Source organism: Macrotis lagotis, chromosome 5 (genome assembly GCF_037893015.1).
Source record: "Macrotis lagotis isolate mMagLag1 chromosome 5, bilby.v1.9.chrom.fasta, whole genome shotgun sequence".
Taxonomy (NCBI): domain Eukaryota; kingdom Metazoa; phylum Chordata; class Mammalia; order Peramelemorphia; family Peramelidae; genus Macrotis; species Macrotis lagotis.
Window position 1 is genome coordinate 88,147,202 of NC_133662.1, and position 288,358 is coordinate 88,435,559.

General features: G+C 33.3%; 1 protein-coding gene across 8 annotated transcripts; it reads right to left on the bottom strand.

Moving 5' to 3' along the window:
- Nucleotides 1-9,056: 9,056 nt before the first annotated feature.
- EPHA7 (EPH receptor A7) lies at nucleotides 9,057-229,233 on the bottom strand. Of its 8 annotated transcripts, none has more exons than XM_074187180.1 (17): nucleotides 228,964-229,233; nucleotides 224,005-224,069; nucleotides 219,089-219,758; nucleotides 154,699-154,854; nucleotides 152,882-153,217; nucleotides 51,401-51,525; nucleotides 48,077-48,260; nucleotides 41,481-41,589; nucleotides 40,677-40,732; nucleotides 36,025-36,150; nucleotides 34,728-34,913; nucleotides 34,030-34,091; nucleotides 31,815-32,024; nucleotides 30,012-30,161; nucleotides 17,592-17,785; nucleotides 16,311-16,466; nucleotides 9,057-14,035 (listed from the first exon to the last, which is right to left on the bottom strand). In XM_074187180.1, exons 1-17 carry the CDS (start codon nucleotides 229,058-229,060, stop codon nucleotides 13,921-13,923), a joined length of 2,997 nt encoding a protein of 998 aa, XP_074043281.1. In that variant the 5' UTR covers nucleotides 229,061-229,233; the 3' UTR covers nucleotides 9,057-13,920. The 8 variants fall into 8 exon arrangements, with proteins under 8 accessions (XP_074043281.1, XP_074043283.1, XP_074043282.1 ...); XM_074187182.1 differs by having other exon boundaries at nucleotides 36,025-36,138; nucleotides 48,092-48,260; nucleotides 228,964-229,183; XM_074187181.1 differs by having other exon boundaries at nucleotides 36,025-36,138; nucleotides 228,964-229,183.
- Between the last annotated feature and the right edge of the window lie 59,125 nt (nucleotides 229,234-288,358).

Here is a 288,358-nt window from a genome sequence, read left to right on the forward strand (position 1 = left end):
TCATTTAAAACCATAAAATTAAAAACTATATCATATGGGTAAACACTATTATTGTTCTTGATAGTTGAGTCTTTTTTTTCTGAAAAGCAATACAATTAAGAAACAAAATAGCAACCAAAAATATATTCCAGCACTCTCACTTTCAAAAAGTGAGAAATACTATAAAATTCCAGAGAATTCTTCTGAGTCTAAATCTGGAAGTCTTAGCTATTTATTTTCTTTACTTGAGTCATGTTACATTTCGATGGTACAACCACCTTCTTTAGTAAAAGAAAAGTTTTGCTTCATGTTATTTAAAAATAAAATGCAAATAGAACTTTAATGATTGGCGATTATATTAATTCTAGAAGCTTCTAGATAAAAAATATTCTTGGAGCTTGAGAGTTGCATCAAGTATATTGTTGTAAGTTTTAATAAGCAACTTCAATATTAGAATATTTTAGCAACTGAAGGAATTAAAATTCATCAAGTTATTTCTTGTGTTCCTCTAACCTAGACATCACCTTGTCACATGCAAACAAGTGCTAATTGCCTCCTATCATCATTTTAGAATGAATGGATGAAAAAATGATTTATTTATTTATCAATTACTTTGTATCAGATACTGTGCTAAATGCTAGGGATATAAATACAAAAAGTAAGATGGTGAATCATTATTTGGTCTGGGAAGTTATAGGATAGTGAGGAGAGTCATAGAGAAGGTGACTGACAATTCTTTTCCAGAAATGGTGGCATTGATCTGAGACTGAGGTTGACTCTATTATTGATAAAATCTTTGAAACCTTATCAAGGGACAGAGAAAAAATCTTAGAAATTCACCTAGGTTCTAAGGGGGGAAACTGCAATAGTTTTCTTCAAGACTAAGGTAATGTGCCACTTCTTATGGGACCCCTTCATTAGTTACTTCTAATTATCTAAAATATACTTATCTGTTTAAATGCTGAATCTATCTAGGAGCATGCTTGGAGAGTAGGGACTATTTTTTTTTTTGTCTTTGGATCTCTAGTTGGTTGACCATAGAAATTTTTCCATTAATAATTGCTTATTGGGTTGGTTTGGATCAAGACAACCCTACAGCCTGATTTACACCAAAGTCATTTTAAACCAGAGAATGATATAATTAAGATGTCTTTAAGGAAGACTGATCTAGCAATGTTTTGCAGTCAAGTAACATTCTCAAAGGTTCCTTTACTTTAGTTGGAAGGAGAATATTGACAAGCATTGAGCAAGTTTACAGACATTCAGGAAGTATCTTACTTGACATGATTAGAAACAATTGGGCTAATCAGATGGGAATGTTTCTTTCATTTACAGGCCAAGTTTGATTATAGTAGGCTAAAAAAAAATCTGTGGAAAAGTTAGGCCTGTAGAACTATTCTGTAACACCTTCTATAATAGCTCAATCTCACCTATATGTCCCTATTTTAAATAGCTCAATAACTCCATAAGAATGCCAAAAAAAAGTCTGAAATAGATCTAAAAATGGCAAAATCTGGTTGTATGAATAGGGCTCTTCTGTTTTCATGGCTTTTTTTTAAATAACCATGGGATTCTTAATATCTAGACTGGGACTGGAGGTGACAAAGAGGCTCTGAATTTGAGTCTTTTGTTTCTACCTATGCTACTCCAGGTAGAATATAAGTTCCTCATGGGTAGGGAATGCTTTGTTTTTACTCTATATCCTCAGCATGTAGGACTGTGGTTTCACATAGTAGATGCTTACTAAATAAATAAATGAAGTATAACAACTCCCATTTTATTTTTAGCCCCAGCTTCTCAGAAATAAGCTATACCTGGTCAACTGGCTGGCAGAGGGTAATTAGGCCAGTTTCTCCTCCCAACTTTCCTGCTTGCATCAATGGAAGCATAATTTTTCCATAACTAAAGTTAATAAACATAAACATTTTATTCATCTTTTCCTTAATTCCCTCTATTCAGCTTTCATCATGAATTTCTTACTTTTTTCATGAACTTATCTTTTAAAATGTATCTGATATTTGTTCTTAGATCTTCATTTCTAATTTCAAGGTTGTATTATTTCAAGAGCTCCCACCCTGGATTTTGTACCTATATACCTACATGCCACAGTCAGACTCACTTTCTTCAACGTTGTTTTTATAATGGCATTTCTCTGTCTAATGACTTCAATAACTGTTCATAATCAAAAGTTGAAATTCAGAGGTTTCTGCTTGGTTTTTAAAGCTTCAATAATCCAATATAATAATAATAATAATAATAATATAATAAACCAAACTATCTAATATCATGGTGAAGGGATGTCCAAAGATTTGCCTCACTCAGACTGGATCTGATGTTAGGAGCCTGACCTAAACAGGGGGTCATTTGATATTGTTGGCTTGTTTCCCACCTACCCTGGAATTTTATTTGAGAAAATCTCTGAAATAAAGCTTAGTTATAATTCAATATAGTTTCTGAAGATGGGTTCTGAATCTTAGAAATCTTGTACTATTTATGTATAATATGGACATCAGGTAAAGAGCAACCTTTATTTGTTTTCTTTTACCACAACAGAAAATATAATTCACAGGAGTCTATGAACAGACTTATAAACACATAAAGTATTCAAATAGTCCATTAGACTATCCCAGGAAGGCAAGCACACTTTGAGTGGGGATGTTGAATAAACAATCCCCTTCCCATAGGAACTCCAGCACTGTCTGAATAACTTGCTGCAAAAGTTGGCAAGGTTTAGATAGTAGCTTAATAGCTAGCATTTTTATAACACTTCATGGTTTGCAAAATACTTCACACAGATTATTTCATTTGATTCACACAAAAACTGTGAATTAGGGGCAGGCATTGTCCCTATTTTACAGATGAGGAAAGACTAAAAAATATAAAGGAACTCACCCAGAATCATGAAGTTAGTAACTGATGAAGGAAAGATTTGAAAGCAAGAGTTCATGATTCTCAATTAAAGAATAACTAGATGCCTCAGTCCTATTGCTTCCTAACATCAGTAGCATGACTTCATTTGATCAATTATGGGATAATTTTCTGTTGGCAATTTTATTCCATTCATCCTCCTCCATCCCCTATCCCCTTATTACACAAACTCTGCTGTTTAAGAAATCTTTCTCTAAAGGAACCAATACTTGAATATTTGAATTCAAGAACTCTTAAACCTTATGTTACTCGGAAAAATCTCCCACGGCTAGTTTTCCTCAGATGTTTCACTTCTCTGTAAAAAAAAAAGGCAGAGCTTTGAGAATTCAAGCCACATCCCCATCTTCTACACAGTATGTTGGGGGGGGGTCATTAAAAATATCAGTGAACTCTCTTTTCAAGCCATAACCAACCATATGCCCACCATTTCCATATGCTTATGTAGAAATTCAAACAATATTCCAGCAGTTGCTATTTAGCAGAAAGAAGATCCATTATCAAGAAATCTAGACCTAGGTTCAGCAAAGAAAACAGAGAGAAAATGACCAAGATACTGAAGTCCAAGAATTCGCATATCAGATCATTTAAATCATCAATATAACTTACCAATTATCATTGATCTTTCCTGAGGGAAACATCATTCTTCTCTGTAAATCTAGGAAATAAAAACAAAACTTATGAATATGAGGAGCTAGCATTTTAGCCAACTTTCATGTAGCGGGGGGGGGGGGGATGTTAGTTTTTTTGATGAGATTCCAAACCCTGTTCCTCTGACACTTTTCAAAAAATAACCCCAGTCTATTATCACTATTAACCAATCAAAAAAGTTCCCTGTGTAATGTTAGCAAGAGGCTATCATGGAAAGTATTATTCTGCCTAAGATCCACTTCGGATAATCTCATCAATTTGAGGGAGAAGTCATCAAATTCAGCAGGTAATCCTCTGAAAAAAATCTCCCTTACAATTTTTTCTATCTCTTCTACCAAATGCAACCTCCTATACTCTTCTATATTTTTTATTCTTGTCTCAACCATTAGATTATGAATTCACAAAAAAAAGTTTGTGTTTTATATTATTTTGGAATTCCCTTCAATATTATACTGATTATACCAGAATATACTCAGGACATATTTATGGACAGAATAGTCAAATGGGTGATTGAATCTACTAACCACAGCAAGCACCAGGTCATGATTGTTTGCTCCATCAATTAAATTCAGTTAATGAAATATTTATTAAATATTTCCCAACCATCTCCATGCCATGCTACCCATTTTCCTTAAGGAACTGAAGATGCCACTGACATAATTTGGTATTTCACCCATTTTTTACCTGGATTTAGGCAATCCATTTCATTTCCTGGGTACCTCAATGTCATAACAGTTGGTTAATCAATAAGCAAGCATTTATTAGGTGCCTAATGTTCACGTTTGTTTCTAATCACTTACTTTACAAATTTAGCTCGAAGAAGTATTATTAAATCAGCCCTTATTACTCTCAGTTAGAATATTTCAATCAATTTCCCTTTTACCTCAGTCATAATTCCTTCTTACTTCCCAGTATAAAACAGCTATTTCCCTCTATTAAAACATAAGTTTCCTGAGGACAGGGACTGTTTTGCTTATTTGTATTCTTAGTACATAGTAAATATTTAATAAGTATTTTAATTCATTTACTTATTCACTACTCAAGGTTTCTTAACCTCAGGAACATTTTTTATGTTGATAACTATATTTCAATATAATAATTTTCCTTTGTATTTCTATGTATTCTATTTTATGCATTTAAAAACATTAATCTGGGAAGGTGTCCCTGACACACATATAATGGTTAAGAACTTCTGAAGAGATACTGGTATGTTTTAAACCTCTGAGAACTAAACTTTTATTAAAATTAGGTGCTGGGGCACATACAGGACCCACAAGACTCTTTATCTGAAGCATGTAACTAAATAACTACATAGAACCATTTTGAAAGTCTCTGGAGAGCACCTTCAGTTTATCTCAATAATCCTGCCTAATCACAAAAATGATAGCTAGTTTCACCTGCTCAATTGACTCAAGATGTTAGAACCTAGAAAATGATGAACCCTTGTTCATGCTCATGGCAAATTTCAACCTCCCAGCCAATCTTGCTTTGAATGTCATAGTATAGATTATTTTTTATTATAAATTTTTCTTTTAGTTTTTTTAATTTTTGCAAGGCAATGGGGATTAAGTGGCTTGCCTAAGCCACAAAGCTAGGTGATTATTAAATGTGTGAGATTGGATTTGAACTCAGGTACTCCTGACTCCAGGGCCGGTGCTCTATCCACTGTGCCACCTAGCCACCCCCACAGTACAGATTATTAACAAAACTGATAGGCAGAGATCAGGTTGCACCTTTGAAATTTCTTAGGTGATTTATTATTGAGTCTTTTCTGATATTACTATCTGTTTCAATGAGACCCAGATCATCCCAACCTTATTATCTTATTTTTTAAAAAAATGCTTATAGGATTTTCCACCCCCAATCTTTTGTTTCAAATGCTGTTAAAATGAATATTATATAAAATTAATAGGAAAAATAGTTCAGAATGTATGGTCTTTCTATTATTTGTTTTGTTTCTCATGGCTTCCTACATTTAATTGGTTCATTTAACTTGGTTATCTTCAATGAATACAGTTATTGAATCTGTTTCATGCTCATTACTCTTTCTTTTCCTGAGCACCCATAATATGTATAACATGTGGCTTCACTTAGTTTAATTCTGCATTTTTTGCAAATGCTTAAGAGCTGTAGGTATCTTCATGAAATATATGAATAACATATCTACTTAAACTGAATAAACATGAATTAAACATTTTAAATAGTAACAAAAGTATCTACCTATATCATCTCATTCAATCCCCTCATTTTAAAGATGAAGAAAATGACATTCAGAAAACACTTGTCCAAGTTTACACAGTAAACTGCAGAACTAGTATTTAAAAATAGGTCTTCTGATGTCAAATTCAAAACTCTTCACATCATGTCATAGATCTATCTGAATCAAATGAAAGTAGTATATGTATATTATATATATATAAAATGTATATAATTATATACATAGATACACAAATATTTATATAAAGTACTTTGCAAACCTTAAAGCTTGATTAATACTAGTTATTATGCATACTTTATATATATATAGACACATAGGTATATATTTATATACAAACATATATATATTAATTTTGTTGTCCAGTTTTTTTTCAGTCATAATTGATTCTTCATGATCCCATTTTCTTGGCAAAGATACTGGAGTGGCTAATCATATTGTTCTCCAATTCATTTTATGGATGAAGAAAATGAGGCAAATAGGTCTAAGTGACTTGCTTAGGGTCATGCAACTAGGCTATATCTGAGGTCAGATTTGTACTTGAATCTTCCTGATTCTAGCTCAAGCATTCTATCCGCTTACTGTACTACATAACTTTATTATATGCACATACATATTTACACATATCTGTATAAACATATGTATGTCTATATATGTATCTAGAAAATTGTGTGTATATGGTATTTAGGCTCTTTTGCATATTGGATTATCAGTTAGCCTTAGAATCAGAAAGATTAGCTTTAGGTCTTGCCTCTGACAGTCTTGACCATTATTTTGGGCAATTTACTGAACCTCTTAGTGCCCCCTAAGCAGTTCTTTAAGTTACAAATCTGCATTGATAGAGGGAATTTCCTCAGTAGATGTTCAATATATTAATGAAAGCACAAGTCTTATTAAATATGCACACAGGAACACATGTGCATAGGCACACACACAACCACACAGTGTACTCATATACATATATATGCATATATATAAATATATATATATATATATATATCCAGGTTCTGCCATTTATTGTGTGGATTTAAAAGTTATTCCATGTTTTGTTGTCCTAGTTTCTTTATCTCTAAAATGAAAGAATTAGATTGGATAATCTTTTGAGTTCCCTTCTAGTTCCAAATCAACCAAAATTCACACAAACATATGAAATCATATCTATATGTTTATATATATACATCTATGCACACATATGTACTTACATATGATGTATATATCCCTATAAATTGCTGTCTGTTTAGATGCCTATCTAGATGTCTTTATTGCTATTTATCCAGATACCTAAATATCTAGATAGAGCTAGATAGTTAGGTAAGAACTCATTTGGTATCTATATTGTTGGGAGAAAGGAAAAGCATAATAATAAAAGTGATTTATATAATACTTGAAAGTTTGCACAATGTTTTACATAAATTACCTTATTTGAACCCTACAACCCTAGGACCTAACTACTAAAAGGCATTATTATCTTCATCACTGTGTCTACTAACATAGGTAGGGTGCAGCTAGAAGAGTTTGAATTTCAGAAAGGAGAAAACTACAAAGCTAGTTGGAGCATTAAAATATTATCTAGATCTTTGGGATCCTAGCCTTACTATTTCTTAGCTGAGTGATGTTGAGTGTGGCATGATTCTCTGAAATTTCATTTCCTAATTTTAGGAAACAAAAGTTTGTACTACTTACCTTATAAGGTGTTTAACAAGAAAAGTGCTCCAAAAATAAAACATAAGGAAATATAAAAATATTTGATTGAGGATGTCATATATTATTTTTGATAATTTATGACTCTCTTTCCCTGAGAACTTAAAATAATTAATGTCTGAAGACTCAAGGAAAATCTGACTAAGGCAGGTCTACTGACATCACCAAGCAATGTGCACTTGAAACAATGTCATTGGACAAGCTGATTGAACTCATTTTATTCCATTAGAATTTAAGGTCCTATAAGGATGGGATTAATTTTCAGCTCCTTGTGTATCCCCAGAACTTGGCACAGTGCTTGGTGCATGGTAAGTGCTTAATGTTTTTGATTAGTTGATCATTGATTATTCTAAAGGTCAATAAGAAAGGAGATCCTATTTTTCATTTTCATAGGTCTATTGCTATGGGAAATTCATTAGAAACACCTGATCTTTCTAAAGAGATTTGTAAAAACAAAATGTCCTGTAGAAATATGGAGGTCTCCTTTACCTATCTTTCCAATTACAATTGGCTGCCATTTCTAGAAGAAAAGGAAATGTTGAAATATCAGGCAGAGGCTCATTAAACAGGTATAAATGTAAAGAAAATGAAGCCTCTATTCTCTTCATCATTGCTTTAAAGAGTTCCCCAGTATATAATGGAATTGATCTGAACTGCAGAGTATCACATACTTTATTCAGTCATTCCTGAATATCAATAATTATGGTTCTGTAACCTTAGCAACTTGATCATCTCTCAGTTTTTGTATGCATGATCCTTCCATTCAGCCACAAATTTAAGAAACCATGACTGGCCTGCATTTCAGATATGCACATAACTCAAGGAATGAAAGGGAAAAATTTGTGTTTTAGGAAGATTTAAATTAGAAGGTTTCTCTTTCCAAAGACATATTATATCTCTGTGCTATTAAACTTGCATGGATTTTCATGTGGAGCAGGGCAGGAAGAAAGAAAGGCAGAGAGAGTCAGAAAAAAGTCATTGGTACTAGTACAATTTTGTATTTGTATATCATTTAAGAAATTCCATCTTGTAAAGAAAATTTTAGTTTTTATCTCAATTAACCAGTTTAATCATCCAATTTGGTATTATTCAGAAGACTGCATTTTTTTCTCATCCCTTAAACCTGCTTAATTGACCATTTCCTTTCATATAAACAACTAACCATGGCTAGACTGTGGGTAATGGAAATGAAGGATATTTTGTGTGCTATGTATCTGATGGTGAAAAGGCTAATGCTACTAGTTGGAATGAGCTTTATGGATTAACTCTGAGTTTTAGTTATTCACCTGTCTCTCATTTCTACATATATGTAAGTTAACTAATATCATCTCTCCAAATAACCATTTATAAATTCTTCTTTCTGAAAAAAGAGATACCGTTAACAGGGGTTATCATTAATAATTATTTATGCAAGGGAAGAAGAAATCATTAATTTAAGTGATGATAGGTTAAGCATATTGGTGTTTATTCAGTAACCCTCAAAGTTTGTGAAAAGAAGTGTGGAGACAGTGATTTGTTACTATTCAGAACCAAAATTTTAATTTAAAAAGAGAAGGTTCATCCAACCAATAGGATTAATCATCTTCCTTCTATCTCTTTGTCTCTCTTTTTATGTCTGTGTTTCTGTCTGTCAGTCTCTCTTTGTGTTATCCAGCTCCTTTGATCCCTACAGGCAGCAAATTTGCTGCAGTACTGGAAGCTCCGTAGGTGACTGTTATGTGGGAGGCCACAGAAGCAAATGGAATCATCTGTTTCTTTAATGAAACCAAATGCTTCTTTAATGCAACCAAAGGGTGTGTGACTATAATTATGTAATAAGGGATGAATCTTGATCAGACTACAACTATAGTGTTAACCTTTGGGAATATTTTTGAATTGACGTTGACAAGTGTAGGGCAATAGAAGGAAAATGATGAGGAGACCAATTACCAAATAAAATCTTTTATACAGTTCAGATTTAAAAAAATCAGGATGAAATCTAGAAGTCCAAGTGGGTGACATGATTCAATCTTTATATACTTCAAATATTTGAAGAACTGCTGCTTAGTTAATTTTACCTAAACCCAGAGCAGAAGTTGCAGAGAGGTGGAAGTAAGTGAGAGACAGATCTAATTGGGGAAAAAGTCTTAACTAAATTGTCAGAAATCCATGGAATTGATGTTTTGAGAGGCAGTGTGTTTCCAGGCACTGGAAGTTTTCAAACGGTATCTAGATGGCTACTTGCTGTGACAATTAGAGAGGTCATTCTTATTCTGATATGAATTAAACTTAATTAACCTCTGAGTTTCCTTCCTACTCTGTGGTTGACTCACCAACATTCAAAACTCCAAACTACTTTCCTTGGGCTTCAATACCTTACTCATTTAAATAAGTTTGCAGAATGTAGGAAGGTTCAGTTTTTTGTCTTTGAAACTTTTTCTTGCTATAATTATAATAATAATAATAATAAAATTCACATTTTTAATAGCACAATACATTTTATAAAGCACTTTCCCCACAACAACCCTGTGAGGTAGGCAGTGCAAGTTGTGTTGTCCTCATTTTACAGAAGAGGACAATGAAGGCTCAGAGAGGTGAATTGATTTGTTCAAGGTCACATGACAAGTACTTGCTACGAAATAGGACTAACACAATTCTTCTGACTCTATGTCTATTGTTCTTTCTGCTCAGACATGCTGTCCACCTACCCTGTACATGAATAAACAAGATAAAAAGCTTTTGGCCCTGGTGCTTGTCAAAGTTGTTTTAAAGGCACACCTTTAGCAGGCATGCATAATAGTCCCAAAGGACTGTAAGATTAAAAGTGTGTACACAGGCAGGGGAAAGGTGTGAGAGATAATAGTTTCTGGTGGAACCAGACTGGCTCGATTAAGTGTTTGAACAAAATACTGACTGTCCATGGGCCTCTTTCCTAATATCGGAAAAGAAAATAAAGGATGGGTAGTGACACCAAGCAATCCATTAATGATTAGAGACAGTATTTTCTTTACATAGTCTATTAGACTTGTTTATTATTATTATTATTTTTGCGCTGGTAAAAAGACTTTTTAAAGATTGGTGATGAAGAAAGAGTTATTTGTGCTTGATACATTAGGATACTGTTCAAAGTCAGTTTGTCCTTGTAAAAGGATGACCCTTGAAGTAATTCTTAGGCAAGGAGGGACAAATCCAGCAAACAAAAAAGCACATCTCTCCCCAATTCCCCCATGATTTCTCAACATCTAGAAAGAAAAATTTACATCAACAATTGCTTTGCACATGCACATCTCCTAGTCATACAGTGAGTGAGCAACCTGTTGCTCATCAAGAAACAGAAGGGAGAATACCACCATTGCCTAAATAATAATTTTTTTTAAAAAGGTGAATTACACCCATTTTTAATTGATGTAAAAACATTGATAAGAAGAGCAATTAAATTAGAGTTCCGAATAGTTCTAGCTAATGTAGATTACATGAGTATACAGCATGATTCAACTAATAGGGCTCTGACAAGCATCACCCACGAGTTCCAGCAAACAAGGCCCAATCCAATTGCTCAGAAAAGGTTAGATCCAGATTTAATAAAAGTTATTTTTATTTCAGCACTGAAGGCAAAACACAAGTCAAGTGTGAAGACAGTGTTCTTTAAAAAAAAAAAGGTGGCTAGATTAAATCAAGGAGGCCATGTCCTTTGCAGCTTTATAATTTCAGAATCTTATTTCTGACTCTCACTTTCTTATCCTTTCCTCCCCTGAGCACTAATTTCTCAATAAAAGTTTAAAGGTGCAATTTGTACATTCTTGTCTTTATGCTGCCTCATCTCTTTCTGCAAGAAAACATTACAATCAGCATTACAATGTTGAGTCTCTCTCAGTCAATACTTGGTTCGCATACATGTAATCCAAAATGATAACGGTGAAGGGGGATAATTGACCTAAAATGAGATAGCGGTGTAAGCATACATTTCCTATTGTGCTCTGTGTCTTTCCCATCCCTTCTCCCTTTTCCCTGTATTGAGCTGTAAAAAATTTAAGGCAGATGAGGTATATTGCTGAAGAAAAAAGTCATTTCCGAAAAAAACAAACCCAACACTTTTATTCTGCCCTTCTACTCAAGAAAGATTATTCAGCTATAAATCTAGTGCTAGAAAAAAGCAGGAAAGACACAATTTGCATGTACCATATGCTATATCTCCTAGGTCTAGAATGGCTTTTTTTGTTAATTTGATTTCTAATAGAAAAAATAAGCACCTTAAGCTATGAACAAGAAAAGAACCCCATTATTAGTGAGTTTAAAAGCTAAACTGTACTAATAGCACTCACTCAGTCTCTTTCACTCACTCTCTCAAAGGCCAATGCTACTGATTAGAATTGTAAAGTGCTGTACTTAGTATAAACACTGATATACACTGCCGACACTGAAAAATAACCCTCGAGCACATGGTGTTATAGTTCCAAAAATATATTTACAGTCTATTACAAAGATTACAAATGGAAGTGTCTATGGAACGGGATTATGCTAATTCAAAGCATTTTTTTACAGTTTTTTTTTCTTAAGGGACAAAAGAAAACAGTTTAGTGAAATTCTATTGACTGTTTCTCTAGTTGATCAAACAAAAAATAAATAAACTGTCAAATAACACTGTACAGTGATCTAAAAGAAAAATAAAAAGGGGGAACTAGAAGGTCATGGGGAGGGGAGGGAGCAATCCATTTGAATTTTTCTGTAGCCATCTTTGGTCCTAAATGTGGGAAAACACATTATGTAGCACTGAAAATACCTGTTCTTTTGTGATGCTCTGCAAGTAAAATAGAAAAATATAGTGCATTTTCAATGTATTCAGAGCTCACTACAGAGAAATATGTATACAAAACAAGACAGTATAAATAAAATTTACAAGTTTTACAAAGGAACATTTACAGTTTTTGTGTGGATGCCCACATTATCAAACAAGACCAATTTATGACCGATCCCTGGGATCTTTTCTCTATTAAAATCAATATAAACAGCCCAATTCTCTTTGGAAGTACAACAGTTCTCTTCTGGGGTAGTTCATGATTTTCCTGACTTTTGAAAGCCTCACTTTCACTTTTTGTATACATTCTTGCAATATCTATAAAGACATTTGATTATTGCTTAAGATATTCTAACAACTTTGTCAAATCATATACTTCAATAAATAAAGCTTAAAAAAAAAGCTAGGTCCTTCCCACTCTTTCTCACAGTGTGAAAGAGTTCTTTCTTTCAAAATAAAAAAGTTTTCTGCATCAATATTTCCAAAGGACTTTCCACTGCAGTGATGGGGTTTTGAGCAGCAAATTTGTTCTAAAAAGGAGAAAATTGTGAACTGCCCCTTTCATCATGCTCCCAAGTTCTAATATAAAATCTAATTCTTTAAGGTTACATTTGGACTGCATTCAACTGAATCCGATATAAAATATATGCCAACTATTTCTCTTAAATTTCCTAATGTTCAGATATTGAAAAATCTTGATGTGCTCAGATCAAATTTTAGGTAATACTGGGTAACTTCCTGCTCTGAGACATGTCTCCACTCATGCTCAACACAGGAAGTACTTCATCCTTTTTTTTTTCTTTTTTTCCCCTTTTTGTTTAAAGTTGTGGATCTACAATTTGAGCTTTCTTATTAAATTATGTCTAGTAAAATCATCCTACAAATAATTTTTTTAAAAGTGCCTTATACTATTTAGGGGTCATTATTGCTTTTAAATTTTCATTGAAAAGATAGTGTCTGATCTTTACAAAAAAGTATTCTAAAAATATCAGAGCTCTTGGCAACTTGCATTTTCTTGATGACCTGCCAATTAGCAAACCATGTCAGAACAGCACTGATTTAACAGAAGAAAATGGCACAGAAAAGATACCAATGTTCCGACAGAAATACATTTTCAATCATGCTTTCTATGTTTCTAACGACTTGAGATTCCTTCAAAGGTACCCAGTGTAGTAATGTGTCACAGAATTAACACTAAAAAGGTCCAAAGCTATAAACAACTTACTAAAACAAAGTCCTTATGAATAATAAACACAAATGATTAAAAAAAAGATTCTGAAATCACATATTTAAGGAAAATATTTTGAATTTAACAATAAGATCATGATTTTATTTGACAAATATATTCTTTCTTAAATTTTTATGTACACTTTAAAAAGTCTATAAGATAAAAAGGAGGTTAGAGAGCTCAAGGTGTTTGGATGTTTTTTCAGGTAGTACTTTGTTTATTGTCACTGCTGTTTTCCTGGCCACCAGTGGTGGATCCGTATTCCCTTTTTGTGAATTCTGGTGGCACTTAGGAGTTCAAGTCTTTAGGTGCTTCTTGTAGATCTGTTTACTGCAGGAAGGAACCAGCAAATCAAGTGTCTTCTAGCAGCACTCCACGCCTATAATGAAGGCCAGTACTGTTCTCTCACAATCTGTCACCTCCCTCATAAGGGAGAAATTTTGTCTATCACACTTGGATGCCAGTGCCATGTAAATGTAGCATTTGTGCTCTCATAGTCTGAATGCTGCTCATGATTTTCTTTTGATGACCAACCAGTGTGATTCCTAAACTCATCACATCCCTGGGGAAGAGAAAGACAGTTTTAATTAGTTACTTTATATTGTAGTTATATGGTCGCTTATTGCTATCACCCCCCCCCTTCATTAAGCAATCTTTTGATATTAGCCTTTAGTCACTGTCCACATATTATTATAACACTGAGTCAGCTTGGTGGTCTAAAGTCATGTTCAGTCTTGTAAAAAGATCTCACTACTCAAATACTCAATTTACAATTACTTGGAATAATTTTGGTGTTATTAATCTGGTCTTTGATAACTGAATGATGGTAGCCTTGAATCTCTGTACATGATAGAATCAACGATTTAGAGTTAAAAGGGGCCCTTGGAGAACATCTAGAGCAATTCCTTCATTTTAAAGATCCCAGAATAATTAAGTAATTGTTCAAGGTAGCCCATGAGTTGTAATTAGTAGATTCAGAATTTGAATCCATATCTGTTGATGCCAAATACAGTTCTGTTTCCAATATAGAAAGGAGCAGGAATGCTCATGGCATCATAAAATGTAAAATAGGAGGAGAAATTATATATAATCTATTTGAAACCCCATTATTTTATTTATTTTTATTTTTAAGATACCTTAGTCCAGATGCCTTAAATGTGAGATATACAAGTGAATGTGAATTTGAAACTAGTTTCTCTAGTACTAAACTAATTACTTATTGTAGTAGATTGCATCCTTCAATAGTAGAAAAAGAATTTAGAAGTAGTTGAATATATATATATATATATATATATTCATACATATGTAGCCACACACATGTATTAGGATATAGATTTTGCCTAGCTCAATATTTATTAAGTGCTTATTGAAGATAACCTTACTCATAAATTTTCTTTAATTCAGTAAATTTTTATGACTATGTCATAAAAATTCATGGCAGGAATATTGAAGTCAGGTGCATAAAATAATGAATTCCTCTCAGACATATAGTTGAAACTTGCTTTGTTTTTACCCCCTTCTTTCTTTGACCTTTCTGCTCAAAATAGATGTTAAAAGTTGAATGGTATGCATAATTCAGCATAGAGACCTCTAAAGTCTGCATATAACACAGTAGTGAAGTGTTCTACAGCTGTTGTGTAGTGGGATTTTGATAACTCTTTTGGTTCGTGGGCAGTAACTCTTTGAATAGTACATATGGGAGAACCTCTAGGCTCACTTCTGTGACCAGCAGAGACAGAATCAAGAAATACTGACATCATCAAAAAGATGAACAATCTATTTCCTGATCAGTAGAATCAGATGTGTATGTCTTTGGGTCTGTTACATTTTGATTCTAATCCTATGAGCATCTTCTCTTGAGTATAGTATAAATTCTTCATACTATTGTTTGGCCAGCAAAACAATGAATCCCACCAGACATTTACTTCTACTTTTAAAAACTGTGTTCATATGCCATATTTCATTATAACCTTTAAATAGCATTATTTTGAGGTTGGGTTCAGAATTGCACCCCTCATTTTATATATAAATAAATTAAGGCCCAGATATTAAATAAACTCCTAATAGTCATGTGAAAAAGTAGCAAAGTAGTACCAAAAAATTCAGTGTTTTGACAATTCAGATATCAGACTACTAGGTGATGGGATGAATACAAGATGAGTCCTGGAGTCAGATAAACTTGAATTCAGATTTCAGTTTCAGATACTGGCTGTGTAATCCTAGGCAAGTCACCTAACTTCTGTTTGACTCAATTTTCTCATCTAAAAAATGAGGGCAATAATAGCATCTTTCTCCCTGGGATGTTGGGATGATGAACTTAAAAAAAATTGTAAGCTGTGTTGTGAACCATAAAGAGCAATATAAATAACAGTTTTACTACTGCTGCTGCTGCTGTGATGGCTGCTGCAGTTGATTCAGTTTACAGTAACACCAAAAACATTTAAGGCAAAGTGATGAACCAGAAATTTCAAGCAAATCAACCAAAAAATTAATTGGGTTAAATAAGTAACAAGTTCACAGAGTTATGCTTCTCTAGTTTAACTCAAGAAGTCACCATAGCACATGCCTCAATACACTTTGGTCACGGTATTTTGAGATCTCATGCCCAACAGGATTGCTTTTGGGAAATTTTTACTTTAGGAACAAACTTTCTCTGGTACATCCCTCTCTGTCTACATGAACTGAAATGTCTCTGGAGTGAAAAGAAATGATCCAGAAGGAATTTTTGCCTGTTTGTGGCAGGGGAAGACTACCTATGTTATCGTGGCAGAACCAGTACAGTTTCAAAGGAACCCAATAGGCCCCCTGCCCCTCATATAATTCACACTCATACTTACTCAATAGTCATTCTGGCCACTGATTCAAGAGAGTTGTAGCCAGCTGCTGTGAAGTTATCTTTATACCTTTCCATCTTGATAGCTTGCAGCCATTCTCCCACAGAGCAGAAGGTAGTGAAGTCAGGAGTATTCTGATCCAGAAGGGGACTAATTGGCCTAGTTTAAAGCAAAAGAGAAAGGTAAATCTTGATTGACCAAAGCAGGTGGCAAAGCAGCCTAATAGTACAAATGTATGGCACTAATAGGATGAGGTCAGATGTTTCCTTTCTTTTATAAAAAATCCAAAAAATGCTCTCCTATTATCTTTTTTAGTGTAAAAGTTGTAGCCCACTTCATTTTGTTTTTATTCAGATTTTAAGACAATTAGGCTGTCTTCTGTGTGTGTGTGGTGTGTGTGTATGTGTGTTTAAGTACAGACTACACTATTTATATTCAGTAAATATTTGTTCAGCCTCTTCTCTGGAAGTAACTGGTAGTAAATTAAGCACATTTGGCGGTACACTAACTTGTTCAGGCCACAAGGGGACTATTTAGTAAATTACTCTTCCACTGTAGTAATAGCACCCTTGTGGGCCGCATGAGTTAATACACCTTTAGAAGGGTCTAACTTACTACCAATAACAACTATGGAATACCAGGTTTACAAGACAGCAGGGGGCTAAATAACAACTTCTATGTTACAATACAGGAAAAACAACTCATGAGAATGACTGGAGAGTCATGATTCTTCTTACTAAATAGATATTCTTCTTTCTTACTTTATTGTATTGCTATTTATAAGTATGTTCTTTGCACAATTACCTCAAGAGAAGAATTAAAAGCTAAAATAAGGATCAAATAAGGAAAGAAAGCAATTAGGGAGGGCAAAGGAAATAAAATCAGAGGTCAAAAAATGACTATTGAAACTCAGCATGTTACCTTATCACAAAAAGCTGGAAGAAAAATGTCTTTTAAGATGCATCTCTAAGGAAGGGTAACAAATGCCATAAATGGCAATGTCTCATGGGTGGGGGTAGGAAATGGAGACCAAAAATAGTAGTTAGGTTTCATATATTTAGAAAATATATCAAAAAAAGTGTTTGAGGAAAAATAATATATTAAACTATAAAGATATAATTTAATATATAAATATAAAATTATAAATATATAGTTTCATATGGAGATATAAAACTATATATGTAAATAATATATTAAAAAAATTTTAAAGTTTATAAGCATAACTCATTGTTATAAGAAACTTGAAGTTTCAAATTCTAGTCTATGAGAGAAATAGGTACTTACCTACTACAGGTTCCCAGGGGTGTTTTCAAGCTATTTGGGTTTCTGATCATTTTGTCCAGAATCCCAACTATCTGTTCAAACTTTGGCCTTTCAGCACGATCCTTCTGCCAACAATCCAGCATTAGCTGATGGAGACCAGCTGGGCAGTCCATGGGTGCTGGCAAACGATAACCTTCTTCAATTGCTTTTATAACCTAATAGTGAAAATGGCATTAAAAATACTGATTGACAATGCTGAATGAGCTCTCAGGGTACAGTCAGATCATTAACAATTGTCAACATGAAATGGAGCAATGTACAAAAGCAATTATCAAGAGAATAAAGAAGGTCAAAAAGGATTTCAAAAATCAAGACAATATAAGCACTGATATGTTGAGTGAAATATAAATTTCCTTCAGGGTGAATTCAATAAATGGCAAAAATATAAGTTTTTAGACATAAAATCTTTGCTAATCTCAATTTAAAAAATGTATTTCTTCTTACATAATCATTTTTTCTGATGTTTTTTTAAATTTATGTGAACATTTAAAGACGTCAATGGAAGAAAAATAAAATGTAAACTTTTCAGTCCTTATTCCATACCGATTTATCAAAATGCATCAAATAGAACAATTTATTTTAACAAAGGTTTTTGAAACAGCCACACTATAAATTTTGTCCGCATATATCCATATATTGATATATTTTTTTCTATAACATTCATGAATATTAAAGATGTTAGTCTAGGGTAGGGCTTCTTAAGTTTTTTTTTTTGTGTGTGTGTGTGTGTGTGTGTGTGTGTGTGTGTGTGTGTGTGATTTGGACCCCTCTTGCACTTTGGTTAAAACTATGGATGCCTTATCTGAATGATGTCTTAAAATGAATAAAATAAAATACATGAGATTATAATGGAAAACAAATATATTGAAAAACAAAATAAAAAGTTCAAGGACTCCAGGTTAAGAACTTGTAGGCTTAAGGGTATCGTATCAAATACAATATAATTATTGTACTAAATATAATTATTATGCCATATATTATACTGAATATAATTATATTTCCTAGTTAGGTCAGCAAGGAAACTGTAGATGGCAATATTATTAAAGTTGTCCCACAGATTTTCAAAATAGAGAATGTAATAGAAACAACTGACTTCCATATAGCAGGAAGCAAACATATCTACCTATATATTTCTAAACTGTGCAAAGTATAATAAGAAAATGTGTTACATAAAACTATCATTTTCATTGATTTTCCAAATATTTACAATGAGACCTTTCAAATGAATATTTATTTAAATTGCATTAAAAAAGCAAGTGCTAGTCTTTTGTCACACTGGTAAAATTCTTGTATTAGGAATTCAAAGAACATCATATTTAAAGTTCTTGAATTTCTACTAAGAAATATGCATAACTTTCTAATGGAAGCTGTGAAGCTCGGAATTCTGCATTCCTGCCTATGCTTCCCCTGTGCTAAAGATTCTACTTTTATTTTATCTGAAAATATTAGCATTCTGGGTTCAAGAAGGGGAGAAAATAATGGGATAAGATTAACACTGTCAAGTGCTAAGAGATGAAGATACCAGGATTATGATATCAGTTTCTTTCACCATTGGTATTTATAAGGAAACAAATAGGTTTCTTTAAAAAAAAGAACTTGAATGGCAAAATATAAAAACATGGCTGGAATACAGGAAGAGAGGACACAAAGGGCTTGTTTTAAGGACAAAAAGATAAATCACCCTTTATAAGGGTCAGAATACTGACACTGACTGACATAATATTATTAAAATTCCTAAAGAGTTATGACTGTTTAGACAGTAAGACACAGCTCCCAAATATTTGGTAAAGCAAAAACCTGAAGTGAACAGAAATGTTTACTATGAGAAATGTTAATGAATCTAATATTGAAATCATCTTTTTTTAAGGAAAAATATTTGCTGATTTTCAAGAATAAGCATTAAAATTTAAAAGACTTAAACAGATTAAAGATAGTAGTTGGATCATGAAGTTTCTAGATAGAAACTTCTGTGAAAGAGAAATGGAGAGAGAGAGAGAGAGAGAGAGAGAGAGAGAGAGAGAGACAGAGACAGAGACAGAGAAAGAGAGACAGAGAGCTTAGAAGGCACAATCTTCACTTTGACTTTTAAAAAAAAATTGTTTTTTGCAAGGCAATGGGGTTAAGGGGCTTGCCCAAGGCCACGCAGCTAGATAATTATTAAGTGTCTGAGGACGGATTTGAACTCAGGTACTCCTGACTCTAGGGCAGGTGCTCTATCCACTGCACCACCTAGCCATCCCTCACAATTTTCACTTTGACTAAAAACATTGTCTTCATAGAATTATGGCTTTAAAGCCATAGAAGGACTTTTTTTTGGAATCCATCTGGTTCCCCCCTGTCCCCCCAGCCCCATCTTTGGAACAAAAGTAAGGAAACAATGCAAGAGAGGGAAAATGATTGTTCTAAGGCCACACAAGTTTTGGGCAATATGAAAGTGTGAGACATGCCAAACTCTTGTGACTGACTATAAATCCTTTCCTTCCATAGTACTATGCTATTTAAAAATTTCAATGAGTCAAAGAGAAAAGGAAGCCAATTGTGAAAGATGACAAGAGTACTGTATAAAGGGTAGAGTTTTCAATAATTATTTCATTATTTTAGCATACTCTTGATTTGGAGAATCTCTCCCACCATCTTAGAGTCTGGCTCTGGCACAAATGTTTAAGGGACTTGCATAGTCATAAAGCTAATATGTGACAGAAGCCAGATTTATTTGAACTGAGGTTTTCCTAAATCCAAAGGTGGTCTTTCATCTACTATATACTACCTGCAGAGATCTAGATAAATTTAATATGATTGTTGGAAATCTAAGAACCTAATAATTCTAAAATATATAGTACGGTAATGACTAAAATGATCCTTAACAAGAAATATAAGCAACAATGTTTAACTACACTACACTAAATGCCATTTTTGGGGTGGCTTAAATGAATTAATGACCTATTCTGAATTTCCTTTTTTATTATCAATGAATTATTTTACCCTAAGAGAGATTCACATTAGAGGATATTTTCTTAGAGCGGGGGAAAACAAGGAAAAAAGTATGTATACCAGACTAGGTTATAGAACTTGACTTTTAGTAAAAGAACTGTTACTAGCTGAGTATATAATTTTAAATTCATGGGGCTCAGTTCCTCATTTGTAAAAAAAAAAGAAGGGATAACAACCTATGATACTATTATTTTTTAATTTATGAAAAAATAATTTTATTTAGAAATATTTTCAATTTTACCTAATGAAACTCTACATATATTCAACAAATTTATAAATACACTGAGTCCATGAGCATGAAGTGAACTTGGTATCTATATGTAAATATATATATATATATACATATATATGTGTGTGTGTGTGTGTGTTACACACACAAATATATGGTACACATATGTGTATTAGGAAAAAGAAGGGAAATCAGACAGTTAAATTTTTCCTTTTCTCCTTCAACACTGGCATCCTTTTGGTTCAGGCCTTAATCATCTCAGTCCTGGGCTATTTCAATAGTTTTCTGTTTATACAACCTAATGCTTTAATCTTTAAAAAAAAATTTCTTTTGCATTTTTTCCTAATTACATGATTCAATTGTTTCTTATGGGGTAGATAAATTGATTTTATCCTGCCATAAATGAAATGTCAAAGATATAGACATTACCTGTATGTGATTATACATACACAAAACTAGAAATTCATCCAAGAAGTCACAGAATCACAAGATTTCAAAGTTGAAATGGACTTTGGAGATCACCTAATCCAACTCATTTCTAAGCAAAAATTCCCTCTACAATATTGCACTATATTCTATATTCATCCAGTCTTTGATGACCTCCAGTGAAGGAAATACATAGGACACAGTTCATTGCACTTTGGGGTGCTTATAATTATTAGAATGTCTTTCCTTACAGTGCCTTTATCTATATTTTTGCAACTTCTTTTTTAAAAGTCCTATGTTTTCTTTTCTTTGGGGCCAAGTAGATTGAATTTAATACTCTTCCCACATTAATCCCTTATAATACTTGAAGACTTCTCACTTCTCTCATTTTCTCTTCCAGGATCCCAGAAATCGCAACTTCTGATTGCAATTGGAAGTCAATATTAAGAAAGTCTTTCTTGGAATCAGCTGAAAGTTTCTATTAATAGCAAGAAGGCACCAAGATGAGAAGCTATAGGAATGACTGAACTACAAAACAGAGCCTTGGTTCAATGTAGGCCTCAAAAGCAAGTAGTTTAAAAATAGATAGGAAAAGAGAAGACAAGAGTTAAATGTCCCAGAAACTTAATTGCTAATGGAATTCTGATATTCTCCCTTTTATCCTTTTCTTTTTGGTAGGGGGGAGGGAGAGTAGAAGCATAAGGAAGAATACAGAGTTAGAACTGAATTACTCAAATAATTGTACTTTTATTTGGATGGATCTGGCCTTACGTGCAATAAAAAGTCAGCAAGGAAATTAAAGCAACATTATTTAGCAGTTTTCCAAGCTAGTTTTATTCTAGATAGTTCCCCAAGGACCCAGAAATGACTAACATAATGACATTGTACCTTTTTAAAGGCCATTGGGACACAAAAGGACCAATTCCTTTGACATATGCTATGAAAAAATTCTTACAAAAGTAAAAAAGAAATCACCCTGCATAGAATAATCTTAGCATGACCATAAGTGTTATTGAGAAATGAGGAAGAAAAATGATCAAAAATGTAAAATTTTTTCCACATTTACATGAAAGATGAAAAATTCTTATTTAGTGGTAAGTGCTAAATAAAAATGGAAACTAATGACCACCTATTAATGAGAAAATGAATTTTAGCCAAGCACTGATTATTTTTTCAAAGGCTGAAACTGATTACTAATGCAATATTTTAAGAACTAGCTCAGACCTTGCCCTTGTTACCTTTACTCTCATTTATCTTGTTCATGAAAGCTAGTCATCACAAAACTATTTGTTGACCTAGTTTAAGTTTTCAATAACACTTCAGTGGGACTTGGGGGAAGGCAACTTTATTAAGTTTCTTTAACAGGAAAAAAAACTTTAAAAATCAGCAACATTCAAAGAGATGGGGGTGACAAAATCAAGAAAAAATATCATGAAAGAATATTGCTCTAAGTAACTTCCTGGTTACTAATCTGAAGTATGTATTAAAAATTATCCAAAGCCTTCTCTGGGTACCCCTTTTATTCACATTGAAAGCACCCTCCTATCAGAGAACATCCTCAATTTAGTGCTGGACTGAACCTTGATCATCTATTTTTTTTAGGTTTTTTTTTTTTGCAAGACAATGGGGTTAAGTGGTTTGTCTAAGGGCCACACAGCTAGGTAATTAAGTGTCTTTGAACTCAGGTACTCCTGACCCCAGGGCAGGTGCTCTATCCACTGTCTAGCCCCTCTTGATCATCTTTCTAATCAAAACTTCTCAAATGAGGAAAAGGAGTCCCAGAGAGTTAAGGTACTGATACAATAAATCTAATGCTCTTCCCCTTTGGGGAATGAGAGTTTTAAATATCAGGATTTTATTTTTGTTAATAATTATTGGGGAAGAGCTGTTCAGCATGTTTTTTATTTATTTTATTTATTTTAGTTTTTAGTTTTTGCAAGGCAATGGAGTTAAGTGGCTTGCCCAAGGCCACACAGCTAGGTAATTAGTAAGTGTCTGAAGCTGGATTTGAACTCAGGGACTCCTGATTCCAGGACCAGTGCTCTTTCCATTGCGTCACCTAGCCATGCCCTGGTCAACATGTTCTTGAATGATACATAAATGAGACTGAATTTTTTGTTGTTGGTTGTTCTTATTTTTAAGGGAAGCTCTTCTTGGACTTCTTCCCCCAACTTCTTTAAATAATTTTACTAAGGAAGGTCTACCTTGAGATAGCACTGAAGCTGCTTCAAATTAGGCAATCTAAAGTCACTCAGAAAGCAGTTATTAGGCATCAATTATCTTTGGTATCGAATGCTAAGTACCAAGCATACAAACAAAGACAAAACAGGTCCCTTCCCTCAAAGAGCTCCTGGAAACCATGGTTGGTAAAAAACAAAATCAAATAAGTTTAAGTAAGCATATAGTAAGAAAGAAAAATTTAGGTATTTCCTAGTTTTGAGTACCTAAATATGAGTATGGCTGGAAGGCAGCAGCTGTGACTAATTTCCCTAGGGCCTTCTTTTCTTTCAATCTGGAGCTGCCTTTTAAGAAAAAGAAAAGGCTTCTAAGGTTGGCATTTGCAAATTACCCCACCTCATACTTTGTCTACAGCATCCTATAGTGTCTGGAGAACTGACTGAGGAACTTCTAAGTTTGGGTCAGCAATCTTGGGGATTCAACTTTAAAATGAGGATAAAAATAGAACTCACCTCCCATGGTTTTTGTGAGGATAAAATTAAATAACATTTTTAAAATGCTTTGCACATTCTAAAGCGCTTTCTAAATGCCAACTGTGATTATTTCAGTAAGTCTACATGTTCCTCCTTGTGGGTCCATTGGTGTTATTTCTCTTATCCTGGGTTTTCTTGATGATTATTATGTATCTATCTCACTGGGCTACTGAGTTGCTTCAAACCCATAATTAATCAATATAAAACTTCCTGACTGTGAAACTGTATCTGAACCGTTAGTAACTTTATGAATTGGTTGAAGGCATATCACTCACTCAATTTAATGTTTAAGTAAAACAATCTGCTATACATATTAATTGCTTCTTCTGAAACTTGAAATTTAACAAATATTTAGGTATTGTATCATGTACCTACTGTGTGCAAGACCCTTGTTTTCTTGCCTGATTAAAACTTTATTATTTTCTTCTTGGCAATTAATTTGAATCTGCCTCCTTGGGGTCCAGTTTCCTGTATTTATGCTGTGGGCTTATCCTTTCTTATGTCCCCAGACTATGGTTAACTAAACTTGAATTAATCTTATCATTATCTCTTCCACAATTGAATTAAGAAATTCAATACTCTTTCCCCTGATTTGAGAAACTTGCTACTTGAAGCAACCATATATACCCTGCACCTCACAGATACTTAAGGGTTATCACTGAACTTTTGGCTTTTTTCTACAGTAGCTCCTTCTCCTTAAGGTAGGTAGGTGGCAAAGTGGAGAACACTGAGTTCAAATTTGGCCTCCCACACTTACTAGCTACATGACCCTGGGCAAAATCCTTAACCCTGCTGGCCTCAGTTTCCTCATTTGTAAAATGATCTTCAGAAGGAAATAGCAAAACATTCCAGTATCTTTACCAAGAAAATTTCAAATGGATTCACAAAGAGTTGAAAATGATTGAAACAACTGGGAACAACGACAACAAAACCTTCTCTTTCCCATGCTGGCTAGAAAGATATCCTGGGAGATATACAGGATTCCTGTGGTTTTGCCTTGAAGAAGGTCAAGAAATTACAGATGAACTAAGATTATTGACCAAGGAGAACACTGAAGAGTTTGTTTGACATATTAAAAATTGAATCAATGATAATAAATCTTCAGTCACTTCCCCTTCCTAAATCATTTCAGTGACAAGGGTTTGTGGATCATGACAATAAGGAGTTGTAAGAACTTGACACCAACTCAGAAGAATTCATATTCTGACCAACTCTCTAACCTCACTTCCCATTCTACTTTCTCTTTTTTTATTTTCAAACTTTTTCCCTTGATCTAGACAGAATGAAAGCTGCTCTTGGTCAAGGAACTTGGGGTCATTATATAGAATTGTATCAATCACTGATTCTTCTGCAATGCTTCATTTCTTCTTCTTCACCAAAATTAATTCCATGACTTTTTTTTAAATCACTCAAAACTCAGCTAATTCTTCCCCAAATCATTTCCCTGTAATCCTTTTTGATATCCTTTGTCTCTTCCAATTCATTCTTGCTCTATTAGTTCTGAATGATCTCTTTCCATTGCTTCCTCTTTATTTGTGAGCAAAAATATAGCTTGCAAGTAAGCATGACTGAGAGCAGAAGGGTAGTACAGGTTGTATAAAAAAGGGAAAGGCTAAATTTTGAAGAGAAATGTTTAATAAAATTAGTCTCTAAAGTCTTAAAATGATCAGAAGTTTCCTTCATAATATCCAAAATTTCTATCTATTTTTAAGGCTTCACCTACCTAGAGCAGTTTTTCAAGCATAACCTTTTGTTATCTTTTAAAAATTAATAAAATATACATATATGTGTGTATACATTTCTTTTTTAACTGTTTTCTGCCTTACTTTTAACATTTTTTTCCTATTAATTTTATCAGGAAACAAGAATTCAGCTGTATTACACTTTAAGTAAATTTTATGGACCATTCTGCAAGCCAAAGTAAGTTTCATAATATTGATTTCTGGGAAAGTACATTCTGACTTCTTTACTTACATATGAACATTTGGAATAAAACTGATACTATAATACTTGATATCTCCTACTAGAATAGGTAAGGAACCATACGTAGCACCGAGTACAGGGATCAGCTAGCTAACTTAGCTAATCAAAAATAGATATATCATACTCCAGAGTAGATTCCTTTTTTACTTAATTATCCAATTTGTCTGTAAATAGTTAAATTTAAACAGATAACTGCTAAATTTCCATATTTGTGAATAGTAAGCTAATAATATTGAGACTACCTAGCTACAGTTAAAATGAATATGACTACACATATTATATGAAATATGAAGTATCAAAATGAATAATATTATTAAAATTATGACCTAACATTAATTAAAATATATCATTTGTGTATTTGTAATGTAAGCTACATATGCATGTGTGAATGCGAGCATATAACATAAACTTAAATGAAGGACACTTAATTTCAAAAGCATAGTGGACTCCCAGTAAAGAAACTTCCTCTAGCAGTGGAGATCATAACTTGACTATGACATAGTAGAAAAGTCCTACTGAGTTTCATGGGACACCTTGAAGATTAACAACTAGACAACTCAGAATTATTGAATATCAAAGGCAAGATTTTAACTAGGTTATTCTAACTTCATATCTAACATTAATATTCTATCCATCATGCTATGTGTCTCTGTACTCCTCTTTTTCTCTCCTGAAGACATTTGCTCTTGAATGAAGCAAAATGTCACTTATGGACACTAGAATAAATGATTTTATCAATCAAAATTTATAATAGTTTTGAAGCACATTAAATAAACATTTAATTTTAAACTTTCTTGAGGGCAAATTTTTATCAAGAAAAATATTTAAAATAAACTTTTTTGAACTCCACTTGGTAGAATTAAAATGTTAAATTTGAAGATATTAATTTTCTAAATTTAGCCCTTTTCATTATTCCTTTTTGAAAGGTAAGTAAACACTGAATTTTAGTCATCTTAAATTCCTGTCAGACCCCTTTATGTTTGGATCTACTACAGAAGGAAGGTGTCAAAAGAAATGAAACTCTATGGAGTGTCTAGGGAATGTAAATATTTCTCTTTCTCTGCCCCAAGGATTTGTTTGCCCACATTTTGACAGTCCATGAAATCTTTGACACTGAGACCTGTCAAATATTAACAACTTTGCACTCTGCCAAACTGACTCATCATTTATACTTTTTATCTTAAAAAAAGGATTTTCATGTCGATCACTCAATTCAAAATACCAAAAAAAAATTTGAACTGACTTAAAATGCTCTTTTTCTTCAGTTTGTTAATCTATATGACTTTTTGAAAATACCAACAGGATTTTGCTCACAAAATTAAAATATTAATTATTGGAAAGTGTGTTGTTTTTGTTGACTAAATATCATTATGGAATCAGGAAACTATTTCAATTTTATTCTAGTACATGCTTTTGCTTCCTTATGCTTAATACTATGGCATCAGTTTTGTAGAGTTGCCAGCATGCAATCTCTCACAGATATAGCTGCTAAAGCATTATTTTATTATTAGTTTGTTGTTTTTCTCAGGTACTTGCAGGGATATCCTATGGCTTTCTTGCATAAACCTTAAGTTCTTCTGCCTTTATTCATTCACTCATTCATTCATTCATTTATTTGTTTGTTTGTTTTTGCAAGGCAATGGGGGATAAGTGGCTTGCCCAAAACCACACAGCTAGGTAATTATTAAGTGTCTGAGGCTGGATTTGAACCCAGGTACTCCTGAATCCAGGGCTGGTGCTCTATCCACTGCACCACCTAGCAGTTCCTTCTTCTGCCTTTTAAAAGGCCATTCACCAATCTTCTCATCTTCTTCTGCCCTCTTTACCTTCTTTGAAGTCCTAGTTAAATTCTAGCCCCTAGAGGAAACCTTTAGTAATCCCTTTTAACTCTAATGCTTTTCTTTTATTATTTCCAATTAATCTGGTATATATTACATTTATATATATAGTTGCTTTCATGTTGCCTCACCCATTAGATTGTATCAGCAGGGACTGTCACTTGCCTTTCTTTTTATTGGTGGTTCTTAGCACTACTTAGCATATAGTACCTGGCAGACTGTAGACATTTAATAAACATTTATTATACTAACTAACATCTCATCTCTTTAGGTTTTTTTATTTCTCTTCCCCTCTCAACTCCTCCAATTAATATTCTCTACTAAAATAAGAAGTCATGAAATTCTGGTTTGGTGACTATCTCACAAAGAATTGGCTTGTTTTCAATAATGGAGCCTTTAAGCATATTCTTTTGGAATAATCTCCCCATCTAATGCGTTACTTAATTTCTCTTTCTTTTTAAAAAATGTAAAAGAACAAAAAAAAAGAAAAATCTTCCACAAAATTCAAATAAATGAAGACTTTTCTGATTGAACTTCATTCAACACTTTCCCCTAACAAACTATGTATATTACAGTGGTAATATATTCCTCTAACTATGAGGTAGCCAGGGGGTAGTATGTAGAGAGCTGGCCTCAGAGTCAGGAAGACCTAGGTTAAAATTCTGCCATGACACATACTGACAAATGACCCTGGGCAAGTCACTTAATCTTTATGTGCCCCAAGGCAATGCTCTAAGAGTATAAATTGCAGTGCAGTAGAGAAGTTTCTTCATTGGGATGCTCCTATACTAAATTGCAGGAACAATTCCTATTCATTCATACTAATATGCTGCTTTATAAATCTTCAGTCTAATGGTTTTTCTTCTTTCAAGAGACTTTAAAATATTTGTCAAGAGACTTAAATAAAATTTAAAAAAGAAGCATCTGTTGGAAATTGAATAAATACACTGGTTTTTCAACTGAATATGTTGTATGTTCATATAAAACTGACAGTAAAATTCCAAATGCTCCTCTGATAACTATGATTTAATTCCACAATGTCGATGCAAAGAACACATGTGTTAGTCATAAAATGTTGATTTCCATGGGAAAAAATAAAAGCTAACTAATCAGTAATTAAGAAAAGAATAAGTAATGAATAGTTTCATTTGTCAAATTTCAAAATTTACAATTTTTCTGATAAAGTTGCAGATATGAAATTCCTTTCTTTTTAAAATAATATGGAGTAAAGCATCTATCTAGGTAGATGTATTAAGGCATCTAGATAGATAGATAGATAGATAGATAGATAGATAGATAGATAAATATCATCTTCCTACCCAAATATGGGACATTTTCTGATAGCTAGGAATAATAAACTGTGAACTTGATCAGTTAGTTTAAAAATTGCAAATAAAGTTTGTATTGCACATTCTAAAGGAGGTCATTTCACAAAACTTGCCCTTCACATTCTAAATTAAGTAGATTTGAGATAATTATCCTGATTTTCCTATTTCACCTATGTGAGTAGAACAAGCTCTCTGAATAAAGTTGAAATCCTTCCCTGAATACGTTCCTGAAAGAGAGGCTTTTGGGGTGCAAGGTTGAGCTGCACTTTCTCAATCTTAATAAACCAGGAGATTTTCAGGTTTATGTCACCAGGATCCTAATCTATAGAGAAACAATCAAGAATTTTCTATGCATATTTTTTCTGTTCAGTATTGCATTCATTATAGAAGAGGATGAAGAAAACATGAATACTCATGTTACTAAAATTCCACCTAAAATAATATATAGAAAATCTTTTTCTTTTTTTCCTGCAGAGGTCTATGGCTTTATTAATATATTAAGCTTCTTATATGGAAATTCTTTCCTCCAAAAAGAATTGAAATTTGGGATTATAAAATTTTAGACATCAGTGGTTTGGACTTGATAGTTTTAGTGAGTTATCTAGGTCTTTGAGAGATTGAATGAACTGACTATAATCATGCATGACATCCAAAGAAAAATAGGACAACTACTAAACCACTATTAAAAGAAAACCTAAAATTATTTTAGGAAATTAATTATATATTAATATATTAAAAAGAAAACTAGGCTACTGTGCCATTTTTCCATTTGTGTTAGTCTTAGATTTATAATTTATGAATCTCTAAAAGCATACAATTCACCATAAGCATAAATATATGTGAGCATATTATTTCTGGGCCTGAGTAAAACCTACATCTTGATTTGACATGTCCCAATAAGGCCGCTCTCCATAAGACATTACTTCCCACATAACTATTCCATAGCTCCATACATCACTGGCAGATGTAAACTTTCGATACTGAATGGCTTCAGGGGCTGTCCACCGTACTGGGATTTTTCCACCCTATTTAAAAAAAGAGATTAGCAATTAATTATAAATGATTGTGCATATGACCTATCCATTTTACTCACGTCCATAAATCAATGTCAATAAATAAACATTTCTTAAGAACCTACCATGTGCCAAATACTTTGCTAAATGCTGGAAATGCAAAAAAGAGACAAAAATGCCAAAACAGTGTAGTCTGAATGAAGACCAAAGCATACTATTTTTCACTTTTTAAAACTTGTTTTATGATTTTGGGTACTTTTTCTTATGTTTTTTTTTGTCCCTTTTAGTTCTGATTCTTCTTTAAAAATATGAGTAATATGGAAATACGTTAAAAATGATTGTACACATATCACCTAAATCAGATTATTTGCTCTCAAGGGGTTGGGGTAGACTAGAAAGAGGGGCAAAAATGTGGAACTCAAAAGCTTACAAAAATGAATGTTGAAAACTATCTTTGCATATAATTGAAAAAAATAAAATAACTTAACATTCAAAAAGAGAAAAAGACAGTCTTTGCCCTCAAGGATCTTACAGTTTAAAGGTGAAACAACAAATTAACAGATGTGTAAAAACAAGTTTTATATAGAATAAACAAGAAACAATTATAAAGAAGAGAAAGCCTTAGAATTAAAAGGTTTGGGAAGACTTCCCATAGAAGGAATTTTGGTTGGAACTTCAAGGAAGCCAGGAAGAGGCAAAGCATTCCATTTATAGGGAACAGGCAAAGAAAACTTAGAACCAAGAGGATTGTCTTGAATGGAGGAAGGAAGGGAGTGACAAGACTGAAGTTAAAAATACTATTTGTAATAATATGAAATAAAATTTCATGCGGAGTCTCCTTTTCGTGTTCAATGGAATAAAATATGGATTATAATATATACCTTCCTGGTAGGAGTGTTTTGAAGGTCCAATTTGACAGTGGATATGAGGGAACTCTGAAAACAAATATGTGTGATTTCAGCTTTATTGAGAATTATTGAGGTAGTGTGGTGTGCAGGGCAGAGAGCTGGATCTGAAGACAAATTCAAATTGAGCACCTCTAACACATATTGACTGGATGACCCTGAACAAGTCATTTATTTCTTAAAGAAATCTAGGCAAATCTCTTAGGTTATTGAAAAAATGCTTACCTGCATTGGTAGATGGATTTTTCTCATCCAGGCTTCCCTATACCAATGAAATGGATTCAGAGGTCTAGTACCTATTCCTATCTTTCTGTTACAATAGAGGATATTTTTTGCTGTCTCATACAATTATATTAGTAGTAGTAGTGACATAAATTATTAAAAGAATAAAAGATAACAATATCTATAAATCATCACTAACAAGCTTGACAATCATCATTTAAAGTAGAATGCTTTCTTAGTTATTTTGACTGTAAAAAGGAGTCATTATGGATTGAATTATGGGCATGTATATGGTATTTATATAGATATCCTCATAAAACATTCTGAATATATTTGAGTCCAAAAATCATTTGACCTTTAATTAAATGTATGGATTGTTAGATCAATTATTTCTAAAAACATGCATTTGTCCTTCCATTTCTAGATGATTATTGTTGCATTATGATTTTAAAATCATTTCAATTAATAGGGAAATATGGATTACACATGCAAACTATGAAGGAAGTAGCACAGTAGCATATTTTAAAAAACTACTTACAGTAGTTGTGTAAACAGCTTCTGGATCATCTTCTATAACTCGGGACAAGCCAAAGTCTGACACTTTGCAAACAAGATTACTGTTGACAAGAATATTTCGGGCTGCAAGGTCCCGATGAACATATCCCATATCGGCCAAATATCTCATTCCAGCAGCAATCCCTCTCAGCATTCCTACAAGCTGAATGACTGTAAATTGCCCATCATGTTTCTGCAGAAAAGGCAAGAGTGGAAATCCACTTAACTTGACTTTGATAGGGAAAATGTCACCATGGGATATTTTTTGTATACTAAACCCATCTTCTCTAGTCAGAGGAATAATTAATTATTTATTGAATTCCTATAGCATATTAGACACTCGTAAAAGGATAAACTTAGAGCTTATCAGATATATAGACTATATCCAGATAACACAGAATATATTGGGAATTTGGAAAATCATATGTTCACTGTCAATACCCAAGGCAGATAATTTCAGCTAAAAAAGCCCACCACAGACAAATGTAAAAGCTGTTAAAAAAGCATTGTTCTACTGAATTAGGCACAAAGATTCCAAAATAGGATAAAGAGATGCACAAAGACAAATATTATATTATGTTTCCCATTTATATCCCCAAATTGCTAGGTTGTGTTATGATAAGAGTTTTTTCAAACACACACATTAATTTTTTTTTATTGACAATTCTTTCTAACTATATAATGCTTTAAGAGTAATTTGCTGAAAGGGCAGAGAAGGAAGTTCTGCTTGGCTTCTAAGTCTAATTCAGTCCTATTCTCAATCTTAAACATATAAGCATAGGAATGGGAGGTAATGGCAGTGACTGGGTTTGCATTATTTCTTGTCATCTAAGAAGGCTGCTTACCCTCTAGGGAGCTATGGTAAAATGGAGTTTGGGGAATTAGGATCTGGAATAGGCTTTGTGTTCTATAGCTTATAGGCCTGGCATGTATTTCCAATCCAGAAATATTTATAGTCCTATGATTTCTTTTTTTAGGGCATGAATTGTGGAGTGACTGAAGATGAAGGACCACCTCTGGGCTGAACAACCTTATCCTAAAAAAGGGGAAAAATATAAAATAGAAAGCAGCTTAGTTGAATAAAAAGAGTCCTAAAACTGTTGTCAGAAGACCTGAGTCTGAGTGCCAGTTCCACCACTTACTAAATAAGTAAAATGAGGTAAATCACTTAACTTGCCTGGGTTTCAGGGTTAACAGCTTTAGATCAGGATAATGATACTTACAGTTCATATTTCACACCACTGGGTCAGCAATGTTATGAGAAAAGCAATTTGAAAATTTGAAAACCAACAAATAAATGTCAGCTATTGTTAAAATAATTATTTTAGTACTAGATTTTGTACAGGCAGTTAGGTGGTATGGTGGATAGAGCTCCTGGCTTGGAGTCAAATCTACCCTCAGACAGTTAACTGTAAAATAGGAATGCTTCCTAGGTTTATTTGTAAGGATCAAATGGGAGAGTATCTGAAAAAAACATCTTTGTAAATCTTAAAGAGATAAATAAATGCTAGCTATTATTACTGGTTTTTATTATAATAAAAAGAAAATTCTGCCTGTCATTCTTGTCTATAGTTGAAAGCTGACCTTAATGGATGTATTGGGAATAAAGGCATGTAACTACTACTAGGAGTAAAGAGTCAGAAAATATTCAGAACTTATTTATGAAACAAACCACATCATATTAAATTATTTTAAACAATTTGTACAACATTTCTACATTTTCTGCATTGCCTTTGTGTCTTGTTAAAATAACCAAAGGCTCACCCTAGTCATATTGTGGTTTCTACCAGAAATCACCATATTGTTTTGTCATTTTTCTCATTTTCTTAGAATTCTCCCAACATTCTATTTCAGATATCTTTATGATGACTTTCACCATCCTGAACAAATGAAATGCTGCTTTATAGCATGTGTTCATGTGTTCCCTCCACAGGGCTTCAGGTATCTGTTCCTAACTTCAATATCTAACAGTAATGAAAACCACTTTTGCTTTACCACATTGTACCACTTAAACATTCAGAAAAGCTTTAGTTTAAGGCTGTCTCGTCCCCTGATGTTTAATCTGATTTTGTTCATATAAATTCCCGATCTGTTCATGTTTATAATGTTCACATTTTACACTGAAAAAAATAGTTTGTGACATTCAGTTGGTAACATGCAGAGTCTATTTGAAGCACAGTGTATTTTAAGTTACTTACCCTAAGAAATGCATCGAGGGCTCCATTTTCCATATATTCTATTACAATCATGACTGGTTTCCCTAAAAAGCAAAAGGGGTGGGGGGAAGAACAGTATATTCTGAGAAACTGTGGCCTATGTTGGAAGTGCCATTGTGTGCATACATATGTGTGTATAAAGCACATGTTGCTCTTTTTAGGGTTGAATAGTTTAGATATGAGTGTTTCTAATGCCTCCAGCACTGTTACTAAGCTCTAATAACTCTTTAAATGTCTGCATAGAGCATGGTCATGATTCACAAAATTAAACCATACAAATCAAAATGTCAGTGTGTTCTCTTGACTCCTGCTGTGAGAACAGAACTCAGAGAAAGTGACACTTTAGATAATATGTACAGACCCAAGAAAATACATCTTTTTTTTTGCATGACCTTTTTTAGAAAATGAAAGTAAAAATTGTATATGCACATGTGTTTATATACTTACAGATGTATGAATGTAAAATAAAATATCTTCATTTCTTAATCATGCATACCCCTTTCCTATTGTTTCCCCTTAGGTTGTAGCATTAAACAGGTATTGTTTTAGTTAGACATCAAGAGAAAGTCCATTAAAAGAATTCAAATATGTTCATAATTTGGATTTCTGACCATGCATACACTAAAGCAATTTCTGTCATTCAGTCCATTAGTCAAATAAAAGATCTAAGCAGTACTTACCCCTTGTGACAACCCCTTCTAAATGAACAACATTAGGGTGGTCAAACTGCCCCATGATGCTTGCCTCACATAAAAAATCTCGTCTTTGTTTTTCTGTATAACCAACTTTCAGGGTCTTTATGGCTACTGCAACATCTCTCTTCCCTGGGAGTTTCAAGCGACCACTGCAGACTTCTCCAAACTCTCCTGAGGTAAAACAGTAGGCAGATACATGTAAATCGCTACTCATTCCATGTCACATTCACTCTTGAAAAGTAAATGGAGCAAACTTCTAAATCACACATTTTCCCTTAAAGTAGCTATTTCTATTCAATAGCTTTGCAAAGCTGTCTAGGTAACAATGGACATCATCCCTGTTACTGGCTGATTTTTATCCTCAGGTCTGAAAATAATGTAAACACAATGAAGCCATTTGTGAAATGGAAGGTGTGAATTAAATCAAACAAAAAGTGATTTTAAAAGAGGGACATTTTGTCCACTCACACATCCTCACTATCCTAATCTATGTGATAGTTCCTTTTCTGATATAAACAATGGAATATTTAGAAAAATTTTGGGTTTTTTTAAAGTTGAATTTTTAGACTGGATGCTGGTCATATAAAAATCACAATAACATATGAGGGAACTCTCAACATTGCCACTGTCCCTACCTCCTCCACCCCCCACCCAAAGCTGAAAGCTAAAGCTTTATTAAAAAATCTTAACAAGAAGCCTGTAATTCATGTGTGCAGCTTGTGCCAGACATCAGGATCCTGGTTTCAAGGCATCTATTTATTTCATGAAATAACATTTTCCTAAGAAAATTAAAGTAATTTTTTTTTATTAGAAAGTAGCTGACTAATAGCCAATTTCACTACACACCTTGAACAATAAATATATCTGTTATATTCTTGTGCACACATGAAACAAATTTGAAATGGGAAGTCCTCAGAAGGTGGTGGATGCTCAAAGAAGTAAATTAAATTTATATCCCTGACAAATATAATGAGGGACTTTTTGAATTTTTTTTAATGTGCCACCAAATTGTTTCCTGTGCTACAAGTTGCAGCTACTTTTTCATCATCTATACAATTCCAATGTTTTTTAAGCTAACAAAAGAGCAAAAGTATATGAGCTCTTTATGCCACATGGTTCACTTTCTTGAGATTTTTCTAAGTGCAGGTTCATTGCTCCCAACAGCTTCAGTAAATGCAAAAGTTCTATACGTGAGGCATAATTATTTGCCTGTCATTATGATGTATGACTTTCGATCTTGGCTAAATGGAACAGCTGAATAAGGAAGCCACAACAGCCTTACCTGCGCCAATCACACGCTCAATTTTAATACAAGAGGCATCTAGCTCCTTGGCGAATTGATGGACAGCTCTATTTGGGTCCTCATAGGTTTCAGGGTCAATGTAGGTTTTGGTGCCTGGAAATTTAACTGTAATGATGTAAGAAAGCATGACTGTGATGAAGCAAAGCACTTATTGTGCAGTCAGCCCAGGAATTTCATTATGCAGAGTGCTCCTTGGAACAGTGAGCTTGCAGCCACACCACCTGATTCAGAGCAGTTTTAACAGACTACTTCAGTATGCTGGAGCTATGGGCAAGCTTGGGATCCAGCTCAAACAGGGCTAAACTGCATTCTTTTCCTAGTGAATGAAAAAAAAAAGATATCTACCAAAATATTCTGGCAAGCTTCACATCTGATTTGGTGACTACTCAGATTCTCTGTTATCATGGCAAACTTTGCCAGAGTATAGAAAGTTTTCTCTATGTCCCTGATGCCTTGAATTTGGCTCGGGCACATTTTGGTAATAAAAAAAACCAACAAAAAAAGTAGCAGGCAAAATGCCTATAATATGAAAATGAAAAAAAAATTTAACTCAAAGTTCATTTACTTCTTTGACAGCAATTATTAAAATAATTTAGACATTTTCCTTTTGCTTTTTGGTTTATTTGTATATAAAAAAGTTCAACCACTCTTGACATTTACATAAAATTAATACAAGCTGCTAGTGGCTGTGATTACAGAATCAAAGCGGTATACACAAAAGACATACTTTGTACTCCAGCTTCAAGGGCAATTGAGGCCAGATCTACAGAGCACAAAGTGAAGTAGATGGCTGGGCAAATGACAAGAGAATTCAGGCTGCACCTTGGATCTGGTGACCAGGTATCGTCAGGAAGGGGGGAATTTTAGAGGGGAGCACCATGGAATACAATTCCAGTGATCTTTCTGTCACAGGGCTCTGGCAAATCTTAACTATTACATGGAAGGAGGCTATTGTCCTCCTTGAAGTCAGCCATATTTTAAACCACATAGGGCTTTAGGGATAAAAATCATCTTTAAATCATACCCAGTACATGCAGGTAACAAATAACGATTGTGACAAGTTTAAATTGAATCCATTCATAATCATGTGTTCCCAATCTAAGTGTTTGATTAAAGATGTAGATAAAAATGATTGGCATACTGTTTGGTCAACTAATGCAATGAAAAAAAATATGTCAGAACTTAAACAGTAGTTCCATTGTTTAAGGAAGCAACTGAATAATCTTTTAATTAAAGCTTAATGCTTTTGAAATAATGTATTTCCATACATATCGTACCACAACTTAAGTGTGTTTATGTCATCAAATGATATTAAGCATTTATTAAGCTCCTTGTACATAGTAGGTGCTTAATAAATGCTTGTGGAATTGAATTAATTGTTTGATTTTCAAAAAAGATAAAAGCATAATGAAAAATGAAATAGAAACATATAAAGAAAAGAATGGAATAATTTTGAAACTCTAGGTTTGTCCTCATGAAGTTGATTGTTTATCCAAATTTGATTATTATATATTTTTTTGCTGCAGTTTATAGAACTGACAGATGTTCATTTGTCACTAAAGCTGAATAACAAAAATAAAACAAGAAGAAAAGAGGAAGACAAGAAGCAGAGAGGATAGAAAGAGAAAAGAGAGAAGAAGCAGGAGGACAGGGAGAAAGGGGGAGAGAGAGAGAAAGAGAGAGGGGAAGAAAACAATAGGTTAACCTCCTATATTGTGTTTTCAGGCAGGCAGATGGAGAATGAGCCATCCTCTCTCTCTCTCTTTTTCTTTTCTTTTTCTTTTTTTTTTTTCTGTGTGATAGGGGGCCTAGATTGGAGGTAACCTTCTGCATCTCAAATGGGTCTCTGATGATTCTTTATTCAAGCTGTCATAAAACATTTTGACAGGCCAAAGCTATTTTGGCATACCAACATGAAATACTGCTGGCTTGAATTCGAAGACATTGTTAGAAGAAAATGGTAGGAGGAAACAAAATGTAAATTGGAATTGCTTCACTTAAAACTCCTCCATTGTGTTTATACCTCTAAATGTAGCACTTGGGGCCATGGAAAGTTGAGAGAGTTTGAAATAAAAGACTGGACATTCTATTAAATCCAGTGCTCTAAAAGCCAGTTAAATGGTTGCTTTCAAGTTGCTGTGAAAATTCAATCTGGTGTCTAGCACATAGGAAAATTGTACATACATGAAAAGAATGAAAAGACACCAACTTATAAATAGCTGTTGACCCTAATGCTGTACTTTACCCCCAGTCTGGATACAATCATCAGAGTAAATTCAAAGTCAGAATTTCTATCTAGTGATCCTGACCAAGTATTCTCTAAAAGGAGTGATTTACAAATATCCTAAGCCATCAATAATATCATATGCTCACTGCTCTGGCAGTTTTTTTTTTTCTGGTTATTAGATGGGAGTAACTGGATGTACTGAATCAAGTAAGATATAAATGACTGATACAATCTCTCAGGATTCTGGCCAGTTTCTTGGTCTCAAGTATAAGTGTGGGTGATTTTGAACTGATTTCCATTTCCAAAGAAAGTTAAACATTTGAAAACCAGCACCATTAACATTTTGGGTTGTCAATGAAAACTGTTAGCTGTATGGCAATCTCATGTTACCTATGTTTGAAGGAAATGAATATAATTGGTTTTTCCTGGTTCAAAACTGAATGTCAAATGGGAGATAAATGAATGGCATTAAAATATTAAAATTGGGCGATGATAACTCAGCATATGGTGCTTAGGCAATTGTTGGAATTCCAATTTTACCTCAGTTTAAAAATGCAATATTACAAGGAAACAAACTGATGTAAGTGATATCTTAGTTCTACTTTCCTTTTCTTAGGTACTTGAAAAAAATACTTGTTGCTGAGAAGTGAGACCCTTCATTCTATTTATGACAAATATGAAAGATCCTGTGTTTTTATGCTCTTGCCCCATAAATAGTATTAAATGTATAACACATAAAAACTGAAATATTTTCATTTTGATCCTTTCTCTAGTTTCTGGGATAGGGTTGCCATGCTCTTTCCAGTTATGGAGGTCAGGGGGAAAAAAAAACCTTCCTTTTACTTTCTCTAGCTTAAAGAAACTTGAAATAAAAGAGTTTAAGAATAAGAAAAGTCATTTTAGAGTTCACTTGAGGAGTCTACTTGGGAGTGATTGATTTGAAAATCAAATCAATAAAAATTTGTAAATACCTACTATGTGTCAGATACTGGGAGAATATAATAACAAAATATTAAGTGACACATTCTGTTTTCATTATATACCTTTCTAAAGCTGATCTTTATTTTTTTAAGTGATAAAATATGCTTCTTTCTCTAAAGAGGGAGAACACCAAATATGGGAAAGTAATGAATCTGGCAAATAAAAATTCACACATTTAAAGGGATTAGGATGAACACTATCAAACTTTTGGTCTCCAGTCAAGCATTTTCATTTTTTTATAAATCATTAATTCCTCATTTCAAATAATAGATGCTGCATTTTGTTCTCACTGATTTATTGATGGTGACCTTAAGAAACTTACAAGGCATAATCTTATTAAATTCTATCATACCACTTAAACCCAATATTTAAAATAAAAGCAATTAGAGACATCATTTTTATGCCACTTCTTTGAGATCTGCCTTTTTTTAGCCATCATCATCAGCCAAGCAGTATAAAACAAGATTAAAAGTAGTAGGGGCAAAGAATGGAATGGTATAGCTATCATTTTATTTAAATGAAAAGAGGACACTGGCCTTTTATAAAAAAAATAAAATTATTGAGTGTCAAAACTGAAATGAATTATATGAAATGCTTTATTGGCATACTTTTATTTTTCTCTGGATAAATCACTAATTGTAGATAGTCTTATTTCCCAATGTTTCTATTGCCAGATTGTCTATATATATATCAGTCAAAAGTTTTAAATTATCCATTAGCAAAAAAATAATGACAAATTCTGATTTAAAAGTTCCCAAAACTTATCAACTTTAAGAATATACAAAAATTTTATGGTATGAAAAGTGTCTTGAGATAATATACTCATATAGAAATATGAATTTTTACAATAAAATAAATACCTCAATAACACAATGCAGAAAACAGAGTAATTATGTGCCTTATTTTTCCTATGCTATCTATACTAGTTATATTTCATATATTTATCAACAATATGAAATTTACAGTAGCAAGAACATAGAGCATCCTTGGCCAGCTTAACATTATCTGTGGGGTGACATGGTGACCCCATGTTTCCTAGTGAGGAGCTTGCCTGAGGAAAGTCACTTGGCCAGGCAGCTATCAATTATAAGATCTCATGGGGAATCATTAGGATGGTGTGACATACTTAGGCAAAACACCACAGAAGGAAAGAATGCCAAAGAAAAATAATAGCATAGCCTACAAGTGCATCAAATCCTAGGGAATGAAAAGTGTTTATTTCAGCATACATTTTGTTTTTCAATTGCAGCATGCATTTTTTCATTCTAAATTTTCCATTTAAATGCTCTTACAGCATTCACTTAAAGCTTTTAATTTACAACCAAGCATAATTCTTTAGTAATTTTTTAATGTAATTATTACCACTAATCAAGTCTCTATCATAATTTAGCTATATATTAATAAAGAAAAGCCAAACACTTACAATGAAAGTAAAGCTCTTCGTCTCCTTCTTGATCAGCTTTGCTATAGCCACAGTGCCTAAAAAAAAAGAAAGGGGAGGAAAATTTTTATGATCTAATATGGAGATTTTAGTAACATTCAAATTTCAAATAGACAATAACTATTTGATGACTTAGTTTCTAATAAAACATTCAAGTAATATTCATAATCATCTACTCACAAGCAAACTAAAATTTAGAAAAAACAAATTCTCTTTCAAATTATAAAATATATCTAATGAGCTAATTCCATAAAGAAAAAAAAATGAAGATACCACATTACTTTAATCTTCAAAACTCTGTGACTCAAATAAAAAAAGGAAAAGTTTGAGTTTAGTTCTCCAAGAAAGTGATGGTTCTAAATTTTTCAACTGAAAAATACGACTATTAGCACTAGGCTCACATCTTCAAATATTGTTGCTCAACTAGCTTCATGACTAAAATACACAATTTACCTAGGTACTTTGCATTTAAATATATATATATATATATATGTATATATACATATATAGATATCCTAAAGAAAGTCAAAAGGATTGGTTTTATTGCAAAAACCTATACAAGACATGATCTCCCATATGACCAAAAAACTCAACAAACAACAACAAAAAGCAAAACAAAAACCCCAGAATTTAAGCTATTCTTCACTGAATGAATGTCTTTTATCCTGGAACATTTTCATATTGATTTAAAAATTCTCATATATCAGAATATTACAAATTATAGGTTGAGCCAGCTTAAAAAGACAAACCAATTAAGCTAGAAATCTGTGCAACTGTATACTATACCTTCTTCCAATGATGAAGCCAAATACCATGAAGACTAGAATGATAGTTCCTGCCACGGCAACCACAGCTATGATAATTACAGGATTCTGTTCACTGGAGACAGCTGTGGCTGCAAAGAGATTAAAAAGTACCAGAGGATAACTCAAAAATATGTAGAGGCACTGGTTAGGTTAGATAAGTAAGAAAGATAATAGCCTATTTACTGGTCTATAATAGAGGTTTCCTTAACCTGCATGGGGTCTTATGGATTTTTTTTTTACTTCATAACTGTATTTCAATATAATTGATTTCCACTGTTATAAATTGGAAAACATTATTCTGAGAAGGGTTCTATAGGATTCAACAGACTGTCAAAGGGGTTTTTGACAAGATATTAGGTTATTATAAGATATTTTAAAGAAATATACTTTTTAGGGGCAGCTAGGTGTGTAGTGGATAAAGCACCTGCCCTGGAGTCAGGAGTACCTGGGTTCAAATCCTGTGTGGCCTTTGGGCAAGACACTTAACCCCGTTTGCCTTGCAAAAAAAAAAATGTACTTTTTATAAATTTTAAAGATAAGCAAAGAGCAGACACATATAGACTTGCAATTAATTTTTGACTGTTTGGAAGCTAAAGAACCTAGATAATCTTCTTGAATAAATATTCATTTTCTGAATTAGAACCCAGGTTCTAAACTTTGTTCTGCTATTGGCTCACTCTATGAACAATAATTTTTGTTTTGTCAGAGATCCAGCTCTGGAGTCAGGAAAACCTGGTTTCAAATCTGGCTTCAGAAACCTGCTATTTGTGTGACCCTGGGCAAGTCATTTAAACCTGTTAGCCTCAGTTTCCTCATATGTAAAATGTGTGGAGAAGGAAATTGCAAACTCCTCCAGCATCTCTGCCAAGAAAACCCCAAATGGGGTCATGAAGAGCTAGACACAACTGAAAAAAGACTGAACAACTTGATTTGATTCCTCACTGGTACAATGAAAACAGTGATAGTAACAATCAATTAATCAACATGCATTCATAATTAGCATCTCAGATTTCTACAACCATTGTGAACTAAATATTTCACATTTTTTCCTAAATCATTTATGGCTATATGAGATTATTTCATTTTTTGATCATCACTGTAAAATTAAAGCATTAAATAACTAATTCAAAGTCTCTGCACATTTAAGATTTATCAAAATTCATAAAAGATTTGCTGAAATTTACCTTATATTTTAAAAATATGCATCCTCAGTAAATGATAGTAAACAATATACGGGGGGAAACATAATCCAATATATATATATATATATCAATATATATATATATCAGACATTATTTTTCCTCCAAACATTCTTTGTTTTTTATTTTGTTTTGTTTTTGCAAGGCAATGGGATTAAGTGACTTGCCCAAAGTCACATATCCAAGTATTAAGTGTCTGATGTCAGTTCAGACCTCAGGTCCTCTTAACTCTGGGTTCAGTGCTCTATCCACTGCACTGAACCACCTAGCTTCCCCTCCTTTAAGCATTCTTAAGAATACTTTAGAATCCGTCATTTTAATTAAATTGCAAATTTACAAATAAGGGATAATTGTATAGTGGAAGGACAGTGGAAAATACCTAGATCCTGAAATCCAAACCTGGTTACTAATAAATTCTCTGACCTTAGAAAAATAAATCAATCTTTTGTGGGATAAATTTCCTTATGAACTTAGACTTGATGACTTCTATAGTTACTTTGGTCTCTGTGATCATATGATTCTTTAAAGCAAATGCAGCAAGACAACATTTTAAGACAAACATTTTGTATAAGATGAATTTAAATTATTGCACCTTTTCACAGGATTCCACAAAATCCTGAATTTACAACAATTCTGATTTCTCTTTCTCCAACTGCCTCCAATTTAATTAAATTTTTTTCTGTGTTCAATTAAGTTAGGTTAGGTTAGACTAGTTTAGGCTAGATTCAATAAGCATTTATTCAGTGCTCATGATGCTTCAGGCACTGTGTTTGGCACTAGAGATTACAAAGGCAAAAAGTAAAAAGAACAACATGATTATCATATTTTTCTTTTTAATTGTAAATATTCGATCCTCACTGATACAACGGGGAACAATAAAATTTATATAGCCATCCGAGACACATAAAACAATAACTGATGAATGCTCATCCTATTGCAAGATTCAGTTTTCTAGTACTTCCTCATAATTTGCAATGCCATGAAAATGATCATGACTCTCTCCTGAAGCAATCAACATTTGCACTCTGATGCAAGGCAGAGAGTGGAAAATCCTTCAACATCTCTGGGGGGACAAGGAACTGTGTCTCCAGATAGAGTAGAAAAGTAAATTATATGTAATCTCACCATGCCTTACCACAGTGGGAAACATAAAGTTCTTTCTTTTGGCCCCTTTTTTTCTGAAGGTGTGATACATTTGTATGCCCCAACTCTGGGGACTGAAATTATCTGAGGTCATGTGTGCATGCACTGCCAACAGGTATATCATGATTGAAAATGCATCAAACAGTGAAAACATCTTCCATCCTAGATCTAGAAACAGTTTCTGAACTGAGGTCATTACATACACTCTCTAATTCAGCACTTGCTGCTTTACTCGCCACCCCCCCTTGGGAACTGAGCAGAAAAACACAACTGTTAAGCTTTAATCTCTGAATTATTGCCTTTTGTTAAACAACTGACCAAACACAGGTTTCAACTGCTTGGTGGGTTTTGCTCTCTCTCTTTCTTATTTTGCCTCTTCAAATATATTTTAAGAGGAAGGAAATGGAGGAGCTCTGTACATGTGGGTGGAAAGATTTATGCACATATGGGTTGAAATAATTTTCCACAAATCAGATTGTGTCCCAGGAGTCTAATTCTCTGCTTGTCTTAGGTTCAATACTCTCATTAGCTTCAGAAACAGACGCCAATGAGAGGTTTGAACTAAGATAAATGGCAAATTGGAATTTGTGTGTCTTTGTTTATTCTTTTCTATATATAGTTAAGGTTAAGAAGTTTGGAAAGAGGTCTCTCAGCATCACTTTTTGAATCAGGCATAAATATGAATTTCAATTTTTCCATATTCAACATTGGTAACAAAAATTGCAGTCTATTTCATCACAAATTGATTTTGGAAAGGAAGTTGGGATATAGTGATACTGCCTAATTTATAAGCACAATAATCACTTTGCTATGTACACCTTAAAATTTTATACTTTTTCCCTAGAGTGGTAAAGAGACTGTTCTACTTAACAGGTTGGATGTAATATACAAATATACTGTCCTGTTTCATTTCAGGATTCAATTTTTCAAAGTATTAGGATACAAAAAAGGAAAAGAAAGAAAGCTATATTGATTGCAATTTGCTTTTTATTTGATCATAAAGTACTTTGGGATTTTGAAAGGTATGGGGTGATCAGTATAAATCCCAATTATCTTAATACATTAATGTAAAAGGCAAGGAATCATAGAATCATCTATTTTAAAGCCAGAAGGAACCTTAGTGGCCATTTAGTCCAATCTTATCATTTTACAAATGAAGAAACTTTAGTCCAGAAAAGTTGTCACTTGTCCAAGGTGAAACAAGTGATAATGGAAGGAATTGAAGTGAAATCCTCTGAGTCTTTAGATGGTAGAACTCTTTCATTGTTACTAAAGTGTCTTTTAGGCTTGAACAATCATATTGGACCTCATATGTATTTATCCTGTAATATGAAGAATATTAGCCAATGTTAGAGTTTGAAAGACTCTACCTCAGTTATTTGATTTAAGCTACCATTTTATGGATGAACAAGGATTTAGAGAGATGAGATGACTTATTCAACAACAAGGTCAAGGTCACACATTAATGGTAGAGTTGGATCAAGAATTCCACTTTTTTGATTTGCTATGTAATTTTCTCTACAGCAACTGTCCCAGAAATGCTTCTTAATTATAAGTTTGTAATATCAACTCATTGGTTTTGCATTTGTCTCAAGAAAGTAGAACATAAATGTTCCCCAAAAATCCATTTGAGCTTTCAATTGACTAGCTCAAAAAGCAACAACATTTCCACTTCTGCTTTAGGCAAAGTTGCCTGGTCAAAGCAAAATGTTTCTGATAGCAGGCATGTAGTAAGCAACAAAGACTTCCAGGGCATATAACAGGATCAATACATATTTAACCAATCAATTCCTCCTTGAATACTACTGTACAATGACAAAGATATTCCAAAGGATTAACCTGAAATATTGCAATAACCAGAATTATTTAAAAACCTAAGTGTTCAATTAAGTGTTACTGAATTTATTAAAGCAGAGAAACAGATAATTTGAGTAAAATCAAAAACAATTTTCAATTACCACTGAGATAACCCAAAGTTCAATGAACTAGACTCATCTATCTGCTTACCCTAACCCCAAAACAAATGTTTAAGGATACTTTTAATTGTAAATAAATCATTAAATATTGCCAATAAAAGCAAAGGTATTTTTATTAGCCATTTTTGTACCCCTTCCCCCAAATCAGAGAATGTAAGAGAGTAACTGCAACTATAGAATACATAAAAAGGAAATGTAGTCTTTCCTGACCAGATGGGATACGTATGAAAAGGGGAACAGCATGTTGAAATATAGAGCTCTGATGAAGATATGATATAGATAAAGTGTCATGAGTGATAAAAATTAGAGTGTATTAATCTTTTTAATTTTACAAGAGCTACATAAACCTATTTTTCAAAATGTTTTAATAATGGTTTTATGATTTCTTTTATCTGTCTATCACAATAAAGAAACAATGATTTTTTTTGCTTAAAATGAGTCAAATCTGGATTTTCATATCAATCTAGATTATTTGTCTTAATATATGACAATTTTTCTGTGTTTGCTTTGTCTAGCTTACAATTCTGTCAATGATGCAAAGATTTAAATTTACCTATTTTAAATGGTTTTAATCTAAAATTGAGATTAGGAAGATAATCTGGTCCTCTCCTTTTACAAAGTAACTAATTACCTCAGTCCACAGAGTTCAGAGGATCTTCTACCATATGTACCCTATTTATATTTATGATTTAGAGCTTTCCTCATAATGAGGGGGAGAGGGAGATAGGAGATGTCAGCCAAGGAGCTAGAGGTCAGGTTTAACTATCTGAACAGTGGTAATTCCTTGCTTCACTCTCATCTATAATGGCCACAGGATATGTCAGTGGCCCATGATATGTTCAGGATCTCAAACTCATACTGAATAGCTAGATAGTTTGATCAGAACATGTAGCACTGTCTTCAAAGGATCTGAAGTTTCATGGTATGATCATTGTTCGAGGGGATCAGAGATCTCATTTAAAAACAAGGTTCCATTATGACTAAAGAATCCTAGCCTGGGGTTCAGACTAAATAAACCAGACTTGACTTCCCAGAGTCTGAGTCCCATTAGCCTAAGGATAACATCTTATGTAATTATTTGATTCCATCTCTCTTCTCTCCAGTTTATGCTTCCACCTAACAGTCAAATAGATATTCCTATAGTAAAAATAAGTCTGAATTATCATTCTCTTGCTACAGCAAGCTTCAATGGGTCCCTGGTACTTCTAATAAAAAATCAAAACTACTCAGTCTGGTTTTCTAGCCTTTTACAATCTAGCTTCTCTGTTTCCAGAGTGAATTCATGTTGGTTCCTCCAAATAGACTAATAGCCCTTTGAGTGCAAGAGTCTTTTAATTTTGTCTTTATGTTCTATCATCTAACATGGTCTGTAAAAAATGCTTACGTACCTGAACTGAATATATAAACAAAGAAATTGAAATCTTTTTTGGAAGCAATTGTTTATATAAAACTCCTTCCCAGATCTTAAATTGCTCCTGCTTAAATGCCTTTAGAAATTTTGACTAAAGACAAACTGATTCTTCAGAGCTGCTTTGGTCCCACTGGCATTTATTGGTATTTCTAACAGTTACCAACTCCAATTGTTCCCTAAATCAAGAGGGCTAAAGAATCAAGAGAACACAAACCATTTCCTCTAACTAGCATAATTATCTACTCATATATATTTATGATTCACAAAATAAATAGTCCATAAGATTTATACAGGAATATTTCTGGTTCTCCTGACCACAGGAGTCACTTATCTGGCAGTTTATTAGATACTACAAATTTAATATAATGTGTTCTATGCTTTGAATTCTTTGGTGTAAAGTTTCTATATATACCATGACAATGAATTCTTTGAAAGAGAGAAACTTTGTCTTTTTTCCTAATTCCCTTGAAAATTCTGAAATAATTCTGTCATTTGAAAACCAGAATTTATCCAATGAACTCCACCCTTTTCAAGAAAGGGAAGGCTTTGTAATCATTTTGCTTTTAAACTACTTTACATATCTTCTGAAAAGATACTGATAATACTGCTATTTTAAAACAGGTATGATTTATTGCCGAAACTAAAAATCTATCTTTGCCATATAAAGGCATATAATATATATGTATATGTTTGTGTGTGTGTGTGTGTGTGTATGTGTGTGTGTGTGTGTGTGTGTGTATGAGAATGGTACAAATGAAAATTGATCCAGATCCTCACTACACATTAATCTTTGGAGATTACATCAGATTTACAGAGGGTCAGAATCCAAAGCACTGATGGTAATTACCTTCAAACATTTTACCTGTAGCTTCCTCTAGTGTAGCAACATCAAGCCTGGGACTGTAATTTCCATAACCAGCAGCAGTGAAAGCACGAATCTGGAAAACATACACTGTTCCTGGTTTCAGATTATTAATGGAGGCTGAAGTGGATTTGGTTTTTACTGTTGAGTAGGTCCGTTCTCTTTGATCCTAGAAGCAATATTTACAGGGCACATTTAATTATTGTTGCAACCAGGCAAAGTGACAACTAATTCTTGCCCATTTATTTCAATTTGCTGTATTGTTCTCATAAAGACTACACTGCACCCTGTGGAGTGTTACAACACTGTTGTTTCACTGAGGTGTTCCTAAGTTGATATAAAATGTAAATGGCAAGCACATGCCTTTAGTCATAACATTCCAGGGAGAAAATGAGCACTTTATTCCAATTATAAAGTCAAATACAATCTTGATTTTTTTTTGGGGGGGGTGTTGTTTTGAATAGGAAATATTAAGCTACAAATAGACTCAAATTTTCAATGAGTTAAAACAAGGAAAAATGACTCTCAGTAGAGGGACTTACATTTATAATAGTTTTTAAATGTTTTTTTTTTCCCTCCCTTAAATGTTAATAAAAGCAAACTGATTATGTTTTGAACATGAAAAAATATTTTAGGAATCTTCCATTAGTAACCTTTATTGATCTTTTTATAATTTCAAAAAAAATTTCATTTATGTTTTTAAATATGCTTTGGACCAAAATAATCCACAGTGGACAAATAAGTAAAAAGCAATCAAAAACTCTCAGTATATGTCTCACCTTTGGTGCTATAGATAGGTGCTGATAAGTGTGAAAAATATATTTCCTGAAGTAGTAAACTTGTTCACATTCATACTACATATTTCCTTTTGGCTGGAACTAATTAACATATTTTACATACAGTGATTATAATTTGAGATAGTGCAAATTCAAATACATCTGATCATTTCAGTGGGTCCATTATTGAACTAATTAAGATCTAGTGGAATTAAGTGAAAAAAAGTTATATAAAAATTCATTTCATTTAATTATCTAATCAATCAGGTTTTTTTTTTTGAGCCTGAGTGTTTCTATCTCACCTAGACTGGAAGTGTAATAGCCATTCATGGTCCTGGAAACGTTAAAGATTTGCATGGAAGTTCTGAGCTGCTCTACTTTAAATCTGTCCTGGCATTTACCCCTCCTTAGGCAGTGGCACTGATTGGACACTCTGCAAACATGTGATTTACTTTATTCCTACTACAACTCAGAATTCTCAAACACAAGCAATCGATTCATCAGTCTTGGCCTTTCCAGTACAAGTGCGTAAGGACAAATGCCACCATATCTGGAAAAATGACTTTTAAATGACACATTTTATATCAGACTTACTTTTAAATATGTGGCAAATGTCACTTAATGACATTTAAGTGTATGTGTCAACAATATTTAATTTTTTTTCTTAGGTTCATATATGATAAATTCATGTTTTAATGAAAATAGGTCAAAAGTTTTAATTTTATCCATATAGGTGTGAATCAATCTACTGGACAAAAACCAAATTTTTTTAAAATAAATTTAACTAGGTTAATGTGTATTTCATAATTCATTTATCATAATCATCTAGAAAATTAAAGATGTTATTTGTCAACTTAAATGTACATACATTGAATTAAATAATAGAAGGATACATTATGTTAGATGAAAAGGCTATAAGTTTATGGTGTTCGAATACACCATAATAACTTAGTTTTTTAAGTTAAAAAGATATCAGATTCACTTAGGATCTTGTTACTCTGGAGAAGTATTACAACTAATTGAAAAACATGTTCTGCAAATTAAAAGACAAACACTGAAGACCCTCAAGCTGATTCTATAAGATCAGGTTGCTTTCATAATTAGTAAGGGAGACATACAAAAGGTAACACAGAATAATAGATAAATGAGAAAATAATACCTCTTAAAGATTAGTCTTTAAACAAAACCCCCCCCAAACCCCCAAACCTAGTCAATCTTAAATTCTTCAATAGTTTATCACAGAAATAGGTTGCCTTTAGTCACTGAGTTTGATTATTTACTAAAAGAGCTCATTTTTTAAAGTGCCCCAACTCCAGGTTTATTTAAAAAAAAGACAAATTGGCTATTTGTGCATAAAGAGTGATTGCTAATTTAGGAAAGATGAAAAGTTGTCAGCTATCAGTTTTCTGGGTCCTTTAAAACTCTGTAGCTCATAACTAATAAATATAGTATTAGATTATTGATATATAATTATTAACTTTAAAAATATTTTTCTGACAAAATATCAATAAATGGGAAACATTTTAAAATTTGAATAAATGGAAGTTGTTCCAATTTTCATGACAAATTTTAATAACTAAAATATATATTTATTACCATTCACATAAATAATTCTTATTAGATCAAAATTTATGTTTATATCATCCATTCATTTATCCAAAATAAAATATTGATAATCTGTGCAGGATTATGTATATATTGGTTGAATTCTACTTTTGGAGCTAATTTGAATTAAGAAAAAAATGAAAGTACTATATTAGCCAAAGACTGGATATTAACTTCTATAAAAATAAATTAATGTCATGACTTTATAAACTTTTAAACTGTTTCTCGGCCATTTGGCAGGTACTATATATAAATTGTGAATGGACTGACTTTTATTTGTAGGCTTTATTGAAAGAGCCTTCCCACAAGGATCACTTCATATATCACCAAAGTTCAACCATAATTAGTATAAGAAAACAATGGTTTTCACTTTGAGAAAAATTTAAAACTTTTTTTTGTTGAAAAGCTTTAAGTCAATAGAAAGGGTTATAGAAGAACCTAGAAAAAACAACATACATTCTCTGTTTTTGTTTGTTTTTAGTTAAAGAGGTAGTTTAGTCCTTTGTATTATAGCAGAATTATAGCACAATCTAATATTTTAGTTAAGGACCCATGCAGTATGATGAAACAAACAACAAAAATAAAAAAGGAGGAGATTGGGCTAAAATTTCCATGTTACAAAAACATGTAGAATCTAATTTTTTAATCATATTAAAACTGAATGAAAAAATATGCTATCAAGCAGATTATTTTCATTTGTGTAATATACAAATATAACACACAGAAATTATAATTATAATAATTAACCAGAGAATCTGGGAGATGGTTATTAAAAATGGGTAAAATTAACTATGAATTTTGAAGTGGCTCCAAATAGATGGCTGACAGATAATAGTTGGTATAATTACCAACTTTTGTCTCTGATCGAGTCGGCTGACATGATGTGCACAGCACACCGCTGTACATTTTAGCTGCTCTTAGCACTTACTTTCTCGTAATACTTGATTTCATATTCAGTGATGACTCCATTGGGATGCTCGGGCTCCTGCCAGGAAAGCTCGACGCTCCGCTGCAACACTCTCTCCTTCATTACTCCACTAACTTGCGAGGGAGCTGTTTGGACAAGATGTGTCAATAAACAATGAGAAAATTCACTGGCTGCTTCAAATCAAATGTCACAACTGATCAGTCCCATGCTGTGCCAGTTTCATTAAGGTAAAAGAAAGCACCTTTTCATAGCTCACAATTCAAAAGCTAATGAATATTCAAACAGGACCTTATTACTGTTCATAAACCTTAATAGAAATTTAAATTAAAGTGCAAACAGCAGAAGATAGCATTGTTCAAGTTAGTGAAAAACTGGAAGTGATGGGGATGAGAATGACAATTAAGCAAATGAATGCTAATTAAGGCCAGAAAATGATTTCAGATAAATCTCTTGTGATAAATTAAAGGTACAAATATTTATCGCACATGCTCCTGCAATGAACTTAAAAAAAAAGCCAAAACTAAGGTCATGCTGGAGAATTCTTGCAAGCCGTTATTTTAATTTCCAAACCAGAGAATGATCCATCATTTATTAATGTTTCTCTTGAACTGTTTAGAGAATCCTAAAGAACTTGAATTGTTTTTACAAATAAATTAAGGTCTCATCTAAGCTATCACCAAATCTTTCCCCTTTTGCAGGGAGGTAAGGTTGAGGATTCCTGAATTTAAGCAATTTTAGATCTGCCTCAATGAGGCAATGACAGGACAAAATCACAACATTCTTCTTCCCCCTTTCTTTAGATAACAAAATTCTTAGAGTATTTTCATTCTAATTAGTGGCTTATACTTCTTTTGGTACCCAAGTCTGGAATATAGCAAACTAATTTGCTCTGTCTAATTTGCTCAGTGACGATTAACTAGTTGTCTTCTCTGTCTAAACGAGAGACTGAAATGTACTGGCTGAATTTCCATGGGGTCATTATGTTTCATGTATCACATTCTATCTCATTCTGTAGAATATTTTCAGGCTGTTAATTTAATTTTCAGATGTCTAAAATCATTAACATTCCTGTTGACAGAGAAACAGTTAGACATGGCCAAAGCTATCTAAGACTGTTCTCTAGGTTTATCCCTTTGACTTTATTTTGTTTCTTTAGTGATAGCCTATTTCAGTACCTAGAAAGCATAATTTTCAGCTTCCTTCTGGTCTCAGTTATCTTGAGGGAGTAACAGGCAAGATATATGACTCCCATTTCCCCTCAGACTACATTTAACAATAGTATAACTAGGGCAGATTAAGTGGGGCAACTTTCCCTGAAGGGGATGCTGAGATTTAGCTACTCAGTAGACTATGGACTGACTGGAGGGATTTCAAGAGAGTTGCTAATAAAGCAAAATGCTTAATATTAGACTTTATTTTCCTGTTTTATTTTAAATTTGGTTCTTTTCCTAAAGAGAAAAACTTGGCTCCAAGACATAATAAAATATTTGCACTAGGCAAGCTGTCCTTTGCAGAAGATATAGGCATCATCACTATGCCTATTGGGATTCATATTCTCTTTCTTCTTTAGGAAACTGAAAAAGCAGCCATGTGTTACCATGCAAGCTAGAAGATAATGGACACACAGAAGGGGAAAGAAGACTGGGAGTTAATAATATCAGGGCTGAAATCCTGATAAGTCCATCTATACAGTGTGAACCTTGGGCCACATCAGTTGTCCCTTCTGCAAATGGCCAAAACACCATTGCTGCCTTCTTACAAATCTATTCTGATAATCAAATGAGAAAAAAAGTGTCTAAAACTATTTTTTTTAAAAAAGGGACATCAATATATGTGTAAAGAAATCTATAAAATAACTAATTAAATACAAAACTATAAAGTAGGAAGGAACCAAAAACAAATATTTATTAAAATCAATGCCAAGTACTATGTTAAAGCATTTTATAAATATCTCATTTGATCTTCACAACAATGCTAGGGGGTAGATATTATTATTCCCATTTTAAAATCAAGGAAACTGAGGCAGATAGAAATTTGTTGGCTTGTCCGCTATCAAGCAGCTAGTAAGAATCTGAGGGCCAGATTTGAAGTTGGATTTTCCTGACTGCAGTTCCAGTACTCTATACACTGTCATCGATCAGCCCCAAATCATATATAATAGTATTTACATATACAAATTTTTTGGAGGTGGAGGGAAGAGATAGTAGCTACAGTGGTACCTGTGATTCACTGATATAGGAAATTCCCAGTGAGGAAACTAGGGTCTTAGAGGTCCTTGAGGCCCTAAAAGTGTAAGCAACTTGCATTGGTCAAATAGTCAGTGTATAATAGGGCCAATAATTGAACTCAGTTGTTTCTCACAACAAGGTCTCACTCTACTAATTACATTATTAAACAACTTTTCTTTAGACTCTTTATGATATCTATTTTGCTTTCAAAACTTTTTTTGGCCTAGGAGAGAAAATTGTGAAAAGAAATTTATTGTTATTTAATAAACTGAAAGAATATTAAATAATAAATTAAGGGGGGAAGTAATACTACAGGCATTATAGGACAAGGTCACATGCATATTCACATAAACACAAACAGGATACAGAGTACAATGCTAGACTTGTGATCAAGAATACTTGGGTTCAAATCCTATACCTCAGATATTTAGTATCTATTTGATTCTAGGCAAGTCATTTAAACTTTCCATGACTGGTAACTTCTTAAATCTTACCTTAGAAGTCTTAAATGGGATTGAAACTATAGATCATTCATGATTTTGCATATACATTATTCTACCAAGTAGCGATGGATTGTAAAATGAGATAAGAATTATAAAATGCTTAGCTAGTGTTGGGCACATATTAAAAACTATATAAATACCAAATTATTAGCTAGAATTAACAACTTGGGGCTGTTCAGATAGTTATTCTTTTCTAGACAGAAAAGAAGCTATTTGTTAGTTTGGAAATGATCATTCTGATTCCTGGGGAGGGAGGCCTTTGTCTTCCCACAAATGGTCATATAAAGTATAATAAACATTATATGTATATCCTAAAATATAGAATGGTTTCTGTCATTTCAATTTGTGAAAAAAGAGAGCAGAAAAAAAACAACAAAAGGTATGTGGCTCTCCTGGTCTGCCTGAGGCAAATAGAATTATTTTGACTCAATATTTAGTAAGTCACATTAAAACACTATCTCATTATTTCACTCTAATTCTAGCTTCTCAGAGACATTATAACCAGAATTAGGGCAAAGTAGGTTCCAAGGAAGAAGAATGAAAATATATTTCAAGCATATTATTACTTGAAGAGACACATTATTACATTCTTAGGCTAACATTACTTTATTGTATAACAATAGACAATATCATACTTCTATCGTACACTAAGGAAAAATCTCCAGGCAACTGTATACCTCATTTCCTTAGTGCTTCCTGACTAAACAGATGCCTACTTCTTTTTTCATCCCCTGCTAGTCCCATAGTAGAACAGGGTAGACAGGCAAAAGTAACAGCTCACGTCATATAAGGCAGCATCACTGGAACAGGAGGAATTGGAATGTAACCTTTTAAAAAAGTCCTTTGAATACAACATTAAATCCAAGAAAAATGAAATTTTCACTTAGTTTTACCACTTTAAAAATAAAATTCTGTTGAATCTGACCGACAAAAACACCAAGTCATTTTGGTTTCAAACTGGTCTTTATTTCCTAGAACAGGCTGCCAAGAAAGTTCTAATGCAATGGTGGAGGATCCAAATGAACCTATAATCTCTCAGTTATGATCCAGAAAAAATGTATGTGAATGATATACCATGAAAGACATGTTGAGCATGTGAATATTTGTTTGGAGTCTTAAAGGGTTAAGAAGTCCTGTGCACTCAACTAATATGCAAAGGTTAAAAACCAAAGTAAAGTCTATTCATTTAAAACTAGATTTTTTCCATAAAAAGGAAATATGTTAGACATTATATGAAAAAATGCATTTTTAACTTGTATTGTTCTGAAGATAGAAGAGGAAATAATTGAAAAGAACAAACATAAAACCTTATCCTGAGGGAAAACAGGACATTCCCCTTTATTCTGAGTATTGACATTTCATATGTACGTATGTTATATATCTATATATACACACATGCATGTGTATACATATGTATAAATGTATGAGAAATAAATAACAGGGAGTTAGGAGTATGAGAATACAACTTAAAATATTAAAAAAAATTCTAGGAGCTAAGTCACAGGCTTGATTTCAGAGATGGCAGTGGGATGGCGAAGAGTTCAAGAAGTAATGTAATTCTAGGTTACATTAATGGGAAAGTTCACCTATCTTAACTTAGTGTTTCACAGTCATAGTGAAGGCAGGGTTGAGAAGGGGGTAGGATTCATTTATATTGTTTTTTCACATGATTATCTTCAGTTAATCAATAAACATTTACAAATTAAATATCTTGGCATTTTAGGAAATTCTCTTTATAAGTAAAGTATAGTAGAAGATTATTCTACTAGAAGTTAGAAATTTTGAGGTCAAATCTCTCCCTTTTCTGTAGTTACCAGTCACATGACTTTGTGTCAGTCATTTAAACTTACAGGTTTTTGATTTCTCATTTTTTAAAATAAGATTGGAACAAAGGGATTTATTAAGTACCAACTCCTTCATTATACATTTTTAATGAAATTAGTAGCTAAACATTTTCTAAGTCTTTTCAAGAGATTTATGCTGGTAAATTTTTATCCTATCAAGAAAAAAAAAACAGAGATGGGCATAAAAACCAAGTATCTTGCTCTATAATTGATATGTCAGGTAGCCACATTTTAGAATAGGAGGGAAAAAATCAGACTTATCAGTTCTGTATTTGTGATAGTGCTTCAGAAGTAAGAAATATCAATTCTGAAAATATCATAGTTGAAATTAATGAACTCCCATTCTTTTTTTAAGAGAACAAAAACTTTAAATATAAATTTTTCTTATTTTTAAAAATTTTTACTAAAACAGTAAAAAACTCACAAAACACTCAGCAGTGGGAAATGTTCCAGGAAAGGTGAAGATTAGTATTTAGTTCAAAACAGTGAAATAAAAAACAGTAATCGATTCAAGCATTGTGCTAATTTAGGTTTCCGAATTTAGGGGAAAATATGAGAGAAGTACTTTAGGTGGCCATGATACTAAAAGAAATTAAGATTTTTACTAGTGAAATGGAAAGTAGTGAAGGGACTGACAAAACTGTAATATTGTCCACTCATGGGCAGAAAACAGTAGATTTAAATGGAAATTGTCCCGTAAAATTTTTGTTGAAGAAGGACAGTTCTGTGGGTAAAGACAGAGTTAGTGAAAATTATAAAGCAAATTGTTCTTGGTATTTCTGACTAGACCTGTCTCTATTTGTGGAATGAGTCATAATATCATATATATGTGGGTTTAATAAACACATAAACATGCATATACCCATGCATGTATATATGCATAGATAAAATACATACACACACACACATATATAGCTAGCTAGCTAGCTAGATATGTAACTGAATCTAGTTTCTTAGGAAGAGAAATTATAAAGTACATGAAAATAGAAAAACATCAATGCTTCTCTAATAGTTAAATAATATCAGATAGTATAGAGTGACTTTTAACTGATAATGTAATTTAGATCATTTACTTAAATAAGTTCAGAAAACAGTAACTGGCCTACCATGTGAATGAAATATTAAAATATATATGAATAAAAGAAAAACATTCAATTCATATACAAAAGAAAATTAAATTGACAGAGGCCAAAATTGACCATTTTTAGCATCAAAAATTTAAATACCTATATTTAATTTTAAAATGTCAATTTATTTAATCCTCTGGAATTCAAGTCCAAGTCATACAGAAGGGGAAAATTGAAACCCCCCCCCAAAACTCCTTGATTTTCAATGTTCTATCTGTAGAATGCTAAAAATGCAGATACAAATATAATGTCAAACTTCTAATTTTAAGACATAAAGTGCCAAATATAGAACAAGTTAAGTGAAAAAGAGCAAGTAAAAGAATGAGTGATTTGTGTAATTAAAGATTTGGTATAAAGAAGCTAAGTTATTTAGAGGCAAATGAATATATAGCATATTAAAGCAATATCTATTGGATTCTTGATTAGTTAAGGCATGTAGAATGTGCTCCAGAAAGCACATTGTTTGTTATTAAGAGGGGCAATAAGAACAGGGGAGTTATTCCACCTTCATGTCTAAAACAATCAATTGCTATTTCCAAACTTGTCAACTGATAGCAATGTTAAAAATGAGATACTTTAAAATCAAATTGATCCTAAAATCAATCAGCAAGAATTTATTAAAATCTTACTGTTGTTCTCAACATTGTGTTAAGTTGATGGGGATATGAAGAAGGGCAAATATTTTGACCTTGTTCTCAAAACAAAGTCAATCACAAGGCAATGGGAAGATAGTATATAAATAATAATATAAATGCAATCCCCATTCCATACACCCTTTCAAAGGTGACATGGGGCAATTCTTCCATGAACAAGGTAGGGACACTGGGTTATACTGAGGGAGATATGATTCATTATTGGCTGAGAAATTTCTGAGTTCACTATGCATTTTGGAGATGGGAGGAGAGAGAGAGAGAGAGAGAGAGAGAAGTAGATCTGGAGAGAGGTCAACAGACTAAGGCAAGATGCAAACATTTGAATGACTAATGGGAGATTCTTGATTTATAGGTATGTGAGAGAGCTGCTCCTTCCTCAGTATGTACCAGGATTCCCAATTCTTAAAATCACAGAGACTGCTAGATTTCCCTGGGAAGACGTTCTTTCCACAGTGAATTTAGTTTTTATATTGCCTCCTAGGTAAAGAAAGCATTTACTCAAGTGAATTCTATTCCCTACTTTGCAAAATATTTCTGATTTCTGTTACTATTTTCTTGAGTACAAGTAAAGGCTTGCTGCCTGAGATTGTTTCTTTGCATAAAGAGAACTCAATGAGAAAAAGCTAAACTGAGGAGAAGAAAGTGATATTCTATTTTATAGAACAACCAGGGAAAGTGAAGTTTATCCTAATCTCAAAAGAACGATAGCCTAGACTACCAGTATTTGAGGTATAGAAAATAATTATTCTAGACCATATTCTAGATCAATAATATAAACATGTGGCTTGATCCCACTTCTAGGGACAGGCAGAAACAATGTAATTGGGAAATATTTAACAAAATAAATAAAAATACAATAAAACAGAGATAATGTTAACATGTGATTTTATAAGTGGATATACATCCTGTAGGGATTCCTATGAACAGTTTAGTGGCCCTCTTTTTTCTTTCAGTTCAATACCATTATGGTATACTAATATTCTTTCTGAAGACAGGACAGCAAAGTCATCCTGGAACCCACCTGTTCCCTCCCTCCTCAAGATTACTGTCAAAGCATCCTTGCTTTCCTCCCTAAGGATGGAAATTTGAGCTCCCTTTTGTTGCCTTGGAATGAATGGGGCTTTCCATGTCCCAGACCACATCCTGATATATTCATGCCATATGTGGGTGAACCATTTTATGCTACACAATCCATATATTCAAATCACCTATCTATCTATCTATCTATCTATCTATCTATCATCTATCTTTATCTGGAGTAGGACAGAAGGTAATCTCTTAAGGAAGGCAAAGATGGTAGGGGAGGAGGAAGTTGAGGAAGACTTCTACAGAAGATAAAATTTGAGCTTAGTTTTGAAGGAGACAGGAGACAAAGTTGAGGAGAGAGAGCACTCCAGAAATGGAGAATCACGGGTACAAGGGGCTGAGGTAGAATGTCTTGATTAATTAATAGAAGTTAGACTAATATATTTGGAATGTAGAGAGGGTGGAGGTGAGTAAAAGGTAAGAAGGTCAGAAAGGGAAGAAGGGACCCAATTGTGAAAAAGTCTAAATACCAGAGAATTTTATAATTGATCCTGAAGAAAACAGGGAGCCATTTCAGTTTACTAGGAAAGTGACTTACATTTTAAGAATATGGCTTTGGCTGCTGAATGGAAGATGGAATCAGTAGGAAGAAATCTGAAGCAAAGAAGACCAACTAGACAAGCAAACAAAACTTAGATGTTACACATTTATTCCTTAATGTTCAAAAAAGTCACAGATAACAAGGTTACTGTCTAAGAAAACCTTAAAATTCAGTTACTAGGAAAGTAACTTCAAATTTACTATACCTAATCAAATTTATGAAAAAAACCTTAGGTAGAGTATAGAGTCAACTGGGTTACAAATATGGAGTGAGAGTTTAGTGGCATTAGAAATCACCCAGTCAAGTTTTGATATGATTTTATTATTTTCTGTTTGGGAATAGAAAATACCATAGGGATGTTCAAATTCAACCCTTTGCTTTTTGGACTTAAAAGTTGCTACATATTATAGAACAACTTCCTTGAGTGGCAGAAAAATAACACAAATATGGCCTAATAAGACAACTTTGTGAAAGGTATGTGTTCCATAGAATCAACTATGTCATTAAATCTGATTGGCAATTTGATTTTAGTTCATATACATGATTAGTTTGAAGGTAATTACTGATTTTCTTAAAAAATAAACCATTAAATGAGCTTTCCTCTGAACTGGGAACTTTTGATCTGGAAACTTTCTACAAATTATTTCTACAAATACAAATTATTACCTCTTCTATAAATTAAAATCTTAGTTTCTTAGGGCCACACAAATATGTATCACAGGCAGAATTTGAATCTTAGTCTTTCTGACTCCATAGATTACCCTCTATTCACTTCCTGACAGCCTCTCAATTGATCCTATTGGCCAATTATCTCCAGATATTTGTCTATGCTTCATTGAGAATAGTACACAATCTCTCATGATTGAATGGCAATGAAAAACATGTTATTTAGTGTAGGCAGATAATGCAAAGAAAGATGAAAGAACAGCAAAACAAAACGCAATTATTTAGAAGACTAACCTCAATATAATATATTTGATCAAAATATTTTTATATATCACTGTACAGTTAAATTATTTTCATCCATTCAGACTAATCATTCTTTAACTTCCTAATCTTTTAGTATAAATAAAAAATCAAATGTGTGGGAAAATATTTTAATAGTTTATACTTTTGCTTTTACTTATATTTTTAATAAATATTTTAGATATTAAAATATATGTATATATATTACTTGAAATAGTAAATAATCATTTATAATATTTTCCAAATGAATTTTATTCTGGCTTCATCAATATATGGAAGTAAGCAGTATATAATATGCAACTGGTCATAAGATATGAAGTACAGAAGAAACAGTACAGGACTGTTACAGCACAGTTAGTTATATTATGTGACTGTGGTCCATACATAACTTAAGTTGTTTATTAGCTATTTTATCCTGGGAAAATCATTTGAAGTATCTCTCAGCCTCAGTATCTTCTTCTGTAATATGGAGAAAATAACAACTACCTTGAAGAGTATTAAGGGGAGTAGGATTCCAAATGTGGTCATTTAATTCGATTCAACATTCTTTCGATTATACAACAAATGACCTCTAAAATCCTTCTCTATTTAATGGCCTGGAAGCTATACAGTGGATGCCAGCATTCCTGCAAAATCAAAAACTGTCTTTCCTAAAGCACCTGTACTTATCTAGCTCCAGTAATATTCCCGTTAATTGATTTAACAAACATTTATTAAGTAACGACAACTCTGAGAAAGGCCCTGGGTCTTTGAGGAGAATGTCACTTCTACTCTCTTTCTCACAAGGTTACTGTGAGATAATATATAGAAGTAGCTTGGAAACTTTAAAACACTATATAAATTCAAGTTATTTTTATTATTATTTCCTCACAGATCACTTCTTTCCTCCATTGCTCCCCCTGATTCTGTCAGGAAAGCAGTGAATGATAGAAGACAAAATATACCATTTCTGAAACATTGCTGACCCTTGTGTTAGTGAGTCTGATTCATGACCTCTATCCTGGGAAAGGCTAGGATACCAGGGATTAACAAGTGGCAGAGGACAGAGACAAAATATCAGGGTTCTCGGACAATAAAGACAAGATGGGACTACTGGGTGGTTTCCAGACAACAGGCAGCAGCAACAGGGCTTGCAGAAACTGGAGGACAAGGCAAACAAAGATCTATAAATAGGTTGGAAGGCTGGATCCTAGAATGCTGGAATGAGAGGGAGGGTGTTAGAATTGTCTGTGCCTATGAAAGTTCATAAACGCCAGGAGTTGGATAGCTGAAACATGCTATTAACGGAAATCAAGATGAAGTAGTGAGTCAGGTACCTGGAAAAACAAACACGCAGTGGATCAAGGTCAGGCAGACAAGACAGTAGAGCCATCAGAGGTGAGAGTGAAGCAGGTGGTGAGAAAGCCAAGCAAATAAAACAGGGACTACAGAGAACACAGTTACCAGTAGCCAGGGTGAAGCAGTGGGTCGGGAATCTGGACAGACAGACAAGCAGACAGCAAAGTCAATACTAGGCATCAGCAAGCAGAAGACTGTGAGGTCTTGACGGTGTTCCTTATATGCTTCTTGTTAGGACAGGAACCAATCCCAGGACAGGGAGAGCAGGTAGGTTGAATGCACCTGGCTAGAAAGGGAGAGGGAAAGGGCAGCCATTGGAGGTAAAGCCTAACAATGACAAACCCCTCAGGGGCTCAGCGTTTTTTAAAAGGGACCTGCAGACTACAAATAAATAAATACATATACACATACACATACATATACATATCCTTGAGCACAATAACAAACACACATAAATATTTGTTAGGTACCTACTATGTGTAGAACGTGGTACTAGAAATTGGGAAAGTTAAACATTGATATAAGATTTAATCCCTGCCCCCAATAGATTTCCACTTCAATAATAGGTAACAGCAATATAAATATAAATATCAAGGGTTATATGACAAATGCACTAAAATTAGTTCCAGAAAATAGGTGCTATCAGTACAGATGTAAGATGTGAGTGTGTGGAATGTTGCATGCACTGTCAGATGTGGTTCCTGTGATGACTTGTTTTGTTTGTAATTTTTTTTTGTGATAAAGGAGGTAGATGGGGGCCTCCCACATGCATCAGGACATGCTTAAAGAATAAAGAGCAAAAAAGGCATCATAAAGCTTTTAAATTTTTTCATTAAAAGTTTACAAAAAAGGATTAAGCAAAGGGAAAATATTTTAAAATGGAATCTACCCTTTCCTACAAGAATAGGAATGTAGATTACTAATTAAAAGTCCTTTCTTCCTTCCAGTCTTTTTTGGCTTTTTTTTCCTTTCCAACCTTCATATCTTTTTGTTTTCTTTTTCTTTCTCTAATAGTTTTTGAACATCTATTTTCAAAACACTATGCTAGATGTTATTAAGAATACAAAAGCGCTTTTCCAAATTTCTTCTATTCTTAAGCCTCCCCTGTAAATCCCTTCCTCTGTGTTTCATCAGAAAACCTTATGTCATGCTTGAATGAAAAAAGAAAGGCCATTATCCATAAAATCCCTCTTTTCTATTTTTCTACATTTTAAAAACCCTGACATCATCCTTCATTTTATGTTCCTCTCTTCAATCTCTGAAGAAGACTTCACAAAGGCCAAATGCTTTACTTTACCCTTGAACCTATGATCCATCCTTCTTTAACAGTTTAATCATGCAATCATTTGCCTTTTCCTCTAAAGCTTCTCTCCCTAAACCTCTATTTCTTTCAGTTCTTTCTCTCTTTCACTTCCCTTACTTTTCTATTGGGTCCCACACCAATACCTACAAACATGCAAAAGTCTTCCTATCAAACAAAATAAAAAAAACTGAATTCCTTCATTTGACTTACCATCCCCTCAAACTATTGGTATCTCTTTTTTTTCAAAATTAAACTCCTAGAAAACAATAAGCCTATGTTCAATATCTATAATTCCTCCTTTCTCACTCCTCAATCTTTTCTTTACTTCTTAACATCAGTTTTATAATGTAGCCCTGAACTACAACCTGCAATTGAAATTTCTGTCTCCAAAGTGAATGATGATCTCCTAATTGCTAGATCAAATGACCTTTATTTTGACCTTATTCTTCTTGCCTTCTTTATAGAATGTGATTACTGATTATTGTCTCCTTCTGGATATTCCTGTGATTGCTATCTATTGGTTATCCTTCTACCATCCTGACTGTTCATTCTCAGTCACAGTGTGATAATCTATGATCTCTTCCAGATCATTCATTCTCTCTCTCTCTCTCTCTCTCTCTCTCTCTCTCTCTCTCTCTCTCTCTCCCCCCTCAACAGTTGTTTTATTAGACAATCTAGTCAATTATTGTCTCTATGCAGATTACTCCCAGGTTTAGATGTCCAGGCCTCTCCTTTGCTTTCTACTCTTATATCTCTCTCTCTCTCTAAGGGATACTTTCAATTGGATGTTTCACTTACATCTCACGTCCAAAACAGAACTCACGATTGATCCCCCTTCAAATAAACACCCCTTTCCTTAACTTTTCATCTCTTTCAAGGGAACTATCATTCTTATAGTTATCCATGGTCTCCATCTTCAAAGTCATCCTCAACTATTCCCTCTCACCACTCATATCTAATTAGTTGTCATATCTTATAGATTCTCTCTCCATATATATCTTTCATCATTCCCCTTTTTTCTCCATTCATATGGCTGACATCCTAGTTCAGGGCCCTATGGCCTATCCCCTGGACTACTGCAATAGCTTCCTAATTGGTTTCTCTGCTTTCATTCTCTCCCCTCTCCAATCCATCTTCTGCACATCTGCTAAACTGATATTCCTAAAGCTCACAGCATTGCCCTACTCAAGAAACTCCACAGGCTTCCATTTATTTTTAGGATAAAATATAAGTCCCTTTGTTTAGCAATTAAAACTTTTCATGATCTGATTTTAGGCTGCTTATTGGACATAATTATTTTTCTAGCACTGCATATTCTAGTCAAACTGATGGGATTTTTGGTCCCTATTTAATTTTCTATCTCTCTTTTTACAGGCTCACCCCATATCAGGAAAGTGTTCCATGATCACCTTCACCTTACAGAATCGCTTTCTTCCTTTAAGATACAAATCTAGTACCAATTTCTAATGATACCTATCATGCTATATCCAATTGCTACTGTCCCACCACTGCATTACATTTTCCCTCTATGTTATATACATATTATATATATAAATATATAAAATATAGTATTTATTTATCTGTATATGTGTTGTTTCTCTGCAAACACAATGTCATCTCACTGAAGGTAGGGATTATTTGGTTTTGTCTGTTTCCCACACCTAACATGATTATTTGACACATATTAGGCACTTAATAAATATTAATTGAATTGTTTGTATGAACAGAAGACAGTTCCTGTCTGAACTGATGGAGGAGATTAAAAACACACACATACACACATACACAGAAATAAAAATAAGGCCAAGAAGAACAATACTAAGGCATCTATAATTACTCCAACATGGGAATACTGTAAAGGGAAGGACAAGCCACAACAAATAATCTTGCTTTTACTTTTGTCTTCAACTTACTAATAAATATCACAACATGGCTATTATAATTAATGTCTCTATTTTTACAAGGTCTCTGTATGTGATAGAAATTTTCTGAAAGACATTTAACACAAATATTAAAAAAATTACATACACATAAGTCTAAGGGATAATTTCAGTCAAATGTGCTCTTAATGTTTTCTGTTTTGGAATGTAAATATTAATATTTTAAAATCAACTTCATCAAAGTAAGAATAGTCCATGTGCCACTGAAATTTAACCCACCAAACTGTTTGACTGGACTGGTCTCCTTATGTGCATATAGAGAGTTACACTGAACATTAAATAGAATTTTTTTCAAAGATAAGTTAACAATACTTTTTATATTAAAGGAATATTTTATATTGTATTTATTAGTGTATTATGACCTTGGTTATACTCTTAATAAAATATGATTCTCAATTTAGGGTCCCAAGCTCTAAGTTACCAATGAAAAACATAGAGATGAGAAAGAAAATCATGAACATGCTTAAATAAATAATTCATAAAAATAATCTTACATTGCTTATCATCTTTATATAAAAGTTTCACATTAAGTTCTCATTTTATGCCATGATGCCGATAATTAAGAGCTTTTCAATAATAATTAAGTAAAAATTATTTAGACAATAGAAACAACAAGAAAAGCAAATAGTTTTATCAACCTTTGTTTCCAGAATAGGAATACCATTGACTCACATAGAAAATTACAATTAGAATGACCTTTCTTATATTCTGCATAGTTCTGTATACTTTCAGGCTTATTTTACATACACCTCTCCTACTGAGAGTCATTCCTAGAATGATCGTCCTCCATACCTCTTGCATTTTATCTAACCTCAACTCAAAATTTAAGGAGACCTTTCCTGGTTCTTCATATCCTTCAAATTCTATTTCCTTCCCTTAAAAATTAGTTTCCAGTTATATGGTATTTAGTTTAATGTGCATATAATTGTTTTCATGCTACCATCCACTCTAAAATGTGAGATCCTTAAGGGCAGGGATAGATGAGAAGAAAATTGAAAGTTGTTATTCAGTCATTCACCTGGACTTTTTGTGACCCTATGTTTTATGTTATCTATTGAGATTTTTTTGGCAAAGATACTGCAAAGATTTTCCATTTCTTTATTTGGTGGGTTCACATTTAACAGATGAGGAATTGGAACAAATGGGAGTCAAATTCCTTGCCCTGGTTTACACAGCTAATACATGTTTGAGGTCAGATTTGAACTTAGATCTTTCTGACTTCAGCTCTGGTGCTCTATCCACTGCAGCTGGGTAGCAGCTGGGTATAATGCCTAGACAAGAGTAAGTAGCTGCTTAATTCTTACCATGTCGACAATGACAACAACAACCAATATTCTGAAGACTAAATGTATTATGGTTTTTTTGGTGGTTTCTTTTAACTCCACCCTTTTCTTGCATTATTTAATTATACACTGGTTATTGCAGAATAGTAAAGATAACAGATGAACAAAACCAGTACTGTAACAGTATTAGGGAAATAATAAAGAATCAGAAGAAGGTCTCTAATCTATTGGAAAACTGCTATATAAGAAATTTATGGAAAGATATGGATAAGAATCCACAAGAAGGGGAGGCATTAAGGGGATATAATAGAAAGTGATTAAGAAAGTATTTGACCTAACAAAATTATGACTCCTTGCAATTAATGAAATAACTTCCTCCTTTAGCAGGAGAGTATTTCCAGCTTCCTAAATAAAGCTTCCTCACTGTTCTTTTCTTTTCTGAATTCTAATGGTTCACATTACACAATACTTGGTATTGTTACAATTTAGCACTTGTTTCTTGATACACTTTGTGTATGTTGTTGGGAAAATTCACATTAATTAATTAATGCATTGGAGTGTTCTTTGTATTAATTTTACCTCTCCAGTTACAGTATATAATACTGGAGACCTGAGAGTATATTGCACTGAACATATTGACATCTAATGGATATTCAGTTTTAGTCAATATTTATTAACAAACTACTCTTTGCAAGACACTGTGATGGGTTCTGGGGATATGAAGTTTAAAAAGAGGAAAAAAGAAAAGAAAAATCTTCTTCCATCAAAGACCTTACAAAGTATTAAGAGGATAAAACATATGCATAGATAGGTAAATACGTAATTTGATGAAGAGAGAATTAATGATGGTTGGATACCTGAGAAGAATGCCATTGGAAGCACATATAGCATTGGAATGAAAGCTATCTTAAGCTTCTTAAATCTCAGAAAAACATTAAAATCTCAAGTTTATGTTTTCACCATTCTATATAAAATCCTGACAAAGCTTTTAATCTTTTGTTATTTTTTTAGATGGATCTTCCAAGAAATTAGAGGTTGAAATGAATAAGAATCCTCTCCTTCTTCCAAAAAATGAACTTGGATTACTCTGAAATTTGCAATATGACAGAACTTGATAATCTCTAAGATCCTAGAAATTGAGACTTGGACAGTTGGGAGAGTAAACACTGGAATGAATGAGAGCCAGGGAAACTTTAGAAGGAATTTAACTTCAATTTTAGGAGAAAAATGAAGATTTTTCAGATAAAAATTTATGACATTTAATAATAATAGTAAAACAATAATAATAGCTAGCATTTATATAGCACTTTACAAATATTATATCATTACACACACACATATACATACACACACATAAATACACATATAGGTGATCCTCTAGGAGCAGGTGAGTCCAACCTAGGGCCTAAGCATCATAGTGCCCTAGGGACCCATTCAAGTGACTCATCAGTTTTGTTTTTGTGTGGTTTGCATTGTATTCATGAATGGCTCCTGAATTCTGTATGAGGCCCTTGTGGGGTATTTGTTGGGTAATGTAGGCCCAGAAGACCTAAAAGACTGGTCACCACTGACCAGGGGATCTTCATTTAGAAGGAAAATATTATTATTACCCTCCATTTTTCAGATAGAAAAACTGAGGCAAAACTAAAGTTAGATGACTTGCATAAGGTCACACAGTCATTTAACAGCCTGAAGTTGGTTGTATCTGAACTCAGATCTTCCTGACTCCAAATCCATTGTACTACTTGAGTCTCAGATAACTTTTTTTTTTAGTTTTTGCAAGGCAATGGGGTTAAGTGGCTTGCCCAAGGCCACACAGCTAGGTAATTACTAAGTGTCTGAGGCCGGATTTGAATTCAGGTATTCCTGACTCCAGGGCTGGTGGTCTATCCACTATGCCACCTAGCCACCCCTCTCAGATAACTTTTTGATACCATATTTTTACATTTTATATTACAGGGAGAGCTATTGCTAGCATCTTATTTTCTAATAAAGGTCCTATTCATTCCAGGCAGAATACCAATGTTTTAGAAACACTAATTTAATTAAAATGTGAGACTGGAGAAGTTTGCTTTTATATCCAGGATAAAGTATAAAATATCCTGTTTGGCATCTTTCAAGTCTTTACACTTTATTTCTCTGTTCTTCACTATCCAGTAATACCTGCAAACTTGGTAGCTTAGAATATGACAATTCATCTCTCTTGACTCCATGCCTTTGCATTCAAGATCATTCTTCCTGGAATATTTTCTTTCTTTCTTTTACTTGACTTTCTGCTTCTTTCAAGACAATCCAAATATGAACTTCTTGGTTCCCCTACTCTCCCAGTGCCTCCTCTCTAAGATTATTTCCATTTACTTTTTTATATATCTCATATATGTGTGTGTGTGTGTGTGTGTGTGTGTGTGCATGTATGTGTATGTATATGTCATTTGCAGGTTGTCTCCCCAATTGAATTCCTCAAGAGAATTTTACCTTTGTTTTTCTTTTTATCTGACTCAACATAATTTATGGCACATAGTAAATACTCTACTAGATAAAAATAATTTTGATTGAATGGCAAATTCTGTACCTCTTCTAGTATTTTACATATCTGGCTAGTTAAAACAAATACCTCTCTAGTCATCCAGCAGAAATAATCTATTAAAAGCAACCCCCGCCCCAAGACATACACACAAAGGGCCAATACAACACATAATTTCCAATATAAGTTAAATAAAATAAAAACTCCACACCTGATTCATGTATACATGCTTTCTTTCTTCCTTATAAGGGAAAAAAAGAAACAAGTCAGCAGACCTCAATGATTAGGAAGAACAAATAAATTTCTCCCCCAAATTTTTACTATTTTCACATTTGTTGCAAAGTTGCATTTGAGACAATCCAGTTCTAAAGCAAAAATGTGATGAGACAATTGTTAGCCTCTGATTTAATTCTCAACTGAAGGTTATTGCCTTATTTTAGCAATGGGGAATTTATGGACTGAATTCACATTCATGTTATTTTCTCTTGAGATTATTTAGCAGGAAACATAAGCCAGCTGTAGTCCAACTTCAAGTTCACAATGGCAATTTCCACTGTCATAATCCAATTTTTATATTGAAACTGAGCTCCTAAAAATGACAAAGATGTATTCCACTGGCATTCCAGGGCATTGGGATATAGATCTTAGTTTTATAGGTTTACTATGACCTTTGAAACCTGTTGCTGAAAACTACAGAAGAAAATATTCCTTCCAATTGTTAGGGGTCATGAAATTTTGACAGACAATTTTAGAAATGCTTTATTAAACTCCATTTGTGAAGATAACTTAGTCTATAGTTTCTGCAAAATAATGAGTGAATTGTATGCAGCACACAATTTTCTCTTTTATTCACTTGTATCTAAGGAAAAATATCTAAATTGTACCAATTTGAGGATACTGACTGGCTGATAATAAAATTGTATTTGAAACACTTTAACCTTTTTCTATCATTATTATATAGCACTTATGTGAATGCAATGCTTATTTGAGTACAAATTCATTTACATATTGATAGAATATACTCATCAATTTTATAAAGGAAATAGTTCAAGAAATTTCAACACATATCCATCAAGAATTATTGATATTTTCATGTATTTTTGTTTATGCATATTTTAGAAAATGTATCCTTTTTTAATGGCATTTAGGGAATTTTTATATTTGTATAATTAATGTCTTATAAATGTTATTATAAAAATGAGTATATTGGAATATTTCTAAATTTCTGAGTATGACTGTAATGTTTTTTATCCAGTTTCTCAATGATATTTATTGTTCTGCCAATGTTTGCTTAATTATAAGAAGATATAAATACTTGTCTAGGATCACACTGCTGGTAAGTGTCTGAGGCTGGTTTTGAACTTAGGTTTTTCTGACATAATACTAGTTCTGTGCCATTTAGTTGCCTATATAATTTCCATATTTATAGTCTACTAAATCATGAGTTTGGGGTAAATTATGATATACATCAATGGAAAGAATACCCATACCAATAACCTTTGGACAAACCAAAAATATTTTATATGAGGCCATATTTCCCCCATTTGATCTGTGAGATAGCAATGATGAAAGGACCAAGTGGAATCAAAACTTTGTGACTATCACTTTTCTACTTTATAACTCTCCCTCAGCCCCAGCACCCTATCTTTCTCATATCAATTTCTTATAATTCTGCTATAAAGTATCATTTGAAGTCTTCTAAGTTCAAACCCAATATGTGCTCAGCCAACCTAGCCATTTCTCAGGAATATTTTAAACAATTTTATATTTTGTGCTTGGTGGGTTGATTTTTAAACAAATTTTCAATAGTTTTATTACACTTCAAAGTTAATTCAATTCTAATCCAACACCATTTTACAGTTCTCCTAGTATTTATATGTATGTATGTATGTATGTGTATAGACACACACACACCACATTGAAGAAGATAACCTACAAAATTAAAGTTGCTCAAGACTGTTTAAAAACATGTCTATTAAATAAAAATAAGGGAAACCTAAGCCCCTTCCTGTATAATGTCAGATTCTCTGCATAGATTAACCTAATTAAAAAGATATATCTGGTTACAAGAGTCTCACTTTCTCAACTGTATTCCTGAACAGCTTCTTTATGGGATATACTAACCTACTCCAATGCAATGCACTTAGTCTAATACAGTGTACTAATAATGCTTAATACCTTTTGACTAACTGACCATTTGTATATTAAAGAGTTATTGATCCAGACTTTCTCAGGAATAAACTGCCTAGAAATAAAGTAGATACTAATGAAAGTTACATTAACTTTCCCAAGTCACTTGGGTAACAAGCAGTATATGGCAGTTGTAGTCTACCTAAATGACATTCTAGTGACCATACAAAATTAATGCAGCTTCCTAAAATGCTTAATTAAAACCCAGGAGTCATGTAAGCACTGGGAAAAATCTTGTTCATACAGAACCATTATTTATAAGGGAAGTTCTAAAATTTAGGAATGGATTGTGTCCCAAAAGTTCATTGGTAAGTGGATCATTTGGAACATTGAGAGCACCTATGCACAGAAAGCATGTTATCAAAGTTATCTAGGTTTCTTAACTAATCTACAAAAGCCCAATAAGCCCATAATGTATCTGAGATACTGTATAATTTCAGTGAAAAAATAACAGAATGACTTTATCTTATTAGAAAATTAAAATAGTTTAAGATATGATTTTGTTTATATTGAATTCAGACATTTTATTATATGAGATGCTCTCCTTCCCAGAAAATCTTTTTCTGCCTTAGATAAGTCACCTGAGATCTATTCACTCTTCTCCCTTTACATCTAATGCCTGCCTCTCGTATTTGAAACCTCTGTCCAGACTGTCTTGCCTCCTAGATGTGCGACTCTAGCTATGCCTTTCACTATATTTGACATGGTGAACTGAGTAGCCAGCTGAACTTGGATTCAGAAGTATCTGGATTCAAAGATACTCATTTAGCTTAGACCATATGAAAATTACTTAAACTTTCAAAGACTTGATCTTTGTCTATAAAATGGGGTTCATAGATCTTGAGTTGGTAAGGACTTCAGAGGCCATCTAAATCAATCCCACCTTTCACAAGTAACACATAGCTATAATATCTATCTCATAAAATTATCATGAAGCTTAAATGAGATAATACATGAAAAATGCTTCACAAACTTATGTGTATATGTAAATGCCTCATCCTTTCCTGTCTACCTCAAAAAAAAAAAAGAATTGAGTTCAGAAAAAGACATCATTCTTTCTGATTGTGTCTAGGAGGAGAGGAAAGTATAATACTTAGATGCCTGTCCCAGTTAAATCTATCTTTTCCTGTCCCCTCTCTCTAAAAGAAATAAAGAACAGAAGAGAGCCAAGAGAGCTTGCTCAGCAAATGCACCAAATCAATTTTCTGGCTAACCTAGATTGTATGGTCCATTGATAGTAGAGAATGTGTCTTACTTATACTTGTATGCTTGTTAGGGATTTGGGAGTCCAGGGCATAAGAAGCCCTTAACAAATGTTTATTGAATTTAATTGAAGGGTTCAGAGAAAACTAAGGGGAATTTCACATGATATGTCTCACTGTATAAAGAATAAAAAAGAGACTCAAAGATTATAAGGAAAATGAGAAAAATCTTTCCCCATCAGTCCCTTTTTAAGGGATGTTCAGTTTTGCATAATTCACATCTCAATGTCTACCTATAGAGGCTTATTCTTTAGTTAAAGGAAAGATAGACTATAGCCCCAATTTATGAATAAATGATAATAACCAATATTAATTTAGGGATTTGAAATTATATTTTATAGTTGAGCAAATGGAAAAACTTGGAGGTTAAGTGAACGGACCATGATCACACAGCTAGGGAATGTATGAGGTGGAATTTGAATCTAGGTCTTCCTAAGTTTGCTCAACTGCTTCCAAGGATAAGGTTGTCAGACACAGTAATACATGCCATGAAAATAAAGGTAAATTACTTAGGATCTGTAACTAATGCTCATAGTTAAATAATACATGCAAAACCATTACTAAAGGTTCAAGTAGTGAAGCCAGTAATATCATTATTTCTAATGTCTTTCAACTTTTGATAAATTTGTAATGTTTCTTATTTTTCCTTTTGGTGCCCAAAGTGTTAATACTTTTTTAAAAGAATATTTTTTAAATTCCAATTTAAATTGCTTTTCCCTTTTACATCAAAAATATTTGTAGCTAAATGCCTTCTATTCTATATGACTATACTGTAATTGAGGAATTTTAAAAATCTGATTTTAGTGCAATCTGATTTTAGTGCAATAAAGTAATCACAAAGTACAGAATTCATTAGGGAAAATATTTGTTTCAAGCTTTGAATTTTTTCTTTAATTTCATCCCTTTTTAAAAAATCATTATTTCATGAATTCTCTTTTCCTCTTCTGCTTAAAACTGCTTTGGCTTGAAGGAGCATCTTCAAGAACCCATTTACTTTCCCACTCAGTATTCCCTCCCCTCTCTATTACTATAGAGGGCAATACAGTCCCTCACACTTACTACCTAAGTGCCATCCTCCACTCCTTACTATCTTCTCAACCCCACCTCCACCCCACCCCACCCTTAACTAATCTCTTGACAAGATCTAAGAATTCACTTTAGCATATCTCTAGACCATTCCATCTTTTCTCCATTGCCATCACTCAAGTGCAGGCCCTCATCAGCCTTTACCTGGACTAATGTTAAAAGCCTGGTGGTAAGTTGGTCTGTCTCAAGTATCCTACCCCTATCTTCCACTCAATAAACTCCTGTGATTCTTGATCTCCTCCAAAATGACACTGGCCTCCCAGCTATTCTACTAAAGAGACACTGTCAGTTTCAGAAAAATTCTCTAGCCGTGCCTTCCTGCCTGGAGACCCTACTCATTTCTACCTACTGATTTCCCTGGCTTTCTTTAATTTCTGTATAAAATCCCATCTTCTCCAGGAAGCCTTTTCTAATTCTAGTGCTTTCCCTCCAATAGTTATTTCCCATTTATCCCATATATAGAACTAGCTTGCACATAATTTTTTGCTCATATTAGATTGTCAGTTCCCTGAGCATAGGAACTAAAATCATATGTTCATTAAAGGTACTAGAGTTTGTTAAGCCTTCAATTCTTCAAAGAATATACACATTTGCTTATATAAATTCCACATTCATATACATATATAGACTCATACATACACACATATATATATTCAAATATATAACACATGACAGGCTGCAATCAAAGCATTTCCATTCTTATGTCAGTATGCCACAACCCTAAATGAACAACTTGCAAACTTTCAATTATTATACTTTATTTTTGCAAGGCAAATGGGGTTAAGTGACTTGCCCAAGGCCACACAGCTAGGTAATTATTAAGTGTCTGAGACTGGATTTGAACCCAGGTACTGCTGACTCCAGGGCCGGTGCTTTATCCACTGCGCCACCTAGCCGCCCCAAACTTTCAATTATTAAAAACTTTCTTTTAATGATCAATAATAAAAAATACAATCATGGTTAGATAAATTAGATGGATATAGGAACAAATAAATATTTGGTTGAATATAATAAGGACATTTTCTATTCAATCAAAACTATAACATATCTCTACATTTTTCCTTTACTTATTGGTTTATAAGATACTATAGTGGTTTCCTGAGCCAGGAAGCATTAAGTATTTATCACAACTTTCATTGCATGATCAAATAATACCATTATTTCACTGTGCAAACCAACACAACTCTTTTCTTTGGTTCCCTAGCATTTTAAAATTACTGTCTTGGCATGAAGTAGAAGAAGCACTATATTAGAAAACAGTACAACCTTCAAATAAATACTAGCCCAATAAACTATCCCAATGACATAGGCAACATCTCAACATAGGCAATCATCTCGATAAAAGACTTATTATTGTCAACAAATATAAATACAAGACCATGAAAATATCTTGTCCCCAAAATCACACTGATAATGTGCAATTAATGTTTATGTACTTACTAATATACAAAAGAGTACTTTTTTAGTTCAATAGTAAACATATCTTATTATATTCTTTGAAACCATTCTAAATTTCCCACTCTAAATTTCTCTGGAAAGTTGGGTCCTCTGGTGTTCAGAAATTGCTGCATATCAGGAAAAAAATGGGATGAATTTGTTGCATAGTTAGTATTTATGTAGAGTATGAGAGTATGAGTATACCTTGAGATGAAAGGTATATTATTAAGATGTATATGAATATTCAAAAGCAAGAGATTTTAAAATTTGATTTTAAGAGCTCTTAAAATTATAGTCAAGGTCTAAGAAGTAAATGATTTCACTAAACATCTGATGCCTGAAGTGGAAGCAACAGAAAAGGGAAAGCTTATTATGTTCAAGGAACTAAAATATAAAATATTCTTTAGGAAACATTTTCAGGAGGTTGAAAACATGAAGAAATTGAATGTCTCACCATAAACAAAGAGTAATTGCCCTTCTCATAGTGTATAACAATAGTAGTGACAAATTCAAACAAAAATAGATTCCTGTTGCCACATATTAACTTAGAAAAACCAAGTTAACATTATCTATGTGTTATTGAATTTAATTAATTTTGTTAAATATGTCCTAATCATATTTTCATCTGGTTTAGGCTGAAATCAGCTGATTTATGGGCAGTTTCTGATCCCTCAAGGCATTTGCCACCTTTTGTATAGAGGAAAGATCCTGAAGACTCAGAAGAGAAAGGGTTCTCAAGTTGGCCCTGCTAGTTATTAAATATTGTACCTTGAGCAAGTAATTCAACATTTTTCTTTCAGTTTCCATATCTGTAAAATGGAGACAAAATCTTTGCCCATTCTATCTCACATACTTGTTTTCAAGATAAAATTAAGATCATGGCCATGAAATTATGTAAAAAATACTTGGGGTATTTTTGTGGGAAAGTATAATGTTTGATATACATAAATAAATTTTATATAAATGACATTCAGGAAAAGAATATCTTTGGAAACTGTCATAAATATTTATCTTTTTCTGCATCTATACCAAGCCAATCTTCCTCTTTATAATTCCAGGTACAACTATATTAAAAATTTTAAGTCAACAGAATATTCAGTTTATTAATGCCTATGCAGATAGGGAAATATTCACATGAAATCAAGCACACTGTTGAAGTTCTTTCCTTTTTCTCATCACTTAGGGTTATAATGGCTAAATGCAAATCAAGAAGAGTGTGGCATGAATATCAGATTTTAGAAACTGTAGCAACACAGAGGCTTATCCTTAAACTCAATTACATCCATAAAAAGGTTTAAGATTTTTAAAAATTGCACCTATAAAAAGGTTTAAGGAAGAGTTCATTAACTTAATCCAATTTCTAAATAAGCTGGAATTTTTCTTACTTAGCAATTTTTTCCAACGTCATCTGTTTAAAATCCATGAGTGTGTTATTTGTTCTTCATTTTAAAATTTAAATATTTCTTTATGATCTAACAGTTTTTGCATCAAAATGATATTCTAATTCAGTTCCACAGAGATATGCTGTACATTCAAACATCTGTTGAGGTGTGGAGGCATGCTGCTTTATTGAATTATTGAGTCCTATTGAATTTGTTTTTCAGTTTTAATGAAGAAAACTTTATGTGGTAAATGTTTGGAGCATTTAATATTGTTTCTATCAGTTTAAAAAACTTAAAAAAAGAAATACACTCCCAAATGTTTACCACATAGTGTCAGATAGGTAGAAAATATTATATGTTGTTAATAATATTTTCTTCTAACCCTCAATCAATGATTCTTTTCTTTACAACATACTGAAAAAGGTTTCTCTTATGCTAATATATTTTAAAGTGGTGTGTGAATCTAATCTAAGTGTACATTTTATCTAATACTTCAATTAGTATCAAAATATTTTCTTTGGAACACAGATATATATATATGTATATATACATATATATATATTTGTTTGAAAAAGACTTTGAGTGTATTTTCTATCTAGAACTTACTTTTTAAAATATCCAAATATTAGACAAATGTGTCTGTTTTTAAGTTCTTAATATTTTTCATTTTAACTTATGTTTGTCATGGGTGGGTCCAAATTCATGGTTGTAGTTAGAAAAAGCAGTAGCAAAAAATATTTAGAGCTGGCAAAGTGAATAGATGAAAGTGGCCCCAGTGCTCCCACTTTTGTTGGAAAGTATTTCTTTGGTCTTCAGTTAAGTCACCGCATGACAAAGCTGTCTGTGATAAAAGGTTATTGAGTACCACTGTATTATGCCATTAGTACCTCTTGCTCTGGATCAATGCCGGAGAAATTCCCCACTGTGTTTACTAGCTTCAGCATACTGAAACAGTTTCAAATAAATCAGTGATTTTACACTTGCAACAACCTACAGAGAAACCACTTTTACTTCCTCTCAGATAGAATTTTCTTTTCCGGCTCATAAATATAGCACAGTCTGCTTACAAGGTTCTGTAAACTGTGGGTAGATAGGCAAGCATTCCATGGAACCACATGGGAATTTGAGCAGTTGCTAGAGCAAAGGAAGACAGGCCAGTCAAGCATCACTGTAGTGCTCCATTACCACGCTTCTGCGATTGTTTTTTTGCGGTTGAAGAGCTCTTGTTGTACCTGCTGCTCTGGGGCTAGCCTGGTAGACAATTCTAGTTTGAATATATTTGGAAAAGAAGTAAGAGAACCAAGAAATAAACTGGGATGAAAGGAGCTGGCAACAATTACAAAGTATAACTTACCCACTACATTTCCCCTATAATCAATCCAAATCCTTGTAATGTTTTGCAAATTTACACTCAGCAGAATACAAACTGAAACATAGCTGTAAAAGAACGCTGTCCCATCATCTATGTAAAGAAAGCAGATTCATGACAATATAATCATTACCTTTGCTCATATTTTACGTGGTCAGGTTATGAATTAGTATTTATTAGAATTCACTCTGGTGCAATTTGTGTTCTGACCTAAGGTGATCAGAATTTTTTTTAATGACTTCAGAATAAAGATTATAATCGCCTCAAATGGAAATATGGCCTAGAAAAAAAAATTAAAGTCTGATAGAATTCTTCACAAACTGACAAATTGTGGAAGATGAGAAAAGCACAGTAAAGACTCTGTGTGTGTGTGTGTGTGTGTGTGTGTGTGTGTGTGTGTGTGTGCGTGTAAAGGAGAAAGAAACACAGCAAATAGGTGACATAGAGAAAATATAGTTGTGAAGGCCTGTCTGTCATATTTCTATGGTTAGGGTCTGATCCTAAATTCAATCCATTTGAAATCCCCTGTTTATTTCTCTGACATTCAGAACAAAAATATTGTCATCCAAATGTCTCATTTTTTTTTTTAAGCCAAACCGTTGACATAAGTATCAAACATCTTTGAACTGATGTTGAATTGTGTAACAAGTGACAATATCAACTCCCAAGGCAGCTACAATGCTTGCTTCATGAATGAGTTTTGACAGGTCAGACACGAACCTTATTCTTACAAATGAGCGACAGCAGTAAACTAGCCTTTCATATAGTAGAGAAAAGCTTTTTGTTCCACAGTATGATGCATTTTCTTTCACTAAAAAAACCCCACCAGTTCTATATTAATTATTTTTCTTTTGTCTTGTCATTGTTGGGATTCAGCTCTTGTGCCATATTTTTCAAAAGAGAACCATTTGCCACCTGCTTCTGGATTAAAACTCTGGCCCGCAGCAGGTATTGCTGTTTGTAAATGACTCCCAAAGGCAACAAGACATCGTTTTCCCAGGTGGGCTACTCATTTACTTTCTGTTTTCTTTCTCCTACTATTCATCTACAGTGACAAGTGTCAATTATGGACACAAGATTTATGGGAAAGGAAAGATAAAGCACAATTTACAAATCATTTCCTGTGGAAGCAGACAGGTGTAATGACAGAGACTGCTTGCTGTAATTGAATTTCTTGCTGCTCTCTACTCAGTCACAAGAAGATGTCAACTTCAAGGATGTTAGTCATGGAAAAAATCTTAATACATGCCGATTCTGACTGTGCAGATGACAATGCCATCCAAGTTTAACTTGTCTACAAATGAGAACAATATTTGCTGTGGTGAAATACAAAGCCTGATGCACAAAATCATGGCTTCCAAACAGTACAGCTTTATCAAGTCTAAGGAATCCTTAAAAATATTTTAAATCCAAATAAAGAATTTTGTTGTGTTTCCACAAATCTTACAAAAACCTGAAAATGCGACCAATTTACATAAGAATCCCTAGATTATTTATTACCATCCTTCAATATCCCTTTAACTTTCAAACAAAAGCCAGTTACTGCAATGTAGTATATTTTATTCAAATTATGCAAGTCAAAACCAAACTTTTTATTATTTTAAGGTACTCCTAGAATGATTTTAAATTATTTCTATTTTTTATAAATCTGAATTCTGATCATTTAGTGTTTTGTATTCACATCACTTTCATATTAATTTTTTAATTCACTTAAATATCTGGATAACAAAAATCATGTATTCCTACGAAGATGCATATTCAAAGAAAAAATTATTTCATAACAAAGCATTACATGTATTATCATTTAAGAGGAGAAGTTATGGGATAATTTTCCATTTATATGGATTTTAAAATGGAGAATATGATACAGTTATCTGGCTTATAATGGCATGTAATATATAGTATATCTAAAATAAGCATTGCAAAATATAGTAGATGAAAAGGGCTGAATTAATAAATTATAAATTTAATTATCTGTCCAGAAAACACAGCATCAAGATTTATGTATGTACTACATTTTTTCCCTGATTGTTTAACAAATTACATAAAAAATTGCTTGGCAAAACTACTTGCTTTAGGTTTATGGTTTTTAAATGTGCATATGGATAAATTTAATGTATACAAAAAAAGAAAAAAATGATCAGATGACAGATGTACAATAAAAGAAAATAATAATACAAGTATTATATTGTACCAGAAAATGTATAATTGTTTATATATATATATATATGTATACATATACATACATATATATATATATATAATCACTCGTTAGTCTACATATGTTGTTATAACAAAAGTTAGGTGTGATAAGTATTGATAACTTATGCTATCTCTTCAAACTTTAATTCTTTAGTAATGATAATAACAGGTGAGATATACATTTAGAAAATGTTGGTTGTGAAAATATTTAATTCATATATTTCCAAGTTTATTTTAGAATTGTTAGGTATGATGACACATTGACAGATTATATTTTCATATTTTTAATGCACAATTTATGAAGCATCTCTGTGGCTTTAAGTAACATAAATATAGAAACAAATGATGATAAAACCTGGTCAAATCATTTATGAAGCTATTCATTTTCATAAGCATTTCCAGGGCTCTACAATTTATAGATTTGAATAACTTTTTCTAGATCTTCCAAATAATACTGAGAATTCTCTGGCTATTGGAAATATAAGACACTTGAAGAAAAATGTCTTGGTTCATCTAAATCTAATTCTGTGCACAATTAGTATACATCCAGAAACTACTAGATATATAGTTCAAAGCTGTTTCTGATGTTGTTTTTAGATTATTTGAAACTGTCTAAATCAATCTACTAAAGGAAGAAAGTTCTATACTACAAATGCTCAAACACTGATTAAGGTCTTCAGTTACAATGTATATATCATAGTTTTATTTTTCTAATATATGTTTTCCCTTTTGTGAAATAGATAATAAAATTTAGAATCTGGAACCATGGCACATTTTGCTTCTCAAACATATTTGAAATAGAAACTATATTTTTTATGAAACCACAATTATATATTTATATTACATCAAATAATAGTAAAATACGTTTCTATAGAAGTTTCTTGAATTTAATTAAAAGCATTAAAATTCTTTATTAATTATGATTTATAGCTTTAAAACCTTTCAATGAAAACTTTTAACGAAAACTTTCAACACAGACATACCATTACAAATTATGTTAATGTGAATGCCAAATTATATATATCTATATATCTATATATCTATGTATCTATATCTCTATATAGCAACTTCTAATTACTAGGTCTTATAGAAAACAAGATGTTATATGTATGTATATACCCAATTGAGCAACAAAATTTTCATTCTTTTGTTTATAGATTCCTTGCTAACTTAGCTATTTTAAAAAATATTCCTCAAATAAAATGTGCTCTAAAATGTACAATTCCTATTAGTTTTTAAAGTCCTTTTCTAAATATTAATATTTATAGAACCTACCCACTTTTAAACATAGAAAATAAATTTAAAATCTATAATTACATTTTCACTTAAAGAAACAAAAAACCTAATCTGTACCGAACATAATTTCTAGTAACATAAATAAGAAATGTATCAGTCATTTTCCTGGCTTCCTATTGACTCTAGACTGAGCTCACCCATACACTTTCACATTGGTCATAATTGTCACAAGTCATCTCAATGTGCTTCCGAACTTCACACTGCAATATGTTTTTTCTCCATAAAAGGAAAAGGAATAGCTGAAAATAGTTCTAGCCCTTGGCAGGAGACAGAGTATTACAGAGCAATGTTAAGTTAGAATTTCATAGACCCTGAATTTGAATCCTCAGTCTCTTTTTAGCTTTCTATGTTACTTTGAAAAAAAATCTCATGACACAAAACCATAAGGAGCCTTGGAGATTACTTAGTCCAATTTTCTTATTTTACAGATAAATATACAGGGGTATTTGACTTGTCTAGATCTCTGTATCTTCATCTGTAACAAGGAAGAGGTCACACTAGTAACTAGATTATCAATAAGACTACTTGATTCTCACAGTCTGAGAGTTATGTTCTGAGACACACTGAGTCTTAATACAAACATATTCTATGAAAGTAAACAACAAAATCTCCAAATATAAAGTATAAGTACTTTATTGTATTTTTTTTGTAGAACTAACATCTAATTTCTATAATATAACTGCAGTGAAATGCAAAGATTGATGTGCATTAAATTTATGTGAAATTAAATAAAGATAGCTTCCCCTCCTTTCCCAAGGAAAAAAATCCATATTTGCCAAAAATTCAGGTCAGAGCAATGTATATATGAACTATCCCTCAACTACTGCAAGCCACTTCTGCAGCAAATGCATTACATGGAAAATGATTTGCTGATAAAATGATTACAGTTTGCATATGTACCTCTTCCAGCTTACTGTAAGCTCTTTCTTGAATGCATGGAAGAAACACAACTGGATTTTATTCAGCAAGGAAGGAGGATTCAACCTCTTCTGTATGGAGCTTTTTTTGACTGAATGAATAAAAATTAAAACATGTATTAAACATTTATATGTCATGTTCAATTTACTAAAGGGCGCTGTTTAGGATGAGTAATCATAAATCCTTATGCCTTATATTTTTGTGTGGTCAGAAAAAAAACCCTCAACAAAAGAATCTTAGCTTGCCAAGTGTGACCAAATGGACTTCTCTTTTTGTTTCTCCTACTATGGTATGTCAATGGTGGGTTGTGATGCTCTACAACAAACATGGCTCTGCATTTCAGTACTGCTGATCATAGCCAGAAAGTCCTTTGATGTATGAAAGGGACTATTCAAATGTAAGTTACTATTGGTTATTTGATGTTTGTCCTTCGTTTGCAAAGAAGACCATGACATCAGGGATATGATGCAATGACAAGAAAGTGAATTGGATCTGAGTGAGGGGGTGCTGTGCTAAGTCACCACCTTCACTTTTTTCCTCCAGAACCATCTGGATCCAGTGACCAGAAATGAATTATGATGACTGGAGATGGCATGGATGTGAGGCAACCAGGGTTAAGTGATTTGCCCAAGCTAGTAAGTGTCAAGTGTCTGAGGCTGGTTTCAAGCTCCCAATTCTTTTGACTTCAAGGCCACTGCACTATCCATTGCTCCACATAGCTGCCATTGGTTATTTATATTTGTAAGGTAGTTGCTGCCCATTGAAGATACAGGTAGGTTATCTTACATGCAGTTGTTGGAGGGACTAATAGGTACAACCAAATGTCTGAAACATGGTTTTAAAAGAAAACGCTTACCCATCCAAGTTGCCCATGTTGAATCATTCACTTGTGAACCATACTGTCCATGAAATTTTCTTGGCAAAGATACCAGAATACTTCTTTGACAGATTAAAGCAAACAGAGGTTTAATGACTTATTCAGGTCACACAGCTGATTTGAAGATGGATTTGAATTCTGGTCTTTCTGACTCCAGGCCCAGTACTCTATCCACTGAGCTACCTAATTTCAAATACACATAGAAGTTTATTAATGAGAAATAAAAAAGGATAGAGCTATCCTCACTGATTAAAAATAAAATAAACCACCTTCAAGTGCCACATTTGAGAACACTGAGATAGCTTAAACATTGACTCTAGTGACAGTGAAGGGGGGCATTTCTGGAGACTGTGTTAGGGTAAAACTGTTTTTCAAAAATAGGGGAACAGATTGCTTACAATTGAAGACAGGTGTCTTTTGGGAATCTGCATGTTTTAGCAGGTGTTTGCTCTAACTAGGATGATAGGATTGGGATCCCTACATCCTGTTCAGCATAAGCTTAACTCCTCCCTCCCTTAAGCATTCTTGTGTCCTTATAATAATCCTTTTCAGTATAATACTATGTGGAAAGTCAACTAATAACTATTATGGAATTCATAAGGCTTCTTGGATTAGAAAAATATTGTCCAGGAAGCATACTACATCATGACTGAAGTTATTGCCCAGACCAGAGGTTCTTAAAACCTGAACTTAAAAAATTGTTGATAACTATTTCATCACAGTGGATATCAGATAAACTGTATTCACTCCTTTGTAATCTTATGTGTTTATTTTATCATTTCCAAACATTCTGATAAGTAGATCATGGACTTCACCAGTTTGCCAAATGGGTCCATCACACAAAAATGTCAAGAAGAAGTAATGACCTAGATAATTATGTATCTAAATTAAAGTTTAATTTTTACATTAAGATCCCAAATTATTCCATCTTCAGTTACTTTAAAGTCAGTTATAGTCTGCCACAACTATCACTTTTCTGATAATGATCCCATGGGTATAAAATCTGGATGACTTAAAAGAATTTTATAGAGTCACTACCTTTGAAATTTCCTTTTCAATATCGCCAAAGAGCTGAACCTTTGGTTATTTTATAAAGCACTTTTGTGAGGCTTTCAATTGAATGTACTGGCTAAAGGAAAGTACATAATTAATTATTCATAGTATATTATTTTTATTCCTATGGACATTGAGCCCAGAGACCAGTAATGATCGTCTGAATTTTATGAATTGGAAAATAGATATCTTATTGTACTCAACTCTGAGGTTTTTTTTATTTTTTTCAACAAAAACAGAGTTTTGGAGAGAGCACACATTGTGTCTTGTTCATAGGCTTAACATCTATTTTGCTGACAGTTACTACATATTCTGATGGAAGCATTCTAAAAAGCAGTAAGTGAATTAATGTTGAACAATGAAAGTTATCAGAAACAATAAAAAATAAACCTCCCCCTATTCCTTTTATATTTCAAATACCTCTTTCAATAAATCTTTTCAAATGACTTCAATTCTTCATTCATAGATTATGTCTAAGTTCAAATGAAAATTTTTTCAAAGCTTTCGAAATTTCATTTGAAAAATTAGATAATTTTATTCCCAAGGTCATGAAAGGCACTCCCAGAGAATGGTGACATTCAACAGTTTACAGTATTTCACTTGAAACAGATCTGACTAATGCTATTAGCATAACTTAAGATGGTTAGTATCATCTCTTTTACAGTCTTCTTTAAAAAGCTCGTCTACCTCATTTTTCAAAACTTCTTTTCCTTTTACAGCTGTTTACAGTTTGGGCTTATAGTCCTTGTATAAATTCCAATAAAGATCTCTACTTAAAAATGCTGCAAAATGTTTATAAAGAAACTTTCAGGGATCAGCATGAAAGAATAGTCACCATAAAGGGTTCACCTCTCTTTCTCTACATGACATTAGAGTTTATTGCAGTTTTCCTGCCCCTGGAATAAATGAAAACATGGAGCTCTACTGCTCTCAGGAAACAAGGAGAACTATTTTCATCATGCTGTGTAAGATGCCTCTTATGAAGGCGATGCCAAGGAGTGTAGACATCCTTTCTACTTGTGGGCTGCTTATCATTCAATCAATAAACATCTATTAAGCAGTTATTATGGACCAGGCACTAGGGACACAGATAAAAATGAAACATTGATGACTCTGAAAGACTTTAGATTTTATCATGGGAGACAACATGCATATATAATAAATACATAAAAAGGAATTCAAAATAAAGGCTTCATGTAAAAACATGAATGCTGATATCTGAGCTGAGGTTTGGAGAAAGGGACCATACAAATCAATGATGAGGAAGGTATGCATTTTCAAAATTAAACTGGATAATCTATTTTAAAAAAAAGTCATGCAAAAGCTCAGAGTAAAACAAGTATGTGAGGAAGATCAGAAAGTCAGTTCGAGTGAGCCATTAAGTATAAGAAGGAAAATAACATAGGCTAGGAAGGCAAGTTTTAAAGCAAGTAAATGGCTTTTGAAGCCAAACAGAGGAGTTCAGATTTTATCTTAGAGACAATTGGGAGCCACTGACATTTACTGAATAGGGGGTGGGGGGTGGGAGGGATAGCATAATTAGACTTGTACCTAAGCATAGTAACTTCTAACTTCAGCAGTTGTGTGGAGGTTGATTTAGAGTAGGGAGACAAGAAGAGAGAATTAGGAGGCCATTGTAATAATATGGGAAAAATGTGATTGGGGTATAAACTAAGGTGTTAGCTTTGTAATTAAAAGAAGGGCAGGTAGCAAGAGATGTGGTGGTAGTAGAAACACTAAGACTTGGCAGATGATTGCAGAGATCAGGTAAGGGAGAGTGAGGAGTATTAAACAATTGCAGTTGTGAACCTGGGATGCTAGAAGGATAATGTATTTTTTGAGAGAAAGATATGTTTGAAAGACGGGTGAATTTTAGGCAGAGACGTGCAATGAGGGGGTGGCAAGTGAGACAGAGAATGTCCCTAATTTTATGTAAAGAAATGAATCCTGTTTTGTTCATGCTGACTTGGAGGAGTATCCAGGACTTCAGTTTAACATAGATAGATAGATAGATAGATAGAAGCTGATAGAGTACTGAGGTTAAAACTAAGAGTTATCTTACAATTAAACTGATAGAACTGATGAATTACCAAGCTAAAGAATTGAGGAAAAAATGAGAAAAGAATCAAAGATAGACAGGAATAACTATAGTTAGTGAAATGGATGATAAACCAGTGAAAGAGACTAAGAAAGGTTAGTTAGGAAGCTATAAAGACCAGATGAGAATAGTGTCACAAGAATTCAGAAAAGAGGAAGATGATGTTCAATAGCATCAATTACTACAGAGCTCAAGAAGGATGAGGACTGAGAAATATCAGATTTTGCCAGAGAGAGAGATCATTGAAGACTTTAGTGAGAATAGTTTCAATGAGTTCAATGAGCAACAAATTTGCTAGATTGCAAAAGATTTGGGAGCTGAGTGAGAGGATTAGAAGTGGGTTTTACAAGATAACTTTCATAAGGACTTTAACTGAGAAAGGGGTTGAGAGATACTGGATAAGATGCAGAGATGGTAGGGTCTATTGAAGATTTCATTAAGAATGTTTAAGATAGCCTTTTAAAAAAAACTGACAATCACTGAAGTAGAGAAAATAAAACATATTCAATTAATCTTTTTTAGAAACAAAGGAGGAGAAATTATCTAGACAGAAATATTTTTAAAAGTTTAAAAGGAGTTCCATTTGTTATTTCAAGGTGGGAAATTTCCAGTGTAGGAGTTTCCTCCATTAATATAGATTTTTTTTGTAATTTTAGAAAGTTGGCTGCACAGTTCAAGAAGTAGGAGGATTAAGAGCCCTAAAGAATTAATCATAACAATTTGTTAAAATATTCTATTAACATTTAAAAATTTTGTCTATTGAAAAAGTTTTCAAAGTTTTTATACCATTTTAACATGTTTTTGGAAGAAAATAACTACTGATAAGAACAATGGTACTCTGAATACACAGTTTTTTAAATTTCAGTTTTTTTGATGTCTTTCTTGTGTGTGTTCTGAGTGAGCAAGTGTGAAAAGACAGCTTTTCATCAGGATATGCTGTCAATAAAGAGATAAAGTAACCTTTAAAAAAACAAAAGTTAAACTTATGGTCACACAAATCACATGTGACAAAGTCCTTGAATCCTAGTTTTCCTGACTTCAAAGTTATCTTCTCTCTCTCTCTCTCTCTCTCTCTCTCTCTCTCTCTCTCTCTCTCTCTCTCTCTCTCTCTCTCTTTATATATATATGTATTACACAAGCTACTTAGGATCACATGATAAGTCAGAAAGAGGAGGATGAGATTTTGTGATTGTTTTGGCAAAATCATATCCACAGAATAATAAATTTAGAATTGAAAAGACCCTTCCAAATCACCTGCATCAACACTTTCATTTTTACAGGTTGAGTTAAGTGACTTGTTTTGGTTAGATGTGTTGTGAATAACAGATCCAGGATTGGAACTCAGGTTCTTTAAGTCAGTATCCTTCCACTTCATCAGGCAGTTGCTTTTTCACTTGAATTAAATTAGTGATTCATGTGAGATTTTTACTTTTTAAATTTTTAACTGCAGATAGGTGAACTATGGTTCAGTAAAAAATAGGCACTGATATGGAATCTTTGAAGTACCAAAAAAAAAAAAACCAAGTTAAAGATCATTCTTTATGTTCCCATGAATGACCAGAGGAACCCCACCTATCTTCTGTAAGCCACCTTTCCCCATGAATTCTTCCCCTTGCTTTTCTTTGATTGAATTGTCAAGCATTTTATCTGTAGAAACCTCTTTTCAGTAATCTGACTACCACTTAATATGCCTCTCACATACTGTAAGACATAAATGTCGGGGGAATGTATGGCAGAAAGATTGTTTTGCATCTGCCCTTAAAGTAAGCCCTCAGTGCATTCAGGGGGAGAGGACATTATTGAGCTTCCTACGATAAATCACATGCCCCTTTATAGAAATAAAAATAATCAGAATTGTGCACAGTTTGGTTTAGAATTTACAGATAAAATCCAAAAAAAGAAACTTTGGGATAAATGATCAAGAACACGTTTTAAACTATTACTATACTCTCCTGCTTACGGGTTTATGATTCATATATTTTTCTGGGTTAATCACAGCAAAAAAATCCATTTAATTTTGGTTTTTTTCCCTTTCAAGTGTGAATAACAATGTATTGAACTAAAAATGAATGTTGGGAGAAAAAAAATTCACACAATAACTACAATGATATAAAGGAAAATAGCACCAAAAGACTTTATAGAATTCTAATTCCTAATTTCTCTAAAAAAGGATGTCTCCTATATCACAACAGAAATGCTAGATTAGAGATAGGTTATGAACTTCAGATATAGTCAATGTGTTGACTTGCTTTGCTTTACTATATACTTACTGGTTAGGAAAGAGGAGTAGTGGAATACACAGCAATGTTTTCAAAAAGTGCATCAAATAAACCACTTTTTTTTAAAAAAAGGTTTTTCTAACTGTCCTGTCAACTATAGCTATAAAACAGAGAATAAAATTATCTTTTTAAATTTCAGACTCTTCATTTTAGTATAAAATGAATACATTCAAATAAAATTAGTTATATGTATGAATTTATCATCTATTATGTATAAATTATTGCAATATGTAAAGAACATGATATTTAGACTTCTCTCTAGAAGATATGACAAAAGTGGTGTTGTATTCAGTCTCTAAGTTGCTCCTCCCTCTTGCTTGAAAAAGCAGGCATTAAGTCTAAAGTTTTCCCATTTTTAAAGTTATATTTATAATTTATCTTAACTACTATTATGGACTTAGATAAAGAGATGATTGATCATAATTGTTTTACTTTAAGTGCTTTATCATTTGTGATTGGGGTGATGCAAAAGAGGGAGGAAAATCAGCTGGCAAGTGATAAAACAGACAAAGAAAAACGAATCATTGAGAGCTGAGAAGCTCTAAGATGAAGAATCTTTAGTATAATTGCTATTTTTTGTAAATTTCATCCAAGGAGAGAGAGTAAACCATGTAGATTCAGTCTTTTTTTTTTACCTAGGCTAAAACAATAGGCTTTAAAAGGAACAAAATGGCTATCTAATGGTGGTAGAGCTGCCTTTTTTCCATTTCCCCCCTTTCATATGAACTCATATGAAATCCTCCTCTTTTTAAGAGAGGCAAGGGAGGAGTGGAGGTTTAAATTGAACCTAGGGTGTTGACTAGAGAAGAGGCAAGTTGTGGCAGGAATAAAGGGGATGGCTGGAAAAGACTGGTGAAGCTCACATTCCACTGGTGAGGGCATCCAAGAAGGAACAGCTAACTTTCCTCTTAACCTTTGATAGCCAACTTGCATTATTATATATGCTACATCTACAATATACCAAATTCTATCACTGTGTCTTTGGCACAGGCTATGCACAGAACCTCCCCATCTCTTCTTAGAACCTCATTTTCCTTCAAGGCTTAGTTCCAGGTCTAATTTGATCCCACCAGCCAAAAGTACTCCCTCCCCCCGCCCCATGGTACTTTGTATCTAATTTGTATTTTAATACAATAAGTATTTATGTTTATATGCATATATATATAGCATATATAAGATTATATTATAATCTACTTGCATAGACATGGTCTGATAAAATATAAACTCCATTTGTATGAGGACTATTTTATCTTTGTCTTTAGAACCTCTCTGATTAGTACTATTCATAGCACAGAGAATGTACTTAATAAATGTACCAATTGAATCTGAAGCCATAAAGACTTCATCAATATATAACAAAGAGAGAAATCCAATAAAATGAACAACAGGGGCCCCATGTAAAATCCCTTCAGGTTCAAAAATATCTGCCATACCATTAAGATATCAAAGTAAGAACAATTTATGTGAAAAACTTAACTGAAACAAAAAAAAATGAGAATTTTTTTTGACACACTAGCTTAAAAATGGGGGGTAGGGGGGAGAGGAGGGAAATTAATTTAATCTTAAACTTCCAATGCCATTTGTGCATTTGCCAGACTTTATCTGAAGTACTGAGTTCACTTTTGGGCATCACAGTGTTTTGGAAAGCTACAGATAAGTTACAGCAAGACTGGCAGTATGCAACCAAAATGGTGAAATGTCTAGAAACCATGCTTTATGAATGTTTTTTGAAGCAATGAATCATATTTATACTGGAAAAGAGATGATTAAGGGACATGCCAAAATGTAAGAGACATCCAATTTATGTTGTTCGGGCCCAAAGGGCAATATTAACAGGAATGAGCAGTACTTACAAAAGGAAGATACTGGCTTTACACAAGGAAAAACAATCCTACTAAGTTGAACTGTCAAAAAGAAGAATTTTGCCATCTTGGGAAGTAGTGAGCTTCTGCCTGATTTTAATTAGTAGAGGCTGACTGAAAGCTTTGGAGGCTGTTGTGAAATAGTTTCATATTCAGGTTTGGATTGGACTAAGATAATTTCTGAAATCTCATTAAACATAGAGATTATGTAATTTGATGACAAAGTAGTATACAATTAAGCAGGGGAAAATCTATGATATTTAGAAGAAATAAAGGTCACTGTAGGTGGGAGTGTTAAGGTTGAATTCAAGGAAGGGAAAAGTTGTTCTTAAAGGAGACTACACTTGCCTAGGAAAACTGCCATGGAGAATTCAAAATGGGAGGGAAGGCATGAGCAGAGGGAGAGGAAAGCAAGCTCTGAACAAAGACTAGACAGAGGGTTGGTATATAAAAGTAGGGAAAGATAAAAATCAAAAAGCTAAGTCAGGGCCAGACTGTTGAGGGTGTCAAGAGCCAGACAGACCAAGGCATTTGGACTTTATCCTGTAGACATCAGGAAGGGGATTGGGGAAACTTTATATATTATTGCTGCCACATCAATCTTCGTGAAATATTATAGAATAGTAGAAAGAGCATTGTGAAGGAGTCAGAGAATTCTACGGCCTATAAATATCCCCTTTTATTCTAATTTCAGTGACTTCAGTGATTCCTTAATTAGGAGGTGTTTTCTCTTCCTCGAAGCTGGTAGTGCCTTCCCATACCTGTGTTTGTTCTTTGGTTTGTACAAATGCATCTATACATAAATATTTACTTCCTTTTATCATGCTGTCTACTTCATTTGACTAGTAACCTCCTTCTAAGCAGGAATATTTGGCTCCCCCTTCCCCACCCTTATCCCTAGTGTTTTGCTCTGTAAAGTGTTTGATACACTGTAAGCACATTAAAAAAAATTCTTGTTGATTGACTGCTCTATGAATTCCCAGGTAAGGTACTTTGGTATGTGGTGGATAAAGAACCAACATTCCAGTCAAAAAATTATGTGAAAGTTCTAATTTCAGTGATTCTAGCAAGTCATTTACCCGCTTAGTACAACAGATACAGCTCAAATTCATTACCCAGTTTTCTCACATAGTGATGTTTTCCCATCATAGTTTCACTATATCATGGATTGGCATGAGAAAATAAATGGGAATTTTGGGGTAGTTTTGTGCAAGCCTCAGTTGACATAAGACAGCCAGCAGATGACACTGAAAAAGTTTAGAAACTTAGAAATGTATAAAATGTATGTATTATTATAGAGCATCAACTCAAATTTTACAATAAAGTATTGTAAACACTTCTTAAAAGAAAAAAAATTAGACTTTTCTGGAATAGAGGGAGGATCTAAAATGTTTCATGTACAGTTTTCAGATCTTAGGGGTGCCATGCCCCTACCCTTGGCCACATGGAAGGGATAACCATAATTTCCTACATTCATGAAATAACGGATTGAGAAATAACAACAATAATGTCTAAATGGTGAAAGAGTTCTGACTGAAGTCAGAGTAGATTCAAATCTTACCTATAATACCTACTACTTATGTAATCTTAATTAAGTCACCTAAGTTTTCTGAGTCTGAGGTCTTCTCATCTATAAAATGAGGAGGCTAGATGTAACTTTGTGTTCCTATAGCTTTATCACTTATTCAAAACCATTTCACATAGAAGTCCTATATATATATATATATATATATATATATATATATATATATATATGTGTGTGTGTGTGTGTGTGTGTGTGTGTGCGCATGTGTACATGCAATCATATACATATGCATATGTGTATGTGTGTGTGAATGAACATTTTAAGAAAGAAGAGACTTAGAGTTCATTTAATTCTATCCGCTTATGTAGGCAATGGGAATCCTGAGGCAAAATAGCATCAGTTAATAAGCATTTATTATGTCTTACTATGAGCCAGATATTGCCTTATGAAGTGGGGATACAAAGAAAGGAGAAAAACTGTCTCTAACCTCGAGGACCTTATATTCTAAAGGAGTATACAACAGGTAAATAAGAAGATACAAGATATAAACAGGGTGGACAGATGATAAACTAAAATAGGAAGAAATGACTTTGTATGCTGACTCTACTATTGTCCAGGCAGTGTTCAATATTCCCTAAACATATCCTGGTTATTCACACTCCATGGATCTTGAAAATGTTGTTTTCATTACCAGGAATATCATTTCCTTTTCCTTTACTACTCACTTCTTACCCACATTCAAAGTCCAAATCAAGTCCTACTTCAACAATTAAACTTTTTAATTTTTAATTTTTTTTAGCCCTCATTAATCTTCCTTTTTGAATTCTTTTTTTTTTTTAGGTTTTTGCAAGGCAATGGGGTTAAGTGGGTTGCCCAAGGCCACACAGCTAGGTAATTATTAAGTGTCTGAGACCGGATTTGAACTCAGGTACTCCTGACTCCAAGGCTGGGGCTTTATCCACTACGCCACCTAGCTGCCCCTCTTTTTTAATTCTTATAGTACTCATAGACTATATATTGTATGTGCCATACAATAGGCATATATTTAACATACACTGTGTAGAGGTTTCTTAGCTGCATCCTGGAGATACAAAGGGAGGTACAACACAGATCATTAGTTTAATGATCTTAGGACTGGAAATTGTAAAATCATAGATTTTGAGTTTCAAGGTAGCTCAAAGGTCAACTAGTCCAACTCCCTAATTTTATAGATGAGGAAACTTAGGGAGAGAAAGATAGATAGATGATGAAAGAAAGAAGGAAAGAAAGTAAGAGAGAAAGAAAGAAAGAAAGAAAGAAAGAAAGAAGGAAGGAAGGAGAGAAAGAAAATGAGTAGAGAGAGAAAGAGAGGAAGAAAGAAAGAAAGGAAGAAAAAGGCAGGCAGGAAGGGAGGGAGGGAGGGAAAGAGGTTTAGTGAAATCAGGATTTGAACTCAAGTCTTCCTGACTCCAAGACCAGCCCCTTTGAGGCATCTAAATTTCAAATCATACATATTAAATAACAATGGAATGAAGTTTATGTGATAACTGAAAAGGAATGGTCCAAGAGAAATATTCTGTTGAGGGAAGAGATTAATATGGAATGGGTGGCACTTAATTTCAGCTTTGAAGGGCAGGTGAAAAATCCAGTGATGGAGATTTAGTAGCAAAAAAGTCTATTCCAGTTATAGTGGGTGAAACAAAGAATGATGTGGAAAGGAGAGTCAAATAAGGAGGGAGAGGGACTGAGTCCAGTTGAGGTAGAATACAGAGTACATGAGAGGAAAGACTGCAATAAATGTGGATAAGTTGAATAACAATCTCATGATCTTTAAATAATGCATACAATATGTAAAAAAAATCACTAGGCACTCAAGGCTCAGTCTCATGATCCATGATCTGAAATTAAGATTGGTTGCAATATAGAAAAAAGCTTGCATATGTCCATGAGAGAAAACTGAACTCCATCCCCCACCAGATGCAGAGCTGATTTCATTAAACACTATTCAGTGAACACAGGGCACCAAACTTAGCAATGTACCTGAATATTCTTCCCCTTTCTTGCATTCCTTTACATTCTCTCAGGAGTAATTCTGCTATTTTGCACCTCATGGGAATCTTAAGAGAACATTTTAGTATCACAGATCTAGAGATGGCAGGATCTTCTGAGACCATCTAGATCAAACCCTTCATTTTATAGATGAAAAACATGAGGACCAGGGAGTTTGTGACTTGTCTAAAGATAAAGATATACATGTATACATGCGCAAGTATGCACAATAAAATGGAAGGCTTAAGAGAGCAACACTAAGCATAAAAACACTTATTAAACTTGGAACTTTGACTGTTAAAGGTTAATATCAGTATGCCTATAATCAAATGTTACCTATTTCAATTCTATTTCTAAAGAAAATACATAAAATGAGATATCAGCTTCTCTATACATTAAGAATCAAAATAAATAATCATATCTGTAAAATATAATCAAAAGACTCCACATTTGGGGTGGCTAGGTGGCACAGTGGATAAAGCACTGGCCCTGGAGTCAGAAGTACCTGGGTTCAAATCCAGTCTCAGACACTTAATAATTACCTAGCTGTGTGGCCTTGGGAGCCACTTAACCCCATTTGCCTTGCAAAAACCTAAAAAAAAGACTCCACATTACTAGAATGAAACCAAATACTGTGTCCTTCTATTCTGAATTAATAAGACCTATTTAATTTTAAAAAACACAAAATAAAACATAAAATACAAATTAAGTGATAAATAAACCAGGAAAAAACCCAGTAAAAGTTAAATCATAAATTACTATTTGTCTGAAAAAAAGGTTGAGGTCTTTTTTTTTCTTTCACTCAGAATTTTCTTAGAACTTAATGAACACATCAATGCAAGTAAAATGCTTTGTATAAAATATTTTTAAAAATACTTTACAATCTTCATTTTTCCTCCTATTAACAAAAAATATACACTTGAGATCATCAGTAGCATGTGATGTCTAATGTCAGCAAAAATAATGATAAAAAATACTCCAAAATCTAAAATTTCTAAGTCAAGCTTATTTTATACACCCCTCAGATTGATAGGATAAAATTTCACAGATAAAGCAGATACAAAATAGTAAGGAAATATGACTTATTTTGGTAAAATTAACTAGATAAGCCCATATACCTATATGCTATACCCTAACCGAAAGGACTAACATTACTTTCACTTTCTAATTTCCAGGTAGCTATCTGAGCTGTCACTGTTCTTTCTAGAGGAAAGAACATCTCTATAAAATGTGAAAAGCTGGTAGAAATAAATTCTGTACCTGCACACTCAATTGACAATAATTAAAATGTTGAACAACATCTACTTAGGTCTTGAATTTCGACATTTCTTTCTAATGAATATGGATTGTTACATTTTTTGTGAGCTGTTATAGCGAACAGCATTAAAAGGGGAAGTTAGCCAGAAGTCTTCCATCAGCATTATTCAGGGTGGGAAAGGGGAAGCAATAAACCAACACAATCAGTCAGAGAAATTTGATGGGTTCCAAAAAGACAGAGCAGTCTTTATTCTTTATGAAATGCTAACCATTTTAAGGCTTTTGAAGCTTAATCCCTATTGAGTGATGTGCCACATGATAATTCAAAGCTCCACCTCACGATTTAACTAAGCTTGGCCTTTATTTCTTCTAAAAACTACACATTATTTCTTGTTAACTTATTGCGCCGAATTCAGAGGTCCTTCTTCACTTGCTCTGAAGAGAAAGAAGTGTCAATCAGATATATCACCAAAATAAATGCCAAAAGATAATTTTTGACTAATAAGAAAATAAAAATGGTACTTCTATTGCCCCCTCTAAGCACAATCAAATACATTATTATTTCAATGCTTTTAACAATAATAAGAATAAAAATAAAAGGCTCTCAACTGGTAGAATGCTGTTATGGATTTTTTAAAATGAATCTAATAGAAATCATAATGGCAAATTGCTCAGACCTCAAAAATAGAATATTTGGAAGTTACTCTCTAATAGATTGAGTCATTTTCTAAATAAATGAATATTTGCCAAAATCCTGACCATTTTTGAAAAGGTGGCACATAGAGTGGCTTTAATTTCTGAAATTCTTCAGCATATTGAAAAGGATCACTTAAAGGAAAACTTTTACTGTCTGTTTCATAATAAAAATACCAAGACTAAGAAGTGCAGTCACTGTAAAACATTTTTTAATCTTATTGCTCATATGAAATATCAATTTTGATATAAAATTAGCATGTAGTTTATTGCTTTTTTATTCAAAAAAGTTAAAGGGAAAAAAGGCAATACAAAAAATGCAAATTTCTGGCCTCTCCATTTTCTGATTTATTTTTTAAATGTCATCTTACTTAAAGTCAAAATCAAATGTCATATTGATTTTCAGAGTTTATTCAATTTTTTGAGGGAAATTTTAATTTCAAACATGTTATAAAAATTCTTATGAATGATGGCTATTCCATCCCCTGTAAAACTCTCAATTATAACACCTTTAGAATATGGGTTAAAAAGACAAAGGATTATGTCCAAAGCTTAAAAACTCAGAATCTGAAATAATTTAATTTGAAATACTATAAATATTTTTGTAGCAATAAAGAAATTCCTCATATTTAGATGTGTTCTTGGGCATTAAAGAAAAATCACTCAATTATAGAAATAATAAAACTAGTGAGATATAATTGCCATATTAATAGATTTGCAGTAATTTCATGTAAGTTTTAATAAATTAATATGCCTATAGTTAAAATTTGTTAAATATATTCCCATGATAAAAATAATATTAGAATTTAAGTCTATTTCAGAAATAGTAAATAAGCAAAATTTGTAATTCAATATAGCAAATTAATTGTTCTAAATTTGTTTGGAAATTTTAAATTTGGTTCCCAACTCTTAATGTTTTAATAAATTTATTTCTTTATTAATCATATATTTAAATATTCTAGTATCTATATTAGGGATCCTAAATAACACAAATAGAAAAGAAATACATTTTAAAAGCATCTGTTTCTTTAAAATGAATTTTAGGTAATACAGTTCTTTCAAACTAATTTTTTTTTAGTGGTTCCAACATGTTACAGAAGACATCCATTGACCTATGACATAAGAACTTTCATATTCATTTTGGCAATGAATCAAGCATGGAACTTGCACTTTTAGGATTATTTTCAATTATATAAGAAATGTCAATGCTAGAAATATTAAAATGAAAAGCTTTTCAATATCAGAAAAACTTCCAAGTATATATCACTATAATTTGTTTTCATTACTTTCAAGTATGCATGCTGTAAAAAGTAAAATATCTCACATAGGAATGATTCTTCCTAACAGAAGGAAAATTCTTCCTTACAGAAGAATATTTTTTCCTTAAAGTTAAGAATTTAAAACTGAAACATGAGTAGAAAATGATAATAAATAAATCAAAATCTCAGAACCATTCACTTTATTATTTTTCCCAACTAAGGAAATTCTGTTTTCCAAAATTTTCTTGAAATTTCCATCTAAAATACTTCATAAATAAGCTTCATACTAATGATCTATCATACCTATATTTACACATTCTTCTCTCTATTCATTTAGTCTTTGTATTCCTTCATCTTGGTTTCTCCTGCCTTAGTTCTTTCTTTCCAATCCCAATCCACCCCTCTTTTTACTTTTTCCCGATCTTCCATTTTCTATTCCCACTTCTCTCTATCTTGAAATCAAGTATATACACCTCAATTAGCTACTGCTAGACACTAATGTATTCTCTTGCAGTAAAGTAGAATTTGTTCCTTTTTATAGAAGAAAGTATGGCATCTCTACCCATTTAAAATACATATAGAAATTTTCACTATTCCTAGTTTCTTGATGTGGGGAATAACTCTTTCAATGTATGTTTTTCAAAGAATGCTCTTTCTGTAAAGCTTGGTAAATATTGTATAGGGGCCACATGTGGCAAATCTATAACATGCAAAATTAAACAAGTTTAATATGTCTGAGTTGAGATCAGAACTGATATCAGAAGAACAACAGAAGTTAATGCCTCCATGTACAGAGGATTACCTGGGAATGCTTTTTCTTTCTTTATAAGAATAAATAGAAACAGGATATTCTGAAGGATAAATTTTGAACATAATTCTGGCACATTGTTTTTACAGTATAAACAGATTTCTTATGCTATTTTCTTTCTTTTTTAGATAGTAACAAGAACAGAAAAAATCTCATATCTATAAATGGCTACTTCATATATAATTCAACAAATGACAGTAATGTAGGGGAAACAGATTTACAGATCAAATTTCCATGGGCATTTCAATAAGCATCCTCCTGAAGAATCCAAGAAACAAAGAGAAAAATGTCTTTCATTCTCAAGATTTGTTTCTGTACTGAGATATTTTCCTTTAACATATTATATTGCAAATAATATAAGATTAAAGTACATAGTACATATATTATTAATTGTTCTAGTAATTGAATGATGTTTAACATTTCCCATTCTGATTATTTTTTTAAATGGGAGAGTTATGTGAAATTCATGATGATATTCAACATTATACATATTTATAAATGTACATTAGTGACAAAGTAAACCATCGAATAAAAAGCATCCAGTGAACCAAGGTGTAACCATCATTACTAATGAACAAATTATCCAGGGGCAGCTAGGTGATGTAGTGGATAGAACACCTGCCCTGGAGTCAGGAGGACCTGAGTTCAAATACAGCCTCAGATACTTAATAATTACCTAGTTGTGGGACCCTGGGTAAGTCACTTAATCCCGTTGCTTTAAATAAACAAAATAAGAAGCTATCCAAACAGCCTCTGAACTATAGTATAACTGGACCAATATTTTGTTACATATCAGTCCCCTTATTAAAATAGATGTAACAATCTGGGAGACCTGTTATGGACAACACCATCCACATCCAGAGGAAAAAAAAACAAAAACAAACAAATAAACCCCATAGAAACTGGATGGATATTATGTTCATTTTTTTAAAAAACAATTTTTCCTTTCTATCCCATGATTTTATTTCTTTTCCCTTAGTCTTAATTCCTCTTACAAAAAATTACTAACATGTAAACATATTAAATGCAAATGTACATGTATAACTTTTACTAGATGGTTTGCCATTAAGGGGATGGGGGTGGAAAGGAAGGTAGTAGAAAAATGTGTAACAGAAATATGCAACTGGATGAATGTTGAAAGAACTTTCATAATGTAATTGGAAAAATAAAACAAAATATCAATAGTAAAAAAAATTCATGTCATTTAGCAGTTGATATTCAACAACATATACATAACATTAATTAGGAAAGCTGTATCCTCTTCCCAGGCTATATGTCAAACTTCCCCAAGAAAGTCAATCTAAATCACAATTATAAAACCCACAAAGGTGAAAGAGACCTTGAGAAACCATTTAGCTTATTCCTTCTGCATCCAGAGCACTTAAAGCACAGGAAAATGTGAATGTGTCACACATGAAAATGTTTGGTCACATCTCAAGATAAGGAGAACCCATGGCCGAATTCCCTTGCAATTTCATTTTGATGTTCAATACTTACTATCTAGACAATTGTCTTTTAGAGCCCCTACTGCAGAGTCAGCTAATTCTTATATTCAAGAATGAACAATCACTCATTTTTAATATACTTTAAAAACTTGAAAATCCATACAAATGTATTGTTTAATATATATATATATATAACTATTAATTTAATAACATATCTGTCTTTTGGCTCCTTGCAATTAAGCAATTAAGGCATATTTTCAAATCCTTCAATAATTATTATCTTTCTCTGCTGGAACCTTAGCACACTTCTATTTTTTTTTCTGTTGTAAAACTCAAGGAGATGCTGCAATGGATAGAACACTGGCCCTGGAGTCAGGAAGACCTGAGTTCAAATCCAGCCTCAGACACATAAGAATTGTCTAGTTGGTGGACTTGGGCAAGTCAACTTAATCCTATTGCCTTAAATAAATAATATTTTTAAAAGAAAGACTCAAGGATAGTATTTCCTTGTTATTCCTATGTGACATCATATATTAGTATATTCTCTCTACTCAACTTTTCTTTTTTTCTTCTCTCTGTTTCTTCTGTCTCTCCCCTGTCAATAACAGGAATATGTTATTGATTTATTCTCTATTGGTGATCTCTCTGGAGGACAAAAACATCAGTTGTGACAATTCCATTGTAGGCCTAATCTCCACAGTAGCCTTTATCACAATCCATGTGACAATAAAGAAATCTATATTAAAATTACTGTACAAATAGAAGACATTTCTTCCACTGAAATTTATACACTTAAGATGCTTCCAAAACGAAGAGCAGCAAAATTGGCTGCTATTTGTTAAAAGAGCTGATTAGAGCAAACTGTAAGGACAAATCAGACAAGGGAAAATACGTGAATTAACTTTGCTATAACAAGAAGTTTCTACACTTACAGGGTTAGGTTAATAATCGAGTGGCACTATCAGATAATTAGGGTGAGCTTGCAGATTTCACTCAAATCATAACTAGTAAGACAAGTGGGAGTTTATTTCTGAAAATCTTTTCAATTTAATAACATACACTTCACAGACTCACTATGTTTAGGAAGGATTACATAATGCTAGCTGCCTATTTTATTCAAGGCAACTGCTAACAATTTTCATTTAGTTGTGGCCTGCTAAGTTTGTGTTAACCCCTGTACTGAATATACTAAGGTGAAATAACAAACTATTGATAACTTTAAGAAATACCATTAGAGAAAAACCAGATAAGAATATCTGTAATGATGGAACTATTTGTGTTATTAAAAGGATATTTTAGTGTTATGACATTATATGAATTTTTATTTTCCACCAAGCCCTTTGAATTTCAAATATATACATATAACTTACAAATGCAAGAAGTTTATAGTTTTGAAATAGCATTTATTCTTTTTCATGTCTAATTGTGAGGGGTAATGTGGTATTGTGAGTATAAATCTAAGGAAGACCCAGGTTCAAATCCAATTGTTTCTGATATATATTATCTGTGTGACCAGGGAGAAAAAAAACTCAATCTCAAAGCTGTAACCATAAGTTTTGAAGACTATAGAAAGTTAGTTGCTGATCTGTGTTCATGAATGAACTTTATATACTAGGAGTTTCTACATTTAAATAATTGTTAAAAAGTTAATTTTAATTATTGCCTAAAGTTCCAAATGTGCACAATGTTTGGCTAAGATCTTCACAATCTGGAGTAATTATTAACTTATGATGGAACCTGATTATGAAGGTAGGCATAGTAAAATGAGTTCTAGGTTTTGATTTGAAAAGGACCTGGTTTTATACACCCTTATCTGAAACTAGCTAAGTAACCCTGGTCAAGTTTCTTAATTCTGATATAAAAAAAGGTAAAGTCTTAAAATTACAAGATCATTGATTAATTATGATCCTACACTGATGAATGGAATTTCCATATGAGGAATTCCTTCATATCTTTGTGGAAGTATAATAGAATAGTTTGACCTGTAATTTTATTGGTATCAAAATTTTTAAAGAGGAAACTTCTATCATCAGAGATTTGCATCATATTTGTAATTTATGGCATTAAAGAATTGCTTGAGGACACTGAGAGGTTAAATTAGTGGCCCAGGTCCTCTTAGTCAGTATGTTTCAAAGGCAGAACTCGGGCTCAGATCTTCCTAATTACAAGGCAGGCTCTTTATCCACTATGCAACACTTCCTTGGAATAATATAATATTCATTTTAAAACTTTCTATCACTTTCATCATATTTAACCTTATCTAAAATGTATAAAGTCATGTTGTGCATTTCCATATTATACTCCCCAGATACCCTACTCATCTAGATTCCAAAGACAATACTAATTAAGTTATATAAATGGAGAAGTTATAAAAGTTAAAGGACTAAGATTTGAAAATAATATCCAACCCCCCAAAAAAACTAAATTATAACCCAATATTAAAACCTGATTTCTCATATCACATTTTGTCAACCTACCTGCTGGGGAGTGTTAGCATATTTCTCCCCAGTTGGTCTTTTTCAAACATACAGCTATCCATGGGAAATTTCTAGGGTAGGATTTTAGTGAGGATTTTTTTTGGAAGGGGATAAGTAAAAGAGGGTTCCTCTTTAGTCCACTTCCAAGTGTGAGGACAAGTAGGTTGATTATGTAGTATTCATTTCAAAATTGTCAGCTATATTATATTTGGCTAGGCAAATGTAGGGCACACTGGAGATGAAGGTTGCAGGCACCCCATGACCCTTTGGCTTGGAAATGTATTACTGGATTTTTTTAGTTGATTTACTATTCTAATTAGGTTTTGCTCAAACTAACATTATAATTAGTTCACATTTGTTGAGTACACACCAGATGGTGCCAGAGAAAGGTGTTCTAGTGGCATATAAGCTAGCAAAAGAAACCTAGGTTGGATTAAAATTTTCAAATGCATGTAAATGCATGCAAAAACTAACCTGCACATATGAGTATATTAGAAAGACTAGATATACCACTTAGGATTTAGCTTACTTCTCTGTGTTCTATGCCCAACAATAGCTTCTCTATCTTTGATTTATTTTATATAATAAATACCTCAAATTGCATTTCCAGAAAGTCCCCCAAATATAATTCATAATGCAGTCATGCTATGAAGAAATTTCTAGAACAGGTTCTTTTTCTTAAGGTCATGTGTTATGAACTTTTAGTCTAATCCCCAGTTTATATCATAGTCAGCAAGATCATGCCACAAATATTACTGCAAATAAGCCATAGTCAATAGATTTATCTCCTGGTGTTTTTGCCTCCTGTGCCCCACAATAGCTCAGAATGGATAGAAAAACTAATTCAAGGTGTCTAGAATACTTCCTATGACCAGCTGACCCTATCTTAAAAAAGTAACTGCTTCAGGATTCCCTTAGAGCAAATTCAAACTCATTAACTTAGCTAATATTCAGAGTATCATCAAAGAAATTGGCTTAATACCCTATCCCTTCGAACACATGCTCAATCTCCCCTCATACTGTCCAAGGCAATGCTGTGCCATTCTTCAACAAGTCATACCTTAAAAATCCTTAAGACATACCTGAAGCCTTTCCTAGCAAACCAAGTCCCATCATAGTCTCTCTGTTTTGTTTATCATAAAACTTCAGACATGGGGATAACAACATATGTAATAATTAACTTTACAGGGGTGGTTGTGAGGATCAAATGATATAATATACATAAGTATTTTTTGAAAATCTTAAACTATAAGGGGGCAGCTAGGTGGTGTAGTGGCTAGAGCACTGGCCTGGAGTCAGTAGAATCTGAGTTCAAATACAGCCTCAGACATGTAATACTTACTTAGCTGTATGACCTTGGGCAAGTCACTTTTACCCCATTGACTCACAAAATCCAAAAAACAATTATATAGAAAAGTCAGTTCAAATTTGGTTAGTATTGTAGTAGTAGTGATGGTGGCCATATTTGTTAAAGAAAGAAAGGTTAAATTTATTCCTCTTGCATGGAAATAAGGACCATTAAGTCATATCTTGCTGTTGCTGTTTATCCTTTTTTGTCATTGGGGTGATGTTTGCACTTGCTCATGAATTGGATTTAAGTGAGGCAGAGCTGCACAGTTGTTGGTCTAATTGTCTCCTCAAAAGTCATCGGGGTCCAGTGGCAAAACAAGAGTCAAGAAAACTGGCAAAGGTCCAGGATACAGTGAATGACCTTGACCTTCATAAATTAAGTCTTTCCCAGGTCTCAGTTTGTCTAAGGCAATGTCAATTCAATGACTAAGGGCTAGGTAGAATTGTTTATGAGAGTAAGGAATTAAAGAAATATCCAGACTAATATCAAGTCATGCATTTTCTTAATTGGTTCTTGAAATTTTTGACATTGAAAAATGTCTTTATTTTAAAAACAAAATCTCTAAATCCTTGATTGAGACTATATAGCTTAACTGGGGATGGGGGTTGAATATGCATAGAGATAGAGTCCTGAAGTTTAACTAATGACTTAAAAGAGCAAGAATTAATATTTTCTAGGCTTTAATGTATTTTTATTTATTTTGTTAAATGTTTCCTAATTACATTTTAATCTTGTTTGAGCAGTACTGGGGAGGGTTATGAGTCAGATGAAGCCAGTACTGCATGTTTGGCATCTCTGTTCTAGTGTGTGGTCCCTTGCTAATGGGACCTTTGGAGATAGGAGAAAAAGAGATCTAGATGTTAGTTTTAAAGAATGAAATATATGGAAAGAAACTGTCCAGAGCTCACTCAGCCTTGCAAGTAACATGACTGAATTGTACTACCTGCTTCTGATAGAAAGCTAAATCAGCATTATATTCTTATTCCCACATCTATAATTATAGATGTGGGAATAAGAATATAATGCCCTCATCTTAACTCCTTCTCAATTTGGAAACTCTCATTACATCTTCACATCCCATCTGGCATGATAAGTTTTCTGTCTATATATCTTATCCTCCATTTTATGTATAAAGTCCTTGAGAGTAAAAGACCTGGGCTTATTCAAGTTCATCAGCTCCCACTGTACCAAGTTTTTGGTGCCTTACACATAACGAAAGAAAGAAAAGAAAATAGATAAGGAAGAAAGGAGGAAGGACAGGAAAGATGTTAGGGAGGGAAGGAAGGCAAAAGAAAGGAATGAATAGAACAAATATAAAAAAAGGAAGAAAAAACTGACAGAGCCATTGTATCCCTTTCCTAGTATTTCATTCTCTTTTAATGATGTATTAACTCTTTAACTTTACCTTACTTCATCATATGCAGGATTCAGTTCAAAGGATCTGGCTGTAAAAGGGTAAGAAATAAAAATAAAAAATTAAATTCCAATCCTCCTCCTCCTCCTCCTCCTCCTTCTCCTTTTGAAGAAATATGGCTGAACATGGCTGTCATAAAGCACTCATCATACCCCTGCTGGCTCCTACAATTCATTATGCTAAGGGAGGCAGTATGCCACATAGGAAAAACACAGAAACTGAAGTCAGAACCCAGATTTAAATGCCACATCTGATGCTCTCTGCCTCTGTAATTGGAGAAATCACTTAATCTTTTAAGGCTTCACTTTTGTCATCTATAAAACTAGAGGGTTGTTGTCCTCTCCATTTTAAAACAATTTAATATTTCACACAAAAGTTTAATCTAAAAAAATTGTAATTGACCCAACAAATCTGACATAAACATATATATACTTTTTTCTCTTACACAAACTTAGCCTTAAACTTTTAATAATAACCAGTAAATTAAATAATTTAGATTCATTCTGCTAAAATTATTGCTTTATGATTTCATTAACAACCAAGCATTATAAACCATGTGTAGTAAACAACAAAAAAGGATTAAAAGAAATGTAATTCAAGTTATATCTTGCAAAATCAAGAAAGCATCTGTTGTTTAGAAAAGTTCATGATAAATATCTCTATCAGAATTGTTCTGGACCTTGGCCTATTTCTTAAGTTTCACAAACACTGCCTAGCAATGAAATAGATCAATGGGTTCACTGCCTTCTTAAACGAGCAGAATAGCTATAGTGGCCCCTAACAGATGTTACAAATTTTGCCACTTATTCATCTCTTTAATTACCCACCATGGTCTTTTTATTAAAAATGCTTCTTTCTGTTTAGCCCATAGGACATACCCCATGATCTAATTAATATTTACCATGAATTTTGCTTGAAATAAGATAAAGTATGAGGATTTGTTTTGGAATAGAAAATTTATTTCTTCATGCTTGTTTTTATTTTCACTCAGTAACACTTTAGTAAATGTCAAATTTCAATATTAAGGCCAGTCAAAATAATTTGAATATACTGCTTACTTTTTTAAGCAAGGCTGAGCACACTGATTTATTGGTAAGAGTAAAATAAAGATCGAGCACATCAATTATTTCTTTCCAAAAGATAGCTCCATAAAATTATATAATATGGCTATAGGAAAGTTGATAGGGAGACTGAAGATGCTATGTTATTTGAAAAGAATACAACAATTATCACAAAATGTAATATAATAGAATTTCATTAGACATGGGAAAAACATAATCTTCTTTCCTATTTGGTAAATACACTTAAGAATGTAGTTTTTATAACCAAATCCTGTAGTGGCTCTTTATTTTGTATTTGTCAATTTTAAAAATACATATTATAATTTGGATATAATTCACATTTGCAATTAAAACTGAGGGGAAAAAGATGTATTTTGTAATAAAGGAATTTATTGCATTTATTCATAATATGTGAAATTGCATAAGCATTAGGCTGAAAATATAATTTGGAAAATTATATTTAAAGCTTGCACAGCTTTGCTGATATTTAATTCTTTAGAGCCAGTATGGCCCAACACAATTAGTGAACCCCTGACACAGCATTAAAAAGCTAAAAGGCAAGATAAGTACAAGCTTCCCAAGTCAGGAGTTTTCAAAGCAAATTTTGATTTCTATTAGAATATGATATCAATGTTATCAGGTTTCATGCTTTTCTAAGCATATATATATAAGCTATGGTTCCCATGTACCCATTCAGTGAAAAAATGGTTGGAATTTTTTTAAATGTAAAATACACAGCATCTATCCTAAGGAGTTAATCTAGTTTAAAAATGACAAACACACTAAAATTAACTACCCAAGAATTAAATTGGAGGCAGCCAGGTAGACAGTACATAATATATGGCAGAGAGGAAAGAAAGAATGGGTTAAGGAATACAGGCCACATGTTTTATGAATTTAGGGGAAGAAAATATCAAGGTAGGGATCATAAAGGAGAATGAATTTAAGTTTCAAATTATTTGAAGGATGGGATGGCTTTATTTAGTTGGGGAATTTGGAAAATGGTATTCCTGGTGTGGAAAAGGTATAAAATAATGGCAACTGCCTTGAAATGTACATGGTTTTAAGGGAATAGATTAGGAGGTCTTTAAGTCATAGATTCATTGTAGAGGAATGATAGGTTATATTTTATAAGAATAAATCGGGGTAAATTGCAAAGAATCCAGATTATCAGAATGTGTTTGTGTGTGTGTGTGTGTGTGTGTGTGTGTGTGTGTGTGTGTGTGTGTAGAGATGCAATCCAGTAATTATAGTGTAGGCATAAACTCTGGATTAGGGAATATATAACAAATAGCTGTTCAAAGTATGTTTCCTTTCAATCAGTCATTAGCACCATATGCTGTCAAGCCTTTCTTTCCAAATATTGAAGATAAGTAAACAAGGGGAGTTTGAAAGATTAATAACCAGTGAATATTGGTAGAAAGTGAGGCAATAGAAGACCTACCTACATTATATTATATCTACCTACATTAAAGGAAAGTTACTAAAAATTATTTCAGTTCTTTCATCATGGAATTCTAATCAAAGTGGGAAGCAATGGATTCAGTTTATAATTCTCTGTCATTTAGGCTAGTCTTATACTTGGAAAGCTGGTGCTGTGTTCCTCTCCTGGCAAGAAACCCCCAAAAGTGTGAATTATTAACTTCATAAAATTTCTGCCTATATATTTTCAGATCTACTAATGGCAAAAAGCCACTATTTCATCCTTGGAAATACATTTTTGCAAGATGTTAAAATCAGATCTGGAGCCTTGACCATCCATCTATGGGAAGCCCATAGGTACTATTTCTTGAAGAAATTCCAAGAGAATATGCAAGAAATGTTTTGAAATTATTCTTTGCCATAAAACTATTTGAAGAAGGTATTTCATTATTGAACAAAATATAACAGTTGATAAGAAATGAATTTATGAAAGAAAAATCCCAGGTAAGGAATCTGCCTCTGCCAAAACAGCATGACACCATTCTCCCACCCCCCCCCCCAATTTATAATCCAATGAGAGATGCAGAGCACTCTGAGAATAAGTAAGTGCCCAGGGTCACAAAGTCAATATGTTTAAGAGGCAACACTTGAACCTGGCTCTAAGGCAAGCTCTCAACCCATTCATGACATGACGACATTCATTTAAACCATTGTTGCATAAATTATTAATTCTTCTAAAAAGTAGGAATATTTATGACATGCAATTTAGTCAAAAGTTAATTTGAAATTGGTGTCTAAGTGGTAGATCACAAGAGTTAAGTATGGATACAGATCAATACTGTCATTCTAGTTTCCATGCAATCGCTAACATTAATTTTAAGAGCTTACTGACCTTGATTCTCCCCTAGGCTGAAAGCAGAATGATACAACACTGAAGGATTTCATGTGACAAATATAAATAATTGCATGGGACAAACTGAGTTCTAATCCTCTTAGATCATACAAATTCATGTATTTTAGTATTGTTGTTATTGTTAACAATAATAAGCAATAATGTCTTACATTGGTATAGTACCTATTAAACACCTGCAAGTATACATTACTAAATACATGATTCATTCTTTCTATCTCTGTCTGAATGTCTGTCTGTCTCTTTGTCTCCCTTTTCACTCTTTCTCTTCCATTTCTCCTAGGATTTAAGAATAGTGACTATTCAAAGGTTTGATCCCAATGCTAACGGGCTCAGAGAATCTTCCGTCTCTACCACTTTTCTGACCTTGACCAGTTTGTCTGTCTTTAAACATCACAATGGACATAGTGGCTCCCCATTCCTGGAAATTCACCATACTGGCGCCAGTCTTTCTAGGTACACACACTTAGGTTTAGCCTTTCTATAGCTCAGAAGTTTTAAACTAAGGCAAATTACCAACCTTAGCCTCCTTCATAGTGGGTATTATAGGCATATATATATATATATATATAAACCATGCCTTAACATATAAGGAAGTAGCAGACTGACCTATTAACTTCATGCTACTACAATTCAGTAATAAACATTTAACTTGAAACTGGACATAAGAATATTTCAAAATTTAACTAGTTTATTAATGACATCTCCCCACCCCCAATCAAGCTTCCTTTCATTTTCTCACTTTTGTATTAAACAATTACACCCAGTTGTGGTTCTTATAACGAAGCCATAAGAATTAAAAGGAAAAGTATAGACAGTATAAAATTCAGAGAAACATATGTTATCATTGAATTTCTAAAGATAAGCATTACTCATTAATTGGGTACTAAATACCAACATCAGAAAAATGTAGAATTTCACTGCTTGCTGTGATAAAGCTATCAGTCAGACAGCTGTTTGACTCTTTCATTAAAAAATTTCTAGAGTTTTTTTTTTAATTTCAAAATTCCATCTGGATTAAAAGATATCCCTACAAGGTTAGAAAACCTCCAAATGAAAGAACTCTAACCCTGTCTGATCAAACCCAGTGTGTCATCTTGGCTTTCATACAATGCTGCTCTTTAGCATCTTTCAGTTTGATATCATTTTTGGATGTAGCTAAATGCCAGATACCCTGACAAACATATACTCTACCAGCTGGATCTCCGTCTGTTCAGTTAAACATTTTCACACCAAATCTGTATGAAAAGCAATGTTTTCAGAGATAGTTTTCTACAACTGAAATATTAAAATCTTAACTCCAGGTGGCCTTCTCCTTTCTCTGATGTACATAACGAAAGACCCAACCTTACCTTCAAGTAACATCAGTGGTCAACTTTAAGCTATCAAAAATTAAGCTGTCCATGCAGAAGCCCATAGAGTTCGTGAACCATAGAAGTCTTTGAGAGTTGTTATCTCTCCTAATACAGAAGTGTTTATACTATCTTTTGATATGTTTGCTTAGGAAAAGAGTACAATATTAATATTTTTCCCCATTCTGAAATGAACTCTTCAAAAGAAAGGTGTTATATTCATTTCTTGTTCCCTCAAGTGAACAATCATTTGCTCAAAATCCATTTATATTTAATATTCTTGAATCCTGAGAAAACTCCTGACATATTTTTTTAATACTCGAGTATGTTAGACTTTCAAATAAATTCATTTTATTGTATGTAATTAATCCCAATTCAACAATCAATTATTAAGCAATAAAAGAGATTCTGTGACCTCAAGAAACTTACAATAAAAATATAGAAAGAACAGGTAGGGTATACACACTTAGCCTTATACAGATTATAAAAGGCAGAATGTGATAAATGCAAAGGTGAGAGTCAGACAAACATACAGTGAGGAACGTGAGGAGGGAGAGAGAAGTCAGTGTTAGCTGGCATCACAGAGAATATTTGATGGATTTGGTTGTACCTAAATTTAATGGAGGAATAATAATAATAATAATAATAAATTATTATTATTAGTAGTAGTAGTATTATTAGTATTAATAATCACTTTGTTTGCAAAGTACTTTAGATATGTTTATCTTATTTGATCTTCACAAAAACCAATATCATTACCCTGACTTTTTAAAGAGAGGAAACTGAAGCTCATAAAGGTTCAGAGACTTGTCCAAGGTCATACAATCAGTGTCAGAGGCGAGATTAAAACTTGATGCATGATTCTGCCTAGTTTCCCGAATATTTAACAGTAGAGATGGAGCATTCCAAATGTAAGTAAGAAAATGCAGATGTGAGAGGGCAAGAGGGGAATAGCAGATGAAAAATATTGTTAGAATATGAATAAGGTAAGTAATAATATAAAATGAATCCACAAAAGTAAGTTAGAGACACATTATAAATGGCTTTAAATGACATGATCAAGAGTTGATACTTTTTCCTATAACCCACAGTTCTGGAGCTTAAGAATTTTATCTGGGTTAAGCATTATGCTAATTACTTAGGAGAGAATGAAGAAGAGATAGACTGTTGGCAGAAACATGAGTTTGAAGGTAACTATGATTATAAGAATATGATGAGAGGTGAAGAAGGGGTGAGATACAACTCAGGTAAGTAGAATAAAGGGTATGAATCTGAAATATTTTAGAAAAAGAATTAATAAGACTTGGCAACAAGTCGTGTGTGAGTGCTGGGAAAAAGTGGATAAAAGATAATTTCAAAGTTAGACCTTGGAAGAGTTTAGTGAGTAACCAAAGACACAAATAAAGAAGTTACAATAAAGGGCACTTCTTTGAAGAGGAAAGGATATAGATTTTGTGAATTTTGAATTTTGAGATGCAAAAGAAACATATCCCACAGGGAATGGGAAATAACTACAGGTATTCCAAAACTAGTGCTAAAATTAATTAAACCCGGCATGTGGCATATGCCTTAAGTCCCTGATGATTGAGGTTGATGGGTTGCTTAAGCTTGAGTTCTGGGTTCAGTGGGCTAAACTGATTGAGTCTCCTACCCTACTCCTATGGTGAACCCTCGAGAGCAAGTCTATGGAACATGTTAAAATTTCTGTGCCTATCAGCATTGGGAGTGGGCCTATTAATTATCACTTCCCTTTCAGCCTGGGCAAGACAGAGAGACTTGGTCTCAAAAATAATTTAAAAATTTTTTATTTAAAATTTAAAAATTAAAAAAAATTAAAATTAAAATTCTTAACTAAAAAATAAGAAGAGGGAAGAAGAGGAAAGAGACTGTAGTCTGCAGTGGTTAGCTTAATTTCCAGTTTTGAAAAGGAAAGGAAATAAAAGTTTCTTAAAATTTGGAGAATATGAAATTAAGTAGGACTAAAGGAGGACCCTATTGACAGGATATATTTGAGACAGGGATAGAGCATTCCAAATACATTCTACAGCTTTGGGATAAGTAAGGAGGACAAGAAAATATGATACTATGAATAATCTAAAACCCAATTAATATTACATCATGCCTCTAAAGTTCTATGTAGTTTATAAGTCACTTTGATGGGTGATAGTCTAAGAACTATTATCACATTTTACAGGTGAGAGAATGGAGTCTCAGGATAGTTGTATTGGCCTCCCACAATCAAATCTGTCCTTTGCTCAGTTTGTTTTTCTTCATCTTCTCCTATTTAGTCAGGCTAGCATGACCATACTATTTTATTTTCTCTTTGTAGTTGAAGTATATTATACGGTCAACTATTTTAACCAATGCACTCTCCTTACCAGATGTCTCTTCCATTCTTCTGACCACCTGCATCTCTGATCCTGTGCAACTCTAACTCCTATTCCCAAATTAATGAGGACTGTATTAATGAGAAGTAATTTAGACATGAAATTATGCTGACTGAATATGCAAAAAACTCCAAGGGCACACATTACCTCTAGTTTCCTTTTCTGTAATATATTTTCAAGCCACTGGCAAAGTAATTTTCCTAATATGGAAACCCAAACTTATTATTTTCCTTTTCAAGGGTCTTCAGGATGCCCTCTTCCCTCAATGCTGGTCAAATAAAATAGGAACTCCATATTCTCTTCTCAAGTCCTTTCATGGTTATGGCTCTAACCTTTCTTTTCAGCAAATTTTCACATTATTCTCAAAACAATATTAAAATAAAATTATGGTCATGATTAGGAAATTTCATCCATTAATGCAGTCTGCAATTCATTCACGCCTACACATCCTGTGTGACTTTTGATCATATCTCCCCATGAGTTTCAATGAAGGGAAATTCCTCAAGTGTTTCTCTTCATAATGCTGGAAATTTTTCTCAAATTCTACTGACATTATAAGAGTATATGAGGAGGACTTAGGCCATTCACTTGCCATTCTTTGACAAGTCAGTAACCCATCTTATCTTTCTTTCATATTATTTCCTGATGGCATCATTTTTTCTTTTTTTTTTTGGAGTTCCTCATTACGTGTATGTTCCATCCTGCTTGTCCTATTTATCCTTTCCATTGCTTTCTATATGGTATAAGTTTTTAATTTTATTGAGACTTGCATTCCATATCTTGCTGACATATAGAACACCAGTAGATGTTGGCATTTAAAATGTGAACTGTTTCTATGGGAAGATTAGTGTCATTACAGATACTTTACAATTTCACAAAGTCACTCATGCTTTCATATTACTACCCTAGCCAAATTTCGCTACCAGCCTACTCTGCTTTTATAAATTTGCAAAGCCCTAAAGGGATTCCTTCTGTAGTCTCCTTAAATCCTTCTTTTCCTTCAAGATCTAGGTCAAATGCCTCCTCCTCCTAGCATATATATGAATGAGTAGAAAGATACTAGATAGAAAAAGCACTTTAAAAAAGCATTGATTTGGTCTTAATCTCTGTTTACCTAATAATATTAAATCATTTCCCTGGAAATAAATTATAGTACAGATTTATTAACTATATATATATATATATATATATATATATATATTATTCCTATTAAGACCTCCATTCCTTAAAACATCATATTGACTAAGGTGAATATGGCAAGTTTTAATAACACATTTGTTTCCAATATTATTAAGGTCCAGATTTTAACTGAAAAAAATCTGGATATAAATCAGTAGAACAAATAGTTTTAGGGAAAGAAAACTTGAGAGTAAGACATATTTACAGTATTGACTTAAATATTTATGCATATTATTGTGAGAAAAAGATTTATAAAACTTAAAGATATATGTGTAGATAGTTGTATATATTTGAAAGTATAACTTGCTATTACTGTAATTATCAGTATTACTACTCCATTTAAAAAAAATTTTTTGTGGGGCAATGGGGTTAAGTGACTTGCCCAAGGTCACGCAACTAGTAATTATCAGGTTAGATTTGAACTCAGGTCCTCCTGACTCCAAGATTGGGGCTTTATCTGCTGCACCATCTAGCTGCTTCCCTTACTACTCCATTTTTACCAGAAAAATTAAAAATACCTTGCTTGTATTGTTTTAGAAAAGATAGCACCATTCTGCCAAAACAAAAATATCAATTGCAATAAATTGGTAAACTAGAAGAAATGATGAATACAAATCCAAAGCCCTAGATTTGAATCCTAACTCTGCTTTTTATAAGATGTCACTTCAAGCAAACAGCTTCACTTCTCTAGGCTCTTAAATTACTAATCTACAGAATAACAGAATTGGATGAGATGATATCTAGCATTTTGGGATATCTTTTGAGTATACTAAAGCTGTACAAAAAGCAATGGCAAGAAGATTCAATATAAAAGTGTTATGATAGCAATTCAATCCAATTAGCATTTATTAGGTACCTATTGAGTGGTAGGAACTATGCTAAGTGAACAGAGATATATTAATAAAAAGAAAGATAATCTTTGCATTCAAAGAACTTCCAATCAAAAGAGGAAATCAACACAGAAAAAGAAGGAAAATGGGCAGGAGGCTGAGACAATAATCAGGGGTTATTTTGTTCAGTGGAAATGAGAAAGAGAAGCAAAGTAGAATGAGTTGAACAGAGTCCAGATTCTGCCTTATATAAAGGAAGACATTGGGAGGAGTCTGTTACTCTGTCAAAGTGGAGAGGAGGCTGAAGGAGGTGATATTAGCTTGAGTTAGCAGCATGGTGGTTTCACTGTGATGAGCTTTTATCCTTGGTGGGGTGTCTAGTTCTGTGGATTGAAATCCGGCAGAGCAGCTGATGCAAAGTAAAGTGAGTATTTGTATTCCCAAAAGCTAAGCACTCTGCCTGGCAAGATAGTAAGCACATAATAAGTACTTGCTGATTTGACTTGTTTGTGGTTTTTAATGCTACAGTTCAGTGGTGTCAAGCTCAAATAGAAACTAGGACACTAAACTGTATATAAGGATTACTGAAGGCTACATACTAACAAGAAAAAATATATTAACAATAGCTACATTCTATTTTTAAAAAATATTTTGTTATCTATTTCCCAATTACACTTTAATCTAATTTGGGTAACATTCTGGAATATTGCCAGGGTAATGTGGCCGGCAGTAGGCATGATTCACTCCTCAGCTGTATCATACTATGGGCACTTGTCATACCAGAATAGTTGGAAAAGTATCAAATATTAAGTGATTTCATAGTATTTAATAGATATTCTAAAACATCTAACTTCTTTTTAGAGTAACTTACTGTAGAGGACAGAGACCAAAGAGGATATGAACTTCTTAAGTACTATACATACAATTTTATTAAGTCATGCTTTAATTAGACAATCCAGTATCCATTGAGCATGTTGTATGTTTTTGAATTATCAAGTGACCAAATTCAGAAGTTATCAGAGATCTTAATGGTCAAATTTTACTGAAACAAATTGAATATAATCAATTTACAAAAGGACTATTACTGAAATCTAATGATGATTTTATGAAGAAGAAAAAGTTACCTGAAGAGAAAACTTGCTCCCTGTGATATTGGTACAATGAAGTAAATCAGTTTTTCATTCAATCTTGCAACTTGTTTCTTTGATTAATAAAGGCTACTTATAGCTTTAGAGAAATAAATAATTGAAAAAAGAGGAAAAGGCTATTTCTGAACTCAGAAATAGCTCCTACTGATATGACAGATTATGGCTTAGTGGGACACTGACCACTAAAAGTGGCACACTGGTTAAAGAGAGGTGTCAAAAGCCTTACCTATGGAACATCAGCAGCTTTCAATAGCAAACAAAGAAGTTTTTTTAGGCTTTTGGCAGTTATTGTCTAAGCCAACCCACAAGCAGTTATCATAATTATGGAAACAAAATTGAGGAATTTTTAGATGTGGTAACAGAGCAGCAGCATATGGTCCAAAAACTCTTCCAAGAATTTTACAACACACTTAATGAAAAATGAGAGTGCTATGAAATACGAATCCTTACACTTTTGATTTTTCTAATACTTTTCACAAAGGATTAGTTCTTTAAGCTCTTTATAAATGTGACATAAGGGGTCCTTTTTCCTTTATATATCATTCTGCCTGAGAGGGATTATTAGGGGTATGTATATTGTTAAATGTTTAACAAATGACTCTGTAGGAAAAAAAATGTATGCATGGTATATTTTAAAGTTTAATCAGCATTATTAATATTTTATCCATTACTTTCTTAAGTCCAGACAATCAACAAAACAAGAAATCAATCCCCAATTTGTAGTGCTTGCTGATTTCTCAGTTATGAATGAACACACTGAAATTTAACAATTGATTCTAGAGGTTAATGTTGGCTTCAGCAAACCTCTCAAGGGAGGAATTGATACATAAATGTTCATATATTTTAAAATGTTTTATGATAAACATATATATATATATATATATAATATGAATTTCTTGGATTTGCTTTTTAAATGGTCTATAAAATAGATACTATACAAGTAAATACATTTTTTCCCTGAAATTAAATTTGACGCCTCATAGTTACTGACAAAACTAGTAGCATATCACCTATCCCTCCCTTGTGTAGGCTGATGCTACATCATGCAGGAGCTAAAAAGCCAAAGAAATTTCTATTATCTCTCTTCCTAATGTCAGATGGTCAAACTGGAGGCTTGGGGGTAGTGGGGTAAGGTCTGCGTGGTTCGGGACCTTAGATTGAAATGAGAGTTATAAAGCAGCAGAATACTTAGAATAGCAGAAGCAGAAAAAAAGGAGTCTTTACCTTTAGAATGAGAATAAATAAAATCTAAAACTTGACTCCCCCCCCCCCACCAATCAAGGGTCAATTTTGAGCTGAAAAGCAACTATCATCCCAAACTACTTAAGGTGAAATATAAAGAAACAAAAAATTATCCTTCTCTAAACATTTGTAGAGAATTTGGGGGGAAATCCCTAAGTGATGAAAAAATAAACTAAGAAGATAAATATTGCATAGTGTGATATTTAGAATAAGTATGAACAAATCATAAATGCCTAATAGTTATAATGATGTCTTCAATCCAGGCAACTCACAAAACTTTGTTAAGTGTCCTACTACTATCACTGTTTCTTCAATGCTAATCCTAGCAGCAGCCTAGCAAGTAATACCTTACAGAGAAGCTGGATTTTATTCTCTTCAAAAGCTTGATGGCTAATTAACAATGGTGAGTATTCAGTAGCAGCAGAGGAGGCTTGGTTTCATATTATTCACAAGAGCCTCAGCAAACATCAGGGATACAAAATCAAGAATTTCTGACAAACAGTGAAAACTTGTCAGAAAGCAGTAAAAGTGGCAGTGATTATACATTATCTATGGTAGAAAATAAATGAGTTTGGAAGAAAAAAGGTATTGATTCTAGAAAAATGTATAATACACATGCATATGATATAAATTATTACAATACATTACAATACAGTCTATGAATCAATGTTAAATTAACTTAAAATGAAGAATTACTGTACTTTGCTGTTTGAACAGAAAGTTAGAATAGGTAACTGGTATTTATTCTTCACTTTTCTATTGACCTCTTCCAAGAACATTAGTAACAAGTGATATGGGTAAAATAATGTTCAATAGGATGCTAAAAGACTTAGGTTGTACATTTAAAGTTCCCTGAAATTTTTAAATGTTACCAGAAAAACAAATTTTATTAATAAAATTATTGGTTTATGTCACTGAAAATAAAAAATAACAAATAATTTCAACTAAAACATCACATTTACTGAAGAGGGAAATTCCTCAAACAAAATAGAAAATAAGTCATCTATCACTACACAGACAATTTTAACAGATGATTATTCTACAGTTATATTTTAGAGTTTGGGTTTGAAACCAAGTTTTCTTGTCTTCAAGATTAGAAAACTACACAGGAGGTTATGGTATTTCTAATAAAAGATATTGTTGTTCAGTCATTTCATTTACATCCACTCTTCATGACCTGATTTTAGGTTTTAATGGCAAAGATCCTGCAGTGTTTTGCAATGTAATATCTAATTTTAATTTGCTATATGCAACAGACTAGTGATAGATTAGGGGCTAAAGAAGCATGGAGGGGACTGTGGCCTTTTCTTCCCATGTTTATGCAAGAATTTGCTAATTCTACTCTTTCTATGAAGGAAGTCAGTGGAAAATGTACCTCTCTATGTGACTTCAGAGGATGTACACTAGTGTTCCACATGGGCCTGGGATAGAAAAAATGCCCCAACTACTTAAAGGCAAAAAAAAAAAATCCCAACAACTCTACCTGCTGTTACTAGAGAATACATGCTTCAAAATTTAGAAATCTAAGGCTATAAAGAATTTTTATAAAGGATCCATGATTACTATCTAATGAACTGAGAATGGTAGATTTGGAGCCTGAAGTCATGTGTGAATTCACATTAAAACTGCCATGTTTCTATTTATTTTCTAAGTGTCTTAAATTCTATTTTTATTATGCCTTAATCCTAAACAGGGAGTGAATTATAAGGCTTTACAATGTCACTATTTCTGACCTATACAGCAATAAATCTGAGCATAACCAAAAGTAAACAGATAATATGTATGCCAAAGGTATTGCAATTAAACCATTCACTATATGCTATTTGTTTACAATGTCCATTTCTAGAAACCTTTCACATATAATGCATGAGATTTGTCTCAGTATCATTTATATTTCTATCTTCTTACAATTAAATTAGAACCATTATCAATTTTAGCACATGGTCTACAGTGATTTGTAGATTTAAGTTTTAAAACTCTATGTGCCAGTAGTGACCAATAACACCATCAGGCAAAAACTTAAAAGCAAATAAACAGGATGAAGGTTTGGCAAAAAACCAAGATAGTGGAGGGAATTATATCAAACATGAAACAATACATATTCTTATCATTAAAGAAATAAATTGCTGTCTTTCTAAATTAAGATAAATATTATCTAACCTATAATTCCATTACTTACAATTTATATTTCCAAATCAACTCTAAATTACCAGAGTCCAAAGAAACTAGATAAGAGTTCCCTTTTGTGAAATTTACAAACAAATTGCATGATATTAATGGCATTTCCTTTAATTATGAAATGAGAATAACTAATCTAAGCTTTAGAGTTCAAGATTAAAAAGAATAAATCATAAATATATAATATACATATAAACAAATATGTATTCATACATATCTCTACCTCTATCTATCTATCTATCTACATATATACACATATCCATCCATCTATTTATATATAATTGGCTTTCAGATAATACTGGATAGATTTGCATTTTTAAAACTTTAATATTTAACTTAATTATAGTGTACGATAGGTTGCTCTTCATTATGGTAGTGTATGGCACTTAGAAATCTAACTGCATAAGACAGTTTGACATATAAAATACTTTTCCCTCCATAAGTTAAAAAAATGCAGCTAGAATTTTAACAGTGGGATGATGATCACAAGGAAAGGTAAGAAAGCGTTAACAGGCTGGAGTGGATGCATTAATGTCTCCTGTATATAACTTGTTTTTTTTTTTGTTTTTTTTTTTACCATTTCTACCTCCTAAAGCTAGTGAGGCTATTAAAAAAAAGATACAGTTACCAGACTGTAAAAAATTCTCCCTACTTCTGTTTTTAGTATTAGGTAAAAATGTGACTTTTCATCTAATTTAGAACATAATAGTCTACATATGTGATATATTAGCTGGCTAAGACTGTAATATAAGCTTTGTATCCTGACCACAACTGGGGTATGAATGGTATTTAGACTTTTTACAATTTCATTGGTATTTATGTTGTAAATCCAATGGATTTGTCAAAGTTTGGACGCCATTAGGGACAGCAGGAATTACTTGAAAGAAGGCCGTGAAATAACATGGGAAAAACACCTGTGTTCTGTATAAAAGACCATCAGAAATATAAGTAGTACAGTGGAGAACAGTAAAAGAGAAAGTGGGTGAAAATACTATCAAATCTGAAAGATGATCAGTGTGGTGGGAGGCCATCGACCAAATAGCCACACAGTTGTTTTTTTTTATTCTAGGCTACATACCTGCAACAGTGAAAACCAAGTACTGACAGCTCTTTAATCTACCCGAGAGAAATTTTAAAGCCATGATGTCATTCAGAAACATGAACAATTGTGTATTAAATACTTTTCCTTTGATGATCTTACTTCATTTGTAGAAAATCTAAGCAGAGAAGTAGGAGTTTAGTAGTGTTGAAGTCATGAACAGAAGAGAAACGGGAATTCAATTTAACTACAGCTATTACTCATATACAGAGACTTCTAATCTATATTACAGTGTAGAGGACATAGTGGACAGAATAATACAGAATTCCTGGATTACAGATGTTGTATTTGACCAGTAAAAATAACACATAAGCATTTGTTGTTATTTTAATCTCTACCTGTGATTTCTTTAGGGTAAGGAATGGCTTCTCTTCACTTCCTCTGAAATTTATAGCCTTGAAGCAGTGCAAGGTTAAGTGAGTTGCCCAGGGTCACCTTACTAATAATTGTCAGAGGAAAGATGTAAATCTAATTTATACTAACTCTTAGATCGTCTCTCTATGCATTATGGTATTAGACTAATATAAACTTTGAATTCTGATTATTAGAAAAGCAAAATTGTTAAAAAATAGTTTACAATTACATAGCTCTTAAGTTTTACAAAATGTTTTATATTCATTGTTGTAGTTGTTTATTCATTTTTTCCAGTAATTTACAACTTATTATAACCCATTTTCGGGTTTTCTTGACAAAGAGACTGGAGTGGTTTGCTATTTCCTTCACCAGCTCATTTCACAGATGAGGAAACTGAGGTAAATTGGGTTAAGTGACTGCCAAGGTTCAAACCAGCTATTAAGTATCTGACGTTGCATTGGAATTCAAATCTTTCTGATTCCAGGCCAGGCACTCTAACCACTGTGCTGCCTAGCTTCTCTTTTATATACATTACCTGATTTTATTTACACAACAGACCTGTGACTCACTGTTGTCCCATTTTAGAAATAAGGCTAGGTAGTACAGTGAATAGAGTACTGGCCTTGGAGTCAGCAGGACTTGACAACTAGCTGTGTGACCTTGAGCAAGTCACTTAACTATGATTGCCTTGTATACAGGACCATCTTCAGTCACCCTGATTCATGTCTGACCACTGGATTCAGATGACTCTGGAGGAGAAAGTGAGGATGTTGACTTAGCCCAGCACACCCTCACATAAATCCAAGTCATGTCCTTGTCTTGGCATCATGTCCCTGATGTCATTGTCCTTTTTTTGAGAATGGAGGACAAAAATACCCCAGAGAAATGAGAAAGCTGAGGTTCAGAAAATATAAGAAATTTGCTCAGAATCACTCAGCTAGTGAATATCTAAAGTAGAATTCAAACCCCAATTTTCTAGGAGTCATGTATTCCATTCCATTCACTATTCCATTTATTACATATCACTGACTCTGAATTTTTAGCATAATTAAAATTGTTTCAAGTCACATAGGTATTTAATCTAAGAAATAAATGGCAAAAAGTTGATTTAACTTTTCTAAAATGGTCATAAAATATATACATTATAATGTATCTGGCTCTGTATGTTGTAGACACAATAAATACTGAATTGAATCGATAAAGCCCTTGGTCCTTTAGTTAAAAAAAAAAGACAAAAACCAACACTACTTTCATAAGAATACACCCAAAGGCAATAGTACACATGTTTCTTTTAAGGTTGCCTAAAGGAAAATTCCTCTTTCCCACCTCCTCCATGAGTTTACCATCAGTAAAAGGAAGAAAATAATGCAAGGCATACCATCCAGCTTTGGAAACTGATTCACATGCCAGGTGTTAATCACTGTTTTGATGTACTTTTCTGGGAAGGCAAAGATTTTGAAAGCAAGAAGGCTAGTCCAAAGCCCAGGGAGCCTGTACTCACTCTAGTTGTTTTACAACCTGTCACAGGTTATGAGAACAGTAGATGTGAAACATACTACCCCTGATACCCACTCACACAGGAGCTGCCAACTGAGAAGCAGCCTAGAGCCATCTCCATGGATGAATGGTGCCTTCAGGTTTGAAGACTCTGCAATGAGCCTAAAGAACACTGAGGATGATATGAATCTGATACCAACCATTTTGGTGTTTGTTTTGGAAAAAATGTCACACAAATAGCCACAAACACAATGACCCTTCTATCAGCCAAACTGTTCCTTTGTTTGCTATCTGAAGGGAGGAAGACAAGTAAAACAGAAGAATACTTAACATGACGGATGATGTCCTTTGAATTCACTTTGTTGAAGGTCCATCTCCAGCAATGTGAGCATCCTCACATAAAGCACTTTAAGTAAGTGTATTATTGCTACCTTTGAAAGTCCATAATTCAAAGGCTCTCCCATGGGAGAATGACCTAGAACACTACAGAAAGATCGTCTGGGATAAGGTTGCTAAATGAATGTCAAAGATGATTAGTGATCAAAAGCAAAGTTCCAGTGACTGAACACCATTTCCAAAAGGTCAGAATCTCGAGCTCTTTTAGTATGTGAATGTATTTACAAATCCACTGAGCAAAGGTATAACAAAGGATTCTATTTTTAGTCTTTAGACTACAGATTAGAAATGAGATCTACATTCCCAAAGGTAATTCCTCAGCCAATTCTACCTGTTGAAACTAAACTAGAAATATATGTATCTATAGTGCTGACGAGGCTGTGAAGTAGTTTCGGGGGCCTTGAATTATCAATTCCTAAAAAGCATCCATTTATATATTCTACTCTATTCAACTTTCAGTACAGAACTGAGTTTTCACACATCTAGAGATAGCAGAATAAAGAAAAGACCTTGAAATTGTTCCATATTAAATTTTGAGGTATTTGACAAAGCTGCTATTATTTTATACACTGTGGCTCACAGGACTTTTGAAGAGAAGTAAACATCATGAGGCAAAGGAGGATTCCATGGCTTACCCTGGAAGCAATGAAGTCATTTTTAAAGTGAACAACCTGCTTCTGCTTCACCAGGTGCCTGAATCTTATGAAACTTGAAGAGTGGTTTCAAATGAGAATATCACTTCATCTCAGCCAGTTGTTCACCAGAAACAAAAAAGTGGGGGGCAAGGGGGCACTTCAAATGAGACCAGAGTCAAAAAGAAAAAGAAATCTATTACCATCTGGTCATTTCCTGCAAGGACACTTACCACTAGTTCTTTACAAAGAAAGAAAAATATGTCTGATAAAATAACATTTGAAGTGTCTTTAATGAAGAATTTGTTGCTGTGATTGAAATTTGCCTATAATTTTCCAAAATTATACTTAAAATTCTGTTTCAACATTTTTTTCTCATGTTATCTATTACTTTTTTTTATCCATTCATTAAATTGGGTATGTTTCCTTATGTGCTTAAAAGTCTTTTTTTTCTAACCCCTGATTCAGGAAAATAATGTAAATTTCATAAGTTAAAATGATTTTTAAAGATAGAAAATTCTTTCCAATACCCACCACCTCCACATTCTGCCACATCTATTATATCATATTTAAGAAACTCATAATAATGATCACCATCCACTTTTATTCACATAGTTAAGAATAGAATATCTTAATTCTGTTTGCAAATAACCTTATTCTTTCAGTTTCAGGAGACCCTAAATTATCAAGCTGACAAAATGTCAACTCTATCTCGTTAAAAAAATAAAATATAACAAAAACCACAAGGATAATATAAAATGCTTGTTGTTGACTACTGTTTACTATTTTGAGTCTTAATTATATTCCAGTAGAGTCAGAGAGCTAGAATTATGTAACTTAAATATCTTAGACAATGATTTTAAAATGCAAATTTTTGGAATTCTTTTATGAGAATTTTCAACTTAATTCTTTCATCATTAATTAGGCAAATTAATTCACAAAATTGAATATAAGCTGAAGTTCTGGTTTTTTTAAAGCAACTTTATCTAGAATGGAGTAATGGTAGAAAATGTGAAAAAGTAATATCTAACAATCCAATCCAATGAGTTCTAAAATTTTATTACATGTATTAATTTTAATTTTTCACTGAAAGACATTAAAAGTTTAATACAATTTTAAAAAGTGTGGTAGTACCTAAAATGATCATTGGAAGTAGAGGTTTTAATATTATTACCACAAATATCATTTTTACAAATCTATTATGCCTAATTATTCTGGTTAATCTTTGTGCCAGGATGGATTCTTGTAAAAATTTGTTATGACAATAAAATTCAGTATTGCATTATTAGATCATGGATTTGATCCTTTGCATCATATTTATTTAACCTAGGAAAAACCTTAATTTGGAAAGACAACATTCACACATTATATCCCAAACCATTGTCAAGTATTCTTGACTTCTGTCTTGCCACGAGACTTCAATGACTCTGGAAGAGAAAGTAAGGCTGTTAACTTCATGCAGTACTGCCTCCCTTGAAATCTAATTCACGGAGCATCTAGGTGGTGCAGTGGATAAAGCACCAGCCCTGGAGTCAGGAGTACCTGGGTTCAAATCCTGTCTCAGACACTTAATAATTAACTAATTGTGTGGCCTTGGGCAATCCACTTAACCCCATTTGCCTTGCAAAAAAAAAATCTAATTCACACTCAAGTCAAAAGATCACCCTTATGAGGTCATTGGTTCTCATCAAGAATAAAGAACAAACAATTTACCAGTCATAAACTGTTCATAAGTGAAATCATGAAAATGTGTGAAAAATAATCTTCATTTTATTTGCCAACTTTTTTTTTACTTCTGCTTAAAGTACAGATCATCTCACTGAAGAAACCCATGTCAAATGAATACTTCTCCAAATTAAGGAAGTGATTAAGGAAAAGTTTCTCTGGGGAATAGGTAACTTACTGATTATCGTATTTTCCCCCCTTCTTTCAGTTAAAGCAATGCACTTCTTTAATTCAATTCTTATATATGATTTAATCAATTTAATCAATGAATATTCCCTTATCTGGTAAAGAATGCAATGTGTTCATGTCTTTTCAATCTGTACAATTCTTCATAATTTCAGGGGTTTTTTTCAGTAGAGTCATGACAGAGAAGCCATTCAACATATTGGAAGTTTCCTTTATATTTTTTGGGGGAAGAAAATGCATAACTTGAGTTATGCATGCACCTTTGCTAGGACCAAATGACTAACTCTACTCTTTTTTAAATAAAAAATTTCCTGTGTCACTGTGTCAGAGATCATAAAAAACTGGTATTCTTTAATTGTGTCCAAAAGACAGTGTGACAAAATAGATAGGGAGACTGAAGCTCTAAATTCAAATTTGGTTTCATACATTTTTGTGTTATTTAATCATGTTCAAATTATAATGACCCCATTTGGGGTTCTTGTGGCAAAGATATTGGGGTGGTTTGTCATTTTTTTTCCAGTTCATTTTACATGTGACAAAACTAAGGCAAACAAGTGACTTGACCAGAATCACTAGACAAGTAAATGTCTGAGATCAAATGTGAACTCAGGAAGATAAATCTTCCTGACTTCAGACCCAGCAATCTATCCACTGAGCCTATTAGGTCTTACACAAACTGACTATGTAATTCTAGAATGTCTTTTAACCTTTCAATGTTCTAGGCAACTCCCTAAGACAGTAAATTTCAGAGACAAGTGCTAATGTATATTTGTAGTGGAATTTTCCTGTTCTGAGAGTTCTCTATACTAATCAAATTACAAATTCTGTCCCTATACCTGTCCCCATCCTTACTTGAGTCCATTATGTACCCTGCCCTTGGGTCAAACATTAACTCATTACAGAAACTGTAATTTTTCAAGATTTAAATTTAGAAGGCTATTCATATTTTTACAAAAAGAGATCACTGCATTCAGAAGTATCTTGGAAACATATAAAATGTTGGGAAATTTTCCAAATGCAATCAGTCTTGGTACCATTTCTATTTCCATCTGCAGTCTGTCCCAAATATGTATAGTAATTAATATATTATATTTATAAACTGATCATTCAATTCATAGTTTGTACAGGCATGGTTTCTCATCATCTGTATAATAAGCATTTTTCATTCATTTAACTTAACCTGTACAGTCTGTTAAACCAATAATTTTTGGGGGTGGCTAGGTGGTGCAGTGGATAGAGCACTGGCCTTGAAGTCAGGAATACCTGAGTTCAAATCCAGCCTCAGACACTTAATAATTACCTAGCTGTGTGGCCTTGGGCAAGCCACTTAACCCCATTGCCTTGCAAAAACTAAAAAAAAAACCCCAATAACTTCTTGAATAATCATGTAACCTTTTACATTTGCAAATTATTTACTAAAAAGTCCAAATTAATGTTTCATCATTGCATGCAGGTGATCCTGAATTCTCAAAGGCTATATATAGCAATAGATGAAAACCTCTGTTTTCCCAAGACCAAAATGTTTTAATGGTGTGTTTTAAGCAAAAGATTATGTATATCTTTCACCAAAGTTAAATTCATAGTAATTTATCCACCAGAAGGTTAGCAGCAGTAGTTCTAAAGAGTAGCTGTTAAGTTTTGCAGGGAATTATAATCTTTATCTGTGGATGGGAGGATTCACAGCAATGAAATCTAGAATCCCTAAAATAATTTATAAAAACGTTGCATATTTATACTTGCAAACAATTCATGTCATTAGTTACGTAAAGAAAATGAATTACATCACATGATTATGCTTACATATAAATATGTCTAAGTCTTACAAGAGGGCTCTCTGGATTTAAGGGTCCTAGCTTTGAAAGTCTGTTATGTAAGTTTCAGAAAAACTGATTACTTTATCTTCCAAACACACTCCTATACAAATATAATCAGTAATGCCAGACATCTACACAATGCACAATGAAATTACAGGAAAATAACAATAAATGCAAAGTACTTTGCTAATATTTCAGGCTTTAAAAGTATTCCAAAGTAAACAAAATCACAAATATATACAAAAAGAAAATTACAGCTGAAAGAATACTGTAACCCAATTCAAACCATTATAGAGAGGAATGTTGAACATAATCAACACCAAGTTGGAAAGAACTGTGATAGATGTATTTGACAGAAGAAAGTTCTGATAGATGCATTCACTTGAAAGCACAATAGCTTAACCATCAGTTTTAATTTCAGAAACATTGTCCTACATGAAAAAACTGAACAAGATAGTTTCTAATACTTCTCAAAAATTCTCAATAGATTAAAAAATAAACCATATTCAGTGCTAACTTGTTTTCTCTCAGAAAAAGACATTATTCAAGTTAAATATGTGACAACAAAACATTACAAATAAAATTTTGAAAAAATTGTCATCTGTGATTCATATCATAAAATAATTCATCATTTTTAATAAAATTGATATATTTTGCATTTATATCACTTCCATTTCCCAATTCATAACATTTACAATGCCTTCAAGAAAGTCATTCCTTATAGAATTGAAAATAATTATCTTATATAAAGGATTACCAAAAGTTTCTACCGCATTTAAAATATTTTTATTTCAATAAAATTGATTGACATTTAGGTTTTATGAACACTTAATTATATAAAGTGTGATATACTTACTTTGTACTAACAAAACGGATACCTTATACTTGTTTTATGAAAACATTTAAACATTTTAATTTTGAATTTATATTTTGATTTAAATGCTTCTATAGGGAAAATTATATATGAAGTATATTGTTAACTATATCGTACAATGGATAAAGTATTGATCCTGTAATCAGTAATATCTAATTTTGAATCCAGTTTCAGTCATTTATTTACTATGTGTGCCTGGGCAAGTCCATCACATTTATCAGTATCAATTCCCTCATCTATAAAATGGGAAGAGAATAATACATATTAGGTCTGTTGTGAAGACAATATGAAAGGATATTTGTGAATAACTTTGCAAAGCTTAGAACACCATATAAATGTAAGCTGTGATGATGATGATGGTAGTGATGATGATGATGATGATGAAGATAATATAACAAAGAAGTATATAGACAGATTCAAAAAAAATCCCAATTATGGGAAGAATGTTTAGGAATCTGGGGGGGGGTATGGTATCAGATGGAGGTCATAAAATGAGTTTAAATTAGCTTTTACAACATATACAACAATAATTTCAAAATGGATATGTTGCCTAAACATAAATGGTAACATCACTTAAAAAATTAGAGAACAAAAGGTACTACCCTTTCAAAGCTAAGGCTAATATTATGGACAATGCCATCCACATCCAAAGGGGAAAAAACAAAAATCACAAAATCTGAATGAATATTATATTCACTTTTTAAGAACTTCTCATGTTTTTCCTTCTTATCTTTTTCTTTCTTTTCCCTTAGTCCTAATTCCCCATATGCAAAATGACTAATCAGTAAATTGGTTAAATTCAGATGTATATGTACAGCTTTTACCAAACTGTTCACTACTGATGTGAAGGGAATAGAAAGGAAGGGGGGGTGTAGAAAAATGGGTAACTTATAAATATGCAAGTGGATGAATGTTGAAACACTACCATAACGTGAATTTGGAAAAATAAAATATCAATTTAAAAAAGCTATGCCTAAGGGGGGGAATATTAAACCAAAGGATAGAAGGAATAACAACAGATTATTACATACAATGGAAAAACTTTTACATAAATAAAATCAATATGACTAGAATAACTGAAGCTTCCATGTCAGAAAACTATGTGCATCAAGTACCTCTAAGTCTGATATTTAAGTTACATAGTGAAATGAAACAAATCTCTAAATCTAAAATGAATTAAATAGATACACAGTCATAAGATATGAAAAAATTAAAAGTATATATAAGCAATCAATATGTGAAAATTATTATAATTAATTATCTAAAATAAAAAGAAACTGAGGTACAAAATTACTCAGCAGTTGTGGTTTATTTACAAAGCTAGTTTTTGCATATCAAACCAAAGAGTGGCTTAGAGAGAGCTAATTTATATAACAGAAGACAGGAATAACATAGAAATAGGAAACTTGTTCTGAACATAATTCAATTGGACAAGATCTCAACTGACTATTAAGCGTCTCTCAGGCTTTCTTCACCCAAATCTGTACTACTGGCAACATCTACATGTTGAAGTTAGATTACTCCCAAATGTCCTTGCCCTACAGGTGATGCCTTTTGTAACCAGATAGCTCACTTTAAAGGGTAATTTTGGTTTGTGATTAGCAGTCTCTCTACCCATCTTCCATTACCAAGTTATACACCTTAGACCATCTCAAGAAAAAAGGGAACCTATCAACTAAGACTAGAAAAAGAAACAACCTCTTATCAACCCCTCCTTTCTCCAGCAACTAAAAAATACTTAGCCTTTAAAGACTTTTATGACCCTATGATTATTTTATTCCTATGAAGATGTTTTACTCTAAATTATCTATTATTATTAAATTAAAAGTCTTATTAATCTATCTATTCACTAATTTATAGATAATCAAGATTTAAGAGATTATTTATGTTAGTCTGGCTTAGCTGTTTGGGATAGTTTTTCCTAAAGAAGGTAGTTCTATAATTGAATTAAAAATAAAGCAAAATAATCAATACTGATTTCTTTTTCAAAATATTTTAAATACCTATTAATGATAGACATTCAAAATAAAGCATTTTCAGGTTCTAACTCAAAACTGTAAAACTGAAAAGATGATAAAATATAGGAACATCATTATTAGAAGGTTTGGAGGAAGACAGGAACACTGTGGTACACTAACTCACTATTGATGGAGCAGTGAATTACTGCTATTTTTCTGAAATAAAAAATGCAATTATATGAGAAAAGTTATTAAGCTGTTTATACCCTTTTACCCAAACATATCACTACCAGATGTATACATCAAAGGGTAGAAAAGTTTCATAAATTCCATAATATTTAAGTCAACACTTTTGGTGGTAGCAAAAACTGTGTAGATGAAGGGGATTAGATTGGAGATCCAATGAATCAGAGAATGGTCTAATAACCTAAGGTATATGAGCATAATGAAATATATAAATCTATTCTAATAAATTATAAATGTGAGGAATTTTGATAAAAGAAGACTTACTGGTGAATTATTGCAGAATGAAGAAAGCTGCTTCAAAATAACAATAGGTAGATTCAAATGGAACTTTAAGGTTTGCAATGCACTATACTTATGTTGTCTCATTTGATCCTCACAACAGTGTAAAGTTGGTGTTATTATTATCCTTATTTTACAGATTTTGCAACTTGAACGTGACAGAGATTAAGAAATATCCCCAAGTTCAGAAAACAAGTAAATTCCTGAGACAGGGATTTCAGATAATTTCACAAGATCAATAAATATTTTTTCTGTCATCTTACTATAGTTCATCATTAGGATGCTGTATTTTTACTAGCTTCCTTCCCTTGTTGAAGCTCTTCCTTCATTCTACATCTGCTACCTCTTAAGAGCTAAAGAGGAAGAATATCTCTAATTGATTTGATGAAAACTCCTAAATGAATTTGACTGACTCAGATCAGATGCAAGTAGGCAGAATTTTAAAAAAAATCTTGTTATAACAATTTGCAATTAGTACATGCATTTCAAACATCCATTAAATCTTTTGGTTGTTAGATGAGAAAACTAACAGAGACAGATGTATGATGCTTATTAATAATATTAGAACTGAGAAAAGTAGCAGGAAAGTGGAAGTGCTAATCAAGGGGTAGCTAGAGATAAGGATAGTAGATTAATAATTTAAACTGGACTGTCTGATATTTTTACCTTTATGGCCTTGGGTATCAATGAATCACAGGATTTCTTAAAAGGGAACTCAGTGGCCATCTAATCTTGTCCATTACCAATCCCTAACCAGGTATCTAGCCTTTTTATCATGAAAGCTTTTTACTAAGCACAGGAACCCTATACTTCCATAGAAAACTTTTTCTAATTATTAGGAAGCTTTTCTTTATATATAAAAATAAATTTTTGTCTCTGCAACTCTCAACAATTGTTCTTAGTTTCACACTATGCCCACACTACAAATATTTGATGAGTTTATTACATATATGTCAATCCTCTCACCAGTATCCTATTTTCTCTTCTACAGGTTACTTACTCATTCCTTGAGAGAGAGAGAGAGAGACAGAGACAGAGAGACAGAGAGACACAGAGAGACAGAGAGACAGAGAGACAGAGAGAGACAGAGAGAGAATCAACTAGTCAATGTTAATTTTTTTGGGGGGGGGTTCTGCAAAGCAGTAGGTTTAAGTCACTTGCCCAAGATCACACAGTACCTCCTGACTCCAGGGCCTCTCAACACCAAATGCAGCACCAAACTGTCCCTAATTCCAGTTCTAAAATATAGCATTTGTTCTGATACCAATTCTGAAATGTGGTATCTGTATCATAACAAAGACATGACATATCTGAAGCAGGCAAAAGTGATCTATCACCTCCTTATTCCTGGAGGTCAATCTTCTTTCAGTACAGCCTCAGATCACAGTAGAGCTATTAGCTGTTACATTTATTTTTGACATATATGAAATTTATAGTAATCAAAAAACACCAAGGTCTTTTTTGATAAACTTAGCATCTAATTATACTTCCCCCAAAATCATACTTGGGAAATTGACTTTAACAGAGTAGAGGAAAATAAAAAGAGAATCACCAGGATATTCACATGAAACTGTCTGTATGCCTAGAGATATAGGCCTATCTATACCACTTGAGGTAGCATTTTAGCTAAATCTTAAAGGAAACCAAGACTTCTAAGAGGTATATTTGTGAGGGATCAGATAATAGAAAGCCCAGAGAAAAGAGAGAAACAATGCTGTGTGCAAAAGGCAACAAAAATTTTATCTTGGAGGTAACAGGAAAACGTGGGACTTTATTGAGAGGCAGAATCACTTTAGAGAATGTACTTTGGTAAATGTATGGAGAATGGAATAGAGTGGGGAAGAGTCATTTGAAACAGAGAATTCAACATGGGACTTTTCAATAGTTCAGGTTAGAGGTGATGAAGCCTTGAACTAGAATGGTAGCTATGTAAGGGGAAGAGAATTATAGGTGAGAGATGTAATAAAAAAAAAAAAAACAAGAATTAATACCTGACTGGATAACTGGGTTGCACTAGTGAGAATAGTTGTAGAAGACACCAAAGGAATGCACCTAATTAGGATGGTGGTCCCTTCAAAAGTATATTTGGATAAACTAAAGTCCCCTTTGCTATGCCTTCTCATCATTAATGATATGTAAATGAAAGGCAGAAATTCAGAGAGCTGGCCTCAAAGCCAAGGAAAACTTTTTTTCCAAGAGACAGGGCTTGAATCTGTGAGATCATGAGAAAATCACTTAATCTCTCTAAGTCTAAAAATTGTGGAGAAGGTGCTGATTTATATTGATAAAATGAGTTTATTCACCTCATAGTTTCTTTTTTCTAAGAAATTACATGTTCAATAATTCTCTATTATAATAAACTTCTGAGTGGGTGTGTGAATGTGTCTAAACACATATGCATATATATTCCTTCTCCTTCCTGTCCCTAAAGACAAACATATACAACTATTTTATAATCCTTAGGTAATGATGTGCATTGTCTCTACATCCAATGAAGTGAAGCAAAATTCATGCCACTTTAATTTTATTTATCATTTTCCCCTTGATTGCAATATTCTTGAAATCTCAAAAGACTGTTAGAGACTGGGTCAAGATGACTAATATACTCAAACTCCAATGCTTAAATAAGAGATTTCTGGGACATTTTAAGGATTTGGACAGCCTCAGATTTGTTTCAGTGTCTGTCTGGTAACATAGCCCCAATACCCATTCAAGCACACATAATTCAGGAGGCCTGCCTGCCAGCAATAAAGGCCGAAATTGGATACTTGGTGAGATTAATTACCTAGATAGGGCATGATAATGCAAGTCAAATGGGAATGTAATTAAAGTGCACCTTCCATGAAAATTATTCATTGCTGATGGATCAGGTGACAGATAAATCAAAAGGCATTTTAAAAAATGCTACAGGTTAACTTGAGGCAGGTCCTTCCTCTTTAAAGAACTCAGTCACTGCAGCTGTTGAATTCAGTTCTCCTTTCCTAACCATGGGGAAGGATTGTAAGACAAAAAGAAAGCTTGTAATGCAACCTGCTAGAAACAGAAACCAATAGTAAAGCTATCAGGATTGGGGCTGCGAACAAAAGGTCAGCTAGAGTGGAACCAGTTGGCTGGCAGCTTTCAGATTAGGATATCACTCTACTTTATGCCTTTAATGGGGATTGCAACCATAAAAGAAGGCAAGTGATGAATTAATAAGTTGACTAGTCTCCAGGGTGTCATTCCTGCAGATGAAAGGCATACTGGTGTAATCAAACAGGGTTATAAATTAGGTAAATCGAATGGTACAAGAAGTATCTCACAGCATTATTATTAAATAAAGTCTTCCTGTGGTTGTCATTAATTCTTTACTGTCAATACATTTATTTACAGTCTAAAAACAATAAAAGTAAAAGACAGAGGGTTTTATAACAACAGTGGGGTAATTCCAGGTACCCACAGGGACACTAATCCTAATCACTATGTTCAGTTCTCTTTATTACACACCTTTCAGCAGACAAAAGCTACCCAGGCAAAGATAGATTCTTGTTAGATATGCTATCTGATTAAGGGGGAATTATTGGAAAAATGGGCCTCGTAAGTCACACATTTGCCTGGCTTAACAAATGAATACATCTTACTCTTCAGTAGATTGTATATGCATTTAGAATACTTATCCTTAAGGCCCCAAATAGTACAGAACATTACCCTGTTCTGTCAGTTAGGTCACCAACAGAAGCAACCTGAACAAAAGAGTAACCGTGACATCCACAACTAAAATAATTAAGTATTATTTCTGGAGAAAAAATAAAATGGTTTTGTTTCAGTTGTACTCTTGAAAAATAAAATGGAAAAATATTAGGAGCCAATGACTACTTCTGCACCCTATTGCCTTTAAAAATGGACCTTTAAACTATTTCTAATACTGATCAGAATTTGGAAAGGGAAATTGACTCCAAGCCATCACCAGCGTTCAATTTTTCAAATCTTACTCAAGAAGCTTTTCAAATTTAACTTTAAAAATGACTAAGAATCTAATTTAGGATTGAAATGTGTGAAATTATACAATTACAAACTGATTAGAGTCATAATTAAGGCTACATTTTCTTATTTAAATATGTGAATTTTTGTTAATTCTGTCAATTTAAATTAGGAGACTTAATCAATAGATGGGAGAGAGACATATCTATTTATTTTTGGAGGAACAAAATTTTATTCAAAATTTTTCAAAGGCATTTACAAAAAAAGTGTAAGATACAGGGAAAAAAGTCCTAACACCAAACTCTAATTTAGTCTTTTCTAGGTGGTAACTTTGGTCTTTAATGTGATTCTGGGGTTGTGAGATGGTGCTTTAAGTCACTATATGAAAACACATCTGTCAGAGGATTACCCATGTGTAGATCTCCTTTCCTAAAAGTAACTGATTAAAATCAAAAACACAAGCATTGTAAACACCTGACACAGTTTAACAAGAGACATTACTTTTTACTGTTCCTGCATGTTCCAGCTGGTAACTTAATCCCAGCCAAACTACAAAGCAAAACGATTTTGATTTGTCAGATTACCCAGGGCTTGTCCAGAAAAATGGTCCGAAATTTAGTCACTAGGACATTGTAATTAAGACGCATTCATCCATTTCATCCCTGACTCTGAGAAAATAATGAAACATCAAAGACACCAGACAGAAGCTTAAAGAAGAGCAGTTACCATCTTTTCAAATGTAACACCTGTATTTAATGTTTTGCTTCTTCTACAGCAAATGCTCTTAAAGTCAAATATGAAGGCAGTTAGTCTCTAATTTGCTTAAATAGCATTGCTGCTTTCTGTATTTATTTAGAAATTGCTTTTCTTAGTGAAATTAAAAATAACAAGATTAAGAAAAGTAATAGGAGGAGTATGTATAGCTGCCAAATGACTCCAAAATGGCCTGCAATTCTCCCTTGGAAAGGGGAAATGGCATGTTCCACAAGTAAAGTTAAATGAAACAATGAATTTTTAAAATTGAGATTAAATGTGCCCATTTAAAAGTCAACATATAATGGAACATATGATGCCAAGTATACACACACACACACACACACACACACATATATATGTATATATATATCTTTAAGAATTCCAATGTTCATACTCAGTATTTTATCCCAAGTATTGATTCTCAGATTTTTTAATGATTATCTATTCATGCTTTGGGAGTAAGGGGAAAATGGATGAAGGTTGCAAGTACATAGAAGTTGAAGGTTCAATTCAGTTTAGCCAAATTTAAAAATAGTCATTAAGAACTTATTTTTTTACAAGGCACTCTATATTAGATGATAGGCAAGAGAGTCAGAAGTTCAAGGAATGTGAAGGAAAAAGGTCTGTTTGTGTGTGTGTGTGTGTGTGTGTGTGTGTGTGTGTGTATGTCTGTGTGTACACTTAGATAAGATGAGAAGAGACATTAATACTAAAAAAATTTCTCTGTGCTTTTAAAAATCATATTGTTTTTCCTTTTTTTTCTGCTATTTCTAAAATTTTCAGGTTCTCATCTAAGCCTAAAGCTGAATTCAGAGAGGAAGAAGTATCATTAAAAGTAGCAAACAAAATAATATTAAAGTATAAGAAAAAAAGTATGGCTGAATGTAGGCTTTGCAATGATGAAATCCAAGTTATTTCAAAACTGTCTTTGCCGTTTAAAGTTCTATTGACTTGGGACAAATAACTTTCCTGGGTCTCAGGTTCTGAAGCTGCAAAATTAAGATACTGGACTAGATGATATCTAAAGTCACTTTCAGACTTAGACTGGAGGTCCTAATTATTGCTTTGAAAATTTTTCATCTGCCTTTCTGAAAATAATTTTCTGTACTGGAAGTAGTGGCTTTAAAAGTAAGAATAAAAAGAACTCATTCTTTGCTCCTTTCAAAAGATTTCTTGATGTTCAGTATTCTATTCTATCTTAATAGAAAAGACATTTCTTACTAAGTTGCAGCTGTTCCCTCTGGTTACCATTTTCAAAAGAATGGTAACATGAAGTCTTATACCAGTCATATATTATAAGATTCACCTAAATATTTAGTATGTAGAAGTTAAAATCAATATCTAACATAATATCATGAAAACTATGAAATATATACATAATCTCACTTCCCATTTCCATTAAAACAAGATTACAGGGCTAAAGTATTTTAAAACTCCTTGCAGAATGCCACAAATCCATAATTTGGAGTAGAGTGAGACAATTAAGCCACAGCCTGCACAAAATGTAATACACTGAGTGAAATGTTTTTTTTTTTAAACAGAATCCCTGGAATAGTGATAAAGCATAAAATCCCATTACAAGTGCCTGGCTCACTTCTATTATTTGAAATATTTACCAATAAAATAAAAAATATTCACTAATATAACAAAGACTCTTTACAGTCCTTTTTCAATTATGTCCAACTCTATGTGACCCCATTTGATGTTTTCTTGGCAAAGATACTGGGGTAAATTTGCCATTTCCTTTTACAGTTCATGTTATAGATGAGAAATTGAGCATTAAAAAAAGATGTAATGACTGTTGTCTTTTAAACAAGTGGGTTTATCAGTACAATGTTAGGTACTTATCTTGTTTTCACTCTGTCAAGACTAAAACATTAAAAAGAGACAATAGACAAGTGAGATTATCAGAAAGAGGATCACCTTTGGTCAGTGATGAGTCTACATTTAATCATTTCTGAAGAATTAAAAATCTGTATTGAATATTTTCATAGATCATATAGCTTAGAACTGTCCTTTATTATATATATGCATACATACACACACACACACACACATACACACACACACACACACACACACACATATATATTTGTCAGGTACATACCAACAAAGTTAAGCAAGCAATATTTAATTTTGATTAGGATATGATTTATTTTAATTAAAATTCAGAATTGAAATTCATGATAAATAGTATCTGTAAAGTGAACTTTTTTTTAACAATTCAAAGTTAGCAGAGAGAAAATTGTGCTGCATATATGGACCTGTTCATTTTGAGAACTCAAATATGACTGTTCTTTAAAAAAAAGAAGATTCACTTTTTAGTTAGCTACAATGGTGGCAAATGATCTAAAACCCTGCATTAAAAAAGATCCATAAATTTAAATTCAAATGATAATTCTTATACTGAGATCATGGGATATTGGATCAAAGTTCTCAAGAGTTACATTTATAAAAATTCAACTATTTTCAGTTTCCTGTGCTACTCTAAAAATAAGTAGTCAAGGACTTAATGTCCTTTTGATAAACCACTGTAACTCCAAAAATTACTCCAGTGGATTTGTAAAATCCCATAATTATAGTGATGTAAAACTTAAAGAAGTAAAATCTTTCATACGATGAAACTGATTATTTTGATTCACTGACATGCTTTTATAAATATATTTACATATATCTACATTCCTATCAATCCTTTTATACATATTATTTTGCAGCTTTCTAGATAAACTAATAAATTAGTTATTCCCTGCATAGAAAGAATTTTGACAAGTAACTAAGTTTCCAACATTTTTCCATTTTTCACTATATAATTTAGAACCATTAATTGTGGAAGGATGGAAAGGCTAAGGAATTAGGTGGAACTGTAATTGTGTAATGGGAATAGCTTAAAATTCTATGTGCTAAAATGGAAAAGGGGGGATCAGTAGTAGAAGTAAACAGAAGTAATATGCCCCATGGTGGCATCACATCAATTAAGGAACTTAAATATGTATGTTCAAAGAATCATAATATATACTTTTCAGTGTTAAGAATAAAATGTTGCTTTGAATATGCATTTTCTCAGTGGAGGTAAATTCCCTTTGGGTTTCAAGAGGTTAATACTCTTCAAAATATACACAAAAATATCAAAATGATTATAAAGTTAGCTTCACTGGAGTTTTAAAACATCTAAGAATGGAATTCATCTTTTTACCCATTTTAATATTTCTTCATAAAATATATGAAATACCTTAAAATTTATAAAAGGAAACAAAAATCTTTAATTAGATTACTCTAACCTAAACTGTAGGAAGTTATAACACCAAATAAATTAAACAAATGATCACATCTCTCTAATAATGTAGTAGGTATACAGAAATTTTAGCCAAAGCCTTAAAGTTATCTGTTTGTAACATGGACAATTCATATTTTGGGTCAAGATTCAGATGCATTTTTTGTTGCAATTTGATATTTTTTTAGATTCAGATAGGTAGGATGAGATTGATAATTTTTTGGTACAGTAATGTGTTTATCAAGTAAAATTTTTCTCACCATTATATGCCTACTCACAAAATACATGAAGTAAAATGAAATGAAATATGGCCTAGATTTCTTGTAAATTGTCTCATTTCACTTTTTATACATTCTTTTTCAACTGCTACTGAGCTCCCAAATAACTATTATTTTAGTGATTTTGAAGAGATCAAACCCTTGCAATTCATTCATATCTTTCATGTTTATTAAATCATCTAGAAAAGAGAAATCAGGTTCCTTTTTCCCAGTTCAATTGGGTTAAATTTCCTCAGGGTAACTTTAAATAGTTCAGAGAGAAAAAAAAGGAAATCTATGTTGCATGCTATGTGCAGCAGTGTATTTCCCTCCTCCTAGACTAACTGTTCTCTATTCTATTGCTTTTTCTGTGCCAATCAGAAGAACTGAATCCAGTGACCTGAGTACCAGTATGGTCTCTTCCACCATCATAACAGAAGATCTGCTGCCCAGATATATTGGAACTAAAATTGTAAGATGGACTATTCACAGAGGTCTAAGGATTCTGTAAAGGCAAATTAGACAAATATGTCCATCATAAATGGTATAAAAGTCCACAGAGTTTGATAAATGGTTAGTAAATACCTACATGATTGATGATGTGAAAGGTCTACAGAGATCAAAGATCCAAGGAAGATGAAAATGCATATATATATATATATATATATACATATATATAAACAAAGTCACATCCCTCAAACACTACTTTTGTTTTATCATTTTGTTTGATTGTTTTTTCTTTCTTTTTAGGAAGTTTTGTATTTTAAAGGAGGAGTGAAAGCCCTTCCCCTTTCTTCTAAATCACACTTGACCAGGTAATATGTGACTGTCTATTTTCAACATTTCTATGTATTCACATACAAGGAATCATGCATTATTCACCGTTTTATTCCAACCTTTTGATGTCATTTGTCCTCTTCAAAAATAAAGGATGAAAAAAAAGAAACAGGCAAAAAATGTTAAAGTAGGAATTAGGGAACATTTCTCTTATGTCCCAAAAGTAGAAGTGGGGAAGAGAAGGGGTGGAGAGAGAGAGAGAGAGAGAGAGAGAGAGAGAGAGAGAGAGAGAGAGAGAGAGAGAGAGAGAGGAGAGAGACAGAGAGACAGAGACAGAGAGATAGACAGAGGAGGAGGAGGAGGAGGAGGAGGATTTAGTTCTCAAAAGTTGAAAGACTAATATTTAAAAAGAAAAAATGTAATAGAAACTGTAAGATTTATACTTTAGAGTTTTTACATGTAATTTTTTCTGAAACAAAGGTGTAAATTGAATTTTTTGTCAACCAATTCAAATTTTAATGTACATAAGGCTTAGGAAAGTAATTTCATAATGAATCATTTTGTAAAATGAATAACTACCAGTACTCTCCATATTTGTGTTTTGAGTTAATGAATTTTCACATACTAGATTTTTGTGAGCAAGTTTTAATTAATCATATTTATTCTTTTTTTATAGGATAAGGAGCATACATTACTTAACCAGGAGATAATTATTAGTCATAAAATCAGAATGTATTGGATAGCTTCACTTTATGTAGGACAGATGGGTGGCTTAGTTGACAGAGTGCTTATCCTGGAATCAGGAAGAACTGAGTTTAAAGTCATCCTCATACACTTACTAGGGTTTGCCTCAGTTTCTTCATTTATAAAACCAACTAGAGAAAGAAATGGCAAACTATTCCAGCATCTTTGCCAAGTAAACCGCTAGTGGAGTCACAAAGGACTGGACACAATTGAAAGGACTGATAACAATTGCAAAACTGGCTTTGTGTGTTTAGTGTTCATCTATTATTCTGTGCCCAATTATTCTGTCTTATAATAGTAAGTAACAATAACTATAAAATATATATGTGATGGTTCAATTATACTTATGATTTAATATATATCTCTTTGAAAATTGTCAAAGTTATTATTGGTGTTTCATATACAAAGACAACACAGCCAAAAGAAATTTGAGATTTGTTTGCTTTTTTTCCCTTCAAGAGTGATAATACCAGTGGCAGCTAGGTGGTACAGTATATGGAGTATAGACCCTGGAGTCAAGAGGACCTGAGTTCAAGTCTTGCCTCAGATATGTAATAATTACCTAGCCATGTGACCTTAGGCAAGTCACTTAACCTTATTGCCTTGCAAAAACCAAAAAAAAGTGATAATACCTGTGAGATCATTGGCCAGGATTTTAGGATTAAGTCTTTTGACATGTAACAGAAAGATATGAAGATAAAGATATACCAGATCTTTGAAAAAAAATACCATAAATGTATACCATATTGCATACATGCACAGTGTCTGGTACATACTTAATATATGTTTATTTTTTATTACTGATAGGATTAATAATATCTTTTAATCACTAAGACTCCAGGTATCTACTTTAACAAATTACAACATGATGAAATATTCAACAGTTAGATTTCTCGATCACTACCTTTGTCAAGACAAAGAATGACACCAGATTAAGTCTTGAGCTCTCCTGTGTTGGCAGTGATGGCATGTACAGACTAGGTGCACAATCGGGAATCTTTCTATACACTGAAGTTAATGACCAAATATTATTAAAAAATTGGGACACTAATTATCAGATGTCGACATGCAATGGATAATTAAGAAGAGCTCGCTCTGAAGCTATGCTAATTGTTTTTCATAGTTCTCCTTCTCTTGTCCTTGTGTCTTAAACAAGGCAAGCAGCTACAGGTTTGTACGTATATCTCTGCCACATACTTTCTCAAAGAACATACATCATCCTATCTGGCTCATCCCCGATTAATTTTGCTGGCTTGCAGCAATTATCTCTCCCTTTGTGACTGACCTCTTGGTAAATGGAGTGCAGGATGGCAGGCTATTTTTTTTCCTTTTTCCCCTCCTTTTTTTAAAACAACTTAATAGATCCTTGTTGGGTTTCCCACAAGAGCACACTGTGAAATAAGTCATAAAATAATTGAAATTGAAACAAATAGCAATCTTGTCTTTATGGTTGTAATTGACAGATCTGAAAAACAAGATCCTGATAGTGTTCTCTCATTTACTCCATTACTCGGATCAGTTGGTTAAAGCTGTTAATGATCCTCTTGGATCAATGTCTTTTGCTTGTAGCTATAATTTACTGCGTTGCTGGATTAGTACAGATGTTTTTGTAGATAGCTCTGCATCATTCCACCAGATTGCTTGTCTGAATCAAATCTGCTTCAATTCATCACCAATGAAGCAAAGAATAAAATAATCAACATTTACTATCTTAACACTAATCCTGAACACTGGATAACAATTAAGGGCTTGTTGACTGAAGGGTTGTTTGCTAGCTTTTTCAGCACAGTATCCCTCACTTTCACCATGAGAGAAAAAAAAATCTAATTATGTGCTTCAACTTTCTGAGTGAAAGGTGTTTTTATTTAAGTTCCATTACACATAGCCTAGAGTGTACACAAACATCTTAAGAAATAACTACCACTAGTTTAGCTTACTGTGAGATACAGTACAAACTCTCATCCCCTCTAGACAAAGCTCTAAAGTGATCTGTTCCTATAAAAATAAAACTTTAAAAAAATATTGGATGAGTTGCACTGTCTGGTCATTCAAACAATATTATAGGCATACTGTGAAATGATGAGACTTAAAGGAAAAAGAAAATCATCTTAATATCTACCATTATGTGGAATGGACTGCCTTGAGAACTTATCCTCACTAAAAGTTTGGAAGCAAAGATGACTACTTTTTAGTCTATTACATGGAAATTTTGGTTGAACTGCAAGTTGAACTAGTTGACTATTAAGTTCTCTCTCAATTCTGAAAATTTTCAGCTAACAGGGATATGGAAATCAATGAACTATTTTAATGAGTATGGAACTAATTGAGGTTAAATTAGGTTCCCCCTTCCCATTGTTTTACAGTCTTTATTTCAAATCTTTGCCAAATGTTTTCTTATTTTTAATTCTAATAATAATAATGAACATTTATATCAGGTTCTATGATTTACAAAGTACTTTGCAGGTTATCTCACATATGTTGAGATCTCTACAACAACTAGGGGGTGGAGTGAATGCAATTATTAACCCCATTTTACAGATGAGTAACTTGAGGCAGAGGGAGATTCTAGGACTGTCCAGTGTCACAAAACTAGTAAGGGTCCAGAGTAAGATGTGAAGCTAAGTCTTCCTATCTCCAAGGTCAACACTCTAAGAGCTTGCCCCCAGATTATCTCAGATTTATCCTGTGATTTTATTTTATATATATATATATATATATATATATATATATATATATATATAGTTAGATATAGTTTGTAGTAATTGTTTAAACACTGTTTCTTTCGTTAGACTTAAAACTCCTTGAAAAGCCCTAGGAATTTTCTTTTGGGCTTTTCTGCTATGCCCAACACATAACATAGCTATCCAGCATATCAAAAATATTTATTAAATTCTTATTGACTTGACTTACATTGGAAATATATTTGAAATTTACAAGATATAGCTAAATTGCCTCAGACTAAGATATTATCACTAGGTAATCCCATTGTTCATTATTTATTTCCAGGAAACCAGATTAAAAACTGAATGAGATTCTGACTTTTTCCCTTAACAAATCATAACATAATAATTATTTTCTATCAAAAAGGATCACAAAATGAGTGAGATGCTGCAAATAAGGAATAAAATACAAAAAAATATATACCCTTGCATTTTCAGTTGAGCCTACAAAGAAAGTATTCCCCTTCATAGAATGTAAATCAATTCACAACTTCTCTTTCATTTACACTTATTTTTGGTCTAGGGGAAAAAACCATAACAAGAGATTCCTTGGCCATATTCTTATGTATTTAGAGTTACTGAAGAATGTATACTTACTTAATCAAACATTCTGTGAAAAGTATTTGTTCAGCAATTTCAAAAATTCCCTCACACTCTTCTGATTTCAATGTCCTTCAAATACTGAAACTGGGTATTTCAATTATCATTATACAAATTAAGTTTTTTTGTTTACATAGAAACCAAGGGAGAAAAGTACTAAAAATGAGAACTGCTTTTATTTATCTCTTTGTTCTTTTACAAATATATTACATGAGGTTTTTCTAAAGATCTACTTTAAATCTACACTGTGGGATTGAGTGTGATAATCCATGCCTATAGTCCTTGCTATCTGGGAAACTAAAGCTGGTAGGCTTATTGAATTTGGAAATTTTTGAAATACTAATGGGCAAAACAGGATGGGTATCCCCAACAAGTCTAGCCTCTGGAAGAGATGGTTATGTTAGTCTTTTTTCAGTGGTGTCTGACTCTGTGAAAACTACATTGTGGCCAAAACTTCATGACACATTTCATCAATGAATTAATTTATGACCTTATCAAAAAACTCATAATTTAGATCACTTAGTAATGACTCCCAAAAGAGTGGGAAAAGTTGTTTGTTTGGATTTTTGGGAAAAATGAAAAAAATAAAATTTAAGTGAACATTATATCAATCTTCTGAATAATATTTTAGGAATATTTCAAAGTTGGTATATTTTTCTAAAATATTAATGTTCTTTTAAAATAAACTATTTTGTTCTTATTTCATCTAGATAGAAAAGCTTCAAGCACATAAACTCCTTTCAACAATCCTGATTGGCATTTGGTCTATAATTCCAAGATGTCCAGAACTGAGTAGGATACTGAGTTGATAAATGGCTTAACAAGGATCACACAAAATCAGTATATGTAAGAGACAAGTCTTGAACTCAGGTCTTCCTGCTGACCCACTAGATATACCACCTCTCTAAAAAGAATAAGGAATCATAACCTAATGAGTCAAAATGCATGGTAGCACAACTCAAAGTGGCCACCATTCACTTTATATCTCAATGAAAGTTGAACCAGATTATCTTTTCCTTGCACTACTGAAATTGCCTTCTAATTTGTCTCCCTACTTCAAATTCTTGGATCTATCTTGAACAGTTTACAAAAGTGATTTTCCTAAATCACAGTTCCAAAAAGGCCTTATGCTCTGTCTTGACCTCCAGTATCTCAACCACCTACTGGATAGCTCAAGTTGGGTCTTAAACTCATGCTGTATAAAACTGAACCCAATATCTCCCCGTCATCCCCACAACTTCCGCTCTTCCAAATTTCCCTTTTTGATGAGGGCACCACCATCCTCCCAATCACCTAGGTCTCAACTTTACTCAATCTCACTCTCAATAATCAATCTGTTACCAAGTCCTCTCAATTCTTCCTTCACAATATCTCTTTTGTGTCCACTTCTTTACTCTGACTTTGCTACCACTTTGGATCATTGCTCTAGCCTGCTAGCAGGTCTTCCTGCCTCAAGTCCCTTTCAACTCCAGTCTACCCTTCAGTCAAATGTCAAAGCTATTTTCCTAAAACACAGTTCTGATTGTGTCACTTCACCCTCCTTTCAATAAAATCCAGGGTCATTCTATTGCCTCTAAGATTCCTTCACAGTCTAGCCCTTTTCTACTTTGTGCATACATTTTACTCCCTTCCTACATAGTCTAAATTCCAGTGACATTGAATTCTATGATATTTTCATACATTTCATTTCCCAACTCCACATTTTTAATTTTTACCATGTTCACTGGCTATCACCAAATTGCTATCTTTTTCTCTCTCTCACATATATATGTGGGTGTGTGTATATATGTGAATGTGTGTATAAAGTGTTTATGTATATGTTTATGCATGTATTATGTGTGAATTCCTGATAGTAGGGCAGGGATTATCTTGACTTTGTGTGTGTGTGTGTGTGTATCTCTAGGGCTTCGATATTTGTTGATTTGATGACCTATTAGCACTTGAATGTGACATTAGCTTTGTAAAAGCATTGGCAAACTAGTATAATCATCTATTTAAAAATTTTTTTGAGGAATTTAATAATTTTTTATCTAAATCAAGAATAAAAAGGTTTTTTAACCCTAACATGGCAAATTTCTGTTCTTTACTAAAACAATTATATATATGATCATAATTAAACAATATGCTTAAGAAATTATATATTAGAAAAACTAAGTGAAACTAAGATTTATAATTATGAACAGATTAATTTCTACAAATGACATGCCCTGCAGCATACATTATTATTCCATCTTTCAAACTTTTAAAAATGTAGAAAATAAATAGCATCCAAAGGAAAATTTAAGCTTTGAGTAATTTATAATGAAAATTCCAAGAGGTTGAATAAACTGCTGTAGATGGTATCAAAAAAGTTTAATTAAAAAGAGCACTAATTTGTTTCATTAAATTTCTATCATATTTATAACATTTCATCCTGTAAATTTCTGCATTCAATTTTACTTGAAGAAATCAGTGAACTGCTTTCCTAAAGGGAAATAAATTCCTCTGTTCTATCCTCAAATATAGAGTGAGCTTCCAAAATATGCAATAAATATAGTTATTTAAAATAAATTACTAATTTTATTTTTAATATGTCTGCCTATTTTAAAAAAAGAATGTTGACAAGAAAAAAGTACCTTATAGCTGAAACACTTAATTTTTGTAATTAATCAAGTGAATGAGTATATATAGATACAACTCTTAAAATAAATAAATTTATTTCTCATTAAGACAAATACATGTATATGTATACATATTTTACATACATTTATATGTACATATACCTCTCAAGATGATATATTTCTTTATTTACATGTCATGCAGGTGTATTGAAATTTCAATTCAACGAGAACTTATTCTAAAACCTTAAATCAGAGTAAAAGAAAAGCTAAAACGAATGCTAATTTTTTATGGTGTTTTTTTTTTGCAAGGCAATGGGGTTAGGTGACTTGCCCAAGACCTTACAACTAGGTAATTATTAAGTGTCTGAGGCCGAATTTGAACTCAGGTACTCCTGACTCCAAGGCTGGTACTCTATCCACTGCACCACCTAGCCATCCTAACAAATACTAATTTTTGGCAGACAAAACTGTTTAAGGTATTTGGGAAACACCTGCGACATTAGTCAAATTAATATACACAGCTGCCATTTCAAAATTTTGAGAAAAATGGTAAAATGGTAGTCTGAAACATAATGATAGCTCAATTTAACAATATTTACTTATAACATTCTCCAGTGATTAGTTTCATTTTAAATAATACTCTCTGAGGAATAAGAAATTATAGGAAATATTCTGTCCAGTTTCCAACATTTATTTCAAGATCTACATGGGGAGAGATATATTGTGTACTTAGTCTGATTTGTTGATCTACAAATCCCCATGGGGTATTATTTATAACCTAGCTGAGGAACATAATACTTCAAATTTATCTTACAAATATACATAATGTATTTCCTCATATATAAGATGCACCCTTTTTAAAAAAAATCTGAGGTCTAAAAACTGGGAGGGTCTTAATACTGTGGTTGTAGATTTTTTTTACTTGCATTTCCCATTTTTTTGCACTTGTCTTTACAGTCATTGTTTCACTTTTGTTACCAGTATATTAGGTTACGTTTTTGCCACATTCTGCCCAGAAATGGCTCAGAAAAGATTTTCTTATAGTGCTGAATTCAAGTTCAGAGTGATTCAGTTTGCAAAAATGAATGGAAATCTTGCTGCTGAACCTCAGTTTGGTCCTCCTCCAACTGAGAAAACAACCCAAAACTAGCTACAGGAAGGAAAACCCCTACTGAAAACACCCCTGCAGAAGAAGGTCATGAGAGGCAATTCAGCTAAATGGCCTGATCTAGAGAGGAAATTGAGGATATGAAGAAAAGCAAAGGGCCAATGGAATTCCTGTGTACACAAAGGTAGTACAACATGAAGCAAGAAGAATTGCTTGATGAAAAAGTGACTGATTTCAAAGGAGGCTACAACTGGTGCTTAAAGTTCATGAAACAGACTGGACTAAAGCATGCATACACACACCAGACTTACCCAAAAGATGCCTATGATGAGAAAGTCCTTGAATTTCATGATGATTAACTTTATGTAATACATTTTTTAAAAATTTTGGGCCCCCAAATTAAGGTGTGTCTTATACATGGGAGCATCTTATACATGGAGAAATATGGTAATATTTAAATAGTTCTTTTGAGAGTTGCTATATAACACAATATAGAGAGTTGTCTATATTTTACATTGTAGATGACAGCCTCTCTAAGAGATTCTTATACTCTGACAAAATTCTTTTTCTACAGTCAGAATCGTCTTCCTAAAATACACCTTCTATTATTAATTCAACACATACTTATTGAATATATACACTACAAATAATGTTGTCAGGCATTATTGTCAATATATACACAAATAAGATATTCTCTGCCCTCTTGAATTCTTGTCCTGAACAAAAATATTCCATAATTTCCATTTGCCTGAGAGATGATATCCAAACTTCCCATATTAGCATTTAGATGTCTTTCCAATTTGACTCTAACCACTTCAGCCAAATTTTATTTTCTAATAATATCCTAAATGAAAATCCTTCCTCAGATAAGCTAGTCTACTCAATATTCCTTGAACACATTCTGGATTTTTCTTTATCCTTAATCATCAGCGCCTCCCTTCCAATTACTTATCCAATTCCTTCTAGATCTAGCAAAATCCTGAATTATTACTAACCCAACTATATATGAAGACATTCTTAGCTAACTGTCTTCAAGGATCTTAATACTTAAAAACAGTATTATCTCTCAAGTTAGAGGAACTCAATTCAAATACTTTCTCTAATTCTTACTACTTCTGTGATCAGGGAAAAGTTATTTAGCTATCCTGGAAGTTCATTATCTCATCTTTAAAATAAAAGTGTTGGAATAGATAGTATTTGAAGTATTGCTCATCTTTGGATATACAAGATCTTGTGTTGAACAGGGTAACACTGATCTTGAGAGTCAGGGAGAACTAGGTTCAAATTTTGCCTTAGACTTTTACCACCTATATGACCTTGGGCAAGTCACACTAGCTCTCAAATTTTATTTCTTAGTTTATAAAATGGAAGAAATAATATATACACCGCCCACAGAATTGTTATGTGGGGCAAATAAGACAACATACAAAATGCTTTAAAAATTTAAAGTTCTATATGAATATATGATTATTAGGAGAAGGAGGAATAATAAGAGCAACTGTGGTAATAATATAGGATGTTTAGGTATAGGTCTATATCTGTGATAAGATGAACAAACTCCCTCTACCAATATTGTTCATCACATATCTAAGTGTGTATATATATATATATATATATATATATATATATATATATATATATTATATGTACTTATATATGCACATACATATGTATTTGTATACATATACCTATAGAAATATTCATGTATATAAAAATATATTGGGGTGGCTAGATGGCATAGTGGATAAAGCACCAGCCTTGGAGTCAGGAGTACCTGGGTTCAAATCCGGTCTCATACACTTAATAATTACCTATCTGTGTGGCCTTGGACAAGCCACTTAACCCCATTTGCCTTTCAAAAACCTAAAAATATATATATATATATATATATATATATATATATATATATATATATATATATATATATATACATATACTACTTCTATCAACATTGTTCATCATGTTATCTAAATATATATGTATGTGTTCATACATATGCCTATAGAGATATTTGTGATTATGTATTTATATGTGTATATATAAACACATACATGCATACACTCACACACACATGCACATGTGCACACACACACACACACACACAGGTAGGTGGTACAGTGCATAGAGGACTAACACTAAGTCAGGAAGCCTCTTCTTCCTGAGTTCAAATCTGGACTCAGACACTTATTAATTGTGTGATCCCAGACAAGTCATTTAATCCTTTTTGTCTCAGTATCCTTATTTATAAAATGAGCTGAAGGTAACTGCAAACCATTCCAGTATCTTTGTCCCTCTACCCCATCCCCCCCCCAAAATATTGGGTCACAAAAAATCACAACTGAAAATAAGAACAAAAATAAGCATTATTTAGCTCTATGGGACCACTGCTCTTGGATACTCTTTCACCTTTGCAGATTCCAGTCCTTCAATATGTTATTCTCCTATGTATTCTTTTCCATAGCTTCTATCAAACTTTCATTGTAGATATTAAGTTAATTTCAAAAACTCCAATTACATATGTAATGAATGTATACTTAGATTTTGAAACTAGGACATCCTGAATGGCTTTATGTTTCACATAGTACTTATCATAAAATACCATATATATGTATATATATATCATAAATATTTTCTAAGTGAATGAATTAATTTAACCACACTTATCAAACAACATATATTTTTTGTTGAGCAATGCTTCTCTCTCTCTCTCTCTCTCTCTAAGGAGGTTGAAGAACTAAAAAGTCCTTTTGATTTCTGAATTGAAATGTTTTTTCCTTTTTCAATATATCACTAGCACTTAACAGTGTCTGTATAATTAACCAAATGATCTAATTGATGTATCATTTATAAATTTAGGATGAATGAAGAACTTTGGGAGATTCTAACTTAACGGGGAATTATCTGTTTTTGTTAGAGTTCTGACTCTAAAAAACATGGTTTGGATAGTGAGACACATGTCATATCTAAATGTATATATAAATATATATCATCTATCTTTATGCCATATCTGTATCTACCTATCTAGAAAGGTATAACTCTTTTTGATATTTGATATATAGCCATCCAGAGATTTCCAGATATCTCTAGATCTTTATGATGAGTTTCATCCATAAATAACAGAAATAGATTCACACATCCTTCGCAAAAGCAATAAAAGCAGTGGGTACAGAGCAGACCCTAGTGAGCACATGCTGGTTTACTGACTTAAGAATAATTCCTGTGGCATCTGGAAGTATGGCAATGACTAACCTAATCATAAGGGATCAATGGACTACTTCACCTTTTTTTCATAGCATTTAAAATTATTATAATTTAGCAAGAAATCTAGAACACTTAGGATAAAGAAGCCCTTGAACAGATTTCAGGGAGTCCATGAAAAATGTGTTTATAACTATTTCAATATACCTGGTTTCCATAGTAATTTTTTTTATTTTCATGCATTTAAAAATATTATAGTCAAGTGGGAAAATAAGTATAAGTGCTGCATTGATAGTCATGAAGATCTGAGTTCAAATTCTGCCTTGGAAACTCACTAGCAATATGGCCCTAAGTACAATCACTTTATCTCTCTCAGTCTGTTTCCTCATCTGTATATTGGGGACAATAACAGCACTTACCTCATGTAGTTACTTGTGAGGATCAAATACAATAAAATACAAAACACTTTGCAAACCTTAAAGCAATACATAAATGCTAGCTTTTCACAAACATTCTGAAGGTACTTGGTTCATAAGCTTTGCCAGGCTGCCAAAAAAGGTTCGTGATACAAAAAAAGATTAAGAACTCCTGTCTGAGAATAAAATGAAAATTCATTAGAGGACAATATCTACTTGTCCAAACAACTCTAGGAGAAGGAATGAGATAAAGCCTTTCAACATTCTTAAAGATGACATTATCATCACTGGACTTCAATGAAGAAAAAATAACTTCAATTGTTGAAATGAAGTCAAATATATATATTTTCTAGGTTCTTTTATACTTTACAATGGGAAATGAAAAATTACTAATAAATATATTAAGATCATAAAACTGGAGCATTTGTTCCTTTCTCCCTCCCCTCCTTTGCACAGCCCCACCTGTGAGATAATCACTCTTAGCTACAAGATCCTTTTTATGTTTGCAAGATCAAACAGGGTGTAAAGTACTGAAGTTTTTAAAATATTTTTTATGTATCCCTACAACATTGTTGATATAAATCTCAACACAATTTTGCATGAATGAATTAAAATGGTCCTTAAGCATTTGCTTCTACCTTTCATGTTTTTCCCACAATGTTTTAGATCCAATTTTGGGTCACTGAGGAGGAAAAAGGGGAAGGAGGTATGTAATAACAAATAAATACAATGAAATTTTCCAGCTTCCCTTTTCTTTCCATATCTTCCATTTCCCAAGTAAGAAAAACTGAACTAGATAATACTAGTTTCCAAACAAACACTTCTCTCCTTATTTCTTTATTTCTCTTTCCATTCTAGTCAAAGACTTTCATTTTCTTGAAGAATGCCAACCCCATGAAGAAGTATGACCAAAGGCCCAAACCAGAAATTGTAAAGGAAAGGAAAATTCAAATATAAACATCACCTTTCAATCACTTGTACAATATTGCCTTCCTCTCATAAACTCACAAACATTTCTAAGAAATAAAAAAATAAAATAAAATAAAAATGGTTCCAAAAAAGTTACTTTTCATTATAAGAATAAAGGAAAGGAATTACTGAAGGAATAGCAAGTTAAGATTCCAATGAATACTGTCACTGAAACTATAACAAAAAATAACTGGTTATTTCATATTTTAATAATTGTTGATGAGAATTTTAAAGATTAATGAAGGTTGCCAAAGAGGCCCTGAACTCAGACCCAGATGTTTACATAGTTCCTGACTTTTGGAAAATGTCTGGGAACAAAGAGAAAGGGAATAATAAACAAATACTGACAATAAGAGCTTGAATCTAAACAGAACTATTAATTTACAATGTATTTTTCTCAAAGAATCATGTGATATAGGTAGTATTATCATTATTACCTACCTTTTTAAAAAGGGGGGTTCAGAAATGTTCATCAAGTTATCCATACCTAGCTGTGTGACCTTGGACAAGTCACTCAACCCCATTGCTTCATAAAAACCAAAGAAAAAAATGACTTATCCAAGTTCATACAGGTTGGAAAATCAGGTTTCTGACTTCAAAGCCAAGGCACATTCTACTATGTAATTCTACCTCCAAAAAGAATAGTATAATAGTGACTTAAATGTTCCAACTTTTCCATCAGGAAAAAAAGAAAAAGAGAAACTGCATTAAAACTACATTTTACTGCCTATTTAAATACAAAATAATGTAAGCCTTTCCCCCCCTCTTTGAACAATGCAATTTTTCAGAAGAGTAAAATAAATCAATGTAACTTCACTGTCTTTTAAATACACTTTATATTTGAGTAGTAAATGTGCCTGTGTAATTTTTGAATTAATATACTATTATGACCTTTTGTAATCTTGCCTGCATGTTAAAGGCCCCTTTAATTTACATTTAATACCATTAAGTTTTATAGTAAAAAGATAAAACAAAAGACCAGAATCAAAAAATCATGATAAAACTACCAGTTATTTTAGTTGAGTGGAAACAATAGGAGAAACTGGACAAAAGTGATCAAAAACAGGAGAGATCCCAATGGTTCCTCTTTTAAGTTAAATTTGAAGTTTTAGCTTATGATCTTCAGGATATTTAACAAAAAAACCCACAAGAACACTTAATAAGTTGCCTGCTGCACCCAGTGTTGCCAGGTTGGACAAATCAGAGATTAAGTAAGAAGAATGACCAGTTTATTTTAATCCAATTAATTAAATAATTTGAGTTTTCATATTATGGAAATCACTCTGACAATTTCAAGTAAATAGGTATTTCTATATCTATATCTTTCAAAACTACAGGAAAGAATATCATAATTTTAAATATATGTTTATACACTCAGGGGATATGATTTAATATACAAATTGTAAAGCAACTATAAAACAAGGAATCTAATATTGATTTAAAAAAAGGAAAATAAGATCCCCACAAGAGTTTCTATTCTAAAACTTTTATTCAAACAATAAAAATATATATTTCTTAAATTGGAATTAAAATGTCATGGTCAAGATATGACATTAGTTATTTTAGATATTTCTTTAAAGTGATGGTTTCACCTTTAAGGTGATTGCACATCACTTATGGACACCTAGGAAAGCTTATAATGATGTGCCAATCCTAAGGCAGTCTTTGACCAAATCAGTTTCCTACCCTGAAAAGTGATAGGCTTACTAAATGGGTGAAAAATGGCCAATTTCTTACACCTGTTCTCTGGTTTGACCTTTTTCAAAGCATATTTGCCACCAGAAGACATGACTGACAAGGGCAGCTGAAAAGAAAGTCATGAAGTGTTAGAAAGTAAAAAGCAAGTTTGTACCCTTAAGAAGACATTAGTATGACATTTCAAATGTCTGTGGAACTTTTTTCTCAATTGATACTGGGATTTTGCCAAGTTTAAACATCTGTCTCAATTTGCCAGTGTAGATCTACCTGGCAAATGAGAACCATATTAATTGTGGGTAGATGACCCCAAAGGAGATAATATAACCAACTCTTAATAACCTAGAATCATACAGAATTTTAAAAAACCAAAAACATGCAGTTAACTGAAATCTATTTTTTGAAAAATCTCAAGCTTAATTGAAGTCAACAACTCGATTTTCCTTCCCAACTCAACTGTTCATAAGTACTACTTGAAATCAGGAAATAACTGGTTTGAATTCTGTCTCCTTTCATTTCTCCTGAAAATTCTTTGATGGACATGATCATGAAAAAAGGAAATGACAAGAAAAACAGCAGGAGAAAAAAAATCTAAAGAGAATAAAATATCTTGTATAATCACCAAACCAAAATAACCAGTCCATGCATAAGTAAATGCAGGATAACTCTGTTCAAAGGAAACATCCCAATTATGCAGGTATCTCATATAATAAATCATGGTTATCATAGAAACCTACCTGCTTGACCAGTGGTGATACTGACAGCAGCAAAAAGCCTCTGGGAACGGCTTAAGTCTGAAACTCCATTGACAGCTTCAACTTCAAAGGTATAATTGGCATGGGCTAACAAGTCCATGACAGTGACATAGTTATCTGCTAATCCAGTTTGCTGGGGCAAGTACCCAATGTTACTCCCACAAGGTACACATTCACCTTGTTCCCAACTGCACCGTTTACACAAAACTCGGTAGGTGACATCGTTTCTTCCCCCATTGTCAGCAGGAGGACTCCACTCCAAGCTCACTGTGGTTTGGTTGATGTTGAAAATGAGGTTCTGTGGTGCAGATGGAGGTCCTTAGAAAAAGAAAGAAAAATATAAACAATGTAGGGCATTGAGCTAGTGGTTTAATTACTGAAGAACAAACTGGTTGAAATGCTTTCCCTCACATAAACATTTCATTACATTTACTACAGAAGCTTCATAAAAAACCTCCTTAAATTCACTTGGCAAGAAGTTTCATTTTCCATTTAATATATAAAGACTGAAAGAGGATAACAACTGTCTTTGTAATTATTGCCACTGACTTTAGCTATTTTTCTTTTATGCAATCAAAAAAGATTAGTTAATGTACTTCAAAAGTTCAGTTTTGATGCTATTTTTAATTTTTCTCCTTTTTCAGTCAGTTAGCATAGAATGCATTTGTTCATTCTAGGTGTGCTCTGATATGATTTGTAGTAGTATTAAGGATCAGCTTTGGATTCTGAACACTCAAAATTTCATTAATTGAAGGACCAATCTTTCTAGGTTGCTCTTTTTCATGATGGAATTTTAATCCAGGACCCATTACATTTTAATCAGACTTCAAATCCATGCAAGTTTCTCATCAGTTTCTCATTTTATTCATTTTAATAAAATATTCTGTTAGATACATGTGCAAAACCTATTGAAAAATCTTGCTTAGATTCCCATAGATATAACTATTTATCCAACATATTTGTTTAACCCTCAATTCTCCTATGTCCCTGACTGACCCTGGGTTCTAAAAAGGTATGCAAAAAGCTCTGGAAAGTCTCAATATTATAATAATAGCCACAAGCACTAGCACTTCTACAATAGCTGCTAGCATTTCTATGGCACTTTTAAATTTACAAAGCATGTTACATATATTATCTCATTTGATCCCCACCCAAATCCCTGTGAGGTACTACTATCACTGTACATATTTTACAAATGAGGAGATTAAGGCTGAGAGGTTAAGTGATTCCCAGGGTCACAATGCTAAATAACTGTATGAGGCTGCATTCAAGTTCATGACTTCCTGACTCCAAAACTATACCCCATCTACAGCTGTTTCTACTGCTTCTGCCATTTGGTCACTAAAAAGCAAAGGTTTCCCAATAGGGGCTCAGAAATTGACTGTCTTATCTAAATTTGTAGAGGTTTATCTCCAAAAACCAGAAGACCAGGTGATAATCTCTTCAGTCTATAGCAATTCACAAAGATTCTCCATTAAGTCTGGGAAGGGTAGCAGTCTAAATTGGTGGAGACATTATCTAGAGTAATAAAATCACAGACCTTTTAAACTTTAAAAGATTTGTTTTGAAACAGTTGTTTGGATAAGGTTACATCATGCCAGTATGAACACCATGTAAGATTATCTCAGATTTCACAAACTCTTTGTCTATTAGCCCAATTTCTCCTTTTCACATAAAATTATTTAAAATATAATTACTTTATGGTTATTTTTTCATATCTTAATGAAAACACTACCAATAAGTGAGACAGGCTGGTTAAACAACAGCTTATTTTTCTTTTCATGATTGTGTCCACTCACTTGTGCAAGCGACATATGGTGGATCAGAAATAGCTCTGTAATACCCATCTTCACAATCACATCGTGAAGACCCTTCTTTGTCAGAAAAACTGTGAGTTGGACAGCGAGAACACTGAAGATCTTGGGAAGAAGACTTGTAGAAACCACGGCCACAAGCTGAAGAAGAAAAACATAATGAAAAGGTAAACAAAAGAGCAAGAAAAAAATTATTTATTTCAGGAACATTTACCATGAGTGTAACACAATTAAAAGTAAGCATTCATGAAAAAGTAAGTTCTTTATGATGAATTATTCTTTTCCATGCTTGCCAGGAACTCAATTTCATGGCAATAGTTGCAAAATGCAGACATACAAGCAGTACCACTGCATCACCAATTGGCATTAGGAAACCCTCTAGACTTGCTCCTAAAGAATGAACACGAGGCTAAGCTTGCTCATGAAGACCTACTTTGGATTTCAATATCAGCAAGCATGGCTCCTTTTACAGGTCTCCATACATACTCTCAGAATACATATACATATGTATATATACATATATATGTACATACATATATACACATAAACACATGCATTTACAAACTTCTATATTATTTTCTACATAATAATTTCACTCATAATGAAAATTTTGGTGTAATTTTTTCAGGATAATTAATATAATACTTTTAAAATCCTTATGAAAATGCCATCAATGTCCCAATAAAGTTTTTTTATTTTAATAAATTATAGGTTATAATTTAATCAATTCAAGCTATACTATTTAAATTGTTTTCTACTAAGTTATCTTCATCCTTTCAAAGGTTAGAATACCATGAATAGAGAATGGCTTCAACAATGGAAAACTGAGATGTCATCAAATGTAAACACATTATGACCCTCTTTCACCTTTGAAGAAAAAGGTTAAGAGGGCAACCCCCATGCTAACATAGCAGCCACTGTCACTCAGAAACATCCAAGAGTACAGGATTCCTTGGGAAATTCCTAATGAAGTTTCAACTTTTTAAATTGTTCTTCCCCATTCACATCTATCTGTCATTAAATCAGATATTCAGAATAAATATAATATCCACTTAGACAGTTTTATGCATTTAATTTTTCTTAAGTTTGTTCTTTGGTTTGTACACCTTGGGGGAATGTTTCTCCAACTCTCACCCATATTGGTGGACAGGTCTCAAGAAGTTAGCTGCCTACTATTCTCAGGGTTCTTAGAATAAAAGTCAGGTTTCTAATACTTTCACTCATAAGCCCCCATTGGTACGCTTCCCATTTCATTCAATAAGCAAACAATTAGCAAATTAGTTAAGTACATTTACAAAAGTGGAATACAGTAAATGGAGTTGATTTAAAAAAATTCACCCAAAAGTCTAGAGCATATTCTCCTACAATTACACGTGTCCATTAGAAAAGGGTCAAAGTGTGAACACTTCCCCTGGCCTGACCTACTCTGGGTATAGGTTCCAAGAATTTGAAACCTCTAATTTGCTTCCTCTAAAATTGTTGGAGTCTTCTACTACCTAATTGCTTTTCTGCTGAACTGTCTTCTGTTGAATTGTCTAAACCTACTAGAAACATGGATTAGTTTGTTGAGTTAGCCAATCAGATAATCTTCTTGATCCAAGTAGATTCTAATCACATGAAGAGATCATAAGGCATTTAAAACTTGATCACATCTCCTGACATTATGGTATTGAAGCAAAGGAAGAAAACAAGCGTTTATTAAATGTCTACTATGTGCCAGATACTATGGGCTATTGCTTTACACATATGTTCTCATATGATCCTCACAACAATCCTAGGTGGTAGGTACTATATTATTTTCCCAATTTTTACACTTGAAGAAACTGAGGCAGAGAGAATTTAAGTGACTTGTCGCAGGTTAAACAGATAGGAAATGTCCGAGGCTGGGTCTTCATGACTCTAGTTCAAACTATCCTTTTTGTCACCTAGCTGTGTGGAATAACTCCTTCCTCTTTAGAATTTAAAAATACAATAAAATAAATAAAACTACCCTCAAAAAAGAAACTGCAACTAATGCGACTTCAGAATGTTCTGAAAAATATTTGCTCTGGAAAAAAATTTTCAAAGGTTTATTCTCAAACTTGATGGTATGCAAAGATACTGAATTTTCAAAGAATCCTGGAAGAATGTGTCAATTCTATCAACAAAAATTATTAAGTACATACAAACTGAAATGAATCACTCTATACACTTCAAATAAGTTAAACACAATCCTTTGCTCCCATTTAGAAGTGATATCTTTCAGGAGAAAACTGTGTAATTTTGTTCTTGAGATCTAGGACATCCCAGATACTTAACATATATCAATTAGTAATGATTTTGGACCACATCTGTGATTTCATAAGGGAATTTTTCATGAGTAATCTTTCTTTGCCAATATGTGTGGCAGAAGCTATAACTTAGTGTCTCAAAAAGTTACTTGGAAAATGAAGAGAGCAAATTTTTTGCCCTGGGTTACACAGTCACCAAGTAACTGAGCCAGGTCTTGAAACCAGGTCCACTCTAGTTGAGGCCAGGTCTGTGACATAAGGCCTCTTATTATGAGGAAGATAAAGATTCTATAGACATATCCCTGTTATAGTTTTTTTATTTCAAATTTAATTATGTCATCTTTGTAAAATTTACTTGCTAAACTTAGAAATAAAAAAATAGAAATTAATTATACTGAAATACTTATAATTCAATTATTAGATTCACTATCAAAAAACAACCTGATAGCCACAAAATGCTTTATTTTTTACTGGCTTTCTTGGTTTCCACAATGATAAAGAAAGTAAAATACATTAGTCCCTCTAGTTTAGAGCATTACTGCACAAGATGCAAAGGAGTTCACTGTGAGCCTTATTCTGTTTTATTCAGCAGGAGTTTATTACAAATTAGTAATATAGAGAGATTTATTAAAGAAGTAATAAAAACAAAAATATAAATTCCTTAAGCAGATACAAGAGAAGTTTAAATGCTTTTTTTCTTTGTTGTTTTCTTTTTTTGCAAGGCAATAGGATTAAATGACTTGCCCAAAGTCACACAGCTAGGTAATTATTAAGTATCTGAGACCACATTTGAATTCAGGTCCTCCTGTCTCTAGGGCCACTGCTCCATTTATTGTGCCTAATTGCCTCTTAAAATGCCTTTTTTTTAAAAAGCATGCATTTTTCTATTAGAGTTTAGAGGTTCCAATTGCTTGTCTGTATGAATTGATGCCCTTTCTTCTTGTGAATTCTACAGGCAGTCAGTTGGGAACACTCTTCATATCACTCTATCTCCAGTATCTTTAATTTTAATGAGCAACCTATTTAATAACTATCCCGTCATCTTAAAGATTTTATAACATAAAAAGCATAGTACAGTTCAAGCATTTTACTTAATGGCATTAAGTAGTTTTTTGATTATTTCAGGTTAATAATCCAGAAGAAGTTAATAGAGATTTCAAATATTAAAAGACTTCTATAGATTATATGACTATAAAATGTATATTAAATGCATAATATCTTGATATATGGCCTTTGGAGTCCATAAAGTAATAAATTTAACATTACTTCAGATCTAGAAAAGAAAATCATAGGCATTTACAGTTTTATAATACAAGGTTTTAAAGATTCAGCATAGATGGCAACAACACATACAGCTAAAACTGAAGACATATAAGCCATCAGTCCTAATAACTTATGGCCTACACCCTCATTAAATCTATCATAAAATAAGCTCCTATAAAACTGGCCAAAATCATTCTGGTTCAATGGTTAAGCTTGATATTTCTAGTCAAATTTGATACAAATATGACTACAATATATATAAAATATACATAGCTAGAAACCTAGTTTCTAACTCTTTCTAAAATATCGGGGGTTTTCAGGTTTTTTTTGGGTTTTTTGCAAGGCAGTGGGGTTAAGTGACTTGTCCAAGGTCACATAGCTAGATAATTTCTATGTGTCTGAGACTAGATTTGAACTCAGGTCATTCTGACTCCAGAGCCAGTGCTCTATCTACTGTGCCACCTAGCTGCCCCCTAAAATATTGTTTTAAAGGCCAAGCAATTACATTTGATTTTGTTTTTCCTTTACTTAACACTCACTGCCCTTTTAGGTAATACTGAAAATATCAAAATCTAAGAAACCATTATTTTCAAATAACTTGTTAAAAGATCAATACACATGATGATTATCAACTCTTATTGAGGGTATATGAACATAAATTATGTGTGTTCTGTAAGTCTTCCATTTAAGAGGTAAAAGAGACTATAGAGATCACGTTTCATTCAAACACCCTTTCATTCTATTGATGAGTAAATTGAGGGTCAAAGAAGGCTGCTTGCCCAAGATCACTCAGGTAAATAAAAACAGTCAAGAGTCAAAAACCCAAGGATCCTGATTCTCTAATGTATCAGCCTAGTGTATCAGAAGTTCTTCTCTCCAGATATTGTAATGTTAAAGCACTTAATTTCTGTTGAACAAATGATTTTTATTTACTTGATAAGAGAATTGTTGAAGAGGAAAATTACTGCAAATATCCTTCAGGTAATGAGAGACTCAGAGTTGCCCTAAAGAGGACAACTTGGGACAAAGAGGTTGATCTGAGCATTGAATTCATGCATGTAGATAAGTTCAATAGCTTCCTTACAGATTTTAAAAAATAATAAGGATGATTTATTTTCTTTGAACTCAACTAATTTTCCAGGAAGCATTGAGAGAAATATTTAAGTGCATCTTTAAGGTGTCCTTTGACACCATCAATACACATGTATTCCTTATATACATGGATAACATGTGCAATTCATCTAAAACAAACTTTCTAGGAAGTGTGCAATATAGTACAGTTCCATGATAACTTATTTATCCTTTTTTGTCCCAGACTTCTTCAATAGTTGTTAGCTGCCTAGAACCAAACTTTAATAAGAAGAGCATGTGCAATGTTGGTAAGTCAATTTTACAATAAGAAACATACTATTTTAATTTCCTGCCTTTTGAAGATTTTAGTTTTTTTAAACAACTTTATATTAACAAATATAATAATGCAGCAGTGTGATAATTGAAGATTCTGTTGAAGACGCACATATATACACACATACATGTAATCTGACTGTGTAAACTTTGAAAGATTTTATGTATATAATATCTTGCCTATTAGATGAATGGCAGTGTTTTATAGTATTAAGACAGAGGCCTGGGTTTGATTCTTCTATTCTTTCGATCCCTGGGGCCTTAATGAATAAAACAACATAAAATCATTAGCCTACAGTCAGGAGCTATAATCTTGTCAGATTTCATAAACTAAGCAAGCTTGGGTCAGTACTTAAATGAGAAACCTCTAAGGAAAAAGGAAATCTGTGAAACACATGTACCTTTTGTAGAACAGACAGGGGCTGTTTATCTATTATGATATCTCTAAGTTTGCTGTTATTTTTGCACATTTTTCCACTGTGTATAAAAAATTTAATGTTTCATCTTTCTAAATTTTTTATGTGGAAACATGCTATTTGTAAGTAGCTATATGAATTCAAATTACATCAGGGATTTAAACACTAGAAGGCCAGAAAAAAAATTACAACCATGTTTTTCAACTAATGCTTTTAAATTTTTTTTTTCCATTTTGCAAATCAATAGTATAGGGCTGTTTCGTTATATTCATGATACTGAATATTCAAAGCTAGATCATTTGCATGTAATTAAAACATTAAAACTATAGGAGGCTGATTCTCCAAATGTTTATCTCAAATAGTCACTATTCTTTAATGGTTTTGGGTAAAGGTATTTAGAGAAATTGAAAACTTCTGCCCTGGGACCATGGGTGTAGTCAGTTCTAAGTACAACAAAAGGATTTTGGTAAGCAGTCCTTTTCAAGTACGAACTGCAGAGAAGCCAACTCCATTTTCTCTACCCTCACCTGAATTTCCTCTTTCCTTTACCCCGGCAGAGATTCCAAAACTGACTGTTCTTGGATCAACTGGGAGTATATATATCCCAGGCTTGCCTTGTGCTGAAGTCAAACGAGTCAACATGCATTTATTAAGTGCCTACTATCCTGTCCCACTTTGATCTCAGCAAGAGTCCTGGAGACACAACAGAGTATTCAACCACTTCCAGTGTCATCCTAGATGCTTAGCTCCATTTTTCAAGGCTTACAGGGGATTCGAAGAGATAGGCAGCAATAACGATATAACAGTAGATAAGTTGATTAAAGGAACTAACGAGAACTGGTAAGGTATTTTTAGGCAAAAATTATTTGAAGATTCCTCCACTAACATAACTACTTCACTTTTGAGCACTAAGATATTCGAACGTCATATTTCTAGAAAACATTAACCCCTTCTGGTACATGTATGTGTGCTACAAGAGAAAGACATGTGTGCGTGTGCACACACACACACACACACACACACACACACACACACACATACAGGATTTGTGAATTGATTAGAATGATTAGTGAGGGACTCCCTAAAAGTAGAAGTTAAATACAACAGCGGAGAAGTCCTATGAAGTTGTCTGAGGTATGTAAACATAAATGACTCTCCTAGGTTACAAAGCTAGTGTTAATAGTGAGAACTGAATTCATCTTCCTGACATCAAGACCTACACTCCACCTACAGTCATGCTGCCTCTATAATATACAGATTTTTTTTCTTTTGGGTGACATACTGTCATCATGAAAAAGTGTCCTGTTTTCTGGAATTAAATAATTCTATGGCCCAAACTAAGTAGATACCAAGAAAGATGAGAACTACCTAATTATGCACCAGACAGTTTAAAATTAATTTTCCCAACCAGCTTGCTTCATGTAATGGATCAATTGCATTTCTTGGGTATCTGTGATTGTTTTTACATTAATTAACAGACAAGTTTATGGTTTTACCCCCATTTTTCTTCTATATTGCCAAAACTCCTTTCGAAGCAATGACTGGTTTTCTTTTCTCCTTTTCCTACACCAACCCCAACCCATGATTTTTCTGAACACTATAACACTACTAAACTAAGTTTCCTTAATTCTTGTTCCTTTTCCAGACTGTAGTTTTAAGCATAATTCTGCTCTACCTTTTCTATAGAAACTATGTATGTGTGTGTTGTATGAGGCTTAGCAGATGTTTCCTGGCTGAAGTTACGCAGCTGCAAAGAGTTTATTAATTATAAAGTATAAATGGGTTGTTCTGTAATTGAAACTCTCTGGATTTTCATACGTTTTTGAATTTACATATATCTATAGTCAGGGATTCTAATGAAAGCTATTATATTATTTATTGCAGATGGGCATTTTACCTAATGCAGGAAAGCCAGGCTGTCTCCATAGGAGCTTTCAAATATTTGTGTCATATTAATGTCTATGATTCTATAATGTAAGACGGAAAGCACAGCTTGCAGAAACTGTACTCCCACTGCTCATACTGCTGACCTCATCTAGGATGGACAGGTCCAGATTCTTTATTTTAATCCTATTGACAGTACCTCAGTGGGAATAATTATAAAAGTCAACCTCAAATCCAGACCTCCTGTCACTGATATACTATGATTTTTCACATTGAAAGTGAACAGCAGGCAGGGAAGATGAAAACAACATGGTGTAATGATTATATTAAGATTTGTCAGAGACCTCGTATATTAACCTACTAAAGACTTGTGACAGTTTGGAAAAAGATGCATGTGAAATAAAAAGTTTGTGATCACAGGTGCTGAATATTATTAAAAGAAAATTTTAAAATGTAAGAAAAGCTCTTTTAGCATATTAGCATCATATATATGGAAATAGAAGTATATATGTATATATGTGAATTCATATATGAATATCTATAAAAATGAATGCATGTGCAGACTTTTATGCCATTATTCAAACAAATAATAATTATATGTGATTACTATCAAGTACCAGACTGACAAAAGGTCTAATAATCAGTAAAAGTATTTTTGAGAAGGAATTACAAATTTCAAGATTCAGAGAAACAAAAGCCAGACCATTTGCAACAGCATAAGTAGTTCTCATCAAACATGTCTTGTCAGATGTCTGATACCTTTATGAACTTGTACATTAGGAAAGACGCCTTTAGAATTGATAGAGGAAAGTAACAGTATTTTTTCAGATTTTTTAACACTCAGTGATTGAAAAAATAAGCACAATCTATTAATAATTAAGATTTTACCATTAATAGAAAAAGAAATAGTAACAATCACAGTCCAAACATTTCCTTTCTCATATAATTCATACTTATTTATCAAAAATAAATGACATGGTGGCAGCTAGGTGGAGCAGTGGATAGAGCACCAGCCCTGGAGTCAGGAGGACCTGAGTTCAAATCCAACCTCAGACACTTAATAATTACCTAGCTGTGTGGACTTGGGCAAGCCACTTAATCCTATTGCCTTGCAAAAACCTAAAAAAAATGAGATAAGATATTATTTTGTCACACAGACCATCTGTTATACCTTTCATAGCGCCTAACTTACATATGAGGGCATATGTTTGTATATTCTATTTTATAAAGATATTAGTCTATGACATTAATTAATGTAAATGATCAATGTCTAGACAGAAAGTATTTTTTAATCTTAACATTTTTAGGTGAAATGGTATATAAAGACTTTCAATAAAAAGAAATTTTTGGTTTTATGGTTAAACACAAGTAAACACAAGTCTTTAATGGTACCTCAGCAAAAAGTGTGAATGACATATCTAAATAGGGCTGTCCAGTGTCTGCATACCATCCCTGACAATGTTTGCTGTTCCTGTCAAGAATCTCTCTGGCTTGCTCCTCATTTCTTCAGCTCATTGTGCCATTGTTGTCAAAACCTGTATGATGTATTCTGAGATGTACATATTCCCTTTTAAAAATAATTTTCTAGTGATAACATTTGTTTACATTACCTACATTTCTTCTCTATCTCCACCCCAGGCCCTCCTAGGGAATTATAATTTCTAATAAAGATATTTATTCTGGAAAGAGGAAGAAAACTACTTTATCAAACTTAAAGAACATATCAAACCTTACATATAATGTTCCACTCCCTTGGTTCTCTCTACCTCTTCAAAAATAGAGGGGGAGACATGTTCTCATATCAGTTCTGAAGTTTCCAAAATGAGAAACATTTGTATAATGTGTCTTCTTCAATTATTTAGTGAAATTTTTAATCTCCCTACAATAATATATTTAAACATTTAATCACAGAAGACATGTTATTTCCAACAAAATGTACCCCAAAAGTCCTAAAATAGGGCTTCCAAATCTTTTGGAGGATACACTTTACAAGTGAAAAATGCATTACAATTTTTTTGGGAGGTCATTCAGTAACTTCCTTGGATAGAACTTTAGAAACTTCCTTCTTAAGACTAAACTCTATTTGATAGCAAATAGTATTTCCTGACAGTGAAATTGATTAATTTAATAAAAAATTAAATAATATATAATGTTTCATTGATATTTTGTCCAACGACACTCCTTATAAGTTATGCCATAGTGAATGGGGTGGGGGAGGCAATGGAAAGGGTTTCCACTTGGCATTTACAGCAACATTGGTCTAAAAACACCATCATGAACAAGAACTAATATTGTTTCTTCAAATTTATCCTCCTTTTTATATTATTGATTAGAGAAATATAAAGTTATATGTAAACTCAAATCATTCTTCAACCTTTTAAATATAAACTGTTCTACATGGTTTTGAACAGGTGTACATATGAAAGGAATAATACTGAAGGTCCTTCTAAACAAGAACATTCACAATCCCAGCAGCAAAAGGCTTTTATTTCTTAAACACCAGTGGCTTTTCTAAAGTCATATTTCCTTGAAATTTTTATAATGTTAAATTTCTGATTTAGTTTAGTTATTTAAAGAAACAAAGTATGGATTGTGATTAATAATAACTATTACTAATAATAGCTTAAATTTCTGTAGTACTTTAAGATTTGCAAACAGTTTTTGCAAATATTTAATTTATCTTTACATTACAATCCTGGGAGAAAGGTACTATTAGTATTCCCATTTTACAGATGAAACTGAGGCAAATATTTTTTATCTGACAGTTCAGTGACTTTGAATCTCATATCATTTTCTACTCCACCCTTCAATTTTGGGTCACTTTCTCCACTACCTTAAGATATGTCCAGGAAATGTAATGATGGAAATACTTCCAGTTTGAGCTTGATGACAGATTTTTTTTAAGTGAGAATCAGTCTCGTTAAGCTAAAATAGACTCATCCCTAGAGATGGTGATTAGATGATTTTTGAGGAGAGGAGGATTATCTTCTAAGATGGAGGTATCATATGCTCCATTGAGAGAGGGACTACAGAATCATAACTCTTTTGAAGCCTTCTAAGTACAATTCCTTCTAAAGAATTTCAGATTATCTGCATGATTGCATTCTTTCATTAGCATGGAGGATCACTGGGCTATATTTTAAGTTAAATTATTTACTCAGACTACCTAAGCTTACAAATAATTTAAGTTTAAATTTTCATTTTTCTTAAATTTATCAACTGTTTCCCTTAACAGTGATTAATGCAAAATGTCATACTCACATTTGTACCTCTTGAAGACTTTTTGGGAGAAAGCAAATATTTTCTTATAACAATTGAGCAAGAAATACCATCACAAAACTTGGGATAGAAAAGTTCACTGTGTGTTGGAGCAGGAAGGTGGAAAGGAACAGTTAATCGTAGAGAGACATGGTTACATAATATAATTCAGGATAAACATTTCTAACTCCCTCTGCTGATGCATTAAATACTGGCTAGAGACACAAGAAATACATAGAGAGGTACGTCATCAACCACAGACATTTGTACACCATAAGTATGAAGACAATGATTAACAGCTCATTTTCCTGTTAATCTATGCGTAAACCTAATTATATTGGAAAATGCAAGGGAAAGTCAGAGTTGTTTAGTTTTGTTTTTCCAGTTTCATACCTGAGTAGATGATTTATTTTTTAATGTTTCACAAATCTGAAACAAACAACACATAAAATGAAAGATGTTTATGAGAAGGAGCTGTTTTATTTTTGTCTTTGCATCCCCATTACCCAGCATAATATCTGACATATGGTAGGTACTTAATAAATACTTGTGGAGTAACTGTTTAACTGAGTAGCTTTTAGACTCTATTATGTGCATGCAGTAAATAGGCAATGTGGTAGAAGGAAAAGAATGTTAGACTTCGAGTCAGGACAATATGGAAACCAGGTTTGTGATATATAAGATACATGATTAGACAAGTCATTTAACTTTCCTGAGTATTGTAGGCTGGGAATTACAATCATGATGGTGTTTATATCACAGACTGCTATAAGGTTCAAATAAGATAAAAGTTCTTTACCAACCTTAAATGCCTATATACATTTAAACTATTTATGCTTATGGGAAGCTAGTGAATAGAGCACTGATTAGAACACCAGTTTAGTCTTGAGGACCTGAGTTCAAATCCAGCCTCAGAAACTTTACATTGTCCAGCCATGTGGTCCTGAATAAGTCACTTAACTCTGATTGCCTTGTATCTAGGGCTATCTCCAATCATCCTGATTCATATCTAACCACAGGACCCAGATGGCTCCAGAGGAGAAAGTGAGGCTGGTGACTTAGCAGAACACCCCTCTCACTCAAATCCAATTCACTTGCTTGTCATGACAACCCCTCCCTGATGTCATGGTCTTCTCTGAGAATGAAGGACAAACATCATCATCATTTATGCTACTGCTTATTTTAACTACTATTAAAATTAATTTGTGAAGCAGTTCATGATATTTGATATTATGAAATATCAATATAAGAATATAGTTTAAGATGTTTAATATATTATATTTAATAAGAAAAAATACATTTCGGTGACTCCTCAATAATTAGGTGTTGCAGTGGATACAGCAACAGACCCGAGTACAAATACGGCCTCAGACACATACTAGCTGCTTTACTCTGGCAAGTCACTAAAGCCTTGTTTATTTCAGTTTCCTCATCTGTAAAATGAGCTGGATAAGAAAATGGCAAACCATTCTAGTATCTTAAAAAAAAAAAAAAACCCAGGGGCGGCTAGTGGCACAGTGGTTAGAGCACAGCCCTGGAGTCAGGAGTTCCTGAGTTCAAATCCGGCCTTAGACACTTAATAATTACCTAGCTGTGTAGCCTTGGGCAAGCCACTTAACCCACATTGCCTTGCAAAAAAGAAACCCCAAAAAGGGTGTAATGAAGAGTTAGACACAACTGAAAGAACTGATCAGCAGCCTTAATAATTATTTGTTTTCCCACAAAGCCCCAAAGTCTTCTGGCTACATTTTTGGAAATAGCCTTTGAATACAGATTGTAGAGATTTAGATAGGAAAAGGGACCTTTAAGGTCATCAAGTCCAATTTCCCTCACCTTACAGTTGAAAGTTGAGGAGTACTAGAGTGATAAAGTAACTTGTCCAAATTTATATAGGTACTCACTCTGATAGCTGGAAATCCAAGTTCTCCTGATTCTAAATTCAGCATACTTTTCACTACATCATAAATGCTAGGGGCTTCTAGTTAGCTTAGTTAACTTTAGCAATTAAAAAAACCCAGACATTATGGAAATAGTTTAAAAAAACACTATGAAACAGTTTCAAAATAGTTTTCAAATAGTTAAATACTACCATCACCAGTCTTCCTCCACAACTAATTTTTCGAAGTCTACCCAGCTGATTTAGTCACCTATAAAATGGGGACAAATCAATCCTACTGACCTAACTCAAAGGAGTGCCTTGTGAAGGAACTAATTGATCACCCTGAAGCAGACTGAATATTTCAGGAACTAAATAATCATTTCTGTTATGTCAGTGGAATATTCTATATAGATCAAAGGGAAATTAGTCCTCCCTGCAGCAGGACATTTCTAAGATGATGCATCAGAGGGATCCAGAGCTCCACTCAAGCCTGAATTACTTGCAAGTAAAATGAAGCAAGGGTGGCAGAATATAGCCTGATGAAAAATCCCCTTTTATAGCTCAATTCTTTTCCTTAAAAAATGATTTAAAGGAGCTAGCACAGACACAAGTCCACAATATACTCAGTAAGAAAACTTCTAAGAAAACACGGAATACTGACATTAACTTCAAGTTCCCAAATGGGAGGCTGAAATTCAGAAAATTTGGTCCATCAACTGTGTATTTTGTCACAATGATGCCATACAGTAATGATTTTTTCTTTCCCTGACTGAAATGACTACTTATTTTTGTATCAGGAAGACACAGCCCTGAATTCTGATCTAGTCAATAATAGTAAATAAAGATATGGGAAATTGTGGTTTCCCCCTCCTTCCCAACCTCTCCCTCTAATCTAGCACATTTCTAAACTAATGGTATTATAGACTCAAGACTTTGGAAAGGGTCTTTAAGGAATTTGTCTCTTTTAGGAATGATTCTTGTTGACAATTCTGCACTTACCTGAAATTCCTAGTTATACAGAATGATTGAAAAGTCATGCATGAACCCAAAACAAAAACTAAAATAAAAAGAAGCCAAGAAAAAGTGGTTCACAAAATGGTTGTATCAATGATGCAGAATGTTTTTTTAAATAAAGAGTGCAATAAAATCATGATAGTTTTCAAATGATCTAATGATAACTAAAATTTCAAAATTTCAGTTGCTTTTTATTTACTGTCATAACTAAAAATGGTTTACTTTCTTTGGGGGGAGGGCAAGGCAATGGGATTAAGTGACTTGTCCAAGATCACACAGCTAGGTAATTATTTAGTATTTGAGGTCAAATTTGAACTCAAGTCCTCCTGCCTCCAGGGCTGGTGCTTTATCCACTGTGCCACCTAGGTGCCCCAATGATTTACTTTCAAAAACTTTTTTTCTCTTATTATTTCTTGCAAAATCTTTACTTAACCATTTAAAGACTACTTTAGAGATCCAATAGTAATTAAAATAAAGGAAACCTTGGAAACACTTCTATTGGACCCAGAAATATATGCCTACTTTTTTGAAGATCTATTTCTTAAGATCAATCATATAATGGTAAAGAGTTAGCACTAGGGGTGGCTAGGTGGCATAGTGGATAAAGCACCAGCCTTGGAGTCAGGAGTACCTGGGTTCAAATCCGGTCTCAGACACTTAATAATTACCTAGCTGTGTGGCCTTGGGCAAGCCACTTAACCCCATTTGCCTTGCAAAAACCTAAAAAGAAAAGAGCACTATACAGTAGTCGAAGATTGCCTACTTTCCCAATTGTTGAATCACTGGCTCTCTTCAATCATATTCCCATTGTAGTCACACTTTTGGGAATGACTTAGGAAAGCAATATATTTTTTCCCTGGCTGTATCAAAATAAGATTGGTTGGTTTTTTGTCCTTTATTGAAGAAGACCAAATGACTTCACTATGTTTGAAACAAATTACAGTGTAATTCAATATTTTGCATAAAATTGTAAACAAAGATGTTTTGGCAGATATTACAGGAAGACATTTAAAGGGCCCACCATTTTAAAAAGCCCAGAAATACTTTTTCCTCCAAGTTGTTCTAAGAGACAGGACAGAAGCCAAGTCTTGACAAAGGAATGTTAATTATTACTTGTCCAAGTCTATAAACTTCTATAATAAAATGGAGAAAACACTGATTGAAGTGAGAGATGGACCATTTTGCAATACCATAAGTAGAAAATATTCTTAAAGATATCACTGATAAGAAAAATAAAAGAAATAGTCACATAGTATATAATAAGTTAGATAAAACCTTCAATAAAAGTCCTTTTTAAGCAGCTATTAAAGAATATCCATTTCCTTCACTTAGGATCTGGACAGGAGGTCATCTGTCTTACAGCATTTGCAAAATTCATATTCACCAAACAAACTCCTGATTTGAGATAGTTTAGAGTTCAGCAAAAAGAAATACATAAAATGGACTCACTTATAATATATTGTAGTCAGTTACATCTAGGCCATTATTGGAATAAGCATTAAATTCTTATAATTACATTTCAAATGGAAAACCCATAGAGATGTCTGTTGATGCTTTGCATTATGAAAAAGTCATTTTGATTTATTTTGTTCAAGCTCGTCTATAATTGTTAAAACAATTACTGTCAAGTAAATGAAAATCCTAATTCAAACAAAATGTGTCCAAGCTTTTTTACTATTGTTTTTACCAAAAAAAAACTGTTCTATAGATATATGCCCTCACCTATAGAATTTTGACAAGAAAAATACTTTTAATCTCCAACATAAAAGAATTTATTTGATAATCAAGCCCAATTCAATACCATATTAAGAACCTACTAAATGTTAATACCATATAGTTTTGTGGGAAAGTTGCTGTATTTGGAGTGAGTGGATAAGAGTTTAAGTTTTGGTTATTCCACTTACTATCTTTGTGATCTTGAACAAGTCATTTAATCTCCTGAACTCAGTTTCCACTATTTTAAAAATGATTAATTTGGATTAAATGACACTTAAGACATCTTCCATCCCTAAATCTACGATCCAAAGATGATGATGCTAGGACCTGGGGAAGAAGTGAAAATTAAAAACATTTTTTAAAAAATGATCCCTGCCCTTGAAGAGCTTAAAATATAATAGGGTAGAATATGCTAAGCACACTAATTATCATGTCATGTGGCAGACCTGATTAAGACAAAGGCAGGTTAGAGCAAAGTTCACATGCAATTCAAGAAAGAAGAAATCACTTTCAGTTCAAGGAGGGCTTCATGGGGGAGGCTGGAAGGAAGCAAATGACTATATAAGATAGAGATATGGATGGAGCATATTAAAGGCAGGAAAAAATAGACTGGATATGCATGAAAATGGATCAAGGAACAGCTAGTAGTCCAGTATGGTTTAAACTTAAAGTGGATACAAAGTAACAAAATGAAATCAGCTGGGAATCAAGAAGTTGGATCCAAATTGTGAACATTCTTAACACTTATTTCAGTCTATGATTTGGGGAATAATTTCTTCATAACAACCTTGTAAAATATATTATTCTCATTTTACAACTGAAGAAATTTAGGAGGGGAAAAAGTTAAGGGACTGAATGATCTCATATTTGCTGACTTGTAGCATCTATTCACAGGGTTTTTGCAAAGATACAAATACTTTGAAAATCTTAAAACAGTATAAAAATGTTAAGCAGTGGTAGTAGTAGTAGTAGTAGTAGTAGTAGTGGCAGGAGAAACAGTAGTATTGGGGGGGGTCAATAACCAATAATCAAAGGTTATATTTAGTTCCTTTGACTCCAAAGGTAGAGATCACACCATTTCATCATATTGGTAATGTAAAAGGGTAGGGGGGGGGGAATATGAAAAAATGTCATTTCATGTGTTAATTAAAAGGCCATTAACAACTTTGTAAAAAGTAATTTCAATTAGATGGCAGGGAAGGAAAAGAGTTCAGGGACTTAAGATGTAAGGAGAAAGAAACAGGAGGCAGAATATTCACTTTTTTCTAGTAGTCTGATGGTTAAGGGAAGAAGAGGGAATAAACAATTAACCTGACAGGATTAAAGCAAACAATTTTTTTGTTTGTTTGGAATTTGGCTTGTTTTATTATGATTTTAGGGGGAGAAGCTTTTAGGTAGAGGGAAAAGAGACATTTACAGAGGAATAGATGGAAAATTAGTCAGAGAGATGGAATGATTCAAAGAATAAAGTAACATAACAGACATAAAGGAGAACAAAGATACAAATAAATAAAGGTGTCATCTATATCAAGGAAAGGGTATTAGAGGAAGAAGATGAGGAAAAAAGAAGAAAAGAAAAAATTATGATATGGATGTAGGAAGATGAGGAAACCTTAGAAGGATGGTATCAGAAATTTTGGAAGCAAGTTCATCTGCGAAAAAAGAAAATGATGGAATTGGAGGCTTGTGGGAAGAAGACTGCCTTTTTCTTGTGGAAGAGATCATATTTTCTGCAACTCAATATTCTAAGCACTAATTCTGTCAGCCTACAAAATATTTAATTGGAATTTCACAAAATTCTTTACGATGTAAACAAATAAATTATACTTTAACTGAGAATGGGAGATTTAAAAGAAGAGAAATTCAAATAATAAAAGTAGGATTTTAATTCAAGTTATATTTATGAATATTCTCCAGCTAGAATAAACAAAATAATTGATTGAAAATTTAGATTAATTACTGTTTATCCCTATAAGAAAATAATATTTAAAAAGCACAAAGTTGGAAAAATTAATAGAAGTCATATTTTTAAAAGAACACTGATTTGCTTAAATGAAATTATTTAACCAAATATCTGCCAAAACATGCTTGTTTACAATTTTATATACAATATTGAATCAAATACAAACAATGAATTTGGAAATCTCAGTTTTTATCAAATAGAAGACAAAAATACAGAGAGTGCAATAAAGTAGTTCAAAGATAGCCCTAAAATGAAATGATAAAGAACATACAGAGGAAAAACAGATGACAGATTGTGAAGACAGAACAATCACAGATGGATACCAGGTGGGATAGGTCAAACAATTTTTAAGTGGTTTATATAATGTCTTGTTGTATAAAAGTTCAACAAAGAACTGATAAGAAAACTAGTTGTTAACATGTCTGAATACACAGTATTTTTTAAAGTCAAAGAAAACATTAGTGATAGATAATTAAGGGACATCATGGATCTTGGAAAATTATGTATTCAAGGTAATTAAACATCTTTTGTGGATAAATGAGTGCCAGTGGAAAACCGAGGTAGTTTATCAATGTTTTCTTCCCCTCACTGAGTCTCATGCTTATATTACAAGACAAAGAATAACAACAATAAAAACCAAAAAAGTATATTTTTACCTTCATAAATGATTCTAGCTATTTTTGCCATCCCTACTATTATTTTTGAAATTTAAATTAATGATCCTTTAATTCTGGGTTGTTAGATGAAACAAGTGGTCAAGACCCAGATGGATATGGACTATGTCTAGACATCATGTCAATAAAAGTCTTAATGTTCTTTGATTTTCTTAGTGTGGATTTTTTCATATAATGCAAAAGTTTAATATTAAATAATAAAACATTGTCAGTATTATAAAAAGATAAAATGATTTTATGATAATAATATATGTCATTCTGTATTTCTAAGTTATGTGGCTGAATGTCTTGTTTATATGATTTGTATTTCTCAATTATCCATTCAGTATTCAAATAGTATGTTTCATATTCCCCATGGGAAAATACACACAGTTTAGCTGCCCACAGCACAAAATCACAACTCATTTTCATTTTTAATACATTAAGAATGTCACTTCACTATTTGAATGAATTTCTAATACAATATGAATAAAGAATTCTAATAACAAATCATTTTTCTCTACAATAAAGATTAGAGATTTCACACAGGAATTTCATACTGTAAAACTATTACCAAATTTAGCCAAGTTGATTGTCAAGTAAATTGATTATTTATTTTTTTGTTCAAATATGTGATTAAGTAATAAGCAATTATCCAATCAATACGAGGATATTATTTAGAAACTCTGACATCTATTCAAAGTGTGTGATAACAACTTTAGGATGAATTAACAAAATGATATTTTAATTTTATGTTCTATAATTTTGATTTCTTAATGTATGTCTAATTTATTAATTATATTATCTGTATGTCATAAGAAAAGCATAAAAAATTGAAAACAACAAAAACTCAAGGCAACAAAAAATGCAAAGATTCACTTTTCTTTAAAATAAACATGTTTAAAACTTAGGTGAGGCAGTTAGGACTAAGTGACTTGCCCAGGCTTACACAGCTGATAATCAAGTGTCTAAGCTGGAATTTAAACACTAGGTCCTCCTGCCTCTGTGACCAGTGCTCTATCCACTGCACCCCCTAATTCTCCAAGAAGTTTAACTCTTTTGGGACCAGAAAAAATGGAAAACAGAATTTGTTTCATGAATAAAAAGTAAATGTTGAATTCTTGAGAATCTCAATGGTTCCAACCTGAGGCTCTGCAACCTTAAAAAAAAAAAAACTGTACCTCAATATAATTGGTTTCATTTCTTATCACAAATATTTTATTTTATGAATTTAAAAACAGTCTGATCAGGATTCCTTCACTGACAATGGGATCCATGATAAAAATGAATTTTTTTAATATAACCAAAAAATGGTTAAGAATTCCTGCTCTATGATCACCGCAAAGTAAACAATTTGGTCAAATTCCAGAATTGACAGTTCCAAAAGTCCAAAGCAAACAAGATTTTTTCTGACCACTAAAGCACAGATTTTGACTGATGTAAAAAGTATGCTTTGCATTAAGAAAGTAATTTTAAGTTAACTTTTATTCAGCACTATGATATTTAACGGAAAAACAATCAACACATATGGGTCAAATTTCTCCCCATCTCTTTCTTCTGAAATTTTAGCTTTATTTCAATAATTTGGAAAGTAGCATAGCATAGTGGATGAGCCCAGGATTTGAATCTGAAAGATGAGTTCAAATCCTATCCCTGATATACCAGATATAGATAAATAAATAATGAATATGCTATTAGCTAATAGGTTTATAAATAGTTGCTATGTTAAAACTATTTTTTGGAAAGCATGTAGGATCTTTGATATAGTTGGTATTTGTTGAACTAAAAAGACAAAAATAATGACAACAAAATATATGCTGCAGTTCATTTTGGATATCAACTTAATGGTTTAGAGAAAGAAAAGGAAAAAGAAAACTTCTTGGTCTATGTGAGTATTTGAACAGACTGCTGTTATTTAGCGAGAAACTATATAGTAACCAACAAATGCAACAATGATTTAAATTACAGCATAGTTTAATAAAACTCAAATGACTGTCTAGCATGTATTGCTAATAACAAACTGATAATCAGAAAACAGAGTAACATGGTGAGGTTTTTAAAATAAACAAACAAAATCTTATTACTAAATAAGTGCAAGTCCTTCAGCAGAAAGAGTGGTATTGGGTTGCTGCTCTGTTAGGAACTGATCCATTACAGGTATTTTTGCTAACAGCTCAAGCTGCTGCAGAGACATCCCGCTGAAGGACCTCATTTGGCACCAGAGGGTTTCATTAGTCATAGAATTTCCTGCCCAATAGGAATCCCTCTCCTAGGGTGGGCAGGATGATAGAATGAAGGACAGCAGGCCACAAAGAGGAGCAACCATTGATATCTTTTATTCTGCCAAATGAAAAGTCCAGTGCCAAGGCTATCTCCTTCAGACTTGGCAGCAGTTTCAGTCTTATGAAATCTTCCCTAAGCTTTAAGCCATACTCATACACAAGTCTTTTTATACTGGCAAATGGCATAGAAGATTTCACATACTATTGTTCTTACAGCTACTCCTCTTTGACAATGGAGACACAACTTTAGTTTATCCTTGAATGCATTAAATGTTGCTAGTTGCTAAATGTAAAAGCCTTTGGTTCCTGTTTTCATTTTGGCACAGCCAAGAAAAATATTTACATAAACTTCAGAGAATACAAGGTTTTTAGCAAGACACAATGGAAATTTTGCAAGATTCACTGATGCTTTTTTAGTCAATGTATTCTATAATAATGTATAAAATATACTTCAAGAAAATATCTGTTAATTTGTTAATTATATTTTTAAGTTAACAAATGAAAAGTTACCTTTATTTGAAAATTAATTGAGTTTCAAAAGGATTTTATTTCCTGCTCTCAGCAATAGTATAACCATTCAGCATCACTCACTTTTAACAAATGAGATAGTTTCCTCCTTATCCCTGAAACCAGATGATAAGTATTCTTACTTTTTTTACAGAGAGAGGAGATATGATAAAATTGAATGAAATCCACATTCTTTATTGTTCTCTTAGTTTTTAAACCTATATCACATCAATTCCTCAAGCTTTTAGTGTTGATACAGGAAGACCAGGGAAGGAGAATGAGATGGACAGAGCTTCTTTTCATTAACACTGAATCAGAGAAGGGGCAGAAAGGAAGGTGAAAACAGCCAAAAAAAGGTGAAAAGGGCATTTGAGAAAGTACAGTATCACCAGCATTCCTCAGTTCAAAGTGACAGTTTTCCTTTGTATTCAAGCCCTCATCACCTCTTACCTGCCACAACCTTCTAAATGAATTCTCTGTCTGTCTCTCTCTTCTCTGATCCATTCTCAATATAGCTGCCAAACTGATAATCCCTCAAGTTTCTGGCCATACCTGTCCCTGCTCAGGAAGCTTCAGTGGCTCTGTATTTCCTATTCTTATAGCAACTTCTGTCTAATACTTTTATTCACCCTGGCCCAGGTTCCTCACTGTCAATTCTTTGCAACTAATTGGTCACTTTTAAGTTGTTAAGTAGGTAGTAATCCTAAAATACCACTTTAATCAAGTCATTCCCCTACTGAAGGAGGTATATAAGCTCCCTTTTTATAGGAAAAATTCACCTATACGGGGTATCTCAAAAGACTACAGTTTTAAGCTATTAAAACTTAAAACTGAACTAAGACTTGTGGGACAATGTATATACAATTACTTAGGAAATGTTTTCAATTAGACTAAATTAACATGATTTAAAAAATTCTACTTCATTTCCTAGGAGAGACTTGCATATCCCTAATATTAAATAAAAACTCTATTTTACATATGTAGGTCAATCAGTAGGGATGCATTAGGTTTTGCACAAGGAAATGACCTCATAAAAGTGATGAAAGAGAGTAGGATTTTTCTTCAAGAAATAAATCATTTGCTTCATTTACCTGAATTCTTCATGGAACATTTCTTGGTTCCCAATCTAGGCAAGTCTTTGAAATTAGTGTCACAAAAGTTAATCCTAAAATTCCTTAACATTTTTCCTTTTTCTTAAACTATCTGGCTTGAAATACTAACCGATCTTGAATAAAAGACCTTTCCCTGTCATCAATCCCACCCTCCTCTCAGCCCACTCCAGCTGCTAGTTTTGCTTTGCAATCTAAGGTTATTTTCCATATACTCTATTTAAATTCTATATGTTCCTAGTTATTTATATGTAGTTTTCCCTTATTAGAATGTGAATTCCATAAGAACAGAGGTGTTTTGGGCTTTCTTTATATGTGCAGAGTATCTAGCACATAAGTTCTTAATAAATGTTTAACTAACTGATTTCCATCTTGCTTCTTCTGTATAATCAATAAGGTATTTGACAACTCTATTTTACACTTTATTTTTCCCAAAAAGTATAATCCTATCTCAATTGGATAGAGTTTCTGAAATGAATTGGTTTAATTTAGTGTTTAGATTGTTCCAAATGCAGATCTCAATCTTCACAAATAGTATTTGAAAGTATACTTTAAAGATTTTAATTTTTAAATTCATGATGATGATATCAAATCTATACCTTCAATCATGACCTTTTTTCTGAAGCCTAATGGCAACCATCATAATTTGAGTTCCTCTTCATTACCTCAAAACTACAGGCAAAACTAACTCCCTTTCCAACATCATCAAGACTTACAGTGGCATATCCACTAGCATTTCATTTTACCAGGGAAACTTGAAAGAGTGAATCCTCTCCCTAATTTACTTCCAGTAGTAAATTAATCAACAAATTTTTTTTCCTTTTTTTTTCCTTTTTTATTTCTTGTGAATTTGTTCTTTTTATTGCTCATACCACTAAAGTTTAGGTCTTCATCAATTCTCACCTGGATTATTGCAATACCTTCCAAATGTTTCTCTATGAAATCAAACTCTCCCCCTGCTAACTACAGCACACATTACTGAAACATTCATTTTTCTCTTCTTTCATCACATTACTCCTATCTTTAACTGTCCAAAAAGGACCTTCCCTTTCAGATCAATCCAAACCAACAAGGCTGTGAGTCAAGGTCTTTGGGATTTAGTCTTATAATATGCAACAAAATAGTATTTCTCGCTATTCCCTAATGCAAATCTTTTATTCCTTGCTGCCCTTTCCTATTCCAATCCATTATTGAGTAATTTTCTTTATGCTATGGCGGTGCAGTGGACACTGCATCAGCCCTGGAGTCAGGAGGACTTGAGTTCAAATTCGACCTCAGACACTTGTGGGCACCTTGGGCAAACATTTAACCCTGATTGATATCCAGGACCATCTCCAGTCATCTTGATTTAAATCTAGCCATTGGACCCAGATTGGCTCTAGGGGAGAAAATGAAGCTGATGTCCCAGCATAGTATCCCTCACTCAAATCCAATTTGCATATATTTCGTGGTATCATGTACCAAGTCTTCAAGACATCTTCAAGAATGAAGGAAAAGTATCATCATTACCTGAAACATTAACTATCCATATCATATCTTTTCTACTAATCCAAATCTTAAATTATCTTCAGTATACAGTTCAAAGCCTTGTTATCTACAAACTTTCTTAATCAACCAAAGCCTCCTTTTCTCTAAATTTTTGCATCCCTTTATCTGGAATTGCCCTCTAATTATTTTACATAGATGTATATTGTCTGTCCAACGAGATTTTAAGTTCTTTGAGTTCTGGAGATTTGGGGTCTATTTCTTTTACTTCTCATGCCCCCTGCCTCCGGTGCCTCATACAGTGGTCATTATTACAAACAAATTTCAACAAATACTTGTTGACTTATCCCAACACAGTGTTCAATTTAAGGGTTTTTCTTTCATCAGTTATATGTGTCTGACATTGAAATTGTATTTTGGTAATACTGAACTCAACAAGATTAACGTCTCCTTTAAAGACAAATGTAAGGGGAAGCCATGTAGTACAGTAGATAGAGCACTGGTCCTGGAATCAGGAGGACCTGAATTCAAATCCAAGCTCAGACACTTAATAATTTCCTAGCTGTGTGACCTTGGGCAAGTCACTCAACCCCATTGCCTTGCAAAACCCCCCAAAAGGCAAATGTAATTACAGTTGGTATCAATTTCTTTCAAATAAGCATTTTCAAAAGAATGTGGTTCCAGAATCCAAAATCATAGGTCATAGACCTTGAATATGGGCATAGATATTAGCAACCTACCTTAACACTTTCAAAAATATTTTTGGAATGTGAAATTGTGATTAGATAGCATGACTCTAAACTATTCATCCTTGTGACAATGTAAAAGGAAATAATAATTTATATCTATATAACAACTTTAAGGTTTGCAGAATTCTTTCTTCAGAGAAGCTCTGTGACATATTATAAGTAGGATCATGAGACCTAGAGAAAAGAAATGATTTGACAAGATCCTAAAATTAGTGAATGGCAATGTCAGCAAATCCAGGTTGCTTGAATCCAGGTTCAGATCTTTTCCCATTATACCTTTGCTATGAGATTTATAGAATAAAGGCTAAACTTGGATTTGAGAAGACCTGACTTCAAATTCTGCCTCAGATACTGAATAGATTTGTGACATTGGGCAAGTCTTTCAAGTCTCTGTCTGCCTCAGTTTCTTCAACTATTGTGTGGGGATAATAATATCAACTACACCATAGAGTGGCTATAAGAATTAAATGAGATAATATTTGAAAATCACTTTAGTATAATATTTGAAATAATATTTGAAAATCACTTTAGTGTAATAGTAAACTAAGCATTGAATAAAGTATTCCTCCTTTCCCTTCCCTCTTAAATAAATTTTAGATGGTACTGGATCTATGCTTTCAATGTTATCTTAATAAAATAACTTCACAAAATCATTGTCACTGAATTTAGCCTCAGAGTGAAGAGTCACAGTTTGTAAGCAGATCAATAGTATAGTGGCAAAGTGTTGAATCAATGAGCATATTAAAGTAATGGTGCCAGTGTGGAAATGAATTTACTGTATGGTCTTAGGTAAGTCTTTACACCTTCTCTTGGTCTTCGGGTTTCTCATCTGAAATACGAGATTAGTGTAGATGACCTCAAGGCCCCTTTCATTTCTAAAGTGTTTGACCTCAAGTTCTTGTAGCTCTGATATCGTGTGGCCCTATGAAATTCTGAGCCTCTAAAGTGGCTATTTCCCATCATTTGATTGTCATTCTTCCAGTACATAAACACTATTTCAATGAATACTAATTTTTCCATACTTCATCTTTTCACATTATATTCTGCTATTTGTAAAATAAAAAGCCCCAAATACTCTGTTTAATGACCACACTCTTGAACATTTTAAGGATTTTCCTTTTTTTGAATAAATTATCTACTTGGCCTAAAGAAATCACAAATATGTCTAACTGACACTTCAGTTAGCAAGAAGCAATTATCATGTGTATGAGTCATGGTATTGAATTTTGAATTAAGAATCTTTATTTCATGTTAATGACATAGTCTGTTATTTGGAATAAATAAGTGAGCTTTAAATGGGAGGCATTATATAGAATATATTAGATCTGAAAATGTCATTAGTGATCATACCCCCCACACCCTAAAAAAAAGAAAAGGTCAGGGATATCCATTGAAGGCAATGGAAAGCGGACATCAAAATATGCTTTTACTTTGGCTTCCATCTTATGAAACTAAAACAGTTTTAGAGTAAGCTTGCATCAGGCTGAATTACTTTTCTAAATTCCATTAAATATTTAAGCTCTGATGACATTGTCAACCAAATCATAAAAAAATATATAATTCCAGTCTGAACAATGTTATTAGAATTTCCTCCTGAAACAACTTATTAAACAAATGAAAAAGTGTATGTGACTTTTTTGCTATGATATTAAACACAAATAAATATTTACTACTTTTATTTCAATTTCATCATATAACGGTCAGCTAATCCACCTGATGACACCATGGCAAACAAATTTTAATCTTCAATAATGTGATTTTATATTGCAATGATTGGTTTTTACAGATTGCTTTTCGTCTTTCTTTTTACAATCTAAAAACGAAATCTTCAAATGACTGAACATCCAAGTAATTAAACCTAAATAACTCCCTCAAAACAAAGCACGTAGTTAAATTTTAAATGCTGTGTAGAAGTTTATGAATATATTAGACTAATCAACTAAAACAGGACTATTAAATTGTGGATTTCTTGGATTTAAACCCTCAGATTTTGAAACACTAAAGCAGTGTATTTCTAAGAAACCAATCCTCTCCTCATTCCATACCTTTCCTCAGGTTTTCAAAAAAAGGCAGGTGGTGTTAATGTAGTGAAATAGAAACTAAGTTTTTAAAAATGATAGTCAAAAGGATACCCACTAGTAAATTCATTCTCACTGGGATTACATTTCCTGAATATTCTCAGTCAAGGAGAAGAGAATATCAGTTTTTACACTTATAGTCCAGAAAAGCAATAGACTGAAATCAGAGCTGCTAAACCCAGGCAGGTACTGTGAAATTCAAGGAAATGCAGCAACAAGAAGTAGGGAGAAGAAGAAGAAAGGATAAAATTCTCTTTATCCCTACAAAATTGGCACATTATTCCAATGGAGGTAACAGGCAGAACCTCAGAGCAGATTAAAAGGAATTTGAGGACAAATGTTTCATTCAGTAGTCCTTTCTTTATACCAGATAACTTTCCACACAGTAAAGAAAAGACCTGTCTTGTATTAAGACCACTTGAAGGCCTGTGTTACTATATGAAACCTTTCCTTTTTCCCTTTATTCATGAATATATTGGCAAGAGTCTATATGCATCATTCATACTTACAAAATTCAACATGGCAGGTGGTCTATAATTTTTCACTGAAACTGTATTAAAAGCTCTGCGGAAGATGAATGCTCACATTTGATTTTCATTTATTCCCATTCACTATTAAAATGCAGCTGAGGACGCATGGAAATTTTCAAAAATCATCCTCTTTAGAAACAATAAAGCCTGTGTGTCATGGATTTTCTACCTATTTCTCAGCTTTCTAATCACACGATATAGTCACATAAAAGGATAACCTTTACTGCTGAGAAATGTATCTGCTTCCAATGCCTATGTATCAACAAATTTCACAAAGCTCTTTGACATGACAATTATTTTCTGAGATGATTCCAATGTAATAGATGGGAGATTTCAACTAGGAGAAAATAAACACCAGAGGCAACTGAATTAAGTTGTAACTATTTTTCATGAATATATCTTGTGAGGTAAGAAAAATGAAGAAAATAGAAGTGTTTGCTATGGGCTACATGTATTTTAAAGTTCAGAAATTTTTACTGTCATTTCTGAAGAATTCAAAACTATTCTGCTGAAAATCTCCTTGGATAGAAAATATGTGCCTAGAGGTTTTGATTTTAATAACTTTGAAAAGGTTCTTCATTAGAGGCAGCATGGTGTAGGAGAAAAGTCAAAAGAGACTTTGGTTTGAATCTAAACACTGAATAGCTGTGAGCTTACAGATCAAACACTTATTCCCTCTTGCATTCATTTTCCCCTCTTGTAAATCTGAGGTAATATTAGCTTTAGTGATGTTTAATAGTTTAGTATTGTATGAATTCAGAATCAAGAAGACCTGGTTTCAAATTCGACCTCTACAACTTTAAGCAATCATTTAATCTCTTAATATTTCCCAAGTCAACTCTCTGTGGTGTCTCTTAATATTTCCCAAGTCAACTCTCTGTGGTGTCACATATACATATGAAATTCCTGATAAGATGCCCAACTGTACTACTTTGGAAACAGATTTGGTATACAGATCAAATTAGATAAAAAATGAAAAGGGTTTTGCCTAAGATAAAGCTCTATGGAAATAGCAGTAATGAACAGCAATGAGATCCAGATATATAATATAATGGCAAGTAATCATTAATTTGATTTTGTCATAGTAATCACTGAAAATGTTAGAGCCTAAAGTCTGAATTCTGAGGACTTGGGCCTAATCCAGTAGGCAGATTGGAAAGAGTATCAGATTTAGATTAAGAAGACAGGGTCGAATCCTGTCTCAAACATTTATTTGTTATGTGAGTCTGGACAAGTCACTGCAGGTTTTTCAGCCTCAGTAAAATAATCTGTAAAATGGAATAACAATGTCTATCTCACAAGAGTGCAGTATGCATAAAATGAGATTATACATACAAAGTACTCTGCAAATCTTATAGCACTATAGAAATAATAGCTACTATTATTATTTTTAAATCTATTGTCTAGTGACTTTATATTTGTAAAGATTTTAAGCATTCAAAGTACTTCAATAATGTGATTTTATATTGCAATGATTGGTTTTTACAGATTGCTTTTAGTTCAACCTTCCCACTCACTTGTCAAATTGCTCTTCCTAAAATGCAGGTCTGGGGGCACCAGCCCATGAGTGCAAATCTTCCTGAACAAATTACTTAATTCCAACTGCTTCAAATAACAATAATAATAATAATAATAATAATAATAATAATAATAATAATAATAATAATTTATTTTAGAAAGTACAGGTCTGATCATATTATATACCATCCCTTTATTCAACAAACTCTAATGACTCTCTAACATATACAGAATCAAATATCAATCCAATTTGGAATTCAAATCTCTTCATAATTTAGTTTCCTCCCATCTTTCTGGTCTTTTCAAATCCCATTCAACTCTATTTCCCTTATCATGAAATAACATTGCCCTCCCTGTTGTTCCTCACACATGTCTCTGAATTTTGAGTTCTTTTTCTGGCTGTCTTGGAATGGTCACCCTCCTCACTTTTACCCCTTGGCTTCCTTCTAATCTCAGTTAAAGTCCCTTCTTCTGAAAGAATGTCTGAATTTATCCTGCTTCTATCTGGTTTGTCTGCAGTTGTTATATGACCACTGTTCTTTGTAGGTGTATTGTATGTTATCTTCCCCATTAGATTGTGAATTCCTTGGGAATAATGACTGGGTTTTTTGTCATTCTTTGAATCCTCAGAGTTTAGCACATTTACCAGAATAGATACATTTGATAAATGCTAGTTGACTTGACTTGATCTTAGATCAACTTCTGTATCTTCTACAGAGTCACTTACCTCAATTTGGTATCAGTTTTCTTACGTGTAATATAAGGGGATAGGCATTATCTCTAAGGTTCCTGCTATCTCAAAATCTTATGATCCTCCCAACAAAACTGACTGTCAGATCAGCAAGACAGATCTTATCCCCATCTTTGCAGATCAGGAAATAGACTCTGAGAGGTTAAGTGACTGAGGTGAAAAGACTTCCCAGAATCACACAGCTAATGAGTGACAGAGAAAGAAGTAGACTCTAGGAATCCAGACTCTTCAATACAAAGTTCCCAATCCTCATTAAAAATAACTGTCACCCATCCAAAGAACTGCGAACCCAAAGCAGACAATTTTCTATTTTTAAATTTTATTTTATGCATTATATTTTTTCTTTTATTCTGTCTTCTTTCACAACATGACTAATATGGAAATATATCTAACATAATTATACATATATATATATATAAGCTATATTAAATTACTTTCTGTCAAGGGGAAGGGATAAAGAAAGAAGGGAAGGAAAAAATGTGGAACTCAAAAGCTTACAAAAAGAGGGATGTTGAAAACTATCTTTGCATATAGTTGGAAAAATATATATTTGTATAATATATTTAATATTTATATACTATATAAATATATTTAAACAAATAAAGTATATTTATTAATTTTAAAAATAGCTGTAACCATTCAGGAGTTTATAAGCTAACTGAATTTTATAATCATCATTATGAAATTCTTTATTAAATCACTTTTTCCTCCTTTAGATCCTATGATGACCACCAATTTGACTAGAATAATGGGAATAAGTACAGAGAAAGAAGAGTTGGAAAAAAAGGTTGGGAACTAAAATGTAGATAAAGTAGTCTTCTTTTGGAGAGAGGTAAATATTAGTGAAGGAAAAAATCACAAAATTATATCATTATACAAACTCTCAGAAGAATCCTGAGTCACAGAATTTTAGAATTAGGCAGGCAGTCAACAAATATTTATTAAGTGCTTATTATATTCAAAGTTTTGAGCTAAGCCCTACAGATAAAAGAAAAGCAACAACATAAAATAATATGCCCCCTCAAGAGGCTTACATTATAAGGAGGGAGACAACAGGTAAATAAATAGTTAAATACTAGTCATATGCAGAGTAAAAGGAAGATAATTTCAGAGGGGAAGGCACAAGTAACAAGAAAATAACCAGTGAGAGGGATTTAAGGAAGGTTTCCTATAGAAGGAGAAATGTAAGATGACTTAAAGGAAGTCAGGGAAACTGAACAGCCCAGAGGATTACTGGGCAGAACATTTCATATATTGGGGGGCGGGGAACAGCACAAAGAAATGAAGACAGGTGCATTACATTCAAGGAATAGCAAATAAGCCATTGTTGTTGGATCAAAGTTTGTTGAGCAGAGTATTTTGTAAGATAATTGGAAACACAGGAAGGGGGGCAGATTATGAAGAGCTGATCAAGATTTGGAAGGGACCTTACATGTTATCTAGTCAAACTCTTATTTTTTGGATGGAAAAAACAGAAGCCCCGAGTTGAGAGATATGTTCAAGGTCACACATGTATACGTGTGTGGAAGAGTATGTGAAAGTATGTGGTATACTTTGTGTAGTGAAAACTGAACCTCAACAGAAATGTCCTCTACAAATATTCTAGAATTTGGTTATCTAGTCCCTACAATCCTGGGTATCCCATTCAGTTTTTTTTTATACTTTTAAGTATTAGGCTTTTTTTCCCCAATTTTACATCAATTCTAAAAATTCCTTTTTTGCAATATACTGCTCTTGGTTCTTGCTCTCTGGGGCATGATTTCAATATATCCCCTTCAATTTCCTGGTGATCTTCCTCTGGATTTCCTTCAAAATTTAGGGTTCCCAGAATCACACTCAAGGTTGCAATTCAGCACCACACCAATACTCACATCCCTCACTGGTTTACTAGTCAGAAGCTTCCTTGTTTTCCAAAAATAGTACATGCTGACTTAGTAAAATAACAATCTTTACCCACAGTAATAATATTTAATACAATACTTCACCCAAGACTGTTAAAAAAGTTGGCTAAAGACTTTGGCTTTCCTAGGCAAGAAAACTTTATTTTTAGAAAATAAAAAGATTCTACAAGTTAAACTCTACTACAGTGGTCTCAAAAGATTTGCCTTCCTATATAGGTTTCCTTTGTCTAATATGAAAACCAGTCTGCATTTGCTACTGAAAGAGACAAGGTAGACCCAAACAATCTAGATGATAAGAATAAGGCAGGGTTTGAAGTTGCAGCTTTTTTCCATAATGCTTGCAGAGGTAAATCCCAAACTAACAAGACTTTAAGGCATGTGGGATCTTAGAAAAGCTACCCATATTCCTCATTTTATAGACAAGGAAAATGAGGTCTACCAAGATGAAGTGACATACTCAACATCATATAGGTAATAGGCAGCAAAGGCAGGATTCAGATGGAAACTGGTTTCTCAATATAAATGTGTGCATTTTATTTTATTTTTAGTTTTTTTTTGAAAGGCAAATAGGGTTAAGTGGCTTGCCCAAGGCCATACAGCTAGGCAATTATTAAGTGTCTGAGGCCGGATGCAAACTCAGGTACTCCTGACTCCAGGGCCAGTGCTCTATCCACTGCACCACCTAGCTGCCCCTGATGTGTGCATTTTATAAAGAAAGATACAAAAAGTTAACTGTAGTTAAATCATTTTATATATTATTTTTTAGTTTTCTTTGAAATAAAAGAAACTCAACTGTGTAGTGATTTCAGCCTTACTATGTAGATAAATAGGTAAAAACACCTTTGAGGAATTATGGTGTTAAAAAATCATGAGAATTCATATCAATTTATATTCTATTCTAAAAATAACATGTATTATAGCAAAACAATACAATTTGTCACAAATGTACAGAGGTTTACTTGTAATGGCTATAATTCAAAATGCTATTAAAACATGAGGGAAAGAAAATATAGTCAGCTGTTGCAATAATATATTTCAATATTGTATCTAGCCTTCAGAATGGAATCATGTAAATGAAATGTTCCATTAAATTTTAGGGCCCTAAAATGTTCTTTGCTTTACAAATGTCAGTAGTAAAATAGTATATTTACTTTAAATAAAGTATCAAGTTTGAAAATCATTCCTATAATAATCCTATGAGGTTGGTTTGTCATATTAATACAATAGAAATGTCTATCTCAGATTAAAATCAATAAGGGAAATAAAAGGGAGGGGAGTTGGAGGAGTAAGAGGAAAGGGAGATGGAGAGAAAAAGGGGGTGAGGTGTTTCCCCATGTAAAAGTTGCCACAACACTTAACAAAACAATATAATTCAGGGGAATAAATGGTAACATAAATGAAATCACTATTTTTGAAGTATTAAGATAAAGGAGAAAACAGTATATTTAAGAATATACTAGATTTTGAGAAAAAAGGGGGAGTTTGGTTTGTAATTTGGTACCAATATTCTAATTGCCTGGATAACTCTGAACTAGAATTCCCTTGAGTGCCAGAAGCTAGAGGCTTTTTATCAGTAAAATGAAAGAGTTGAATTGGATGATCTCTGTCTTATCCAGTGGAAATGAGAATTCAGCTTTGGAAAAAATGTATAGTTCAACATAAATCCAAAAGTTCCAATTGGTTTGTTCAATATTCTATAAAATTTCCTTACTTTGTATTTTCAATTTCAACAAATACAACTCAACAAGTACTTATCTGTCCTCAAGTCACTGTTGAAGGTACTGCCCATATAAAGTCAGAAAAGCAATTATATCTGCACTCAAGGAGTTTCCATTTTCTTGGGAGAAGGGTTAAATATTTGTACTTAAATAAGTATAATCAATCAGTCAATAAGCATTTATTAAGCACCTATGTACCAAAGTATAATACAAGGAAAGTTTAGAAGAGAGCAAAAATTTACAATTGATGGTATCACGGAAAGATTCATAGAGGAAATTGAAGTTGTGCTAAGTGTCAAAAGAAGCAGATATAAGGAGAGTGAGTTCTAGGCATAGGTATATAATCACTATAAGGCAATGGATAAAGGACATGTTTTCAGGAATATAGCTCTCAAGTTGGAAGGGATCTCAAGGACTTCTAGTCCCAGCTTCTGATTTTGGAGTTTAGAAAACTTGATGTCCAATGAGACTAAATGACAAATGACTTCTCCAAGATAAATTTCAGAAGTTAGGATTTAAACTAAGGAGTAGTATTGATATTAGAGAATGGCTAAAAACCCAGTATGGAAGAAATATAAAGTAAGAATCGTTGTGGAAGACTTTTAATTGACAAACTGATAGTTTATATTTGATCCTATGGGCAATGGGGAACTCCTGACATTGTTTAAACAGACAAGTGTCATGGTGAGGCTTGTGTTTTTGGAGAGATTATTTTGGCTACACTGTGGAGGACTGTGGAGGATGGATGAGAAAAGAAAGATATTCCTGATTTATTACTTTGAGGCAAGGCACTTTCCCTCTCTGAGGCTGTTTCCTGACCCGTGAAATGGGGATAATACTTCATTGCATGGTAGTGAGGATTGATTCCTTGGAAACTGACTCAGAAGGGTTTCACTGGCCCTTTAATACAAGCACATGAGAAATTACAGTTCTCATTTCTGTTAAAAAATCCCAAAGCCCTAGGTATCAATATTGGTTGTCTATTTACCCATCTCTCTCCAGCCCTTTGAGTTTATTTTTCCTTGCTCATCTTTCTTCTTCTAGAAACAAAGCACAAAAAGTGACTTCCTAATGAAAAGTTATACCAGGACATAACCTCAGATTCTAAAAAGCCATCTCCACTTCCTCTTACCCCTTGATAATTACTATCTCCAACATTCTAGTTCTAGGGAAAGATTTACATGATGTCAAACCCACAGGGAAAAGGACTGGGCAGGAGGAGTATTGGAGGTGGTAGCTTGAGATGGGTGAGATTTGTGTAGGGGTACCAGCACAGAATACAGTGTGGGAAGAGTGGGAAGAGCATTAATCTGGGAAACGTGAATCTGAGTCTTGACTAGCAGTAGTTGCATAATTAAAAATCAAATTATATTTCTAGGACACTAAGATCTTTGTCATATGAAAATCCTATGAAGGAATGCATGCAAATATCATCTTCTCTACGGGTGAGGAAAATTCATGTCTGAGACAGATCAAGCAACTGCTTAGGATCACCAACAGTAAGTCACAATATTGTACACTTCTCTTCTTTCAAAGCACCTAAAGCATTTGGGGAAAAAATAAAATTAAAAAAAAACATTTTAGACAAAAACTCTCATTTCACTCCCCATGAAGTATACTCGAGTCACAGGTATAAAGGCATAATCATGAGGTACACTCAATACTTTGCATTTTATTTTAAAGCGGAAGAATAGTTTTGTTTTGAGAACTAAAATATCCCCCCAAAATCCCAACATGATTACATGTGTAATTCAAAACAGTAAAACTTTATAGGGTTTTGATGGTGCCACATATTAAGCCTTTTAGTATAGTTCCTTTGACAGTCTAAAAAGAAAACAGTGATGTGTAGGAAAGGTAATCTTGCTTTACTTTATTAAAGGTTCACATTGCTAAACATTTAGCTAATTATCTTTCACTAAATGAAATTCAATTCTCAACCTGTTGAAAATATTGACAGGAAAGGAAACACTAATCATTGCAAAATTTTCTTAAAAGGGAAATAATTACAACCAAATTTCTAGAAAAAAATAGTGCAACAGATTTGGTTAAGGTAGAACTTTCATCACTAAATAATACTAGTAAGAGTAATTTTACTGAACACAATAAAGATTTGCTCTTAGCCTCCTAGCAGCAACTGTATTATTTTGTGAGTAGCCCTCAAAAAGAAAGTTGAATTAGACTTCTGATCAAGAGTAAAAATGTTAATTCCTTCCACTATCATGTTCACAGGGCAAAAGAGTCAACAAAGTAAGAAGAGTACTGTGTTTGGAGTAAAAGGGTTATAATTTCTACTATTCACTAATACACTTACCTATTACAATTACTTAAATATCTGAGACTAAATGCTCCTTTGCAGCTCGAAGTCCAGTGATTTTTATGAATGGAAGACATCAGCAGAGCCAAAACTAAGTGTTTTTGTTGTGGTGGTTTTCTTGGCAAATAGAGGGTTTGCTGTTTCCTTCTCCAGTTCATTTTACAGATGAGGAAACTGAAGCAAAAATGTTAAGTGACTTGACCAGGGTCACAGAGCTAGTAAATATTGGAAACCAGGAGGAAGATGAATCTTTCTGATTCCAGGTGTGGTGCTTTATCCATTTTGCCATCTTGCAGCTACATTGTAGCTAGATTGCTACAGACAGGATAGGGATAGAGATGGCACCTGGAATTGCATAAGCAAACAGAACTTCTACAAGAGGAAACATCCTCCACCAATGAAGATGAGAATCTTTTCTGCCACTAAAGTCTTAGAGAATTGCCTTTGGACCATGAAAGGTTAAAAGATTTAACTAGGATCACAAAGTCATTTATGTTTTGAGTTCAGGAATTGAACTTTATTCTCTATACCATACTGCTCCTCATCTTAAACCAAAAGGAGAGAAAAATGGACACTTTTAAAAAAAAAGGCTGGATGTCAGAAAATTTTCCACTCTACTGAACAGTTATTTGTTTTGTGGCATTTGTTTATCATTCATGTTAAAGAGATGATTCTATGTTTTTACTGGAAGTTTTACTAGAAAAGTAGATGAGATTCTAATTTGAATCTGGGAAGGTTGAGGGATAGTTCAACTTTTGATGCCTGCATAGGGGACAAAATTACTTTGTTTTGACTTTGTTGTCAGTCTACTGATTTATTTTCGTGTAATCATTTTAAGTTTATCTCTAAAATGTGAGGGATTTTATTTTTGACCTTCTTATCTCTTTGAAAAGTATCTACCCAAAACATTTTTTTTAATTGCTTGTTTATTTTCTGTCCAGGTCATTTACATCCTATCCTTGTATGCTTCCCGCTGTTTTGCCTCTGTGACTGTGTAGCCTGGTCCCTCCATTTGAATTGTCCTCCCCTTGTATATCCATTCATTGGATCTTTAAAGTCCAACTCCTATATGCCTTATTTTTAATGTTTAAAGACTTTTATCAAAGGACTCTGTCATAGAAAAATGGACACTAGAAGAGGTTCTAAAGTAATTATATTCCTGTAGGCTCAGACACTTAGCATATGACTTTGAATAATTTATTTTCTCTAAGTTTAAGTTACTTCACCCAGAAAATTAACTGATGTAAAAAACATGAACTGTATCATCTTTAAGATCCCTTTCATTGTATATGCACATATACAAATAAGGGATTATACGTACATACATATACACACACATACATTTGCATGTGTATATATGTGTGCATATAAATGTGTATATGATACAAATATGGGATTGTACATATGCACAAAAACATATGCATTTGTATGTGTGTGTATATGTGTGCATATAAATGTGTCTCTAGTGCCGTTAATGGACTGCCTATAATAAAGCCATGCAATGAATGAGATAATGACCAATCTTGAATCTGAAGAAAAAATTAAGGAAGTTCTCTCCTCTTTTCATACCAGAGATAAGTCCAAAGTGTTGGGCCCATTGTAACACAAGTTTATTCTCAAGGTTGCTTTTCCTAAAACATGAGAGAGATAAATTCCTACAGTCTTGAGTTTGAAACATTTTTGTCAGTGTTAATTCAAGGTACTATGATTTCATCACTATTAGAACACCTTTCACTAAGAGAAAACAAACAAGCTATAGTTCTGATGCTAAATTTTGAGAGCTGACTGAGACACAGTTCTGTTCATGGTCACATAGTTATAAGTGTCAGAAGCAGGACTCAAACAGAGGTTTTCTTGTCTCCATGTATATCCAATTCTTGCTCCAGAATAAATGATGTATTATGAAGCCTCTATGTGATATTTCATAAAAAAATAGAATCACAGATTTATAGATAGAAGGGCCATCAAGTCCAAATCCGCTAATTTTTACAGATGGAAAAATTGATTCTGAGAGAGGTTAAGTGACTTGGCCAAGGTCACACATTAAGCAAGAATCTGAGGCAGTATTCAAACCAAGTCTTTCTTGACTCCCAGTCCCATTCCACTGTCCAACTGTCATATTTCTACTAAAAGTTAAAAGGCATAAATATTATGTTTTGGAGAAATTTCCAAATGAATGCCATGGTTTATTTGAGAGGTGAATGGAAGATAATAAAAGGCACAGCAAAATATGAAGAAGAGGAAGAGAGGAACAAAGTTCAAGTAATGGTAGTTATACATTTCTTCCTCAACTTTACAGTCATGATAAAGGTAGTATACATAATATTTACCTTTTGAATAATGCCCCAAATATAAGCTTTTTTTACTTCACAGTCCTGATTTGTGTACTTATGCAATATATATGTATGTGTGTGTGAGTGTGTGTGTGTATATATATATATATATATGTATATATATATATATGTATGTATTTAAGGAAATTTTAAAGCATGGCTAGTTCATTTAAAGAAATACTAAATTAGAAAATGTAGATCCCAAGTGGTGTACCATGAAATTTTCTGGCACTCAAAAGATTATTATTATTATTATTATTATTATTATTATTATTCCCTTACATAGATATTTATAAATTTAATATTAAAAATCTACAGAAAGTGCTTATATTGTAAAAATCTTTTAGTTTTTTCCCTGACTGTAGACCCTATAGAAAGTCATAATTTCATTCCTCTTTCTTGATAAATAATCTCTTTTTGGTCAAATTCAGCTACCTCATTTTTTTGCCTTTTATTTGATTATTTCAGTAGATTTTGATCATTATCTTTCTTAAATTTAATCACTACATATGTCCAGGAAAATTAATGGGCTTCCTAAAATTAAACCAAGTAGTGAAAGCATAATGACCAATCTTGATCCTGAAGGGAAAAAAAAATGAGAAAATTATCTCACTCTTTTCAGATAAAAGGTAAGACTATGGATGCAAAATGTTGCATACACTACAATATAAAGTTACTCTAAAGGATGCTTTTCTTAATTTTTCTTTGTTCCAAAGGGAGGAATCTTTGGATGAAATGAAGGGTTGCGTAAGGAGGAAGGGATAGATTCTGAATTCATTGTGATGTAAAAACAAGACAATGAAACATTTTTTTAAATGTATGATTTGGTCTCCAAAAATATCTTTATCTTAAGTCACAAAGCAAAGTACATTTTAGGTCTAACTCTTTCTTCTCAACCTGCTGATGAAACTGTCTGTCAAAGAAAACCAAAGATCTGCTGACAGTGTGATACAAAATGAACTACATTCCATTCATTTCTTCAAAGACTGACAGAGAAGTTGAAAATTATTTCTCATTGTTTGGTAGAGAAGTGGGTCCAGAAGTCTTAACCCCATAAAGATGTAAGGAATCAGGAGTAAAAGAGCCTAGATCCCAAAGAGAATTCTATCTTACCAATATCTCTGTCCTTCCTATCCTGGTTGCCTCAATAGAAACAGCTGGACAAAGTAGAAATGTTAAGCCAGCTGTTGATACTGCCAGTCAGTTTTCCCCTCAGACAAACACAAAAGAGAAAACAGCAACCTCCTCAGACACCCACGGTTCACAGCTAGCTATGTTCTTATTGGCCTAATGAATCTTCCACTGACATTTAGTACAAAGAATCCATCTCTCTTTCTTCTTTTATTTTTTTTAAACAAGGAAAATAAACAAAGGTACATTAAACCGAATATTTTCCATCTACATTATTTTTGGATCACTTCCTTGCTTGTTCCTTGCAAGAAAATGTAACATTCTGTCAACTTTAATCTCAAACAGTTCTCAAAATTCACTACCCGAAAGGAAAATGTGATTCACTTCTCTTGACTTGATTAAAAATGGTTTCTTTCTGAATACAATTTTTTTTATGTAAACAAATATCACTTTAAGATTTATAAAATACTTTCTTCCAAAAGCTTTAATTCCCATCTTACATGTGAGGAAACTATTGCTCAGAGGGATTAAATAACTTGTCTAGAATCACACAGCAAATAAATAAAGCAAAAGTGGAATTGTTATGTAAAATTTAAGTTGACTACAAAGTGTCTCAAAAGTACTATTGTAGTTTTAAAGCTTAATAGTATCAAACCACTAAGATATCTGAGATAATCTTTATTTGTTTAGAAATTATTTTGAGGATCAAATTCTCAATGTTCAATTCTAGTCAATAGCCAAGAGAAAAAACGTTCAACTTTATTTTTGTTTGATTTGGTTTCTGGTCAATTTTGAACAGAAGAAATTTTTTTTGCAAGACAATGGGGTTTAATGCCTTGCCCAAGTGAGTTTGCTTACTTGCTAAGTGAGTTTTAAGGGTCTGAGGTTGGATTTGAACTCAGGACCTCCTGACTCCAGGGCTGGTGCTCTATCCTCTGTGACTAGCTGCACCTACAGAAGAAATTTCAAAAAAGGCATGGATGACAAGTCATTTCACTTTTAGAACCTCAGTTTCTCCATGTACAAGGGTTACTGTGGAGGAGTGGGCTTCATTACTACAGAATCAAATAAAGTTGATTTTGATTTAAGTACTTCCTGTGTTCCAAGAACTATATATTAGGTGTAGGAGATTTAAAAAAAAATCCCTGCCCTCAAAAAAAAAATCTAACATTGCACTGGGGGAGAAAGTGAGGATGAAATCCTCACTATATTGTCCTTGAAGTATAATTTAGTAAAAGATTTGTCTATTGATTTAAAAAAGTGAATAACTATTGATCAGTAATTCCATAAATGAGAATCAAATATTTTTAACTAATTATTTTACATTTAACTAAAAGTATGCTGATAGAATACTTCTAATTCTTTCACTGACTTTTAATATTAAGAATTACTTTTCTTCCCAAATGAAGACTAAAGAAACCAGTAATGGGCAAGTATCAAGGATTTAGTCTTGGCTCTACCACTTCCTGACTACCCATGAGATATTAGAAAAGCTATTTAATAGATCTGGGTCTCAATTTTCTTTTCTTAAAATGAAATTATGGGATAAATATCCTGTAAAGCTCTTTCCTTCACTAGGATTTCATAAATTTATATTTATTGCAAAACAGAACTCATTAGACACTGATCAGAGCATATCAAGAAATCCGAAGAACCGTTAATAAAATCTTTTAGGTAATAGAATATCCTTACTTCAGTAAGCATCTGACTAATATAGGTGTGCCTACAAAAATGAACTTCACTAAAGCCCCTCTTTGGATGCCTCATCATGTCAGAGACCTTGATTTTTTTTTAAAGAGTGACTTGCCAAGGTCACACAACTAAGCAATTATTATTGTGTCTAAGGCCAAACTTGAACTCAGGTCCTCCTGACTTCAGGGTCAATGCTTTACCCACTATGCCACCTAGCTGCCCCCAGACCTTGAATTTTTGAAGCCAAGAATAGTAGAACTTAAAAGTCCAGCAAATCCACTTCAAATATGGGCCTGCTATAGTCAATATGCTATCCAAGGCTGAATCTAGCTAAATTCTTGGAGACTCATCACAAAGTTTGACATAAAAAGATTAACTTTTCAGCCACAAGAACTTAAAATGAAAGTCTTAGACAGCACATTTAAGATGGTGACCTGGATTAATCGAAGGAATACCCACAATGAAGAAATTACACATCTGATATACCATAGTATGTCACTGATCAGAAGGGACATTTGCATAGAGAAGGGATTCTTAACCTGAGATCACTGAACTTTTATTTTTAACAAAATATTTTATCACTTTATTTTAATATAATTGGTTATTCATTTAAAAACATTATTCTGAGAAGGAATTCATAACAACCCAGACTGCAAAACCTTCACTCACCCTGGCACACCCACAACCAAACCCACAGTAAGAACCCCTAGGGTTAGATCTATATAGTTAGTTCACTGCAAATCCTTCAAAATAATAAAAGACTATTTTGTACACAAAAAAGTTTCTGTATGTTTGCATAAGATTCATTCGATTATGAATGCCTTTCAAATAATTCTTGAATTAATTTAAAGTAGCTGGGAAAAAATTCTCATCATACAAAGAAAACAACACAACTTAGCCTTAAAGATTTGTGCACATACACATTATGGTTTGACAAAAACCTGTTCAAGTCAGTCAAAAACTAAAAACAAAACAAAATAACAACAAAAAGTTTATACCTGTTTTCTAACCTGTTTAAAAAATAATGCACTTATTGCCTAATTTTAACCTTCTGTTTTTCAGCGGGTTTTTTGGTGATTTTTTTTTTAGTTTTTGCAAGGCAAATGGGGGTTAAGTGGCTTGCCCAAGGTCACACAGCTAGGTAATTATTAAGTGTCTGAGGTCGGATTTGAACTCAAGTACTCCTGACTCTAGGGCTGGTGGCTCTATCCACCTCGCCACCTAGATGCTCCCCTTCTTTTTTTTTAAAATCCATTTTCTGGAAATCCGTTTGTCTAGACCTTACCTAAAATTTGATACAATAGCAACCATTTGTACAGAAAATATTTTTTTTTAAACTGTGCCAATGATAGAAGCTTGAACTGTGACAAGAGAGATAAAGAAATTTGGCTATCAAAACTTTATTAATTTCAAACAATAATCTGAAAATCAAAAAGACCTAATTGGTAAATACTGTTAAATGAAGGTGTCAAGCATGGCCCAAGGTTACTTGCAACTACTGAATATGCTCTGAAGCAGATTAAAATGTACCTAGGAAATAGTTTTTTTAATATAAATAAAGATGTAGTAAAACATAAGTAATGTTAATATGTGGTTTTTCAAAGTCACTATGCAGTCCCCAGGGATCCTTACATACAGTTTAGTGTCTCTTATTTCTATTTGAATTTAACACCACTGCTATAAAGGATATTACACCTCCAGAATTCTATTACTAGCATCTATGACTATGAGGATCTGTGCCAAACTCTAGATAAATATGGAAAAAATAATGAGCAAAGACTTAAAACATAATACTTAGTATCCTCCTCTGATTAGGTTCAGGAATGTGGCCAGAAATCAGTGTATGTGATTTCATCTCATTTAGTTATTCTCCCCCCCACCCCCCAAAAAGAGTTATGTATGTATATATGTAGCTGATCAGATGCTGCCTCAGAAAATCTGTTTCTACAAAAAACACTTTCACTTCTTTAATAAGTACAAATAAACAAACCTGATGAGGTGAACAAAAATCAATATGTAACTTCCAAAAATTTTACAGCAGTTTATTTTCAGATCAAATATGATTGATGTCAATTAAATGCAGATCTGTTCTGGTGATTCTCATGAAATCCTGCAAGACAGATAATCATCTACCATGAATACCTTTGAAAATGCCACTCAATGTTTAACCTTTTCCTTTCCAAAAAGAACTAAAATGTTCATGTACTTTCCTGTGATTGTTGTTTTGAAGGACATATACAAACCCTAGTAATGATAGATTAATTATCCAGTGCTGTATTATTCCTTCCTGTTACATATCAAACAACATTTTAATGAAAACTTATCTTGGAAAAGTCCTGCAACATTTAGAAAAATACATACTTTAATTATTATATAAAATTCCCCATAAACTGTTTACAAATAATTTCACTTGGATTATCAAAAGAAATTACATCATAATAGATTCTGTTTCTAAGAAAGGAAAAGAAGTTTTTACTGCTTTCTAAATGATAACCAAAAATGCACTTTGAAATCTTTCTTCTCTATTAAATTCATTTACTTTTTCGTAATCATAAAGAAACATATTCATTATCACTAAATGGAGAATAACTTTAATTTACCTCTTAAATATACTTCTATTAAATAATCAATTCAAACTGAAATTCTTCTCACTGAGTTTGGCAATAAAAATGTTGTATTATTTGCTTAAGTAAACCAAGATAGGATTATTTTGTAGTTTGATTAAACTCCATGTAAAATATGCTGACATTAAAAAAACCATAAAAAACTATATTAATTCTGGTTAAAATGGCAACTACGTGGTTATAATCAAAACTAGCTTAAAGGATATTTAAACAATGCTTCTTTGCTTACTTCCCCAAACACTCTACTTTCTCTTGCTCTCTCTCTCTCTCTCTCTCTCTCTCTCTCTCTCTCTCATACATACACACACACACACACACACACACACACACACATACACACACACAGACACACAAATATCCTGCCAACATTTGCTTTTTGAAGTGTCAGATAACATTATTTCCAAAATGACACAGAAGGGCTTCATTGGCTATGCATAAGGTCAGTGAATATTAACTTCATTTACACTTGGCTGAGAATTGGCTGGTGTCAACAATAGAGGCTTGGCTCTGCCACTGAACAGGGTTAGAAACTGACAGAAAGCTGCCACTGAGGAAGATGGATGATCTTACTAACTGACCCTATTCCCCCCAAAGTGTCACAGTTTGGGCCTCCTTTCTATCTCTACAACAAAAGACCCTCTCTGAGCTTCCCAGTAGCTTTCAGCTTTATTGGTGCTAACAGGTCCAGACATTTTCATCGATTGGATTCTATACCTCTTAAACACAAGAGCTTGCCCTTTTTGGCTAGCTAAACCTTGGCACAGATGTCTTTTTTTGTAATTGCTTCTCTGCTGTCTGTTGGAAAGGATGCAATCGGACAGGCGAACATCATGTCAACATAGAAAATGCTTCACTATTTATCTCAGTTTCCCAATGGCATTTTTAGGAAAGCACTGTCATTTGACTAAATTTAGCCCTTAATAACTCATAAAAGGCTGATTAACTGAGAATAAAAGCATATGATTTTCAATTTTGTTTATACAAGGAGTCTGTTAGTTTTATGCATTCATTATATAAAACCACACAATAGGATTATCCCATGATGTCCCACACAGAATTTCACACGAGTTTTACAAATGCAGTTACTCACAGGAATACTTTTAAATGCATATGCCTGAAAAAAAAATTTAGAGCTCTAACATATTCTCTATCACTTGTTCACAGCATGAAAAATTGCTTTAATTCCTTGCAAAATACATAAAAACATACATAATTATCTCACAGAAATGGTGTATAGATTTAATAAATTTGCCACATATTTTAATATAGATAAATGTGCTGGAAAATGTTTATTGGTGTTCTGAATACTTAGTAAGATTCACTAATTTTCTAACCTTAAAAACTTGAAAAGCTCATGAAAAAATAATAACCATAAAATACTCTAAAATTGTATGTGCTACAATTATGTATAAAAGCAAATTCTGAAAATTGCAGCATATGTATTTTTTAAAATTGTTTATTGCAAACAATATTGCTGAAATTTGTAAGAAATTCTTGAATATATTTTAACTGTAGATTGGTAAAAATGTTTTAAAGAATAAGCTTCCTCACTTTCTTCAATAGTTCTCAAAGAATTATTGTATATGAATTTTAAGAGAAAATTATTTTGTTCTTCTTCATCCAACAGGGTTTTTTCCATAACAAGAAAAAACAGTAAGAGCAAAACAAGAATGCAGCAGGTTTAACATTTAAAATTACCTTTTTATTTTAAGCTGCACAGTTAATTAGTTTTAAATAGCAATCATTACAAAATATTACATTATTTTCAACACTGTTGTTCTCTAGAGTGGTGAAACCTGTTTAAATTAGAATCTCCATTTTGCTTCACAAGAATTTTTTTCATACATTGATTTCAATTGAGAACATTAATAAATTATGATTTAAAGTAACTATTGAATAGGATTTTAGCAGCTAAACATAATACAGAGAGTATTTCTAAACACTGTCGATTAACTGAAATGTGTTATTGATTGAAATACAATGTTAACATTCATTTAAAAGAAAATAAAAGAACAAATTTAACTCCAAATTTAATTTTCTTTATATTATTGCATAGTCAAATATCAATATCCCTTAATCCTTTCATTTTTTCCTTGCAAACATTGACTATGCCTAAAAATGATCATGATGAATCTTTCTATAAATTACATTAGATCTATAAATTCCATTTCAAATTATTTTATAAAGTAAAATTAAGCTGCAAATTCCTACTCCAAATTCAGACAGATGAACTCAGAATAAACATCTCATGTAATTGTCTAATTGAATCAGACAAATATAATTGATGAAAATTATGTCAGAAACTAAGATTTACCTATCAATCAAATAAAATTCAAATATTGTGGTATATTCTAAAAATAAAGGGAAAGGTTAGTTAGTTCTACAGCCAAGGTAGTTTTTATATGTTCCGATGACCTAAGGAGTCTGATTGCACATATTCTCAGGCATATGTCCATCAATCAATGTCAATGTTCTATCAGACTCCATTCTGGCTGGCATCTGACAGTCACCTATTGAACATTAATGAGTCATGAATACCCATGTCCTTCCTTAAACATAAATGAGTTTGAAAAAAACTATAGGCTATCAATTTATACATAGGGTGGGAGGATGATTTGTTTTCTTTCTCTTTATTGCCTATTAGGAAAGACAAAAATATAAATCCTGAATGATTCACATTCAAAGTGAAACATGTCTAAATCAACTTTTGTTTTTCAACAAGTCACTTGTCTCTTCTTGTATTATACAAACTAAAAAGAGCTGAATTCAGTGGCTCCAGAATATTTACAGTCTCCACAGAACATGAGTGCCATTTGGGATCTCTGTAACACTGTATATGATGACAAAAAATCCTTAAAAACTAAAGATCACACAGTCTTGCCACCTACATTTCCTTCTTTATTTCTCTCTCACCCACTCTCACCCACAATATGCTGTCTTGAAAAAAATTAATATTAATACTCTCTTCTCATTTCTTGATGTAATTCTCCATTTCTTTTCCTTAGCTCAGAAAGACCTAAGTACCATGTATGTCTACACAGGCCTACCTTAATTAAGCTGATAAAGTCAATTCACCCAGACAAGTTGTTTTCACTTTTTAAGACCATGTGAAAATTTTCACCACTGATTAGATTGTGTATTCTTGAAATTATACAGAGTTACATGGATTAAAAGACTTGTGTTCTAGTCCCAGTTCTCCTACTTCCTAGCTATGTAATCTTGGGAAGTCATTTTGCCTGAAACTATTTGGTTTCTGTTTTTCCCCCCCCTTAACCTATGCTCACTTACTTCACAGTGGCTGGAGTATGGTCTCTTCACTAATTTAATATTTATCTACTGCAGTAGTTATTAAACCAAGGTCCAGAAATTAACTTATTTTGTTTTTTTAATATATTTTGATAACTCAATTTCAATATAATTGGTTTCCTCTGTTATAGTTCATGTCTTATTTTATTTATTTTTGAAACATTTTAAAAACCAAATTACAGAGGATGAATTTTTCTTTGTAATAGCATATATATTTTATTTTATTCATTTTAAAACATTCTTCTGTGAAGAGGCTGATTGGCTTCCCCAGTCTGACATGCCAAATTTGTCCTTTAAACCACAAGTGTGAAAACATACTGAACTACTGAAGTTTTTATCTATTCTTCAAGATTCAGAATAAATACTCAGTATAAATAACCTCTAACAGTTACAACTAACCCACATCTGGGTCAAGTAGCAGAAGACATCCTGTGTTGCATTTAGAAGTGAACATCAGTGCATGGGAGAGATGGGTACCTTGCAACACCATAAGGCTCCTTCTGTTCCTACTTCAATAAGGAAAAAAATGTATTTGGTACCTTCCTATTTAACAAAGAGACAGTACATTGTGGTAGATAGAAAACCAGTCTCAGAGTAGGAAGACCTAAGTTCAAATTCACTTCTGAACAATATTGATTATGTGATCTTATTCAAGTCACTTACTCTTTGTTCTCAGTATCCCATGCTTAAGTGAGATGATAATGGAGAGAAACAAAATGGATTTTAATAGTTTTCCAGAAAAATGACATTTTACATGATTGATATTTTTACTATTATATTGGTTGCATGGTTTTTTGGAGATAGTTTTCAAAGTGGATGCCAAATTCTCTGTTTTCACTATACCTGAGTCTATTTTACAAATTTTCAATGCATGAATAGGCCATCTACAGAAATAAATGAGAGGTTTGGGGATGAAGTCAATGTAAAGGTTACAGAGCTTTGGGGCAATTTGTTAATTATTGTGTAATTAAGTTGCTTTTTACACCCCTGGGATATTTTGGCACAGACTTTTTGTTCCTAGACCAATATATTATTTTCTTGTGTTTATAGATATTTTTAGTAATAAAAGCTGTGAATGCTTTGTAAAAAGTACACGAACATGTAGTTGGCTCATATTTGGAAGGGTTGCTGGTATTTTCAGTGTTCTTTATTTTTAAAAATGTGATATCCTTCACATCAGACATTCCATCTCTTGATTCTGAGGATTTTAAATGTCTATCTCCCCCATGCCTGTAATTCTCTCCATCCCCATTTGGGTCTCCTGGCCTCCCAGACTTCCTTTAAGTTTCAGCTAAAACTGCATCTTCTATAATATGCCTTTCCCAGTCCCGCTTAATTCTAGTACCTCACCTCTGTTGATTTTCTCCAAATAATCCTATCTATGTAAGACATTCCCTCTCTAGGCTTCTTGCACTTTCTATGAGTAACCCTTACACTTGGAAAGTTTTACTTTCTGAACTCTGCCTATTGACTTCCTTTAGTCTCAACTAAAACCCCATCTTTTACAGCAAGCATTTCCCAAGTCCTTTAAATTCAAGGGCCTTGTCTCCATTAATTATTCCCTATTTATCCTCTAATACTTTTTGGTACATATTTGTTTGCATGGTGTCTCTCCCATTAGATTATGGGATTCTTGAAGGCATACATTATCTTTTGGCTCTTTTTGTATCACTTTGCCTGGTACATATTGGTTACTTACTAAATGCTTATTGAGTAATTGATTATCTAACTCTTCTTTGTAAATAGTTGTTTGCTTATTGTCTTTGCCATTTGAGTTCCATGAGTTCCTTGAGAGTACATCTGCTTTTTTGTCTTTCTTTGTATCTGTCTAGTTTAGTATAGTACATGTATTAGGATTATAATAAATAGTAGTTGACTGACTTGGAAGTAAATATGTGAACTTTTCTATTAAGAAAGGAAGGATCACACTTCCATCTGACAAAAAAATATTATTGTGTATTATTATATCTTCTCATTTTTATTATCATTTAAAAATATCCTTGATAACTAGGTTCAAAATCACTTGACTACCTAGTTTATAATTGAAAAAGCCTGATTTTTCTGGGGATGGGGTATAATGTTAACTTTATAACAAAAGTGATGCTATGTCAAACTAGGGTTGAACAAGGTCTTGAAGTCAAACCCAATTCCCCACCCCACAATCCCATAAATTTTTTTAAAAAAATCTTCAGTTTAAAGTATTTTATTAGAGTTGTAAGCATCCTTTGGAATTCTCCGGTCCAATCACTTCATTTTCTAGAAGATGAGATCCCAAAGTAGCTCACTACAAGATTAAATAGGGAGGTATTTCATCATTTATAAAAACTAAGGCCATCCTGATGTAAAGTCGAATAGAATTCAAATATGATTGCAAAGATTTATAGATTAGCAGAGGCAAAATGCATATTAGAATCTACCTTTTTGATCTGTCATTTTACAGAGGAAGAAACAGAGATTCAAAGTTACTATCAGTTGTGACTAGAACTATAGGGACTAACACTCTTTCAACTAGTAGCTGAAATGTGGTCTCCTTTAGCAAACAAGAGTGGGGAGAGTGGGAAAGGGAATGAGCACTTGCAGAGCAGAGATCCTGCTCACAGCTCACAGCTCAGTACATTCAACTGAGCAAAGAGTCTAGAACCCTGATTATGCCAGGCCCACCCTAATCCCAAAGTCAATCTGGTGGCTCCCACAGGACAATTTGGTGAATTTAGGAAGGAAATCTTGTAGATAAAGAAAGGATTGGGAAACAGAAGGTAAAAGTATCCACTTGAAATTAAGTTCCTCTAGCAATAGCAAAAATGTTAACTCTGCTCCCCACTATTTTGGTACACTCCCAGTGTCTACTGTCCTTCTTGAATATACAATGTTAAGAAGAAGTTGTAAACAAGAAATTCTAAGGTGGGGGAATGATGTTACTCTCTCTAGGACAGAGATGCAGCTTCCCCTCTTTTTTCATCAGGATCCAGAAACGTGAAAGTGTTCCCCTTTTCAACTCACAAGAAATATTGCCTATACTTTCAACCTAACCCTTCTGGCTATTTCCAAGTCTTTAGATCACAGGAAAGTTTGAACAGATGAGAATTAAAAGCATGTTTTCATTGTTGTGTATAGCATAAGCATTTCTTGAAAGGCATGATTCTTATCTGGTAGGAGTTGAAGTACTAACCTTTCTTCCTTCTTTGTGTTCCCCTTCTCTAGGAATCATATGTGGGTGGTTACTGGGCCTTCTAAACATAGCCCTTTTTCCCCTGGGCAAAACATGTTGTAGGACACATTCTGACCAGTGAGGTAACTCTAAAGACAGTTTGTCTAACCAACCTACTCATCCCTAAGGAAAATGAACACTCAGTCCCCACGAATCAACACCTTTACCTTCACTTCCATTTGACCCAGATAATCCCAGAAAATAGTCCATTCTCTCTCCCAGTGAGAGAATTTTCATTATTTTACTAACTCATGCAGTACTTGAATAGTTATCAAATTCTATATGGCATTTTTCATTGGCACAAACTTGTCAGCAGCCTTTTACATTTTCTGTGCTGGGGCAACCAGGAGTAAATCCTTATTATGGAGTAAAGGCCATTGATCCCATACTAGCTCAACTAATGAAAATTATTCCATCAATACTCCCCTGATTCTCACATTTACAGGTGCTTTCTTCCTTCTCTGAATTTTCATTGCACTTTTCACCTCTTATGTATTTCTCATACTCTGATTTACAATATTTTTTACCTGTGTATATCATCTCCCCCATAAGCTACCAAATTCCTTGAGGCAAGGACTATATCATTCAAGCAGTACAGTACTTTTTATAAGGTAAGAATTTAAATGTTTGATTAAGCTAAATTAAAGGACTGAATTGAACTTTCTAAGAATTCACATTACATTCAAATCCAAAGGACACAAATATTGTTCATTTCTGCTATATTTTTTAGGTTAGTAGGTACATGAAATGAGGTTTGATTGTGGAGTTTGGTGGAGAAGCTAATATATTAAATAGAAGAATCTATAGAAAACTTTAAATCATTTTAAGGATATATAGATAGCATTTATAGGGTTTTTCCTCTCTCTCTCTCTCTCTCTCTCTCTCTCTCCCCCCCCCCTCTCTCTGTATATACGTATATATGTATATATGCATATATGAACAGATATCACAGATGTTGTCAAGATGGAGACCCTATATATACGATAGGGTCTCTACTGAGGAGACAAGTTTAGAAGAATCCAGAATACAAAGAATGTTAAAACTATAAGGAACTTTAGAAACTGTCTATTCCTACATTGCACATGTTGATTCCTACTAGCAAAGTATTAACTTGAAACAATCAGAACCATGAGAATAGATACAAAGACAAAAATTACAATGTTCAGATTTACTTTGGAAAATCGGATGTAAGTATTCCCATTTCAAATTTTAAAACCAATATCAGTCATATTTAATGATCTGGTTTCAAAGAATAGTTTCTCTTTCACTTTGCAAACATAGCTATTGCCCAACTACCCCTACAAAACTTAGAGGCAGAGAGTCTGAAAAGCTGATAAAGTTTCAGCTAAGCCTCCATTGAAAAAAATTCACACTCAATTTCCACTTGACCTTAATTCTTTTAAACATGTGGAAGCTACTCACTTACTAAAGAGCAGTTGCTCAGTTTGTCAAGGCTTAACTGCTCCTATTTTGTGTGCAAAATGTAATGAAAAGCTAGCTCAAATGAGAGTGAAAGAAACAGTCCAAGCTGTTAGATTTTTCTCTAGAAATAAATACTATATATGTGGATCCTGTATTACAAGAGTCTGAAGACATATTTGGTTTGCAAATAGCAAAGAAAAAGGCTGCCCTTTCTGAAAATTTTTCTTTCAAGGTCCAAAATTTTTAGTAACACTACTACATTATGTTTTCCCTCCATTGGTTTTTATTGTTTATATTGTGGTTTTGAAAATTCATAACTTCTAGAATTTTCAAAATTTTCTAAAATATTTTTAATCACTGAAATTTATAACTAATAAAAAATATTTAAGTTCAGTCACATTATTGTCCTATGCTAAAAAAAGGCATCATTTTGTTAATTAATGTCCTTTGGATAAGAGGAAAGGCTATTAGCTAACAAAAAGATCCAGGATCTCTATGAAACAGCTGCATGATTTTGGGACAGTTACCTTCCTTTGAACCTTAGGTGTCTCATCTGTGAAATTAAGCACTTGGATTAGATGATCTTTAAGTCCCCCTTTTGTCTTAAATCCAATTATTTTTGTCAAGAACTGTTAGTCTATGCAAGAATATCCACAGGAAAAGTAGATAATCAAATGTATTTATTATTCTGTTTGTCAATGTTTCTAATTTTAAAAAAATGATTAGAACTATATGAGAGAAAAATCACCTAAATAAAAATTTACTTTACTTTTAAACTATATTATTTTTCTTTATTTACAACTATAAATCCTCAAGAAAATGAATAAGAAACATCAAAATATTAATTCATTATTTTTCTCTTCTTTCTGGTATTTTAATTTAAAACATCATTGAAGGATAAGAAATATATATTAAAGTTCATCCATAGTATAGGAAAATAGCTTTAGAGTCAGGAAAATATGACTAAAGTATAGTTTCTGAAATACACTGACTATGTGATCATGTGCATGTCACTTAACTTCTCAGGAAACTCTTAACACAGGGGTCCTTAACCTGATTTATAATCTAAAAAGAATTCCTTATTTCTAGGTAATTGATTTCCTTTGTAATACTTTTGTCTTTTATTTAAAATGTATTTTATGAATTTAAATACATTATTCTGAGAAAAGGCCCACAGGCTTAACCAGATGGACAAGGGAGCAGGAGGAGACATCACATACACACACACACACACACACACACACACACACACACACACCAAACTAAGAATCAATATTCTAAGACTGTAATTTCCAGAATAATTGTTGATTTGAAGTAATGGAATATAATTTCTTCGTTGTAAGTTCTATATACCAATGAAACCACAGGTCTGGACCAAATGTATGTCTGAATATGTGTATTTCGTGTATGTTATTTGTAAAAGAAATAGTAGAATTCATCTTAAAACTTATTTTAAATAATATGTAAACCATACAAGATCCAGTAAAAAAGATAAATAAAATAGAAATAATTAACTTTCATGAATTTCATTAATTAATTCAGTGCATGTGCCTAAAAAATATGTGTTGCCATCAGAATGCATGGTAAACTAGATAGCCTCCAGGATATAATTTTTAGGTGTCTTTCTTCTACTATTTAAAAGGAAATAACATATTTGAGAGGAAAGAAAACCTATAATACCTTCCAGTAAAATGGTAGCCATAGCACTGAATGTAAATTCTGGAAGGAACTTTAAAAATCAACTAGTCCACTTGCTCATTTTCCATATGAAAATTCTAAAGCAAAGAGAAGTTAAGGGCCTTGTCCAAGGTCAATGTTATAACATGCAAGGCAAGACCAGAAATTAAATCTTCTGACATTCAATTTACTCCTTTTCCTTATATAATATACAGATTGATCATACAACTGAAATGAATGACAGAATAAAAAAAAGAGGTCATTGTTCTGCAGTGCTGATTAAATTTAATTGAAAAAAAAAACAATTCATCTTTCTTCATACCTTATATGAGATTTTCAAATAAAGCAATAAGTTATAGTGTCAATGATTTCAATGTAGTGGTCTGAAGCTAACACCACAGGTGAACGAATAAACAAGGTGTTAATTGGGTAACAGATGTACTAAAATAGGAAGCACAGTAGGTGTCCTTTCAAAGTCTTTTGCTTTTCCAACTTGAAGTTAAGATATAATATAATAATCACCATTAAACAATTAAAAGTAACATGAAGTGGATAGAGTACCAGTCCTGGACTCAGGACGACTTAAGTTCAAATTTGGCCTCAGACATTTAATAATTACCTTAACTGTGTGATCTTGGGCAAATCATTTAACCCCATTGCCTTGCAAAAACTAAAAAAAAGTAACATGAAGCTGGACAAAAATGAACAAGTTACTCACAAGTCATTTGAAAATTTTCCTTCTCTTTCAAAATCTATCTCCTCTCATTCATGTTTTTTTGTAATAGAGCCTTCTCATACCCATCTATCAATATCTGCTAGATTAGAGAAAATTTGTTTCTCTGGTTTGAAGTTTGTTGAGTTTGTATCTTCTGAAGGGTTCATATCTCCATATACCTGGCCCCTTGGGATATACTTTTGATGGAAAATACAAGTTTAAATTGTGCAACTATGAGCACTATGACCTCATAACTTTTCATGGAACAGAAACACAAAGAATAACCATGGCTGATTCATTTGACCACAATTTTGTATTAGAATGATTTTATCCATATCAAAGGAAAAAGAGTTTCAATATATGAAAGCAATGAGATCTTACTTACAGAGCCCAAATATCACCTCAATCTATTAATGCAGTTTCTCTAAACTGAGACCAGTGTGCTATGGTTACATGTACTGGAAAATTTTAAGCCTATAAAAATGTGGAAATATGTAAAATGAAATAAATTTTACACATTTTTCCTTTCTAATTCCCTGATTTTCTGTGTATAAAAAGGTGTTTGACTAACAGAAAGGTTAGATTCATTCTACACATATACTGAGAAAAAACAAATATTTCCACAAGGATATGTAGCAACTAAACTTAATTTTTTTAAAATAATGCCATTGAAAGAAGTTTAAAAAGAACTTTTATCTGCATGAAACTTATCTGATATCTATCCTCTAATACAGATAAATCGTCATCCTTAGCCCACAGTAGGAATCCAAAAAAATCCCTGCAACTATTTGATTATATATTTATTTATGCTTGACTGCACTGAACTGAATCCTTTCCCTTCTATCTCTGAAACCATTTAGGTATATTTTACATGAGAACTGAGTAGTCTCTATCTTATGTTCAATACTTTAATAAGTAACATAACTATTAAGGGACTGTCCCAAAGGGATATATAGTATAGTGTATTTGGATTAAAAAGACTTGTGTTGAATTCCTAGTTCTGTCCCTTATAAGCTGTATTTTCTTAGACAAGTCTTTATGTCCTGTCCTACTATAAGTTCTCTTTGTTTTTGTTCTATTATACAATCGAGGACAAGGCATTTCTATATTCTATGCAATGTTTGAAATTTGTATAGTTTATCCCTTCTTCTGAATGTTGTTATAGGCATTTAGTTTCCCTTTATATATGCAACTAGATGTCACAAAAAAGAAACCTCCAAAAATAGAATTTTTGAACATTAATATGTAAGCATATACATTTATAAAGAATTGTTATTTTATTAGAACCCTTCCACCTTGCTGCAGTGCAGACTGTGCCTAATCCTAGTTCCCACCTGGTCACCTTATAAGGTCACTTAGGAAAAATGGAGTTTTTCTAAAAGAACTATAAAGAAATTCTGACACTACAATTTTAGATACCCCCTTCCCCTTTTTCCATATTCATTGGAACCACTGCTTGAGGGAAAATTTTCATTGTGGTTGCTAGAGGTAGAAATATATATTCTCTTACCCAGCCAGAGAGAAGGAACAGAGTACAAAGTGTGAAGTGACAGGAATGTATATGGTAGTCATAGACCCATGGAAGATGGGATGAAGGAGAAGTAGATCAAGATGGAGGAAGAAGAAAGGGGAAAGAGAGAAGGGTATGAAGAGAGGGGAAGTGAGAGGTAAAAAAAAATGAAGGAAAAGAGAGAGAGAAAGAGACAGACAGACAGACAATATGAATTTTTTGGTGCAGAATCACATGTCACTATTAAGGTATACAAGGAAATGTTAGCAACAAAAAAGGAAAATCCCCTTTAGTCTCTCTTCTTCATTTTATAGCTCTTCTGACTTCTAGTGGAGCAGGTTTTTCACAGTATCACAGTTCCTTCTCAATACACCGAGTCTTTTTTTTTAAAGTTGATAAGATCAGTCAAGCATTTATTATGCACCTACTGCAAGCCAGCCACTGTGCTGCACCCAGGGATGCAAAAACAAGAATTAAACAGTTGCTGCCCTCAAAGAGTTACAACATGTATATTCATAAGCATAGGGAAAGTAACTTTGAGGGGGAGGTCTAGCAGCTGCAGAAAAAGAAAAGGCATTGTGTAGGAACTGGCATTTATTTGATCTGAGCTTTAAAGCACCCTTAAGATTCTAAGTGGCAGAGGTGAAATGCATTCCAGGCATGGGGGACCGCCTTATGTAAAGACACAGAGGTGAGAGATGGAACTGTATCATGTTTAAGGAACTGCAAGGAGGACAGTCTGGCTGTCCCACAGAGGGCGTGAAGTGGAACAAAATATAATAAGCCTTGAAAAGGCAGGCTAGAGCCACATTATAAAAAAAAAGGGTTTTAAATGTCAGAAAAGCTTCTCTTTTTTTCCCCCCTAGAAATAATAAGGAATCAGAAATTTATTGAGTTTTTATGACAACTACTAATGAGTTTTCATAACTCCAATCCATGTGATAGGTGAGAAGATAGAGCCAAGGAAGAGAGTTAAATAGGAAAAGATTTTGTAGAAAGGAATAGTAAGGTTGTTTCAGGAATATGGTACAGTATCAAAGAAGGCAGTTAAATTAAAGTCACAGTAAGGAATGAAGAGGAAAATGGAATATTTTACTAACCGATATCCCTCTTTCAGAGATTTTTTCCAAAAATATCTTGGTATAAAATTATGATGAATCTTATATTAAATGCACAAAAGGAGTATCCATTAAATAGTATAGCCTCCTGTCAAGAATTCTTTCAGAAAATATTCTTGCTCTAATTGATTTAAAGAAAGAGGAGAGGAAGAAAAAGGGAAGAAGTATGACACAGGGAAAGGCAGGAAAATTTGTAAATAGCTTAATTTTTAATAATTTTAAAGTTTATACCTTATCATGAAATAGGAAAGTGAATGAAATATCATTTCTATCTGCTTCTTTTCTTTTCTTATTTTCATTTTACTAAAAACTAGGGGGCCCTTCTCACCTTAGTTTTATTTGTTGTAATTTCCTTTTAACTTCCTCTTTCTTCAATCCATCCTGCACAAATCAGACAAGCCCACTTTCTTAAAACATTGCTTTGATCATATGATCATCCTGTTCCAAAACCTGAAGGAATTCCTCAATTTGTAGAAGACAAAGTTCAAATTCCTATGTGGGCATTTAAATCACTTTAAAATCTGATCTCAATTTTTTTTCCCTTTAATTTGATGCCCTGCTATTTCCCTAGGCAAAGCCCCTGAGCTTTAACATGTCAAATAACTCTCCCTTGGATATACCATATGCTAGAAAAATCACTGCACCAATGTTTGGGTCATGCCCATCCTTCAAGGAATGACTTAAGTTCTACATCCTCTGTGAAGCTTTTTTAGACCAATCCCCCCATAAATGATTGATTTTTCCCTTCCTCTAAACTGATATAGAATCCATTGACTATGCCATTTATTTAACATTCAGTATCCTTTAACCGTTTCAAGTTTCCTTGCTTTGGGCTTCGGACCTCCTTTGCTCATCATTCTTCCAAATACTCCCTGTATTCTGAAAATTTCCCTCTTCATATAATCATAGACTTAGAACTAGAACCTTAGAGGCTAGCAGTCCAACTCTTTCAGTTTACATATTAGGAAACTGATTATAGATAGAAAGGATAAATATAACATAGATTATAAGTGGCAGTGGAAGGATTTGAACTCATTAACTATTCTGAATGCAAAAGCAGGACATTGTCCATTGATCCATGAATGATTTCTTCCTTCTCAGAACTCTTAATGTATTCTTTTCAAAGTACTTTATAGCACTGATAGTGATAGACTGAACCTGTTATTAGATTTGTTAAGGAAATTTCAGGTAAAAAAACTCCCTCTACCAATGCAAACAATCACTTCTGTTGCAATGTAGACTCTTAGAGAGTTGCCTAAAGCACTGAGAAGTCAAAGCACTTGTCCAGATCACCTAAGTCATAAATTTCAGAGTGAGAATTTGAACACAGATTTTCTTGGTTTCAAGGTTGGCTTTGAATCCATTAGCCCATGCTGTCTCTTAGCATTTGCCATATTACCTTGTAATATAATTATTTATGTATATATTTTTGATCTCCTGCTATAATGTAAAATCCCAAAGGGCAGAGCTAACAGTACCTTATACATCTTTGTATATCCCACATCCCTTAGAATAGAGCCATGATATAGAGCCACTATATAATCAGTACTTCTTGAATAAAAATGTTTGGCATTCATATAATACTGAAAACCAAACCTTGTCTTATAAAACTGCTTATCTTTAATACCATCATATACATCTGTATGTATATACATATTTATGTTTTTGACCTTATTAGAAATAAAAACTTCTTAAGGTCATTGACCCATTATATACCCTTGTTTCCCCACTAGTATTTAATACAGTGCTAAAATAAAAGTAAAGACCAAATAAATATTTGTTGAATTAATCTGGAGAAATTGGCACTAGGTCACTCCTTCCAGATTTAAGGTTTTGGTTTCAATAAATCAGTGTGATACTATACTCTTCATACTTCCAAGAGGTCACAATCTTTCTAAATGAAAATCAGATTCCAGCTATTCCTCCACCTTTACCATAATATACATCTTGAGAACAATCCATTAGCCGATAACCCACTTTCCACCATAAATAGTTAAGGTATAAGTCCTATGGCTCTTGTAACCATAACCACTGTGTCTATTGGGCACCAATATAATGTAGTGTTTTTAGAGGCTCCAGTGAATTTTAGCAACACCAGTCTAAGCTTTAAGATTAATTTAATTATGTAGATAAGAGCCTGAAGCAAAAAAAAAAAAATAACTTTAAGAAAATTCAAAATATGGCCAGGTTTCACATTGATTGGAAGGAGAAAAAAAAGTGCTATTTTCCTTGATATTTACAAAACTGTTCATAAATTTTAAAAGGCTCATGCTCAGGAAAATTGAAAAACACATTTCATTTCCCATCCTATTATGCTACAAATTTGAAGGCAGTTATGTCATTTTCAAGTTTAGATTTGTTTTTAAAAGGTAGTGCAGTGTCCTTTATCACTTTTGGTCTTCCTTGTTTACAGTTTTCTTATGTATGCCAATTCAGTTCCTATGCTGTACTTGATAAACGATAACAAGAAATATGCTATGTGCAACAGTGGTTGGAATATATAGAACTATGCTCCTGTTAAGTAGGTCATGCAGCAAAAAATTTAACATTAAATTTTTTATAATAAACAGATATTTATTTAAAAATTGAAGGTGTTTTCCCTTTGCACTTTAGAAATTGCATTTATGCAATAGTAAATCAAACAAATATCTGAAAATTAGGGTACACTTGTATTATGTGCAACGTGATTTCATAAATGTTTTTATTGTTATCTACTTTTTGGTAGTTCATAATATTTTGAAATACTTTTCTAAATCAAAAAAATACTGTAAAAATTTTTTCAAGCACATTCCATGTTAACTTTTTTTGTATTAGATCATGCAATAAAAACTAATTTATATGAAAAAGATTCTCATGGTTCTATAAGCATACTTTGCCAGATCAATTTATTAACGAATACCCTATTGACCTGAAAGAGTTAATATGTCTTCCAAAAGTATCTGACTTACTTCCATGGGCTATAAAGAGGATAATTAGTTTGTATAACCCAGTCTAATGGGGGAGGGGGGTAAAGGGAAAGGTGGAATGGAATTTCTTAAATTGGAAAAGAATGTCCAGGCACATACAGCTATATATGGAAGCTTTGGGGTGTTAAAAAAAGAATATTTTTCAGAGGTATAACTCCTGTGCATTATGAAGAAAATATTAAGTCATGTGTGTATATGTGAAATGTATAATGATGATTTTAAAATGTTCTAGAATCTAGATCATCAATAATGGAGAAATGATGTATAAATATATAAGAAAAAGATGTGCACAGAGTAGTCACTGGAACAATATCGAAGAAGGCTCAAAATGTTAAACTGAGTAAATTCATTTCTGATTACATGTGCAAGATATTCTATATCATATGGCAAAATATCATATTAAATGTTAAATAAAAATTTGATTTTGAATGCCTCAGAAACCATAGATTAGAATCACATTTGCTTGGGACAAAAAAATAAGGTTTCTAAAACTATATAAATATCTATAAAAATATTTCATATTGATATTCATATTGGAGTATTAGGGTAGGAGTCCTATTATGAGGAATAATTTTTAATTATTTTAAACTTCCTTACATGAGTAATCACGAAAAGACAAATTCTAAATATTTCAAGAAAATGAAATTACAATACATGAAAAAAATCTATTTAGACCATAATTTTTCTTTAATTAGGATCTCTAAGCATAGGAATAAATAATTATAGCCATTATTCTCTACAATATTTTTATCCAACTGAATTTACTTTCATCACCTAACAATACAACATAGTATGTAGTAGTAGGAATGGTCAGGAAATCAGAACATGTATATCATTTCCAAAATATTTTAACTTGAGTTATTTAAACTTCCTCATCTTCCATTTCCTGATTGACCCTATGTAGCATGATATGAAAAAGGGTTAGAAATGGAGTCAGAAGTAACTTTCCTTCCAATCCCTCCCCTGGAATACCAGTCTGTTACGTGACCATGGTTAAATCACTTCTACTTTTTGTTCCTTGGTCTCCCCTTTTGTAAAATGGGGCTAAAGATGTTTGTTCGATGGATCGAGTATGATTTGTGTGCAAAGGGGCATATAAACTTGAAAAATTATATATGAAAGTTGCCTATTTCTATGTGTAAGAATTAAAATAATTATTATCTTTGTGTCATTTATCTCACAGAGCAGTTGTGAGGAAGGTGTTTCAGAAAGGTCCTTTTAAGTGAAATATAATTGTAAGGTGTTAAATTTTCTACTAGCCTGGAAGATTCTTATGGGCAGGAAATGTATCCAATCTAAATATTTGTTTGTTTGATTTGTTTGTTTTTTATCTTTATATCCCTGGCCTAACATAAAGCTCTACATTCAGAATTTCCTTTAATAGAACTGCTGTCTCACTGATGTCAATTTTCCACCTCTACAACACTAGAGATGGCAAACCCTCCAAGCCTGTGTAATTCTTGACCATGTCTTTTTAAAAAATCCTTTCCATGCTCCCAACCAAAATGCTATAAACTAGATCAAGATCTTCTGATATTGTCTGAATATCACAGGAACTTTTTTTTTTTAATCAATTATGTCACTACAGGACAACTAGGTGATGCTGAGGATAGAGCACCAGGTCTGGATTTAGGAAGGTCAGAGTTCACATCCAACTTCACTTAACTTGTTCTGTAACCCTGGGAAAGTCAGTTTACCTTGTTTGCCTCAGTTTCCTCATCTGTAAAATAAGCTAGAGAAGAAAAATGGCAAACTAGTCTAGTATCTCTGCCAAGAAAACCCCAAATGGGGTCATGAAGAGGTGAAAATGACTAGAGAAGGCAACAAGTTGCAACTCTTGAAAATTCATTAAAATTCACAATGCTCGGACACCTAGGTGGCGCAGTAGATAGAGCAACTGGCCTTAGAGTCAGGAGTACCTGAGTTCAAATCCAGCCTTAGACACTAAATAATTACCTAGCTGTGTGGCCTTGGGCAAGCCACTTAACCCCATTGCATTGAAAAATCTATGAAAATAAAATTCACAATGCTCTAGGCAACTGTCTTAGACTATAAGTTTCAGAGAAAGGGCTTATCTGAATTCATAAAGAGAAGCCTGTGAGTCACCTAAATTAATGATATCATAGGTCCAGGCCTTGTCTCTATTCCTGTCTACTTATCTAAGGATAACTATAATCAATAAAATGAAACAATCATAATATCCCAAAGTAGAACATCTCTAATTTCAGATATTCATACATAGGCATTTCACTATATTACTTGGGAGTATCACACAATGAGACTACCTTGTTTCTTCTGAAATTTAAAATACCAAAATTACTATCCAAGTTAAGACTCAACTTTTACAGAAAAACAATACCTTAATAGTATTCTGATTATACAATAGCAGCAAAAATATGAGAGTCTACATTTTTACTTAGTCTTCTAACAATCAATTGTAGAGATAGAGAAATAGCCTGCCCATTGGGACACAATTTTACTTATTCAAGGGAATGAGTTACATTGAAATATGATACTAATAAATATACTGGGGAGAATGATACAATAGTAAGGATGCTGAATTTAGTATTGGAGAACCTGAGTTCAAATCAACCTTGCCACTTAGAACATATATTAGCTGGGCCAAGTCACTCAATTTGGCCTGGACTTTCTCATGGGGAAAAGGAGGGACATAGGGTTGCACCAGATAAGCAAGGATCCTAATAAATCTTGGTTAAATAAATTGTATCTTTTGACATAAGCATCCAGGTCAGAACTAAGAGTATAAAGCAAGGGAGGATTTTAGAAGTCTAACATTCATTTTAAAGGATAGGACCAGAAAGATGAAGTGATTTGCCCAAGATAATACAAATCCTAAATTTCAGGATTAGAATTCAAAACCTCTTATTATTTTAAATCCAGTGATCTTGCCTTTATATCATTTTGCCTCTTCCTAAATGATAGAAACTGTGGTCATTAAATAAAATGATTATAGAATTGGACCCATAAGGTGAGAGGATTAAAGAAATAGAAACATGATACTTCTAATATAGAATATGTCTGAAACAGATAACTGATTTGCTTTTAGTCATGTCAATGTACTTGGATGCCTCTGTGATTAATCAGGGTATTCTGTATAAAAGAAGATGCAACTCTTCTGTCTCAATGTATAGATAAAAGGATTTTTCTCTTTTAATAGGGCATCCTCAAAAGAAAGATAGCTGAATTGGCTACCAGTGACTTCATAGTTGTCATACTTCATAACATCCTCAAGAATACAGAAGGCCAACAAATATCACAGTCTCAAGAGTAGCAATCAAAAGTTGAGTGCCTCACTCAATATGACTTTAAACTGCTAACCGCCTTCATTTGGCTAGGGGCTCACTCCCATCTTCTCTCAAACCCATTAGTTTTCTTCAATATCAGTCTGGAGTTTGTTTTCAAACTCTTAACAGGATCATTGAAAGAAAACAGGAAAAATACTATAAAGAAGCCTCTGGACTCCTTCCAGAGGAGAGTATTTTCTTTGCAATGACTCTGGAATTGAGCCAAAGAGGAAAGTGTTTTTTTTGTAAATGAACACAAGGTCATACTCAAGTACAAGTTATCATTTAATTTATTTGTCAACAGCATCAAGTTCAAACATTTATAAAGCTACTTATTTTTATTAGTCATTATCAAAAGATATTTTTAAAAATTGCTCTTTAATCAAATATTTTGTCTCCTTTGACTCGCAGTATGTATCAGTGGGTTTTGCTTTGCTTTGCTTTGTTTGATGAACATAATCATTAATACCAATTCATTTATTCTGAAGCAGAATTAATTTAGACGATATTAAAGTAATAACTTTATTTGTTGCTGTTATTCTTAAAAAGCTCTTTAGTCTGTTTTGTGTTGACAGTGATTTTAATAGGCTAATGAACTTTCAATACTCTGAACTTGAAGATGATTCAAAGTGAGCCATTTTCATATTTTCACATTTAATGAGATAAAATTTCCATTCAGATAAAATTTTACTGGACTATTCCTCCCTAAAAGTTATTTCTCAATAATTAAAGAAATCTTTTTCTCACTTTTATTTCAATTCTTCACAAATAATTAACACAAATTCAACAAAAACTACCTTCAATTTGTTTAATGGCCCCAAATTTCTTATTTAATTAAACTAAAGAATATGACTTAGGTGGGAAATAGTTACATTTCGTGATTGTTAATGAATGTTTATTTGATCTCTTGATCTTTTCCCCCTTCTAAATAGGAAATGAGTTTTACATTTTGCTTTAAGTGACAGTCCTGCACTCTTTAAAATCCATTCTGAAACTTTCTTCTTCTGGCAAAGACTGATAGCTACTGCTTGATTCAATTTCAGTTGCAAGGTACTAGATGGAAAACTATAAATAGAAAATATTTTGGTTTATTTAACTGATAAAATTACTAAGGATTTTCCCTTTACTTACTACATAGGAAAGCATTGTTCCTACCCAATAAATCCTGATTAATTTCTAGTTTCCTCATATGTATATATATGAGGAAACTATATCATATATATATATATATATATATATATATATATATATATATATATATATATGGGATTTGTGAAAGCTTTCTGCCAAATCTAAAGTCTTTCTAAGGTAAAAAGGAGAGAAAAGTAGGTCAACAGATATGACCCTTGCCAGAACCCTCAAGGAAACTTTTAAACAGGCAAGAAAATCAATGGGTCCTTTCACTCTCAAGTGTATTTCCATCTGAAATAAATACTAAGCAAAAACCTTGAAAGTTGGAAATGATGGGTCACATATAAAATTGTTAGGCTAAGATGAAATCCATCTGAAATGCTTAACTATCTGCTAGCTTTTTCCTAGCTCTGTGAACAATATGTGTGTGTGTTTTTTGCTTTGGTAGAATCTTATATGGCCAAGGAAAAGTAGATTGGGGAAGGCTTGGAAGAACATTAGAATGCCCTAGGAATGTGAGGAAGCAACAAAATAGAATCCAAAGGTATTGCCTAGAATTTTCTGTTTCAAGTATAACAATTATCAACTAAATAGGAAATATAAGGAGTGAGGAAATCATATTGAAAAAGAAAGGAAACTGAGGTACTGACCACTAAATATCCATAAAATTGCTAATTTCATAAATTATAATTTAAAATAAAAATTATTAAAATGTGATTATATTATTTCAGTGAATGCTAACAACTCTCCAATGCAAAAGTCAGTTGAAATTGTTTTATGTAGAAAATGCTTATAAGTTTATATTTTATATGTAATATATTTAAAATTCATATTTTACAGAAACTCTCTTGAAGAGAGGCACAGCTGTGAAGGAGATGACAAAGAGTTTATGCAGCAGTAAGGTTGCAAAAAATTGAAATAAATCATGTGTCATAATAAAATTGCTAAAAGTTTGCGATTATTACATATACTTGGACTTTCACATAATCATGTTATTAATTACCAAAAAACTCTTAATCTTATTATCCAGTTACAATAGAATATTGATTAAGCCAATCAAAAAAACTTTAAATAATTGTGATTACTCAATGTTTTATGAACTGTGATAATGGAATTCAAAACTCTAAGACCGACAATATCTGAAAGATGCCAACTGTCAGTCAATGCTGCATCTGATAACTGGAATCCACCATCCTTACTCATCCCTTACAGATATGTGCAAGAAATTTCTTCCCAACTTGGTTTTATTCTTACTGCTTGAAAACTTTAATGCATTCTTCTATTTTAAACTTTAAATCATTCGACTTTCATGTCAAGCATCAGGCAAATTCCACTTGGACACTTAATATCTATGTCAGCAATATTTATCACATGTCCTTTGTGTTCAGACCACAATGTAGGATACTTACTTAGAGCAATAGTAAGTTTGCTTAAGAGAAAGATCTACAGAATCAGACCCCTAAAAACAGAGGTGCCAATACACTCAAACCCTTAGGGATAGCTCAACAACTTTGATGTCATGATACAAAGGGTTAAAAACTGCAAAGGAGAAAGAAAAAGGATCCATCTACTCACGTTCACAAGTGTCTCCTTTTTGTTGGTAACCAGCTTTGCAGATACACTTTCCAATAGGCACTAGCCATTCTCCTTCTGCACTGCAGTGCATCCTAGGAGAGTTTTCTGCCTCCTCTTCTGCACTGCTGACACATGTCCCTCGGACCTCCACTAGGGAGGAAAACTCTGAACCAGTCACTGTATCAGGAAAGATAGCTAAGTTCTCAATAATGGACCAGCATTTCTTGTAGTACACCTTGACAGAAACCAAAGCAATGCAAGCCCCAACATCCTGAAAGGCCAGATAGAATCCCTTTCGGGACAAAGGTCCAATCTCTCTCACCTCTGTGTTAAGTTTCATTTTTCTCTCCCCAAGGTCACCCTGGGTAAAACTTTCATCTGCGGCAATAGTGTCTATTTTTACATATAAGTTTTCCCTTATATTCCTGCCAGTGTCGTAGTCTGTTTCATAATAGTACAAATTAAAGGTTTCTTTGCATGTTCCCAGCACTCCAGGAAGACTGTTACAATCCCTCAGGGTGAATTTCAATTCTACAAAAATTCTTTGTGCATTGCCTTTTGCAATCCAGTTAGTCCGGAGCCAGTTGTTTTGGTTAGGTTCCATGACCTGGCATACCTGGTATGTTCGTATAGGCGTGTAGTTTTCATCCAATCCACTAATTTCTTCCCACTGTAAAATTAATAAAAAGAAATCAGCTGTACCGAAAAAGAAAATAGCATGTTTTTATGTAGGGGCGCTAATAAATCTCCACAGCAAGATTGCACATAGGCATTTTTGGAAGGGATGTGGTAGTTCCTTTCTTCCCAAAAACAAAAAGTGCAATTCATGTGCCAACAGAATAATTTACATTACTGTTTCTACAAGATGAAAATATCTTGCATGTTTTGTATTAATATCCCTATTTTTTGTAATGAAAAATATAAAAAAAAACAGGGACACGTGTCCATGACTTTTTCTTTGCTTTAATCTGCAAACTCTTCATAAAAGAGGATTTAGATCTACTAAAATAATCTGAATCACATACTAATATTATCATAAAATTCATATATGTTTAAAAAAGTTTCTGATTTTTTTTAGTATATTATGTATTCATATATTCCCTAATATACCTCTCAAAAGTGGAAAGAAAAGTTAAGACTATCTTGGCATGCACATATATTTTGTGACTCACTTGGCACATCTGGAGCATGATAGTTTATCTTTTTGAAATAAAGTATTAGTAGATTACAACATAAAATGACTCCTCATTCATCGTCACATTATGCATAAAATTGCACATAAAGCCCATGTGACCATAAATATAGTTGATTTGGAAGTAAATATTTGGTGATTCATCTTTTATAAGTGAATAATCCTCAAAAGATAATCATAAGTATGTGGCATATTGAGACTGAAGCTTGGTAAGGTGCTTTGAAAAGAAAGGTGAAAAAAATGGGAAAAATTGGGCATTTTTTCCACATTCAGAAATATAAATACATGTGAGTACGTATGCATATATTTGTGTTTGTATAATACATGTATATTATATGTAATTTATTAAATGTGTATTATATCTATGTTTCTATGTATTATTACACAGAAAAATCACAATTTTTGATAAAATCTCAGTTTTTGGAAATTATTGATTAAGGAATGCTGTAAGTACTGCACATTTATTACATGCTTATACAACACTAACTCTAGCAATTTTATCTAGTAAGTAGCCTAACATAGTTAATCTATGAGAAGTATAAATACTCTTCTCTCAAAACACCATGGAATATATTCTATAGTTTATATACTACAGCTCCCTCATTTTATAAAGGGGAAATCCAAGTCCACAGATTAAGTAACTTACCCAAGCTCATATGGGTTACTAACATTATAACTATCACACTTTTGGTAATATTATACATATTATGAAGCATTGATGTAAAAAAATTAAAGAACTACACACCAAACAATTTTAATACTAACACTAATGAGAAAGTGTAGTGGCTGACCCAGAAGTCAAACTTTGGTCCTCCAATTGTATTTCCATTAAAAATTCATGGCAACCTGCAGCCACCAAAAACCAGTGTTAAAAAGAGTTTCTCTCTCTATTGTTTTTTTAAATAGTCATCATTAACCAATGATGTGTTTGATACTTTTCTTCCCTCATAATCTTAATAAAGATGAGTATAGATAATGGTTTCAGATAAAATATCATACCCTTACATCAAGACAACCTTGACCATGCATACATTACTTTACTAACTCAAGAAAAGTAGATGTTGGCCATCACTATTATTATTATTATCAAACCTTTGGTAGTATAAATATTAAGAATGTTACTGAAAGTATTTTTTAAAAAATCACACTTCCTATAATTCTGATACCAATACTATTGAGAAAGATATGTACTATTTGAAGTTAATGAAGCTTCCAAATTGACTATATATTCAAGTTCAAGTCCTCTTTATAAAACTGAAATATATTATATTTGCTGTGATTTTATTATACATGCCTAAATAGTTTTATAATGTCCTCAGCTGCAGCAAGGTTCACATTTCTCATCTCCAGTCTTACTCTTCAATGTAATCTAAACTTGCAATTAACTGAAAGTGTGCCTATTCCTGCTTTGATTCAGATAGTTGTTTATCATCTGTTTGGAAGGCACACAGCCAAACGTACCCAAAGTCAGCCACTTGCAGGTGCAGATTTTGGTCTATTAACTAAATGAAACTGAAAAAGAGAGAGAGAAGCCTACTTAAAATGTAAATAAAAACTGTGTCTTTAAAGGAAAAGGATTCCCATGACCATTTTTTCCCAGCGGTAATCGAATCCAGGGTAGACTAACACTTCTAAAAAATCTATGTCTCATCTTCTCAATTTGATGGTTCATTTTCTATTTTCATTTAAAGTTGAATCAGTTTTTTCCTTTTTCTCTCTCTGGAAGGCCATTTTTTACATCAAGGAAGCTAGCTAGTGTTAATTTTAATGTGAATATTATTCGCTTTAGGAGTTTAATTACTAAATATGCTCAATATGGATCCATCTAAATCTTTGTAAATAAATGAATCTTTTGGAAATAAAGTTGTATAACATTATATACTATGTTGATTATACTTCATGGTCTTAAAACTCACCTTTTCCACACCATGGGTAAGCTGTTTGAGTTTTTTTTTCCATAAATCCACTGATTTTATAAATTCTATTCACAAAAATGATTCTATTAAGATTTTGAGGAGCACCTTGGTCACTAAAACTGAAATCTTAGGTCTGGTTCATCGAAACATTTCATTTTCCTTGAATTGAAAATCTTTAATTCTCTTCTACTAATATTATCAGAGGCATTCCAAAAGCAAAACTTAAGAGTTAAATGTTAACTTAGATACTTTGGTTTGATAAGATGGCCATTAGAGCCCAAGATAACACTGACAGTCATAATTTATCATTGTGTGGATTACATGGATGATGTACTGCAATCATATATCAGTTTCCTTCTATTCAGAGATAAAAATCCTCCTCTATCTCTATTTGTTTTAATTGATGGATGGTAGAAAATGGGTTGCATCTGTCATAGGAAAGAAAGGTGTTCCATTTTTAATTTAAATGTCTTCTTACAATATATGTTATTTTACTTATGGAGGGACACTTCTCTTTTAAAGAAGCACTAGACTTACAAGCTGGCATTCACATTGACCAAAATCTTACTCTGCTTTTGTTCTTTTATTTTTAAAATGTTTTGACATCAATGCAGAAAGTTAGTATTGTGAAGGTAGACAACCACAATCTTCCAACTAATACCTCAAACAATTTAATTTAAGCAAACGTGTTAATATTTTAAACAGAGTCTCATTATGCAAGTTGCGAAGTCTTAAATCGACTTCCAGTTCATGCAGTATTGATTTTATGGTGTTACTTTTAAACTAAAAGACCCTTTAGACTTTCATTCTTCTTCTTTGCTGGATTTGTTACACTCTTTATATCCTCACTCATACTTCACGCTCTTCTGGCTCCAGATTTCTTACTGTGCCAAAGATTAACTTAGAAACAATGGGGTATATTCTCTTCTCTCAGAACCCTCTTCCTCAAGGGATGAAGAATGTGCCCTCTCTCACAATTAAAGTAAGAACCAGAGACGTGGCTATTTAAATACCTTTAAATAGGTAGTATATATCTTTCTGGATATGTGAAACATAGTATGATCTGAATCTTTATAGAACTATTTTACACTTAAGTATCTTTTCTAAATCTTTGCTGGACATATTTTATGAAGAAGACACTTTTATATAATATTCACCTTTATTTCATAGGACAAAAGAGAAAATTTTAATAACTAATAACACCAAAAGTGATATTGTAAGAATTTGAAAATTCCAAATGACATGCTCCATCAAAAATCATGTGCCAAATATTGAGCATGTTCATATTTTCTAAAGTTACTTTTATAAGTAATTTTGAGTGATGTTGAAATATTTCTAAAAGGAAGAAAGTGGATTCCATACTGTTTTAAAAACTATACACAGCCTACCTGGTGATTATACTGCAGAAGAATAAAGCAACAAAAGAGGTTTAAGTGAGGTTGTGTAGGGAATGTTCTCTGTAATTAATTGGCATTTATAGTCAGTAACCTGAGGTATGATTCTTCCTGCAGTACAAACTCAACAGTCCATAGTTATAGGGAACTTTTCTTTTTCCACCCTGGAGCTAGCTTTAACCCTGCCCTGCCTCCCCCACATTCTCTCTTCCCCTTTCTACAGTTTACTTCCCATCCAAAAAAAAAAAAAAAGTAGAAAATTAAACTTCTACACTGATCACAATTCCTGAGAAAGCTTGGGTACAACAAATAATTTTAGGCATGTGAATAGCTTTTCCAGGTGAAAAAAATGAGATTTATTCTTTAGATTTTTAAAGTTTTTAATACACACACACATATATTATAAGAACTTACCCCATTGGGAGGAAAAGAAATCCACTCCAGTTCTGTCTGTTGTGCTTTAGAGTCCAGCAGAAGTACTGAAAAAAAAAAATGTCCCTTTTGAATGTTACATACATTATTTTTTAACAAGGTTTTTAAAAATTGTGTGCTTAAGGTGAACAAGAAAACTTTATATAGGAATCATTTGTGATCTAAGTTTATGTGTGCCATCCACATGTACACAAAATCAGCAAAATGTTCAAATGATAACTGAACAAAGATGGCACAACTATATTCAACTTTGAAAAGAAGAACCATTCATATTGCATGCTGTGATGAAATTTTAAGCTGGGGTGGGTCTTTTCATAAAAAAAGATCTAAATAACAAAATCAGCAGTAGTAGTAGTAGTATGAACTGGTTTCCGTACTCTTCATTTTATGGGTTTTTAAATTACATGGTTAACAGTAGGCTAAAAATCTGAAGGCCTTAACATTTTGTGAAATGATATGATGCACTTTTATGGCAAAAGATAATTTTAAAACACCCCTCAATTCACTTGAAATAATTTGTCATTATGTTCGAACACAATTATTTCAGGAAGACTTTTCAGAAACTGAGTTAAATTGACAAAATCATTAAGTAAAAAAATCAAAATTATCTTCACTGTTTTAAAAAAAGTCAGACATATTTGAATGGTTTATAAGTTTTGCTAAAATGGTTTATATTGTTTTATTTTGTGAAACATCAAAATACTAATCTTGCTAGCTTTTTTAATGGTACATTATCTAGTCATGTAACATCTAAATACAGTTTTATACTATTTTTCACAACTATGGTTGTTGACTAATTTTTAGTATAATTTATGCTATCAAAATAATAGAATGCATGTTAATCACAATTTTAATTCAAATGTTTATAAAGATAGATGGGTAGATGATAAACAGTCAAATTAGACAGATAGATACACATAGTAATAATACAAAAAGATACTAAGAAATATCAGCTATAACAGACTTTAAGTTTGGTATTTGCTGATTTTCTTTCTTTTTTTTTTTAGGAGAACTAACCTCCCTGTTCTTCATTATTATAAACTTTGTGATTTTTTTTAAAAAAAATCTTAGGAATACAAAAACCACTTTTTGAAACAAAAAATAGTTTTTCTTCAAGAAGCAATGAATGAACTTTCAATTAAATCTTTTTTAAAAAAGGAAACAAAGTTTAACATTGACTTCAGTAAATTTGTGAGATCTGAAAAAAGCATTTTACTCAAATTTTAATAATATAGTAACATAGACTTTTTCAAGTGAGTTTAGCACTGTACTATTATTAGGTGAAGTTAAAAGAAATTGTATCAGTTTTGGAAAGCAAACGAAACTTTAAGAAAACAGACAATTGGCTGTGTTTAACCCTTTCAAGCAAGCCAATTCTCCCTTGCATATCTATTAACCATCTCTTTTAGCTATCATTATCTAATAAAATACAGTAATCTTTGATACAGAAAATCTCTTGCTTTCAGGGAGCCCTTGAAAATAAGCATTCTGCATATGCACCTTGACTGTGTTTCTAGTCCTAAACAGACTTGAAGTTTATTTGAAACATAATAAGACACTTTTTTTTAACCAATTGTAAGCCGGGAATTGGTAGTTTTTTTTATTAGACATTTTAAAGTGGATTTTATTTTTATTCACTGCAATTTAAATCGAGGGCAGTAAAACAATGCAAGATTTCTAGGTACCTTGCTTCTTAGATAAACGTGTGTGTGAGAGGAGGGTGTTTTAACTAAGGCACAATAATTTAAGTTCAAAATCACGTAACATTGTTCGATTTTGTTGGAAGACTGACACTTTCGATCATTTTGAAATCATTTTGTTACATTTTCGTCTTAAGCACCGTTACAATTCAAAAACTGGAAGCGGGGAGGGGTGGGACACTAAATTTTTAAAAATCCATTTAAGCTTAAACCTAGAAATCAACTGGGGAGCTTAATCAGCAGTTCTAAAGTGATCAATCCATCTGCCCCTGCTGTTCCACTCCCCAGCTCAGTTCTTAGCGCCCGGTTTCTCGGCCCACTCAGAACACAGAGTGCCGGCCTCACCCCAAGCCACGCACAGAACCTGCCGCCCCGTTGGTTGGGAAGTGGGGGGTGGGGAGCGCACAGGAACTCGGCGCCCCGGGACTCAGGGGAGGAGGGGAGGTGTGCTCGGCTAGGGGCGCGGCAGCACACTCTCGGAACCGAGGGAGCGGGTTGGGTTTGGGAAGCAGACGGTCTGCCCCGGTCCGAAAGGAGCAGCGCCGCGAGGCAGGCGGGAGGGAAGCGGCGATCGTCCCGGGGCATCCTCAGAGTTCCTGTAGGACCCTAGTGAGTCCGGGAAGGGAAGAAGGGGCCACGGGAACTGGCTGTGGATGCCGTGGGGTCTGGCGTGGTTTTCCTAAGTCTGGGCAATGGCCTGAGCTAGGGGCTTCTGGGACGAAGGACGCCCTCCTCCCGCGGTGGCGGAGGGGGAGGGTAAGGGAGTCATTGGAAGCCTGGGCTGGGGGTGGGGGGGGTCAACAGGGAGTAAGGAAAGCTTTGGGGAAGTGTCTTCATTGAGTGAATGGCACAGGCGGAGTTTGTTGAGAAACAGCTGCATTTCGCCTCCAAGCGTCAGACCAAGAATTTTCAAAAAAAAATCTCTCTTCTCTAGAACACTCAAAGATACACGCGCGCGGACAGACAGACAGACAGACACACACACACACACACACACACACACACACACACACACAGACACGTACGTTCTCTCACTCTCCAGGGTAAAGAGAAGAAAATACGTGCACCTCAGCCCTGTTTGTCCCCTTGCCCTTAACTCCTCAGGGTGACCGAGTGGGAGGACCCGGCCACCTGCGTAATAGGTTTTCCAACTCAGGCCCTTTGGGGAGGAAGGCGTTCAGGGACCGCCTCAGGCTCCATCATTTATTATTATTACCTATTTATAGCCCGCACGGTGGGAATCTTGACACTTAGGATCCAAGCTCTCCCGACACAAGAATCTCTCACCTTTTCCACCCCTTCAAACTCCCCCCAACCCCTGCATTCTGGACTGAAATAGCCTTGAAATTTAAAATAAGAAGCCTCTCCGTGCATGTTGGGAGGTTAGGGGGGAAGATGAAGCGAAGCGGAATAAAACCAGGATTTCTGGCTACAGGAACCTCTCCCCCTAGTGATACAGATATTTATAGCTTAAACTCCTGCTGGAAGTCTATGTGTGTTTGTGTGTGTGTGTGTGTGTGCCTGTGCGCCCCGAGTACCTTCTAGCCTTCCGTGCAAACTTTTGTCCCTTTCCGTTATTTTAGTATAAAGGGTATAAAAGTGCAGCAAGTCATTTTTTAAAAATATTCATTTTAAAGAGAACATGTGGTCCTTTTTAATTGTTTCTGTCGTCTTGCGCTTTCACAAACATGCCTGCGCTTAACTGAGCGTTATAGGGTCCCTTTTACTTAATGAATTCATCTTTAACCCGGGTTGCAGATCACTACATTGGGATGGGGGGGGGGGGCGTCAGATGGCTAGAGATGAAGGAATGGGAAAGGTTGGAAATCCTGGGGGAGAATGGAGAGAAAATAAGCGCTTAAGTTTTCATAGATTTGGTGAAATATTGTCAACCTCACGTTTAGTAATTTCTCTGCAGTCTCTAGAAAGCAGGTTTTCTTTAGAGATACATATTGTCCCTTCTCGCACTCTCACATACATAAGCAAAAACACAACGACCACCCCAAATCTGCTTTCCGGTTTCACTTTAAATGCATTTTTTAATCTCAGTATTATGAATGCTTTTAAATCCTTTGAAGGTGAACTTTGGAAATTGCCCCCTGGAAAAGAATGAGATGTGATAGTGCTTAGAAGCAGAGCATTTTAATTGACAGTTTTTTCCCCCCAGCTCCAACTACAGGCACCGAAAGGTATTTTACCTCCTGTCAATGGTTCAAAGAAGGGGAAAAAATAAAACCACACACAAACGCTGGCTGGCTAAACGAGACCATCTCTTTGCATTGACAGAATCAGACATCCGGGCCCAGGTTATTGGGTTGCTTTGATTACTGACTCCTTTAAACTCTAGAATTAGGTGGGGGAAGGGTAAAGTGAAAAATCTGGGCTGTTGATTTTTCATGGATCACTTCTATTTAAAACTAGGCAAGCTCACCTAGAGCCCCATCCATGCCACCTGATATCACGAGCTTTTAAAAAGGGGCAGAAGACAATATGCGTGTTTTACCCAAGCGCTGCATTTGTAACGACACTGAATGTGAATGGAGATGTACATTTAGCGTGGCCTCTGAGTGAGCCGCCTCGTCTCCCTTCCCTCTCTCTGCACTACTTCACCTTTTCAGTATTATTGTTCCATCCCGGTTGCTGTGTGCCAACAGCAGGGGCCTGGCCAACAACCTGGATCGCCCGTGAAGACTTTATTAGGGGCCCGATCTTGATTCTCTTACAGAAGTCTCCACGGTCCTCTGGGAGAGGACCAGACTCCCAGCAACTCGGCAGCGGTTTGCCTAAGACACTAGAGGCTGCGCGCCGAAGTCCCTTACCAAACTCCGGCTGCAGCTTCCCCAGCCGAACACACACACACACACACACACACACACACACACACACACACACACACACACAAATACCTTCGACCCTCCCCAGATAAGACTCTCTTCCGATCCTTCGCACGCGGGTGCCCTCAGTTCGGGCAAGCCACAAAACCTCGTCCCGATCGCTGGGGCTCAGCCCGTGGCGCAGGGATGGATGGAGGGCGCTCCGAGCGATCCCTTCGCCTCCCTCCAAGCCGGAGCGCTTCCAGGGGGTGGAAGGGGAGTGGAAAGCGGGTAGGAAGGAGGACAGAGTATTCTTACTGCATGCAGCTCGTCTCCTAATCCTACAGATAGACGAACCATTTCTCACTGGAGATACAGCTAAATAGATGGCTAAGTAGGAACAAACTTTGCTTTCTCTATAGCCTTACCTTCTTTCGCAGCCTGTGCCTCCCCCGTGTGTGCAAAGCGGAGCAGCCAGATGTAGCATAAAATAATCCAGGATGGGTACCGAGTTTGAAAAACCATGGTGCATGAGCAGGTTTGAGGGGTTTATCTTAATTATCTCAAAAGGGATCTGCTTAAATGCCCGTTTGTAAGGAAGTGGGTTTGGGTTCGCTCTTAGCATCAATTCTTCTTCGCAGTCCCAGGCCCGTTCCTCCGGAATGGGTTTTTGTTGAATGTTTTCTTCCCCTTTTCCCCCCTTTTTCCCCCCCTTTCCCCCCTCTCCGATTCGTTCGCACCGTATTTGCTGTCTGCAAGTCTCCGACTGCAGACCGGCCGCTCGCTCCACACTCCAATAATATCAATTAGGGGGAAAGGGGCGGGGATTCCAGGCCGGAGAGCCAGCCGTCAGTCTAAGAGACTGGCAGCGGGAGCCGGCCTCCCAGATGCAGATTCCCAGAGCCAGGGGGCGGATCCCAGGGAAGGAGTCTGCCCAGGCCGTGGAGGAGGGGTCGGAGGCGCAGACCAATTGGCTAAGAGTGGAGTCAGGTTGCTGCTGGTAGAGGATTCCCCTCAGGTTCGGGGCTCTGCGCGCTCTAGTTGGACGTGTGGAAAAGAGAGCTCAGGGCTAGGGAGAAGAGGCCGGCGCTGCTGCTGTTGGCTTTCTGCCTTTAGAAATCGGGACTTCCTCCTAGTAAACCAAATGGGAAGATAGTGCTCTAGACCCAAATATCCACTGACATCCATCCACGTCTCCTATGGTTTAGAAACCAAAGGCAAAAGAACCTGGAGTCTAGCTAAAGCCGGGAAAATCGCTGTATCTCTAAGCCAAGTGGTTTTTATTTTAGGAGCCTGATATTCAAAACTCCGTGCCTGGTAACTTTGTTAATCACCTTTCATTGAAGTATTCCGGCTTCTCTTCTTTTACCCTTGCAGCTGCTAGCTTCCCTCCCTGTTTGGGGGGCACCCCCCCCCCACCGTGGAAGAATGAAAGCAGTTAAAATGCATCCTATTTAAACTATATTTCCAATAGTTTCAAACTAGCCTTGGCAAAAGAAACTGAGGAAAGGGGAGCGAGGAGGCAATCTTTTGTTTTTATTCCGCTCCCCTTCTGTTTCTTAAAAGCATTAAACAGGAGCTACGGTATTCATAATGAAGTGAAACCTTACTATCCAAACCCGAAGCTTCTTAGTAAAATCCTAATCACTTATCTAAAGTTGTCCCACCTTCTAGCATTTTCCTTTTGTGAGCACCCACCCATTTCTTTCCCTGAATTTTGCTTCTTGATCCCATAGAATTCCATCACAAGCTTAATTCAAGGCATATCTTTTTCAACCAAGATATTTTACAGTTCTCCCAGGTTTTCATTTCTTGTAATAGCTATCTTATTAAATGTAAATCTTTCTAAAATTTTTTGAAAAAATCTTGAAAAGAAGAAAAAAGTGTTCAATTCCTCCTCTACCCATCTTACCTTCCCTACCACAGCTGTGAAAAGTGGCTTCAGAGCTTGTTACTAGAAAGGTAGTTTTCCTATTCTTTGCAATTCAAAACTATGGCCAAACCTATAACAATGACATTTCTGGAAAAAAAAATTAATTGCCAAATCAAATTTCAAAGTTTACCAAACTGAAAAGAACAGATTTTCTCTGTTCTCTTTTGGCCCTGTTTCCCTTTTTGTTTGCTTTATTTATTTTTTCTTCTTTATTTTTTTTTGTCATTTATACGTTGCCTTTCTTGGAGATTAAAAAGAAAGTTGTTTGTTTCTGCTTAGGAATTCAATTTCATCTAAACCTCATTTAAAAATTAAACATAAAATAACTGTTTTTGAAACTTATGTGAATAAAAATTAGAATTGTTCAGAGATGACTGCAACATTCTGTAAACAATTACAAGTTACTGTCCTGTATAGTTTCTAGGTTTCTAACCAGCTTTCATTTGAAAATAGGAAATGAAATTTCTTCCCTCCTCCCTTTGGCTTGGCAGTGTGATTTCTTATATATAGATATAATTGTATGTTTCTAGCTGTTATGCCTATTAAAATGTTTTTCAGAAATTATATTAAAAACATCTTGAGTGCCCTTTTAAAGGATGTAAAGAAAATGTAAACAGCATAATGGATTAAGTCTTGGAAAGAGATAAAGAAAAATACATAGAAGACCAGCAATGTTTTGCCAAGGTTAGAGAAGATTTTGGAACAATCTTTACACAAATAGATGCTTTAAGAGTGAAAATTGCAGACTAAAACACTTAAATTAAAAACATAGATTTTCCCATATCGACTTCATAAGTATCAGATATCAAAACTACAAAAACCATATATATTAAACAACTTTTGATACATGGAATAAATTCTCTAGGATTTCAGCACTTTCCCCAGGGTCTCATCCCTACCTCTAAGAATGACACCAAGGTAGCCTTTAAAGTTTAACATATTCCTTTCATCTACTGAATGACTAATACTCAGTGGTTCGAATATAAATACCTTTCCATTAAATCCAAGGAAACCCAAGAAAGTAATATCTTTCTATACTTTGATTGGTATAGTTAGCATATGTGAAATCCCTTATTTTGCTGATTTCTCTCTCAAATACATACTCTCATAAGTATCTGTGCTGGAATGGGGAGTTGGTCTTCACATTAAATGTGTGTACAAGACAATTGACTTTTTTTTGGATTTGCACAATGATACAGAAAAAACCTCCCACCCAGTTAATCTCCCATAATACTAAAATGCATCTGTGAGAAGTGAGAGCATTTAAATACAAAATTACTGAGCCAAAAAGAAAGAAAACAAATTCCACTCTACAGCTTATATTTTTGAAATATAAAAGCATGTAACTTGAATTTAGACTGGCATTAGCTAGGGATAAACCCCCAGTAACCTATTTGTAGGTGAGAAAATGAAGGGGGGAAAATATCAAGCTAGAACACAGGGCATAAACGTATATAGTGTTGCACTTTTTTCTTTTTTTTTAGAATTTGCCATGGCATTTTAAAAGAACTTATTATAACCTCTCTTCTATTATTTTAATCACATTTTTCTCTTGTGTAGTTATAGTTTTACAAAATGGATGTGAATAGATTATTAATATATTCAAACTTGGTTCAAAATGAAGTCATTTTTGTGACATGCCTGTCTTTAATAAATTACCCTGAGAACATTCACCCCCATAGGTAGCTCTAATTGTTGCACCAGATCCTATGCAATTTTCAACAATTGTTTATAAATTTTAGATGCATGTCATGCCCTTTCACTGATAGAATGCCATAATTATATTTAGCTAACATGAAACAATTGTGAAATTGAGGCTTAGCAAAAACTCTTAAAATTCCACTTGTAGACCCTTCTCCCAAATACTTCAGCCCCATTCTCTAGGTATATACTACATTGATAGAAGGATGAAAAATGTCTTGTTGTGTTTCTCATTTAAGAGGCAGATAAAGCAATACTTTTAAGTCACCACAAAGTATTTTTTTCTTTGTATATTATTAACAGTAGTCATGTCAGCATACATAAGCCTTTATTTGTGCACACACATACATATACACGCACCTTCAGTGAAACATTAGTCTTTATCTTTTTTTTTTCTCCTGGGAAGTTACAATTTGCCATTATTAGCAAGCATAGATTTTAAGAGAGGAACTATTACTCAGAAATAAATTTGAATGACCAAGGGAAATAGAACCTATCAATTTTCACATAGAAATCCTTTGTGGAGAAGGAAAAGGAACCGGGAAGGGAAAGGCACAATTGGAAGCTCCAGTTGGTTACAAATCCCACACCATCAAACTAAATGGTTAACTGCAACAATGAAATCAAAGGATTGTTTCTGAACCTACTACTTTTGCACTTACAGTCTAAATGCATTCACAGCTGGCAAATGTGAAAACGCAAGTTCATCACAGAAAAGGGGTAATTTAAACTGAATTAGAAAAGGTACTGTGTAGAAGAAACTGATTATAAACTGAAAAGAGACATTATGTCTCAGTTAATAGAGATTACAGAAAAGTAAGTTTTCTGCTGTAATTTTTGTAAAAATATAAACAATCTTTTTCCACTGTGCAAGAAAATAATTTACATAGTTATATTAGCATGATTTATGTAGCATCTATAAAATATTTATTTACAATCTAACATAAAAAGAATATAATCTAAACTTGGTTTAAGAAGAAGGTATCATTTAGGTTTCTGAAACAATGACAGAGTTCAAAAGCACAAGTTAGGATTCAATTTTCTCTACCATTTATAATATTGTTTGGGAGACTTTTAATTCTTAATATGAGAAATTTGGAAATTCTAAAGATTTAAAGAATGATTATCTAAATACATTTAATAGAAGTACTCAGATTTTTAGTTATGGTTTAATAGAATAGTATGATTAAAAGCAACATGCTATGAAACTTGATGTCCATTGAAAATAATTTAGGGTGTTATGTCAAAAGTTTTTGTCAATGGCCCATAAAGAGCATTGTGACCTAATTAAAAGGGTCAGCAAAAACAGCCAGGAAAAAAAAAATTGTAACACATGTGAGAGAATTTATGAAAAAAATTCACTTAAGAGGATGAAAAAAATAGAACTTTTTCTAAGAATTTTTTTGCTTTTCATTTACACCTAGCATTTTCTGTTAAATCATCATGTAAGATAAAATGTCACATGAATTATATGAATTCTATCCCCCCCAACTTTAGTTTTTCCTTTTCACAAGATTTTTGTTCCAATGTGTGATATCAGAATGCAATAACCACCAGGGGGCACTAGAACCTCTGGGTCACTGTCTAGCCAATCAAATCCATGCAAAGGTAGCTATGGGCCAATTGGATGCAAAATCATAAAATCCCAAACTATTAGAGAGGAAATGGTGCTTAATGATCATTTAGTTCAATCCTCTCATCAGCAAAGCACTGACCCAAAATAACATTTCTAGGCATGGAACCTCTGCTAAACCTGTCAATAGCCCCCCAGGAGTTTCTTGAAGATATAAAAACAATCCAAGGATTTGCTTTAGTCTACAGACATTCAGGTGATTGTATACCACAAAACTAAGATGAAACCAGAAACTTAAAGGTGCCTTAGATGAAAGAATCAGTTCAGGCAACCCTGCTTAAAAGTATGAATGCACTCTGCAAAGAAGCACAGAAATTAGGATCCTCATGAATTTCTCTAAATCCCCAGATGAACCTCAGAAACAAAATAATCCACTATTCCTTCTGGAAGTAAAATTTAGGGGAAATGCAACCTACCTGATCTCACTGCTAAGGAAATAGTCTTGAATACTTTGCTTGAAGGGTATGCTAGGGAGTCTCAAAATCCTTATTTCACTGTTAAGACTAAGATTAATTTCTTTTCACCAAATATTAATTATGCACAACTACTTTCAGAGCACTTCTTTAGTTGCTAGTGATATGTAATAAAATATAGAACCAAGGACCTTAAAAAATCTAGTTGATTGACATATAATTTTTATAGGCAATAAGAAATGACAAGCACATTAGAGGGGCACAAGAAAAGTATCTTTGAGGAGGGTGTAGTCTTAAGGTAAAGGGGAATGCAAGGAACACTTTGTAAAAGGGATGGCATTTGAATTGGACTATAATAGGAAATCTTGAAAGGAATATTTAAAGCAATGGGAGCCAGTATGAGTGGAGGGACTAAAGTAGGAAAGCACTTGAAAGAAGCCAGAGAAGTTAAGAGACAGAGATGACAAAAGAGAGAATCTGAGGCATGAAGGATAGACAGTAAAAATTCGCAAAATAAAAGAAGTTGGACTGTTTTGTTTTAGAAATGGCAGGAGACCAGTGTCACTGGATCACAGGGGATGTGAGTGAAAGTAAAAAGAGAAACAAGTGGATAAACAAATTGTCCAATTCCTCTGTAGTGGAGAGTACAATGAAGTGAATAATGAGAAAAAACAGGAACCATAGGTTGGTGCAACATTGTGATAGTCCTAAAGGTTAGGCGAAAGACTTTGAATTTTAATTAATGGATTATAGAGAGTCATGACAAATTCGAAGCCTATGAATTACATTGACCAGAATCAAATCACCTGGTTTCTTATCTGTAGAGGAGAAAAAGATATCGTTTCCATATAATGCTTAGGCGTATCACATGGACTCTTCCTGCCTTCATAGTAAAGAAAGAAATACCACTGCATCTTATACCAGTCTCAGAGACTGACCTGAGAAATACCATTTCATTCTGCTCCCTCATTTATATTCCTTCTTGAACTGTGGAGTACTGAAGTGATTCTACCTTATTACTAAACCCACAAGCATGTTGATAACCTACCTGAACACATTCCTTTATGATTAATAAACTCCTATCAAGTCATACCTTCTCCCTCCCACTGATTCCAAATCCCAGGCTGCTCTTAATCAAATCCTGTTCTCTGTCCCTCCAATACTCTCTTATTTCCATCTTCCTTGAACCAACTGCTCTAATGTCCCATTTTAAGTCTACACACCCTTTTCATTTAGCTCTCTGGAATGCCTCCAAATTAAGAATGCTGAAATTTCCTTATCTGATTATAACTCTAAGACTTTTCAAGTTATCTCTACTTTTTCATGCCAAATCCTATTCTTCATTTACAATATTTCCCTTTTTGGGGGTGAGGCAATCAGGGTTAACTGCCTTGACCAAGGTCACACGGCTAGTAAATGTCAAATGAAGTATTTGAACTCAGGTCCTCCTGACTTCTAATCTAGTGCTCTGTTGCACCATCTAGTTATCCCTAAAATGTTGCTTATAATCCTCTGGTCCCTCAGTTCCCTCAAACCATCACTGCTTTACTAATCACTTTCTTTTCCTTTCCCAATCTTGGCCCCTTAGTGAACTGATTCAAATTTACATTTTCATTTTCTTGATTCCCTGGCCTTCTTCTCATTTAGTCAATTATACCCTGCCAAGACCTAGTTTGGGAACATTCCCACTATACATTGCATTTGCCCTTACACATGTGCTCCTGAACAAAAAAATGAGAAAATAACATAACTATTCTGATTGGGTGCACCAGATATTTATGTTATGTAATCTCTCTCTTTTTTTTTTTTGCAAGGCAATTGGGGATAAGTGGCTTGCCCAAGGCCACACAGCTAGGTAATTATTAATTGTCTGAGGCCGGATTTGAACTCAGGTACTCCTGACTCCCAGGGCCGGTGCTCTATCCACTGTGCCATCTAGCTGTCCTTATGTAATCTTAACCAGATACTCATTAATGCTAATTATTACTTCTCTTATCAATTTACTAGCTTACAAAGAACAATGTCTTTTTTTTTATACCTTTTTACCTCTCTTCAAACTTCCTATGGCTTCCTCTCTCCCAGACCTCCCTGCTGGGAACTTTGTCACATAATTTTCAGAAAAAAAAAGGCAAAAGGGTTGGACCAAGCACTGTTCAAACTGCTTGTAATAAGGAAAAGTCCCTCTTTTCACAAAGGTCATAGTCAAAATGAGAGAGACAACATAGAAATAATTTGCAAGCAAAATTTATACACAGTAAATGAAAGGTAATTAATAAAGGGAAGGCATAAACATTAAGGAGGCCATTTAAAGAGATCTTCCTTTTCTCCTTTCATTATCTCATATCTTTCAAATGCTTTCTGCCCCTATTTCTTCTCTCACTTTGTCTCACACGAAGATAAAATTTTTATTTTTGGTCAAACAAACCCTTATATCTGCATAAATTATTCCATTTCATCCTATCTCCTTCCCACCACCTATCAGATCCATTTTTTCACTTATCTTCAGTCTTTCCCTTTTGAACAATTCCTTTCTTACAGCTTACAAACATGCCCACAACTACCCCATCTTCAAAATACCCTCACTTGATCCTTGGTTCTTTGATATCGTTCTTGTATTTTCTACTCTTTCTTGCTAAACTCTCACTTTGACTATTGACTGAGCTAAGGAGAATGAGTGAAATTGCAGCCTATATTGCACAGGCTGACAAGGGATGCTGTATCATGGAGAAACAAGTCTCAGTGATTTCCAGAAGATGGAAGGAGAGGAAAAGATTTAAAATTAAGTCATTTGTTGCCTATGGAACACACATTTCAGAGGGTCATAAAAAGGAATAGGTAGCATTTGATTTGGACTTTTGGTGGGGGAGGTGCATTGAGGGAGATGGGAATAAGGAATTAGGAGGAGAAGGATTGGGGATTGAATGATGACCTACTGAGGTTCAGAATCATTGGAATGTATAGTGTATGATTAAGAGTGCTTGTTTCTCCTTTCCTCCTCACTAAGAAGGCTGAAAATCAATCAGTAGGTGGTACAATAGGAGATAGAAACCCCCTCTCTTTAATGATTTTTCCCTCTTCCCTCTCACAGTACACATCAAAAGATGAAAAAAAAACAAAACAAAAACAGTGGTGAAATGGAAGGTAGCACCTTACTAGGTCTGAAAGAGTGGGCAAAGATAGAGTATGAAAATTATATCGGTATTATCCAAGGTTAGATGAAAATAGTACAAGAGATAGGAATGAATGGATCAGTATCCAAATAAAATCTTTCTAAAACTAAGAACCAACATTATCTGTAAAGGAGAAGCAATAATAGTCCTTTTGAATAACATCAGGGTTAAAGCAAGGATGTTCATAATCATTAAGATTATATAGTTCATGCAATACTAATCATAGCAATAAGATCAGTAAGGGTAATTGAGAGAATAAGCACAGGGAAAAAGGGAATAAATATCTGCTAGTTTATTAGCTAACTGCCTGACTTAGTGGGTAGAAAAGCAAAGACTTAAGCTCAAGCTTTCTGAATTTAAATCTAGGGTTCGTTTAATGATTTCACAAATCTTGATATGAAATATGAGGAAAAAGAAGAGCTCCATTAAAAGGTCACTGAAATAATCAAAGAATAAAATATAGAGCTAAAATGGACTTCAAATATGTTCCAACTCCTCTGTATAGTTTAAAAATTACAAGACAAATGGATGCAGTAAGCATATTAAAGAGGACAATGATATTATTGAGGTCAAAAGATAGAAATCTTAAATTGAAATATGTCAGTGTTTTAACATTTGTCAATAAATAGGTAATCTTAACATTACTTTGAAAAATCTAATGTCAAGTATTTTGTAGAACAAAAAGGGTCTAGTGATTAACTAGTATTACAATCACAAAAATTTGGAGTGCTTATTAGTAGTAATAATAAGGTTGTCAATTTCTTGGCTCTTTTGAGATTTAACTTAACCATATCTTTTTGATTAATGTCCATTTTAGCCAGCTAATGTTGACATATGTTGTTTGGTCATTAGGGTTTCAGTGCAAAATTTAACTTTAATGGGCCAGCAGTGGAATTGATTTACACTTTAGTTAAAGAATAGTTTAGTTCATTTCTTCCAGGGATAAATTTTTAATTCACTAAAGTTAAAAAAAAGTAGCTAATAATGAAATGAATTTGATAAAAGAATTCTCAAAAATTTGATAACTTTTTTTTGTGTAGACTTATGGATATAATATTTTTTTTAATTTGAAAAAAAGAATGTTCTATACAATCCCCAAAAGTACAATTGATAACATTCCCTATTCAATGAAAAATTCTCCACATACTCTCTTTTTTGCAGATGTTATCATATTGATTGTATCAAGTCCTATAGGGTCTGGTCAGCAGATTCTATAGTCACTAAAAAGAGGGGGGAAAAGCCTAGCAATCTAAATAGGAATGGAGAAGAGAAGATGGATGAAGAAGTTATATCACTCTAATTATGGGCTACTGATGTTGTTATTTTCCATTGTATTAATCCACTAAGGAGGAATCCAGAAAGGCTCCCTGTGGAAAATTAGATTTTAGCTGGAACTTAAAGGAGTCCAAAGAACCCAGGAGACAAAGATGACAAAAGAGAGAATCCTAGGCCGAGGGACAGCCAATGAAAATTCTCCGAGAAAGGATAAGGATTTTCTTGTGAAACGAAGAGTAGGGAGATTAGTGTCATTGGGTCACAGTAATAGGGGTGTTGGGACAAAAAGAAATTTTAAAACAGGGATGTTATAATCACTATTATCTGATAGAGTTCTAGCAATGTTAATCATAGCAATAAGATTTGTAATGGAAATTGAGAGAATAAACCTAGGCATAAAGGAAATAAAATCATTATTTTTTGTATGTGAAATGATAATCTACCTAGAGATCCTCTAAAATTATATGAAACTTCATATAATAACTTCAACAAAATAGCATGGAATAGACTAAATTCATATAAATTATCAGTCTTTATTATCAATAAAACACATCAGGAAGATGAGAAAGAGAAAATCCATTCAAAATAAGAAGACTGTATAAAACACTTGGGAACCCTTCTACCAAATGAAACACATATGGATTATATATATCCAACTACAAAATGAAAAATAAACACAATCATTAAAATTAAGAGATTAGTTATATAAACTGTGCCAATATAAAAATTGAATTAACTTATTCAGTGCCATAAGTTATGGGGCTAGAAAAATAATAATAAAATTCAACTGGGAGAGCAACAAAAAAAGAATCTCAAGGGAAATAATGAACAAATTGAGAAGGGCTAACAAATCTACTGACCAGCATTAGAATCTATTGAACAGTACTAGATTTCATACTATATCACAAAGTGGATGGGGAATCAATTAAGGAATAGACAAATTATATTATGTAAATGTAATAGGATATCATAATTTAATAAGAAATGATATATTCTCTCTAAACAGAGGAACTTGGGAAGAAATATGAATTAATTCAAAGTGAAATGAGCAGTTAGCAAGCATCTAAGGCAGGTTTTTGAACCTAGGTCCTCTGACCCTAGATCACTTTTCTTTGCATTATTCCAAATTAGCTCACATATTCTCTTTTGACTTGCAGCTGCACAAAATTATTGTGAGAGCATTCATATTAAAAAGAGGTTTTTATTGCAGTAAACAATTTAAGATCCCTGAAAGTCCTTTGTAATTTCCAAAATGCAAACTAGTTCAATTTCCGCCTACTGTTTAGTTCTTGGTCTAGTTCCTTATCCATCTGCATTGTCTTCCATGGATTAATAAATTAGTAACTGTCATATTATTGGTAAGAAGACTACTATCTTCTCAATCCCACAGGCTCTATCTTTTAACTTTTTTATGTTTTAGCTTTATTCTTCTTCTTCCTTTTTTTATATCCTTCTTCCTTTACTCCTGCATGTATAAGGCTTCTCAAAAACTGGAAAACAAGACTGACAATAACAATCCTACAGTCGTGTAAGTGTACAGTGTCCTTTAGAAGACCTAACTACTGAGGGTTGGAATGCAACCTGAAGATTTTAAAAATCTTCATTTAGAAAATCAGAAAGATACAATAGCCTCCCTCCAGTTCTGTTCCCTGCTCTGTTCATTTCAAAACAAATGCTTGAAAATCTCTTAAACTACAAATCTATTTACTGAATCAACTGGGATTAATCTTGTCCTTCAGATTTCCAGTAGTGCTTTAGGGAATGCCTACAGAATTGATGGTTCCTTAGTATTGAGACACGTCCTACCTTGGGATATTAGAGAGTATACTGCCTGTAGCCATTCAACAAATAGAAAACAACGTGAGTTCATTCTTATGATCTTAAGTACTATTCCCTAAAGATAATTGTGCCAAATCATGTTTTAGGTCATCTACCTTCTCTGGAGGGGCTTCTCTCTAACAGTAGGTCTTCCAACTATTAATTTAAGCATCCTCCAAGTTTTAGCTGAGAATTTCTTCAGAACACAGTTTTGCTTTCAAAACAGCCTAGGGAATGTTTTGGAATGAAAAAAAAAAGATTCTCCCCACCGCACACATCTAATTAGGAAAAAAAAATCCTAACAACTAGTTTTGCTGAGTCTTAGCTAAGACTTGATGGTTTTTGTGTTGTTCATCACAGGAGCCTGCCTGGCCCATAGTAGGTACTTAATAAATGTTTATTCATTGATTGATTGCCACTTAATTTCCTTGTGGGAAACCATCTAAAACAAAGGCCTTACCTGCTTATAGGGACTGACATTTGTATGAATTGTTTGACTTTGATTTTTTTCTTTTTGAAATGACAACACAGCTGAATCAACAACCTTCAAACCTATATCTGTATGACACAACCTACCACTGATGAGTGGGATGAGGGACCCCAGCTGAGAGAATACAAACAAAGTCAGGTTTCTGGAATTTTAGGATTGTCTAACAATTCTGCTGAAGGAAATGTGAGTTTTGTTTGTTTGTTTTTTTAAGATGGAATTTGAAAGAACAAACACAATTTTTCAACATATTTTCTTGTCAGCCATTGAGAGGAAGGGGTGTATAAAAGAAAAATGATAATTTCTCCCCAGAAGTCCAAAGATGCTTGTGGAATTGGAGAAATGGACAAAGAAACCAATTATACCCCATTTAGTTAGCTAAAAATAAAGATTATAAGTTTGAAACATTTATACTCATTCCCAAACTGCCTGAATGGTGAATTGTAAACTATGTTTCTGTCTTTGTCTGTCTGTCTGTCTATCTGTCTGTCTGTCTATCTATCTATCTATCTATCTATCTATCTATCTATCTATCTCTGTATCATTCTCTGTCTTTCTCTCTGTTTCTCTGTGTATCTATCTCTCTGGTTCCTCCCCCCTCTCTTCTCTCTCTCCTGTCTGTCCCTCCCTCTCCCTCCTCTCTTGCTTCTTACTCTGTCTATCTCTATCTCTCTTTCTTTCTCTCTATTTCTGTCTGTCTTTCTTTCTTGTATCCTCTGTCTCTGTTTCTTTCTATCACACATGCATACCTCCCATCTCTCTTTCTCTGGAGCTTCTGGTGAGGGGTTCTGAAGATCTCAGCCCTCAGTCCCAAAAGACATGTCTTTAATTCCAGCAGAATTACTGAGTTCACAAAGAAAAGAGAACACAAGTATTGCCCTTGAGGAGTATCTTTTTGGGCTGTTTTGTCTTTTGTCCATCATGGAAGGGTACAGATGACTCAAGAAGTACCAGAACTTTTAGTGCTTCTGCTAGGAAGTAGAAACCCAGACCTATAGAGAACAGAGTTCTGCCTGGTTAGAAAGAGCCAGAAGGGCCCAGTCAGACCTCTGAAGAGCCAGTGACATGGTACTCAGGAACTAGGAGTGGCAATTATCTTTTCCTGACACATGGGTGAGCAGTTGACCCTGATATTGAAGACAGAAAACAGAGATTTTTGCCCTAACTATCCTGGAGGTGAGGGGAAGGACAGTTTTTCTTTAGTTGTTGAGTGCTATAATTCTTTATGACTCCATGGAACATAGAATGCCAATGCTATCCATTGAGATTTCTTGGCAAAGATACTGGAATGGTTTGCCTTTTCCTTCTTCAGAGGATTAAGACAAACAGAGGTTAAGTGACTTGCCCAGGGTCATATAGTTAGTAACTACCTAAGGCCACACTTGAACTCAGTTCTTACTGACTCCAGGCTGCCCCAGTATTGAGGAAGGGTAATGAGCATAGGTAAGAGCCAGAGTCACAGCACAGTGGGCAGAGATATAGGCTGCAATAGCAATCAAAAGCAGAAGGCAGTTGGCAGACATGTAGATCTCAATAACAGTGGATTGGTTCCTATTCCCAGGAACAGCCCAATAGAAAAAGAATGATAACCGGAATGAATAGTGGTAAAAGGCATGTTCACAATTATAAGCCTATTGCTAAATGTAATATAAAACTAAATAATTCCTCTACATTACTGCCAGCACAATAACCAGTAATCATTGCAAGAACACCTTCCTAAGGAGAGCTTGGAAGACAAGGAGATGGCACTATTAGGCAGTACATTATTTTCTAGAAAAAAGTGGGAGGAAGGTAAAACATTTTAATCAGTTTGAACAGAAGAAGGAATCAGTCTTTCAGGTTTCTCTTATACAACAAAGATTTTATATTTTTTGTCTCCTTCATGAGGTTCCAAGAGAAAGGGTGGTAGTAATCCTGGATGATGGTCCATGGTTTAGTAAAGTGGGTTTTAATATAAAGCAATTCTCTCTCATTGACAATAATGACTAGTGATTACGCATTAAGTTGATCATCTTTGCTCTAACTCTGATTTTTCTCAGTGCTACTTCTAGTTATAGTCACCTTTTTTACATTGAGAGATTCAGTATGCATTTCAAAGATGAATATTACCCAGCACGAGACCCTGATCATTTAGCTCTAGGACTTGGTTTTTCCTAAGTCTCTACCAGATTTTGCAGGGGTGGATAAAGTTTTTCCAAGTTACTCTACATATTTATGCCTGTATTATCTACTATGTACAGGGAACTGTTACATTTTGATTTTGCTGTGTTTCTCTTTTAGTTTTATTCTTCTTCCTTCACTATTTCATGTATCAAGTTACTTGAATACTGGAGGACAAGACTGATCAGAAAGAACCCTAAAGTATTTTAAGAGATACAATACCCTTTAGAAGATGTTAAGGACCTTACTAACAATGGATGGAATGTGGTTGGAACCATATTCTAATTCCTCTCTCTGTGAAGGGTAAAATTATAAAATTATTTTACATTAAAAAGGACTGAGTTCTTCCTCGAGATTTGTTTGGTTCAAGGGACTGAAGACTTTTTAGATTAGTTGAGTACAAAGTAGCCACAAGGAGGTGCCAGGGTAGTTTGACTTATGATGATTAATTCAGGTAGGGCAGTTTTCCTTAATTAAATTAACTCAAGGTATCCTTAAGATTTATTTTAGTTGATTTTTTTTCATATAGCTACAGCTATGTGAATTTCGTTTTGTTAAGTATTGGATGGATTACAGAGACACAATACTGAACCTAAACCAATTCAGGTCTGATTCAAGTCCAATACAGAATATATATAGATATACATATGTGGGTATATGTATACATACATATGTATGCATATACATACATATATTGGATTCCTTGAGTTTTGTTTGCTATTTTCTATTTTGGAGTTCATTATTTGGGCAAAGTTTTCCATCTTATATTCTAAGCTATTTAAGTCTCATTCTTTATCTTTTCTCCATAAATTAAAATTTTCATATTTTTGGTCTCTTAATTTTTTTTTCAATTACTTTTGTATTTTTTCCTTGCTAAGTCATTTCCTCTGTTTTCACAGACTCTGTTAGTACTTCTTGTGGAGGTACCATATTTTGTTTTTAATCTCTTGAGCATCTCTTAAACTGTAACATTTTCTCATGGCGTCTACTATTGTTTATTCATATCTCCATCCTCAGTTCCTCATATAGAATTTTGTGCCAGGGCAAAGTTTCACACCCTTCTATTCTTGGATGAGATGTTAGGCCTTGGTTGAACTTGTGCTACATTTCATAGATGCTTTTAGCTTACACACATGTCCATATGTCTGTTCTTTGAACTGTTGCAAATTCTGGGAGTAAGAGCAGGACAATATTTTTTTTTTGCAAGGCAATGGGGTTAAGTGACGTTTCCAAGGTCACACAGGTAATTATTAAGTGTCTCAGCCTGGATTTGACTCATGTCCTCCTGACTCCAGGGTCGGTGCTCTATTTACAGTGCCATCTAGCTGCCCCAAGCACAATCTTTAAGGCCCTCTGGACTATCTTAGGCCTCTATACTCTTGTTGACTCCTAGGCCTGTATCCACAGACAAGAATTTCTGAACCACTCCCATTCTCACTCCAGTCTTTCCTGTCCAAGTGTCTCTGGACTTTCTGTCTTTGAGCAATAAAGTTCTGAGGACTTTAAGTACCCTGCCAGGTTTATAGTTTGTCTACCTTCACATGCTCTAGATTCTTTACTAGAATTTATTTTCTATTTCCCACATGATTCTTGAGCAGTTATAGGTTAGATGAAGTAGCTTACTTGTTTTTCTTTGGGGGTTTCTGGATCATTATTTAATCTGATGCCCTTTAAATATTCTTGTTAGACTCTATATGGGAGAACTGGTCTCCTCTACAACTCTAGCATCTTAACTGGAAATTCATGTCAGTGAAATATTAAAGAACAAGAAGAGAATTTCTATTAGATGGAATAGATCTACTGTGGGAAATTTATAGAAATATTTGAATAAAGAAGTTGTAAGTACAGTATAAGAAATCAGGAATACATTGAAGTATTAACATTATATATTTGTATATATGTATGGAGGTATATATGTATATACATGATATTCTATTTTTATGATACTGATTCATTGAGAACTTCAAAAGAAACATCTGATAAAGAATAAAATCTATGTAATACATCATTGTTATATCTGAGGTCAGAACACAAAAATCAGCTTGGAGTTTTTCCAGTCCTCTTCAATCACAATCCATCATCAGCTTATTGGATATTTCCTGAACATCCCATGGGAATATTAAATCCAATATGTCCAAAATACAACTCATTAGTTACATGCACTACAATTACCTCAGCCAAATCTGTCCCTCCACAATTCTCTGATTATTGTGTGTTAACCAGGTTCATAACTTTGGAGTCATCCCTTTTTCCTTTTTCCCCCCTCAATTCTCTAGACCTCCTTTTCAACTGCCAATTAGTTGCAAAGTCTTATAGATTGCACTTCTATAATATTATACCCACATTCCCTCTTATTTTTTCAATGTAGCTTTTACCCTAGATCAGGCCACTTCTCACCAAGGGCTATTAGAATAACCTTTTTAGGTCTGACAACCAAGATTTGGAAGTAATACAAATGTAGTAGACAAATAATTATTCCCTAATAATTAAGTAGAAAAATGATATGATCAATGTTTTCAGAAGAATTTCAAACTAATAACAACCCCCCAAAAAGATTGCTCCAAATTACTAATCAGAGAAATACATATCAAAACAACTATCTATCAAATTTCCAAGATTATAGGAGATTGGAATAGTTAGTGATGTGGAAAGACATTCACACTAATAGTTAGTTCATTGATTGTTGTTCTTTGTTCTCAAAAAGGACCAAAATGACATCATTATGTTAGAGTCAAGTTACAGTATGACCTACTGTGGCTGATCAGTCTTGGAAGGTTTTACTACAAGATAGGCACAAATAGGCCCTGGGAACATTTGGGGTGACTTCTCCAAATTTGTACATCTACCATTTCTTTTGAAATATTTCAATTCTGCTTTACTCATAAAGCACAGCACCTTCTCTGATCATGCTGGGTGGTCCTCTGCCAGTATCTCTTATGTCACAAAATCAATTTCAAAGCTCTTGAGAGACCTTGACAGTGTCCTAGTATCCTTTTTTTACCACCACGTGAGCACTTGCCCTATACAGGTTTTCCAGAAAATAGTCTTTTTGGCAGTCAAACAATGTGGCCAATCCATTAGAGTTGTGATGTCTTTAGTAGAGTGACAATTCAGTTCAAGAGAGGACCTCAGTCTCTGGTATCTTATCCTGTCAAATCATCTTCAGAATCTTCCCAAGACAATTTAAATGTAAGTGTTTCAGTTTCCTGATATGGCACTGGTATATTGTGCCATGGACATACAACAATGAGGTCAGCATAATAGCTCTGTATACCTTCAGTTTGCTAGTCAGTATAATATAATTTCTCTCCCACACTTTCCATCAGAGCCTCCCAACACTGAGCTAGTTCTGCCCATATATGTGTCAACCTCAATATCAATGTGTACATCCCTGGAGAAGATAGTGCCAAGGTAAATGAATTTATCTTTGGTTCAGTCCTTCTGGAAAATAATTTAGACTTGCATTTAAAAAAAGTGAATAAAATGTCCATATCACCTGACCCAGGCACACCTTTTGTCCAAGGAATACTAAAAATACCTTCAGCACAACTTTTTACAATAGTTAAAAAGAGGAATCAAAGAAGGTGACCCTTGATTGTTGATTGACTCAACAAATGGCAGTACATGAATGCATGTAAGAAAATGTTACTGTGAATATCCCAAAAGCAGGAAATCATGGAAAAGCTTATATGAATGGATACAAATTTAACTTAGAAGAACCAGAAAAACATTGTGTAAAACAACTACAGAAAAGTGACTGGAAAGAACACCATCACCACCAACAATAGTAATAGACCTGTATTCTATATAGTGGCAATGACCAAACTTCAGCCAAAGAAGAGGTGAGAACATGTATCTACTTCTCTTTTTTGAGAGATAGGTACTATGGGTACTGAATAATTCATATAGTCTCAGGATAAGTTGAAATATTGCTTTTTTATACTGAACTGCTTTTGTTTCCCCCTCTCTTTTTTTGTTTTATATAAACATCAATGGTTCTCTGGTGAGGAGGAAATATACATTATATATCTGCATATATATATATATATATATATATATATATATATATATATGTGTGTGTGTGTATTTATTTACATATGTCTATGCATATATAATATGCATGTTTTTAAATATGATATTAAAAATAAAATATATAAATAATTTTTTAAAAAATGGTCTCTTAGTTGAATCTCCTTCTTACAGTTTCTCCTCTATCTAAACAATACTCTATACAGCTGCCAAAATAATCATTCTAAGACTCATGTCTGACTATGTCACTGCCTTGCTCAAAAATATTCAGTGGTTCCCCACTGACTCTAGGATTTTTAAAAATGCTCCTTAACCTGACATTTAGGGCCCTCCATGGTCTATCTCCTGCCAACTTTCCAACCTTATTTCATTTTACTCCCCTTCATGAACTTTTTCCCAGTCAACTGGACTACCAGCTGTTCCTTAAAAACCAACACTTCATCTTCCATATCCCTTACAGTCACATAAGACATCCCAAAATGCCTGATATGTATTCGGGCATATTCTTTGTCTCTTAAAATCCTTGTATTTCTTCAAGCTCATGTTCACCATCCTTCATGAAGCATCCCTAGTCTCCTTCCCTTCAAATGATCTTATACTATATTCAGTGTCCACCTTGTTTTCTCTTTCCTGCTTCTCCCTCCTATAAAATATACATAAATTCTGTTAGATCAAGAACTATTTTGAATTTGTGTTTGTATACCCACCACCCAGTACATAGTAGGTTCTAAATGTTTGTTAATTTAAATTAAATTGAATCAGCTTGGGGATTATTGTCAGGATCAGAAAACATGATACTTAGGAATCTCACCTTTCCAACCATATCTAAATCTAATGAATACCAACAAGGAAATTAAATAGCATATTATATTATTTTTAAGGATTAAAGTTTAAGGAGAAGCACTAATTTTCATGATAGTCAGTCAGAATTTCAGATATATTTCCAAGGATGACTGAAATTTTTCAATATATTTCTTTCCATGCAATATTTCAAAATTCAATTAGCTCATATAATATGTTTTTATATGGTTCTCTAAGGTTTGAAAGTCACTCTCTTTACAATACACCAGAAGATAGGCAGTGCAATTACTTTTTTTCTTTGTTTTATAAGAAGAGGAAACTGAGGCAAGGGATTTAAGTGACTTGCTCACAGTAATGGGGCTATAAATTTAAAGCTGGAAAAAATAAACATTAATGATTATTTTACAGAGTATTCTTATTTTTCAGGTGAGGAAATTGAAGCACAAAGTCAAGTGATGCTAGAAGAGAGAGGCAGGGTTCTACCCAGGTATCCAGATCCAGTTCTCTATCCACTATACATGTTGCCTCTCATGGTCATATAGAAAGAAATTTAAGAGTCTGGTTTTGAATTCCAGTCTTTTGGGTTCATATCCAATGGTCCTCTTCTCCTTTCATTAATGAACCATGTTCATTATATAAATATAAAGTCATATCTTTCCTTTTTTTTTTTTAGGTTTTTGCAAGGCAATGGGGTTAAGCGGCTTGCCCAAGGCCACACACCTAGGTAATTATTAAGTGTCTGAGGCTAGATTTGAAATCAGGTACTCCTGACTCCAGGGCCGGTGACCTATCCACTGCACCACCTAGCCACCCCTATATCTTTCCTTCTTTCCAATATTTCTTAAAGGAGAGAGTTACCCTACTTCATAAGGTAATTGATTTCTTTAAAATGGATCAGAGCTTTTATGATACTTTGTAATTCTAAATGAACAAATAGAAAAGCAACAATCAATTGTTTACTATGCACCAAACACTATCCTAAGATTTTGAAATACAAATAAAGAAGTAAGCCTATCTTTGCTCTCAAGGAACTCATATTCTAATGGAGACAACATATGCAGGTTTCAGTTACAATTCAGATAGAAATGTTCTTTGGTCTTTAGACTGAAACATCAAAACAGATGGTAATGCCTCTCCTTTAATATGCTCAGCTTGGTGCCTCACAAATAGTTGGCACTTAATAAATGTTTATTAACTATTAACTGTTTTCATATGAAGTAGAATTAACTTTTCCATATGATTGCATGCAACAAAATCACAGCAGTTTCTGCTATCCAAGCATTTGGCAGGGTTGAAGATTTATGAACTTTTTTTTTGGTCCAGAGTCTTCAGTAACTGACTGAAATGCCTGTAAGAACACTATTCTTAAAGTTCTTGGACTTAGACTTCTGGGATGTCTCCATTAGCCTCCAAGGTGAAATAGTGGTTAAGGTAAATTTCATAATTTAACTTGCCTGGCATAAAGTCCCACTTGTCTTTTCCTCAGAGGGCTTTGCTGCTTCAGTGAGACTGGCTTGCTTCCCCTGTGGGTGGCCATTGTCTAGCAGTTGATAGGGATGACTGACTCCTCCACAGAAATTGTTTCCTCAGCTAATGGTTGTGAAGGGTGGAATGGAAGCAGGACTAGTTGCATGTGTGGTAGTGGGGAGGGGACGTGGCTGCCACCTTCAGAGTCCTTGTGTTTTCTTACCTTCTGAAGCCAGATTTGAATTCAGGTCTTCCCTAATTCAGACCTGGCACTTTATCCACTTTATACCACCTAGCTAGGAAATGCATATAGTTGCTAATAGTCAGCAGTTGTTGCTGACTGTGATAAGGATGGTGACCTCCTTTTACACAATGTTTTATGGCCTCAATTCTGGCTGTGGAACTGAACTGGAAGAAGGTCTACAAGTTGTGGTAGCACTGCTATTACCAGCATTCAAGGTCCAAAGCTATCTTTATTAGGGTCTAAGGGGTGATTTCATCAAGGTAGTTCTTGGAGTTTGACTTGCCTGATACATATTCTCTCCTGTCTCCCTCAGGATACTTGATGCTTCAGTTAAAATGGATTATTCTCCCTTTAGTTTGGTTATAACCAGGTTATAACCAAACCTTCTAGAATTGGCTAGGTTCAAATGCCTAAGAAATGGATGGGTGTATGCAATTCCTAGTTAGATGGTGCAGTGGATAAAGTACTAAGTCTGAATTAAGGAAGACCTGAATTCAAATCGGACTTCAGACACTCACTAGCTGTGTGACCCTGGGCAACTCACTTAACTCTGCGTGTCTCATCTGCAAAATGAACTGGAGAAAGAAATGGAAAATCAATCATTCCTCTTTGCCAAGAAAAACCTCAAATAAGATCATAAAGCATTAGGCACAACTGAAATGACTAAAAAATAACAATACATACATTTCCCAGAGTCATTATATCCCTGAAATCTATTCTTCTTTCTCTATCATCAGAAGATTAATATATTTATAGCTAGAAACTATTCCAGTGATAATCTTGTAAAACTCCTTTTATTTAAAGATGAGAAAACTGATACTCAGAGGAATTTCTGCTACCTGCCAAAAGTGATCAAGGTATTTAATATCTGTAATCAAACCCAGATCTTTTGATCTCAAATGTAGAGATTTTTTCATTGCAGCTATGTGACCCAGGGGATAAAGTGCTGGATCTGAAAGGAAGACCTAGGTAAAAATTCAACCTTAGATACTTACCAACTGTGTGATCCTGGGCAAATCATTTAACCTCTGTCTGCCTCAACTGCAAAATTGAGATACTAATAATAGCATTTCTCTCCCCACCCACTTCCCTGATTGTTTTTAGCAGCAAATAAGATAGTTCTAAACTGCCTGGCATAACGTCTGACACAAAAGATTCTTAGTAAATGCTTGTTTCCTTCCTTGCATCATGATAGCTTCTGTTTTTCTTCCAATGACTCTAAGTCTAGTCACCTCTGACTTTTCACTTGAATACCTGATCAGTTGTCAAATCCTGTTAATTCCATTTCCACAAAATCTCTCACCAAACTCCAGTAGCTCCCTATTTATTTATTTAAAAAATTAGCCCAAAACAAAACCAAACCTCTTGCATTTAACATTTTAAATCATTCACAATTTTACTCCAGTTATTTATTCAGATTGATTTCACATTATTCTCCATTATACACTCTATATTGCAGTTTACCAGTATAATTGAGGTTCATTTTATATGATACCCTGTCTCCTAAATCTTTGCTTTTACAAAACCTATGCTCAGGTCTGAAGAGATTTCCCTCCTCACCACTACCTCTTGTAATTTCTAGTTCCTTCAAAGCTCAACTAAGTTTCTCTCAGAAGCTTTTCCTGCCTTCTCCAGTTGTTACCCATTCATAACATTTTTATTTTATTTATAATTTGAATTTATTTATCTATGTACTATTGCTCACTCCCCCCCTCCCTCCCCTATAGAATGTTAAGTTCCTTGTGTTAAGGAATTGTTTTATTATGTTCTTTGTACCTCCATAGCCTAGCATAGTGCCTGGCAAATTTAGGTATTTTGTAATAAATTTACGCATTCCTACTTATTGAATAAGTCTAGTTTGGAATTTTATCCCCTTTTTTTGTTGTAGTCTCATCATTATCCTTACTTTTCCACCATCTACTCTATCTCATTTCTAATTTATCCTTTACAGTACTGCCCAAGTAATGCTCCTAATATAACATTGGTCATATGATTGCACTACTAAAAAATCTTTAGTGATTCCCTCTCTATCAAATAACGTCTGAACTTGTGATAATGATATTCAAAACCCTACACAATTTGATTCAGTTCGACTTTGTACTTTTTACCTATCCACCATTTTCTAGCTTTAGTGAATCAAGAGGACTAACAAGTTGCCAAAGGGGGAAATTGAATTCCAAGACTTCAGGAATGAAAACTCCAGGTCCTGTCTAGGACAGAGAAAGAATACAAAGTGATGAGATGTATATACAAGGAATATAGTTCTATGTTTTCTTATTTTTTCTTTTGTGCTTGAGAGAAAGTTTTCTAGTTAACAACACAGATATTGTATTCCATCATTGGATACTTTATATAGAGACATGCTACCTTCTGTTGGGTTAAGTTGATTTAGACTGTTTCCCCTCTACTGGCATTATTATAGTACTTCAGGTATCTCATACATACCAAGTGTCTCATAGTATACATACCAAGTATCACACTTGGCCCACATGTCATGCTTAACATTTCCCTTCTCACTTGATCATGTTCTATATTCCAGTCTAATGAGAATATTGCAATAGCAAATTCAGATTCTTCCTCTACAATTTTTATGTTTTTACTCATGTCTAGAAGGAACATAATGAAGAAATTGAGGCTTAGAGAAGAAACAAAATTTCCTCACAGACTGATTGCTAATAAGAGGCAGAACTTTGAATTGAATTGAATTGAATTCAAAATGTTCAATGCAAGCAGATTCTCAGACTCTAGTCCCAATTCTTTCACCATCACTATAACTGAAAATATCATAAGCAATATACCCAGAAGTCTCTTAGAGATTTGGTATGTGATATGACACTTTGTGTGATATTTATTTTTACTGGGATGAGAGTATTTACCTTTAAAGAGGGGGGAAAGGAAGCCTTTCTTTCAGGTTTGTTTAGTTCAGAGGACTTGGGTTATGAAAATTCTAGCCTAGGTAAAGTTGGGTTCCTGTAGTTTGACAGCTTTCTGACTGCCCTTTGGGATGTTTTTCTCACTGTCATGATGATTATGGAGATAGAGGAGAGAAGCATCTGGTTTTTGTTAAAGTATTTGGTAAAGTTATTTTAATACATTTTATTGTCAGTATTTCATTGAATTTCAGTTCTTAGATAGAATAATAGAAAAGGCCTAATTCAGACCTGGTCTAGAATGTTTAGCAGTAGTTGGTAGGTTTGTATAGCAGTAACTTCAGGGTTTTCAGGTTTCAAGTGGGAAAGGGAAAATTAGGAATGGGAGAAGAGAGTCTTAGATAAATGGAGGGTTAGATACATATTCTGACTTGTGCCTCTCAAGCTGCAGATGGGAAGTTCTCTCAAAAACATAAGGGGGTAGACCCCATTGGTACTATATGATTAGCTTGATGGATACTTAAGGCTTTTGAGAGGCAGGGTAAAATTATTTCAAAACCTTGTATTGTCTGGGTTCTTAGGGATAGTTTTTGAAAATCTGGATTTAAAAATACGAGGGGGGAAAAATAAATTGTCTTTGTCCATTGACCAACTTAGAAAGATAAAAATATGCTTTTAGTTTTTAAAGATGGGTTTCTTAAACACATAATTCTAATTGACTATTATTCTAACCTTTTGCAGAGTTATCTAATTCAATGATTTAACAAGTCAGAGAGTTATATAAATTTTAGGGAAATATCTTAAGGCAGATCTACTTCCCATTCATTGGGTTTTCAAAACTCCTTCCTATAAAATACTTGGAGTAATGAGAAGTAGAATTGTTGGGAGGTTGGTTGTCCATACTTGAAGTGGATCAAAATGACATCACTACATCAAGGTCAAGGTACTGTATGTCCAGTTGTGTTTTGTCAGACCAAGATGAACCTGGAAGGTTCTACCACAGGACAGGCACAAATAATCCATATAAATATTGGGAGTGGACATGTCTCTAAATGTGCACATCTCACATTTCTTTTGAACTACTGCTATTCTACTTTGCTTATAAAGTATAAAGCCCTCTTTGATGCAGATATGCCAAGCTGAGTACTTCTGTACCAATATCTCCCAGTTCTCACAACTGATTGCAAAGTTCTTCAGAGAGACCTTGAGGATATCTTTGTATTGTTTCTTCTGATCTCTTGTATAAGTGCTTGTCTTGTGTGAGTTCTCTAAAAATAGTCTTTTGTACTAATGCTTTTTTGGAATTCAAAGTGGCCAGCCCATCAGAGTCGCAGTATTTGAATATAAACTAAGCAAAATAAGTATTTGCCCTTCCATAACCCATCCCTTGGTGGAAAGGTCCCTTAAATCCTCTAAGGGAAATTCTACCTCTAAAAAGTCCTTAAAAACCATTCAGACTTCAAGTAGAAGCCTAATATAAGTAGGCTTTGAACACTTGGTAGTTCATCTCAAGAATACCCGAATATCTTGGACCTTATCCTGCCTAGTGATCTTCAGGACTTTCTTAAAACAATTCAATGAGAAGTGATTCAGTTTACTGGCCTGTCAGATTCTAATGACTTGAGATGGTGTTGGGAGAGGAGGATTAATACAGTTTCTATGTAATTATGGAGAATCATAAAGTCAACTAGAAGAAAGGGGATCATTTAATTCATTTTTGTGGTACTTATCCCCCTAGATTAAGGCAAGCACTAGCTTTCATTAAGTCCTCATAAAAGAAAAGAACATCTTAGTAAAGTTCTCTCAAGGTGCAAGGATATGACACTATCCTTCTTTTGACCTTTTTAAAGAAAGGGAAAGTTTTGACTGTTGGGTCAGTGTGGCAATATGGTAAAAATCTCAGGACCAACTAAAATCCCAAGAACAGGCTGCTTGGAAGAAACTTAGAACTTCTTAGCTACTTTGTTCCAGATGTTACTGACTCTAAAAGGAAATTGATGCCTATGTCAGAGTTATTGCCATTGGTGCTATAGCACTGGTCTTCCTTTTTTGCTCCTATTGTTTTATATCAAAAAAATCAATTTTGAATTTTTTCTGCTATTACTATCATATAGACTGCATTTCTTTTGACAATTTTTTTTAATTTTGGTATTATTTATCACTTTGTTATTTGAATTAAACCACTGCTATAATGCTACCTATACTAGTCTTCTTCCATAAGTTTGAATGATTTTTTAAGGTCTTTTAGGTGGTGGGATTTCCCTTAGAGGATCTGAGGGACCTCTCCACCAAGAGATGGTATGTAGTAGCACAGATATTTATTTTGCTTAGGCTTTTCCTTTTAGAGAGGCAAGGTGGTTATTTTCAATACTTGGTTGGTATAGAAGACTATAGATATATTGCCTAAATAGAGTTAGAATTTGTTTTAGGAGAATGTTTTTTTATATTACAAATAAAGCTATTTTATTGCATTTTATAGTGGATGAGTACTTCATTCTATTCTAGTTTTAAACATGAATCATTAAACTGGCATAAGCTAGGCCTGGTCAAGAATAACTTTATCATGTGTTTTTTATTAAATAACTACACATTTAGTTTAAAGAGTAATTATAGCTGTTAATTATTTAACTCTGTGTGTACATTATCTCATTTGAGACTTAAACCAAGCTGTGAAATACATGCTTCGGGGATTGTGATTCTTATTTTTACAAATAAAGAAACTGAGGTTTTGAGAAATGATAGTATGTAATTTTCCCATGGCCAAACAACAAATAAATGTTGGAACTTGAACTTAGGTACATTTTAAAACTAAATCAGGTGCTCTTTCCATCATGTTGATCATATTTTATGGCACAGGTATAGGTAAAAAGGTGAAAAGGCAGAAACAATAACCAGTTGCTTTGTAGGACATAATCCAACAAAGTAGTAGTTAAGAAAAGAAATATGAACAAAAAATGTAGGCATACATGGAAAGTAAATAGCAGCAATCTGAGTGATGAATAGGGCAAAGAAGTTACAGAAACAGTAAGTAATACTGTTAAAAAGGATAATGTTGAGAGAATATAATAGAATTTAGGGAATGAAATTGAAGCAGTCCTGGGGGGGGGAACTCATCACTGAAAACATATTTAGAAGATGTACAAAGGATTAATGAACTAATAATGAGCAATTTTAAAAAGCAGCCAAAAAATTCTGAAGATAGACAAATTAACATTCCAAAATAAGAACAAAAGGAAAACTTTTGAAATTTAGAGGATAGGAAAATCTTGAAATAAAAATGTGAAAAAAGCAAAGTACAAAAGCTATTTTTTTTTGAAATTTGGAAAAATCAATAATTAGCAAAATATAAATTAATAATTAATAAAATTTAAAATAAATTAAAAATAACTAGTTAAAAATTAATAATCTAATATAGAAAGTTCCAGAAGGAAAAAACATCACCAAAACAATTGAACAAGGTGAACTGATGATAATCAGAAAGGAAGTAAAAATACTTTTGTGAATAATTCTATTCTTGCAAAAACTTGCAGTTCAAATGAAATAAAATGCTTGCAAAATATAAATTATCTGTACTGGCAACAAAGTAATAGATGCATTAGGTAATCTAGTTTTAGAAAAAGAAATTGAGTAAATCATAAAAGATCATCAAAGTAGCAGAGTAGAGGCTTGAAATATATCAAATATTTATATCAATTATTTGGATTTATATCATATATTTGAAAAAAGCAATATATATATATATATATATATATATATATTATACACAGTCAAAATAAAGAAATAAGCCACCTCACTAAATCTTTTAAAAAAATGAAATTCACTGATATCTAAAAATGCAAAACACAGAAAGAGAATTACATACTAGTTTCACTAATTAATTATTAGTCAAAATGTTATCAGCAATAATGCCAATTTTAAATGAAATATTACCCAGTTGAATTCAGCAATATAACTAGAAAATTATTTGTTAGTCAAGTTGGGTTTATTCCAGTGATACAAAGATGACTCAATACTGAAGAAATAACTAGCATAATTAATCATATAAACAAACCCTCCCCTTATTATTTTACATACTTTTATGCAAAAGGAGCATCCATTCATATTTAAAATTCTTATAAAAAAGGACTGGAAAAGCCTTTGTTTAATTTAATCAAAGTCAAATGTTAATATTTTTCCTTTATTAAAAAACATCAAAAGTTTTCCTAGGACAAACAGAGAAGTTCAGAATATCCTAATTGGTAGAGTTGAAAATTGACCCAACCACTCGGAATGTCAATATGAAATTATGGCATAAATGACCGAACCCTTAATTCCTCTTTCTGCAAAAATACCTTTCTTGGGTTTAAAGGCAAACAAGGAGATCAAAGAAGAAACTAATATGTAATATATACAATATGTAATAACAACTCTCTATGTGGCAGCAAAGAACTAGAAATGAATTAAGTTCCATTCTTTGGGAAATGACTGAATAACAATGGTTTATGAATGTAATTAAAATGCAATAATTTTTTATAACTAGGAAACCACAGGAATATTTAAGATTGATATGAATTGTTAAAGAGGACAATAAACAGGACTAAAAGATCAATATGCATAATGATGTGGGCAATGTAAGTGAAAAGATTCCTATAAGAAAACCAAACTCTGAAGTAACTGAAAAACCAATAATGGGGATGCAGAACAGATAATCAAGCATACATTACTCTTTCTGCATAGATGGGGGCCTATTAGGTCAAATATAATCAGTATTTTTAATGTCTTAGGTATTTTAACTTCATTGTTTTTTTTCCTCCTTTTGCAAAAGGGTAATTCTAATTTTGAATGAATGGGAGTAGTATAGATGTGTATAGTAATTCTAGAAATGGCTAAGTTAAAAAAAAACTTAGGAGCATCATCAAAACTTCTATTTTTAAGGTAACATCAAAGAGACCATCCAGGAAATATATTATTAGAGAAGAAGGTAAGCCAGGAATGAAGCAAGATGTCTTAAGACCTGTAAGTGGATGTCCTATTTACTCAATAAATCAAGATTTAGGGGCGGCTAGGTGGCGCAGTGGATAAAGCATGGGCTCTGGAGTCAGGAGTACCTGGGTTCAAATCAGGTCTCAGACACTTAATAATTACCTAGCTGTGTGGCCCTGGGCAAGCCACTTAACCCCATTTGCCTTGCAAAAAACCTAAAACAAACAAACAAATAAATAAATAAACAAATAAATGAATGAATATATAAATAAATAAAGCAAGAGTTATCTAATGTATACACAATTCTCTAGTGACCTATCTAGCTTAATTCGAATAAAAAGAAAAAAATTGGGGGAATATGCATATAATTTATATATACATATATATATATGTATATATATATATATATATATATATATGCAGTTGCAATTTAAATTTCTACCTCTCATGCTTGAATTTGCTCTGAATTCTTTCCTCAAAATGAAATAATTTTGTTCCCTATAGCAATGTGTCAGACTGGTCCAACTGCCAAAGTTATTTCCCAAGTTGTCTAGAGTGATGCCAGGAAGCTTAAGGCTTTGCTTCAGTGAATCCTTAAAGTGTTTCTTCTCCTCTCCCTCACTTCAGTTAGCTATTCAGTGCCTGCTAGGTTATCCTCCAGTTTTTCTGTCTTAGCACATACCCCTCCCAATGGAATTGTGAATTGCTTCATTCCTGGCTATCTTCCAGGACTTCACTGGTAGGGGATCCCCTGCCATTTACTGTTCAGTAGGGCTTTTAGATGCTGATCAAACTATTCATGAAACCAGATGTGCAGTTTGTGGAGGCTTAGATCTCCTAGCTAGAGAGAAGTTTAAAGAGCATTTCTGCTTTATAGGGCCTTAGTTTGGATTGGAGAATGAGGCCATGTTGGCACTAGACCCTAACAATCTACAAAAGGGAGAACTGACTTTGGGGAGTGATTTGATTTGATTTGATTTTTCTTTTAAATTAGTACATCACTGGACAATGGAATGCTTAATAGATAAAGCCAAGGAAAGTTTTTCTTTTTTGCATTTCTGATTAATACCTTTGACCAGATAGTGGCATACTGAAATCAGTTATTATATAGCCACAATTTTCTTTAGGTTTCTTGTCAAGTCATAACCCTATTAATTCTTAAAATCAGTCATGATCAAAAGCCTATCTTTTTTGTGTTCTCTTAAAGCATCATTTCCTGTTATGAATAGAAGAAATAAACTTGTCTATGGTGCAAATTCATCCCATGTTTGATATAGACTTTCCATTAAAAATTATAATTAAAAAGTCTTTAAAGTTAGATTTTTAATTGTAATTATATTATAAATAAGATTTTTCATTTTAATTGTATTTTTTTTAAATGGAAAACCCAGTCATAACTTGGAATGGATTTGAGGTGAATTGTGCCATTTACAGGGTTGTTTGTTTTGTGCCTGAGTATCTTGATGATGTTGAAAAAGAAAGCAATAATAACAAAACATGGACAGAAGCTAACCATATTTTACAACAGTGCAATTTGAAGTACTTATTGCTGTAAACAATCCCTCACTTGTTCTCCCTGTGTTCTGCACTCATTTTGTACATAAACAAGGTAGAATCTAAAAGCTCCTCATCTGGTCAGTCTCTTGTTTCAAGACGTGATCATTCTCATTGACTATGGTAAACATTTAAATATAAATTTAGATATTAAACAGAAGCATTCCCTACAAGTGAAGTGAGGAAAAATATCCAGGATAATTCGAACAAAGATCATCTGGAGTTATTCTATTTTTGTCTATACTGCTCTTTCCCCTCCTAAATTCATGGACTCAACTTGATCACCATTATCATCAGAATGCAAAGGTAAAGGTAATACATACATACACACACACACACACATCTGTGTGTGTGTGTGTGTATATATATATGCATTCATAATACAAATGTATATGTATATGTATGTAGTCAGTCTCCCCAGTGTGTATATTACAGAGGTGGGATTCAAATAAATTAACTGAGTCTCTGCTCTAATGACCATTTTAAAAATGACCATTTTAAGTATACAAAAAATATATCAAAGGGTCGATTAATATTTCATACAATTAATACTCAAATAACAATAAAAGCGGTACCCCAAACTAGATGTTATATAACTCACAATAAGCAAATGTATCCAATGGAACAAAAACAGCCACATGACCACAGCAGTTAATGTTGAAACATATACAGAATCAAAACTCATTCTACCTATTCTAACTCTTCTTCTTCTTCTTCTTCTATGACTTCCAAAAATGGGAAATAAGATAATCCTTGAAAACTTTCTATTAGTTCATTGTGTACCAGCTTCCTATTGATTTCACTGTTCTGGGAACATCAATGAACTCATATTGTCTCAGAGGAATTTGGGGCATAAAGTGGAAATAAATGACAGCTTGTCATTACATTATATGTTTATTTTCTGAAGTAATGAAAATGAGGGAATTAAAATGTAGTGCTTCATCAAAGTAAAATGAGTTTTAAGAAACAAATAAATATTACAAACATAATTTTGTCAATTTTTTTCACCTACGGAAGGACTAAACATTACCATGGGTGTTTAGAAAATAATGTTGCGCAGATGAACATTAAAAGAGAATAAGGAATGTAGATTTGTGATTTCACATTGGGTGGCTGCCCAGGCACCTTAGAGAGAACCCTGATTACAAGTGTCATTTTAACTATGTTTGTTGAACTCAACATAAAATTAGGTATCAGTCCTGCCAAATCAGTGCAAACTCATATATATATATATATATATATATATATATATATATATATATATATATATATATATGTATACACATCCTGGAGGGAGTGCTCACCTTTCTCATTTCAATTTTTAATATTTTCAGACAAAATGTTCAAGAAATTTAACTCCCAAATTAGATGCTGGGGTAGAGTGGGAAAGTCTATATTCGTGGTTAGAGACAAGTGACTTACCAATTTCTTCTGAAGAAAATGGGTACAACAGGAGATCATCTCCTCTGAATAATAGTTGTATTTTCCAGCATAGGAGAGGGGATGTAGATGTCCTCAAAAGGAACCAGCATCCCTTAGTGGAAGGAGAGGAATGAGAGATAGGATAATCTTGTCTTAGGAACTATGGGAGAATGTGGTAAGGGGAAAGAATAAAATAGGCATCATGATTCAGGATACAGAATGACTTTCTCCATAGGACATGACTTCCTTTATGATATACTATTTCTAGGAATGACAAATGGGGAAAAATTTCGTTGAAAACAAAATTAAAAATTATTAAATTAAAGTTGTACATACATGTGTATATATATATATACAGAATGCATCTAGGCAATGCAGTGGATAGTGCACTAACCTTGGAGTCAAGAGAACAAGGAGTTTGAATCCAGCCTCAAATAGTTGACTCTAGTTGTTTGACCTTGGGCAAGTCACTTAACCCTGATTGCCTCACATCCAGAGACATTGCCAAGCATCCTGATTAATCTCTGGCCTCTGGACCCAGATAGCTCTGTAGGAGGTGAGGCTGGTGACAAAGCACAGCATCCCCTCACTCAAAAACCCAGTTCACATGTACTTGCAATGGCATCACCTCCCTGATGTCATGATTTTCTTCCAGAGTGAATGACAAATAACCCATACATATATACACATATATACATACCTACATGAGAAGGAATGACATAGTACTCCAATATCTTTGACAAAAAAATCCTACATGGGCACAGAGTAGGATATGACTAAAAACAATTGAACAATAACTGTACACACACACACACACACACACACACACACACACACAAACACACAAATAAGGATCAGAGAGATCCAGAGCTTGAATGTCCTTAGTGGTCATATCGTTTAGTTACATTATTTTACAGACAAGGAAATTAAAGCCCAAGATTCTTAAATTAGTTGCTTAAAATTGCATAGTGAAGTGAAATTTGAATCTAGATTCTTTGACTACACAACCAATATATCATAGCACCTCCCAAGAAGAAGTCAAATTCTTCTTCCATATGAAAACCCTTCAATGTTTGAAAAAAAAGGTTCATGAAAAAAAGGTTCAAGTTCTTTCCACTTTAGTTTTTTCTTTGGCAGACTCAACACATCCAGTTCCTTTGACCATTACTCATAAGATATGAGCTTGAGGCCCTCCACCATCTTGGTTGCTCTCATCTGAATGTTTTCCAGTCTATGAGTCTCCACCAAAAATTTCAATGCTCTCAAATTCATAGAACTGAGTGTGACAAAAAAGCAAAAACTAGCAAAGCAAAGCTATGATCTTATTACAATCAACTATACTTTGTTGAAATTGCTTTAAAATTCTTGATTCTCATATCTCATAGGATACTCACTCAACCTCTAGATAAGTCACATTGGAAATATCCTCTGCTTCTATGAACTCTCTTTTTGATTGACCAGTTTCCCCTAAATTTCTCATTTAATGAGGAGGTCCAATCTTCCTTCTTTATAGAATGCCTTCCTGACTCATAACCACAAGACATTCTCCAGTTCCAGGGACATCACCTTTTAATGTGTTGTCTTCCACCAGTAGAATATAAGTACCTTGAGGACAGACTTTGTCTTCTACTCTCCTTGAATTTGTATCTCCAAGGCAAGCACATTACCTGTTATATGTTTAACAAATGCTTATTGACTGAGGGACTGACAATTGTGACTTATATTGTACCTGTAGTCCACAAAAAAACCCAGGTCTTTTTTCAAATGAAATATTTCCCTCATCTTGTACTTGTGATGTTGACTGTTGATTTTCTTTCAATGTGTCTGTTTTTTTAATCTTATTTGATCTTATTTATTTAATTGATTCTTTTGTCAAGATATTTTTGGATCCCAAATTTATGTCACAGTGTTGGCTATCCTTTCTATCTCTCTGTCACCTGCATTTTTCATGTCTATCTGATATGCCTTTTTTGAAGTTCTTACTAAAAATTTAACATGGGAATAATCACAGATTCCTAGGACACCCCCTGGAAACTTCCTGCCAAGCAGAAATTGACCTATTAATTAAATATGCTGGGCTCAGTCATTTAAGCAATTTTGATCTAATTTCATTATTTTCTAACCAATATCTTCTACCCTCCACACATCTGGTCTTTTTCCACAAAGAATAGAGTAAGAGGTTTTTTTGGAATCTCTTGGCTAAAATTTATTTAAACTTTCTGTAACATTTGAGTACTTTTTCAATTTAGTAACCCTGTCAAAAAAGGAAAGAAGGTTAATCTGACATGGCACATTCTAGATGAAGTCATGTTGCTTTTTTGGTGATAACTATTTCTTTTTTTCTAGATGTTTATTAAAAATTCTTTTTAAATAAAATATTCTAACTTTTCTCATTATTTGAGATCAAACTCACTGTTTTATAATTGAAAGTTCCATTTCCATTTATTTTTCTTTGCTTGTTCCTATCTATTTCTCCCCATTTTCCATTTTTCATAGTACCTTTAGCAAACACATTTAGTTTTTCTTTCAGTGCATGTAGTTTCCTAGTATATAGTTCGTCTAGTATAGATTAATATAGTTCATCAAGAAAGCAAAGTGCTCTCATATAATTTTCCAATTTATCCTTAGTACCAACTCTTAATTAGTCACTTTGATTCTCTTATATTCTCTGAGGACAAAGACAATTCCCTTTGGCAGAGATAAAGGATGCAAAATAAGAAGTGAACAGATTTGTCCCCTTTATGCTATCTGTTATTCTGATCCTATTCATCCTCAGCAGAGGGTTCAGATGAGGTAGCTCGGTGGTGGACCTATACTAGACCTCCAGTCAGGAAGATCTAAGTTCAAATCTGGCCTCAAACACTAGTTTTATGACCCTGGGCAAGTCACTTAACCCTATTTACTTACCACAGTTTCCTCATTTGTTATATGAACTGGAGGAGGAAAATAACAAGCCATTTTAATATCTTTGTCAAGAAAACACCAGATGAGGTCACAAAGACTCAGAATTGACTGAAAGGACTGAAGAACAGGAAGGAAATAAATGAAACTTATGAAAAACTCACAAAAGTTAGCTAGACTAGACCAAGAACACTTATAGGAAATTGATGCTGGGGACAATACAGCCTTGAATGCTTTGAGAGATTTTTTCCCAACAGGGGAGGTGGTTATAAAAAAATAGAAGAATGTGGTTGACACTATTACCCTACGAAAGGGAGTTAAGATGTCATCATTAACAATAGAAGCAGCTGGAAGGCACAGTAGAGGGAATGTAAGGAGTGATTTCAGGAACATCCGAATTTAAATGTTGCTTTAGATACTTACTAGCTATATGACCCTGTCTCAGTTTTTTCAACTGAAAAATGAGTAGGGGGTCATAATAGGATTATTTCACACAGTTGTTGTAAAGATCGAATGAGATAATTTTTAAAAACTCATACCACAGTATCTGGTACACAGTGAGCACTAAATAAATGCTTATCCCTTTGCCCTCTTAACTCATGACTCATCACCAATTTTCTCATTCTTATAAAATCTTTATAAAAATTATATATATTTATCCACATACAAGGTAAAAATGAGCCAGGAAAAAAAAAAGTAGACCTTCACGCATGATTTTCTACCCAAAGGACCACTTCATTGTCTCAGTAATAGAATCAGAAGATGTCAGATTGTTTATTTTTTCACTTAGTTTTTTGTGTTTATGAAAAATTTTAGATTCTTGATCCACATAAACTAAGCACCTTCTTTAACTGGGTGACAGGTACTTAAATTTCAGACATTAGATGTAGAAGGAAATCACAAAGTTCTGAATGACAAGTTGTACAATAGAGGGACCAAAATGTTCATCAAAAAGTACAGTGCAGGTGCAAGTAGGTGGCGCAGTGGATAGAGTGCCGGCCCTGGAGTCAGGAGGACCTGAGTTCAAATCTGACCTCAAATACTTAATAATTACCTGGCTGTGTGACCTTGGGCAAGTCACTTAACCCCATTGCTTTGCAAAAACAAAAAGTACAATGCAGAATTTTTTTAATCTCCCATGCAAAATATAGGTGAGACTTATATTCATTTCAATTCAATAATTCTTTACATATGAGGGAAGTAAAAAATGTGTAAAGACCCTGAGGAGAATCATGAGTGATAGCATGAAATAAGACAAAATAATTATTTTAATCCTTAAGAAAAGAAGAGTATGTTGGGAAGACCTCCTGGAGCAAATTCTTGAGAGGTCATCAATTAAAGTTATATGGGTTGACAGTTATGGATGACTTGAGATGTGCATCATTGGAAGGAATACCCACATTAATTAGCTCACAGATTCATTGCCGCATTAAAATATTTAGAAGAGAATTTAGGATGACAAAGTAGTAGCTCTATTTCATGAAGTGTTAATAGACTAAATAGATAATGTTTTCTCATGATTTTTTAGCACCTAGCAAAGCATCTTGTACATATTTCAACACTTCCAACAATCTTGTAGCATAGTAGCATACTCCCCCTACCAATAAAGATTATGGTTCCTCCATGTCCATAAGACATTCATTAATTGCTATAATACATTAAAATTCTGTAAGTTATTGATGAATTTCTGATGCTGAGCCACCAATGTAATTCAGTTTGATTCACCAGATTCATTAAGTTTCTAATCCTAAACCATTGAGAATTCAAACAAAAACAATATAAAGTCTACTTTTAAATAACTTATATTCGTATAGCTTCAAAGATTCTTTTCTTTCGAGTAGAAAATTTATTAAAATTTATTTTTATATCATTAAATATTAACCCATTACACATATAGTAATTTTAGCAATCATTTAAAAATTATGGTTCAAAATTCTCTCCTTCTGCCTACCCCATCCCCTCCAGAAAGCAAGTACTTTAATTTCCATTATGCATGTGAGTTCACACCAAGCATATTTCCATATTAGCCATGTTGCAAAAGAAAACACATACAAAACAATAAAAAAAAGGTTTTTAAAAGTATGCTTCATTCTGCACTCAGAGTTCATCAGTTCTCTCTCAAAACTTGGATAGTGGGACAGCTAGGTAATGCAGTGGATTGTGCACCAGCCCTGGAATCAGGAGTACCTGAGTTCAAATCCAGCCTCAGATACTTGATAATGACCTAGCTGTGTGGCCTTGGGCAAGCCACCTAACCCATTGCCTTGCAAAAAAACCAAAAAAACAAACCCTAACCCCCCCAAAACTTGGATAGTATTTTTTATCCTGGTATCTTTGGAATTGTCTTGGATCATTCTCATTATCAGAGTAGCTAAGTATTTCAAAGAATTGCTGTTACTGTGTAAAATGTTCTCCCAGTTCTGCACACTTAATTTTGCATGAGTTCCTATGTCTTCCCAAGTTTTTCTGAAATCATATTTCTCATCATTTCTTAAAGCATAATAGTATTCCATGACAATTATATACGACAACTAATTTAGTCATTCCCTAATTGACAGACATCCCTTTATTTCCAATTTTTGTCACCATAAAAAAAAGCTGCTAAAAATATTTTTTTTGAGAAATAAGTCCTTTCTTTTCTTTGATCTCTTTGGAATACAAAACTAGTAGTGGTATTGTTGTGTCAAATTATGTAGTTTTATAGTCTTTTGTGTATATTCCAAAATATTTTCTAGAATTGTTACACTAGTTTATAACTCTGCTAACAGTGCATGTGTCCCTAATTATCTACATCTCCTTTGTATTTGTCATTTTTCTTTTCTATTATGTGACCTAATCTAATGGGTCAGAGGCACTATCTCAGAATTGTTTTTATTTGCATTTCTCTAATCAGTAGGAATTTAGAACATTTTAAAAATTTTATTATTGATAATTTTGATTTCTTCTTAGAACTGCCTATTCATATGTTTTGACCATTTATCTACTGGAGAATGATGCTTATTTTAATAAATGTATCTCAGTTCCCTATATATTTGACCAGCGAGACATTTATCAGATATATCTATAGAAAAATTTCCTTCAGTTTGCTATATTGATTCTAATGTTGACTGCTTTAATTTTGTTTGTGCAAAAGTTTTTAATTTCATATAATCAAAATTCCCATACTCTTCTCCATATCTTGTTTGGTCTTAAACTCTTCCCTTAACTATATATTTGACAGGCACACATTTTCCCATACTTGCTCATTTTTTATATCTCATTTATCCATTTTGACCGTATCTTGATATACAGTGTGAGATGTTGATCTTTACCTAGTTTCTACCAAATTGCTTTCTGATTTTCCTAGAAATTTTTGTTAAATGTTGAGATTTTAACCCCAAGAACATGAATCTTTGGGCTTATCAAACACTAGTTTACTATGATCATTACTATGGATACATAATCTATTCCACTCATCTATCACTATTTTCTTAGCTAATGTCAGATTTTTTTCAAGATTATAATTCTGTAATGTAGTTTGAAATCTGGGATTTCTAGGCCACCTTCCTTCATGTTCCCCCCCCACTGATTCCCTTGATATTTTTGAATTTTCATTCATCCAGAATAATTTTGTTACAATTTTTTCTAACTCTATAAAATAAATATCTAGTAGTTTGGTTGATGTGGCATTGAATAAGTAAAGGTAGAATTATAATTTTTATCATATTGGCCTGACCTACCCATAAGCATTCAATATTTCTCTAGTTGTTTAGAGTTATATTTATTTGTATGAAAAGGGTTTCTATAATTCCTTTCCAAGCATTTTATATTGTATATAGTCTGTTTAATGGAATTTTTCCATTTTTCTCTTCCTGCTGTTTTTTTTGGTAGCATATAGAAAAGCCAATAACTTATGCAAATTTATTTCATATATTATAATTTTTCTGGTTACTGTCTCAAATAATTTTAATTGATTCCATAGCATTTTCTAAGTATGCACATCACATCATCTGTAGAGTGATAGTTTAGTTTCCTCATTGGCTATTTATTTCCTTCATTTTCTTTTTCTTGGGTTATTGCTAAAACTAGAATTTCTAGAACACACTGAATAATAGTTGTGATATGGACATCTTTGCTTCATTCCTGTTCTTATTGAGAAGGCTTTAATTTTATTCCTATTACAGATTATACTTGTTCTGTTTTTTAGGTAGATACTATTCATAATTTTAAAATTCCATTCATTCCTATGTTTTCTAGAGTTTTTAATTGTAATGAGCATTTTATATCTATTGATACACTTTTCTTGTTATTTTTGATATGTAAATTATGCTAATAGTTTTCCTAATATTAAAGCAGACTTTCACTTCTATTATAAAGCTACCAAGTCATTATAGGTGATTCTTGATTGTAATCCAACTTTCTTTTATACCCTGAAATATCATATTTCAGTCCTTCCAAGCCATTGACTAAATCTTGTGTCATCCTGACTGTAGCCCCATGCTAGTTCAATTATGTCTTCCTGGCTACTCTGAAATTTGACTATAATATTCCTGAAGATTTTCATTTTGGAATTTCAGGAAGTGATTGATGGATTCTTTCAATTTCTATTTTATCCTTTAGTTCTAGAATATCAGGGTAGTTTTCCTTGACAAATCCTTGAAAGATGATGTCTAGACTCTTTTTGATCATGGCTTTTAGTTCAATAATTCTTTTTGTTTTTAGGGGTTTTTTTGCAAGGCAAATGGGGTTAAGTGGCTTGCCCAGGGGCATACAGCTAGGTAATTATTAAGTGTCTGAGGCTGGGTTTGAACTCAGGTACTCCTGACTCCAGGATCAGTGCTCTATCCACTGAGCCACCTAGCCGTCCCAGTTCAATAATTCTTAAATTAGCCTCACCACCCTGATCTATTTCCTAGATCAGTTGTCTTTTCCAATGCAGTATTTCACATTATTTTTTAATTTCTGAAACTTTGTTTTATTGTTTCTTGTTGTTTCATGAAGTCCTTTGAAGTCCCTTGTAAAGATCATTTGGGACAACAGAACATCAGAGCTTTAAAATAACAAAGGTGATTCTTCTGGTGTCCTGGGTGACTAATCTTTGATTCCTTCAAAACTAAAATAAGCAAATGTCCATTAACAATTCAAACTATACAAATGGTCCTATGTAGAGTATAAGGTGAGGATACCATAAGGACAATATCCCTAACTACATGTTATTTACATGTATATACATGTATATTTTTCAAGTACATCTATATCCATTATCTACAATAATTCATCAAAAGCAACATTATTGACTAACTAAAAAAAAGCTAGTTAGTTGCAACAACAATATTGTTAATAGATCTATATAAAAATTTAATGACTCTAAAAAATCTACACAAAACAATTAACATTGATTACTGTAACTGACTGATGAAAAACTAAACCATAGAAAACCTAATAAAATGAATATTACAGTGAAATAAAAAAAGACAAGCATACTAAGCATGCATTAATTCACAGGTACAGAAAAATATGCAATTACATTCAAGGCACATTTCATGTGGGCAATCTTAAGTATTGCTGCCTAGAAGCATTTGTAAATATATCTTCAGGTTTTTATCTTCAGGTGTATGTGTAACATGATAGCTTAGTGATTGTTCTAATAGGCCTAATTCTTTCATCACTAACTGATCTCTCAGCTCTCCTGTACTAAAAATAGTAGTTGATAAGGGTTGACCATATGGCAGGTTGGCTATAAGTAAATTAGAGCTCTATAGGTTGAATCTATCCCCTAGAAGTATCTGTAGCAGTTTTGGGAAGGACAGGAATTGCCTCTATGTTCAATTTCCCTAACCCATAAAAATAACCATGATTTTGTTTTTGTTTTTGTTTGTTTTTCAATTGATACATCACTTTCAGTGCCTATATCTGTAGGACTGGTATACGGTCTCTTTTCCTTAACGTTTTTCTAATTTAGCATCCATCAGTTCCATCTACCTGCTCATTAGAAATTCTAATCAACTTTTCTATAGGTAACAGGTAATTGCCATGAATATTCCTGAACAAAGTGTCCTTAATAATTTGTGGCTATTTTTGTAAACAGGGAAGCTGCCCAGTGTCTCAGTGGTTTAGCTTTCTATCAATCAACTAACTTGTGAGTTCACAGATAGATGAAAGCAATCTCTTCCTTGTCTTTCTCAGATATGAGTCTGGTCATATCCACAATTCAATTCCAAAATTCTTTGAAAACAAATGGCTGCCCAACCAACAAGATAAAACATTTTTACCCACATTATAATGAACTGGTACACTTTTGTTCTTTTGTTCAGATTTCTGTAATCTATACCAATTTGTTTGTTTTCATTTTTCATTTTTTCATTTTATTTTTTATTGATGCTTTACTTTTCCAGATACATATTATGAAAGTTTTCTTTAACATTCATCCATATGCCTATGCATTTTTCTAAGTTACAAAATTTCCTTCCACTCTCCCTTTTCACCCCCCACACCTCCCCTCAGCAGCAAACAGTCAGGTTAATATTGTATTTACATACTTGTGTTAAGTATGTTTACAAGTTAGCCATTTTTGGTATGAGAAATTAGGATTTAGGGAAAGAAATACATGAGATATTTTTTTTAAAAAAGGTAATGCAGTGTTACTCAGATTTTGAAGGATTTTTAAAATTTTGTTTTGTTTTGTTTTTCTTCCTCTGGATGGGGATAACATTGTCCATATGATTTAGCCCTTTATGTCTAAATCCTTGGTATAGGGTATGAGATGTGGATCTAAGCCTAGTTTTTGCCATACTATTTTCCAGTTTTCCCAACAACTTTTGTCAAATAGTGAGTTCTTATTCCAGAAGCTGATGTCTTTGGGTTTGTCAAACAGTAGATTACTGTAGTCATTTACCACTGTTTCTTTTGAACCTATCCTGATCCACTGATCCATTACTCTATTTCTTGACCTGTACGAGGCAGTTTTGATGACTGCTGCTTTATAGTATAGTTTTAGTCTGGTAGAGCTAAGTCATCTTCTTTTCCATTTTTCAACAGTTCCCTTGCCTTTCTTGATCTTTTGTTGCTTCATTTGAACTTTGTTACTATTTTTTTCTAGCTCAATAAAATAATTATTTGGTAGTTTGGTGTGGCATTTTTTCATTTTTTGTGGGCTCTACCCATGTGCAATGACTGATGATTTTATGATGATACCATTAAAAACATTTCTTTGAGATGGTTTCTGAGATCTTCCATAATAAATGGAAAAACTGTCCTAGATACTTTTATCTAAATGGTTGGGAATCAGTGGTCTGGGGTCAATGGATTGACTCTCAAAGATATACCATATGCTGAACCATAACATACATACCAGTATGTAGCCACTGTGCATGCTACAGCTTCTTGGAGCCACAAATGGGAGTTGAGTGCCAGGTAGACCCCAAAGGAGAATCCTTGCAAAGGAGTTGGCAAGTTCTCACACTAGTCTTCCTTAAACAGCCCATATATTTCTGTTAATGTTAGTCCTTCATTCTTGAAGACCACAAGATCAAGGAGGTTCTGCCATGACAAGCTTGTGAACTGAATTTGAATGAAGGGGTGTTATGCTAAGCCACCAGCCTCACTTTCTCCTGCAGTGTCATCTATGTCCAATGACCAGACATGAATCAGATGATTGGAGATGGCTCTAGATGTGAGTCAATCAGGATAAAGTGACTTGCCCAGGGTTCACACAACTAGTGTCAAGTGTCTTAGGCCGGATTCGAACTTCTGTCTTCCTGACTCTAAGGACAACGCGTTATCCACTGCACCACCTAGACTTTTGAGTCAATCAGATCTTAAGGACTGAGATTTAACATTGAGATAGAAGGGACACAAGTTGTACAAAATAAAACGAACTCATGTAGTAACTACTAAGAAGAGTTCTTTTAATGAACATTTTCAATAATTGGTAACTCTCTTGTGACTCTTGTGATTTTATTTGCCCTACCATATTATGAACTTATCTAAGACAAGAATTTTTTAATGTATCCTCCATCCTATTTAATTCAATGCCTTACACTTTGTAAGTGTATAATAAACATTCTTTGAATGAAAGAAAGCATTACAGGTAACAGTCTTTATACATTTAGGAGAACTATGTAATTATTTGCTTATAACTTTGTGAAGTGAAAGCATTTAGTTGCATCCTATGACCTCTGCAATTCTGAGAGCATTACATATTGTCCTCTGTGGAATCTTCTTTCCATGATGAAAAATAGATTTCATGTGGCTTGACTTAATCTATAAGAAAAATGACTCTCTTCCCTCATACATGTACATAAGCAGGAGGTTGCATAATTTCCCAGTGACTAAATAAAACTCAAAGAAGTTCTCTTTCCAATCAGGACAGAGTAATTTCCCTTTCCCTAGAAGTTGAAACTTTTAAAAACAAAAGTTAATTTGCAAAATATTGCTTAAGATCATTTTAATTAATCAGCTATGGGCTATCTCCTGAAAGTGCATCTTAAATGATTTGTGCTGACATTTTAAAATAGAATCAAACAGGACAAAATAGATTTTAAACACAATGATTTCCTTCTTGTGTCTTTATATTTCTTAAACAGATTTGAAATACATTTTTAATTATGTGGAGAGAAAAAATGCTGCATTCCTATTTCAGGTTCAGTTTTCAAATTCCATGGCCCCAGCCCACCCCAACTTGGGGCTAGAGTTCAGGAAAAAAGTGGTAATTTTAAGAATACCTTGATTGAAAATTACCTGTCATATGTGTAGATAAAAGTTCTTATTTAAAGGGCTGTATGCCAGCAGAGTTCAAAAGAAGGCTAGAATAACACTAATATTTTTGAACACGATTTTAAAATTTGCATAGCATTTCACTGTAGCCTAAAAATACAAGGATGACTCTTTTTTTTTATTTTGAGGAGTTACATTTAATCAGCATGTTCTGAAGTTTCTATCTTTCACCTTCTAGTTAAAGGTCCTTTTTGAACTGAATTCAGTATAGTTAAAGCTAGTTTAGAAAGACAGGGCTAATTCAACAATGCTTGGTCGAGCGGCATTAAACAGTTCTTCTAAACGGAAAGAATTTAATTAGTTCACATCAAAGTTACATCACCTTCAGTGGTAGGTAAAATTGATGTGGAGCAATAAGAGCTAAATCAATGTGAACCTAAAGAAACTGTAGAAATTGAGCTTTAGATGGAATGCCTAATGCTGTTCAGAAAGGCAAATCCCAACCCATTATCAGACATGAAGAGAAATAAATGAAGGAAAACTGAATGATTAAATGCTTTCATCTGGAAATTTTGGTTTCAATATTCAGAAACTCTACAATTCTCCTAATTCATCATGCTCTTTGTTTATTACTAATAAATTAATGTGCTGATGGAAAGAATTCATTACCCTTTCTACACACTTCACTACTTGCAGGTCATTTATTAATCCATGTTATCTGGTGAGACTAAAACAGCTGTAATTACATTGTTAAACATTGATTAATAAGCAGCTCTCATCACTAATAAAAGAAACATACAAAATGTGTATTCTTTCAAGTATTTAGTTTAAAGTTTTACTTCCCCCTTGAGAATAAAGAATTTCAGAATGTCATTACAATTCACTCTGAGCAAAATTTGATCTGCTTTTGCAGCTGCATCTAGGCACACCTATGAAAACTGGTTACCAAAAAATTCAATTACACTAAAGAAACTCATCTTGGCCACAAAGTGCTATTAATTTGCTAAGATTAACATTCAGAGTATGAAACATATTTTTATAATTTCTAGCTATTTTTCTTTAATTTAATGTTAAAAGGCTACCCAATCAAAGCTACGTTTTCATTCCCTCTATTTTGATTATACAATTGACTACACATCCATACGCAGTTGGGAATTCAAATATCTTACAGATTGGCAGCATGTTAGCTGTAGAAAGCAAATGTTTCACAAACACTATAGTTACTGTTTTCGAGATTTGCTGTATAATCAGCTTGATTGAAGTGCCCCCAGCACATTATTCCTTGTCAGATACTTTTATTATCACCAAAGGTAAAAAAAAAAGCAGACTACCTTTGACACACTCAGGACAAATTATACACTTTACACTTCATGAAGACCATATAATAGTAAAAGGTATTGAAAATTAATGATTTTAGACAGAATGTTTTAAGACTGACCCAATCAAAGTGATGACTTTTTCAAGAACTGCTTGCACTGTCAGAGGATGACCCTGAATCTTAAAGGGAATTGGCCTTTAAATCTTGTTCTGTCCAATATTGAAGAACCTTTTTCTGACTTTCTTCATTGATGACCATTAAGCTGATACATTTAGACTCTAACATTATAGATTACTCTATAATTATGGTTATAAAGTGAAGATTTCTTTTCTCTAGAGAATTTACCACTGTCATGGAAGGCATCCTATACTCTTCTCAATAGGGGAAGGATCCTTATAAAAAGTCAGGTCCTCCAGGGACTACTTTTTGTAGGTTTTATTCTGATTCAACTTCCAGAAAATTATTGATTTTCCTTGTCACATTGTACCCAGAGTTGATGTGTACTTCTAATATAGAATTCCCAGTAGTTCCTAATTTTCTAAAAAATTAAAGCTGTGGGTCAACCAGAGGACAATTGAGATATCCATGAAAGATCTAAATTGGATCACACAGAAGAATTCCATGTAATATAGTCTTCAAATCATAGATTTAGAGCTGTAAGAGAGCTCAGATTACCTAGTTCATTTCCTTCATTTTGCTTAGAAAAACTAAAGAAGTGACTTGTTTCCACTATGCCATTCTACATCCTCAAAAAGATGCAGTGATATAAAAGATGAAAAACAAGTAAGATAGTCAGAACACGTAACTAACTTATTCCAATGATACTTTCATGATAAGAAATCAAGAGAAAGATCCCCAGAACACTGAACAGATATCTTTTTAGAGGAATTATGGTACGACATGGAGAATAATGTACTTTGTGGCAGTTTGTTTTGTTTGACTGATTATTTGTTGCAAAAAGTTTTCTTTATATTTTTCTAATTTTAGATGTGGTATTGAAGAAGAAAAAAGTCTTGGGGTAGGTTTGTCAAAAAAAATAAAGAAAAAAAAAGAACATCATTGAAACATCTTTTTGAAGTACACAGGAGATATAGGAAAGAAGGCCAGAAGTAGTCACAAACAAGCAGAAAACATAACTGAAGAGGTTTTTGTGCAACTATTTCTTTATGTTCTACTGTGGATAAAAAAGAGTTCATTTTAGTTGATGTTTATTAAATTCACAATAAAAAAATGATCATAGATTGGTGGTGATTTTTAGCCATTAGGAGTACTCATGTGGGTAAAGTCATAGTTCCATTGAAGGATTATATATTATTCAAAATCAAATCAGAATCAAATATCAATATATATGAAGAATTTATTTTATGTGTGAAAAATTGGGGGGATAAAGGTAGAAATATAATGGAGAGAGCATCAATAGAAATATAATTAGTAGTGATATTATATAGATTATCAGGACAGAAAGAAAACTTAGAGTATATATAAAGCAGAAAACAAATCTGACATAAAAATATGATACGATAGTAAAGGAAAACTCTTACAACTTGGCTATCTGCTGACATTCTCTCTCTTCTCCAAAAGAAGAGTATTCTATACTAAGTTTGTGACTTGGTTTTAAAAGGTGATAAGTAACAAACAAAAGTGCTATTCTGGCTCCAATTCTGAGCAACAGGTAGAGACATGTTGCTGCAGAAAAACCTTATTTAAATAATCTTATGGAAAAGTGACCACACTAGAATTCATGTTAAGGAAGATGTGGAAGGGGGTGGGGGTGGAAGGAAATTTTGTAACTTAAAAATATACATGTGCATATGGATTAAAATAAACAAACAAATAAAAACATACATACATGTATACATATATAAATAAAAGGAAGGTGAAAAAAGTGACGCATTAGTTTACCCATGTATCCGGGACTTTAAGATGGGTAAATTTCAAAGACTTTAAAGAAAATATATATAAGATTCAATGGCCTGATAATTTGAAGGAAAAATTGATTCAAGAGGTATGAAGAACTCTTGAGAATGAAATTCTGATGGCACAAGCAGAAATGATTCTGATGTGGAAAACAAAGAAGTAACTCCCTAAAGATACTGATAAAGATACACAAGGAAACAAATGAGTAAAGTCAGGATTTTAAAATACATGTATTAAATATGGAAGTTCTGCAAGTAACTGAGGAAGAAGCCAAAGAATGAGTACTAAGTAATGAAAGAACTATATCAGTAACACTAAACTTCAGAATGAACTGAGATTGACTGTGGTATGATTTTTTTTCCCCAAAGGGCAAGGGAAATTTCAAGGGAGGGACAGGGCAAAGATAGAAGGACAACAATGAATTATAAGGAAATAAAACTGACCTATTCAACTTTGATTTTGCTACTAGTTTCTTTAACAATGATAATGATCTTTGTACTGGCAAACAGAACAAAAATCATTATTAATAAGTAGAGACTCAAGGTAAATGAAGAAACTATCATCAGGTTACCTGGGCTAGATAAGTTTTCATAGAGTATTGGAAGATTTGGTAGATGTAATTGCTGCTATCAGAGATCTTTAAAATATCTTGAAGAACAGGAATGATACTGCAGATGGAAATATGGAAAAGATTGTCACAATTTTCAAAAAATAGAAAATTATAGAAAGCTCAGTGAGTTTGACTTTCATTTCTGCCAAAATTCAGAAAATAACATTTAGAGGTTGGTATATAAACACTGGGAAAGGGAAGCAGAAATAACAAAAAGTCATCCTGGCTTCAGCAAAAAGGTAAGATCAGGTAGAATTAATTTCCTTTTTTGAGGGGGTGGTTCAAAGTAACTTTTATGATAGATCAGGGGAATACTGTGGATGTCATATATTTTACATTTCAACATAATATTTGGCAAAGACTTATGCTATGGAGAGATATGATCTTAGATACAATAGGTACATTGAGAAGTGGTTAGAAGAATGGACAAAAAGATATCATTAATGAGGTAATATCATTTTGGAGAGGGGTCTACAGTAGTGCCTTAGGGTATCTGTCATGATCAAATTTTTTTTAATCAATGACTTGGTTAAAGATATAAATGGTAAGTTTGTCAAGCTTATAAATGACAGACAGATTTTTGAAGGGATTAGTAGAGTCTAGAATAGAAAAGATCTTGAGAGGCTAGAATAATAGCATGACTTTTGGAGAAAAATATTTTTTTTAATGGGGAGACCTCTAGTCCTGGGATTCCATCAGTTTAGAAAATTTCCAGGCTGGAAACTACCTTTATGTTTCAGATTTTCAATTTATTTGTAACTTGGAAATTGTTCAGATGACTTTGGGAGCATGAATAACCTGCTCATTATCATATAGCTAAGGATGTGTCGGAGGTCATATTTTAATCTAGGTCATCCATACTTCAAGGCCAGTTTGTTTTTTAATCTATGATATACACTTTTTAAGGATGAAATGTGATAGGGATAAAAATAGTATTTTATCTATATTTGGATTCCATAAAGAAACAGCACAAAGAATCTGGAATGAATGGCTAGGCAACATTTCCTATTTTAAAAGACCTGGAGGTTTTAGTAAATTGCAACTCAATATCTATTACCTATATGGCCTAGTAACCATCATGAACTGAATTCAATCTTAAGCTTCATTAAGAGTGGGAATGAAGAAAGCAATAGTTCTGATGTAGTCTGCTCTGGTCAGGACATGTATAGAGTAGTGGGTTCACTAATAGGCACCATTAGAGCCTATTAGGAAAATCATAGATAATCTCTTCTGGAGTATGCCTAGGGGTCAACCAGAAGAATGAAGGAATTGCAGAGAGGGCCACTTAGTATAGTGGATAGAGCATCGATCCTGATATCAGGAATATCTGATTTAAAATCTGGCCTTTCAGATACTTAAAATGGGGATGATAATAATGTTTTCTACCTCCCGGCATTGTTGTGAGAATCCTCCTTCCCTTCCTTCTTTCCTTCCATTGCTAAGAATATTTGAAGGAACAGAATATTTAGTTCAGTGAAGAAGAGACTTAGTGGGGAGATTCTCACCAACTTTATTTTTAGGAAAGGCTGACTTGTAGAAGAAAAAAATGAGGCCTACTCAACTGGACCATAGAGAGGCAAACTTTGTCTTGTTGTAAGGGAAAAATGCCCAATATTAGGGCTATCCAAGGATGGAAGGGATAGTATCAGAAACTTAAGTATTAATTTCATTAGACCTATAAGACAGAGTTGGCCCATCATTTGTTGAGGATTTCATAGAGGGAATTATTTGTCAGCTACGGGTTTGAACAATTTAGTTTCTGATTCCCTTTCCAACTGCTGTTCTGTGATTTACATAACTCTATTTCCCACAGCAAAATTATCAGAGTCTCAAAGCAATACTTCACCTATTTAACTGTTAATTTACTAATTTTATCCTTATATTCAATTAATATTTCAGGCTGTTCCTAGGTAATAAAATAAAGTTATTGGTTGCTTTCTTCAGCTAATTTCTAGATATAAATTGTTCTCACCTTAGAGAAATGACTATTTATAAAAGTTACTTAAAATATGACAGTAATGCAGTTTTACATAATTTAATTTCTGACCAAAGCAACATTTGGTGACATTCCTATTGTAATAACCTATAAAATAGTTCTTTGAAAAAAGCCTTTCTAAATTTAATTACTCAACTCAGGAGATTCAATCAATTAGGAGATTTTAATATATTTCTCAGGTAATTAAAACTAAAAGTAAAATTATCTTTCTTGGACAATTCATATTTAAAATAAGCAAATAAAAACTAATTATAACAGCATCCATAGCATCACATAAATTGCATATTTATTTATTTTGTATAGATGTAAATGATGTTTTCCTTTGGTCACAAAGTCTCAAAGAAGAATATAGTAACTAAACTATCATTAAAATCTCCTAACATACTGACCCTGTTTCCCAGAGTGTTAGCCAATATTTTCTGGATTTTAGTAACAGATTTCCACTGTAATATAGATGCTATGTGGGACAAACAAGTCTCCTTTGCATTCTCACAGAATTTAGGTTTTTAGTAAGATTATGATATTAATATATACAATAGTTTCAACAAAACATCATGCAACATATATATTATAGGACCAATTGGTATGCTAAGTCATCTTATAGCAATTTTTCTGATATTTTAGTGAATAATTCCCCCTTGGAGGTCACCCCAAAAAGACTTTCTTCATGATATTGTGTCATTAGCAATCTAGAGGCTCTGACCACTATAGGATTCTGTGACCTTTGGAACTTGATTTCAGCAGACTTTCAGTTTCTTAATTATAGGATCATATATTTAGATTAAAAAAAAAGTGACTTCAGACATCATGTTACCCAACCTGCGCATTTTACAGATGAAAAACTGAGGCCTAAAGATGTGAAATAATTTGGGTAAGGGAGCTTAAGTATTCATGGTAGAGCTAAAATTTGAACAAGGTCCTGTGACTCCAATTTTAGGAATTACCTTTCTTTTAAAAGGGCTAGCAACCCACAGCTGGAGAAGATAAGACCCTCTATTTCATTTCAGTGCTTGGTATGATGTCTGCCCTTTTCTTGCATCATTAAACTACAATTCTGTAACCTAATTGGCTTTTAACTATGACTAAGCTTTGGTTACTGATTTTATTTATTTATTTGTTCATTAATTCATTCATGCATTTATTTATTTTCATCACAAGCCTGAAAGAATATACCTCATTTCAGAGACCCAAGAAGAATGCCTTTTTAATACTTATCATTACTTATTATATTACTTATTATTCCATTATTTCCATTATTTTGAAATGCTTAAAAGAATAATTAGGTCAAGATTGTGATTTTAAGTTCATTCATTTGTGTCTTCCTCTCATGTATTCATTTGTTCCTTCAACTAGTTTTTATTATATGACCAATGTGTTCCAGGTATTGTGCTAAGTGATAGAAATATAAAAAGAAAAAATAGGAAAAAGAAAGTATTTCCTTCAGTGAGCTTATAACTAAATGGAATTAGCACAATCAACTAGGCTGAGAGATGGCATAGTGGATAAAACATGAGGAAGATAAAATGTGATAAAATGTGAGGAAGACCTGTGTTCAATTGTGACTTCATACATTCACTGAGACCCTAGGAAAATCATTTAACATCTGCTGCCTCAGTTTCTTCATATGTAAAATGGGATTGCTGTAAACTCCTGCCTCACAAGGGTTGTGAGGATCAAATAAAAAGCATTTGGCACAGTGGTTGGTACACAGTAGGAACTTAAATACTTATCCCTTCTCTGGTGTTTCCAATAAAATATAGGTATATATAGAAACAAATATAAAACATATTATAAAAATATAAATTAAATTTTAAAAATATTTATAGGGTAGTAGCACTTGATCTATTTGGAAACCTTATGTAGGAGCTGAACTTTGAAAGAAATTTTAGATCCTAAAAGCCAAAGGTGAAACGAGAATATCTTCAGGTATTGAGGATAGCTTATGCAATAACACATATTGAAAACTTAATGTCTTGTATAAGGAATGTTAAATGGACCAGTTCTCTCATTCATACTCCTAGAAATTGTACAAAAACTTGACATTCATTACTCCTCAATTCTCTAAGTTGCACAAAATTCTTCTCTTGAACCCTGAAGAGTAACCAACATTGGCTATAACACTTTCAACTTTGTGGGATTAGAATTTTTGTTTTCCTATTAATGTCCCCAGAGGTATAAACAGAAAAGAAGGTTCCTCATTTCTACTGCTGGCCATGAACCAAGGCTAGCTACCTGGTATCTTGTTAAAAAGAGATCATCATCATGTTTCTAAGACTGGTCATCCAGAGCTGACTGCATTGAAGAAATTTATAATTCTTTCTGCTAAAAAATCTTTACCTCCTCCCCGCCAAAACCCAGTGGTTCAATAACTGATGAGTTTTCCTTAGTTGAAAGCCAGATTTTAAATGAGTGCCTAAATTTTTTGTCTTGGCCCTTCAATCTGAGTATAGGGTAGGACAGCACTCTACAGTGGAGGATTAGGTGAACTTGTAATGGGTAAAACTCTTTAGAGTTGGAGGAAGCTAGGAGTACCTGGGTTCAAATCTGGTCTCAGAAATTTGATAATTACCTAGCTGTCTGGCCTTCGGCAAGCCACTTAACCCCATTTGCAAAACCCTAAAAAAAAAAAACCCAACTCTTTAGAGTTCAATCAATATTTTTTAAATGGAAAGTCAATTTCAAAATTCACTCTGGACCAAGTAAATTTCTTTTGCAAGGCAAATGGGGTTAAGTGACTTTCCCAGGGTCACAAAGCTAAGTGAATATTATGTGTTTGAGACCAGATTTGAACTCAGGTTCTCTTGACTCCAGAGCCAGTGCTTTATTGACTGTGCCACCTAGCTATCCCCTGTCAAGTAATTTTCAAAAGTAGAGATAGACTATAGATGGCATTCAACTGAGTGTTCAAAATTCATAGAAAGTAGAATAGTTCATATGACGTGATCATTTTTGTATCTTGGACAATTTTGACTAAGTTAAGAGTTTCAGTTGATTTAGAAGATAATTATTTGGGAGGCACTGTATCAGTCAACCAACCAAAAACACTATTAATCATTTCTATGTATTAGATGATATACTTAGTCTGGGGAGACAAAGAAAGCCCCAGAAAATTGCTGCCTTCAAGAAGCATTCATTCTATTGGGGGAGAAGATATCTAAATAATACAGTAAATGCAATAAATGTACAATAGAGATAGAAGGCAAATACAATTAAGGGAAAGAACTAGACATTGTGAAGAGAAGAAAATATTTCCTTGTAAGAGGTGACTTTTGAGATGAATCTTGGAGGAAGTTAGGAAAGCTAAAAGGTAATGGTGAGGATTTCAGGCAAGAGGATGACATGTGGAAGAGCACTAAGTTGAAGCACAAATAGTCTTTTTGTAGAAAACCAGCAAGCAGGTCAGAATGACTGCAGTATAATGTACAATAGAAGGGAATAAGATACAAGAAGACTGGAAAGGTAGGAAGCAACCATTTTATGAAAAATGTTCAATGCTATTGGATTTTATATTTCATCTTGTAGGAAATAGAAACCCTTAGATTTTATTGAAAAGATATTTCCATGGATAAATCTAGAATTTAGAATAATAAATGACCATGCTTTTGAAGGCTATGTGATAAGGAAAATATAGACACAAAATGATAATGAGAAACCAGCAAACATGCTATCAGTAAACCTAAATGCTACTTAAATATTTAGCAATCTGTACTAGGGGAAACTCAGTACCTTGTCAAAGATTTTAATTGGAAGTATAGAGATAAACAGCATCACCAAAGTCTGCTTCCTAGATAAGTATTTGCCACTGACTCTTGTGTTTACAAGGCAAAATTGGGTGATACCAATATTTGCTTAGATATTTTGACTAAAATTAGGATATATTGCCACTAATGGACCGACCAACAATCAAAATCTCACAAACACACATACCAATAAGCATTTATTAGAGACCTACTTTGTGTTAAGCACTATGATAGATACTAGATTGCAAAGGATGCTTGCAAAGGAGTTTATATTTTGTTGGGGGAAACAGCATGCACACACATAAGGAAATATAAAAGATAAAGAAAGTAAATATAGGTAATTTTAAAATGGTGAGACATTTGTATAGGATTAAAAATGTCCTTACTGAGAAGGTGGTCTTTGATCTGAGTATTAGGAAAGCTAGGAATTCTGAGATGTGGAGAAGAGGAAGAAGAACATTCCAGATATGAGGGACAGACCTTAGAAAGGCTTAGAGATGAGAGGTGAATGTTAAATGGAAAAATAACAAATGCAGTATGCCTAGGTTGAAGAATTTGTGAATGAGCGTACTAGGTGGTAAATATGGAAAGGTAGACTACTGTATTTCCCCATGTATGAACCCTCCCTTGTATTAGATACACCTTTATTTTGGGGTCCAAAATTTGAAAAAATTGTATTTCATAAAGTTATTGAACTCATTTTATTCATAATAATTCATACAACTCCTCATCACAGTCAAAACTCCCATCCATTAGCTTGTCCTCATGTGTGTTTGATGATGAATCATTGTCTTAGGAGAGACTCTGCCTGCTCTCTTGCCTGTGCTCTGGTCTGTGGTTGACCACAAGCACTCCCTGGGCAAGTCTGGTTTGTGGATGCATGCTTAGTACATTCCATTTCATGAACCCGAATCACCAATTGTGACTTTCTTTGAAATCAGTATTTTTTTTCCATCAGTAATTCTACTTGCCTCCTATGGAACCATCTTTGTGGACACAGGAGTTCCACTTGCCGTTTGCTCTTCAACCCATCTCTTCAATTTCCTCTCTAACTCAGGTCATTTGGCTGACTTGCCTCTCATGTCCTTCTGCCAGGCGTTTTCAGTATGTTTCTTCTTGTAACCAAGTCTCAGATTGCTTTCTCAGTTGGAGGAAGACCAAACTGACTTTCAGCAGCAGGATTTCCATTCACTTTTGCATACTGGATTACTCTGACCCCGAATTAAGCATTGTATGAAAATCTTTTCTGAGCCATTTCTGAGTAGAATGTGGCAAAACTTAACTTAATATACTGGTAACAAATGCAAAACAATAAGCACAAAGACAACAAGTGAAAAAGTGGAAAATGCAAGTAAAAAAAAAAAACTACAACCACTGTATAAGTTGCTCCCAGTTTCCAGACCTCAATATTTTTGAAAAAGGGTGCTTATTATGCATGGGGAAATATGGTAGACCAGGATTGGGAAGATTTTTAAATACCAGAGGAGAATGAACTTGATTTTAGGTTTTTATGATTTGCAGTTTTGCTCAGCATATAGTGCCTTATTTGATCTTGATTGTGATCTTGTGGTTCCAATGACTAGGCATCCATAAACATGGCTAACTAGGAAAAGAAAGAAGTAACATAATTAAAATAAGAAGTCACTAAAATGATTTTTTAATTGAAAGGAATATGGGAAACCAAGTTGAGAAAAATCAAAATGTCTTTTGGGAGACCTGACAGAAAATAGTACCATCTGTCACTAAACTCATAGGATTATAGATTTAGAACCAGAAGGGAATTTAGAAGCCATTTAGTTCAATAATCTCATTTTGTAAATAAAGACATTAAGGTCAGGAGAGGGGAAATGACTTGCCCCTGCTCACACATTTAGTCTTTATTCACACCTTGTGCCTATAGTCCATAAGAAGCTGGGAGGAAAATTATATTCATCGTCTCCACTTAACTTTAATTAACATGAAAGAACACTTATGAAACCAAACTCAATAATTATTTCTCCTTTCCAAGAGAAATGCTAAGTCTGGACTGATAGGTAGAGATCATCTTAATGTCTAGCAAACAAATACTTTAAAATAAAAAAAAAAGATTTAGAATACAAAGACCAAAGAAAGACCTAGGTTCAATAAAATTTAAATTGTATGGGGGCAGAGGAAAGGAGGCAGGAGTGGGAGAGACACCATTTTATGTCCATTGATATTAAATTTTTGCAAATTAAATGCAGCATTTTTGGAAGGGCAATGAGGAAACACTAGATGTGGAAGAAATCATGTTGGAGTTAGAACTTAAACAGATTTGAAGGACAATTATAAATAAAAGTTTTAGAGGCACAGATAAGAATTTTTAAAAAAACTGATATTTATAGGTTGCATAGGGTCTTATAAGAATCATTCCATTCTTGAATATTCATATCCATATATATATATATATATATATATATATATGCATACAAAATCCCTCCTGAAATAAATTCTAGTTTAGGTTGTTTCTAGAGAACTCCCTAATATTGCACAAGGTTGCCTTTTCCAGATATTCTGATGATATTCTTGTAACTTTTGAACTAGGAAAGTATTTTCTAGACATTTGTATTGACTTTTCTTTAATTTTTCCCTTACCAGTCTAGACAAAGGGTATAGTGAAAAAGTGGCTGGTTGTAGTTAGAAAATCAGAGTTTGAACTTGTGTCTTGACTCTTATTTCCTATGTGATCTTGAACAAATCACTATCTCTTTATGGAATGCAAATCTTCCTCTATAGAATAAAATAGTTAGACTTTATGACCACTCAGAAATCTTGCCACTCCAAATTGATGATTCTATGAACCAACATTAATTCAAAATTATTTAATGTTATTTCAACAGGTAGTACCCAAAATTTAATAATCATAATATTTATACTAATAACTAACATTAATAGAATGCTTTTTATATGCCAGATACTGTGCTAAGTGCTTTATAAATAGTATCTCATCATAAAAACAATATGGCAGAATTATAGTCTGTTCAAGTACAGCCTTTAAAAAAACAGATTTTTTTTCAGGGAGAGGGAGTGGAGGATAGTTTAATAAACACACTTTTTTACCAGGACACTGGAAACTTATTAGATACATTCTCATTTTCAGTTCCCCAAGTTCTTTCACATTGCCTTCCAAAAAACTTTAAAATTATTACATTAACTTGAAGGAAAGGAATTACATAATCTTCCACAGAAATATTGAATATTATTAATATATTATTCTCATATAAATATGATCAAATGAATCAGCCCACAGCACTCAATGTTTGGATCTTTAAATGTTTATGCAAGTTAAAATTTTTATTAGGGGAAGTTTGGCTACTTATAAGTCTTTCATAAACCAAACAAAAATGATTATATTATTATTATTATTATTATTATTGGTTAATGCTATATTTTTACTATTAATAATAAGGAGACTCACTGTTTCTCAAAATAGCATGTAGAAGAATTTTAAAAGGAAAATGGGAATATTAAAACAATACTTCAAAACACATTCCTACCATTGGACATCACACATTTTGTGCAATTCCCCATTATAATAGTTTCCTCTTTACTTTGGAAACCTAAATATATTGAAGAAATTTTATACTTTTGAGCTTTTCCTATTTCTTTTTTGTCTTGATTTAGAATTTAGTCCTACTTTCAAACCACCCAAAGAGTGTGACATGGTTCTACTACTAGCAGCAAAATCACTCCCTGCCCTCTATCACTATTTAAAGGAAAAATCCCTGCCCCACCCCAACTACCCCTTTAAAGGGTGGAACAGTTCCAAGTGTCTGAAACTGCACTCAGGGAAATCCCTGGTAACTTATGCACTGACACAACTCACCTTACTGGGATTCTGTTTGGAATGTTATTTTTAACCCCATTCTGGTTTCTGAATTACCTCTGGGAATGTTGAATTTTCTAATACTGGCCTTTGATTCATTTGTTTCCTTGAATCTGGCGTGACCCATCATTTGTCTTGTCTTTGTTCCCTATTTAGATGATGGCTGCCATCAAGGTTTTCTGGTGTTCTGACTAAAACTCAAATCCTCAGGGGCACCTCAATTTGTCTTAGTTCCCCTTTCCAATTCAGGAAGGTAGGTATTGAGATGAATGAAAAATCCAAGAGACAGCGTTCCTTGGTAATTACTAATCAATTTATTAATTACACTAGCAAATAAATTGATGGTTAGTGGTCTCTCCTGTAACCAATGGAAATACTGAATGCCTTAATATACTTTTGGAAAAGGGGATATTTCCTGAAAAGTGAAAATTCAACACTGATTGGTGAGTAGTTAATGAAGGCATCATAGACTTTCTTTTTTTCCTTCTTCTTTTAGGTTTTTTGCAAGGCAATGGGGTTAAGTGACTTGTCCAAGGTCACACAGCAAGGTAATTATTAAGTGTCTAAGGTCAAATTAGAACTCAGGTCCTCCTGATTCCAGGACCTGTCTTCTTTTCATTGCACTACCTTACCTGCCCCAGGCACAGACTTTCAAATGAGGAAGTAGGCTGACAGCCATCAGCCCCTTCTGCTAAGAATCATCTTTAACAACCTGGACAAAAGACTCCAAACCATTCTGATTGGTTTTCTCTTATCTTAAACTCTGATGGAGAGGTGTAAGGGCATTGCTTAATATTTTAGGGCTAGAATAGATCAGATTCTGTTCACACTCTAAACAGAAGTATGATTTCCTAGTTGGGTGGAGTCCTACCCAAGAACAAGGATGATGTTCCTGGAGGATTTGGGTAATCTTATCTATTAGTATTGTTCTTCAGAGATAAACTGAATGATCTTTTAAGGTCAATGAGGAAATAGAAAATAAAAGAAATAATAGAAAAATAATATATCAATATTTATCTTTTGCTCTAATCTCAGTAGCAGGGAGCTTACTACTTAATGGAAACACTGGTTGGATATTCCACTTTTTAGAAAGTTCTTCCTCAGGTTTAATGAAAATTTATCACTCCAGGCAAAGGTTAAGTGGCCTCCTGGATAGAATACTGAACTAGGAGTCAAGTAGAACTGGGTTCAACTTTGGCTTCAGATTTTCACTATCTTTGTGACCTTGTGCAAGTCACTCAACTTCTGTCTCAGTTTCTTCAACTGTAAACTGAGGATAGTAAAAGCAATTACCTTCAAGATGACTATAAGCATCAAATGAGATAACATTTGCAAAGTGCTTATTACCATGGCTGTCACACAGAACAAGCTTAATCAATGCTTTTTTTCCTTTCCCTTCTATCATCCCCTCTCTGTAACTTTTACCCATTGGTCCTATTTTTGCTCTCTGTTTTAACATAAGCATGTTCTATCTTATGGATAAAATTCCATTATAAATTTAAAGGTAACTATCACATTCTTCTTTATCCCCACCCTTTTTTGCTTTTGATTGAACATCCTTTTTTAAAAACTATTTGTTTCTCATATCATATTCCTTCTAGACCCTTCACAACCAGGATTACCTTCCTCTGAGTGTATTAATATAATTTGATCATTTCTATCTAGTGGATGCTAATTTTTAGATTTTAATATATGTGACCAATTCCCTGTCCAAGGAAAACCCAATAGATGAAATATGACAAATTTACATTGGCATCATTTTTCTGAATTTTTTACTATACAAAATAAAAATACTCCTTTTATTCTCTTTACATGAAAATACAGAAAGTTAGTTTGTCACTTAAAGTTTTTCTAGTGTGGAAATTACCATTAAACTAGATTCTGACTTGTTCTCAGGATTAATATTTGTCTAGTTGAATATATCAGTATTAACTCTCATTAGCAGTGTGTATACAGGATTATGAAATAAATTGTTTGCATGTGTGTATTTTGACATATTACTTAACAGAGTAGGACCTTAAAATTCAAATATTTTACTACCACTACTGATCCAGTCCAGGTTTGATTCTATAAAGACAGCTCTCATTAGATTTGTGCTAAATATCATTCTGAGAAAGTCAGATAACAAACAATATTGGTAATTTTTTTTTTTCTGTGTAGGTTTGACTACATGATCCCTAAGGTTCTTTGTAACCCTCACTTTGTATGATTTGGGGATATATCAACATTTGACCTCAAGAGTTGTGAAGCTCTAGAATGCTAAATACAACCATTTCTGATTTTGAATTATCAAATTTTTTATTATCCATGAAGAATTGGATTCTTCTCCTTGAAGTCTATATTCTTTTTTTTAGTTTTTTTTTGCAAGGCAATGGAGTTAAGTGGCTTGCCCAAGGCCACATGGTTAGGTAATTATTAAGTGTCTGAGGCCAGATTTGAACTCAGGTACTCCTGACTCTAGGGCCTGTGCTCTATTCACTGTGCCACCTAGCCACCCCTTATATTCTTAAAGTTTTGGAAAGATAATAATAAGGCCAGTTGTGGCCCCTATTTTTATTCAATCTGTCTTTGACATTGAAAAATAATCTATGTTTGAACCTAAATTTGGAAAGTCTCAGCACATAACACATTTTGTAGGATAGTTTTATTTTTTTCCCCAAAATCTGTAAGCAATGCATTCCCTTTTTTCTCTATACAGATCTAGGAGAACCATGCAAAGGACTCTAACTTTCATTGCCAAAAGCACTTGATGCCTTTAATTTTAAGGAAGATCTGTCTTTCATAGTTTCCATCTTTAGGTCAGCTGGCATACTTTCCATTATCGGTATAAATATTACCCCAGTTGGAGGGAAGGGAGGAAGAGC

Coding starts and splice junctions, on each gene's coding strand:
- EPHA7 (XM_074187180.1), bottom strand. CDS start 229,060: ATGGTTTTTCAAACTCGGTACCCATCCTGGATTATTTTATGCTACATC. Junction 219,759..224,004: donor TTTCTTTTCCTCCCAATGGG/GTAAGTTCTTAT, acceptor TTAATTTTACAG/TGGGAAGAAATTAGTGGATT. Junction 48,261..51,400: donor AAATCAAGTATTACGAGAAA/GTAAGTGCTAAG, acceptor TATTGCTTCTAG/GATCAAAGAGAACGGACCTA.